This window comes from Lagenorhynchus albirostris, chromosome 12 (assembly GCF_949774975.1).
Source record: "Lagenorhynchus albirostris chromosome 12, mLagAlb1.1, whole genome shotgun sequence".
Lineage (NCBI taxonomy): Eukaryota > Metazoa > Chordata > Mammalia > Artiodactyla > Delphinidae > Lagenorhynchus > Lagenorhynchus albirostris.
Window position 1 is genome coordinate 67,758,139 of NC_083106.1, and position 252,102 is coordinate 68,010,240.

The 252,102-nt window shown below is 38.9% G+C and overlaps 5 protein-coding genes, 1 long non-coding RNA gene and 1 pseudogene across 20 annotated transcripts; 2 read left to right on the forward strand and 5 right to left on the reverse strand.

Annotated features, from left to right (window-relative positions):
• Positions 1 to 1,462: 1,462 nt before the first annotated feature.
• On the reverse strand, positions 1,463 to 62,435 carry ORC3 (origin recognition complex subunit 3). 9 transcript variants are annotated; one of them, XM_060167942.1, is made up of 22 exons: positions 62,352 to 62,412; positions 59,405 to 59,459; positions 56,189 to 56,264; positions 55,288 to 55,385; positions 53,641 to 53,785; positions 50,949 to 51,053; positions 49,822 to 49,973; positions 48,355 to 48,488; positions 46,187 to 46,346; positions 44,623 to 44,736; positions 40,720 to 40,853; positions 40,173 to 40,236; positions 29,732 to 29,848; positions 28,782 to 28,861; positions 14,496 to 14,629; positions 13,301 to 13,462; positions 11,676 to 11,755; positions 10,654 to 10,754; positions 6,567 to 6,708; positions 4,814 to 4,930; positions 2,406 to 2,485; positions 1,463 to 1,868 (listed from the first exon to the last, which is right to left on the reverse strand). In XM_060167942.1, exons 4-22 carry the CDS (start codon positions 55,303 to 55,305, stop codon positions 1,763 to 1,765), a joined length of 2,145 nt encoding a protein of 714 aa, XP_060023925.1. In that variant the 5' UTR covers positions 55,306 to 55,385; positions 56,189 to 56,264; positions 59,405 to 59,459; positions 62,352 to 62,412; the 3' UTR covers positions 1,463 to 1,762. The 9 variants fall into 9 exon arrangements, 8 of the variants coding, with proteins under 8 accessions (XP_060023925.1, XP_060023922.1, XP_060023921.1 ...); XR_009543847.1 differs by lacking the exon at positions 56,189 to 56,264 and adding an exon at positions 3,553 to 3,671 and having other exon boundaries at positions 1,832 to 1,868; positions 62,352 to 62,435; XM_060167939.1 differs by lacking the exon at positions 56,189 to 56,264 and having other exon boundaries at positions 53,641 to 53,728; positions 62,352 to 62,435.
• A 105-nt stretch (positions 62,436 to 62,540) lies between these two features.
• On the forward strand, positions 62,541 to 143,503 carry RARS2 (arginyl-tRNA synthetase 2, mitochondrial). 2 transcript variants are annotated; one of them, XM_060167444.1, is made up of 20 exons: positions 62,541 to 62,624; positions 84,776 to 84,849; positions 97,382 to 97,484; positions 98,875 to 98,958; positions 106,100 to 106,197; positions 114,077 to 114,132; positions 116,484 to 116,567; positions 119,329 to 119,405; positions 128,081 to 128,239; positions 129,276 to 129,382; positions 132,957 to 133,052; positions 136,747 to 136,807; positions 138,350 to 138,426; positions 138,927 to 139,051; positions 139,651 to 139,718; positions 139,803 to 139,912; positions 140,366 to 140,461; positions 141,394 to 141,468; positions 142,846 to 142,909; positions 143,385 to 143,503. In XM_060167444.1, exons 1-20 carry the CDS (start codon positions 62,589 to 62,591, stop codon positions 143,469 to 143,471), a joined length of 1,737 nt encoding a protein of 578 aa, XP_060023427.1. In that variant the 5' UTR covers positions 62,541 to 62,588; the 3' UTR covers positions 143,472 to 143,503. The 2 variants fall into 2 exon arrangements, with proteins under 2 accessions (XP_060023427.1, XP_060023428.1); XM_060167445.1 differs by lacking the exon at positions 142,846 to 142,909.
• Positions 129,468 to 131,053, forward strand: LOC132530893 (Y-box-binding protein 1-like; annotated as a pseudogene).
• A 3,397-nt stretch (positions 143,504 to 146,900) lies between the features above and the next one.
• On the reverse strand, positions 146,901 to 175,094 carry SLC35A1 (solute carrier family 35 member A1). Of its 6 annotated transcripts, none has more exons than XM_060167446.1 (8): positions 174,924 to 175,094; positions 170,663 to 170,840; positions 158,922 to 159,081; positions 158,581 to 158,733; positions 153,497 to 153,563; positions 151,047 to 151,223; positions 150,458 to 150,592; positions 146,907 to 147,580 (listed from the first exon to the last, which is right to left on the reverse strand). In XM_060167446.1, exons 1-8 carry the CDS (start codon positions 174,937 to 174,939, stop codon positions 147,429 to 147,431), a joined length of 1,038 nt encoding a protein of 345 aa, XP_060023429.1. In that variant the 5' UTR covers positions 174,940 to 175,094; the 3' UTR covers positions 146,907 to 147,428. The 6 variants fall into 6 exon arrangements, with proteins under 6 accessions (XP_060023433.1, XP_060023435.1, XP_060023429.1 ...); XM_060167448.1 differs by lacking the exon at positions 174,924 to 175,094 and adding an exon at positions 173,132 to 173,340 and having other exon boundaries at positions 146,908 to 147,580; XM_060167449.1 differs by lacking the exon at positions 146,907 to 147,580 and adding an exon at positions 147,608 to 148,041 and having other exon boundaries at positions 174,924 to 175,090.
• Positions 175,095 to 184,841: 9,747 nt separating this feature from the next.
• Positions 184,842 to 218,702, reverse strand: CFAP206 (cilia and flagella associated protein 206). Its single transcript, XM_060167748.1, has 13 exons — positions 218,645 to 218,702; positions 216,940 to 217,052; positions 214,748 to 214,831; positions 211,780 to 211,870; positions 209,084 to 209,272; positions 208,137 to 208,295; positions 206,857 to 207,065; positions 197,841 to 197,960; positions 196,492 to 196,690; positions 194,231 to 194,371; positions 191,145 to 191,338; positions 189,047 to 189,190; positions 184,842 to 185,299 (listed from the first exon to the last, which is right to left on the reverse strand). The coding sequence occupies exons 2-13, from the start codon at positions 217,045 to 217,047 to the stop codon at positions 185,069 to 185,071; spliced, it is 1,869 nt and encodes a 622-aa protein (XP_060023731.1). The 5' UTR covers positions 217,048 to 217,052; positions 218,645 to 218,702; the 3' UTR covers positions 184,842 to 185,068.
• Positions 203,736 to 206,445, reverse strand: LOC132530679 (WW domain-binding protein 11). The gene has a single exon (XM_060167998.1). The coding sequence runs from the start codon at positions 206,240 to 206,242 to the stop codon at positions 204,317 to 204,319; it is 1,926 nt and encodes a 641-aa protein (XP_060023981.1). The 5' UTR covers positions 206,243 to 206,445; the 3' UTR covers positions 203,736 to 204,316.
• A 1,080-nt stretch (positions 218,703 to 219,782) lies between the features above and the next one.
• Positions 219,783 to 228,640, reverse strand: LOC132530547 (uncharacterized). The gene is made up of 2 exons (XR_009543813.1): positions 228,134 to 228,640; positions 219,783 to 220,141 (listed from the first exon to the last, which is right to left on the reverse strand). It is a non-coding gene; the product is annotated as an uncharacterized LOC132530547 (long non-coding RNA).
• Between the last annotated feature and the right edge of the window lie 23,462 nt (positions 228,641 to 252,102).

Consider the following 252,102-nt stretch of genomic DNA (forward strand, 5'->3'; position numbering starts at 1 on the left):
GATGGTGTCTTCACGTTAATCAGACATGGAGTATTGCTGATTGCCTCACTTAGACAATAGGTGGAAAATCCTTAAAATCATTCACACGTTCTTTCCCTAGATTTTACCAACCATAGTCAAAAATGAAACACATGATTGAGGACACCTCTGATTGGAGGGGAATGGCTAGAGAATATTGAGAAAAAATAGTGACCTAGTTGCTGTTAAGATAAATCGTGGAAAACTTCACACAGTAGAAATCTATTCTCTGCTCTGATCATGAGCATTGGCAGAGGCTCTGCTCCATGCCCTCATTCAGGGACCCCTAGGTGACAGAGGCTCTGCCTCTAACACATGGATTCCAAGGTGTCAAAAGCCTCTTATTTGTCCAGTTTCTTCCTTATTGGTGGTGGTGTTTATGTTTACATATCATAAATTCCTTACTTTCCAAGTTGACAGCCCTTTGTGCATATGTACATGTTTTAAAATTCTACTGAGTAAGAAATCCTGGCATCTTTTAGATGAAGACAGTAAGACCTAATCTATCTGAACTAATGCTACTCTGGTAACTGTCTCAAAGCTTTGTAGGGCTAGACACTTTCTGCTCTGGCTTGTAATTATTTCTGGTACCTTGGGATTTACCTTTCTTTTTAACCCTGGCAACATTCTGATGATTTGTTTTGGAGTATATTTCATCTAGCACTTTTAGTTTTTGGAGCAGGAAGTGGGGAAGGGAGCATTTATCCATTAATGTCATCTTGGCCCACCCTGTTGCCAGAGGGCTAAGATGCCCTTTATACTCATAATACCTCCTTTACACTCCAGAATTAATGAAGTTTAAGTTATAAAGTTTATATTAAATTTAAAAACAATTAGTTATACATTAAATTTGTCCTCAAAGCAAACACACACAAAAAGACCTGCAAGTACACAGTTCTAAGGTTTGCAACTAAAACAGTCTTCACTGAATTTGGACTTTTTTTCTCCTGGTCATATTTGCATGGTAATTTTGGTATGTTAGTGAGTATACTTAAAGACACATCCCAGAATTCTCTTGGAAATAGAATATTAAATAATGAACTTGAGGTCTCCTTGTTTCATTGTCTTAATGAGTTCTTGTCATGGAAGAGATTCAGATGTCATTTCATCTGTGTCTTAAAAGGTTGATGTGATTTGTAAAGGCCTTAGAGGCTCTAAGACTCCATGATGGGTCTTCCTGATGTAGAATATTTACTGCCTTTAAGCATAAAGCCAAACAACTTGGGGCTTTTTAAGTTGTATGACTAAAGGAAATGGGGCAGCAGAGGAAGTTTTAGAACCTCTGTAGTTACTAGGAGAAACCTCTAGAATCTTTATCTTACTACATAATTTACTAAAGTGAGGAATGCCAGTGCAAGAAACTGGGGGAGCAGGAATAAGTACTATTAAATTAAATGCATATTAATAGAAACCCCTAGACAAAGGAATTTATTACATTTATACATTATGTATGTTCAAGAACAATTTATTCATAATTTCTTAATGAATGAAAATTGCAGTGATACTCTGAGAGAGGTTCTACTTGCAATGTTAGCATGTTATTTGTTGGATTCTAAAGTACTCCAAAGGTGCTTTGATACATTCCTGATAGGGATTAACAGTCTACTTTTCTGTTTAAACATCACACAGGGATTACACATTATGCTTCTTCCCAAGCAATCTTCCTCTACCGGTGTGTAAATATGATTGGTCTCCTTTTACTCTTAAGCTAAATGCTGTCTTTCTGGCTTCACTCATTTGCTTTCTAGCAGCCTCCCCATGTTAGCCTTGCCACATGGTCAGTCTTCTGTTTGGTAGGTTTTATAAATCCTAAAAGTTCTAGTTCAGAAACAGCTCTAATAAACCGAGCACTGGAGGCTATAGCTAAGGAAATTCACCATGTACTCTGACAAAAAGGGGTTAAAATCTCAATGTTAAAACATGATTTAGTAAACTGAATACATACTACTAAATTAGACTAAAACCCTTACTGGAAAACATTAGATGTAATTAGACTCTACTGTCAATAAGACACGAATGGAAAAGTGTGTAACACTTGAAAACATTAAATGTAATTAGACTCTACTGTCAATAAGACACGAATGGAAAAGTGTGTAACACTTGTCTGGTTCTCATTTTTCAGAGTACGAAAATTGCTTCCCTGCCAACTTCTTAAAGTATATTAATAACCTTAGAAAAATAGAGAATTCAATAATGACCATTTAATATGACCTTTATATAAGTTTTAGACCAAATAGTTTAGATTTGGGCCATTTTAAATTCAGAATAAGTATTTAGAAACGAGTTATCTTGGGATGGTATGGTTAAATCTCTAATGTAGATCTGGAGAAACTATAAACTATTCTGTATGCTTACTTGGACACTGTAGAACTGATTTTAAAGGATACTGGATAATTTCATTCCTTTCTTCTGAGGTTACAGAATTTGCATCCATTTTTTCAGCAGCTGTCACAACTGTTGCAAAGGCCTTTTGAGAGAGAGGAAGAAAGAAGATAAAAATCTCTGCCACTGCCAGACATCTCTTATGGCACTTGAAGGCTCTGTATTTAAGCCAGGTCAAGCACTGCTGCTGCTCGTAGTTGACACATTTTAAAAACTGATACCAAATTTCAGAGTCTCAAAACTACACTGATGATCACTATAAATAAGTACACAAAAACAGAAATATAGATCAATGGTACAGGATAGAAAGCCCAGAGGTAAACCCACACACGTATGGTCACCTAATTTAATAACATACAAGAGGCTGAAGACAGCCTCTTCAATAAGTGGTGCTAGGAAAACTGGACAGCTACATGTAAAAGAATAAATTAGAACACTCCCTAACACCATACACAAAAATAAACTCCAAAGGGATTAAAGACCTAAATGTAAAACCAGACACTATAAAACTCTTAGAGGAAAATATAGGAAAAACGCTCTTTGACATAAACCACAGCAAGGTCTTTTTTGACCCACCTCCTAGAGTAATGGAAATAAAAATAAACAAATGGGACCTAATTAAACTTAAAAGCTTTTGCACAGCAAAGGAAACCATAAACAAGACAAAAAGACAACCCTCAGAATGGGAGAAAATACTTGCAAATGAAACAACGGACAAAGGATTAATCTCCAAAATATACAAACAGCTCATGGAGCTCAATATCAAAAAAACACACAATACAGTTAAAAAATGGGTGGAAGACCTAAATAGACATTTCACCAAAGAAGACAGACAGATGGCCAAGAGACACATGAAAAGATGCTCAATATCACTAATTATTAGAGAAATGCAAATCAAAACTACAATGAGGTATCACCTCACACCAGTCAGAATGGCCATCATCAAAAAATCTACAAACAATAAATGCTGGGGAGGGTGTGGAGAAAAGGGAACCCTCTTGCACTGCTGGTGGGAATGTAAATTGATAACAGCCACTATGGAGAGCAGTATGGAGGTTCCTTAAAAAACTAAAAACAGAACTACCATACGACCCAGCAATCCCACTACTGGGCATATAACCTGAGAAAACCATAATTCAAAGAGTCACGTACCACAATGTTCATTGCAGCACTATTTACAATAGCCAGGACATGGAAGCAACCTAAGTGTCCATCATCGGATGAATGGATAAAGAAGATGTGGCACATATATACAACGGAATATTACTCAGCTATAAAAACAAATGAAATTGAGTTATTTGTAGTGAGGTGGATGGACCTAGAGTCTGTCATACAGAGTGAAGTAAGTCAGAAAGAGAAAAACAAATACCATATACTAATGCATATATATGGACTCTAAAAAAAAAAAAAGGTTCTGAAGAACCTAGGGGCAGAACAGGAATAAAGTCACAGATGTAGAGAATGGACTTGAGGACACAGGGAGGGGGAAGGGTAAGCTGGGACGAAGTGAGAGAATGGCATGGACATATATACACTACCAAATGTAAAATAGCTAGTGGGAAGCAGCCGCATAGCACAGGGAGATCAGCTTGGTGCTCTGTGACCACCTAGAGGGGTGGGATAGGGAGGGTGGGAGGGAGACTCAAGAGGGAGGGGATACGGGGACATATGTATGCATATGGCTGATTCACTTTGTTGTACAACAGAAACTAACACAGTTTTGTGAAGCAATTACACTACAATAAAGATCTATTAAATAAAGTATTGAGCTCTCTGCATAAGAAAAAAAAATTAGAAGATAATGGAATGGTTTCTGAATAATCTTATATTTCAGAGAATTAAGAAACGTGCAGAGAAAAACAGGTAGCAAAACTATTCAAAGTTGAAAAGCAAAGGATGCCCTGTATCCTCTACTCCAACCTCCATCTCCCAGGAAAATGCCTATTTTTCTTGGAAGCAGCCGATTATGCATATTTTTAAATGGTGACATGTATCAAATAGGGCCTTTAACAGAGTTAACTTTTGTGTAGTTATTCCAATCTTTTCTTTTATGCAATAAGGGAAATGCTAGTTAATAATGTACTTTTTTATTCTGTGGAATAACGGAACTGACCTAAACTGTTTAGCTTTTGCTAAACATACTAAAATGTACTTATTTTGACCTGGCATGGATGCAGAATTGGCTCGGTTGAGGGTGTGGGATCAGAGTGCAGGGGTTTTGTGTGGGACTGTTGAGCAGTGAGCTGCTTTTCTGGAGAAACTTGCCAGGTGATTTATAATGCTTTCCAACCAAAGACAGGGCATTGAAAAAATAAGAGATGAGTTTCAAAGTACCAAAAGCATAAAAACATTCCAGGAAAGTTGTCATGGATGGTTAGACACATAGACAGCTTGCTCTTTCCCCCTGACCTACCTCCGACCAGTCCACAAGGTTGATTAGCCTGCTGCACTCCAGGTGCAGTTTATATGCTATGCAGATGTCTGGGGCGACATTTGGAATACAACCTTCTTCACTTCTCAGTGCTTCATTCTAAAAATAACAGTAAACTAAGATAACTACCTTTCAGAAATGATGAGGAACAAAATCAGACATTAATTAACCTGCTAACCTGAATTTAGTAAGCCAATAAGTGTAGTCTTTGGTTTCCTTTATTTTGTGAGTTGCACCTACTCTCCAATAGTTAGCTGGTTGTTTAGGATGAGGTCTTGGTCAAAATCCCTCTAGCTCCTAATCACTAGATGAATACAGCCAGGATCAGAGAAGACAAGCATATTCTTCATTCTCATCATAAATTATTAATTTTTTTCATTTTAATCATACATTATTCACTATTGAGACTCTAATGCATTTCTGGTTTCCATAAAAGTTTATGGAATTTTGTGGATTTTCAATAAAATGCCACTTCCAACATTTGTAATTACATGAATTCTAGCAATTACTATACTGTATTAATAAATACCAACACACCACTACCAGGGATATAAGTTATCTCTCAAAGAAGACTGCTGTCAACACTGCAGATCCTAACCTCTACAAAACCATCAATGTTTTTTCAACCTATGTGAAAATGATGGTTCTTATTAAGAAACAAAATCTCTCTCAAACATACACATGGGAATTATATCCTTCCCAAAACTGCTGAAATTGCACCAGTTCTCTTCCGTGACTTACTACTAGCCGAAAAGACAGATTATGTGGAGTTTTAATTTGTGGTTTATATAATAAAAATAATTGATATTTTGTGCCTTAAATATGAAATTATTCAAGTACCCCACTACCACCGTCATTGAAAAATCACTGATTTACATCTTCCTACTCAGTACTCTCTTGTAAGGCTTATTAGCATGTTTGTGTGCCATTCTGGACAGGAAACCAATACCTCGGAACTCTCTTCATATGTTTTATGGAGTCACTTCTTAAGTATCCTCTGTTGCAAGATTTCAAGGTGTTTAACTGAGTTGATAACTTATTAACAAATTAACAATTTAATATTAACTTAGCAAATTATCAGGAAATTACTTTGTGTGTGTGTATATAACCGAAATATAGCTTACTGAGCTGTTTAAAATGATATTACCTGGTCACAGGAAAGTTAGTTTTAAAAATACTCAACTGTCTTGAACTCTCCGTTTAAAGAACAACTTGGAACTGGCAAATGTGTCTGGAGTTTAGCAGTTTTATCCCTGGCATATTGCTGGCTGTCCTCTATACTCAGCTCTGGAGATACTCTCAGAGCAGATCTTTCTTTGGTTTAAAATCCAAGATGAAATTCCTTTTTTTTTTTTTTGCATCAGAAACAATCATTTGGCTCTTTTAAGGAATTTCACTGGGCCATATGGTTTGACCTATTATCTGCTGTTATGTCTGTAAGAAACCTTTCCTTTATTTTCAAGAGTAGTAGCATTATACTCAAGTCTTAGTGCCTATGATCTGGTTTTATCACATGAAGGAGAAGACAATTACGCATGATCAAAAGTTGGCAGTGTTAGTTCATTTGCTTAGAAAAAGCCCTCTAAAAATCTAAAGAATTTTTTAAAATATCTGAAAGAGGTGCAACCCTGAGCTGCCAGTTCCCTGCTCATTAGAACTGCAAATTTACAATATTTTTGTGATACATAAAGCCTGGAGTCTGAACTAAATTGTCAGAGAAATGACTGCTTCTTACCTTGAGGTAATAATATGGGTTGTTGAGTGCGGTATGGAGGGCGATCCGCGGGGCAGCGTTCAGGTGCTGGCGAAGGGTGTGGGCAGCAGTGAAGTACAGCACCTCATGCAGAGGCTGTGTCTCTGGAAGCAGGAGGTATTCTCTGAAACCACCAAAGTGAGGTATCAGCTTTTAGATAAGCACAGGTCTATTTTCAATAAACCACTTTTGTCAGTCCTCTGTAGAGGGCTGAGCAACTTACCGAAAAAGCAAAATCAACAATAGCCAAAACCAACCAAATATCAAATCCAGTGCAGCTGCACTCAGAATGCCACCTCTCCGTGTAATATTGTTTAAAACTTTGACTCTCTGGTGTACGAGAAACTATATTTTAGTTCTGATTTAAACTTCTAGGAACAAATGTATATAAATTACATTTGTGCTCAAAATCTTTTCTTTTTTAATGTCTTTATTGGAGTATAATTGCTTTACAATGGTGTGTCAGTTTCTGCTGTATAACAAAGTGAATCAGTTATACATATACATATATCCCCATATCCCCTCCCTCTTGCGTCTCCCTCGCACCCTCCCTATCCCACCCCTCTAGGTGGTCACAAAGCACCGAGCTGATCTCCCTGTGCTATGCAGCTGCTTCCCACTTTGCTCAAAATCTTTAAGGTAGAATTTCTTAAAGTATAAATGAATACTTTCTTAAATTATTTAGGAAACAAGAGATATCCATATTCCTTCTCATAGCACACATTTAACTCCTGGCAGTGTTAAACACGGCCTCAGACCTGGAATTAAGAGTTTAGGAAATTCTTTTTTGATCACAGAGATGTCTCTCATAGAAGTAATACAGGTAAAGTTTTTTATGTGTTAGACTTCCTCCTTACTTTATAGGCAGAAAAGGCTAAATTTTAGCTTCAGAGTATTAAAAACAAGGAAATCATTTATCATTAAAATTTCAATTATTAAAAAAATACCACTGTAACTTGGGATTCTTCTGTCTTATTTATGAGCTAGACAATAAACCAATTTTAATGAAATCTGAACTTAAAAGATAAACCATTAAAAATTTCATCTGAATATGTAATGAGCCTATCAGCTGGTATGAGCTGTGACAGTACATGGTTCCTGGGTGGCCTAGAGGGTAGCAAACTGGAAGGGAGAAGCTGTGGCACCGATAACCCAAAGACAGAGTAATAAGTCACTAACTTGATTAAAGCAGTTAACTCACATGCCTTCATAAAGATTTCTGGGGCTTAGTTAGTCCCGGGCCTAAAGTATTTTGGTCACATGACAGATTTGTATCAGCTCCCTTTCCCACCGGTGCAGGCAGAACCAAGCAGCTCCCTCAGCCCAGCCACTGGGGAAATTACTCTTCTTTCTGGTGTCCTGGCTTTCTTCCCTCCTGGAGAGGATAGCAGGGCCTAGAAAAATCCCACCACACCTGCTCCTCCCGTGTGGTCTGGCTCTGAGGAAGAGAGGACGCAGAGAGGGTATGACCCATGTCCCTCCCTCCCCACCATCTCCGTCCTGCCCGTCTCAAGAGCTCCTGGCCCCCTGCTCATTTAGCTTCCAGATGCTGCTCCTTCTTCAGAGTCATTGGAATAAAACCCATGTGCAAAAAGCATTAGGATTCTGACTTGGCCCTAAGAACCAGCATTCTATACCTCAAGTACTGCTTACATCTGACTCGAGATTAAGCTATTTAGCTGTAGTCTCAGGAATGGTTTCTGTGATGCGAGCTGCCTCCCTGGATGGCTGGCTACCCATTTGTAATTTCTGACCATAAACTTTTCCTATCCCAACCTCAGGCTGTTTTCTCCCCAATCATTATACATAATGGTCATTAAAAGTTCACGTTGGAGTCCTTGCTCTGTAATAAGAACTGGAAATCTAACAAGGCAACCAGATAAGAGTCAATTTCAGAAAAAATTTTGTCTCATATTTGTCCTCCTCTCCCTTTTCAACATCTTTATTTAATTTTTAGAGATTCAGATAATTCTCAAGGCAAAAGGCCTTTTTAGATATCCTCAAAGAACCTCCAGAGTCTAAATACCTGCCTGTATTTTGTTTCCACTGGGCTATGTTAGTTGAAAAATACTGACAAAACATCATCATATATTGGAATTTTATCCAGCTCCAAATTTGGAGACTGGCACGGACATCAGCAGTGAGTCTGGCACTGGAGCTCAGCATGACGCTCATTTCAGACTCAGAGCAGAGTCCACAAGCAAAAGAGGCGGTGGTCTGGGGGGAGCTGGTAGGACCACTTAGTATCCACAAGGGCTACAAGGTTGAAGCTTGTACTTTGGTGAAAACAGTAACTTAGAAAGCAGCAACTTATTCTCATTTCTCAGTAGTTTCAGCAAGAGCTGCTCATGGTGTACGGGGAACTCTACTTCCTGGAGTCTGTTGCTTATAGTGATCTTTCAAGGGCCGCTTTTCTCCAGAACTCCAAGCTCTGTTCAAACATCTGTGGTGTGGTCTTTGGGGACTGTGTGGGGAAAGAGAGCGGGCCTTCTGAAAGATGTCAGCAGACCGGGACTAACTATGTGACTTTCCAAAAGTCACAGCCTCTCTCTGGGCTTTAGCTGCCACATGAGTCCTCAGGTCCCATTTAGCTCTAACATACTACAGTCCTCATCTCTTCCCTGCTGGGACACTCAAGCTTGGTAAAGATAGTAAATCCTAGTATGGAAATTGTTGTGATTTCACAATACAACACATTTCAATCATGCCCAGCTTTATTTCAATAACTGCTCAGGAAGGTGAAAAGTCGGGCATATTAGGTCAAAGATCATAAAAGGGGAATGGTTGGTTGGCTTCCAACCCTACAATTTGGGATTTGTGGGAATGCAGAAAGGAACATGACATTTGACCTATAAATTATGCCAAATTATACTGTAAAATCATTTTTAGCAACTACAATGGTCTCAACTTGGTAAAAGGGAAAAACCAGAAACTTGGGGCTAGAAACTACAAGAACAGGAAGGCCCAGTATGGCAAGGTTAATTCTATGAGTTTTCCAAGGTCATTTCTAGCCAGTAGGTCACTTTAGAATTGCACTGTGTCACTTTTATATGACCCATTTCTCTCACTTTAACCTTCCTTTTGTCATACTTGGTTGATCGTTTCGACCTCTGTCCTGACATTAGTAATTTCTCCCCAGTGCCCAGGAACAATGACTCTGCCCCAAAACTGTCCTGGAAAATGGAGCTCTTCACTTTCAAGAAGGACAGGCAATTTATCAGAAAACCACTCTTTGTCTTCAATAACTGAGCTGCTTTTTTTTTTTAGTACTTGATTCTAGTCAGTGCCTAGCCTGCTGCTGAGTTTGAATTGCCATTAAAAAACAGAATAAGCAATGACAAAGAACAGTTTTTTCCCTATTTAACTATTAAATCATTTTATTTTTCAGACCTCTCATTTTTTTCCTATATGGCATGTCCCACCTGCAGGTGAGATGTATGATTTTAAAGAGCTACACAGAGCTGGCTTTTGGGAAATCCAAATATCAGAATGATCTGGGTTTCCCAAAAAAGGAATCACCTTAAAATACAGGTAGGACTGGTGGACTTCTAAACTGACTCTGAGTACCCTGCTCACCATGCGTCTGTGCTGACATGATCCAGAGTTACACTGGTATCCCTCAGAATTAGAAACCCTTTACTCAGGATAAAATAGGGTATTACAGCTGGGCTCGGCTGTTTTCTGGGTTTGGCCCAGATCCAACATACTCTGAGCAAAGACAGAGCAAGGATTAAGTGTAAGGCAAACACTCTGCTACTAGGGGGAAAACACTCACTTTTCTGTTTCCTGTTCTGTTTCCATCCTCACCCCCGCCCAGGCCTAATGAACTACATCAAATTTAAACCTATGTTCTTGAACTGGCAGTAAAAGAATGAACTAAGCCATCTGCTGAGTGACCTTAATAAGGATGGGAAAGGAATAAAATTACAAGTCTGCGCTGGACGGAGGGCCTCGAGGAGCAAAAAGCCTAACCCAGAAGTGTCCCGGACTGGCTGCGGACAGTTATCACACCAGTGTTATTTGGGCAAATAGCCTGATTTTTAGCTCTGAAAAGCAACAACAGACTCACCGCGCCAGACTGTCGATGAAGCTCACAAGCTGTTCTCTGAGGACTTCAAACTTGGTCTGCCTCTTACTTGCTCTTCTTAACTCCTTCATTTCCAATAATGACTATGGATGAAAGAACACACCTTGTTCTGTTTCTGGTGATTCTGAGACAGAAAGCCCCTCAGAGGGCAGCTCTGTTGCTCAGGCAGAGGCAGCTGATGCCCTTTCCATACGACAGAGTGTACAGAAAAAGAACCAGATCAATAGGGGTTGTGTTTATCTTTTATTTTTCAAGACTGGGAAGAATCTCTCCTCCTAGGTATTTTGCTTCAAAAAATATAAAGTGACTTTTCAGAGAAAGAGGAGAAGGGCAGCTTACGTCGCTACTAAGTTATAGGGCAGAGCGCCCACGAGCCACAAGCCACTAATTCATTTGAGAAAAGGACTTCCAAGAAGAAGAGAAAACGCTTGCTCTTTGCCATGCTAACAGAATAGATTCCATATGCTTTGGTTTGCTTAGATTGATATTTTATTCTACGTTCCTCATAACTTGGTATCATGGTTTACAGAAGGTTCTTTACTTTGACAACCAAGATCCTAAAGTTAGAACTATCTGAAAAAGGCTACACTAGACACACTGTGGCTCAATTTCTGCTCTATACTCAATATGCATTTCTTTAAAAAATCAAGAAAAATATCTAAAACTAAAGAGTCTCTTCTGAACCTCTCAATTTGATCAAACTGAAAAACAAATACATCAGATAAATAATCAGATTCCTTTTTGCAACCAGGTTCCCATTTTCCCTTATTACTAGTTAATTCTCTTTCTCTCTGAGGCTATCGGAACAGTTTCCGCCAACTTCTACATGGAGAATGAGGATAGCAGTGGAATAAACAGGATGTTCAATTTATAAGTGAGTTACAAAGTCTGCTTTGTTCCTAGTTGTGGTTTAAAAATGAAAACAAAAACATCCAGGCAGAGCTAATCTAGAGCACACGGGAACATCAGGGGATGTGGCTGGAAGGATAAGAAAGTGCTCTGACCTTCTGAAGATGATAGAGGTCTGTCTTCTGAAGTCCCTTTGACTGTGACTCAGAAGTATCTTCTTCTTCTTCTTTGGCTTCTGCTTTTAATACAAAACCAACATACAGCAGCTTGGGTAAATCCATTTAAGAGAACAAACATTTCTACTACTCCAAGGGAAATAAAGTTTCATCCATTTTTTTTTTTAATGTGGCAGGGGATCAAGGTTCCATCACATAAATGATTTCTTCCAGAAGCTGAAGGTCAATAAATATTACATAAGTTATGCTGCAGAGAGGTCTTCAAAGAAACCAGCTACTGAATTTTAAAGATGTGACCAACAGTGAGAACAAAACAAAATACAAACAAATCCCCTCAAACCAATAGGAAAAAAAATCTCCAAATCTTTGTGCTGTTATAAATAGCTTTTAAAAAACAAACAAATTTAAATTATGGTCCTTTGATTATGCCATGATTGATGTAAACAATACAAACCTACACCCTGGAAAACTTGGCCTGGATCTTCCCATTCTCTATATTTGACATGCTATTTAAGTCTGAAGTCGGTAGTGCATAAGTTTTGAAATAATCTACTGAAATACAAACTGCATCATGGTTCTTTAGCAAAGGAAACAGAAAACGGTATCTGGTAAAAGGTGTAGTTGTGTTTCCAGAGAACATGAGGTTCTAACAGCCTCTCCCTGGTGCAGGGCACGTTTTAGGAACCTCACACTCACATGGCTTATTTGGCCAAACCTAAGACAGGAAGATGCAGCCGGAGAATCTGCCTTGTTCTCGAAGAATAAATTTCTTTTTAGCTATTGATAAATCTTGGTTCAAGAAAGCTATGCTTTAAGGTTAAAATATCTAAGAAATTCTCTGTCCCATTTCATTAACATGTAGCAGAGCCTTAAAAATAAATCTGATATGACACTCTGACCTACTTAACCCTCCAAATGTAATTTTAAACCTAAACTGTAATGTGTAATAACTGTCAAGGAACTAGAGATAGCATACAGTCAAACTGTACGCCTGTCCAATATGGGAGGGTGGGGTTAATTTCACTTTATTATTAATAACGTGCCACTTTTGAAAACAGAAAAGTACATTTATTCAAGACACTCGTTTTGCTTCAACTTACAAAATTCTTTATTCTTCAGTTAATCATCTTAATTACCAACCTTCCCATTTCTAAAAGCTGTGTTCCTTTATTTAATATTAGCACATCACAGGATTTGTTCACTAGCTTATGTTACATGAACTCTAATTAAAATTATTATAGTATCTGCAGTTTCATTTTACAAAAATCCCTGAGTCTGATTTTGTAAAAGACTGAAATTTACCTAATTTATCTTATATTCTTCTAAGTCTTTTACCCTGTTTATATCCTTAAGGGCAGCCCCTCACTGTCCCAGTGACCCTAACTAGGTGGCGACTGTGACTCCATGAGAAAAAAAACAATAAGCTGGTGATTAAGAAAGAGGTGGGCTCCAGGCTGGGTACTACCCTAGCTAGCTACGAGATCTCAAGCAAGCTCCTTCCTCTTCCTGGGCTTTAGTTTCTGTAGCAGCTGGACTCAATAATCTCTATGATACCAATTTCCAGCCCTTTAAAATGTTTATGATTTGAAAATGGTTCGGCTCACTTGTCCTGCAAAGGCACTGCAGAGCAATAATGCCTGCGCGTGATCTGGAGGGAGCCCCTGGTACCATGGGGTGGCACTTCCTCACGCTCATGCCCCTCCAGTCAAGTAGGCTGGCTCTTTCATCTTGCACTGGCTCAGCACTCATGGGGCCTAGCGCTGCAGCTATGGAGAGAGAGGGAGGGATTCAGCAAAAGACGTTTCCTAAATCTAAAGGATTTAAAGACAAAGGGACACTTGCCAAACACAGAAAGGATTGATAGGGACATTCCAAGTGCAATGTTTTCACCATGCCTTGGTTCGATCCGTATGCTTATACACCAAGTTGCCTCTTTTCCCCAGACCCCATTAAAAATTTCCCTCAATAGGGGAAAATAAGAAGTGCACAGTCATTTTGCTTGTTTTACTGAAGGAGTACTATACTTTGGTGCTAGAAACAGAGCAAGGGAAGAGCCCATGAAAAGTTAAACATCAGTATCAATCCACTGAGCCCCCTCAGAACAAAGAAGTCCTGGAGCATCGGAACGCTGAACAGGCTGCCTGTGCACAGGCAGGCATCCCAGCGTTCGGCAAACAGCGAATCCTGCGCAGGTCACGCAAGGTAAAGGAAACTGTGCCCTCCTCCAACACTGAGGAATGCCAGGCTGCCGCAGTTCATTGAGGACTGAAAGATTCAAGCTTTGTAAACCTGATTGAAGCAAACCTCATGCATATTTTGGTAATCAGCATGCCAACGAGCCTCGCTGCTGTGAAAGCAGTTCACAGCTATTAATTTTCAGGCTCACAAATAATTTATGCAGTGTTTTTGAAATCTATAAAGAACTTGATGAAATGCTTAAGAAAAACATCTAAAAGGAGTCCTTAATTATGATGCCCTGCTACTCTCTCCAATCTTTTTGATTTCTTTTTGCTGCCCTTTTTTGTTTTCTCCCCTAAGGTAAGTCCTCAAAACTGTCCATCTGGGGAAAGAAATTTCTTTCCTGCCCATCTGATAGTTTTCATTGTTTAAACCAAATCTGGAAGAGAACCATTTGGCTTAGTTGTCACGTTGTGCTATTCTGAGGCTTGGTATACTGACTGATCACAAACTACGTTACCTCTTCATCTCTCAACACATCAGAATGTGGGGTTTTCCATGTTATTTTATAGTTAAATGACTGTCATAGCCAGTAGAATTGGCCAGATATTATATTCTCACCATCGAGGCTCTGAAACTGGGCCAGGAACTCCTCTATTCTCTTTGCTGTGTTGCCAAGCTGCTTTTCAGAAGAGGACTTAAAAACCTTGAAACATTTCTGAAGCATGGCCATCAGTTCATCCTTTGCCAACATCCTAGAACAGAATCAGTGACAGGAGATGTAATATAACTGGAAAATTCATGTACTTAAAAAACACTGTCTACATTTTAAATGTTTCTGGTCGGAAGAAGATGGTATAAAATGCTTCATTGGTAGCTACCAACTTTTTGGGGGGAGACTTTCCTCAATGTATGTGATATTCAGAAGTATTCAGAAGAGTTCTCATGATAAAGCTCAACTTGGAAAGTTTACACTCTGGGTTCATAGCCTGGTTCTGGCACTTACTATGTTTGTAACACAGAACACTTTACTAAACATCTTTGATCTTTGGGCTTCCTTGCCTGTGAAATGGAAATAGGAACTCACCTATTTCACAAGGCAGATGGAAGCTTAAGAATTCAATAAGAAGATGCATTTGAATGAGCACAGTGCTTTTACCACACAGCAGGCATTTAAGGTTAGTTTCCCTTTCCTTCAGATCTAAACATAAATAAGAGACAAGAAACGTCTGCTGAGGATGTAACACTCATGCTAAATGAAACCTGTTTGAAATGACCAAAAAAGTATTATCAGTGATTTCTTTATTATTTTAGCTAGGCTTTATATCTTCTATGGGCTTTGTTAACACGAATCAGTAAATCCACTGAACTTTAAAACTAGTAGGCAATTCTGCTTGTTCTATATAGCATAGGTAGAATGATTCTGTAATTCCTTCAAGGCCACAGAGGAAATCTTTGTTAGACATGGAAAATGAACACAGATATTCTAAAATTAAGATCCTGTTTTCAGGATCTTATAGAATCTCTCCCCTAAGATCATATTCAGTAACAGATGAAAGTACAATGATTAAAAGTTCTTACATTAATCATGAAAGAAAACAATCGGCCAAACCCAGAATATGGGTCATTCTGTAAGAAAACTATCTTATGTTTGACATTTTTCATAGTAAAAAATTTGGGGAAAATACTATTATTACTAAGTTAGAGAAAAAAATGAAGCTAAGTAGACTATGATTACCTCAAAATTAAGCTGGTTACTTCAACTAAAATTTAAACCCAAACCAAAAAAAACACCAAAAAACAAAAAAAAAAGACCCAGAACAAAAGCAAACGAACAAAACAGTCACACAACCAATAAATACAGAAACTGGCAGGGGTGGACAAAAAAGTAAACTTTTCCCTAGTTTTAAGAATATAAAATCTTCTCTTCCTCTTTCTACAACAGTGAAATAATTATCCAACGTGTAATCTTTATCTGTGAATGAAGGGCAGCTAACAAACATGTCAAAGACAATGAAGCCAACACATTTAATGCTTGATTACATTTGAGATTATTTTAAATTTCTGGCTTTCTATTGCCCAGATGGAGTCAAACTATTAAGAGAAGAGAGTTAACTCGAAGTCAGATACGGCTGAACAATCTGTCATACGCGAACTTAAGCCCTACTCAGACTAGATCAGCATTTCCAGGCTCCAAGGAATCCCGGGCACTGGCTTGCTGTAAGGGCAGAGGCTGAGGAAACGCTAGAGGAGGTCTAACCTGCAAGAGCAAGCACCCTGAGGACTAGCTCCCCAGGCCACAGGCAGCCACACCTCACATCTCTTTGCAGCTTACAGAACTGAATATTGAGGAGGGCAAAGCCCAGCCTATTATTCATTTTCAGGATGCAATAAAAAATGGCATTATGTCACATAATTTTGAAATCTAACTTTACCAGTCATAATTTTTAACGTGGCATTTGATTGGAAGGGGTAGCTCTTTCATCTCAGGTATAAACTTCCAGGGATTCAGACAGTTATTACTCTTTTTATTCTTAGCCAAAGACTATGTTCTTATTGTTTCCAGAGTAACAAAAGACCTTATACGTTCCCAAGTACTCTCAGGTTTAATATAAAACAAGACTTGAAGTAAGGTTGATTAGAGCAAATAATGTGAACCCAATAAAGTCATTAATTGAAATTTTTCAATTAAATTATATATATTTACACAAAGAACTAACAAAGATGCCTGCTATCATCACTATTATTCAGCATCATTCTAGAATCTATTCTACAACAATAAAAATGAAGCAAGTGGTACAAACATCAGAAAGGAAGATGAAATTTATTATTTGCACAGGATACAACGGTAAGGTTAGAAAGTCTAAGAAAGCTACAGAAGTATTAAAGAGTGTAAAAAGGGTGGGTGCATATAAGGCAAATACATATGTGTGTGTATATGTACACACACGTCAATACCTTACAGTTACATGTAATCAATGTCTTAACATTAAACTATGGAAAAAAGAGCATGTTCAAAATGGCAACAAAAACTATAGAATAGGGCTTCCCTGGTGGCGCAGCGGTTGAGAGTCCGCCTGCCAATGCACTGCCGATGCAGGGGACACGGGTTCGTGCCCTGGTCCGGGAAGATCCCACATGCCTCGGAGCGGCTGGGCCTGTGAGCCATGGCCGCTGAGCCTGCGCGTCCGGAGCCTGTGCTCCGCAACGGGAGAGGCCACAACAGTGAGAGGCCCGCATACCGCAAAACAAACAAACAAACAAACAAAAACTATAGAATATTATGACAAACGTGTAAGACATAGCAAAAAAATGAAAGCCCTGAATAGACATTTTAAGTTCTAACTCTCAATACTGTAAAGATATAAATTCACTCCAAATTAATCCAAAATGTAATACTTTTTGAAACAAAATTCCAGTGGGCATTTTTTAAAAGCCAAAAAAAATCACTCTGAAATTAATCTGGAAAAATAATTGTTCCTAAAACAGGAACAAAGTGTGTATACTTGAGTGTATGTAGTGAGTGGGGCTATTAATATATCAAAAGGTATACGCTACAGTGATTAAAATCAGATGGTACTTTGTATAGGAATAGACAGGACGATAGAAGGAAATAAGAATCTAGAAAGAGATCAAGGTATATATGAGAATTCGGTACATGACACAAAGGTACCACTTCAAATCAGTGGGGAAGAGATGGGGAGTACTGGAAATAACTAGTTTGAAAAAAACAGATCATTACCTCAATATATTTCAGAAAGAATAAAAATGTTGGGGAGGGGAAAGAACCAGTCCATCAATCATGAACTACTAGAAGAAAAAAAGAAAACTATTTAAGTCTGGTAACATCCAGCATCAGCAAGAGTACAGGGAAATAAATACTGATACATTGTTGGTGCAAGTGTACAATAGTGTTTATATTTTAGACTCAGAAAGTCTATGTACTTATTTTGTGGAAATAAATATACTAACGTGCAAACACAAACTCACCCTCAGTGATTACTGTTTGTAACAATAGAGAATTAGAAACAATCTAAACATATATCAAACAAGGGACTAATTAAAGTGTTACACTTTCAAAACAAGGGATACTACATAGTGGGGATAAATAATGAAGTAATACAAGTGATGACAGCTAATATTTCTACGCACAGGTATGTATACCAGGCGTCATTTTATCTCCACAACACTGTATGATGAGATACTATCATTATTCCCATGTTAAGAGATGAGAAAACAGAGGCACAGAAGACTCAAGTAACTTGCCCAGAGTCTGGTTGGCAAAGCTGGGATTTGAACCCAGTCTGGCTGGGCATCCGTGCTCTTACCGATGATCTTATAGTGCATCTCAAGACACAATGTCCATGGTAGAATATTAGGAGCAAAACAAATAAACTACCATGACAAAAACCAATCAGACAAATCCAAAAAACAAAAAAAATGCAAATTGTGGAACACTGTATAGTATGATTTAATATATGTTTGTGCCTGCAAAAAAAATCTGAAAGTACAAACTGCCAACAGTGGATGACTGGCTTTCAAAGTTATATAACACAAGGGGTAATGTCAGAAAAGTACTGTTATGTTTTCATTTAGATTACTGTTAGAGTGACTCCAGCAAGCACTTTGGACAAACCACACCTAACTGAACAAAATTAACTAAAAATGACTAAAAAATAAAAATTAATTTTATCTCCCCAAAGTTTGTTACATATAGCAGCCCAAATAGAAAATTAAGGATTGAGGGACTTTCCTGGTGGCACAGTGGTTAAGAATCTGCCTGCCAATGCAGGGGACACGGGTTCGAGCCCTGGTCTGGGAAGATCCCACGTGCCATGGAGCAAAAAAGCCCATGTGCCACAACTACTGAGCCCACGCTCTAGAGACCATGAGCCGCAACTACTGAGCCCATGTGCCACAACTGGTGGAGCCTGCACACCTAGAGCCGTGCTCCCCAACAAGAGAAGCCACCACAATGAGAAGCCCGCACACCGCAAGGAAGAGTAGCCCCTGCTCACCGCAACTAGAGAAAGCCCATGCGCAGCAACAAAGACCGAATGCAGCCAAAAAAAAGAAGAAAATTAGGATTGAGTCTAGCCACCAGACCAGCATTTTTCAAACTGGGTTTTCAAAATGGGTTTCAACCATTATTAGTCAAGAAACCATTCATTCATTCAGTCAGTCAGTCATTCAATAAACATTTACTGAATACTTACTAATACCAGGCATGGTTCTGGGCATTTAAGATACACCTCAGTGAATCAAAAAACCCTGTCCTGGGCTTCCCTGGTGGCACAGTGGTTGAGAGTCCGCCTGCCGATGCAGGGGACACAGGTTCGTGCCCCGGTCCGGGAAGATCCCACATGCCGCGGAGCGGCTGCGCCCGTGAGCCATGGCCGCTGGGCCTGCACGTCCGGAGCCTGTGCTCCGCAACGGGAGAGGCCACAACAGTGAGAGGCCCGCGTACCGGGGGAAGAAAACAAACAAACAAAAAAAAACCCTGTCCTCATGAAACTGACATTCTAGCTGGGCTGGGGGGTGGTGCAGAGATAACAAACACTATCTCATATTACTATATATGTTAAAAATTGGTATTATGAAAAAATATTGAGCAGAGTTGGGGGGAGGGTTTGAGGGCAGGTAGGTTTCAATTTTAAAATAGTTATTAGGCCTCACTGAGATGACATTTGATCAAACATGTGAAGGAGGTAAGAGAGCCATACAAGAACGTAGGAGAAAAACTTTTCCTGAGAGAAAACAATGCATGCAAAGGCCCTACGGTGGGTATATGTCTGGCCTGTGCAAAAAAACAAGGAGGCTGAGGTTACACAAGTGGAAGTCGAGACCGAGTGATAGGCAATGAAATCAGAGAGAGGGAATGAAGGGCTAGATCATGTATGGTCATTGTATAGATGCTGGTTTTACCCTGAGTGAAAACGGGAGTTTTGAGCAAAGGAGTGACATTATCTGACATATTTTAATAGGATTATTTTGACTGCTATTTTGAGAAAAACCTGTAAGGGAGCATATGTGGAAGCAAGGAAGCCAGTTAGGAGGTGATGGCAATAATCCAGATGAGAGGTGACGGTGCCTTGGACAATGGTGGTACCAGTGAGGGAAGGTGGCAAGAAGAGGTTTGGTTCTTGGAATATTTTGAAGGCAGAACCCAAGTTTTTGGCTTTGAACAATTGGAAGGATAGGGAGACTGCAGGAAGATTCTAGGTTTCAGGGGAAGATCAGGCATTCAATTTTGAACATGTTAACTATGAGCTGTATATCAGATATCCAAGTGGAGGTGTCAACAGGTAGATGGACATAAGAGTCTGGCACTCAGGAGAAAAGTGTGAGCTCTTGATTAAGCCCTGGGGCACTATAATGTTAGGATGTCAGGGAGAAGAGAAATTACCAAAGACTGAGGGGGAGGAACATGCACTGAGGTAAGAGGAAAACCAAGAGAATCTAGGCCCTAGAAGTCATTAAGGAAACAGTGATGAACTGTGTTAGATGCTGATAATAGGTTAATGCAAATGAAGACAGAATTGATCATTTAAAACATTTAGCAACATGAGGGTTGCCGGTGACGTTGATCAAAGTATATTGCTAGAGTGGACAAACCAAATCAGCTAAAGAGAGAAGAGAGGAGAGAAACTGGAGATAGTGTGACAATGCTTTCAAATTTTGGTGGATTCCATCTAGCATTTACTTTAAAAGAAATAGAATAAAATTGAAAAGTAAATACAGTTGTCCCGCGGTATCTATGCGGGATCGGTTCCAGGACCCCTGAAGATACAAATATCCGAGGATGCTCAAGTCCCTTACATTAAATGGTATAATATTTGCACATAACCTATGCATATCCTCCCAGATACTTTAAATCATCTCTAGATTACTTATAATATCTAATACAGTGTAAATGCTATGCACATAATTGCAAATACAATATAAATACTATGTAAATAGTTGCCAGTGCGTAGCAAATTCACATGCTTTTTTTCCTGCTTTTTAGAACTTCTTGGAATTTTTTTTTTTTTTAATATTTTCAATCTGTGGTTGGTTGAATCCACGGATGTGGAACCTGCAGATACAGAGAACAAACTGTACCAAAGTCTAAAAGTTTGAAAGCCAGCACACTGGACTACTTTAAAGAGAAAGGAAAAACAAACGCGTCTAAGACACGTTTCATTAATGCTGAAAAAGCTATTATCTTTAACCAACTTGATTAAGTGATTATATCACTTTTGCGTAAATGGTTCAAAACAGACTGTGATACTTCATGTGTTGAAAGCTTTATAGGTTGTTATTTTTAAAAAAAGTTTCCTTAACTAAGACAGAAAGAGAATCATTTAGCAACCATTTAAAAGCAATCATCCTGCAGGGCAATGAGTGTTCTGCTTCATCATGCAGAAAGGCAACAACTTCTGGTTAAGTACTGATTATATAAACGTCTGATTGAGAACAGGCTAGAAGGAGAAACTGGCCAATCCATGGCTAATACAAAGATCTTCCGAATAATAAGTTCTCAAGTTCTAAACAGATACTACCAGTATAAAACAGCTTCAAAAAATATTCAAACACTCAAACCTGCTAATATATCAACAAAGACTAGAAGAAAGCAAAACAAAAAGGCTTACAAAAGAAACATTCACAGAGACTGTCTTCTTCCAAGACAACACAACAAAGTAATCACATATGATCCTAACAAGTGAAATAGAAACCAAAAATATGCATAATTCCTTTTAACCTTGATATTTCATATCAGACGCCACATCCTCCAAGAAACTGTTCGACCTCCCAAACAGAGGTTAACTGTCCAGTCTATTAGTTCCTTAGTGCCCTAGACCTCACCCAGCACAGCACTATTACTCTGTATTCTACCTGCCTGTCTACTTATCCACCTTAATCTCCCACTTGGCCAAAATTCAGTGTGGGTAAGGACCCCACACTGTGTCATCTTTGTCATCAGTCAATGACTCCACGTTATCAAGTATTAAAAAAACTTTTTTTTTTAATGGATGAACAAGGCAATGGCCATGCACTGAAAAAGAATTTCATGACCTAATGTGAAGAATAATTTCTCTATTTTCAAATTGGCTCATGTAGGGGAGCACCTGAAAGTCACGGGGCCCTTTGTGGAACACCATGCTCTTTTTAGTATGTCAAAATGAATCAAGTTAACTCTACCATATGGTTAGAGACAACTTTAGAAACATAAAATATATACCTATTTTATTGATGTACTACAAGTACAATCCTGAGTTCAGAAGAAATAAAGTTGTCAAACTCAGTTTGATCAGCAATTTCTGATTTTTTTAAATTAATATTTCTTAGCTACCTGTTCATTTTACTAGCAAAAAAGTGGCAGTACACACTAAATTTTTAATAAAGAAAAACAAAATACAAATGCAGATCTTGTTTCTGTTTATTGAGATAAAAACCATTGTTCACTATTAGCAGTGGAATACCTTAGTCTAGTTTTGGAACTAATTTGAGATCAACTGCCTAAAGCCATCCAGCTTCTTTTTCTTTGATGGCTTCATTTTTTTCCCTCAATTTTGTACCCCTTTTTTATTCCCCTTTATTTTCTAGAACAGCGTTTCTCAAAGTGTGGTCCCTAGACCACCTGTCCAAATGTGGTGAAATGCTTCTTAAATGCAGATTCCTGCTGACCACCACACCCAAGCGCCCAGCAGTCAGATCAGAATCTTTGTGGGGAGGGTAGAAATCTATACATTTAATACCTCGACTGATTCTTATGTACACTAAAGCCTGAAAACCATTACTCCAAAAACAGTGCCACTCAGCATCTTCTGCTTTAAAATGAGCTTCAACAATTCAGCTGTTTGATTTTACCACCAGCACACAGAAAATTGTGGAGGGCCTGATATGATGCAAATTCAGGATTAGCAATCCCTGTTCTAAAAGAAATCATATTTTAGTGGTGCAGTCTCACATAGCTTCCACATGGATAAATCTTGATCATCGAAAGTTAGATTATTGCTATTTAGGAAGCACCTCATATACTGTGGAGCTGTGTCATTTTTCATAACAAGATCTTTAAATATCATCAAAATTTGATCTGCAAAGTCAAGAAACAATGCATTATTTAGACTCTAAATCTCTAGCCTCTTTGAACTAAGCTAAAGTGATCAAATGTTAATATTATTACTTGAGTCATGTTTTTTTAACTCAATGAAAGCTGAGCTGACCTGCTAATATATTACTGTTTAACTCAAAAGCCTTATTCAGGAATTAGAATAATCTCTTTCAGCCTAAAGTAAATTCCCTCAGCTATCACTCAACTTCAATTTACAAATGTGTTTCTATGGCAAGCTCATAACGTTGCTCTTGGGATAAGCAGACTAGACACTGTGGCTCCTTTCATATACATGCCTGCACACTGTGCCAAGATGACTAGTGTCAAGATGGGAGGGGGTCTGAGGCCACAGAAGCTTGCTCTGCTGGCTCATTTTAAAATTTGGGGGGCTTCCCTGGTGGCACAGTGGGGGCCCGTGAGCCATGGCCGCTGAGCCTGCGTGTCCGGAGCCTGTGCTCCACAACGGGAGAGGCCACAACAGTGAGAGGCCCTCATACCGCAAAAACAAAACAAAACAAAACAGAACAAAAATAAATAAAAATAATAAAATAAAATTTTGGGTATGCTCTTATCATGGACTACTGGCCACAAACCCATATAAATTTCTTTTTATACTACCTCTCGAATAATTGGAATAGGGCTGAAAAACTGACTTAACTTTGTTTGAAGATTCGGACTTAAATTCCAGCTCTGCCAACTGCAGAAAAGTCACTCAACGGTTCTGGCTTTGGTTTCTTTATTGGGGAAAAACAATGGGATAACTCTAGATGAGGGATTTTCAGTTGACAGGGTGGGGGGCACAGTAAATTCTCCTAAGAAGAGGGGCACACTTTTCATTACCCCCAATCTAAGAATCATTGCTGTGGCGCTCCACTGGTACTGCTGGCAGAGGGCAGTGTGCTTCAGTCCAGCTGAGCTCTCATGGGCCTATAAGTTGAGGACTTTATGATTTCTGTCAACCCATAGAACCTTATTACTGAAGCATGGTTTTTCAAATTTTAAAAATTCTCTGTCTAGTGTTGGATTTTTAGATGGCTGTCTAGAAATTTTCTCCAATAGAAAACAGATCAATGTTTCCTCTTAATGTCTTTCATGTCTGACGAGGAAAAGCCACTCTCCCAGCTCAATGCTCAGCGTAATTTTTACCACGTTCTGTCCCCAAATGGTGTTTTAACTTAAATATACCCTTATATAATGACACGCAGTTGAGTGAAAATTAACCAACTCATATCCTATAAAAGAATGTGGTCTTCATGCTCCAAGAGTTGACTGAGAGAGCAAAGGTTATGGAAGACATGCAGGACCCTTGTACTCATGTCAGATTATGACATATTATAAATGCATGCTCTCATGCCATGGTGCAACTGAGCCCACGCGCCACAACTACTGAGCCCACGTGCCTCAACTAGAGAGCCTGCGTGAGGCAAATTACAAAGCCCACACGCTCTGGAACCCACACGCCACAACTACAGAGCCCAAGTACCCTGGAACCCATGCGCCACAACTAGAGAGAGAAAGCCCACACACCACAGCTAGTGAGAAGCCTGCGCGCCGCAACAGAAAGAGCCCGTGTGCCGCAACAAAGATCCCCATGTGCCACAATGAAGACCTGACACAGCCAAAAAAGTTAAAAAAAAGAAAAATGCATGCTCTCCACACATCAGTGTCTGCTGCCTACATTTTTAAATAACTGTGATATAAAATTCTATAGGTCTTTTTCCACTCATGAATACTTGACATTTTTCAACATTATTACAAGTTCCTTGTAAATATTTCTTAATTGAGATATAACTGATATATAACACATTAGTTACTGGTATACAATACAATATATGTATATTTTGTGAAATGATCACCACAATAAGTCTAGTTAACATCTGTCAACTCATGTAGTTACAATTTTTGTTTCTTTTGATGAGAACTTTTAAGATCTACTCTCTTAGCAACTCTCAAATACAGGATACAATATTATTGACTACAGTCACCCTGCTGTACATTACATTCCCAGGGTTTCTTTATTTTACAAATGGAAGTCTGCACCTTTTGACCACCACCAATATTGCCCACCCCCCCACCTCTGGCAACCACCAATCTGTCCTCTGTATCTATGAGTTCAGTGTTATGGCAGGATTTCCTTCTTTTTATTTCTGAATAATACACACATACACACACACACACACACATATCTTCCTTATCCATTCATCCATTGATGGACACTTAGGTTGCTTCCATGTCTTGGCTATTGTAAACAATGTTGTAATAAACACAGGGGTACAGATATCCTTTTGAGTTAGTGCTTTTGTTTCCTTCTGATAAATACCCAGAAATGGGATTGCTGGGTCATAAAGTAGCTCTATTTTTAATTTTTTGAGGAACCTCCACACTGTCTTCCATGGTGGCTGCACCAATTTACATTCTGAACAACTGGGTACAAGGGTTCCCTTTTCTCCACACCCTCATCAACACTTGTTTTTCTGTTTGTTTTAAAAAAAATTATTTATCTATTTATTTTTGGCTGCGTTGGGTCTTCGTTGTTGGGTCTTTGTTGCTGTGCACTGGCTTTCTCTAGATGTGGCGAGCGGGGGCTTCTCTTCGTTGTGGTGCACGGGCTTCTCACTGCAATAGCTTCTCATTTCGGAGCTTGGGCTCTAGGCGTGCGGGCTTCAGTAGTTGCGGCACGTGGCCTCAGTAGCTGTGGCTCGCACACCCTAGAGCGCAGGCTCAGTAGCTATGGCGCACGGGCTTAGTTGCTCCGTGGCATGTGGGATCTTCCCGGACCAGGGCTTGAACCCGTGTCCCTGCATTGGCAGGCAGATTCTTAACTACTGCGCCACCAGGGAAGTCCAACACTTGTTATTTCTTGTCTTTTTGATGATAGCCATTCTGACAGGCAATATCTTATTGTGGTTTTGATTTGCATTTCCTTGATGATTAATGATGTTTAGCACCTTTTCATGTACCTGTTGGCCATCTGTATGTCCTCTTTGGAGAAATGTCTATTCATATCTTCTGCTCATTTTTTCATCAGATTTTTTTTTCTATTGTGTTGTGTGAGTTCTCTATATAATTTAGATATTAACCCCTCATCAGATATATGATTTACAAATATTTTCTCCCATTCTGTAGGATGCCTTTTCATTTTGTTGATGGTTTCTTTAACTGTGCAGAAGCTTTTTAGTTTGATGTAGTCCCACTTGTTTACTTTTGCTTTTTTGCCTTTGCTTTTGGTGTCAAAGCCAAAAAAACACTGCCGAGACCAATGTCAAGGACCTTACCACTTATGTTTTCTTCTAGTTTTATGATTTCAACTCTATGTTCAAGTCTTTAATCCATTTTGAGTTGATTTTTATGTATGGTGGAATATAGTGGTCCAGTTTTCCCAACACCATTTATTGAAGACTGTCCTTTCCCCGTCGTATATTCTTGGCTCCTCTGTCATAAATTCATTGCCCATGTAAATATGGGTTTACTTCTGGGTTCTCTATTCTGCTCCATTCATCTATGTGTCTGTTTTCATGCCAATATCATACTGTTTTGATTACTATAGCTCTGTAATGTAGTCTGAAATCAGGAAGCATGATGCCTCCACCTGTGTTCTTCCTCAAAACTGTTTTGGTTCTTCAGGGTCTTTTGTGGTTCCACACAAATGTTAGGAATTAAGTACTTTTTAATGGTCAAAAAATATTTCAACAAGTAGATCTATGGTTATTTAAACATGTCAGTTTCCAGATAAAATGGATTTTTCAAGAGAAATATTGCCATTAAAGTACTTCTTAACAAAAATTTCAAATTGGAAATGTTACTAGACTATGTTTCTAACAGTACCTTAGTTTTTCTTTCCAAAGTAACATTCAGTGATCATTTTAACCTTATTTTCTCTTATGACTTCAATTATTTGACGACAGAAGACAAGAATGTCTGGTTTCCTAAATTCAGATATTTCCTACTTAGAATGCCTAAACTGATGAGTGTCCCTGACTTTTTCTCCACATCTCATCTGTACAAAGGGAAAAAGAAGAATTCCAGTTTGGAGGTTGCCAGATTCCTTTCTCTCTCGTAGTTCCCAGACTCTTGCCTGCCCTTGCTGTAGCAGCTATTGTATATTTGATCCTTAGTGTTTTTAATATTCCTATGTTTCTGACCTCAGCTTAGCAAAATGACTGAAACTTTGCTTTCTGTTCATTGCTTCTGCTTTACTCAGATCCCCACATCCCTATTTTAGAGCTTAGCAAAGAACAGTGGAAAGTATAACAGCTTTGAAGTCAGACCTGGATTAGAATCCTGGTTCCATCAACAACTATGAGATCTCAGGCAAATCACTTAAACCCTCTCTATGCTTCAGATTCCTCAGCTGTAAAGTGTGGCTAACAGTGTCTGCCACAAATGTGCACTGAGTATTAGACTCAGTACTACTCAGGAAAATGTACTGAAAGTGCCCAACACAGCGTGGCACACGGCAAGCCTTCATAAACCCTGGTTACTACTGTTCAACAGTGCATACCATTACTATTATTGCTCACATTTCCTTACCCTAATTTGGAACTGGCATTCTTGATCCCTGACTTGAACCCCAAGATTGCCAGTGCCAGGGAGATGCAGAAGGAGAAGAACAAGTCCCTCTCTGACAAAGAAATCTGCAAATTTGGAAATACCCAACTGGAAAAGGAAGGCAATTACTAATCACGAAGGTTAAAGAGGAAACCCAGCAAGAATCAACTGGGTGTTTGAGATAAGTATGTTGACTTGAATAGAAAACAAAAGACGTCTCAGAAACATTCCAGTTGAAGTATGTAAATACATAGAAATCTGTTACTGGCATTTAAAAAAATGAAATAAAACATAGCTTTTCAGTGGCAAAAATAACTCCATGAGGAGTTATTTTTCCAGATAGCATAAAATTAGTTTCCTATCTTAAACTGCACCTGCTAGATTACTAACATTTGTATTATTAAGTCTCCGGACTTAAAGTGCTTTTAATGTGAATTTTCCTCCTACTGTGCCCATCTGTTCTTTTCTTGTGGGCCCAGGGGAAGCCAAGACTTAATAAATATTCAGTTCTCAGACTTCTTTATGATATTTTCATATAAGCATTTTTATCCACTGAAGAAAATTATAAGACTGTGTTCAGAAACTTAACTCCACTTGATTTCCCTTTTCTCACTATCCACGTGGTCATTATTTTCATGAAAGACTAAGAAGTCACCATACATATAAAAAGTAAAGCCAAGGAAAACAAATAATTATAACTTTAAAAGGTAAATTTGTCAGGGATAGTAAGTGATCTTTGATATCTGATAACACCAAGGTATCTTATTTATTCATATAATATTAGACAAATAATTTATGACTTAGCCAATATTAAATTAATGTGGATAGAGCCAGCTCAGGTGGGAGAAGGCATCAGCCGTGGCCTCCCTCACAGGATGCATTTCACCCAGTGACGCTGCTCCTCTGCCCAACCAGGTCAGGGCCATGTGAGCGTGCTTTCCATGACCACCTTCCCTACCATGACAGCAAGCTGGCTGGATAGAAATGATCCATACCTAAGTTCTCCCTGTGTAGTGTCAATATTTCACTAAATAAACATTCATTGTACTTAAAAAATCAAAAGTTCAAAAACAAGGTAAAACCAGCAAAGAAATGGATGGTTGCTACATTAAAAACACTATAAGCTACAAACACAAATTCAAGACATGTACAAATATTAGCTACAACATGGCTACTTATGAAACTCCCTGGCAGGCAGAGTTCTGGAGGCAGGTGTTACTTATTGGCAGGCTTAGAGCAGACAAAAAAGGAAAAAAACAAACTACCTCAGCAGCTGCAAAGCCGATGCATACTCCTCTGAATCCCGTATGTTCTTTTCTAAACACGTGCAGTACAGCTCTCTGATCTGGAAGTGAACAGCACACTTGTGAGGAATCAAAAGTGATCTCCTAAGTTTGCACACTACGTTTGGAAAAATCATAAATGGTCAAGTCAAAAAAAATAATGTCATTAAAAACAGCCACTTTCTGTAGATGACAACAGACTTGGCATATATCACATGGATCAGGCATTTACATAAAACACCATTCACATGAAAGCAAAATGAGACCATATTGGGATTGGCTGACATTACTGGTCACTTTGTAATAAGAAAATTATTAAAATGATGATGTGATTACTAAAAAGGTTTAATGGCAGAAAATGTCTTATAAACAAGTCATTCTTACATATCTATATTTGTTCTCTAAACCTTCTGAGTTAAGGATGCAAAGATTTAGGAATACAGAATTCTTCCATTGCATTCACTTGACAGGTGGTTCACAGGTTTATGCTATGACACGAAGGCCAGCAGAGCATAATTTTGCAAGGAGCAAATTCTTAAACTGTCTCCCTTTAGCTCTGGGCGTAATGCAAGGTTAACCATTAAATGGTCTCAAACATTCCTTTTTCCATTTCACTAAAGTGGAGGATCAGCTCTCTCAGTATAAGTGACAAAGAAATGTTAAAGAAAACAAGTTTAAATGCCTTAGCACATGTACATTGGAGAGAAAGCAACACCACTTGGATTCATGTGGCTGTTTCCAGTTGTGGCCATCAGACAAAAAATACTGTTTCAATAACGAGTAAAGTATACAGCTGGAATGGATTTAGATTGCGTACTCACTGCAAGATTTGGATCCATTTCAAATTCTGATGCCTGAATGCTACCAAACTCAAAGCAAAAAACCACTAATATTCCTACTTTGTAGATTCCAAATGAGTAAGTTCTGGTTACCTGTCGACCCAGTGGGTACTTGGGAAGAGAAGAGGTGAACTGATGAAGACATCTCAAAACCAGGAAGTAATTTGTATGGTAAACATGTAGGTTTTCTAGTAATGACTGTGTTTCCTCCTAAAAAAAAAAAAAAAAAACATAGAATACATTACAAATATGTAAGCCAGCAATTAAAAGAATAAAATACTAAAATCTAATTCATGGGTATATATATATAAAATTTCCAGAAAACTGATGAGAGAAGATTCAGAATTGCAAATCAACCTTAATCCTGAGAATTTTTAATGCACACAAAATCTAGGATAAAGGCTGGATATTTTGTATTTAATGTCAAGTCTGGCGATATTTCACACACACCAAAATTAATATTGTAATTTAATTTCCTCCTATCTACAGCACTGCCACAATAACTTGGCCCCCAAAATACAAGTGTGCAAAAGAGCGCCCACGGGATGCCTGCCCATGCTAGTCACCTGGTGTGTACCACAGCAAGGTATGCCCATCACCCTCTACCTCACTGGCAGCAGAAGGGTGAGGAGATCACCAGAGCACCCACTACCAATGTAATTAACGGTTGCTGAGGTTCCGCTTAAGATGTATGTATGCTTTTCTTAAAGTCCTGGTAAAGTTGTGTTTGAAAGGGAAGAAGGAGAGACTGTAGAAGAAATACTGCAGGTGTAAACCCCTGCTTTTTGCTGGGAATCTCCAATACTGGTTTAGTCACTTTACCAACTAAGGGGAAAAAAAAGTGAAAAAGCAATGTGAAGCCAACAAGCTTTATAATTTAGAATCCAACAAGTATGATATGGGAGATAGTGTCTTAAGAAACCTATGGGATGACTGAGCTCACAAATCAGTTTCAAAAGGTTTTTCTTGGGGGCGGGGGGTGGCTGGAAGTGATTATGTTTTCCAGAACCTTCTGAAATGGTTTAGAAATGATTTTAAAACACTACGTCCTATCAAGCATTTTTCAGACCTCAAATACTTTTATCACTGCTTATTTCTGTAACATTTTCTTAAGAGGATTATGATCTGTGGCATGGTCTTCAAATTTTCTTCTCCAATGAGAAGTCATATAAAGGACTTTAACTACTGGGCTGTCTTTTTTTTCAGTAATATATTGCAGATACCCATTATTTTCAGTGGTCAACCATGCAGAAAATAATACCTCAGATATCAATAAATTCAAGCAAATCCAACATATATAAACCAACAAATCTGATATATTTTCCTAAACTCTAACTCAGAAATCAATTCCTTGGTCAGCAATCTATGGACCATTACCTGAAAGCATAGGGCAAATGAAAGAAAAGATTTTAGTATCAAAATGTTTTCCCACCAGTATCCGAGTTAGTTGGAATTTCAAAAATCTAGGTCTCCTATCATAACAAAGGGTATTTTAACCACCACTGGCAAGGTATACTTTAATTCTATTTTCACTGTAAGCTATGACAGAGACTGCATAAAGCCACTAACTGTTTGCCTTGATGTGTGATTAAACAGCTTTTAAACAGGGGCAATATTCTGGAGAAAAAGGAATCTATTCCTGAATAATAATCATACTTCTTGCTGCTTCATGCACTACCTATTACTTTTGCTTTGTGGAGTAACTGTAAATACAAATAACTAGGTGATACAGTAGAAATGAATGCCATCTTCACTGAATTTACTTGTATGTGGAGAGAAAAGAAATACCTGACACAGTATGGGCAATGTTACACGCTCAAGGAACTATATGCCCTAGAATAAGTGTGAGAGGAGGGATACGAACATGTTTTCTACCAGAATGTGGATCACATCCCTGTGCTGAGTGGAATGCTAGCATTTAAAAAACATTTTGTTTGGTTTTGTTCCTATAATATGGCAGACTATTTCATGTGAGGAAATGGAGTTCTGGTTCCAACATTGGAAATAAAACCGGCTACATGGGACTTAATTGAGAGAAGATCTGTGATATCTTTCTAAGAGATTTTCAAGAATAATTTTGACCATCCCAAATCTTTGCTTTACGTGCTGACTTTAGAACCTAATCTCCATATAAGAAAGATTCCACTGTTACTTATATCTGTGTGCTTATCAGCTGCAGCAGAAAACATCACAAATGACTAATTTAACTTTTTCACGTAACCTGTTCTCTAAGTTCTTTGTCTTGCTGAGATACCTACCTGCAAATGCCTTTATCTAGGCAGGGCAACAATCCTGATGCACTTTAGGAACACTTTTTCATAAACTTAAGTCTGGTTTTAATGTATGAGAAAATTTCCCACTTAATAAACACATTACAGCAGCATCACAGTATGCTCATGCAAAAGCAAAGCCTGTTGAAACAGTACTCCTGTTTTCCAAGCATTAAAGTTTTCCTCAGGCATCCTTTCTGTACCGTAGTCACAGCTGCCACTGTTTTATTTCATAGTTGTGTTTAGGGTGGTCCTTTTCAACAGAGATACACTGCCTAGAAATATTTATTATTTCCCAAAGAGATATGTTTTCTTCTGTTCTTGAAAAATGAAGACCTCTTGGTCTCTACTGATCTTTGAAACAGATACAGGACAGTGTGCTGTAAGAAAAACAGAACAGAAACAACCTCCTTGCTCTTCCTCAAACGTTCCAGACATGCTCCAACCTCAGGTCTTTTGCACTTACTGTTGCTCTGCTTGGGACTCTCTTCCTACAGATTCCTGCGTGGCAAGCTCTACAAGTACCCTTTATTAAAGTCACCTTCTTGGTGAGGCTCTTATTTAAAATTTCAATCCCACTCCCCATGCACACCGTCCACATTCCCTTCCTTTCACTGTTTTCACCTTAGCAATTATCACTAACATAGATATTTTACCTACTCATCTTGGTAACAGATAAGCTCCACGAAGGCAGGGGGTTTTGACTGTTTTGTTCAGTCCTGTACTAGATTAATACCTGGCATACAGTAGTCACTCAAAAAATACTTGTTGAATGAGGAAGTGCGTGAATGAATGGAGGTCAACACGCAGTCTCTCTCCTAAATAAAAGCAACCGCTTTTGTCTTGCTGGGTGTGGGCCAGACTTAACTAATTTTTCAAAAGAAGACAAAAGTCTGAATTTGTGATGTAAAATATCTCAATTTGTAAATGTTGCCTCAGATTAAAAACAAAAACCACTATGGACCTAAAAAATCACATTTATAGCAGGCTGTCAGTTGCCAGTCAACGTGTAATACACCCTTTTAAATCAGCCATCTCCAATCACTTCAATTCTGTCATTCATTCAAAAATCATTCATGTATTATTGTTTACTTACATGACAAGGCCTCTATCATTACTGATCTAGTTACTTTTTTTTGGAGAAGCCAATGACTATGTAAAACTTAAATATATATATATATATAGATAAAGAAAACTTGAGTAGAATTACATTTGCCATGATGCTTAGTTTCTGCATTTATTTCTCTTATTTCCACAGTATTTATCACTTTCGTGTCTAGAATGGTATGCATGGGGTGAAGAGTGATCTCAAGAAGATTACATGGAAGTATGTAAAAGTGACTAAATTTCTGCAATTTATTCCTTTCAGATCATGAAAAGCTAGTAAAACAAACATATTGAATTTCTGGATGAAAACGCATCAGCTGTCCAAGAACACAGCATTTTCTTATTTATCATCTTGATAGAACTAAGTGTTATTTTTCTCATTAGAGAGAAATTTTGGCTGACAGTGTTTCCCAGATCACATGGCAGCTACCTAGAGAACAGCAAACCACCGTTTTCTCCCAGCTCGTGAGTGGCCTGAGTGCCAGTCCTCTCATCTGTCTCAGGCTTTTGTCCTGCATACTCCTACCCCAGCATTTACATCAGAAGCACGTGATGAAGAGTTTGGATTTAAAGTGTCAATTCCTCACACACTACCAGGCTAACGCCTAGCTTGTTTGATCACGTTTGGTAGTTTGTTTGCAGTGGTTTTCTTTTTTCCTTCTCTTTTCCTTTTATTATTAATAAATCTATTATTAATAGATTTCCCCCTTCCTTCTGCCCTTTGGTTCTGCCAAAAGAAACAGAAAGAAGAGGCATGGGCAAACGTGAAAGGCCGGTCTGCAACAAACACATGATAAGCATGCTAAATGGTGACCAGAAGTCCTTGCCCTACCACTAACTTGCTCTGTGATTTCAGATATTTCACTTCCTTTCTCTTGGCTGCAGTTCCTCACTTGTAAAATCAGCATGCTCAATCAGATTATCTTTGTAATAGTAATATATTACAACTCTAAGACATTCTCTTACTTCCCACTCTCAATGGAGTTAAAATCTAGTTGGGCACATAGGCATAGTGGCATGAAACATTAAAAGTCAGAATAATAAAACTTCAACTGTCACCTGCAAGAGACTGAATCTAAGTTTTCTACATACCATGAAGTTTAACCCTTTAAGGGCTGAGAACATGCCACATAATTTTAAGTAAGATTTGAATAAAAATACATAAATTGATTTTCTTAGATGAAGTACTTGGAATTAGTCACTCATTAAATATACTGAGGATAATGTAATTTCTTGGCAAGACAGGACCAACATGAATAGCAGTTCATTACTAGTAATATAGCATGTGGTCGGTATAGAGAGCACAAGATTAAAATGGGCCTAATCTTAGATATGGTATTGGGACAATGCATAAAAACCACTAATTGGGAAAAGCTGTTAATATTCTCCCCCCCCCAACGCAAAACATTTGCTCATGGAAAGGAAGAGAATTTTTCACTATTAAAAATCTTTCCAGGGACTTCCCTGGTGGTCCAGTGGTTAAGACTCCATGCTCCCAATGCAGGGGGCCCAGGTTCACCCCTGGTCAGGGAACTAGATCCCACATGCCACAACTAAAAGATCCCACATGCCACAACTAAAAGATCCCGCATGCTGCAACTAAGACCTGGCACAGCCAAAAAAAAAAAATCTTTCCAGTATTTCAAGAACTAGGGTTTTTTTTATTATAGGATAATGATAACAGTTACGCAAATGTGATATGACGCCAAAATCTTCTTCAAAGCTCTCCTTAACACCTGACTTGAAACAAAATTTCAGGCACAAGCAAGAGTAAAAATTGTATCTCTGTAATTATGGTGAATTTGAAAGTCCTGTTTAAGGCACTTTTGACAGCTCAATTTCTCATGAAATATAGTTTCATAAATTAAAGATTTAAGTTAAAAAAAAGAAAGCTTGATTACTAAAGCAATACTATGGGGCAAAAACATGGTAAAAATATATCTAGTCACTATTCCTATTTCACTTAAAACCTACAGCTGTTTACCATAATATTTTACCAAATTTAATTTCAATTAAACTTATGCACTAAAATGAAATTTTAATGAGGAATCTAAATGATTTAAGCAGTCAGAAAAAAATATTATTAATCTGTTTAATGAACAAGTAAATACAATCTTAGCATTCTAGAGCCAAAAAGAATTTTAAAGATTATTTGGTTAAACTTCTATTGAAGGCTTTGAAAGCTACTGAGTTATCAGAAGTTTGAATTAATGGGAGTTTGAGCAAGCTTATTCTGCTTAAACTTAGAAGAACTTGATTGTTGATTATCAGAGTACACGTTCTGGCCATTGTACCCAGCTGCACTGTACAACTGTTCAAGGACAGACTACTCAGAAATGAGAAAATGCACAGAATCTTTACTCTTTCATCAGCTGTATGATGAAAGAGTAAAGATTCTAAGGTCCCACCTTTGTTTGAACTTCTTAGTGAATCTTCTACAAATGTACATGATTGGGTTAGCTAAATTTTTAAACTTACAAGTGCATTAAAAAAATTCATTCCTTAAGTTTACGAAATACAAAGCTGGTACACAATTTCAAAGCAGTATCTATGAAACTAAGGGTCCATAATTTTAAGGGAGTTGAAGTTTTTTTGTCTTTTTGGGGTTTTTTTTACATCTTGATTCCAGTCAGAGGATAATTGAGATGAATAATTTGTTTAGGTTGAAATTTAGTAGCTTAGTTCTACACTTAAGAAAACAGGGTAAGGGAAACAATAAATAATGTTTCCTTCTAGGGAGTGAGTCTAATTCAGTGGTTCTTAAAGAATGGTCTCCAGACCAGCAGCATCAGCATTATCTGCGACCTTGCTAAAATGCAAATTCCTGGGGCCCAGCACAAGACTACAAAATCAGAAACTCTGGGGATGGAGCCCAGATATCTCTGTTTTAACAAGTCCTCCAAGCGATTCTGATGTATGCTAAGGTCTGAGAATCACTCATTTAGTTTATCAGAGTAGAAAGCAAACTAGACTTTTAGGGCAGAGACAATCTTGATATAAAGAGTATAAATTTCTCTCAATAACACGATGAGGTCTATGTCTTAGAAATCTGAATGTAGAAAATGGGTACAAAATGATCAATTCTAACAGTCGGTAAGTCTATATAACTATATAATCTATATGACCGTATAACAGAGCATTATATATAGTATGTATGTTATAGAATATATAAAATAGTATATTTATATTGATCTTAATTTTTATTACAGTGAAAAATAAATAGTAACAATATGATTTACATTTATAAGTTTTATTGTTCTATTTGTTTTTAACTCACTCTCACTTGCTGAACAGGCTTTGATTATCACTAATCCTATGAGGAAATCATACTAAGAAATTATCATCCAATTTCAGAGATAAGGAAATTGAGGCTTAAATAGGGTAACTGATTTCCTTAAGTACACATCGAGGAGCAGCTAGAGTTCAAACGCAAGATTTCTGAGGTCAAGATCAGGATCTTCCCCTGTATCGTGCAGTACCATATTACTGATTATCATATGGAGTTTCTTTTAATTTTTTTTATTATACAAAAATATACATAAAATTATCATGTATTTTAAAACAAAACTATAAAAAGAGAAAAAGAAAAGCATTATAAGAATAGTCAAAGATACTTTTGCTCTAAACCAGAAAAATCAACAGACATATTGATTGATTTTTTTCAGAGATATCTTCTGTCTTTTGAATTTACCAGGTAGCCTGCAGATGGCTTTTTCAGGTTAAGGGTACAAATCTTTGTGCTCCTTCATATTTCTTACTATGTAAGTCTCAAGAAAATATGCCTCTAAATGATCAAATATGTGATCCCAAAATGAATACAGCAAGGATAATAACAAACAGGGCTGATAAGTGCAACAAATACAAGCACAGCGTAAATAAATGCTTAGAAAATACACAAAAAGTTACAGAAAAGCAAAGCTAAATGTCAGGCTATTTCTGTAACAGACCAGCCTAGACATTCTCTCCCTTTGTTATCTCAATGGTTAAAGGTACTCTTTAAAAATCTATTCCTTAGGACTTCCCTGGTGGCACAGTGGTTAAGAATCTGCCTGCCAACTCAGGGGACACGGTTCGAGCCCTGTTCCAAGAAGACCCCACATGCCATGGAGCAACTAAGCCCGTGCGCCGCAAGTACCGAGCCTGCACTCTAGAGCCCGCGCACCGCAACTACTGAAGCCCGCGTGCCTAGAGCCCGTGCTCTGTAACAAAAGAAGCCACCGCAATGAGAAGCCCGTGCACCCAAGGAAGAGTAGCCCCTGCTCACCGCAACTAGAGAAAGCCTGCACAGCAATGAAGACCCAACACAGCCAAAAATAAATAAATAAAATTAATTAATTAAAAAAAAATCTATTCCTGGCTTCTGAAAATACTCTTGACAGAAAGTTCTAGCAGGAAATGCCCTTGGCAACTAGCTGACTCAGCACAGAGCTAATCTACCTAATCTTGAAAAACTCAATAAACATGCACACATCCTCTCCCACTGGTTCTTAAGTTTCTTCTCTACTGAAATAGGGTTTGAAGACTTCCTATACTGCTCTGAAAAGATTACAGAGATTATTAAAATGATTATTAAACCCAATCTAGAAGTGATTATATATTATGGCTCAGTGTGGATTCTGCCTCAGAAATAACATTTAATAAAAGCCATTCTCCATTGTAATTATGTATGCCATAATTCGTTGCGTGCAGCAATGAAGACCCAATGCAGCCAAAAATAAATAAATTTATTAAAAAAAAGGAGGTAAATTAGTATTTACCTATATAGAACACATGCCCTCTAGGAACTAATATTCTTTTATTCAAAATTTGAAAATAGTTTGTATCAGTAAAACCCACAGAGCACTAGGGCTTAACTTCAATCTCATCTTAATTTTATTACAATTTTCTAATAACTTTTTCCTTAAAAAGTTATAAAGAGTATGAAAATAAGTGTGACATTATGCATTCTAATTGTAAGGGACTTGTTAAATAAATGAAGGTAAATTCATTCAATAAAATATGATGCCACTCTTATAACTACATGTAAAAGAATAAAACTAGAACATTCTATAACACCACATACAAAAATAAACTCAAAACGGATTAAAGACCTAAATGTAAGACTGAAACCCATAAAACTCCTAGAAGAACACGTAGGCAGAACACTCTGACAATTCGCAGCAATATTTGTTTGGATCTGTCTCCTAAGGCAAAGGAAACAAAAGCAAAAATAAACAAATGGGACCTAATTAAACTTAAAATCTTTTGCACAGCAAAGGAAACCATCAACAAAATAAAAAGACAACTTACTGAATGGGAGTAAATATTTGCAAATTATATTACTGATAAGGGATTAATATCCAGCATATATAAACAGCTCACATAACTCAACTTCAAAAAACGAACAACCTGATTAAAAACAACCTGATTAAAAAATAGACATTTTTCCAAAGAGGAAATGCAGGTAGCCAACAGGCACATGCAAAGACGCTCAACATTGCTAATCATCCAGAAAATGAAAATCAAAACCACAATGAGATATCACCTCACACCTATCAGAATGTCTATCATCAAAAAGAACACAAATGTTGGCAAGGATGTGGAGAAAAGCTAACCACCTCGTACACTGTTGGTGGGAATGTAAATTGGTTCAGCCACTGTGGAAAGCAGTATGGAGGGTTCTCAAAAAACTAAAAATAGTACTACCATACGACCCAGCAATTCCACTCCTGGATATATATCGGAAAAAACCAAAAACACTAATTTGAAAAGATACATGCACCCAATGTTCATAGCAGCATTATTTACAATTGCCAATATACTGGCACCTAAGTGTCCGTCAACAGATGACTGGATAAAGAAGATGTGGTGAATATATATACAGTGGGAATACCTACTCAGCCATAAGAAAGAATGACATTTTACCATTTGCAACAACATGGATCGACTTGGAGGGTATTATGCTGAGTGAAATATGTCTGACAAAGACAAATACTGTATGATATCACTTATGTAGAATCTAAAAAATATAACAAACTCGTGAATATAACAAAAAAGAAACAGACTCACAGATACGGTTACCAGTAGGGTAAGGGTAGCGGGTAAGGGCAGGACAGGGGTAAGGGATTAAGAGGTACAAACTACTATGTATAAAATAAATAAGCTACTAGGATATATTGTACAACACAGGGAATATGGCCAATATTTTATAATAACTATAAACGGAGTATAGCCTTTAAAAATTGTGAATCACTGTATGGTGTACACCTGAAACTTATATAATATTGTATATCAACTATAACACAACAAAAAAAGGTAATCTACAAAAATAATAATACAATGCCACTCTTTAGTACTGATATAAAATGATTTCCAAGATTAAGTGCAAAACAAAACAAGGTACAGAATAGTATATATAGTTATCTTCTGTAAGACAGAGGAGTAAATCCCCAAAATATATATAATTACTTGTATATGTGGAGAATATCTCTAGAATAATACGTAAGAAACTAGTAACACTGGCTGTATCCAGGGAGGGTAAGTGGGTAGTTGGAGAACAAAGGTGGAAGGGAGTCTTTTCACTGTATATTAACTTTGCCTTTTGAATTATGTACCATGTCCAAGTATTATTTATTTTAGAAGGAAAAAAAAACTTCCTCTTTTGATATTCCCTATGTTTTATGGCTAACTCATCATTTTCTAAGCTCATTACTTCTTTCCCGGCACTATATTATCAATATGTAATGACATTTTTTTCAAATCAAATCAATACCCACTTAGCAGTGGGTCTCTAAGCTGCAGGGCTTCTATGTGTTTTTATTTATGACAGCCTTTACAAGAACACTAAAATGAGACCGCCTACAGATTCCAAAACTGCTAAGTGGAAAGAAAGCTGAGATCTGCAAGTGTTTTCAAAATAGACCACAGGAGAAACCTCATGTGCCAGTTTTATTACTTGATTTAAAAAAAAAGTCTTCCTTTTAGAACTGAAGTTTTGTGTCACCTTTAACAGTCACATTCCTATACAATTATCAAGATCCAATACTTCATTGTGCAAAGCATATTAGGATGTACGAATTTTTTTAAATAAAATTAACTCAATAAATTTTATGTGCGTGTTCTTTTCCATGAAGAAGAAAAAGAGAATAACACTGAAACAAATATATCCATATTCCTACCTTCAAAAATCTCTCATTGGTCAACAGTGCAACTTGCTTTTCTGAAGCTTGCTTTTCCACGTACCTAAAATTTTTACCATCCCATACACAAAAAGAGAAAATTAGAATTCTAAATATTTGAATAGTATATGGAAAGAAAGAACTAGGTAGATTGGCAGCCACATTCTTTTATTTCTTCTCAAACGTAAGTTCAAGATGACAGTCATGGTTTACGGTCATTTTTAACTCCTTAAATCAGCTGCATTTCACAGTCTAGGGGTCTAATAATAAACAAAAGCCATAAACTCCAGAAATAGGAAATGTTATTTATAAAAAGTGACTCTGGAGAACCTGCAAATTATGTCCCCTTGTAAAAATATTTTTCTTTATGCCAAGTGTTCAAATCCAACAAAGAAATGTCTCAATTAAAAACAAAAGTGTTTTATTTTGCTCTAAACAAAGAAGTTATTTTTCCCTCTACCCACTTCAAACATAACTGGGTCTGAGATCCCTTATTTTGCCCCAAACTCTTTTATAAGATGTGTTAAATATGTACTTCTCTTTTTACCTCCTAAACGATGGAAGACGTCGGATGTTTTCACATTGATTATCTGATAAAAAATTTATTCTTCTCTTGGCTTCTGGGAGATTACAGCACAGAACACTGAGGGGCTGGGAATAGAAATGTTCTAATAGAGAAAGCTGAAAGAAATGTGAAAATTAAATATATTTGCTGTATTTTGACAGTAAATCTTTTGTCCTACATTTGCTCAATTTTAAGGTTTTTTTTAAACAGCAAAAATATTTATGGCACTATTATATTTAATAATGTCACAATAGCAATGCAAATAATGCACAAATGGCTATATACTTTGAATATTTTAAGACTCCAATTTTGTCGACAAGGTCAGAAAATTGTAATGTCTGAAGTAGAAACTAAAAGAAACTAATATAAATAACTTAGCTATCTGCAGGAGCAACTCATTTACAATAACAGTAAATGTGGTGGGGATGTGACTGTGGTGTGAACTAATAGCCTAACAGATGCTCAAATACTCATAAGAAAATACCAATCTAGAATCAGTGTAAAAACTGGTCTGCTAAATAAATAAAAATGCTACAATGGCAGAAATTTTGCCTACTGATAAAAAACAATATGAAAAATGAGGGACGTCCAAAGAAAATATATCTTTTTAAATTTAGTTTTATTTCATGGAGGAAAAGATGGTACAGTATCTGGTAGATACATGTATTCCAGTCTAGAATGCTGTGGTCTCTGCAGTACAAGGGTGATTAATTTTCCAGATCCTACCATAATTTGTAAGATATATTTTACAAGACTATCCACATGTTAAAAGCTCTGAATCTAAGCAAGCTTCTCATGACCAGTTTGGTTTTTCCAGATACCTTGTACCAAAGAGACAGTTCCCTAGATAGTGGACAAAACACACCCTGGTCCCTGGAAAATAGCATTCCGCATCACAAATTAATAAATTAACATGCTAGCTTATATATCAGTCTTAAGGTATTTGAGCTTGATCCTTCCTGGGTAAACTGATAATGAATTTCTGAGCCTGTAGAGCTGAAGACCACATATCCAAGGCAAGAGGAAATCCTCCAAAATAGTCCAAAATAGTCCATCCTCCAAAATAAGGCTATAAGGCAAAGGGCCAGCCTAACTTAGAAACAAGTACAAAATAGAAAGCAACTGTTCATGCCAGGTGCTGAAGTATTTTTGCACGTATCAACATGATCTTATTTCTTACTTATATATTTCCAATTATATTAATGTGATAATATTTATTCCAATGTTAACACTACTTTTAAACATGAGAAAAGTAAAGACCAAACACGATAACGGACTTGCTGGGGAGGAGGAAAGGGACTAAGTCACATGAGTTACAGCAGAGCTACAGACAGAACAAGAACCCAGTAACACTTAAGTATTCGGTCCAAGTGTGTTCCCAATATTTGGGTCAATTAACAAGCTGGTTAACATATCCACCTAATAAGGGAAGGACTCAACCATATACCAAATGTATATGCCCTACTGCACCTTCTACAGAGAAGTAAAAACTTACACATATTTCCCATTGATGATTAGGAAAACTAGACAAATGGGGTCTAAAGACTCTGCCACTTATTAGCTGTGTGACCTTGGCCAAGCTACTTAACCTAAGCCTTTGTTTCTCCAAGTGCAAAACTGAGAATAATACATATTAATGAAGCAATGTTAATACTCAGTAAAATGCCTAGCATAAAAAAATTATCAGGAACCTATAAAATCATCTAATCAGATCCCTTCATTTTACAGATGAGAAAACTGAGAAAACAGAAAGATTAAGTAACCTGGTTAATATGCTTTTCTTCACTCACTTTCTCAATGGTATTTGAGCCTACAGTTTATATTTTCTTTTCCCTTAACTTCAGTGATCTCTCCCCTCTACTGGTTTTCCTTGTTGTTTTTAGCCTCCTTTTCTGTTGCTCACTCACACAGTCAGCTTGCCTTAGGGCTCTACTCCTGGTCCTTTCCTCACTCTAGGTGACTTCATCCTCATTACACAGCTTCAACCATCACCTTTTAATGATAAATCCTAAATACTTCTAGTCCAGATCTTTCTCCTGGGTACCAAACCTTTATATCCCACATGCCCTAAACTTACCATACATAAAAAGAAACTCATCCTTTTCTGACAAACTGGCTGTTTACTTTAGCATGTACACTTAATAAAGGGTACCAACCTCCAAACTATTTGCCAAGCTAGAACCTGTGTGTCTGTAAGATGCTCCTCTCTTACTCACCCTATCATCCACCGAGTAACAAGATTCTATCTCATCTTCAAATCTGTTTCCTTCTCCCTAGTCCCACTATCACTACCTGTTTCGCCCCTGTTGTATCTTATCTAGGTAACTGCAGTAGCCCTCTAACAGAGGTCTCTCCCTCTACTGGGGCCTTTCCAATTTTGACCCAGCTAGCTCCTGTTCCTTAGGATACACTTCTGTTCTCCTATGGACCCCCAGGCATGTTTCTTTAACAGCACTGACTACTCAGAACAGTAACCGCCATTCTACTCTTCTGCCTGCTTCACTAAATAAGCAATTTGAAGACAGAGATTTCTTGGTCCTCCGTATCTCCAGGGCTCAGCTTAGTGCTTGACTTAGAGTAGACCCGTGATAAACACTCATGAGTAAATAAACAAATGAGTAAAATGAAATGAATGAGAGAAATAAATTAGAAAGTTACATCTCAATTTCATTTAATTTTCCATATTGCTAAGGTAAATAATATTTTCTTGCTTTAAAATACTCTTTTTAAAAAGTCTAAGTTGAAAAAAATGACACATATTAGCCATAACAGCTTACTCTTATGTAATAAAATACTATAGTGTTTAATGTAGAGGGAGAACACATATGAGAAATAATTTATAATCTTCAAGGCACTACACAAACATGAGGTATTACCATATTGCACTTTTGTACTAAAGGTTACTAATACATAGGTTTTCATGAACCTGACAACTGGCATGTGACTATACTTTGCTAAGTTATTTTAGGTAGTTGCCGAAAGAAGGAAATACTATCGACTTTGAAACAACTGGAGAATGGAGTCCTTTTTTAGATTAGGTGTTATGAAGCTAAGTTCATGAATTTTCTTCTTGAAATTTATGAAACTTTAGTGAAAATCCATTCACAATATATAGGAATAAATATAAATGAACACACACACATATGTGCAGGGCACAGCAAACTAGAGCCCACAGCCTATTTTTGTATGGTCCAGGAACTACGAATTATTTTTATACCTTTATAAAGGGTTATTTTAAAAAAATAACAAGGGCTTTCCTGGTGGCGCAGTGGTTGAGAGTCCGCCTGCCGATGCAGGGGACACGGGTTCGTGCCCCGGTCCGGGAGGATCCCACATGCCGCGGAGCAGCTGGGCCCGTGAGCCATGGCCGCTGAGCCTGCGCGTCCGGAGCCTGTGCTCCACAACGGGAGAGGCCACAGCAGTCAGAGGCCCGCATACCACACAAAAAAAATAAAAACTAATAAAAGTAACAAGACTTTCAACAGTGACCACATGTAGCATGCAAAGCCAAAAATATTTAATATCTAGCCCTTTAGAGAAAAAGTTTGCTGACCCCTTATATATAGCATTTCCTAGGTAGAAAGTCCATTAGCATTCATCAGATTCTCAAAAATAAAGGTCCCTTCCTCCTCACCCCCAAATGGTTAAGAATCACTGGAATGGAGAGGTCTTTTCCATTTTTGATATTCTAATTAACGTATTTTCTACATTTTGCTGCAAAGTAACAAAGGAACCATAGAATCTAGAATAATATAACTTGAACTTACTTATTCAGATTTTGCCATTTAAAATGCCCAATTATCACACTAAAAAGTCAGTCTGAAATAACATGCAAATTATTTAGAATCAGCTTGCGAATTTTCAAACCCATTAGTGTCTTCTTACCTGAAGTCCTTTTATAAAGTTTTGGATTGAGAAATCATGATACAAAAAGATGTTGGTCAGAACCTGCAACACTTTTTCACTTAGTTTAAACGGAAATTGAGTTGTAAGAAGTAGCTGAAAGAGAAAAGGGAGGCAGGACATATTCCTGGTTAGTCTTCCCTCTTCATAAATATCAAGTATAAATAATGAGGCAATGAATGATACCAAAACACAGTACCTATGAAAGCTGTACTAGTAGCTAGATTTTTTTAGGTCAGATATCAACCAAAATTTTAAATAAACTTATACAACAGTAACAACAACAAAAGAAGCTATTCATACTATATCTTCAGAATCACAGATATCCATCATCCTTCATTCAATTCTTAATTTTAAAAAATTCTATTAAAAAATATCATCTATACAAACTCTTTTCTCCCAACAGAAGCCACTGAAGAAACTGTAGGCTTTGGCAATTCTTGTTATTAAATTTCTTTTTCATCCATATTGATGCACATTAACGAAGAGTAACAACACATTATGTACTGTTGAATGAGAAACCCCAAATTAACAGGTGTCTATTTAAAAAATATTAAATAGCTGAATTTAAATTTCAATGGCCTACACTGAAGATTTTACTTCTGAAAACAAAAAGTCATACTAGGCTTTTCAAACAGAAACAGAGTGATAGAAGGCCAACTGAATTTGGAAACAACCTAGCAACTTTAAGTACTGTAGCTGGAAAAAATTTCCCTAAAGTCAGTGGCTACCACCTTTAAGGGAAAAAAATGCAGAAGTGGTTACTAAATAAGTGGAAGGTGGTCGTTAGTTTACCTTACAGAGCAGCACAAAGGACATCTTCAAGGAGGTGAGTTTAGCAACAGTTCATGGAAGGTCACTACTAAAGAACAGTATTTCCACTTAGGTAGAAACATAGAGGTAAGGTCTGGGAAGGCGTTGGTATTTACTTTTTGTCACGAGCAGTATGACAGGAAAGAGTCCATGAAAAACTTCAAATCATTTAATATAAAATGTAAGGGTGGGGCTTCCCTGGTGGTGCAGTGGTTGAGAGTCCGCCTACCGATGCAGGGGACACGGGTTCGTGCCCCGGTCCAGGAAGATCCCACATGCCGTGGAGCGGCTGGGCCCGTGAGCCATGGCCGCTGAGCCTGCGCATCCGGAGCCTGTTGCTCCGCAACGGGAGAGGCCACAACAGTGAGAGGCCCGCATACCGCAAAAAAAAAAAAAAAAAAAAAGTAAGGGTGAAAACATTGTTATTGTTACTAGGAAGTCATTAAATTCTGCAAAAATTTATTTTAAAAACCTGTAAGTTTCTATTGAGTAATGACTGGTTGATAGATAAATAGGTAGGTAGATATAGAAAGATATGATCATTCTTTTCATAAAGCTTATATTTTAAGTGAAGAGGTAATACTATACATGAGAAAATCATTAAATAAAAATAGTAAAATATGTGAAGTAATATATACAATATCATACTGAGAAATTTATCACTAACATTTATAAACTGTCCATGGCAGTTTTCGTTTCATCCTATTTCACTGGTAACATTTTTTCTTTTTACCTTATCAAGTACTGTAGTCAGGTGCTCCTTGCAAGACAAAGACTGGAATAGTTCTATACACAATAGAGATGATACTGCATGAGGAAGCATCCGATGGACGACAACAGGAGACGTGGCGATTCCAAAAATGAGTATTAGTGGAAATTCATGTAGATGCTGACTAGTTTTTCAAAGGAAGATGCAAAAGTGGAATGTCTTTAGCAAATATATTTCAATACACCATGGTTTAAAATAAGACCACCTTTATTTTCAGGCCTACTTTATAAGACATTGCTAAGGAAGATCATTCTAAATAATAAAAATTTTTAGGTCATTCATTTTCCTCTGTTACAGTAACACAGAAATAGTTATTTCCCAGACATTCTAGCTCTGAAATCAATCTATTAATAGATCCTCTCATTTTAGCAATAAGAACATAGTGGTCCAGAGAGATCAACTGCTTCCCTCTAAGGTTATACAAAAACAAGTGTTAGAAGAGGCGTTAGATGCTATTCATCCTCTATTCATCCTCTCGCCCAAAGTTTGAGCCCTACCTACAGTCTTCCTCACAGTGAGACATCTAGACTATGCTTTAAGAGTTCAGTAACATGAAGGTCACTAATTTTCAAGGTAACTTATTCTATTTATGGACGTTTCTAACAGACACTATGCCACCCCAGCATAACAGCTAAGCTTTAGAAAACTTTTCTTACAAATAGGCAAGATATTTTTAATGGACATCATTAAAAAAGTATTACATTCTTTCCCCACAGTCTTAACTCAAACTTATTGAACATGATTTATTCTTAGCATTACCAATATGAACATAAATGACTTCCACAGAGTAAAACATCAATACCCCTGAGGGCTATTATAGGTCAGAGCCCTCCGTATCGTAGCTGATAATTTTGCTTGTTCCCTCTTATTAGCTATTGCTTTTCAGTATTCTAGCTGTATGCAGTTCTACTTTCATGGTACTGAAGTATTTGAACTATCTTACTGTTTAAGTTCTTCTTTCTTACTTTTGATGGTAAAAGTAGTCACAAGTCTGAGTTCCAAAAAAGCACAGCTTTTCTGTCACTATTCTGTATTGTGCATTTTTTCAGCATGTTAATCAGTTCAGTGTTAGCATTAAGAAAAGTCTTAGGATCTGGAAATCTTAGTTTCAAATGGGGAAGAAAAAGACTATCAAAGTAGGAATTATTATTAGATTATCACACAATACAGCTTTAGGCAAATGTAGCCATAACTATTAAGCAAGTTAACATACAGAAGAAACCAAATTAATTTATATTGTAAAAAATGTACCATGGGAAAAGCATGTCACTGGGTTTTTTAATAGGGTTATTTAGGGCTTCCCTGGTGGCACACTGGTTGAGAATCCGCCTGCCAGTGCAGGGGACACGGGTTCGATCCCTGGTCTGGGAAGATCCTACATGCCGCGGAGCAGCTAAGCCCGTGAGCCACAACTACCGAGCCTGTGCTCTAGAGCCCATGAGCCACAACTACTGAGCCCGTGTGCTGCAACTACTGAAGCCTGTGCACCTACAGCCCATGCTCCGCAACAAGAGAAGCCCCCGCAATAAGAAGCCCGCGCACTGCAACAGAGACCCAACACAGCCAAAAATAAACAAATAAATAAATAAAATTTGTAAAAAATGGGTTTTTACTTCAACTCCAAGTCTCACAGGATTTCCTTGAAGACCCAATAAGATCATAAAAGTAGTTTCTCATTAGAAATACCATATAAAATAATGTTATTTAAAAAAACATTCTTGCTCAGTAGAGCCATATGTAACTCAGAGCTTCTAAGGGTGGACAGGTATCAGAAAATAAGACATGACAAAAATATCTCAACCTGGAGTAGTTCATCCATCTAGCGGGCAAGTGTGAAACAGACAACTTTGGTGAGAGAAACTACACTTTATACTGCCTTATCATTCTAATTAAAAACTGGTTAACTTTTGATTCTCATTTTTGGATCAAAAAGCAAATGAAAATCGTATAGGAGGTGTTCAAACATTCAATTTTATAAGGAATTTGAATCATCCTGGTTTCAATCCATTAGTATTAAAATGAGGGGTAAACTGCTACTCATTTTCTCTGCAAAAGGTTGCTTTTTGATTAAAGTTGTATGTTTTCTTAATAAGAAGAATTTTGCAAAAAAAGCCAGAAGATATGCCATCTACCTGCTGATAATTATAAAGTCTTGGAGTACTTTTGTGGTGAAGCTTTCCATATCCTTTAAGATAAGCACAACAGGAGGAGACTGCCATTGGCTAGGAGGAGTCCTCTTTTTTCTTGGCATTTTTACGTCAGTCTTCTTTTAAGCCATTGTGGAAAGAAGGAGTTAAAAGTAAACTTTACTACCCAAACAATGTTATAATGCCACAAGTTGATATATCTTCCATCATATTTCACAGTAACATTGTTTCTTTTATTTCTCCCACATAATAAAGAGAAATTCATTTCAACAGTTATTAGCAGACTCTTTCTGTGTCTGACATGAGAATAATAACCAAGAAGAAAAAAGTTCAGTAAAATCTATAACTCATATGAAATATTTATATTTTCTGCTATCTGAGAAAATGACAGGAAAAGCATGGGGAGACGAGAGTATTTTCTATAAAATTGATTTTCTGTTAGTACAATGTTATATTTTGCTTTGCTTTGGAGTGAGAACCAGTACTTTTCATTAAAAACTGTAATGAATAACACTACATGCTGCTCTACTATTATGAAATTTCAAGTTGAAAAGCATCTTAAATGTCATCTGGTCCAATCCCAATCTTTTAAAGATTTCTGACCTAAATTGCAGGCAGTATTTGATTTCTAGAAAAATCTAAAACTGTGGATCAAATTAAGATATTATGGTAAGCATTAGACCCAGTTTAGTCCCTATATAAAGCAAAATAAACTTCACTTATGATGACTTCAGCAAATACGTTCTGCAGAAAATGTCACCACAGTAACTTTTCCCATACTATCTGGCTACACAGCATCATAAACTAAGGCTGTGGTTTTATGGTGCAGTTATCCATGAATCATCTAGGTTATTTAGTTTCACCAGAGACTGTCATGGTAGAATGAGACTTCTATTTATGTATTTGCTTGTTAAACATACTTTACTTACAGAGCATTTATTCCTCAAGAATTCTAAACATGGAACAAAGGAGATTTACATATATATTATATATGTGTGTGTGCATGTGTGCGTGTGTGCGTGTGTGTGTGTGTGTATGACCATTCCTCATCAAACTAAGTCGACAGTGGGTACTGAAAGCATGGTTCTACTGCACCAAAGTAAATACTGAACCTAAGAGATAATATGTTAAAGATAAAGACATTAAAGATAGAGATAGAATCTCCAGCAGAACAAATTCCTGATGCTGTTTTGTCATTAGATGACATTCTCCCACAAATAAAATGGCCTCGTAAGACCCTAAACACCTCCCAGGAATTAGGCTACATACTGATAAAAGAAAATTTCTAAATTCTAGTAGCCTTAGGAAAAATAAGTAGCTTCTATTAAATTAACAGCAAGTGCCACATAAACATATCCTTATTAGAACAAAACAGTACTACGTTTACTATAATTCCAGACCTCTTCAATCATATGCCAATTTCCTGGCAAAAAACTGTCAGTTTACATTTACCTGTGTGACACTCATATACCAAGTGGAAAGAGAATCCATTGAATAATGTATCTTTTTCTGGGTGACCTGAACACTTTCTTTCTCTTTGGATTGCACGTCTACATTGCAGTCCATCAACTGTGAGGCCAGCTTTTGCAAAAAATGTTTCATATCTGCAGAACATAAAACACAAGAAAGCATATCCCATTAAAACACATCTAAAACACCTGAAACTTCTTGATCAGTATATTACACTATTTGGGTAGAATGTGTTTTTCTACACTTAACCTAATGTAACATTTAACATATTAACTATTGAGGTTCATTAGTATCCTCTCCCTAATATTTTAATTTCATTCATTCAGACTAACACTAGGCCAAAGTTTATGTTTATTGTCTGTAATAAAAGTGTTACCTAAACAAATGTGCAAACATGAAAACTATAAATTATATTAGGAATAATATGTATTTAAATTACACTGGACAGCAAAAGGTTTTTAAGACCCCTAAGACGACATCGACAGTGTTATTTACATAAGCTATTTTACTGATTACAACTCTTCCTTATAGTCATTTTTAAAGATGCCCTAAGGGCTTTTACTTAATTCCAAACAGTTTATGAATATGAACATAAATATAAGCACTTAAAGCCCTTGTATCAGCCCAAATCTAAGCACATTTTACTCTATTAGTGTCCACATCCTTTATGATTTAATGGCTCCAGATACCCAAGATTAGCTCTGGCAATGGACTGCTTTTTACCACGGTGGCCTTTCAAAGTGGGATAATAAGATGATTTGAGGCTGTATATATGAGCCTATGTATGTAGTCTCTTCTCTGTTGGGCTAAATAAGAGATCCTCAGCTTATTAAACTTATTAAAATTTTACTGGGTTCAGAAAACATCTTGTGAGTGCCTGGACTATTACTGGGGGTGAAGCTGATTGGTAGGGGTGGGGCCAGAATAAACTAAAGCGGCAGAATCCTACAACAGTCAAGATTACGCCAGAGGCACTAAACCTCATCCTGCCAAAACTGTAGTGCCATGCTCCTCCCGCAAATAAAAAAGGATAAAGAAAGCTAGAGAGATGGACGGACGGAAGAGATATGTAACATCTCATCAAGGTTGTTATAGCATTTATACTTCACCTGGGCAATCTTTAGCTTGCAATGAAACTACATATGGAGTAACATTATTCTGAAGGACTTCTGTTAGACTTCTGAATGTTAAATCATGATCTGTTACATTCACACCTATGGGATAATAAATCAATATTACACCATCATTTTTATCATTAATAATTTAACAACAAGAAAAGCCATTTAACATGTCATAAGTTAAAATATTTTAAAAACATGATTAATAATAGAAACTAAGAAAACATACTGCATAAATGAAGAGCTCTCCATTAAAAAGATACATATAGAGGCACACACTATACTTATCAGGAAAGGTATTTAGCACGACTTTTTAAAAAAAATCTACTGGGGATGTGTAGTTGACCCTTGAAAACATTTTAAAAGCAATTTCAAATTCATAAAGAGCTCTTTAAAATAATCATTCAAAAACAAGGGCCTTACTGTGACCCTGACTTAACAACTGAGAAGAATCCAATCATTAATAGCAATTCTATTAATGATCTTAGTAGTAAATACAAAAGGTAAGTGTATACTAGGGGAAGAGTCTAAAAACAAATGAAAACTTCAAGTCCTTTAAGTATTTACTGAATCCCTGGTTCTCATTTCCACAAATCAGTTTTAGTGCTCTGCATGCAGGTATCAGAGTTGAGTGGAAATTTCCCCACTACTTTGGAAAAAATTCTATTCACTGATACCTTCCCTAATGTCACAATCTGTGACTTCTAGAAAGTGCTTTGGTGCCAGCAGCAGACATCTTGAAACTGCTTGAGACTTGCTACGATAAAACTTCAACTGCTTGGAATATCGTATTTTAATGCATATATGTGGAACCTAGAAAAATGGTACAGATGAACTGGTTTGCAGGGCAGAAATAAGAGACACAGATGCAGAGAACAAACGTATGGCACAAAGGGGGGAAAGTGGCGGGGAGGGGGTGGTGGTGGGATGAACTGGGAGATTGGGATTGACATGTATACACTAATATGTATAAAATGGATAACTAATAAGAATCTGCTGTATAAAAAAATAAAATAAAATTCAAAAATTCAACAACAACAACAAAAACTTCAAGTGCTTGGAAGGAAAAGAAAAGGTTCAGAATCTTCCAGACCACCAGTAAGCAAATTTTTTTTCTAGGAGACAAAAATGCAGGCCGGCTATTTTAAAATGGACATATATACGTTTTTGAAAACAGAAAATGTATAACTGTGTAACTGTATAAGTATTCTTTGAGTACAGATATCAAAATGGTATTTAGCACGCATTATGGTCTAGGAATGTGATACTGCATCACTGAACAAATTTGGGAGTTTAATAAAAATATTGGCTTCTCTTGTCTTTCACTGACAGACTTTATTAGCTATTTAACACTATGTTCCTTAAAACAAGGATTTGCCTATTGAAAATAAGATAATCAACAATGTCTTCAACTGGAAAAAATGTTCTCCTCAGACCACTGACTTTGAAACTTATGATTTCCATTAGCTTCTTTTCTCCTTATGACAGCAGGCAGAGAAGGGATTTAAACAGTTATCTCACAACAATCTATCAGGCCCTCCCTCTTGACTGTGTTTCCCCCACTCTACTTCCAATTGCTGTAACCTGGCGGGAGAGAAACAAAGCACCCAACAGTACAAGCCAGCCATCACTGGGCCTCAGTTTCTCATCCATAAATGGAAGGGGTTTGAAATTAAGTGGCAGGCTGCGCTGAAAAGCTGGTCCACAGCATTATAAAAATCATTCCCTGGAGTCTTGTTACTCAGAGGGATTCTGGGATTGGCAATATGGGCATTACCTGGAAGCCTGTTAGAAATGCAGTTTCCAGCCCCACCCTAGACCTATTAACGAAAATCTCTATTTACTAAGATCCCCTGGAGGTTATCTGTAGGTATCATTAAGGTTTGAGAAGTATTGCCCTGAATATCAGGAATAAGATTTAGGTATTGAACAGTATTAGAGGCAGTATTAAACAACAGAATTAATTTCTTATCTCAGAGCTCACTAGTATAAAAACCTTGAATAAACAACAAATTGGAAATACAATGAAGAGTATGTTTGGAATCCAAATAAATCCAACTTTCCTTTCAGAAGGAATGAAGAAAATTTGCTAATATTCCAAAGAAATTTTTTCCATTATCATGCAATCCAGATGTTTGGTTAAAATGGGATATTAATGATGGATACTTAAGTATGTAAAAAGTTTACAATCTACAATCTGAAAGCAATTTATATATAGTTCATCCAAACCCCCTTCACACCATTAATATTAATACAACATTACAAAACAATCCAAGATTGAAAAAATAAGCACAGGGAAATAAAATTAAGGTCACAGAGTAATTTCATTGAAGATATGATAAAGTATAAAAATTGTATCTATCAACATACTGGTAGTTTCTTTATTACTGAATTCAAATCTCAGATTCAAATAACTAAGGAAGAAAGAGTAACACAAATATATTTCCCCTTCATTTTTCTGACAAAAAGGTGAAGAGGGTACTAACTAACCCTAAATCAATTTCTTTTAATTTACAGATGTATGGTCAGTATAAGGAACTTTTATTCCTTTTGGAAGTATGCAAACTTTAATTGGTTTAATTCTGTAAATGAAAAAGACAAAACAAGTTTATCAGAACAGGTGATTCCCACTATTCTCAACAACAAAACCACTATTACAAAAAACAAACACACACATATGTACCTAGAACAAGAGCAGCAGTTGGAATTTCTCTGAGTTTTATTTGACAGCCCCAGTCTCTTGAATTCTTCTGGAACCCAGAATGAGACTTCTGAAGAAATTCAATTAGACTGTCAAACAGGTTTTTATTTAATTCCTCTTGTAGTCGCTACAAAAAAACCCACAAAACTTTATGAATTATTTTTAGCAGTAATCTGATGCATCTTTCCAAGTTTGGGAAAGGAAACTGTCATGATTTCAATTCCAAAGATCACATGTAAAATAATTATAAGATAGATGAAATTAAAAATTGTTTTTCCATAAATCTCCAGTGAGCAGTGCTTTGAATTCCCTCCTTAAAGAATCTCATTTATTCATTCAACAAACATTTACTAACCACCTTACAAATGAAAGAGTCTCTTCCCTAAAAAAAGTGAAAAAAATGAGCTAGAGCACTTACAATTAAATTGAAATACATTGCATAGAGTGCTATGATAATATAGGAACAAAGAGTAGGATCATCCACCTTAAGCTGATCAGGTGATATATTTGAGCCAAAGAATTAGAGCAAGTGATGCAGGAGGTGATGGTGGACGAAAGAAAGTTAAGAAGGAATGGGGAGTGGAGGAGGCAATCAAGGAAGAAAGCACAAAACATCTGGGGAACCACAGATATAGCTAAGAATAAGAACATGAGAAGTGGCCAGGAACAAGGCTGGACAAATACTCAAGGGACTGTACCAAGGAAATATATATTTGATGTTAAACGGTTTAGATTTTGTACTGTGGGGAGAACCATTAAAGGGATTTGGAGCAGAGGCATGATTAAATCAACGTTAAGAAGGGTTCACCTGGCAGTACCATGAAGGCCAGATTGGAGGGGACTGGAGGGGCTGTACTGGTAGTGGGGCTGGAAAACCCCTGCAGCCTGGATCTGCCTGATGGGATTTGGCCAATGGTGGCATAGGGACTAATGACAGACCAGAAGGGTGTGACATCAGAGGGCAGGGACATCAGTTAAGAGGAGACTATGACAATCTATTATGACCATTTAGGTTTCCTAAACTAGAAATCACAAACCCAAATTACTTCAAGCGTTCTAAGGAATACATGAAGGGGCAAAGCCGCCAGGTGTAAAGCAGTAGAGAGTGGTGGGAAGCAGTAACAAACTGGAAAGTGCATAACCCTCCAAAGGCATTAAAAAACAGGAAACACAATCCTGTGTTGGTCGAACAAAACAAGTTCCTTCAAAATGTTGGCCCTACATCTACAAATCTGCTACAGCGGAGAAACTTTTCAGGGCTGAAATATAAAGAACATGGTAACTGAATATGAGGATGAGGGAATGAAGTGGCTTACAAATAGCTTGATTTCTTACTTGTGTAACTGAATGGATAATTAAAGGAGTGCCACCATGTGAAAGCTGTGAGGACATGTAAAGGGCCTGTGCGTTAGCAGCGATAATTATAAACATATGTTCCAATACCTGAAGCTATGCTTAATTGAAACATAAGGGTTTTTTATTTTTTTTAGGATATACAGATTACGCTTAACCAAGATTACATATATTTCATCAACACTCTTATAAACTGGTAGAAAGGAAAATGGGAAGGAACAAATATGAGATTTATGATATTAAGGAAATGTTAAGCTATTAAAAAAAAGTATTCACCTCAGTTTCAGATTTCATCTGCTGCCATATCAACTGGTAAGTTTCAAAGCGAAGCTTACTGTCCTCAGACTCATTTTTCCCTTTATTAAAATAGTCCTCTAAAAACACAGAAGGAAATAAGTCAGTTTCTTTTTTACATAATAATAGAAAATCTCTGTGCAAAGTAAGTGATGGGTTGAATTTTTTTTTACAAGTATCAAAAATATATATATTTGGGGATAGGTAACATTCAATATCCTTTATATTTAATTTTATTTATATATCTTATATTTTTACTATATTAATGGTATTTGTAAGTTTAAAAATCTTTTTAATTTTTTGACTGTATTTCTATCATTTACTTTTGAACTTCTTAATGGTTTTGGTTTGAGGTATATACATTTAATATTAATGTATTTTCATTATCTGCTCTTATGCTAAGGCTCTGTATACTTTGCTTCACATATTTGCTTTGAACTCTCCTTTATTAAATGATTCTTATTACTACTATTCTTATTCTTTGCTTAGCTGAAATAGTTTAGTGCAGCCTTTTATTTAGTCTGTATTTTATATCCTTCTTGAATGGCTTCCTCTAAATGATTAGCCATTTATCAACACACTATTTATTGCAATGGTTTTCAAACTTTAAACCATGATCCATATTAAGGAACACATTTTACATCATAATCCAATACACGTGAATCTAAGAAAAACAAAAACAGAAGTCCCATAAAACAATACTTCTCGTTATCATGTGACAGCAAATGCTTTCTCTTCTGTTTTTTAAAACTATCAAGATCCACTAAACTGATTTCATGACGCACACTTGGGTTATAACTTTCAGTTTGAAAGAGATGCACTTATTGGATAATCCGTCCTTTCTCCCACCCATGTCAGATGCCCTTATTGTCTGAATACTTACATATGCACTTTAAACTGTTTTTGAACTTCTTTTATTCTACTGAATCCAGTTCTACTCCCATGGCAGTCCTGAACTCCTGTAACTGTTAGAGCTTTGTAGTGCATCCTAACATCAAACAGATCCAGAGCTTCCTCCCAGAGCCACCAAACATTATTCTCTTTCAAAAAAATTTAAGGGCTTCCCTGATGGCCCAGTGGTTAAGAATCCACCTGCCAATGCAGGGGACACAGGTTCGAGCCCTGGTCCGGGAAGATCCCACATGCTGCGGAGCAACTAAGCCCATGCGCCACAGCTGAGCCTGCACGCCACAACCGCTGAGCCCGCATGCCACAACTACTGAAGCCCGCGCACCTAGAGCCCGTGCTCTACAACAAGAGAAGCCACCACAATGAGAAGCCCGCGCACCACAACAAAGAGTAGCCCCTGCTCGCTGCAACTAGAGAAAGCCCATGCGCAACAGCGAAGACCCAACACAGACCTAAATAAATAAATAAATAAAATAATTTTTAAAAATTTAAGACATTCTCCCAAATTAAATTTGTCATTTCTCAAAATTATTACCCTGGTGTTTGACTGGATAAAATAAAATCTGTAGATTGATTTGGGGAAAATGACATTTTTAAATACGTTTCAAAAAAGTCACATCCCAAAACACTACAGGTCTCTTTTTTTATAATCAAATAGTTTACATGCCTTATGGTTTTCTACTTTCCTTCATATTTCTTGTTGTTTACTGCTACGTATTTTATTGCAACAGCTAGAACTTTCATGGTATTAAATAATAATTGTGAAAGTACACATTTTTTTTAACAAAAAGTTAAAAATTAACAATTTTTTCCTGATTTCACTGAGATGCTGCTAGTATCCTCCCAACAAGTTTTAATGTTAACTGATAGTTTGGAACAGAAATTCTCTTCCATGTTAAGGAACTTTCCTTCTAATTGTCATTGACTCACAAATCTTAATAAATTATAACTGAAATTCAGTACAAAGAGTTCTAAGCAAAAACTTGCCTTGAATTATGAGAAACACTACTAGGTAGTGGTTAGACCTTAGGCTCTGGGATCAGACAGCTTGGTTTCAAATCCCAGCTCTGCCACTTGCTAGCACTATCACTGAGAAAGTTCTTTCTACATCTAAATATCCTGATATACTTTAATGGAGATAATAATAATACTTTCTTCATAGTTTAACACATATAAAGTGCTTAAAATATTCTGGCACATTAAAAACACTCAATAAATGTTAGTGCTTTTATTAGTTATAATGACATTGCTCATGATATCAGATGTCATTTCATGCTATGTATCCTTCATGGATAACAGGGGAACAAGTCTTGAATTTTTCTCTGAAAATGAACTATTTCTAGTTAAGTTTAGCAATCTCCAACATTAAAGAAATATGTTGATAAGTCAATCACTTAAAAACAAAATGATTTATAATGTAGCTCTTCTTCGTTCACTATTTCCAAGTCCATCACTGTCACTTTTTATTTGGGGAGGTGAGGAGGGCAAGGAATATGGAAAGCTTCAGGTTTTTTTGAGACTAAATCTGAGTGTAAAGTTCAACACCACTGTTTATTCTCCTGTTAATGAGAAACGGCATCCTTATTTTAAATCATAGTTTCTACCCTCTATTGCCCTCAATATGGACCATTATTTTATTATTTGCTCCCTGAGCACAGGTACTTTACCTAGCTGGTCCCAAATTGAAGGATTAACACCTTAAAGGTCTACATCATGAGATGATTTAGAAAAATCCAATTCTATATATTGGAGCTGTTTATCTCCTTAGTCAAACAATAGTATAGTCCAGTTTTTCTTTTTTAATTCAAAATTAAAAAATGAGTGTGAATGAATATGCTTAATTGCACATCATAATTTTTCCATCTGAATTAATCTTCACAGTGCTTAACAGTGAGTGTAAATACTCAACATGCCTGAGAGGAGCTTTTAAAAAATACCAACACCTGGGTCCCATTCCCAAAGATACTGATTCAGTTGGTCTGGGCTGCGGTTTGGGCATTGGTGTTTTTAAGAAACTCTCCAAGTTGAAATCGGAATAAGGTCGATGGATTATCCCACTGTCAGTATGCTAGTTGTGATACTGTACTATAGCCATGCAATACATTATCACTGGGGATAATTGGGTGACGGTTCAAGGGTACTCTCTACACTCTACACTCTTTCTTACAACTGCATGTGAATCTACAATTATACCAAAAAAAAAAAAATCAGTTTTTGTTTAAAAGTTCCCCAAGTGATTCTAATCTGCAGGCCCCATTGAGAAACAGTACAACAAACATTTTCTGACTGATAATAACATCTTGATTTGTTTGAAGTAGTCAAGTCTTCTTAACTTGATCACTAAACAGACATCTGGAGATAAGTAAAGAACGTAAAGACAATATTTTTTTTTAATAATTTAATTTTACTGCAGTATAACTTACAAATAATAAAATATGCCCATTTTAAAAGTTTGATATGTCCTAACAAAGGTATACACTCACATAACCATCCTCTGTCTACAGAACATTCCCATCACTCCAAAAGTCCCTCTTGGGACTTCCTTGGTGGTCCACTGGTAAAAAATCTGCCTTCCAATGCAGGGGACACGGGTTCAATCCCTGGTCGGGGAACTAAGATTCTCACGTGCCACGGAGCAACTAAGCCCGCACGCCACAACTACTGAGCCTGCACGCCTCAACGAGAGAGCCCGCATGCCACAAACTACAGAGCTCACGCACTCTGGAGCCCGCGCGCCACAACTAGAGAGAGAAAACCCACACGACACGACTAGAGAGAAGCCCGTGTGCCACAACGAAGAACTCGCACCACAACAAAAGATCCCACATGCCTCAACTAAGACCGAACGCAGCCAAAAAAACAAAAGGTCCCTCTGCCCTTCTGCAGTCAATACTCCCTACCTCATCCCAAGAAATCACTGAGATTTTTAAGACAATCTTTTTTAAAGAATGGTGACATACCTTTTGAAGGAAATTTCGAATTGCCTTTTGATGTACATTTGGATTCCCTTTTAGATTAGAGCCCTAGGGAGTGCCCCTTATCGCTTTGTCCTATGCCTTGGAACATTACTGCTATATCAACATGGTGAGTAAAGCAAGCTTAGACAGGAGAATCACTAATTCAATAAGAGTTAGGTTAGTTCAAGACTTGGGGGAGGAAAACTAACAAATCTGATATTAAGACATCTTACCTATTGGCACAGAGATCTTTCTCTTCTTGAAGTCTGGCTTAAACACAAAGCAACCCTGTAAAAAAGAAAGAGAGAAAAAAAGCATAAAGTCAAAGCAGCCAAGAAGCAGACAAATCTGATTAACCTAGTATTTTATGGATAAGCAGATTTTTTTTCTTTTTAAGGCGTTTATTTATTTATTTTTGGGGGGGAACGCAGGCCTCTCACTGTTGTGGCCTCCCGCGTTGCGGAGCACAGCCTCCGGATGCGCGGCCTCAGCGGCCATGGCTCACGGGCCTAGCCGCTCCGCGGCATGTGGGATCTTCCCAGATCGGGGCACGAACCCATGTTCCTGGGTTCCCTACATTGGCAGGCGGACTCTCAACCACTGCGCCACCAGGGAAGCCCCAAGGCGTTTCTTTAAAGTGCTAAGAAATCATCTTTCTTCAATCTGAATTACAGAAGGAAAATTCTTAAACAACAAGGGGACTAACCACTTCTTCCTCCTCCTTCCCATGGGAAGCTCATCTTTGATTTTGCTCTTTGGGACCTAATCTAAGAGACAAAGAAAATAAAAGCTGATGAAATTTAAACACAGAAAGGTTCCATTTTTCATTTTTATAAAACCTAGTGAAGGAAGAACATTAGTACTATACATTAAATGAAAATCAAGATGATTAAAAATACTGATGCCCTCTCACCTCAAAGGAAGTATTTATTATTGAATTAAATTCCAAGTATCTAGGACCTTGACAGGACACAGACAGTTTTGGCTATTGATTCACCTTACACACCTTTCTTCATCAGATAAATTCTTATTCATTTGTCCATTAAAGTTCAACTCAAACTCACCTGCTTTGGGAAACCTTCTCCAATTCTCTAGTCAGAATTATTCTTTCCCCTAATATCTCACAGTACTTGAATATCTTTATTTCGCTTTAAGTCACCCTTACTATGTATGATAGTTATTTATGGAGTTGTCTCCCCAAGTAGTTTTTTTATATATATATATTTTATCATCTTTTTTGTGTGTGTGTGGTACATGTTGCCCGACCAGGGATCGAACCTGTGCCCCCTGCAGTGGAAGCGTGGAGTCTTAACCACTGAACCGCCAGGGAAGTGCCCCCCCAAGTAGCTTGTGAGCACCTTCAGAGTACAGACTGCATTTAATTCATAATTGTTTCCCCAATGTTTAGGATAGTGTTAACACATACGTTAGGCAATCAGTATACATAATGGACGAATGCTTGCCAAATAATTTTTCTGGTAATTTCCTAGCTACATTTAGTCTCATGTTATTATCTGACTAGTGATACACAGGCCGTAAGCTGCTGGTCCCACATTTGTTCTACCAATTCTAAAGCCGTACATCATGGACAGCTTCTTAGAAAATGGAAATGGAAAAAGAATCTGCCTATGGAAAATGAAAGAATGAAAGAAATATAGCTAGAAAAAGTCATCTCAGGATAGACCCAAAGACTGCTGTACAAATATAAACTGGCCATTGGATTACAGGGTCCAAAATAAGAATTGTGCCTTACATTCTTATATCTGCAACTAACGGAACTATTTAAAACACAAATTTTTTTAGAAAAATCATTTGGTGCTATGACAAGCTTGTCACTGCCTCCTTTCTATAGCCACCTGTAATTCAGGAGCAGGAAAAGGAGCTATGAAGGAGTGAGACATGAAGAGTGCTGGGAATGGATCCCGATGTATGGCAGCAGGAGTAATATCGTTATCCATTTTTCACTACTGATCAAGTGATGGTGTTGGAGATGGAAGAAATTAGGAGGAGAACCAATAGCCAAAAAATATGACAAGGAAAGTTTAGATAGGGGAAAAAAAAGGAAGCTGACAGTTCAATGAACCAATGAAATAATCCTTAAAGATTCTTATTTATGTAAGGTCTCCATCATCATCTCAATACAAGCATTTCTCTTGTCATAAATGTTTTCCTGAAAAAAACAGAAACAAAAAAAACAAACCTCTCACAATTCTGCAAGATACACAAAAATAAGAAAGGCTTATGCAAAAAAAGGATTAGGGGACAGACCACTGAAAACCTATGGAACTTTATAACCAGGACAAAACAAAAACAGTACCATCCCTCATAAAAAATACTAGCAGTTATGCGGAGCGGCTGGGCCCGTGAGCCATGGCCACTGAGCCTGTGCTCCGCAACAGGAGAGGCCACAGCAGTGAGAGGCCCGCGTACCGCAAAAAAAAAAAAAAAAAAAAAAATTACTAGCGGTTAAGCTCTTCTGGCATTTGCACCTAACATCACAGTCGGTCAGTCTTCAGTACGCTTAAATCCTATGGCTCGTAGTTCCTCCAGGATATGTAGTCTTGGAAGTCACTGAGTCTCATCATTTTATTTTAATGTAATTTTAATCAAAATTAAAAATTAAATCTATGGTAGAGCCTTCTTCATTAATTTACTGTTTCAACACAGGGACAAATGTCTTTGCAACTTATCTGCATTCTCAGCTTTATCAGATAGCTAAACTTTCAGGGGTTTCCGGCCGTACTCCTAATATTACTAAAGGTCTTACTTTACTTGGTCTGTAACAGCACTGTCTAATAGAATTTTCGGTAATGATGGAAATATCTGTGTTTATTTTGTTTACCACTTGTATCTCGGTACCTAACAGAGCCTTTGGCTCACAATAAATATACGTGAAAAGGAAAAAGGAGGGGAGACTGGGACACATCCTCGGGGCATCCGACCTCCACAAACCAGAACTTAAAATTCCTCCGAGGCAGAAAGAACACTAAGGCAGATCGCCGTTTTCGCTCCCCAAGCAAAGCTGGCCTCCACTGGACGTGGAGCAAAGACGCCTCAGCTAGGACCGCCATCCCCTCCCCTCGAGCCGGTACAACGAGGCCTACGTAACCTCCGCTTCATCCCTTCTTCATAAGGGAATGAGGCATCTGTGGAGTCCCAGTGGGCGCCCGCCCCACATACCTTGGACACCGAAGAGGTGGCCATGGTCCTCGACACCTGCGAAATTCCAGACGCACCCGGGATTTCCCGCGCTCCCTCGCGGCAGCGGGGCAGAGGTTAGTGGTGGGCCACGCGGCTCCTTGATTGGCTGGCAGCACCTTCCGGGGCGGGCTTCCGGCGCTCGGAGGCGGGGCGTGAAGAGGAGGGCGGGGCGAAGCTCAACACCATCCAGCTGGGACCAGCTTCGTGGCGACAGAAATGGCGTGCGGCTTCCGCAGGTCTATCGCCTGTCAGGTACGGGCCCGGAAACTGGCATAAAGGGGGTCCCCGCGCCCCGAACTCCGCTACGGGCCAGTCCCCAGTCATCGGGAGGGCGGGTTCCGCGGATAACCTGTTTTTGTTTCTGCTGCCTCCTTCCCCCTTTTTGGAGCTGCTTGAGCCGCCGAGGCAAACCCAGTCGAGAGTCGAGCTTGCGGCCCAGATCAGTTTCTCAGAGTGAAAAGTAAACCTTGAGAGGCACATGTTGCTTCCCTCACGGCTTACCGCCTGACAGCTCAGTGTGCTTTACCTGGGTGGCAAGTCAGTGGGCCATGATTAGACCCTTTAGAAATTAGTGCTCCATACGCTTAGTGAAGTTGATGATGGATCTGAATTTTCATTTGAAAGGATCTAGTTTAAAAACTGGTCATTTCTCTTCCAGTCATTTTCACTGCCTGTCCTAGCATTATTTTTGGTAACTCCAAAGATAACATGAGACCCTGTTTTTCTTGATTCTGAGGCATATTGTTACCGGAAAACTGGGTTTGCCTCTTGGTGAGCATGGGGGCAAAAGACACAACCAAACCAAAGGTCTGGAGAGGGAAGGATTTACTTGCAGCAAGGAGAAGGGGAGGGGGACGGGCGAGGGGGGATATTTCCCGAAGCAGTATCTTCCCAGATGGCAAAATTGAGGAAGTATTAAGCTCAAGGTATGTGCATATTCATGAAGGGGCTTGAGCAGAGAGGTGAATTCAATATAGAATTGGGGCAAAGGTTGAGAGTACAGGCTTTAGTAGAAGTCACCAGGGTCAGAAAAGATCAACTTCTCATTCCCTAGGTTCTGACCAGTCTGGTTTCTTAGCTGGTAGTTACCATCCTTCACCTGGGTTGGGGCCTTAGTTCCAGTAGAACTCTAAGATACAGTATATTGTTATGTGTATCCCCTGAGGGGGAACTAGGATTCCGCTTTTTCGCTGCTCTGTTGTTTTACTGTTTTTCCTTTGTTTCTGTATGCCCTCAATTTTCTGATGAGTAACTGTTCGAATCTGCCCTTTGGAACTCGGGGAAGGTCTAGGGGGCTAAGCCTTTTTCCTACCAATGAGAAACAAGGAAACAAAGTCTTTTGTACCTGGGAGGGCCCCGCGGGGTCCTGCTCGGTTTCAATCCCCCGTTTTCTTTGATACTCCTCAGTCTTGAGGGAACAGGTGTTAGACAAGAAAGGGAATAACGTTTTGGATAGAGAGGTTAATCATAAACTTGGCAGAGGGACTCGGTTTTAGGGGGACTCGGTTTCAGTATTTGAACAACTCTGTAATGAGGATGGGAATAAAACACTGGAACATTAGATTTCATCAGAAATAATTTTTAAAACACGTCGGCCAACTATGCAGTTTTTCAACAAAACTTTCTGTTTCCCATTTCCTTTTAATGGACACATTAGTGGACATACTTTGTCTGGCATATAATATGTATTTCATTTAGTTCATTTTTACAGTATTTCTGGAAATCCCTCTGTCTTGACTTTATGCTTGGAGATGTACTGTTGCCGAAATATCGGCTTCCCTGTGCACCGACACCGAACAGAAATACGGAGACAGAGATTTTGGAGGAAGAGAGAGATGGCTTTATTTTTCTGCCAGGCAGAAGGGAAAACGCAGCAGGCTAGCGCCTCAAGAACTTTGTCCCCCTCTCCTTCGGGAATCGGAGAAGATTTTATATGTGGGGCTCGCAGCAGTCCGGGGTATAAGATAAGGATCAAAGTAGTCAAGATCCTGAATTCTTCTTCTTCCTGCATTATTTCAAAATAGTCACAGCTGGCGTCAGGCAGCCCCATAATTGGGTCCATTTGTCTCTGGGTTATAGGCCTGTGACCTCTTTTCTGAAATGCAAATGCTACAAGGGTGATCTGCTACAAGGGAGCCCAGGATGTAATTCACATAGTGTTGTTAAAGAGTAATAGGTTAGCTTTGTGAAGTACAAATCTAGTTAACAGACATAAGAGATTAGTAACAGTTAAAAAAAAAAAAAAAAAAAACTAGGAGTGATTAACTCTTTCAGGCCAGGTTATGTTTCTTCTCTAGCCTGTTCACTGTTCCCTTTATTTTCCTTGTTCTCAGGAGAGGGAAAACGTCATTTCTGTTTTTACTGCAGCAGTACTGCCCTGTCCAGTGCCAGCTTCCCAAGTATCAACAATGGACCATTTGATAAGAAAAAGCTGGGTTCATGGCTTACTGGGCTAACGCAACAGAGCTTTGGTAGTGTCTCTCGCTGGGAAGGCATTTGAAGTATGGTTTAAGGCTGGTCTTTCAGTGGCAGAGGGTGAGAGGACAGGAAAGTGGAGGAGATGGCTTGATGAGGATTGGATACTGATCTTAACAGTTTTAAGATTGATGGGGGACTTCCCTGGCGGTCCAGTGGTTAGGGCTCACCACTTCCACTGCAGGGGGCACGGGTCCGATCCCTGGTCAGGGAACTGAGAATCCCACATGCCGCACGGTGCCAAAAAAAAAAAAAAAAAAAGATTGATGGAAAGAGCAAGGACTCTTAGGACATGAACTGTTGATGCTTTCTTTATATTGCAGAATTGATAGATTTTTCAGGAAGTTCCTATTGTGAACAATCTAGCTATTTGTCTGGGCAGGAGTCTCCCAGAAGAGTAAAATTATGCTAATTAAGACAAAGGAATAATAAAGTCATGTTAATGTGGACAGTAAACTATGTCCAGCGTAGGTAGTTTTAGACCTCACTGTCCAAGCTTTGTGTGTGTGAGGTAGCTTCCATTCGAAGCCCTTAGGTCAAGATGGTGCCATGACCAGAAGCAATTTGTGTTTAGTTTTGCAAAGGCTATATTCTTCCTAGTAAAGAAAGCACGTCGGAGAAACAGGAATTCATATGTATTGAGTATATTTGTGCTAATTACTTCACGTTCACATTTAAGCCCTGGGACAAGCCTAAAACAGAAATATTAACCTTATGATACAGTTGAGCAAATTGAGATCTAGAGAGATTAAATAAGCTACCCACATCTCCTGGTCAATAAATTGAAGAGTTGGTTTATGAACAGAGATCTGTCTAACTTCAAAATCAGCTGCTTCTTATACACTATACTGTTTAGTTTGTGAAGGCAAGGAGCATGATCTGATCATTAAACAGAATGTAATAGAGTTGTCTGACAACATAAACCAAGTAAATGTATATTTCCCCAAACAAAAGGTCATCAAGAGATGATCTGGGACTTCTCTGGTGGTACAGTGGTTAAGAATCCGCCTGCCAATGCGGGGGACACGGGTTCGAGCCCTGGTCCAGGAAGATCCCACATGCCACAAAGCAACTAGACCTGTGCACCACAACTGCTGGGCTTGCACTCTAGAGCCCGTGAGCCACAACTGCTGAGCCCGCACGCCACAACTACTGAAGCCCACGCACCTAGAGCCCGTGCTCCACAACAAGAGAAGCCACTGCAATGAGAAGCCTGTGCACAGCAACAAAGAGTAGCCTCTGCTCACCGCAACTAGAGAAAGCCCGTGCACAGCAACGAAGACCCAATTCAGCCCCCAAAATTAATTAATTAAAAAAAGAGATGATCTGAAACAAGGATAAAAATAAATAAAATAAAAATATGTGCAATACATACCTCTGTGAATGAGGGTCCTTACCCAGTTTAGGAGTGAAGGAATGTATTACACGAAAGGGTACATTCATTCAGCAAATTTTGATTAATGAATCTATAGTTTTTTTTTGATCTCCTTCACCTGTTTCTCTCCTCCCTCCAGCACTTCCCCACCAGCAACCAATTGTTCTCTGTAGCTATAACTCTGTTCCTGTTTGGTTATGGTTGTTCATTTGTATTTCCCTTTCTCTGTGTGACTTATATTACATAGCATAATATCCTCTAGATCCATCCATGTCGTTGCGAATGGTAAGACTCCTTTTCTTTTTTTTTTTATAGCTGAATAATAGTCCATGGTATACCTACACCACATCTTCTTTATCCATACATCTATTGATGGGCACTGACATTGCTTCCATACCTTGACTATTGTAAGTAATGCTATAATGAACACAGGGGTGCGTATATCTTTTTGAATTAGTGTTTTTATTTTCTTTGGATATATACCTAGAAGTGGAATTCATAGATTGTATGGTAGTTCTATTTTTAACTTTTTGAGAAATCTTCAAACTATTTTACATAGTGGCTTCACCAATTTACATTCCCAACATTAGTGCACAAGCGTTCCCTTTTATCCATATCCTCACCAACACTTTTTATTTGTTGTCTTTTGATAATAGCCATTCTGACAGGTGTGAATTGATACCTCATTGTTTTGATCTGCATGTGCCTGATGATTAGTGATGTTGAGCATCTTTTCATGTGCCAGTTGGCCATCTGTATATCTTGGGAAAATGTTCAGGTCCTCTACCCACTTTTTAATTGGGTTGTTGGTTTTTTTGGGGGGTTTTGGGGTAGGTTGAGTTTTTTCTGATGTTGAGTTTTATTAGTTTTTTGTATATTTTAGATGTTAACCCCTTGTCAAATGTATATTTGCAAGTATCTTCTCCCATTCAGTAGGTGGGCTTTTTCATTTTGTTGGTAGTTTCCTTTGCTGTGCAAAAGTTTTTTAGTTTGACATAAGCTCATTTATTTATTTTTCTCCTTTCAAATTACTGCTTCTGCCAGGTCTCAGAGTGTTTGAGATTTTGTGTGTGCCCTTTAAAAGCGGAGTCTGTTTGTTATAGCCCTCTGACTCTCCTGAAAGTAAGCCTCACTACCCTTCAAAGCCAAATGTTCTGAGACTTGTCTTCCTTGTGTAGGAGCTCCAGGCTGGGGAGCCTGATATGGGGCCCCTGGCTCCTTTGGGAGAACCTCTGCTGTTGTAATTTTCCTCCCTTTTGTGGGTTGCCCATCTCGGGGTATGGGTCTTGACTATACTGTTCTCCACCCCTCCTACCCATCTAGTTGTGGTTCCTTCTTTATGTCTTTAATTGTAAGAAGACATTTTCTGCTAGTCTTTGGGTCTTTGTCATCAATAGTTACTCTGTAAATAGTTGTAATTTTGGTGTGCCCCTTGGAGGAGGTGAGTTCAGGGTCTTCCTACTCAGTCATCTTAGCCACTCCTACACTGGCTCACGGGCTCGTTTTTCCATCTTCAAAACCAGCAAAGCTGGGATTTTTTTATGTTGCCATTTCTCTGGTTCTTTTTATGTTGATATTTCTCTGGTTCTTTGAGTGTAAAGTTTTCTAAGCACTGTCAGTCCCCAGGTTGAAAGTGAATGGAATATGCCTTCTGCCCTGGCATGGCTCCAGGGTAACTTGAGAAACAGCTGTATAAACAGGTAATTTCCGTGCAGTCTGTAACCAGTGTGTTAGAAGCGTTTGTGAAGTGCTAAGGGAATATGGAGAAGACAGCTTCTTAGTGTCAGAGAAGGCTGTGTTGGGGCTGAGTCCTGAGGAGAGGATGTGTAGAGTTGTAGAGTGAGTAGAGTGAGAGCTTGGTGGGGATAGGGTATTTCAAGAGGAGCATGTGCATAGACGCTGACATGGTAGAGCATGGCATGTGCATGGAACCACAATATTTGGGTGTGACTGACTGTTTAGAGTATACCTCTGATGCTCACTTCAGCAAGTTCTACTGATTCTGTCTTCAGAGTAACACCTTGAATTCATTCACTCTTTTCCATCGCTGCTGTCCCTTCATTCCCACACCCCAAGCCAAGCTACCATTATCACCTACATCAGCTGCTTACACCAGCATTCTGATGGGTCTTTCTGTTTCCTTTCTTGCCCTCTCTCCAATCCATTCTCCTTATAGCAACAAAAGTGACTTCTAGAATGTAAATCAAATCATATCACTTATCTGTTTAAAACTACACAAACTCACTGCCAGAACCTTAACGTCTTTCTTTCCAACCTCAATTCATGCCACTCTATCCCTTCTTTCTGTAGGATGGTAGCCACACTAATTTTCTGGTTTTCCAACATAGCAAGTTCTTAACATTGCCATTACATTCCCATTGCATAGATTATTCCCTGTGCCTAAAGGAAATGATTTTATACCATGACTTCCTATGCCAGATGGAAGTTTCACAAAACAATACTTTATAATGTGTGTGCATTCTTTTCTATTCTGTGCTGCTTCATTTTTCCAAAAAATGCTGGTTGGGACTCACTGAATTTTTTCCCAACTGACAACCTATAGTTTGGAAACTATGTCCTCCAGTTATCCTCTATCTCAGTCCCTTGTTTGCTTCTGTCATAACACTTATAAGAGTTAACGATTATTTGGTCTTGTGTTACTTGTTTTGGTGTATATTTCCTCTATAAGCTTCACAAAGACAGAGAGCATATTTTATTCACTGTTATTCCCCAGATCAGCGAAGTGCCTGAAACATAGCTGTTGGGATATAATATAAAGCTTGCAGCTTCACCAAATGAGTTCATAATTTTAAAGCTGTGAGATGACATGGTAGAAAGAATTCAAATTCCAGCCCCTTCACGAATGTGACTGACTTACTCTTGGCAGCTTTTAATTAACCCATCAGCTATCAGATGATGGTATTGATTTCTTGTTTACAGGATTATTGCGAAGATTAATGATGATGATGATAATGAAGAAGATAATAGTAACTATTTGTGGAATACCTTACTGGTACCATGCAGCGTTTTGCTGAACTTTACAGGGCTATTGATCAGGTTTAATGAGGTAATATTAACAGAAAGTGCTAGTGTCGAGAACTGTGAGGGGTTTGTTATTTTACCCTACAAGTTAGTCAGCCATAGTTCATGGATGGTGGCAGAAAATATGAGAGCCCTGGGCGAAATAAAAGGCTTTTATTATTTTATTATTCCCAGCAAAAATAGTAGCCAGAGTATCAACATTTTCTTGTGTGGGTTCCCCAAGCTCCTCTTCTTCCCACAGGGCACGGTGAAGAGGGTCAGATGATACCTGCACAGGCAGTTGTGTGTTATATAGGAGAGGACCCTGAGACCTTTATAATGGCAGCAGGCATGTTCCCCTTTGTTCTGATGTGGGACACTATTTCTGTCTCACAAAGCTGTTTGTTATATAAACCTCCTTGGAAAGATAGTCCAGAACAAAGAGCAGTTTGGGCTTTGCTTGCAAGACACGCAGAAACTTAAGAGTCCCATAGAGATTTCTCTCCCAACCCTTAGCACAGTGCTGTGCAGATAAGATGTGCAGTACTTGATATTATCATCTCACTTAATCATCTCAATCATCTTGTGCTCTTGGTAGCATTATCTCCATTTTATAGAGGAGGACCCTGAGACTCAAGAAGATGAAAAGAATAATCTAAAGTCACAGAGCTACAAAACTGTGGAGTTCAGTGATTAACCAACCCAACTGTCTGACTCAAAATCGAAATTCTTTGGATTCTGTAGAATGACTTTTGTAAAATATTCAGCACTATTTCTGGCTCAGAAACATAATGACAGAGTGTAGATTTGTTTCCCTTTCTCACTTCCTTTTCCTTTAGGTTTTGATGTTAAGTTTAGAATAAATTCAGCTGGTTGATTTTAATTCCTTTTAATTTTGAAGTATTTTCAAACTTAGAGAAAAGTCATGAGAGTAGTACAAAGGAACTCCATATACCCTTATCCAGATTCACCAATTAACATTTTACCACATTTGCTTCATCTTTCTATACCTGTATAATCTGTTTTCCTGTATCATTTGAGGGTGGGTTTCATAAATCATGCTCCGTAACCTCCTAATGCCTAATTGTTTACTTCCTAAGAACAAGGCTTACCTTATATAACCACAGTACAGCTACTAGATTCATATCACACTGATACACTTTTTTTGTCTTTTTTTTAACATCATTATTGGACTATAATTGCTTTATAGTGTTTTGTTAGTTGCTGCTGTATAACAAAGTGAATCAGCTATATGCATACATATATCCGTATATCCCCATATCCCCTCCGTCTTGCGTCTCCCTCCCACCCTCCTTATCCCACCCCTCTAGGTGGTCACAGAGCACCAGCTGATCTCTCTGTGCTATGCAGTTGCTTCCCACTAGCTATCTGTTTTTACATTTGGTAGTGTATATATGTCAGTACTACTCTCTCACTTCTTCCTAGCTTACCCTTCCCCCTCCCTCTGTCCTCAAGTCCATTCTCTACGTCTGTGTCTTTATTCCTGTCCTCCCCCTAGGTTCATTAGAACCTTTTTTTTTTTTAGATTCTATATATATGTGTTAGCATACGGTATTTGTTTTTTTCTTTCTGACTTACTTAACTCTGTATGACAGACTCTAGGTCCATCCACCTCACTACAAATAACTCAATTTCATTTCTTTTTATGGCTGAGTAACATTCCATTGTATATATGTGCCACATCTTCTTTATTCATTCATCTGTCAATGGACACTTAGGTTGTTTCCATGTCCTGGCTATGGTAAATAAAGCTGCAATTAACATTGTGGTACATGACTCTTTTTGAATTATGGTTTTCTCAGTGTATATGCCCAGTAGTGGGATTGCTGGGTTGTATGGTAGTTCTATTTTTAGTTTTTTAAGGACGCTCCATACTGTTCTCCATAGTGGCTGTATCAATTTACATTCCCACCAACAGTGCAAGAGGGTTCCCTTTTCTCCACACCCTCTCCAGCATTTATTGTTTGTAGATTTTTTGAGGATGGCCATTCTGACTCGTGTGAGGTGATACCTCATTGTAGTTCTGATTTGCACTTCTCTAATGATTAGTGATGTTGAGCATCTTTTCATGTGTTTGTTGGCAATCTGTATACCTTCTTTGGAGAAATGTCTGTTTAGGTCTTCTGCCCATTTTTGTATTGGGTTGTTTGTTTTTTTGATATTGAGTTGCATGAGCTGCTTGTAAGTTTTGGAGATTAATCCTTTGTCAGTTGCTTCATTTGCAAATATTTTCTCCCATTTTGAGGGTTGTCTTTCTGTCTCGTTTATGGTTTCCTTTGCTGTGCAAAAGTTTTTAAGTTTCATTAGGTCCCATTTGTTTATTTTTGTTTTTATTTCCATTTCTGTAGGAGGTGGGTCAAAAAGGATCTTGCTGTGATTTATGTCATAGAGTGTTCTTCCTATGTTTTCCTCTAAGAATTTTATAGTGTCTGGCCTTACATTTAGGTCTTTAATCCATTTGGAGTTTATTTTTGTGTATGGCGTTAGGGAATGTTCTAATTTCATTCTTTCACATGTAGCTGTCCAGTTTTCCCAGCACCACTTATTGAAGAGGCTGTCTTTTCTCCACTGTATACTCTTGCCTCCTTTATCAAAGATAAGGTGACCATATGTGCGTGGGTTTATCTCTGGGCTTTCTATCCTGTTCCATTGATCTCTGTTTCTGTTTTTGTGCCAGTACCATACTGTCTTGATTACTGTAGCTTTGTAGTATAGTCTGAAGTCCAGGAGTCTGATTCCTCCAGCTCTGTTTTTCTTTCTCAAGATTGTTTTGGCCATTCGGGGTCTTTTGTGTTTCCATACAAACTGTGCAATTTTTTGTTCTAGTTCTGTGAAAAATGCCATTGGTGGTTTGATAGGGATTGCCCTGAAACTGTAGATTGCTTTGGGTAGTCACACTGATTCACTTTTATCTAATTTACAATCCATTCTAGTTTTGTTGATGTTTTTCAACAGCCTTTTTTTCCAGTATAAGCTCACAAACTGCATTTCGTTGTTATGTAATTGTTAGATTTTTAAGGGCCTTAAGCTCCCCTCCTTATTAATTTATATCTACGTAACTTGATAGAGGAGATACACTGCTAACTGTGAATAGAGGAGAGGCCTCCTTGACTGCTGAGGTGTTTTGTTGTCAGATCTCAGGTGTAACTTCAAGGAGCAGTTAAACTTGTCCAGTTGTTGTCATCCAGTCCTAAGCTGAAATATCTTCCCAACATAAGTATTTCAGTTTAGAACTGGTTACGTTGGGCAGATTACTCATCCACATTCAGATGAGCTACAGTAACTGACTGAATTATCTAGTTGTGTGCTTTGCTTCTAACCTATTCTCACAGGCCCACTAGCATTCAGTTCTGCTTCAGACCACAAGTTCTGTAAGAGCCATGCTAAATTTCTTTCATTATAAATAATTGTGAATGACTTGCCCATCAAATCATTTGGGAAGTTCTTTTCTGAACCCCGAAGTTTCCGTTGATACCTCGTTTGCTGACTCCTTGAGTCTTTGAGCTAATTCAGACCTGAAGAATATCTCTTCAGATGTGGGAGTACTCATGCATTGGCTCTTGGTGGCAAACATCCACAGCTGACCTGGTTATATTAGAGAGTCAGAACTGAGGAATAACCAGTGGTAATTGACAGTTTAAGTAATTTAAGATCTGGAAGAGTGATTGATAATCTTTCAAGAATTTTAAAACTCATTGCTTTGTAGACTGTTATAAAATACAGAACTAATTTTCATAAGATATCAGTTCTGCCACCTACATGTTTGGTTACTAAAGCATAAGGATCTCTTTTCATCTGCAAAATTAGGGTTTTTATGTGGTTATTGGAGATTTTGATATTGAACCTGGCAAGCTTAGCTCCTAAATGAATTTAGAGCCTATCTAGAGCCAGACTGATAGGATATTTTTTGGCTTTGTGTTCAGTACCTGAGTAGTAAGCATAAGACTTATGTGTGCCTGTGTGCCAGGGGAAGAAATGGTTGAGAACTGCCCACAAGCTGATTAATTAATGGCTCGCTCATGCTGGGTGCCCTAGAAGCCAAAGATTCTATTACATTAGAATCTTTGACTTCAGGTTGCCAAATCCAAGGCTTAGAATTGTACCTGGTACATTGTGAGCACTCAATACATATTAGTCATTATTATACATGAGAATCTCTGGTCTTAGGTTCCCAAACCAGATCTGGCATATGTATATTTTCACTTTTGATACTCCCTTTAAGAAGTGCTTCTGGGGCTTCCCTGGTGGCGCAGTGGTTGAGAGTCCGCCTGCCGATGCAGGGGACACGGGTTCGTGCCCCGGTCTGGGAAGATCCCACATGCCGCGGAGCCACTAGGCCCGTGAGCCATGGCCGCTGAGCCTGCGCGTCCGGAGCCTGTGCTCCGCAACGGGAGAGGCCACAACAGTGAGAGGTCTGCGTACCGCAAAAAAAAAAAAAAAAAAAAAAGAAGTGCTTCTGCTTTCAACCTCAGATTTCCTCTTCATTCAGTTGGAAGTTATTTAGTTTATTTTTCAACCTCAGATTTCCTCTTCATTCAGTTAGAAGTTATTTAGTTTATTTCTCAAGGACTGTGATTAATGTTTTGGGGGGTTTTTTTAATATAAATTTTATTTATTTTTGACTGCGTTGCTGCATGCGGGCTTTCTCTAGTTGCAGCGAGCGGGGGCTACTCTTCCTTGCGGTGCGTGGGCTTCTCATTGCGGTGGCTTCTTTTGTTGTGGAGCCACGGGCCCTAGGCACGTGGGCTTCGTTAGTTGTAGCACGCAGGTTCGGTAGTTGTGGCTTGTGGGCTCTAGAGCGCAGGCTCAGTAGTTGTGGTGCATGGGCTTAGTTGCTCCGCGGCATGTGGGATCGCCCCGGACCAGGGATTGAGCTGTGTCCCCTGCATTGGCAGGCAGATTCTTAACTACTGTACCACCAGGGAAGTCCCCTGTTTTGTGGATTTTATTCCTCTGTTTTTAGCTCTAAAGTTTTGAACCTTAGTCTTCTTTTCTTATTTTATTTTCAACTGAGTAAACTTTTAGCATATTCTGTAAAAATTTTTTCTTTCACTAATCTGAGGCCTCAAGTAGATAGTTATCAGTAGGCTCTTGTTTCACCTGTGGTAGCCCTAGATGAAGCCCAACGCCAGGAGAAACACCTTTAGCTAAAGGGGAAAAAAAGAAATCTGTAGCTAAGGAAACTCATAGGTCACATTTTCATCAGAGAAAACACTAAGTTCAATCTCAGAGACAAGTCCTATTATTTCCAGAATAGTTCTGAACCTGTGAGACGGTAGGTGAATTAAAAACCACGCTCTCTGACATTTGACAGTGGTTCCTTTTTCTTTGTTTCTTTGTGTGTGTGTGTGTGTGTGCGCCCACCCCATTTAAAAGATACTCCTCAAATTAATTAAGATCCCTCACTAGTTTGGGCACTGATCGTTAAAGTGGAAGGCAGCTAGTGTCTCCCTCTGCAGTGCTTTTCAAGCTTTGTCTACTTGAGACTGGAATCACCTGAGAAGCATTGAAAAAAATACCTAAGCCCAGGCCCCTTGAGCTGGGGTGGGGTGGGGGCCTTGAAGTTCTCAACCTTATCAGGGGATTTTGGTGTTCATCCGGGCTTGATAACCACTAGCCAGGGAGGACCAGGAAGCAGAAAGGTGTAGTTCAGTGGTCCCCATGCTCTACCTCACATTAGAATCAACCCCCAGAACTTTTTAACATCTGTTGCCCAGGTCATACCCTGTATTAATTAGACAGAATATTTATATGTGGAAGCCAGACCTCGGTGTTTTCTAAAGATCCCTGGGTCATTCCCATGTGCAAAATGTGAGAACCACTGGTATAGTGACTAAGAACAAAAGACACGTGGGTTTAAATCCAGTTTCTCTGATAGGTGTGTAAGTTCACTGTACTTCATCTGTAAAATGTGGAAAATTATTTAGCTACCTTATAGGCTTGTCATTAAGGTTCAATGAATTAATATAAATAGGGTACTTAGAATTGTGTTTGTATTGTATGCATGCAGTATTCATTAGTCATTATATTATCTGTTAGAGTTCTGAGGATGGGGTATTTTGAAGCCCCTCTCCACACCACCACCACCCCAGCGGCTTTCTGGTATTGGGGACCTAATTATTATCCATTACCCTAGGTGAAAGCTTTAGCACCTGTATGATCAGGCCATTCAAGATGGCTGTCTGTATATTCCCTGCTGACCAGTCCCTGCTTCACTCATATAACTACCCAATCCTCTTAATTATAGGGCTTAATCAGTAACCGCCTACTTGCTTGCCCCCTGCCTCAGCTGCTAGTTTTTCTGGTAACTGTTGAGCCAACCTGACGTCAATTCCCCCTATAAATGGTAGCCTCGTTCTCTCCCAAGTAGCGAAGATGGCTGCCGTGTCCTGTCTGCCGTCAGCCACACACAGCGGGGTGTTGCTACAGGACCTTTTGCTTCAGACGTGTAAGATCCTCTATCCGATAAATCAGTAGTGTCTCTGTAGCTGTCTCTGGGCTCTTTCTTCGGTCTCCAGGCTGGGCATCCAACAAGGCTTGCAGGCCTGCAGGGTGCAGCCCAATAGCCCCACATGAAGTTAAATAAACAGAAAGCTATATATCTGAACCATACTGCTTAATTTTCAGTAGGAATTCCTTAACAGTAGATACTTTTATAAAATTGTGCTTTGGTAAAGAAAAAAAGCTTTCTCATTTTTGCAAAAAAAACCCTGTTTATTGTAAAGAATTACAGTACATAGAATTTAAAAAATAAAGTTATCCCTAACATTGATTGACCTCTATTTTAGATACATTTCTTTGCAGAAATACAGGCAGAAAAAAGAAGGAAGATGGGAAGACAGAATAGATATGCTTTTTATAAAAATTGGACTGTATTGTAACAAGCTTTTATTTTTTTAGGTTTTACAATGGAAAATGTCCAACTGCTAAAAGTATACTATTATGATTCCCCACGTACTCATAACCTAAATGCAGTTTTAAGTAAAAAGTATTAAACACAGTTTAGCTTGAACATAATGAAAGAAAAAGAATCCAAAGTGCAATTCAAAGAATTATTGATCAATTTCCTAAACGAGTCCTCTACAGTTAAGAGATTATGAAGAACATCACAATTTGGAGCTTATTTTTTAAAATCTTGATGTTTCAGAGACTCCTAGATACAGAGAACAGACTGGTTTTTACCGGGGGGGGGGGGTTGGACAAAATAGGTAAAGGGAATTAAGAGGTACAAACTTACAGCTGTAAAATATGTTATGGGATGTAACATACACATAAGGAATATAGTCAATAACACTGTAACTTTGTATGGTGACAGATGGTAACTGCACTTATTTTGGTGATCATTTCATCCATCACTGTGTTGTACACCTGAAACTAATATAATATTGTATGTTAATTATAAATTTTAAAAAATCTTAATGTTTCAGATTTAGGCAGTATCAACCCTTGCCATGAGAGAACATTAGCACTCTTATAGTTGGTATAACTTTCCTCTACCTTTCCTAATTTGTTTCAGTAACTTTCTCAAAGTTTGTAACACGTAGTCTGTTTATTAATGGTATTTGTATGACTTGTCTCTTATTCACTTTATTTTGAATTGGATACATTGCTTACCACCAATCCTTTTCCTGATACATGGCTTAATTGTCTGGATTTCTTTATGAGTAAATTTTTCAAGAAGGGTTTTTTTTAACTTGTGTTTTTTTAAGAAATTATGATTTCTCAGATAAAATAATCCTAGACATATCAAAAGGAGGGTTAATAACTAGAAAATTAGCATGTTTAGAAATAATATGAAAATAATAAATTTAGAAATAATATTAAAAATCTTCCTTTTAGAAATAAAACAATAACACCAGATTGTTTACTTCTGATTTTTGATTTTCCAAAGTCTGATACTACAGATGCAAATGTCATATAACAATCTAATGTTATTTTAATTTTTTTCCAATTTTCATATGTTGGCAACTAATTCAAATTAAGGAAAGAACTGAGCAAGTGAAATAAGCAAATCAGTTTGCAGCTTCTCTAGTAGATGAATTTTGCCCTATACAATATCATTGCTAAATTATTTACTTTAACCAGATCATGATCTTTGTGATTAGGTAACATGGCTACAAAGTAAAGTACATTTATTTCATCTCTGGAGTTTTCTTGTTGGGTGCTTTATTTTTGAAATTTAGCGACTTGACCAGGATGTGTCTCAGTGTTGAATTTTCTGTATTAAGTTTTCCTGACATAGTCATTTATTTTGATCTATAGATTCCATTTGTTTCCCTTTTTTTGGGGGGGGGGGATATTTAATCATGGAGAAGAATACTGTTAGTATCCATGTACCCTTCACCCTGCTTGAGCAATAAACTATTACAAACACTATTAAAATCTCCTGGGTACCCATCCCTGGATGCAAACTCTTTCCTCACATATGAGGTTTTGTTTATCATGCCTGTGCATGTGACTTACTACCTAGGAATGTATCCCTAAATAGTATTCTTTTTCAAGTTACTAAATTTTATATAAGTGGGAATCAAACTGTAATTATCCTTCTGCAACTTGGGGTTTTTTTTGTTTGTTTCCTTCAAATTTTAAAAAAGATTTATCCATAATGGTGCACAGAGGTCCAGTTCTTTCATTTTACTGCTGAGTGGTGTGCCATTGCAGTCATATACAACAATTCAGATTTCGTTCTTAATTTCAGGGACGATTTCCCTTTTATTGGCTATTATGCCCAATCTCCTATTACCTTGGTCACACCTGGTTCTAGCTGCCACTTAAGTGAACAGTTTCACATGTGCTTCCATTCACTTACTGTTAACAGCACTTAACGCTGTCAAAAAGCCTGCTACCAACCCATACTTGGCTCAAGCGTGGTGGAGTGAACACCCTCAAGGACACCCCTCAGTCACTGGGGGATAGAAGCGCCTGTTCCCTATTTTTGGATAGACACTTTGATATACATTGTGTATCCCTCTTGAAAAGTATGATAGAAATTAAGGCCCTATTGCCTATAGCAGTGAACTTGATAGCACAATCTTGTATTTACTTTTTCTCCTCTCTCACTCTCCCCAGTATATCACTTCTGCCGTCAGCAGTCACTTCCCAGATAAACTACCTGCACACAGTCCTTTTCCCAGGCCCTGCTTTTGGGGGATCCAAGATATATATCTATGAATACTTTTATTTTTCTTGGGTTTTATTCATTCATCTTGATGGCTTCTGGGAAATAAGACTAAGGTAGGAGCCCTGCTAAAATAAGGGTGCTCCATTCTGCTTGAGAATCTTTTGTATCTTTTCTTGACTATCACTTTGTGAAGAGTGTGGCTTTGTGCTTTGTCTCTCTGTCCTTAATGCTGCTGGAGAACCAATGTACCTGTCTTCCTGTCTGCTTGCTTCTTTGCTGCTGCTCTTTTTGTATTTTAGGGGCACCAGTTATCCTAAGGTTGGATTATCTTGTACCCAATTTTATTTGATCTATTTATGGGGTTTTTTTGTGTGTATTTTTTTGTTGTTGTTGCTGTTTTTTTTGCGGTACACGGACCTCTCACTGTTGTGGCCTCTCCCATTGCGGAGCACAGGCTCCGGACGCGCAGGCTCAGCGGCCATGGCTCACGGGCCCAGCCGCTTCGCGGCATGTGGGATCCTCCCGTACTGGGGCACAAACCCGTGTCCCCTGCATTGGCAGGCGGACTCTCAACCACTGCGCCACCAGGGAAGCCCCTATGTTTTTCAATATCTGTATTATCTGATTATCTTGGCCCTTATGTGTTATACTTTTATACTTTTATTTTCAATTCTGAGTACACTCTTCCTTTGTGTTTCCTAATTAATAGTTCTAGAATAAATGTTTGATCATCAGTTTATTTAATCTTTAGACTCCTTTTTTATCTCACTCTGTTGTTTTTCCATCTTTCAGTTCTTGCTTATTCACAAATCTGGAAGCCCTTATGAAGAATGTATCGTTATATTTTTCTTCTAGAGTTCTTTGATGTCCTGTATGCCACATTCCTTTCATTCTGTCTTTTTCTTTCAGTCCCTGCCCCTCCCTCTCCGTATCTCTGTCTCTTTCAGTTTGTTTGTCTGTTTTTGATGCCTGTTCTTTTTCACTTACCAGTGCTTGACAGCTCTGCCCAGACTTTATATTTGCTTCCGCATTGTGTGGGGGACTTCTTCATTCTCCATTTCAGAATTGTTCTTGGCTCACCTCACTTTTGTGATTACAAAAATATAAACTCTGCAGCTTTCCACTTCTCTTTTGTCTCTCCAGGAGGTCATGGTGACCTGTACACGTTACTCCTGAATTCTGACTTGGCATATTTTTGCTGGCTAGTTCTGATATTTTTCCATCTTCCTATAAAAGTTCCTCCTCTGATTCTTCCTGCCCATGCAGCACAGTATCAGGATTTACTCCCTGTAATTGGGGGAATGTGTTGTGTTTCCATTGGGGAGGCCCTCAGATTCTGCCCTAGAAGCTTCACTTGTGCTGGAAATCACTTCTCTTTTCCTCATTCTTTCCCGCAGTTCTGTAGCATCTCTCAGTCATAGATGAAAAAAATAATGGAATTCATTCAGTGTTTTCTCTCCAGATTTGGGTATTAATGAGAATAGTTAATTCAGTTTAGGAGCCTTGCCAAACAGGGCTGCCCCATTTCTTCTCAGAGTCTGGTGAATCTTTGCTTGGTTACCACTTTTGAAGTGTATAACTTTGGGCTATGCCTATCATGTGTATTTTTTGCTGGAGAACCAACCAGCCTGTGACCTACCTTCCTTTCTTTCTCCTCTCCGTTCTTCCTTCCTTTTCATTTTAATTTGATAATGGGTAGGAAATGAGAGATTATGTAAAGAAGACTTCTTTCTACTACTTAATCCCAAAGTCTTTTTGGGTTTTGTTTTTAATTGTGGGAAAATACACATAACATAAAACTTAACATCTTTTTTTATGGTTTGTTGTCTTATTGAAGTATAGTTGATTTATGATCTGTTAATTTCTGCTATACAGCAAAGTGATTCATTTATACATATATATACTTTTTCTATATTTTCCATTATGGTTTGTCACAGGATACTGAATATAGTTCCCTGTGCTGTACAGTAGGACCTTGTTTATCCATTCCATATATAATAGCTTACATCTGCTAACCCCAGCCTCCCACTCCATCCCTCCCCAAACCTCTCCCCCTTGGCAACCACAACTCTGTTCTCTATGTGTGTGAGTCTGTTTCTGTTTTGTAGATAGGTTCATTTTTGTCATGTTTTTAGATTCCACGTATAAGTGATATCATATGGTATTTGTCTTTCTCTTTCTGACTTACTCACTTAGTATGATAATCTCTAGTTGCATCCATGTTGCTGCAAATTGCATTATTTCGTTCTTTTTAATGCCTGAATGGTATCCCCTTGAATATATGTAACATCTTTGTCTGTTGATCTGTCGATGGACATTTAGGTTGCTTCTATGTCTTGGCTACTGTGATTAGTGCTGCAGTGAACATTGGGATGCATGTATCTTTTCAAATTAGGGTTTTCATCTTTTCCGGATCTATGCCCAGGAGGGGGATTGCTGGATCATATGTTAGTTCTATTTTTAGTTTTCTGAGGAACCTCCACACTGTTCTTTTTTTTTTTCGGTACGCGGGCCTCTCACTGTTGTGGCCTCTCCCATTGCGGAGCACAGGCTCCGGACGCGCAGGCTCAGCGGCCATGGCTCACGGGCCCAGCCGCTCCACGGCATGTGGGATCTTCCCGGACCGGGGCACGAACCCGTGTCCCCTGCATCGGCAGGCGGACTCCCAACCACTGCGCCACCAGGGAAGCCCCACACTGTTCTTCATAGTGGCTGTACCAACTTACATTCCCACCAACAGTGTAGGAAGCTTCCCTTTTCTTCACATCCTCTCCAGGATTTATTTGTAGAGTTTTTAATGATAGCCATTCTGACCAGTGTGAGATGATACCTCATTTTATTTTTGATTTGCGTTTCTCTAATATAAAGTTTACCATCTTAACCATTTTAAAATGTACAGTTCAGTGGCGTTAAGTACATTCACATTGTTATGCAACCATCACCACCAACCATCTCCAGAATATTTTCATCTTGCCAAACTGAAACTGTCCTTATTAAACAGTTACTCCCCATTCCTCCTTTCTCCCCAGTCCCTTTCTTCTTGGTTTTTTAAATTTACGTCATATAAGAATGTTTCTGTGCCTTTGTAAAATTACTATTGAAGGTATTTTCTATTTTGGTCTTCACATCTTCATGTGTATATAACTTGGTCTTAGAATTTACTTTTAGGAAAACTTTGTTCCTACTGACTTGCTTTATCTCTTACGAGGTAAAAAGTGCTGTGTAGATTCCCTTTGCACCTTGGTTGCCAAGAAGCCTGATTATCTTTAGCTTGAGTTTGCTGGCACAATTTCATACCTCCATTTTATTTTTATGGTTTAAACCCCCTCAGAGCTCTTTTGGAGCAAATGAGGTATGGTAGAAGAAATAAACTTTAAGTAGTGTTTAGTTTGTATCAGAGAATTTTTTGTGTTGGTCCTAGGTAATATTTTTACATTCCAAAGTTCACAACTTATTTGTGAGATAAAGATTAAAAAATTGGCCTTTGTTGAAAAAATGTACAATGTGGGCTTCCCTGGTGGCGCAGTGGTTGAGAGTCCGCCTGCCGATGCAGGGAACGCGGGTTCGTGCCCCGGTCCGGGAAGATCCCACATGTCGCGGAGCGGCTGGGCCCGTGAGCCATGGCCGCTGAGCCTGCGCGTCCGGAGCCTGTGCTCCGCAACGGGAGAGGCCACAACAGTGAGAGGCCCGCGTACAGCAAAAAAAAAAAAAAAAAAAAAAAAAGCACAACGTAAGAGGTGTGAGTTGTCAGTTTCAGCTTTATTCAGGGACCTTACTGATGACTATATCCTGGGAGACAGCCACTCAGTAGCTCTGAGTAAACCCCGAAGAGGTAGGGGGAGAAGCCAGTTTAATCATAATTGTTGGTTGGGGAATATGTGCAGTCAGGCTTACATCTCAGTAAAAGATGACAGCTAGTCACAGGGAACGGATATCTCTGTTAATGATTTTGGTGCTTTTCTAGATATGGGAAGATGCAAGAATCTGGTTATTAAAATTCTTCCTGAGATATACATAGAACTATCTAAGGGGCCTGTTTTTCCACAGTACAGTGTGCCTCATCCTGTTTTTTGCCCTGAACTCCTCTCAGGGTTCATTATCGGTCAGAAACGGCAGTGGCTAATGACTTAATCCATGTATAACTGGATGGTGAACGACGTTCCTTTTTTTTTTTTTTTTTTTTTCCAGCAGAGTTTAGTTATATCTAAGATAGGCAGAAGGTCTTATAGGAGAAGGTTATGGGTAAGTTTGAAAGACATTATGTCCAAAATGCGGGATCTTATTTCCCTGACCAGGGATTGAACCCGGGCCCCCTGCAATGGAAATGCAGAGTCTTAACCACTGGACCGCCAGGGAAGTCTCCCAAAATAAAACCTTTTAAAGGAAGAAGGAAATAATATTTATTACATGCTTATTATGTGACACAATTTTGTTAGTCCTCACAAGAGCCCTAGTTTATTATTAATAGATTTATTATCCCCACTTTTCAGATGTGAAAACTTAAGCTTGTTGATGTAAAATGACTTTCCCAAGGGCTCATAGACAGTAAAAGTGGAACTGGAATTTGAATTTTTTTAAAAGAAATTATAATAGAATCTTTATTACTGATGTATCTGTTTTGGCAGGAACATTTTGTAATATAAACATGAACAGTTACAGCCTTTATTCTGTAAGTGCTTTGGAAGTATTTATCCACTTCTGGGAAAGTATCTTAAGGAAAAAAAGCCTTTTTTTTGTGAAGGATACAGTAATTCAGTTCCTAAAGGCTAGAATTTAAAAATAAAGACTGTACTCTGAGATTTAAAAAATCAACATATACTTGATCAGCAGAAATATACAGAGTATCTTAAAGGTAAATGACAGCTCCTGGTCTGCAAGTTTTGACCTTTTTTTTACGTTAATGAAATTCAGCAAACAATTTCTTTTGATAATAGGATAAATATTATTACTAATAATGGAGATAGTGACTTTAGTTTTATTCCTTCCCTTCTGAACACTTACCCCTCTGAGGAAGATTAAGATTGCTTCTTCTTACATTCTTTACTTTTCCTATTTACCCCATTACTCCCTTTCCCTTCTCTCTCACCAGCCATGACTTGTCCATTGCAGAGGCTGAGTAAGGATTGAGGAAGTGGGCAAGAAAGATGAAGACAGTTTTAAATTCATTATGGCTGTACTGCTATTTTCACTGTTTCGTTTTCATGCATTTTTTGTTGAAAGGGTATCGATATGACATAGGGGTTGAAGGTAGGTTCTGGTTATAGCTAGCTTGTGTTTACATCCCAGCTTTTCCACCTAAGCAAGTTACATAAATTCTCTGTACTTCAGTTTCATCATTCATGAAATGAAGGCTATAATAGTATGAAAGTCATAGGATTGTTTCAAAGAAAAATTAGGCATAATTTGAGTTCCTGATGAAGGCAGTAGTTCACAACTATGACTGTGCATTACAGTCATTCAGTGAGCTTTTCAAAAATATGAGTAGGCACTTCCCTGGAGGTGCAGTGGTTAAGAATCCGCCTGCCAATGCAGGGGACACAGGTTCGAGCCCTGGTCCGGGAAGATCCCACATGCTGAGGAGCAGCTAAGCCTGATTGTCACAACTACTGAGCCTGGGCTCTAGAGTCTGCGAGCCACAACTACTGAGCCCGCATGCCACAACTGCTAAAGCCCGTGTGCCTAGAGCCCATGCTCCACAACAAAGAGAAGTCACCTCAATGAGAAGCCCGCGCACCAAGGAGTAGCCCCTGGTCACTGCAACTAGAGAAAGCCTGCGCACAGCAACGAAGACCCAACGCAGCCATAAATAAATAAATAAACAAACAAGTGAATAAACTTTTGATAGAGGCTGGGGGTCAGATTTTCCCCCCATTTTGTATTTGTTTACTTGTTTATTTAAATAGTATGAGATTTTTGTTTCTTTTATTCACTGCTGTGTCCCCAACTCCTAAAACAGTGCCTAACACAAAAAGATTTTATGAATGAATTAAAGAGAAAATTATCTTTGGTCCCAGCAGTTCATCCTTTCTCTTTTTTTAAAAAAATAAACAAATAATAAATAAAAAGTTTTAAAAATTTATAAATATAAAATTCATCCTTTTTGGTAAACAGTTCTATTTGCCAATTTATGGTCAAACTTTCTCATCTTCAACCCCTGGCAACCACTGATCTAATCTTTATCCTTACAGTTTTGGGTTTTCCGGAATGTCAAATAAACTGAATCATACATTATATAGCCTTTTGAGTCTGGCTTTTATCACATTGCATAGTGCATTTGTAGCTCATTTGTGTTGTGTCTCAATATGTTTTTTCAATTGTTGAGTAGCATTCTCTTGAATCTGGAACAAATATATTAACAATCTTGTGCTGTTTGTTCTTTTTGATTTTTAGCTTTCAAGAGTGTTGGATCTTCCTCCAGAATACTTGATCAAGTCAATATCTGCAGTTCCAATTTCCAGAAAAGAGTTAAGTATAATATATTTGTAATGATCTAGAATGTTGCTGGCTTTGTCAATATACGAAAAAAGTTACTCTTCAATTTACAAAATAGTCTTTGAAATTAACCTTAATATATGATTTAACCTATTATTTCCATGGATTTAAATAATAAAATTAAAATCTGTATTTTACATACTGACATGGCAGATTATATTAGTATTCTCATGTTTTGATGTTTATTCTAATAACTATAATTATGGCAGTCTTTAAGAAAAATTTGGAATGAGGTTCGAATTTAATTCTGTAACAGCAAATAAAAGAACTAAGGTTGTAGTTAGACTGTAGTTAGAAAATCAGTTTTTAAAGGGATCTTAGAGATTTTACACCTATCTAATACTTGAATACTATTGTGCCATATTTACCTGCTAGATATTTTTTTGCAGGTTTTGGTTTTTTTGCTTGTTTCCATTCGAGGCCCCCCCAGTGATAGAGAATTACTGGTTAGGACTACATACAACCTATAGTTGCTTCTTGGATTCAGAGAGATATCTCTTTTGTTTGGTCATTCTTATTGATACCTGTTTACGAGTTGGCTAGAAAACTTCAAAACTTGGATAAAATACCCTCTCAGTTAATTAATAATGACAAGAAATTAGCTACATAGTAGGCATTTAAGCCCTAAGCTTAAATTATCATTGTTCCATTATGATATAATGATACCATTATGTCCTTGTATTTTGTCCCCTTAACTTTGTCAGGATTTTAAGATTGAGTAGAATGAATGTTCTTTTTCCCAGAATAGGACAAAGGGATAAGTGAAGAAGAGAAAGGCTACGTATGGCCTTGTAAAAGAGAGCATCTTTAAAATGGCCTGCTACAACTTCATCTATACTGAGTTCCAAGAACAGAGGCAACCACTGACCAAAAGATGGGCCATATAATTATATGTAAATTGATGTAATGTTGCAAACCAGTTACCTATTTCATAAAATCTGTAAAGGACATTTTGCATAATAATGGGAATGTCTCAGTTTTTATTTTATGTTTCAAAGACCTTTAATAAGCTGAACCGTATTGGCCCATCTTTTTGTCTTTTTTCTTAATTGAAGTAACATTGGCTTATAACATTATATAAATTTCATGTGCACAAAATTCTCTAAACAGTATAGCGTGCTCATTGCCAAAACTTCAGTTTCCATGTGTCATCATACAGTTGATCCCCTTCACCCATTTCACCCTCCCCCCCGCCCCACCACCCCTTCCCCTCTGGTAACCACCACTCTCTCTCTGTAGCTGCATGTTTGGTTTGTTTACTTACTTTGTTTTTATTTCTTATACTCCACATATGAGTGAAATCATACGGTATTTGTCTTTCTTTGTCTGACTTATTTCATTTAGTGTAATACCCTCGAGGTCCATCCACATTGTCCCAGATGGCAAGATCTCATCTTTTTCTATGGCTGAGTAGTATTCCATTGTTTATATATATACACCACATCTCCATTTTAAAAATTTTTTATTGGAGTACAGTTGATTTACCGTGTTGTGTTAGTTTCAGATGTACAGCAAAGTAGATCTGTTATACATAAACATATCCCCTCTTTTTTAGATTCTTTTCCCATATAGGCCATTACAGAGTATTGAGTAGAGTTCCCTGTGCTATACAGTAGGTCCTTATTAGTTACCTATTTTATATATAGTAGTGTGTATATGTCAATCCCAATCTTATCCCTCCCCCACTTTGCCCCCTGGTAACCATAAGTTTGTTCTCTACATCTGTAACTCCATTTCTGTTTTGTAGATAAGTTCATTTGTACCCTTTTTTTTTTAGATTCCACATATAAGCACTATCATACAATAGCTGTCTTTCTCTGACTTACTTTCACTTAGTATGATAATCTCTAGGTCCGTCCATGTTGCTGCAAATGACATTATTTCTTTTTTATGGCTAAGTAGTATTCCATTGTATATATGTACCACATCTTTATCTATTCATTTATGGACGCTTAGGTTGTTTCCATGTGTTGGCTATTGTAAATAATGCTGCAGTAAACATAGGGGTGCTTATATCTTTCCAAATTAGTGCTTTCATATTCTTTTGATAAATACCCAGAAGTAGGATAGCTTTATCATATGGTGGTTCTATTAACTTTTTGCGGAATCTCCATAGTGGCTGCACCAATTTACATTCCCACCAACAGTGTATGAGGGTTCCCTTTTCTCCACATCCTTGCCAACGCTTATTTCTCACCTTTTTGACAGTACCTATTCTGATGTGAGGGGATATCTCATTATTGGTTTGATTTTCGTTTTCCTAATAATTAGTGATGCTGAGCATCTTTCCATGCGCCTGTTGTCTTGGCCCCTCTTTTGAATAAGATTTTCTTTACCTGCTTGCAGTTCCTTTGGGTAGCTCTACTTTAACAATCTGAAATACCAGGACTTTGGTTTATAGAAAATAAATATTGGGGAGGACCTCAATTTTTCTAGGCTACCAGTCTAAAATTCTGCATATTAAATTTGTTTACAACAAAGGAAAACCCTAGCTTTGCCTTCATAAACCCAGTTATTCTTTAGGGTATTAAAACAAAGCCTAACTGTTCTTGTTTTTTGGGTTTTTTTTTTTGGCTGTGTTGGGTCTTCATTGCTGCATGCAGGCTTTCTCTACTTGCAGTGAGCGGGGGCTACTCTTCGTTGCAGTGTGCAGACTTCTCATTGCAGTGGCTTCTCTTGTTGCAGAGCACGGGCTTTAGGCATGTGAGCTTCAGTAGTTGTGGCTCACGGGCTCTAGAGCCCAGGCTCAGTCGTTGTGGTGCCAGGGCTTAGTTGCTTCACGGCACGTGGGATCTTCCCTGGCCAGAGATCAAACCCATGTCCCCTGCATTGGCAGGTGGATTCTTAACCAACTGCACCACCAGGGAAGTCAAAAGGCTAACTGTTCTATATTTCTAACTTGATTCTAAAACGCTATAACATGCCAGGAGAATTAAGAAATTTTATTTTTGTTAATTTGGTTTATTTAATGTGATATGAATCCATTGCTCATGTCTCCTAATTCAGTTATACAGTTTCCCCTTGAACAACATGGGTTTAAACTGCATGGGTCCAGTTATACGTGGATTTTTTCACCTAGCCTGAACTATGGTACTACATGATCCATGGTTGGTTGAACCGTGGATATAGAACCGTGGATTTGGAAGGCTGACTAAAATTACACTGGAATTTTCAACTGCTTGGATGGTCAGTGCCCCTAACTCCCCCCAGTTGTTTAAGGGTCAGCTGAATTTTTTTGTTTGTTTTTTGTCCACGACAGCAGAATCTTAGTTCCCTGACCAGGAATTGAACCCACACCCCCTGCAATGGACGTGCAGAGTCTTAGCCACTGGACTGCCAGGGAAGTCCCAGCTGTATTTTCAACTGTGGTGAAATTCCTGTTTAATACTGCTTGTAGTAGACAGAATTAGTAACTTTGTTACCAGCCAGTACTACTCAGATCTATGGATTTCAGACTGAAACCACAGCAACTTCTCAGAAGCAATAGGGAAGTAGCTATTGCTTTTTTTTTTTTTTTCTTTTTTCTTTTTTCTTTGCGGTACGCGAGCCTCTCACTGTTGTGGCCTCTCCTGTTGTGGAGCACAGGCTCCAGATGCACAGGCTCAGCGGCCATGGCTCACGGGCCTAGCCGCTCCGCGGCATGTGGGATCTTCCCGGACCGGGGCACGAACCCATGTCCCCTGCATCGGCAGGCGGACTCTCAACCACTGTGCCACCAGGGAAGCCCAGTAGCTATTGCTTTTTAAACTTATTTTTTAAATTATAAACGATATGAAAGTAGAGGGAATAGTTTAGTGAGCCCCTATGTGCCCATCACTCACGACCATTAGCATGTGGCCAGTTTTGTGTTGTCTACACCCCTACCCACTCTCCTTCTTCACAGTGGACTATTTTGACAGCTGCTTTTCATAGTCTAGAAGTTATGTCATTTTAAAGGGATTTTTTTAAATTAGTTTTTCTGTCATGAAAGCAAAACATAACTTTAAGGAAATTCAGGAAAATACAGAATAAGAAGAAAAAATCCCCAATACTCTTACTACATACAGTAAGACAACTGATGTTAGCAATTTGGTATCTCTTTTCTCTTTGAATATGTCTTTCAGCCTTAAAGTCATAGCTATAAAACAACTGTATGTATGATTTTGAACCCTTTCTCTTGGCATCATTTCTTTGAAACTACCACTTTTTAACAATGGCTTACTCTTAACGCTGCCCTGTTGAGGGACATTTAGATTGTTTCAGTTCTGACTTTTTACATAGTTCAGATTCAAGAATTGCCTCTCCAGGATGTGGAGAAAAGGGAACCCTCCTACACTGTTGGTAGGAATGTAAATTGGTAAAGCCACTATGGAAAACAGTATGGAGATTTATTAAAAAAAAAAAAAACACAAAAAACTCAATTCCACTCCTGGGCATATATCCGGAAAAGACAAAAACTCTAATTCAAAAAGATACATGCCCCCCAATGTTCATAGCAGCACTGTTTGCAATAGCCAAGACATGGAGGCAACCTAAGTGTCCATCAGCAGAGGAATGGATAAAGAAGATGGTGTGTGTGTGTGTGCACGCACATGCATGCATAATAGAATATTACTCGGCCATAAAAAAGAATGAAATATTGCCATTTGCAGCAACATGGATGGACCTAGAGATTACCATAGTAAGTGAAGTAAGTCAGAGAAAGGCAAATATCAAATGATATCATTTATATGTGGAATCTAAAAAAAATGATACAAATGAACTTATTTACAAAACAGACAGACTCACAGACACAGAAAACAAGCTTATGATTACCAAAGGGGAAGCAGGGGAGGGAGGGATAAATTAGGAGTTTGGGATCAACAGATACACGCTACCATATATAAAATAGATAACAACAAGGACTTACTGTATAGCACAGGGAACTATATTCAATATCTTGTAATAACCTATAGTGGAAAAGAATCTGAAAAAGAATATATATATACACACACGTGTGTGTGTGTGTAACTGAATCACTTTGCTGCACACCTGCAACTAACACAATATTGTAAATCAACTATACAGTACTTCAATTTTAAAAAAATTACTTCACTAAATAGACAAAGCAGAAGTTTTTTGTGGGTGTATAATTAAAATCTCCCAAAAGGGAAAACTGGGATCAAGTCTGGTTGATTACCCTTACCTCACTGAAGCATTTACTTCTCTATGGGTCCTTTCATACTAGCAAATAACCCAGCACAGAATTTGTTTTTTAAATATTCTTAGTTTAATAAATTGGTGTTAATCATTATTATTGGCCTAAAAGGATGATTTTCAAAATTTGTCCTTATACCAATGAACTACTTGAAAATATTTGATTTTATTGAGAATTTTTAAATTGAATTAGTTTATTATTTATGTCTCAAATAAAATTTTGGATACTTTGTACTATTAACTTTTTAAACCATCTATAGAAACTTGTGTGACCTGTTTGGGTTTTCCTGGATGTTTGAGAGCCATTCTGTAGGTTTATGGTCATATTAAACCTTTTATAAAGTATCCCACCAGGGAAGTATATTCAATATCCTGAGATAAACCATAGTGGAAAAGAATATCAGAAAGAATGTATGTATATATGTATGTATGTGTAACTAAATCACTTTGCTGTACAGCAGAAATTAACACAACATTGTAAATCAACTGTACTTCAATTTAAAAAAAAGAAAGCATCTTAGCTATGTGTCAAATCATTATTTAGTCTTTGGTACATTCAAATCTTTATTTTCAATTAATATTGCTGTTATAGCTCTTATTTTAACTTTATATGGTTTTTATTTTTTTAATCTTTCTGTTATTCCCATTTTGTTAGGCTAATGTCTTCAGTTTCCCACATTATTGGCACAAATACTTGACTAAATTATCAGAGTTCTTTGGTAAGAATATATTCAAACCTTATATGAGTTTCCACAATTAAAGTTAATCTTTAGAAAATTGAATTGTTACATAATCATTAGAGAATAGTCTTAGAAAAGAAACAGAATGGTTTGCCAACCAGTCCAGTAAGTGAAGAACTACAGACAGAATAATTCCCCATGGCTTGGTACTGTATTAACATTTTTATTTAACATCAGAACTAGCATTATTTTACCAGAACTTAAGTAGGTTCCATTATCATCACCATTTTACTGTGCTACAAAAGAAATTAAGCAACAAGCCCAAGAGCACACAGACTGATTAATAGTTGAATTTGGGTCTTCGGTTACACCTCAAATGTCGGTAGATGAGTTCGGGTTGATAAGTGTAATCCACGCTAGGCTGCTGGATAATGGATTAAGGCGCAGGAGAATCCTTCCCCCCCCCCCAGTTTTATTGAGATATAATTGACATACAGCACTGTATGAGTTTAAGGTGTGCAGCATGGGGATTTGGCATACATATTGTCATGGAATGATGACCACAGTAAGTTTAGTGAACATCCATCATCTCCTATAGACAACATTAAAGAAATAGAGAAAAAAATTTTTTTCCTTGTGATAAAAACTCTCAGGATTTACTCTCTTAACATACAAGTGTTAATTATCTTTGTCATGTTGTACATTATATCCCTAGTACTTATTTATCTTATAACTGGAAGTTTGTACCTTTTGACTACCTTCATCTAATTCCCCCTCCCCTTAACCCCCACCTGTGGTAGCCACAAATCTGATCTCTTTTTCTAGGAGTCTGTTAGTTTGTTTGCTTGTTTGTTTCTGAAGTATAATTGACCTACAACACTGTTCATATTCTACAACATAGTGATTTCTGTACATTTCAAAATGATCACGTTAAGTCTAGTTGTCATTGGTCATCATGCAAGGGCATTGCATAATTATTGACTGTATTCCCCACACTGTACATTTCATACCTGTGACTCATTTATTTTGTAACTGAAAGTTTGTACCTTTTAATCTTCCTCATTCTCTCTTCCCCCTACACCCTTCCCCTCTGGCAACCACCTGTTTGTTCTCTGTATGTATGATTCTGTTTGGTTATGTTTGTTCATCTGTTTTGTTTTTTAGAGTCTGCAATTAAGTGAAATCATATAGTATTTGTCTTACTCTGTCTGACTTATTTCATTTAGTAGAATACCATCTAGGTCCATCCATGTTGCTGCAAATGGCAAGACTGCATTCTTTTTATGGCTGAATAATATTCCAGTGTATGGTGTGTGTGTGTGTGTGTGTGCGCACACACACATACCACATCTTCTTTATTTGCTCATGTATTGATGGGCACTGAGGTTCCTTCCATAACTTGGCTATAGTAAATAATGCTGCAGTGAACATAGGGGTATACGTATCTTTTCAAATTAGTGTTTTCATTTTCTTTGGATAAATACCCAGACTTGGAATTCATAGGCTGTATGGTAGCTTAGTTTTAATTTTTTGAGGAATCTCCATACTATTTTACATAGTAGCAGCACCAATTTACATTCCCAACAACAGTGCATGAGGGTTCCGTTTTCTCCACATCCTTCCCAACACTTATTATTTGTTGTCTTTTTGATAATAGCAATTCTGACAGGTAGGAATGATACCTCATTGTGATTTTGATCTGCATTTGCCTGAGGGTTAGTGATGTTGAGCAACTTTTCATGTGCCTGTTGGCCATCTGTATGTCTTCTTTGGAAAAATGTCAACCCTGGAACCCTGCCCATTTTTTAATTGGGTTTTTTGTTTATTTGATATTGAGTTGTATGAGTTCTTTGTATATTTTGGATATTGACCCCTTGTTGGATATACTGTTTGCAAATATCTTCTCCCATTCAGTAGGTGATTTGCATTTTGGTGATAGTTTCCTTTGCTGTGCAATAGCTTTTTAGATTGATTAGGTCCCATTGGTTTATTTTTGCTTTGCTTCCCTTGCCTGAGGAGACATATGCAAAAAAAAATATTAAGACCAGTGTCAAAGAATGTACTGCCTGGGCTTCCCTGGTGGCGCAGTGGTTGAGAGTCCGCCTGCTGATGCAGGGGACACAGGTTTGTGCCCCGGTCCGGGAGGATCCCACATGCCGCGGAGCGGCTGGGCCCGTGAGCTATGGCCACTGAGCCTGCGTGTCCGGAGGCTGTGCTCCACAGCGGGAGAGGCCCCAACAGTGAGAGGCCCGCGTACTGCAAAAAAAAAAAAAAAAAAAAAGAATGTACTGCCTATGTTTTCCTCTACAAGCTTTATTGTTTCAGGTCTTACATTTAAGTCTTTAATCCATTTTGAATTTCTTTTTTGTGCATGGTGTGAGAGAGTAGTCCATTTTGATTCTCTTGCATGTAAATGTCCAGTTTCCCAGCACCATTTATTGAAGAGGCTGTCTTTTCTCGATTGTATATTCTTCCTCCTTTGTTGTAGATGAGTTGCCCATATAAATGTTGGTTTATTTCTGGGCTCTCTATTCTGTTCCATTGATCTATATGTCTGTTTTTTTGTTTGTTTTTTATTTATTTATTTTTGGCTGTGTTGGGTCTTTGTTGCTGCGTGCGGGCTTTCTCTGGTTGCGGTGAGCGGGGGCTACTCTTCGTTGCGGTGCGAGGGCTTCTCATTGCGGTGGCTTCTCTTGTTGCGGAGCATGGGCTCTAGGCACATGGGCTTCAGTAGTTGTGGCTCGTGGGCTCTAGAGCACAGGCTCAGTAGTTGTGGTGCACGGGCTTAGTTGCTCTGCAGCATGTGGATCTTCCCAGACCAGGGCTCAAACCTGTATCCCCTGCATTGGGAGGCGGATTCTTAACCACTGCGCCACCAGGGGAGTCCCTATATGTGTGTTTTTGTGCCAGTACTATACTGTTTTGATTACTGTAGATTTGTAGCATAGTTTGAAATCAGGGAGTGTTATACTTCAGCTTGTTGTTCTTAAGATTATTTTGGCTATTCTGGGTCTTTTGTGTTTCCATACAAGTTTTGGAATTATTCTTTTTCTATGGAAAATGCCATTGATATTTTGATAAGGATTGCATTGAATCTGTAGATTGCCTTGGGTAGTATGGTCATTTTAACAATATTCTTCCATCCCATTAACATTTCTTTTAAAGCTGGTTTCATGGTGCTGAACTCTTAGCTTTTGCTTGTCTGTAAAACTTTTGATCTCTCCTTCAAATCTGAATGAAAGCCTTGTTAGATACAGTATTCTTGGTTGTAGGGGTTTTTTTTTCCCCTTTGTTGCTGTAAATATATCATCCACTCCCTTCTTTTCAGCCCACAGAGTAGTAATTTCCACTGCTCTTCCAATTCACTGATCCATCCTCTGTATCATCTAGTCTACTATTAATTTCTTGTAGTGTATTTTTATTTCAGTTGTTGTATGCTTTAGCTCTGTTTGATTCTACTTTATATCTTCTATTTGTTTAAAACTTCTCCCTCTGTTCATCCATTTTCCCAAGCATCTTTGTGATCATTACCTTAAACTCTTTATTGGGTAGATTGCTTATCTCCACTTCACCCAGTTCTTCTTCTGGGGTTTTATCTTGTTCCTTCATTTGGAATGTATTTCTCTGAGACCTCATTTTGTCTAATTCTGGTTTTATTTCTATGTATTTGGTAGGTTGGTTACATTTCCTATTCTAGACAAGTGATCCTATGTAGAAAACTTCATATGGGTCCTAGCAGCATGCTCCCCTCTGGTCACTAGAGTCATGCTTTAGAGGTGTCCCCTATGTGGGCTTTTTGGGTCTCTCTATTGTGGCAGGCTGACTACTGTGGGCATGCAAGTAGGCCTGGCTCTTTTGTGGGTAGGACAGTGGATTGCCAGGCCCTGCCTTGTGTGAAGGCTGCCAGTCACTGGTAGGTGGGGCCAGATCCTGGTGCAGTGGAGCTCATGGCCAGGGGAGTCCAGGTCCTGGTGCCAGCCAATAGATGGCTGGGGCCTGGTCACCAGGCAACTGGCTGTAGAGCCCCAGTGGGTCCTAGGGCTAGTGCTGACCCATTGGTGGGCAGAGCCAGGTCCTGGCATCTGTAGCTGCAAGGCCCTAGTGGTCCCAGTGTTGGTGTCAGCCCACTAGGGCTGGGCCAAGGCCCAGTAGGTTCCAGGGCTAGTGCCTGCTCACTGGTAGGAGGGCCAAGTCCCAGGGCAGCTGGTGGGGCTGTGTCCCTGCCCAGCTGGCTGCTTGGCCTGATGCGTCCAATTATTGGTGCTGACAGGCTGGTCAGGAGGGCTGGGTCCTGGTGTGGCTGGCTGTGTTGCCAGGGGAGTCCAGGGCCTGGTGCAGGCCAGCAAGTGGGGCAGGGCTGGGTCAGAAGGCGACTGGCTACAGAGCTGCAGGGGGTCCTGGGGCTAATGCTGGCCCTCTGGTGGGGAGCTAAGTCCTGGGGTGGCTGGCTGCAGGGGCTCAGAGTCCCAGAGCTAGTGTTAGCTTGCTGACGGATAGGGCCGTTGGTGTTGGGTGGTCCCGGGGCTGGTGGTGGCCTCCTGGTGGGCAGGGTCGATTCTTGACAGGGCTGGTGATGGCCCACTGGTGAGTGTGGTCATATCCTGACATGGCTGGCTGAGGTGCCCAAGCTATCCTGGAGGTGATGTCAGCGTTCTGTTGGGTGGGGATGTGTCCCAGTGGGTCCAGAGTCTAATGCTGGCCCACTAGTGGGCAAAGCTGTGTCTCTTGCTGCAGGGCCTAGGGAGTCGCAGGGCTGGTGTCCACCCCACTGGGTAAAGAGGGTCCTATGACCACCTCTGGCAGCTTGGGGGTCCCTGGGCTAGTGTCAGCCCACTGGTAGGTGGGGCCAAGTCCCTGGCCTGGGGTATCCCAGAGGTGGTGAGGACTGGCTGGTGCATGAAGCTGGGTCCCAGCACTAATAAGCTAGAGGGAGGGTTTCAAAATGGCACGTACCAGCACCAGTGTCCTGACGGGGTGAGCTCCCTAAATTGGCTGCTGTCAGCATCTCTGTCCCCAGGGTGAGTTCCATTTGCCTCCTGCTCTTTGGGAGGCTCTCCAAGATCTGCAGGTGGGTCTGACGCATGCTCCTTTCGAGTTATGCTTTTGCCCTGGTCTTAGAGCTTGTGAAATTTTGTGTACACCCTTTAAGAGTGGAGTTTATATTTCCCACAGTCCTCTGGCTCTCCTGAAAGTAAGCCCCACCGGCTTTCAAAACCAAAATGCTGCAGGCTCATCTTCCCAGTGTAGACCCCCAGGCTGGGGAGCCCAGTATGGGGCTTTGCTCCTTGGAGAAAACCTCTGTAATTGTAATTATCCTCCTATTTGTGGGTTTTGACTCTCCCACATCTCTGCCCCTTACTGTTTCATTGTGGTTCCTTCCTTAGTGGTAGGAGATAGTTTCTCCTAGTCTTCAGGTGGATTTCATGGATAGTTGCTCTGTAAATCGCTGCAATTTTGGTGTGCATGTGGAAGGAAGGAAGCTCGGGGTCTTCGATTCTGCCGCCCTGGTCACTTCTCAAGGCTCAGGAAAATTCTTAATGGTCATTATTGACTAGATTCTTTAATGTGATCAGAAGCCACACAGAATTTTTTAGTCATGTGCCTGAATTTCAAGAGTGGTAAGAAGGAAGTGATTTGTGCTCCTCTATTTTGCATTACAGATGGGCTAGCCAGATAATGGTTCAACCCACTTATCCTGCCCATAAAGTCTCATTCTCTAGTTCATATTAAACATCAGAGGATGTTCAGTGTTGGTAATTATGTGGATGTTTGTATATTAATTAAAATTATTTTTACACCTAGAAGATTTCAAACTACAGAAAATTTATAGCGAATAATGTAATGAACACTCATGCTCACTTTCGAATATGTCAGGTCTTAATTTTTTTCCAAATTTTTGTTTTCAGAAATCAAACATTATAGATACCATTGAAGCCACCTGTATATACTTCTTTGATTCCACTCCCTACCATCCTTTCCTAGGGATAACTGCTCTTCTGAAGCAAACGATTGTTTTCACTAATTGGTTGCTTTGTGTTTCTTGGTTTCTTTGTTTTTGCATTGTTTCATCACCAGCCCAATGAAAAGAACAGCACTGTCTGTCTCCTTAAGGAACTACTCAGTGTTAAGAAGAATATTCTTCCTCTCATGTTGAAACTCAGATTACAACATTTTTTAAAAATTGTGCTTTGGTCATTTGAAGGTCAGTGAAGGGACTTGAATGAAGGAAGCTTGTGGAATAGTGGAAGAAGATTTGTACTGATAGAAGCAGTCAAGAGACTTGAGCTTTTTACTGAGTCTGCTTATTAGTTGCAGGAGGATTTTTAGGGGAGACGTTGAACTTGCCGGACATAATTTTTCACATCTATCAAATAAGGTGGTTGCTCTCCCTCTCCCACAGAGATATCATAAAGCTACAACTAGGTAAGGGAAGCAGAAGAGTTTTGTAAGGTGATGCAAGATAAAGTTCTAAATCAATACAAGGTGATGATATTTCTGATTGTTTTATATTTTGAAAGTGTAATTCCTTCTGATAAAATTGTGTCAATGTAGAGAACACAGAGTAATTAGTCTTTTTCATTTGTTTGTTTGTTACACTAGTAATGTTTTTAAGGTAACAGCCTTCTCCTGTTTCAATGTCTGTCTTTAGAGAAGTAGCTGACTTTCAGCTTTCTGTGGATTCTCTATTGGAAAATAACAATGACCATTCAAGACCAGATATTCAACTTCAAACCGTGAGACTGGCAGAGAAGGTACTTTAGCTATTATCTCTTTTTGACATTATAATAAATGTAGTATTTCAAAGAAAAAACTACTCTGCAAGCTATCTCTGCAGGCTATCTCAGCCATAATAATGAATTTAATAGCCTTTTTTTCCAAGGCACCTTGAAAAGTATAATTTAAATTTATTTTAGCTGCATACTATAAGGTTAGGATGGTTTTTGAAATCAGGTATAAAACATTCCTCTTGAGCTGACATTATTCAAGTTATTGATTAACTACTTACAGGAAGACTGAAGTGTTAAGTAAATTTACAGATTGAAGCTGGATGGACTTCTGAATTTAGGAGAACAAGCTTGATAAATTAGAGCAGTGGGTTGCAGTTTTAAAAATAAGTTTCTGGGAAGATGAACGTTAAAATATGAGAAGAAATGATTAGATGTAAATAGAATCATGATTGCAGAGAAGAAGTGGTTAGATGATTTAACAAACCTCTTCCATTTCTAATTTTCTCTGATGCGTTCCGTATCTAAAAGAGGAATTGAAAGGATTGTGGTGAATGACCACATCTAAATTGTTAGCGTAATACCTTCAGAAAAGCAGGTTTGGGGGAAGTTTTTTTTTTTAAATAAGGTTATTACGTGTGACACAGAAGAGGGCATGGGCACACTGAAGAGTCCAAACAATGAAAGTCACTTTCATAGAAAAAAATGTTTAAAGAATGAATATGATAAAGGAGCTTTGGTAGCTAAGTAAATGTTTATTTGACCACAAAAATTACCCCAGATTTTTATCAGGAAGTATACCAGGAATAAAATTATCCTAATTACAAGATTTATTTCCTCCTTCTCCTGTGAGTTCTCAAAAATAAAGGCTAGTGGCTCCTCAGTGACAGCAGGAATTTCTTCATGCTTCATGGGTGTCTCGGGTGCTTTGAACATCTAGTTGGTTAAAAATGTAAAGCGCATCCATTGAAGACCGAGCATTTAAATTATTTACATTTTATGTGTGTGTGTGAGTTGTTCTAGCGGATGCCCTGACAGAATGTCATGTTCTGTCACTCTCATGCAAGGCGGATGAAATAAAAAGAATTCATTGCATGTCAAGGTACCTAGGGTGGGGGTAAAGTGATGCTCCCTTTTTTCCACGTTAGAAAGAGAATTTGAAGTGAGAGAATGGGAAGGTGGAAGAGAGAGACTTCGAATACAGAGTAGCATTCTAGCCCGGAAAAGAAGAAAACGTGTAAATGCAAATAGAATGACAGAACTGGGGAGATGGGCTAAAGCCGAGGTCCAGACACAATGACTGTGAGAGAGGACCCACCTGCTGCCCTTGGGAGTCAATCTGATAGGATCAGAGCTACAAAGCTCATTAAGCCTATTTCATAACATGCCTGTTTTACTTGATTTGTTATCTTTTCAGCTAAAATGTGACACAGTGGTGAGTGAAATCAGCACTGGTCCAGGGACTGTAAATTTCAAAATAAACAGAGAACTATTAACAAAGGTAAGAATGGGTTATGTTGCAGCTGTTGCACCTTCACTCATTCCCTCTACTTCAGCTACAGTGGTTTCCCTCCAGTTCTTAAAACTTACCGTACCTCCTCTTGCCTTAGAATCTTTGCACATTCTGATCCCTCTGCCTGGAGTGCCACCCCAAGTTAAATCTGCTTATCCTACAGATCTTGAGGTTCCCTAGCAGTGCCTTTCTGACCCCTTCATTCATATACGCTCATAACACTGTATATGTCTCCTTTGCAAAACTTATTGTAGTTGCTATCTTACGTCTTTTTTCTATAACTTTATTTTTTCATTAATTTTTTATTTATTCTTCTTTTTTTTTTTTTTCCTGGCTGTGCCGCGCAGCAAGCAGGATCTTAATTCCCTGACCAAGGATCAAACCTGTGCCCCCTGCAGTGGAAGTGCAGAACTCTAACCACTAGACCGCCAGGGAATTCCCAATTTGATTAATGCCTATTGCTCTTTAAACTCTAATTTCCATTAGGACTTATAGCATCTGTTTTTCTCACATCCCCGTTTCCTAGCACAGTGCCAGGCATGCAGTAGGTGCGAGATAACTATTGTTAAATGAATTAATGGACTCCATATTGAATACAAGAAAAGTACTGCTGGTTTCACCCTCTGGTAGCCTGTAATCTGTTGGAAGCATAAGATTTATATAAGAGAAACCATAAGACAGTTCTTTTAATAAAACAATAAATTTTTTTTTAAAAAGTGATATAATAAGCATAAGAAACATCAGATATGGTAAAATCTGGATGACCTGAAGGAGTTGGGGAAAACTCATAGAGGAATTGGGTCTCCCTTGAGTGAGCCCATGGAGGACAAGTAGTCCTGGATATGAGACCATTTGTTCAGTTTTATCTCAGTTGAACTTTAAAATTTATCATAATGCATGGTTTGTATGTATTTGGTGTGTATTGGTCAGACTTAGTATATGCTATGGTCTTGAATTGAAAATAACTGTAAAACCAAAATTTCTAATAATATAGTTTCTTCCCAAGGTTACATAGTTTACAGACATTTACCCATCAGCCTTATAATTCTTCTGAAGGAGAGTTAGTGTTTCATGCTTGTCTCTAGATCTTTGAACTCTTTTATCTTTTTTTCACTGTTAGTTCAAGACAAACTTGTTAAACCAAAATCCGTCACAAGGACAAGAAAAATTTGTTATGAGCTTTTTAAAAAGCGTCTACAACTTGTTGGGCTCTTGATAGCATTTCGTGTCAACTTAGCAAACCAGTGAATCTAATGTACCATTTTTAAATAAGTGACTCTTTCCTCCTCCAGTTGCTGTCTCAGTGTTTATGGAAGGAGAAATGGAACTTGCCAACATGCCTTCCAAACTTTAGGCCATTTGATAGGCAATTTTACTATGGGAAAATGTGCTACGGTAGATGAAGTTTGCCTTTATAGCCAGCTTAGCTGAAAGAAATATAGTTTATATTTCGAGTCAAGGCATAGTTAATAATTTAAAATTTCAATGGCCATGAATTTTCATGCTTTATTACAATTAATTAACTAGGAGATTTTATCTGTTTAAGGATGCCCACTAGCTCACTTATTAAATATATTCCCAAATCCTTCTCAATTGACAACGGAGGGAAAGAGTTAGGGCTTTGAGGTCCAGCTACTGTTTCTCACATGGAAACCCTCCCTTCCTTGTAGCTTTGAGGATCTGGATATTAGTGTGACTTTCTTTAAAGGAATAAGCAGAATGCTTACAGTAGCCTGCTCAGTGTCACAGTAAAGAATACATCCTAGAGCAGTGAACACCCATAGTCTGAAAAAGGGAGTATTGAATGTACCTGTGTTACAATTTTTTAATAATAATTCTTATCTGCTCAAAGCCTAATTTCTTCTACACGTGGCTCCATTATTTTCAGGCCTTAAACAATGTTCATTTGCATGTCTGAAGTTTTCAGATCATATCAAGAAAATTCAGTCCTTCTTAGGACCTTTATAAAACTTTTTTTTCCATGTTAAAGTTATTGAGATTCACATGTAGCCAATGATCTATGTCCAAAACTTACTCCTCAAGCAGAGAATTATGAATTTGTATCATTGTTTCCACATGTACAAACTTAGCCTTGCATAAAATGTATCTGTTCTTGCATTGCAATTGAATTACTAGCACTGGCAGCACCAGAGATGATTAAATGTTAGCTTAGGTTTGGATTGCTAATAATGGCTTATAATGTCATCATATAAATCATCATCAAAGGTAGGAGGCTAAAATGTAAAATTAAATGTAGTAGGAACTGCCAAATCTCTGAGACTAGATAATACATTTTTCAAAGCTAGAAGAACTTATCATTGTGAAGAACTATCACTTTGGTACCAGACTTCTACCTGGCAGTAGTCTATAGATGACTTTCAGAAGAAACTAACTTTGAATAATAGTTAATTCAGTTTATGGGGAGAAAAAAGAGAAAATAGGAGTTTAACCAAATAGGAAAAAGGCAAACAAAATCCTGTTTTTTAGGTGTGCCTTAGAAATATACCGTGGATAATACAATTTCTTATTTTGCATGCACACATGCATTTTTATTTGCTGAATTCAACTGTGCATGCTCTAACAAAACTTAAGGGGAAAAAAAGAGATACTGATTTAAGTGGCTCTAACTCTGCTCATTATTTCACTAATTGAGTTTATGTCAATAGGCAGTGGATGCATTCAAGTCATGGGTAGTGTCAATCAGCTGAACACATGGAAAGGATTAATGATTAAGCACTTTTCAGCTATTGACTAAGGAACTGACCAGTCAAGTAGTGGTAACTTCCTTAGAAGTTCTTTTGAGAGCTGTCAAATGCTGACCAGGGACTTCCCTGGTGGCGCAGTGGTTAAGAATCCGCCTGCCAATGCAGGGGACACGGGTTCGAGCCCTGGTCCCGGAAGATCCCACATGCCACGGAGCAGCTAAGCCCATGCACCACAACTACTGAGCCTGTGCTCTAGAGCCTGTGAGCCACAACTACTGAAGCCCACATGGCCTAGAGCCTGTGCTCCGCAACAAGAGAAGCTACCGCAATGAGAAGCCCGTGCACTGCAACAAAGAGTAGCCCCCACTCGCCACAACTAGAGAAAGCCTGTGCACAGCACTGAAGACCCAACGCAGCCAAAGATAAATATATAAAATAAATTAAAAATATATATTGACCAATAAAGAATTAGATAAAATGACAGAATCATCCACAGAAAATATAATGGTGGTGGATAAACAGAAAGCACCCGCCTATTGGAATATTTGTTAATTTGCTAAAGCATTCCAAAAAGTTAAACCTTTGAAAGATTTAATTTCTGGTTATAGATTCTTTTTGAACCTACATTTACATTACTGAGTACCTCTTACCGTTAAACATACATATTGGTGAATAGATGGGCCTCTAACTTACTCTATTAAAATATCAGAGAACTTTACTAGCTCACTGACATTCTTCTTTGTGCCTACTAATTCAATAAACTTCCTGCTTATTATTTGCCAGGGACTGCATTACTGAAATCTGAAGACAAAGTGGCATGTATCTTGCCCTCAAGGAGCTTATGATCTAAAAAAGCAAAGCATAAAAAATATTACAGTGTAATGTGTGATGGCTAGACAGTGGGATGAATCATATAATGAGGGCATGTATAAGATGCAGTCCTGGTGTAAAGAAAGGTACATGTAAATTTTTTTTTCCCTACTCCCTCAAAGTAAATCTGTCTCAAGGAGACGGGAGATAACCTTGAATTGGGGTGAAGATAAAGAATATACTTGGGAGATACAAGGGCAGACATTCCAGGCCGAGGGGACAGTTTGGGACAGTACAGTCAAAAACATGGCATTGTCTGGAAATCAGGAGGTGACTGAGTATGATTTGCACATAGGATGGCATGGGGGAGGATATGAAATTACACAGTATGAAAGACCTTACATGCTCTGCATAAGAGTTTCAGCTTTTTCTTCTGTCATTATTTTCCATGGTGTGTTATGTGTACCACAGGTGGCACACATGATTTTTTGGTATTTCTTACACTTATGAAATTTATTTCATTTTAATAGTTATATGTCATCAAAAAAACTAACACTTATAGCTTGTGATTTTTATGGATATTACAGTGTGCCTTTCAACAAATCAATTTCCTCAAAATTAAAAGTAAAAATGATATGCATGTAAAGTAAAAACCCAGAAACTGGGAAAATCTCTTAAGTGGTAGGGAATCATTGAAGGCTTTAAACAGAACATAGACCTGATTAAATATGTATATTATATAAGAAGATAGTTAGGTGCTATTGTTTTGTTGTAGTTGTTTTTGTAGCGGTGTAGCTGACAGATGATGACAGTCTAAACCAGGGCAGAGGGGAAAATTATAATATTTGGGAGACAGCACTCACAGGATTTGGTGATTAACAGGTGGTTAGTTCTGGAGGTTGAGGGAAAAGGGTAGATCTTAGGAACTCCTCCTAGGTTTCTGACTTGGTTAGCTGGGGGGTTCAGAGTGAAATTCGTGGAAATGAAGAACGTTGAAGGAAGAGGAGTATATTCTGTTTGAAGTGCCTGAGAGAGATGTTTAATCCTGAGTTGACTGTATCAATCTGTAGCACAAGATTCTGGTAGGTAAGTAGTAAAGTCTTAGGACTTTACACCTAGGAGGAGTGTAAAGTAAGGAGCTAGAAGCAAGAAAGGAGCACAGGGTAGGGAGTGGGGGCAGGCAGTGGAAGAGGGGTCTTCAAAGGAAATAAAGGAAGGCAAAATTCAGTAGAATGATGTCACTACAACCAAGGAAGCTGGGTAGTTGCAAGGAGAAGGGAATAGTAATCAGCTAAAATGATGCTTGAAAGGTAGTTACCCCGGGGGAAAGCAGGAAGGGACCAGGATTAGGGCAGATGAACAAAAGGGACTCTAGACTTCAGCCTTATCTTAATTTGTTTAATTTTACGAAAAGAATGTATTCATAAAAGTAATGTATTAAACATGATTTAAGTGTTCAATTCGGTTTGGCATTTAGAATACTGATTTTGAGAGCACTTTCAGTGAAATGGTAGAGAAAAAAGCTAGCTAGTTAGCAGGTAGGTCGAATTGTCAGTGAATGGTTTGGAAGTGGAGCATGTAAGATCGTCTTTTATTAAAGTTGCTTTTTTTTTGTTTATGCCGGCGAAATCAATGAACCAAGGGTCATTTGTTAAAGAGAATTCTAACTTTCCGCTGTTAACCTTTTATGGAGTCTACCATCTGTTACATAAAAAGGGATAGAAAGTCAAAAGGATGGGTACGCCTTAACCTTTGAATAATCTGAGTATGAATTACCTCTCATTTACATTTACCTTCCCACTTGCAATCTTCTTGTGACCCATGTTCTTGGAGTAACAAACATTTAATGGGTCCCTCATGTAGGACAGGCACTATTGTACTTGATGTCTGTATATTAGTCCTTTCTCTGTATGTCCTAATGCACAGTGTCAGTAAAGAGAATATTTTCTTTGTCCTTGGGCAAATACACACTTAGTTCTTTCATCTATTAAATGGAAAGTGTTGCCCATTTTAAGATTGTGAGGCTTAAAAGATAACAAAGAAGCATCTAGACTTGAGCCTGGCACTCTATAGGTGCTTCTTAAAAGTGTTGCTTTGTTGTCTCCTACTACCTTCTCTGCCTTTTCCATTAAGTGACTGTCTTTTTTTTTTTAATTATTTATTTATGTCTTTGGTTGTGTTGGGTCTTCGTTGCTGTATGCAGGCTTTCTCTAGTTGCGTTGTTGCAGTGCGTGAGCTTCTCTTGTTGCGGAGCACGGGCTCCACGCGCACGGGCTCAGTAGTTGTGGCGCACGAGCTTAGTTGCTCCGCAGTATGTGGGATCTTCCTGGACCAGGGATCAAACCCATGTCCCCTGAACTGGCACAGGGATTCTTAACCACTGTGCCACCAGGGAAGTCCCAAAGTGACTGTCTTAACCAGCTCTTATGATAGTAGAATCCTTCATGTCATAAACTACATTTTTAGGACTTCAAATACTGTGTGTGAAGCAAATATCAGTATGAGTAAATCAAAACCTATCAGTAATTTCAAAATCCTACAGTAAAAAGTAAATACATAAATAAGTGCATCATCATTGTCAGCAAAAAATAAAGTATGAATTTTGTGAACCATACAGTAATTCTATGTTATTTAACCTGGAATATGTTTTGGCAGTTTCTGTGATATCTCCTTGCTTTTTACTTATGTAGCCAAGAGGAACTTAAATTATAAATTTTTATTTATTTTCTACCATTACTGTGATCATTAGTATCACAAAAGTAGCAGCACCATGCAGAGTTAACACATAAGCTGTGGAGTGAACAAAGTTTTTGCAGTATGACCTTGGGAAAGTTACTTAACCAGTCTGAGCTTCTGTTTCCTCATTTGTAAAAATATACTCATCTCTTAGGGTTGTTGTGAGAATTAATACATACAATACATATAAAATGTTTAGTACAGTGCCTGGCACATAATATGCATTTGATAAATATTAGATGCTGGGGCTTCCCTGGTGGCGCAGTGGTTGAGAATCTGCCTGCCAATGCAGGGGACACGGATTCGAGCCCTGGTCTGGGAGGATCCCACATGCCGCGGAGCAACTAGGCCCGTGAACCACAACTACTGAGCCTGCGCGTCTGGAGCTTGTGCTCCGCAACAAGAGAGGCTGTGATAGTGAGAGGCCCGCGCACCGCGATGAAGAGTGGCCCCCACTTGCCACAACTAGAGAAAGCCCTCGCACAGAAACGAAGACCCAACACAGCCCAAAAAAAAAAAAGAAAATATATTAGATGCTGCTTCTGGTTTTGTTGTTTCTATTTGCTGTGGGACTTTCGGCAATTACCTCTCTAAGCTTCAGTTTCTTCATCTGTAAAGTATCTACATCATTCGCTACTATAAGGATGAATAGACATGATGTATAAAAGGGCAAAGAGGCCCCGTAGATGTTAACTTGTGTTATGACTGCTCTGACTAGCATTAGTGATAGAAGAAGGTGGTACTGCTAACAATACTATAAAATTCTCAGTTCCATAAATTAGAATGTGAAAATTAGCAATAGTTAGTTCTCAGTAACAAAATAATTAAGAAAATTGCACATTTTTTCTTCATTAAGTCCCATACCTTTTACTTTTCAGACAGTACTACAAGAAGTGATTGAAGATGGCTCAAAATATGGATTAAAAAGTGAACTTTTTTCTGGCCTTCCCCAGAAGAAGATCGTGGTTGAGTTCAGGTGAGTGCCTACCCATCATACGTGTTGGTTAATCAACTGGCTGGGCAGGTGAGTGTTTTACTGTTTTCATCTGGGATCTCACAGAATTACACATGGAAAAATTAAAAATTAGTTAGATTATATTATTTCCTTAAAATCACAGTGAGTTGATCATTAAACCATGAATAAAAATTTTGGACTTTAATCAAAGTACCTACTGATTATTATGTTTCTTTTTTAATTATGTATTAACAGTTTTGTGGTTTTTTTTTTTTGGAAGACCTCGTTCTTCCTTTTAGTAGACTCCTAAAGCACAGATAAGGTTACTATCATATTAAGAATTTCAGAGTAATGTGATTATCAGAGAACAAGCTTTGTTGTGTTTATAATGTATGTATATATATTTTTAGCTTTATTGAGGTATAATTGACAAATAAAATTGTAAGATAAAGTGTACAACATGATGATTTGATATGTGTATACATTGTGAGAGGATTTCCCCCTTTGAGTTAGTAAATACATCTGTCACCTCACATGTTTACTTTTTGTGTATGTGTGTGAGAACATTTGTTCTACTTGCTTAGCAAATTTCAATTATACAATACAGTGTTATCAACCATAGTCACTTTGTTATACATTAGGTCCTCAGAACTTATTCGTCTTATAGCTGAACGTTTGCATCCTTTTACCAACCTCTCCTTATTTCCCCCAGCCTCCAGCCCCAGACAAGCACTTCTCCAGTCTCTGTTTCTGGGAGTTTGACTTTTTAGTCTTTAGATCGCACATATAAGTGATACCATGCAGTATTTGTCTTTCTCTGTCTGGCTCATTTTACTTAGCTTAATGCCCTACAGTTTCATCCATGTTGTTGCAAATGACAGAATTTCCTTCATTTTTAAGGCTGAATAATATTCCATTATGTATACATACCACATTTTCTTTATACTGATGGACACCTAGGTTGTTTCCATACCTTGGCTATTGTGAATAATGCTGCAGTGAACATGGGAGTACAGATTTCTCTTCAAGATAATTTGTTTCCTTTGGCTATATACCGAGAAGTGGGATTGCTGGATCATGGAAAAGAGTGTTTTTAAATTACTGGTTTTTATACTCAAATTATCCCAAATTAGGCTCCTTTATTCTCTTTGCATGTCCCCTTAAGCCTTGCTGTACTTTTCTTTTTGGCATAAGATGTTCCAACCTTACTCAGACCTGGAATTGTCCATGTCCCCCAAGAAGTCCTGGTTACTTTTTGTGAGGGAGGTATTTAGAAGCCCATTTCTGGACTGTAGGAGTGCTTATTACTACTGGAACTCAATTTTTACTGATGTTACCAATTCGAATCCAACATCACAAGGTCTATTACATGTAATGCGTATTATTTAAAATTACCAGAGAAATAGCCTGACGTTTGAATGTGCCTCTAAATAGTCTTCATGATAACTTTCTTATATGCCATCAACAAAACCATCTAATCTATGACTTGCTTTTAGGTAACCAAAAAAGAAGAGGGGTCACTTTCAGGGTACAGCTGACAGGATGACAGCTCTTGAACATTGTTAGAGATATTGTATTTGTCTTCCTAACAGCCAAGGAAGAGCTTCAATGAGCTGTTTTCCCACTTAGAAAGATAGAACTTGCTAGAGCCTTTGTCTTAAGTATATGTTTTTGTGGAAGATTTTTAAAAATTGACATGGCAGATATTATTTCAAGTTTTCTAACTCATTATTATAATTTATGATGATAACTTAGTTAAACTTAGTTATGATTAGTACCTGGGGTAATCAGAGGTGAATGGGTTTTATGGATTCCACATTTGTACTGTCTCTGCCGCTCAGTCATGTTCTTAGAAAAAGCAGACCCTCTAAGACTGGGTAAACTCATCTGTTTATGATAAGGACTGATTGTTGAGTAAGCTAACCATTTTATGGAGCAGATATATATTATGAATAAATCTTATGCTACCGGTGCGCTCCAATCAAGATATTTAAAGTTTAGTGTAAACATTGTTGCATCAAAAGAACAGAGAGGGACTTCTGCAGTCATCCTCACCCCAGAGAGGAACTACACTAAGGCCATCCCCCAAGGAAAGTTGCCGTCATTTCAGTCATCTCTTACATAACAAGCCACTCCAAAACGTGATACAGGGATTGGCAAACTTTAGCCCATGGGCAAAATCCAGCCTGCCATGTTTTTGTAAATAAAGGTTTATTGGAATACAGGCTTGCACATTCATTTACATATTGTCGCAGTGGCTACTTTCATACTCTAATGGCAGTTGAGTACAGTAGAGTTGAATAATTGAGATAGAGACCAGATGGCCTAAAATATTTACTATCTGGCTCTTCAAGAAAAAGTTTGCCACACTCCTGATTAGTGTCTTAAAACAACAACCACTTTAATGTTCATGACTCTGTAGACCAGGAAATCAGGGAGGACATAGCCTAATGATTCTTTTACTTGCCTGTGGTCACTTATGCAACTCTGGTCATCTAGACATTATACTAGGGCTAGAAATCCGGGTGGCTCATTTACTTGTCTGGCATCTCACCTGAGGGCTGGCCAGGCATCTCTCTCTCTGCATTTTCCAACAGAATAGCCAGACCTCTTTACAGAGGTGCTCAGGGCTCCAAGATAGTAAAATATCTGGTTTTGTAACAGGCACATCATCACTTCTGTCACTGTCAGCTGGTCAAAGCAGGTCACAAGATCATCCCTGATTCAGAGCAAGGGAGTAGATTACGTCTCTTAACGGAGAGTGGCAAAGAGTTTGTAGCCACCTTTAATTCTTTTCATTCATGTCTTTACAGTGATGCCCACCTTTAATTCTTTTCATTCATGTCTTTACAGTGATGCAGGACACATACCCTTCTCTGGGGAGATACTTCAGTACTTGTACACTCCTTGCTCTTACCTAACCAACAGCAAAGGAAAATCAGTAGCAAAGTAGAATAATACCTGTTACTACACATTCACCCTTGAAATAGTGCCATCACAAGTTTCTTGAAACATGAACACGTGAAAAGTTGCCACCAGTGCTCACTTTTAATGCCTTCTTCTCAACGTTCACTTCCCCTTCACCATCCCTTCTCCCCAGCCAAGCTCAAAATACCAAGACCTTAGTCTTTCTTGCTCACTGATTCTTTGGCTTTTCTCCAAAGTTTGTGTTTCCCATATAATGCTCTTTTTTGTTTATGCTTATGTCTAAAAATAACATGTTCTATTTGAGTTGTAGTCTATAGGCTTTTTGAAGGGCAGTTCATTTGCTTATGGATTTGCCCCTCTCAACGTTTTTCTAAAGCAGTTAAGGAAAGCTGGAACTTAAATGAGCATCTGAATGCTGATGAAAGCAGAGTCCATTTCCCAGCAGCCGTCTTTGCTCTCTGTTATTTTTCATCTGGCATTGCTGTGGGACCATAGCTGCTTTCTCCCTTAGAAGTTTTCCAGTTGCTGTGGCGCTTATCATTGTGGTTTCAAAGTAGAGACAAACAGGTAGAGGAGAGGGTAAAAACTGATAGAAAACATTGTTCTTGAATTTGTCCTGAAAATGAGAGAGGTGGGAGGAGAGAATTTCTTTAACTACATAGTTTCTCTAGTAGACCAGGCAACTTTCCCCTCAAAGCAAGAGATAGAATCACTGTGTTCAAGAAACTTGCCCCTTATATTGAGATGATGATGGTGATGATAGGTCAAGGAACCTGCTCATAGTCACAGAGCTAACGCCGAATCCTGTATCCTTAACCTTTCCTGCCTCCCTGATATATTGATATGTGGTTGGTTTCCCTATATTTTGTCTGATCCAGGAGCAGTGTGATAAAGTGCCAGCGTAGATGACTGTCCCCCCTGGGCTTGGGCTCCACGTGGTAGGTAGAGTAAGAATTGAAGCTAACTACTGTTGCCTCTCTCCTCTCTACAGAGTCAGCCTTTCCTATTTTGTTCAAATCAAATCTGCAGGAGCACAGTCAGCAGTGGTAGCCTTTCCTCTTCTTTCGTCAACACAATCTTCCCCACTCCCTGCTGTTCCCCAGTGTGAAGTGTTCTCAAAAAACAAATTGAGGACCTCTGGTAATATGGAAGTCCAGGAGATGAGGGTACCAATTTTCACTTAGTAACTGATTCAGTCATCTTGGATGGGACAGTTTATTTCTCTAGTCTCTTTTCTTGTATGGAAAATAAGAGTAATATTATCTCTTTTCTTACAAGATTGAGGAAATTACATGAAAGATTTTTTTTAAAATTTCCAGTGAAGTGTCCAAATTGTATTCATAGTAGTTACTTTGATTGCCAAAGGAATTGAATTTGTATTTTCCATATCATTGTATTCCCTTCCGAGCAGGAATGTAGAGAATGGCAAATTGATGATTTCAAGGGAGGTTTTGTGAAGCCCTAGATAGACTCAGTTCTTCTAATTCTAAAGAAAAAGTACAAAAGCTATGGCCAACAGGCACATGAAAAGATGCTCAGCATGGGGGACTTCCCTGATGGCACAGCAGTTAAGAATCCGCCTGCCAATACAGGGGACATGGGTTCGAGCCCTGGTCCCGGAAGATCCCACGTGCCACAGAGCAACTAAGCCCGTGCGCCACAACTACTGAGCCTGCGCTCTAGAGCCCGCGAGCCACAACTACTGAGCCTGAGAGCCACAACTACTGAAGCCCGCATGCCTAGAGCCCGTGCTCTGCAACAAGAGAAGCCACCGCAGTGAGAAGCCCGCACACAGCAATGAAGAGTAGCCCTCGCTCACCACAACTAGAGAAAGCCCGTGCACAGCAACAAAGACCCAATGCAGCCATAAATAAATAAATAAATTTATTTTTTAAAAAAAAGCTCAACATGGCTAATCATCAGAGAAATGCAAATCAAAACCACAGGGAGATATCGCCTCACACCTCAGAACGGGTATCATCAAAAAGACCACAAATAACAAATGTTGGCAAAAATGTGAGAAAAGGGAAACCTCGTGCACTGTTGGTGAGAATGTAAATTGATGCAGCCACTGTGGAAAACAGTATGGAGTTCCTCAAAAAGCTAAAAATGGAGCTACCATATGATCCAGCAATATCACTCCTGGGTATACATCTGAAGAAAATGAAAACACTAATTCGAAAAGATACATGCACCCCAATGTTCATAGCAGCATTATTGAACAAGGCAAGATATGGAAGTAGGCAAGATATGGAAGCAGCCTAAGTATTATCAACAGATGACTGGATAAAGAAGACACACGTGCGTGCGCACACACACAATGGAATACTACTCAGCCATAAAAAGAATGAAATTTTGCCATTTACAGCAACATGGATGGACTTGGAGGGCATTGTGTTAAGTGAGATAAGTCAGACAGAAAAAGACAAGTACTGTATGTTATTATTTATATGTGGAACCTAAAACATAGACTAATGAATATAACAAAAAAGAAACAGACTCACAGATATAGAGCACAAACGTGTGGTTACCGGTGGGGAGAGGGAAGTGGGGAGGGGCAAGGTAGAGGTAGGGGAGTAAGACGTACAAACTATGATGGATAAAATAAGCTACAAGGATATATTGTACAGCACGGGGACTATAGCCAACATTTTATAATAACTATAAATGGAGTATAATCTTTCAAAGTTGTGATTCACTGTTGTATGCCTAGAACTTCTATAATGTAAATCAACTATACTCAGTTTTTTAAAACAATGCAAAAGCTATGAGAAAGCTTTTTTATTATTATTAGACAGATAATATAAATACCTAGTTTTTAAAAATTCAAAGATTACAGACGGGTATTCAGTAAGAAGGATGTGTACTCCCTAACCTAGTTTCCCAGTTCTCTCCATACGGGCATTCACCAATACCAGTTTCTTGCTTACCCACCTAGAGATATTCTTTGCATTTGTAAACAGATCACACACATTATATGCTGTTCTTTTCCTTGCTTTTTTCTTTAAACAATGTAGCTTACATTCCTCTAATATCAGTACATCCAGGGCTGGCTTATTTTTATTGTTTCGTAGTATTCTGTTGTCTGGAGATTTTTTTAATCAGCTTTATTGAGGTATGATTACATACAGTACAATACAGTTCACCATATTTCAACATGTAATTTGATGAGTTTTGTCAAAGATGTCCAGGTCTCATCACCACCACTGCGATTAGGATATCTAACAGTTTCTCTGTCTTTTTTTTTTTTTAACCTTCATCTGTATTACTCTCTTTTATTCTGCTTACTTTGGATTTGGTTTGAGCCTCCCTTTCTAGTTTCTTATAGGAGCGCCTTAGGTCATTGATTTGAAACCTTTCTTCTTTTCTAATATAAACATTTCATGGTATAGATTGTTCTGCTTTAGCTACATCTCCCGAATTTGCTAGTAAGGCAGTTCTAAGAGTCACCCTGTTGGCTGACGTTCTCATAGGGATCACAGTCCTTCACTGTCCTGTTGTTTAGTTTCATAAAACCAGTGTTTTATATATCTTTCTTGTTTGCTGGTTGTTTTAACCCTATTGAAGAACATTTGCTTTCTTTCTAAATAATGATTAAATGAGTATCCTTATAGTTTCATGACTTCACAATTGTGCACAGGTATCTGTAGGATCAAGTTTTTAAATGGTAATACCCTTAAAAGGGGAAATATTGATAACAAGGCTTTGGAGACAGACCAAGATTAAGCTCTGTTTTTACCACTTTTCTTTTTTAATATAAATTTATTTATTTTTATTTCTGGTGCATTGGGTCTTCTTTGCTGCACGCGGGCTTTCTCTAGTTGCAGTGAGTGGGAGCTACTCTTGGTTGGGGTGCACAGGCTTCTCATTGCGGTGGCTTCTCTTGTTGCAGAGCACAGGCTCTAGGCACCTCGGCTTCAGTAGTTGTGACGTGCAGCCTCTAGAGCTCAGGTTCAGTAGCTGTGGCGCACGGGCTTAGTTGCTCCATGGCATGTGGGGTCTTCCTGGACCAGGGATCTAACCTGTGTCCCCTGAATTGGCAGGCGGTTTCTTAACCACTGTGCCACCAGGGAAGTCCCTTTACCAATTTTAACCAGCTGTGTTCTAGTTAATATATCTTTTTTTAATATTGAAAAACTTACGAAATTTTCAAACATACACAAAATAGAGGAAAGGTATGTTAAGTCCCATAGGCTCATCACCCAGGTTCAAGAGTCCTCAAGATATTGCCAAATTCACTTCATTATCTTTTTTCCTTTTTGTATCTCAAGTCCCTCATCACAAATATGAGAGTACCTTACATCACAACTCTTCTGAGCATTAAGTGAATTAATGCATGTAAAGTATGTCAAACTGTGCCTGTCAGATAGTGAGTGTGCTCTAGAAGCATTTGCTATTGTTAAATTATTGATTACAACCTCTCAACCACCAAGAGTAATAAATGTGTTGCTTGAGAATTTGGAGTGGTAAATCCTATTTCTGGTTATCCTGGGAAGCTTTATATATAAATAGTTCTATATTTTTGTTTTAATTTCTGATACAATAAATATTGATAGATATTACTCATATAAACAAAATTTCTTTGGGGTCCCCAGTAATTTTTAAGAAGTTAAAGAACTGAGAAGTAGTGCACTAAACTTAATTTCTAATAATGTACATTGTTTGTATCACAACATATCTCTGAATTTCCTCATCTTTTTATCAGTCCTCAAATGTACCTGCTTCCTAAGTGTGCCACTTCTGTGTATGTTATGTGACTACCTCATGAGTCAGAGGATCAGTTTCACTAAGGATGGTTCTTTCTGACATCTAATTTATCTTTGCTCTAAATGTCTAATCTTTAGCTATCTTTGCCCTAAATTACCAAAGGCTTTAGTCCACAATTGTATTAAACTATGGAGCTATGACCTAGTTCATTTTAGAACTCTTGTTCTTAGAACAGAAAAAGTAAACTTTTGCAATTATCTTGCAGTTCACCTAATGTTGCCAAAAAATTCCATGTTGGACATTTGCGTTCTACCATCATAGGTAAGTGTCATTCGTTTCACAGAAAATACTGAGCATGCCTTTCGGGGCTGTATTTGGTGATACAGTCTAATGGTTTAAGGCTTAAGTAACAAAAGGACAAAAAACAAAGAAGTTGAAATTTATATGAGCTTAATGCTAATTAAATATCACCAAAAAAATGGAAAAAATTGGTTTAGAAATAGCAAAAAATTTGTTTCAAAACCAAAAGATTAACTCAGAAACCAGGTTTAACTGGTATGTATGTTTTGATTTTAACTTGTTAAAAATATGTATGCATATGAAGAAGAACTGAAAGATGCTGAAATGAAAACAGTTATATGGGATTGATAGTCATCCTCCCAATTTTTTTGTTCATATTTGTTATATAAAAGAAACTCAGTCTCCGTCATGTGAGTACTAACTGGAGTTTTCAAGACTGAAAATTGAAACAAGACTATCCTAATAAAGAGAAATTACTATAGTGTTGTACTTCTTGGCTGTAATGCTTCAGTGTATAATAGGCTTATGGTTTCCATTTACTTAAAGCATGACATTGTGTAGCAGCCCAATCTTAAAGCTGCAGTTAGAATTGTATAATATGAGAATTGGAAGGGATTTTGGAGTTTATCTCATGTAATCTGTCTTCCAGTATAGAAATCTGTCTTTTGCATGCTTACAAGAAAGTCATTTATTCCGTACTGGAATACTTTAAAGACTTGGAGAAATCAGTATTTGTGGCATAGATTGTTACGGCACTAGTCAGCTCTCATTGTTAAAAAGTTCTCAAGCAGCATTTTAAGAGAGGAAATGACAGGACTTGATGAAAAAGAATATAAGAAATACAATGTATAAGAAAAGCTGTTGTCTTACATGAGTAAGTCAAAAGCATAGGGTTGAACATGATAGTTGTCTGACAGTTGTTAAGGGAAATATTTGAACCAGGAAGAGATAATTATTGAAACTTACCATGTTAAGTGTTTTCATGTATTATCTCAACTAGTTTCACAATAACCCGGTTTATTAAGTACTGCTGATTATAGATGAGGAAACTCAGATACCAAAAGTAACTTTCCCGAAATCACACAGCTAGTAAGTATTGCACCCAGGATTTGAAATTAGGCAGTCTAATTCCAAAAGCCTAGGTTCAGACATTTAGTTGGACTTATAAGATACTAAGGTGCTAAGAAAAATAGGAATATAGTCTGAGTACCAGCTGCAAAAGGTGAATCCTGTTGCTGAGACCATATACCTTGGGAAAATCTAGAAGTAGGGAAACTGGAGAAGTAGCTGTAGTACTTTGTCAGCTGTGCATATTGGCGAGGGGTTATTTGCAGAAAACTAGATCCACTCTAGTAAAAGCAGGAAGGAATTTACTATGGGATATCGAATAGTTTGCAAAGTTGTTGGGAGTGCTGAAGAAGCTTTGGATTAAGCTGACATAGATGACTCACAAAACTATACCATAGAACTTGATCATCAAGGGAGCTTCTGCCTTTTCTGCGATCACTGCCACTGCCACAGTCAGGAAACTGCCACTACTCCTGCCATGCCTTCTAGAATTCAAACTAGCAAAAGAGGCCACCCATACCCTATCTTTTACTTCCCTTGGAGGTTAGATGACAGGACACTAGGACCTCTAGTAGTGATGCCACTAAAAAACAAAGTCTCCGCTACTGTGCTTGTCAGAAAAAATAAAGGTAGCTCCCTTTCCACCTCATTTCTGCCTTCTAGATCACGTACAAAGTGTATCAAATTGCCCAGACCTAAATGACTTCTGGAACCCTAACTGCCAGAGATTCTGGGGAGTGTTATTTTTAGCTTTCCAGCCTCTGCAGTATGTGAGGGCACACAGAAGGAGAGTGGAATAGAGGTCAAATGTCAAACCAGCATCAGCAGTACAGGAAGGTGGAGGCCTTGGACTGCTATGTGCTGTTAGTTAGGGAGCAACATGAGAGGATGGACTTCATGATGGAAAGAAGGTGGAATGGGCTACTTAGAAAAAGAAAAATCGGTATGGCTAGGTTCTTTAGGACATAGCCAAATTATATATTTCTTTTTTAACTACTGAGATTCTGTTATTTTCTGTCCTTGGAATTGACTTGGAATCGCAATTACTTGAACATGTGTTCCTAACCCCCATTAATGTTGTTGAAAATTGTGAGGTTCTTTAGAATAACTACCTCCTCCAAAATAATTCCTTACTCCCTTTCCATAACGTAGATGAACACACAATAATGAATGTTTTAGTAAAAAGAAATTGTTAGTAAATTTTGCCAAAAGAATTTTCTGTGTTATGCTTTGATATTAGAGAAGCACATGGTTCTTATACCAAAATGGATAATGAGAAACTGTGTATTTTATTGATTTACTAGGAAATTTTATAGCAAATCTCAAAGAAGCTTTAGGACATCAAGTAACAAGAATAAATTATCTTGGGGATTGGGGCATGCAGTTTGGTAAGTAAATCTGAGGCTTTATTTTTCATATCATTAAGTTTAATTTCTTTTAATATCTCATTACTTAATCACCTGGACAGAATACAGGCAGAATTCCATTGGATGAAGTAGTGCCTCCTACCTGCTTTTTTCCTCTAATGGCTCTTTTGCATAAATCTTATATATTACTTATTAGAGTAATTCTCACCATACAAGTAAGTTTTCGGGAAGGAAGCTTCATACAATCAGAACGAGACCTGATAAATACAGACTTTTTTGGTTTTATTAAAGAAAAGTAGCTTACATTGGTTAGTTAAATGTAGAAGTATGTATTAGAGAAAAAGTAAGCCTAGGTATATACCCTTCTCAACCACAGCCCTGCCATTTTTAAAACTAGTGAAGTCCAGCCTCCCTGGTCCATCCTACATGAAATGTTGTACCCTGGGCCGGTGGTGTAAAGGAAGAACAAACTGGGATACTTTGGCTTCCCCTTAAATTGTACAAGTGGCAGAGGGGGGCGGTGAGGGTGAGGGTCAAAAAGAAAAGAGAGAAAGAGAAGAGTGAGACCCAAACAGTTCAGTGCCACAGATTATCTCTGATGTCATGAGTTTACTCAGAACCATTCGTAGCTCATATACTGCAGTAATCAGGGTGTGGAAGGACGGGATAAATGAAGTTGCTATGGTAGTGAAGGACTGGTAGCATGTGAAATGTGAACTTTTTATTAAAATCTCTGGCAGCTACCAGGTGCCTTTTAAGATTCAGCCCTAGTGTCACCTCTGAAAAGCATTCTGACAGCCAGACACACCCTTGCCCACTTTCTCACATCACCAAGTTCCTAGTACCCAGCTCTACTCAAATAGGCTTCTCTCTTACTGAATTCTTTTGTGTGCTTCTCTCCTCTGCTAGGTGAAATGTTCCATGAAAGCATGGGCTGTGTCTTACTTATTTTTGTATCCATAGTGCTTGGCACTTAAGAGGCACTCAGAATGATGAATGAATCTGTCTTGGGAAGTATTTCACAATACTACTCCAAAAGAAAGGCTGCGTAACATTTTAAAGCTTCTATAAAGTGCAGTGTGCACTGCCAGTTCTGAAGTTCACTGATACTATTATGTTCCATATCTAGTGAAATGAAATCAGTTTCCGGAAGACAGATTTATCGTGACCTTCTCTTATGAATATTATCCTTTCAGTTAGAATCCTTTTTAGACCCTAAAAAGGGTACAACTTGAACCTAACAGTGCCCTTACTATTCACTGTGGAGGAACAGAAAACATGCCCTGCATTTTATAAACCCACCTGCAGTTCACAGTGGTTTGGGCTCTAGGCTAAACAGTCAGATTTAATAGATGGCATCCTCTTTATATCAGTTTGGCCTATTCAGGCATTTCACAGCCTTTAGCAAATATGTGATTATGATATTCATTACATTTTAGCTGCAGGATTTTATTGTAGTGGTTTTTTCCTAAAGGACTACTATGGTTAATGATCTGTCAACATTTCCATTATAACCATCATTGTTGAAGAGTTTTAATTTTGGCTGTTCAGCTATCCCCTATTAAAAGTTGGCAGACAGTTCCTAAGTACAGAATTAGTTTCTGAAAATGTATTAGGTTGAATGTTAAATGGAATTGGCCTTTACTTTTCCTATTTCTGTTTTTTAGAACACTCTTTCCACACCCTACTCCCAAGACTCTGAATCATAATCACATTTGCTTTTGCTTGAAAGTGAATAGTGCTGGTATATGTTTTAGTCATCCTTCTAGCTCCTGTCTAAGCCCCAAAGATTGTCTACCCCGTGTTTAGTAACATCCCACTTTCTGCTGAGCCTACATAGAAAAATGTACATCAACAAGGCCCAGTAGTGGCAATTGCTCCTTTAGATCTGAAGCTAGGTAACTGATACAGTTGTAGAAACAGATTAGTTTTTAAAGTAATTGCACTACCTGTAAATTACTCTTGGCCCAGGCTGCATCTGTCCTTTCATCCAAAATTGTGGTCATCTTTTAGCAAAATATATTCAGAGTATAAATATTCACAGTCCATACTAAGAATTTTCATTGTAGCTTACAAACCTCAATTATTATTTTTTTTAAAAGGTTGAAATTAATACCTTCCCTGAACTCTGAACTTATCATCAAAGACTAAAAGAAAAAAAAATTGGCAAATAAAAGACAATCAAAGCAGATTGGCCAGATCAAAGCATTATGTCTCTTGGTCACCTTGAATGGGAGAAGTAATCAGGGCTGTTTCAAGTTTTATCTTCAGTTATTTAAGAACTAATATTGTAACACTAAGCTAATCCTACCTTGTTTTATTTTCACACCTACAAGTTTAAAAAGTAAGATTTGAAAACACTTCCCATCAGTTTCTTTTCACAGATTTTGAGTGTCTAGTGCCTGGCATCACGATGTCCTTCCACAGAGTAGCTGCTCAATAAATGCTTGTTTTATTAGTGTCTTGTAGGGAGGTGCTGGGCACCGTTAGCATAAAGATAATTTAGTCCAAGGCTCTGCCTTGGATGAGCTCATAGTCTTTTGGTTTCTGTGGAACTAATTTCAGTGAGCTCTTCAATATATTGAATTTATGATTTAATATGTTGAATTTGACTTGTGTCAGTTTATGAGGTAGCAGAACGTGATAGTGTGTGTTTTGCAATATTTTCAGGATGCATAATTATGAGAGGTTAATCTTTTTATAGAACTGTACCTGTTCCCTGCCATGACTGTTCTCTACTGTTCGATTGTATAATCTTTTCATTTATGGATTACTGTGCTAGGTCTTTTGGGAACTGGCTTCCAGCTGTTTGGCTATGAAGAAAAACTCCAGTCCAATCCTTTACAGCATCTCTTTGAAGTAAGTTGGCAAGAAACAATGTTCGAAAATGCTTCAGCTTCTTTTTTCAGAGTACAGTGCAGCTTCATAACATATTTTTAATCCCAGAGGTTTAAAAAAAAAAAACCAAAAAACTGTTCCTTAAAACAAGGACCCAAAACAATTGAAAATGTTGCTTATATTTTACTAGGGAGTTCCTTTCATTTTCAAATCCAGGTGTTTCTTTTATTAGTATTTTAGTTGACTTGGGACAGTATTTCTCCAGGTATAGAAACTTCTTAGCATAAACACACAGAATAACATATTCAGCATAGAACTCTTTCAGTTTTTATTAGTTATGTACTGTAGTTTTTCTTCATGGTAATAAGTATAATTCATTTAACCTTGAGAAGACATGAGTGTATACTTTTTTGCTCTTGTTCTGATGTGGGGGAAGGCACACGTGTTTCTCTGAATTTGTGTGCACTTTTTTCATTTTTCTTTAAGCTCCTTTTCCTGCCTTTTGCCCAATGTGAACTTCTTTCTGTTTTATCTCATTTAGTCCATTGGATACTCTACTTTTCTGTCCTCAGTCCTTCCTGGAGTTCATTAATAAAGCCCTTCCTGTCCAATTAATCTCAAGGGATGTGTTTCCTTTTCATTGTCCCAGTTGTTATCTCTGCTGCTTCTAGGCCTGACAAGAAGGAACACAGATACTGTGTCAGCCACGCTGGTGACATACGGGGGATCAGACTAAGAATGTGTATGAGGAAAAGCACTTGCCAAACAGTGTTTTACTTCTCTAGCCAGAGCCACAGAGAGCACTTCATTGTTTTCCTTTTTGTTAAATTGTTTTTCTCCTGCAGCTGGCTTTGTATCAATAGCTAAATTAACAAAACACGTTCTGATTCTTAAAGACCTTTAAAGGTGTGTGATTTCCTCCTGAGTCTTTGCCTTCACTCTCACTGTAAATGCCTACATTTTGATTTATACTATTAACCAAAAGATTTTTTTTTCTCTTTCCCATTAAGAGTTTTATTGATAGTCAAGAGTTTAAAAATTAATAATTCTTTACGGTCGTCTATAAAGCCTGCCACCTTAGTGCCTGGAATTTTTACTGTATTATTTTTTAAAACTTTGAATAATCGTGAGTATTTTTTACCACGAGGTTAGTGAACCTTTCGTCAGATCCAGGCCCCAGAGACAACCCATGGTGCAGGAAATACAAATACCCACTTGGAGACCTTCTGCCATTGAGAGAACATTTTTAAGAATTTAGAGTACAGTTTGACATATGAGAGTTACCACTCTCATCTTTCACCCACCCAACCTCAGAAGTTTTTAATTTAATCCTGTAAATAGTAAATCTTTGTTGCCCATAATGTTTTAAATATTTTAGTAAAATTTGTTCTTAAACTCCATAGAAACCTAAACATATGTTTCTTTCTATGCAGTTTAATACAGTGTCCTGCCTCTTGAGACTCATAAGTGGGAGATCACACATCTCTGTTAGAGGTTGTTAATTGATGGACACACAAAAGGAAGGAACAAGGGCAGGGGGTACTTTTATGAATTAACTAGAAACTCAAGGCACAGTGGTGTTGCTTTCATTCAGTGTTTTTTTGCCTAGTAGCTTCATAGTTGAGCAGTATTTATAGACAAAAGAGGGCAAGTCAAATACACCCACCTTGCTGTTTGTAATAGAAGATAGAAATCCATTTAGAGTACTTCTCTGCTCTCTTCCTCCTTCCGTTGCAGGATGGAGAAAATGCAGAGCCTAAAGTGGCAGCCTCTAGGTTATTTTTTTATTTTTTATTTTTTTGCGGTACACGGGCCTCTCACTGTTGTGGCCTCTCCCATTGCGGAGCAGAGGCTCCGGACGTGCAGGCTCAGCGGCCATGGCTCACGGGCCCAGCCGCTCCGTGGCACGTGGGATCCTCCCGGACCAGGGCACAAACCCGCGTCCCCTGCATCGGCAGGCGGACTCTCAACCACTGTGCCACCAGGGAAGCCCCAGCCTCTAGGTTATTTTATCTTTGTGCTAATTTTTGCAGACCCAGGTGCATTTTAAAATTACAGCTGTCACTGTAGATTACTTTCAACAACAACGTTTAGTATAAATGAGGAATTTTTTCCCTTTTTTTTTGGAGCATTAAGCAAATATTAATAAATGATTTTACCCTGTTCCTAAACAGAAAACCTGAACCTTGGTCGAACCCATTTTTTCCTTCTCAAGTTATACTTGGAGCTCTTTGAGAGGGAAGGACCTGTCTTCCTGATCTTTTATCTGCAACCTCACACACCGTGCCTTGCAGTAAATGCTTGAATGAATTTGCCCCTTCCATTTAAGTTGTGGCATAAAGAAACCTATTGTATAGCTCCAAGGAAGGGCTAACTATCATAGGACACCCTATTTATCATTGGTCAAAAATCTAACTTATTTTATTATGCAGTTTACTGATGAAGAACCCAAGGGCCAGACCCAAGGTTCCAACACAGGCAGTTTGGCTCCAGAGTGTTCTGTGCACTGCACTGCACCGCCCCCCACTGGCATTATGGAATGCCTTTCTGAGCCATTCATTTCCACTGGTTGTAATTACTTACAAAGCATTTTCCTTTCTTTCATCCTTGAAGTGGTGTACCAAGGGCACAATTAGTAGTTTAGTTTTGGCAGTTTCAACCTTCTGGTGTATTTGTTTTGAATTTGGCTTTGGCCATCCAGGAGCAGATTTCGTGGCCTACATCCCTCTAAATTGCACCATGATCAGTATCCCCCCAGTTCTGGTTTCTTGGCCGGGTTAGAAATGATATTATATGGTAGTTTTAGCATTTCTTTTCTGTGATGAAAATACACCTACAGTCGTTTCTCTGCTGCATTTTCACGTTTGTGCTATGCTTTATTACTGGTGTTATTACTCTCTGCACCTGTAGCCATTCTTTTCCCAGGACATCTGGCCATGCTGTGCACAGACCTAGGACTTTTGTTAGCCAACATTTGAAACCTTTCCTTTAGTTGTTCTAATTTGTTGTCACAAAACAGGAAGTGGTTTTTAATAGTTCCTCCCCCCTGAATCGGCCGATGAGTTAAATAATATATTTGCTGTTTAAAATTCACACTATTGATTCAAAGAAAACATTTGTAGTAAGTTTTGGAATACTTATCAAAAAGGCTTTCCACTTGTATCTAAAAGTAATTTCTTATGATAAGTTAGTAAGTGTTAAATCTAAATCATGGGCATATGGGAGTCATCGTTTACTCATATCTGTCTTAATAATTTTTAAAAGTAATTTCTCAGCGTTCCTCCTAGATTTAAACTACTTGAATGGACCTTGATAACACTGTGCCTTTAAGAATGTATAACCCAGCCACTTTTTCTGCTTTTGGTTTTTTGTTTTGGGGTTTCTTTTGCCCTAGAAGGTTTTAGAACTTGACTTATTGGTGTTGCATATTAATTTGGATTTTGCGAACTATAGAATTCCTCTGAAATATGAGCAGCCTCTCATAAGAGGTAAATATCATGCCAATAAAATATGCATTAGTCCTGTACCGTAGCACTGGCATTTTTAAAGTTTCAAAATGACCCCAATAGTATTTCATTATTTTTACCCTGCCCCTTTCTGAAAGGATTTGAGGTAATCACAGTGATGGGCGTTTAATAAAAAAGACATAGAAAGTCAGAGATGATGTATTACTAGGTAATATTAGATAACAGACTTCACCCTGAGTTTCCCTATATCAGTAGCAAAAAAAAAAAGTAATAAATAGGGCAGGACCAAAGCAACCAACCTGATGAGTGATAATGTTTACTTCCGTTTTTTAAAATGTGGAGGAAGTGTCTATTCGTCAAGAGACCATGTGTTTTCTGGCTTTCGAATATCAAAACAACTTCTCAAAGTAATTCAAGACTAAATTGATTCTAGACATATATAGGATTATTTATGCAGTTAAAAATTCTTATTTTTTAAAGAATTGAATTCAAAAGTTATTTGTTGGTTTAGGTCACTTTACTTTTTTCAGGAAAAATGACTTATGTTTGGTGTGGATTCTACTCATTATAACACTTACCTACAAGAAATAGCTTTTAAATTCTAAACCAAGATTGGAACGCAGCCATCACTTTTGAGAGCGGTGGGACTCAGCTTAAGTCAATGTTAGGGATTTCCCACCTCCCAGGTCACACAGAGGCTCTTATGTGCATCCCAGGGTGGCCATGGAGCCCTTTTCTTGGCTTCAGTCCACATTGGTCTTGACTCACAGGCCCGGTACCCAAGCCTCTGCTTGTTTGACAGACTTCACCTGGAGGTCTTGCTGTGGCCCAGTTCCACAGGCCCAGAGACCAGCCTCCCTGTGTGGGGACACTGTGAACCATTGCCCTCTGAGGGCCTGCTGCACCTGAGGGGCTGCTCAGCTTCTACTGTTCCCGGGAGTGTTTCCCTCAGCTCCTCCTCTGTCTAGGCAGCTCTCCTTTCCTCTCTCCCTGCAGCTTCTCCGCTTCACCATTGCTCTTGACCATCTTCCACAAAGCCACGTGCTTTTCTCCCTCATCCCTACTCCCCTGGGACAGCAGTAGGACAGCACTACAGTGTCCCATTGTCCTCTGAGTGTTCTTAGAGCAAGGATGGAAATACCAAGCAAGGCCAGAATACATGTTAAGAGCTCAGTCGTTATCTCACCCTACTGAAATGTATGAAAAACACTTTCTTCAGCATGAGGAAAGTATTAGGCACGAGTGCGTGGTAATCTACCAGTTAGTGATTATCACCCTTGGATAAAGGTGTAAGATATCATGGATGTTATTGTGTATGTACAGAGGATAAAAATAGGAGATTCCAAACATTAAAAGAAGATGAAGGGATGGTAAAATGCTGTTTATATGCTGCTAATGATGTACTAATGCGAAATTTGGTAATTAATGACTTCAAATGAGTTATTTTTTTACCTAGGAAGTTTTGACTTTATTAGCTCTTTGATGTATTGATGTATTAAATTATAATTATATTAATTTGAATTTCTTTAATATTTCATTTAACATCAGGAATTGGTCTCAACCAGAGAAATTTCCGATCAATACATGAAACATGAAACTAAAAATGAGCTTGTTTGAATTATAATCATGAATTTGATACATGTTATTTTCTTAAAAATGAGATCAAAATTAAATGCATTCTAAGATAGAGGACAAATAAATATTCAGATAAAAGGGTCTTTAGTGTCCAAGTTATGCTAACCATCCTTAGCAGTTACTCTCAGTTTTAAAGACAAAAATAACCAGGGACGGGGTTAGAGCCCTGCACCAAGGAATTCAGCTGTGCCTATGTGGCTAATGGTATTCTAGAATCAAATTTAATAAGACTAAGAGGGAGTGAGCATTTTCTGCTACTTTTTCACACTTATTTCTTTACATTTGGGCAGATCATCCTGAGAGCTGATTATAATTAATCAATTAAATTAGAAATAAAATGTCATATGTTTTTTGGCAATCACTACATCTAGAATTAGTGTAAAGGAAGGATTAATACTCATTTCAGGAAGTCTCAGACATTTAGTTTACTCACTAACAAATACAGCTGGCTTTTGCATTCTAGTAACTAAAAAGAAAAATTGTGTTTCCATCCTCAAAAACACTTTTCTTCATCCACACTCTTATTTATCATATCCAAATTTAAAATTTCCTTTTTATTCCCTTTGAGTCTGGATCTAACCCCAAAAGGGAGCTGTCTTCAGAATGCATACTTTCCAAGGGTAGAGGGTTCATGGTAACTGTAGATTAAAAATTGTCTATAATGTCAGAAATGCAGAGTATAAAATTTACTTTGTGAAGGAAAACGCATTTCTTTTCTAAAACGTTGATGAATGTTAACTATTAGTTTTATATAGTGCGTTTACAAGCAGATTCTTAAGTGCTAATTAAGGCTCTTCTATTGTTTGATAGTATCAGTTGGTTTTCAGTAATGTTTGGTTTATCACTAAAAATTGCTGCAATGCCAGGGTTCTTCAGGAATTAGGAAGGGCTTTTTGTTTTGTTTTAATTATTTCTATTTTAAATTTTAAGAAAGGGAAAAGATTCTGGTGATGTTTTTTCCTAAGAATATTCTTATCAATATTTTGAACGCTTATTAGATTTCTAAATGTTTGGCTGTTTGAGTTTAGGGTCCTAGATTAAAAAAAAAACTAATGGGCTTCCCTGATGGCGCAGTGGTTGAGAGTCCGCCTGCCGATTCAGGGGACACGGGTTCGTGCCCTGGTCCGGGAGGATCCCACATGCCGCGGAGCGGCTGGGCCCATGAGCCATGGCCGCTGAGCCTGCGCGTCTGGAGCCTGTGCTCCGCAACAGGAGAGGCCACAAAAGTGAGAGGCCCATGTACCGCAAAAAAAAATAATAATAAAAAAATAAAAAACGAATGCCTTTCCTCTTCTGAAAATAAGGATATTTTTTGTATATTTGATTAGAAATTGAATACACACATGTACACACACGTGTATGTGAGAGAGAGAGCTGGAGAGAGACGGGAAGAGAGATGGGGGAAGCGGGGAAAGATTAACTTTGAATCACATGCCATTTATAGACACATATATATCTTTACTCCTGTAGGCTGGACTATTACGCAGTTGTCAATGGATAGGTCATTCAAAGGTCAGGAAGTCTGACCTATGCCTACATTTCAACCTCGATTGGAGGTTGATATGTAGGCACCCCCTGTGTAGCATGTAGTAAAATTTCCAAGCTTCCAGAAGGAAAGCAGGTGTTTGGCATAAACCATATTGTTTGCATAAACAGTTTAGGCACCGTGAGCCACTCTTATCAGTTAGCTTGGTGGGAACATTCTCAAAATTCAAGTTCCCAGATGCCACCCAAGGGCTAACCTTGCAAACAACACATTTTAAGGATAACAGTTTCCAGGCCTGCTACGTTAACTCTTTTCTGCACAACTTTAAAGAAGAAAAAAAAAAAAGGTAGTTTTAACCTTTATTTAGGAGTACTGATTTATTTACTTCTGCCATTCCAATAATTAACATGAGCCATCTATACAAGGTGAGACATTTTTAGCTTGAGATAGATGTTTAATGCCCTGTCCCTTTTGTTGGTAGTATCTAGTGGGTAGAAGCCACATTATGGTTGTCCTAAAGTATTCTCCAGCAATAAAATCACTTTTTCTACCCAGATGCTGCTGCCATGGTATTTTGATGATATTACTATAAGAGTTTAGAGGCCTCATATTTTTTGGTAGTTTATTTGCCAATTTTTATTTCATGCTATTTTAATAGCTTTCTGGAAAAAAATATGAGGATAGTAAATTTATTGTTCGTGTTTCACCCTGGAAGTGAGTTACAACTTGTAAGTAAAATCTTTATAGTCCCTAATGCATAACTTCAATATTACTTGAGCTGTAGTGTTGATATTTTTATGTCGTTTATTAATCTTGCATTTTAGAGACTGGAAAATGATTCTATGAACACACAATCCTAGAACTGGAAGAGCCCTTAACAAGCCATCCAACTGCACTCCTCTCATTGGGTTGGGGCAGAACTAAGCGAGCCAGGACAGATGGTGCAAAAACACTCCGGAAGTGAGTGCTCCACACAGTTCTCAAGAGCCCAAGTTGGAGTATAATTAAGCTAACTATCCCAAAGCTCTTCCTGAATCACCTGGTTTTTTCTGGTCTTTGCAGATTTAAAGAACAGTTTAAAATTTTTTTCATTATAACAACGGCTGAATCACCCTGTGGCCTTTTCTTTTCCAGATTGAACCATTCTACTAGCTTCAATCTTTTCTCAGAGAAGTTGCAGCAATAATTTCACTTTTTTTTTTTTTTTAAAGAATAATGCTAGCTTAGTCTAAACCAGGCATTCTTTTTTTTGGCTGCAGTGTGCAGCATGTCAGATCTTAGTTCCCAGACCAGGGATCGAACCTGCACTCCCTACAGTGGAAGTGCAGAGTCTTAGCCACTGGACCACCAGGGAAGTCCCTATTTTTTTTGATTTATTTATTTACTTATTTTTGGCTGTGTTGGGTCGTCGTTGCTGTGCACAGGCTTTCTCTAGTTGCAGCGAGCGGGGGCTACTCTTCATGGGGTGAGTGGGCTTCTCATCGCGATGGTTTCTCTTGTTGGGAGCACGGGCTCTAGGCATGTGGGCTCAGTAGTTGTGGCTCATGGGCTCTAGAGGACAGGCTTAGTAGTTGTGGTGCATGGGCTTAGTTGCTCCATGGCATGTGGGAGACCAGGGCTTCCGAGACCAGGGCTTCCCAGACCAGGGCTCGGACCCGTGTCCGCTGCATTGGCAGGCAGATTCTTAACCACTGTGCCACCAGGGAAGTCCCTAACCAGGCATTCTTAACCTAAGGATCTGTGAACTTGGATGAGAAGAAAAAAATACATATTATTTTCAGTAACCTCAGTCAGAAATTTAGCACTTTCCTCTGTTACTATATCACAAATATTTTTTAAAATTTGAATAATTGTATTTCAATGTAATTATTTCCTTTATAATCCTATGTATTTTACTTTATGCATTTTGAGAAGGGGTTATTAGGGCTCACTAAGGTAAGGCTCCATGGCAAAAAAAAAGAAAAGAAAAAAAGGTTACACTCTGTGACCAGCGCACTTGTATAACCTTTAAATGAGAATTCTCCCGATTGTTTTGTTTTCTTCTTTTCCTTTTTGGAGATAACAGTGACTAGTAATGTACTTCATGTAATGTACTATTGTGCCTTTAGGTTTATGTACAAGTTAATAAAGAAGCAGCAGACGATAAAAGTGTAGCAAAATCAGCACATGAGTTCTTCCAGCGATTGGAACTGGGCGACACGCAAGCACTTGCACTCTGGCAGAAATTTCGGGACTTGAGCATAGAAGAGTACATTCGGATTTACAAGGTGCCCGCCCACTCTCCTGCTCTCCTGTCATGTGGAGCTGCTCTTGACGGGTACTCCTGGGTAGGAGGGTTGCTTCTGAAGTTCATGTTTTAAGAACAGATTTGTCATTTGTCAGTGAGTTGATAATTGGGACTCAGATATTGTTCTTTGGGCTGAAAGTTAGAGCTACAAAATAAAGCCTGTGAACTTCACAGGCTGAATGTGAAGTGACATCCTAATACTTCATTTCAGTTTGGCTTTCTGTTCTCTCTTCTATCATTCCTTCACTTTTTCTTAATCATTTTTTCTTCTTTTGCTTCCTTAGGCATATATGTGATGGCTATAAATTTGTTTGTCTAAGAACATGTTGGGGGTGGGAGAAATACAACAGTGAATAAAAGAGATATAAGTTCTTTTCTCATGGACTTTACACTCCAGCATGGATACAGCAGATTAAACAAATTCGAGGCAGTGCAAATTCAACAAGAATATATACAGTCTGTTAGGTGGTGATGATGTATAGAGAAAAGTGAAGCAGGGGAGGGGGGGATCAGGGGTGCTGTCTGAAGAGAGTTTCAGCAAAGATCCCACATGGCTGGAGTAAGGAAGCAAGATGAAGAAAAGTGAGAGAGGGGTTGGAGAGGTTGGAGAGTGGGGTGGGATGTAGGACATTTTCCAGGACTGTCCAGTCTAGCTTCCTGCTGCAGTGGAAATGTTCTGGATCTCTGCTGTCCAATATGGTAGCCTCTAGCCACATGTGGCCGGTGAGCACTTGAAGTGTGAGTAGCGTAACTGAGAAAGTAAATCTTCAATTTTCCTTAATTTGAATTTGAATAGCCATATGTGTCCAGCAACTCCTACGTTGGACAGCACAGTACCACTGTGAGGGCTTGACCGTGCGGGGAACCGTTAGGAAGGTTTGAGTCACGGAGTGACTTGATTTCATTCTTATTTTCCCCATCTGTCTGACAGACTGTAGAACATCCTATTTTGTCTTAGGGTAAGATAATAGGACACATGCGTAACTTTTTTTTCTTTTGTTTCCAAATCCTTTTAGCGTCTAGGAGTACACTTTGATGAATACTCAGGAGAATCATTTTATCGTGAAAAGTCTCAAGAAGTCTTAAAGTTGCTGGACAGTAAAGGACTCCTACAGAAAACAATGTATGACCAGGTTACTATTCTTCAGAAAGTTATTCATTCTGCTTTGAAGTTGGTATTGACGTTTTCTCTCAGTAAGGAGAGCAGAATGTTGTGTGCAGCCTTCCTGGCATTTTTTTACAGTGCTTTTTGCTCTTCCGAGTACTTTCCCACATGCTGTCTCTTGCTGCCATAGCAAAATCCTGGTAAGCTTGGGAGAAAGAGTATTATCTTGTTACATATGAGGAAACAAGCACAGAAAGTATAAGTGACCTGCCTAAGGTCACACCAGCTGATAATGGTATAACTGGAAAAGGGAAATAGAACGCTTTGTACTCAACCCTGCCTTTTTAAAAAGATTCCATCCTGTTCCAAAAGGATTTAAAGCAATTTATAAAAACAGGTATACTGAGTTCGATGGGTAGCGGGAGCGGAGAGCGGCCCCCAGAGAGCCCCGAGCAGCCTCACCGCCGCCGCCGGCCTGGTTGCCATCACAGCCCGGGAGGAGCCGCAGCCGTGAGCAGCGAGGCCAAGACCCAGAAGCCGCCCTCAGCGCTGCTGACACCGAGCCCAGCACGACGGGCTGCGGCGCAGGAGGCGGCGGCCCCAGCAGTCTCGCATCGGCGGCACCTGCCGCTGGGGACAAGAAGGTCATCGCAGCGAAGGTTCTGGGAACATAAAATGGTTCAGTGTAAGAAACGGATACGGCTTCAGCAACAGGAACGACACCAAGGAAGATGAAGGTGTACACCGGACTGCCGTAAAGAAGAACCCGGGAAGTGCCTTCGCGGCGTAGGAGACGGAGAGACTGCGGGGCTCCATGTCGCTGAAGGAGAAGAGGGTGCAGGCAGCAGACGCTGCAGGCCCTGGGGGGTCCAGCGCAAGGCGGTACACATGCACCAGCCCGTAACCATCACAGCCGCTCTTCGCGTCACAGGGGGCCTCCATGCAACCTCCAGCAGAATTACCGGGACAGCGAGAGAGGGGAAAAGACGGAGGGATTCGAGAGTGTCCCCGAAGGCCGGGCCCGACAGCAGCGGCCCTACCGCAGGCGCCGGCGCCCACCTTACTGCGTGTGGAGACCCTATGGGCGTCAACCACAGCGTTCCACCCTCCTGTGCGGGGAGAGGAGATGGAGGGTGCTAACAACCAGGGTGCAGGAGAACAAGATAGACCAGTGAGACAGAATATGTATCGGGGTTATAGACCACCGTTCCGCAGGGGCCCTCCTCGCCAAAGACAGCGCAGAGAGGACGGCAGTGAAGAAGATAAGGAAAATCAAGGAGATATGAGACCCAAGGTCGGCAGCCCCCTCAATGTCGGTACCGCCGCAACTTCAGTTACAGACGCAGACGCCCAGAAAACCCTAAACCCAAGATGGCGAAGAGACACAAGCAGCCGATCCACCAGCTGAGAATGCGTCCGCTCCCGAGGCTGAGCAGGGCGGGGCTGAGCAAATGCCGGCTTACCATCTCTACTGTCATCCGGTTTAGTCGTGCAACAAGAAGAAATGAATATGAAATTCCAGCAATAAGAAATGAACAAAAGATTGGAGATGAAGACCTTAAGTGCTTGCTTTTTGACTGTTGACCAGATAACTAGAACTATCTGTATTATCTATGCAGCATGGGGTTTTTATTATTTTTACCTAAAGATGTCCCTTTTTGGTAATGACAAACGTGTTTTAAAAAAAAAACAAAACTGGATTTTCTCAATACACCTTTAAAGGATTTTAAATTGTTTCATATCTGGTCGAGTTGAGATTTTTAAGAACCTCATTTTTAATTTATAATAGAAGTTTACAGCTTGATTTTTTCAAAAAGTCAACAAACTGCAAGCACCTGTTAATAAAGGTCTTAAATAATTTAAAAAAAAAAAAAAAGGTATACTACAACCCCAAGGTTTTGAAAGAGTAAAATGAGGAAATCAAGAAGCAGGGCAGAAAAAATAATAGGACGTCAGGGATGATATTAGTACATCATGTAACACACACTGGGATTCTGCTTCTTTGCTTAAGGTAGATTTCTAATTTAGCTTTGAGCTTCCTGTCAGCCAAACAGAAATGGCACCATTCATAGGCGCCCAGCCATGTGTAACACAGAAGCAAACCAGTTGCTTAGAAGTGCCATTTTTCCAGATGGCCAGCAAACAGATGAAAAGATTCTCAGCATCACTAATTATTAGAGAAATGCAAATCGAAAGTACAACGACATATCACCTGACACGGGTCAGAATGACCATCATCAAAAAATCTACAAACAATAAATGTTGGAGAGGGTGTGGAGAAAGGGGAACCCTCATAAACTGTTGGTGGGAATGTAAATTGATACAGCCAGTATGGAAAACAGTATGGAGGTTCCTTAAAAAACTAAAAATAGAGCTACCATATGATCCAGCAATCCCACTACTGGGCATATACCCAGACAAAACTATAATTCAAAAAAAACACATGCACCCCAATGTTCATAGCAGCACAATTTACAGTAGCCAGGACATGGAAGCAACCTAAATGTCCATAGACAGAGGAATGGATAAAGAAGACATGGTACATATATACAATGGAATATTACTCAGCCATAAAAAGGAATGAAATGGGGTCATTTGTAGAGATGTGGACAGACCTAGGGAGTGTCATACAGAGTGAAGTAAGTCAGAAAGAGAAAAGCAAATATCGTATAATAATGTATATATGTGGAATCTAGAAAAATGGTATAGATGATCTTATTTGCAAAGTATAAATAGAGACACAGACATAGAGAACAAATGTATGGATACCAAGGTGGGAAGAGGTGGGGAGGGAGGAATTGGGGGACTGAGATTGACACATATACATTATTGATGCTATGTATAAAGTAGACAACTGATGGGAACGTACTGTATAGCACAGGGAACTCCTACCTAATGCACTGTGGTAACCTAAATGGGAGGGAAGTCCAAAAGGGAGGGGATATCTGCATGTGTATGGCTGATTCACTCTGTTGTGCAGTGGAGGCTAACACAACATTGTAAAGCAGCCATATTCCAATAAAAATTAATTTTTTAAAAAGTGCCATTTTTCATAGTAACAAAGAGCTTGTCATCCTTATAAGAAAGACATGGAGAATGTGGCTCACGACATCCTCAGTGATGTCCTTAAGGACAATTTTTAGATCGCCATATACAGATTCTAATTTTTGATCGGGCAGGAAAGACAGTAACAAAATTCTGTGGTTTTATTACTCAAGGGTACTTTATTGCATGTTAAAAATTAGCCCAATATTGAGTGTTACAGTAACTTGGATTAGAAGAAGAACATGATGTTTCATGGTTAAACTGAAGTTGAAATCTCATTTTTCAACTAGTTACGTTAAAGACTTTAAGTACTTCATCCAGAGTACAGAATTTAAAATGATAAGTAAATATTAATTACAAAATACCTACTCTTAATAGATTCATTCAAGGTCAGATTCCTTCTTATTCTTCATTGTTGGTTATACCACTTATTGCTCCTTAAGTAATAAAAATAGCTCTGGTTTGCCAAAGATAATATTATAGATATTATACTATTAACGGTTTTAATTCATTATGTTGTTTCAGAGTTACCTTTTTGCATTTCTAGAAAAGGCACAGCTGTAGTGGATCTGTCAGGAAGTGGTGACCCCTCCTCGATTTGTACCGTAATGCGAAGCGATGGGACATCTCTCTATGCAACCAGGTTTGTGTCTTGTGTGAACCTCATCATTAGAATGCATGACTTCACATTCTTTGTTCTAGGATTAATGCTAAGACAATCATTTTATTCTCAAAACTGTTACCAAATCCTGATTTCTAAAACCTTTTGTTCTCATCACTCAAAATATTTTTATTGGATTTCTGTTTATGGCCATTTATAGTTTCTGGAAAGGTTTAATATCATTGGAAAAGAAACTGAAAAAGTAATTACAGTTAGTTAAACGTCATAGGATTTCCACAGGTGAATACATTGTTCTACAAACTATAAAATTGAAGTACCTCCTAGCCAACTATAAATATTTTATAATTGCATATTGACAGAAAATATATACTAAACGGTGCTCATGTTGGCTCAGTGGTATCCTCACTCGGTCAAGATCATCTTATGTGCATATAAGTACCAGTCCTCATTCAGACTGTGGTAAAATAGACCGAGCGAGAAGTAGGCCATGCCGCTTACATTTTTTCATTTGTCTCCATGACCAACCCCTGTGGAAAGGAGCAGCCTCTGTTAATCAGTAAGAACTGGGTTTATCAAGCACACTTATTTCTGGGACAAAGCTAATAGGAAGAAGACAGGACCATAAAAAAAGCCACACAGGCAAACACGGCCATACTCAAGCACTGCAAAAGGTTCTAGTGTCTCCCGGGCTAGAATTTTATGTTGGATCACAAACCACTTTTGTAGCATAGATAATGATATTTTGTTGATGTTGTTAACTACCATCATTTTTTTCCAAACAACTTTAAACAACCATCTGCCTCTCTTACTGTCCCTTAGAAAAATCATTCTTATTTTCTGTTACTTTTTGGCATTTCTTTTTATCAATTCCATACAATTGGAGTTAGGAAATGAGAAGACCCTGTATATATAAGAGGTACATTTCTTTTTCTAGATACAAAAAAATACACAGTAGAAAATTTTTTTTGTGCCAGCTAATTATTGCTGGACAGATTAAATAAACCTTTGAGTAGTGGTTATAAGAAATGTGTTTACTCATGTAAGCAACAGGGAATTAAATTCATTATCTTGTAATAAACTGTAGTGGAATATAATCTGCAAAAATACTGAATCACTGAAACTAACACAATATTGTAAGTCAACTATACTCAAATTTAAAAAAAGAAAGAAATGTGTTCAGAAGAGAGGCTCCATGTCGTAAAGACTCTATAACTATCCTTATCTGCTATCTTTTGGGGGGCTATCATTAGGTCCAGATTTTTCTGTTTATTTTCCTTAATACCTATACTTTCCCTTTTTTCTTTGGGAGAATCATCTTTGTGCCACTTGTTGAAATGTTTGATTTTTCACCTTGCTCTAACTGTACTTGTTTCTGTCCTTTCAATGGGTTCCTTATAAAATACAGCTATGTGTGTGGTTGTAAATTAAGGGAGTTGTTATAACAGACAAAGAAGAATGCAGGAGGATACTGACAAGAGCACAGGGTGAGGCTGGAGACCTGCATTTTTGTTCTGAGACCATGACCATCACTTAACCTCTCTGGGCCATGGTTCCCTACTTTGTGAAAAGAGAGACCTGAACTAAATGACCTGGCATTTCTTCTGGCTTTTTTTTTTTTTTTTATGTTTATTTTTGGCTGTGTTGGGTCTTCATTGCTGTGTGCGGGCTTTCTCTAGTTGCGGCGAGCCGGCACTACTCTTCGTTGTGGTGTGTGGGCTTCTCATTGCGGTGGCTTCTCTTGTTGCGGAGCACGGGCTCGAGGCACGCAGGGTTCAGTAGTTGTGGCACACGAGCTCAGTAGTTGTGGCTCACAGGCTCTAGAGCCAGGTTCAGTAGTTGTGGGGCACGGGCTTAGTTGCTCCGAGGCATGTGGGATCTTCCCAGGCCAGGGCTCAAATCCGTATCCCCTGCATTGGCAGGTGGATTCTTAACCACTGTACCACCAGGGAAGCCCTCTCCGGCTTTCAAATTCAGGTTTTACAAACTCAACCTAGGACTTTTTCTTATATTCATCTCTTTTTCTTTGGATTAAAAAGGTTTTCTTTGTTTTGTGCTTGGCTCAAATCAAAAAATATAATGGGGTGTATATTTGTGACTTCGTTTTGGGGATAATCTATATCAGTGTTTTACAACATTTTTTTTGATTATAACCCTTCTCAGGAGATTTTTTAGCCATATTTTTTTATACTTGCCCATCCTCATGAAATTTTAACACCACAGATGTATCTGTATGTATTGTATGCATATATGTGCTTTATACATAAATAGAGTAAGATTTTTTTGTCCCTCACGAGACAGTTTTTGCCTCCTTTCAGAACACATGCTCTGGGGACTTCTCTGGCGGTCCAGGGGTTAAGACTCCACACTTACAATGCAGGGGGCACTTGCTCTGTTATATCTGGATCCTGAAGTAGGTACCAATGACATTTTGATGATCCCCAACATTTCAAAAGATCTAGGAACTTTAAAAATCCTCAAAATCCTCCCAGGGTCATGTATTGTTAAGCAAAAATAGCTTTAATTTTTTTCTTGCAGTTTTATTGAGATATAATTGGCATACAGCACTGTGTAAGGTGTATAATGATTTGACTTACATACGTCACGAAATGATTATCACAATAAGTTTAGTGAACATCCATCCTTTCATATAGATAACAAAACTAAAGAAATAGAAAAAAATTTTTCTGGTGATGAGAACTCTTAGGGTTTACTCTCTTAACATTAACTTTCATATATAACATACAGCGGTGTTAATTCTATTTATCATTTTGTACTTTACATCCCTAGTACTTATTTATCTTATAACTGGGAGTTTGTACCTTTTGACCACCTTCATCCAATTCCCCCTCTCTCTGTCCCTTGCCTCTGAAATTCTACAAATCCTATCTCTTTTTCTATGAGTTTATTTGGTTTTGAATTATAATTGACCTACAACACTACGTTAGTTCCTGTTACACAACATAGTGATTTGCTATTTCTATATATTCAAAATGATCACCATGGTGAGTCTACTTATGATATGTCACCATACAAAGATATTATATAGTTATTAATATATTCCCCACAAGTTAATTAGCTCTAATTTTAAAATTCAATATTTAAATAATTTTCACCTAAAATTTTTCACTTAAAATTTTATAGTTTATGGTTTGTTTTTAAATATTTTGTACTGTGTGCAAACTGGGTATTTTGTCCTTAACCAGAGATAAGAGGTAAGTGGAATTTTTGTCAGAGGAATTTATGGTCTTTTTAAATGCTTTAGAAAGTATTGCTTTCGAATGATCCAAGACGTTGGAAGAGTAGCTAGAAGATACTGTATCACCTATGTTTTAAATATGTTCTTTAAGAAAGTATATTGCAGAAAAGTGACAGGAAAGTAATTCTTTCCAGTAGAGGCTTAATTAACAAATCATAAAACATTTACCTACAAACACCTTGCCTAGAGCTATTTAGTTATTATTACTACTTGTCCCAGAGCTTTTATTTATTTTTTATCTTTTCACAGCACTTTCATAATTCTTTTCCCAAAGCTGTTTTTGTTATTACTATCTTGTATCAAAGTATGGTACTGGGATTATATAAGCATGGGTACTATACCCGAGGCTTGGAATAACAGTAGTTCTTAATGAGAAAAGCCTCATTACTATTAAATAGGTAGAACAAATTATTACCCAGATCTGCTTAGTAACTCTTAATCTATGGCCATTTTTTTCAGAGATCTTGCAGCTGCTATAGATCGAATGGACAAGTATAATTTTGATAAAATGATTTATGTGGTAAGTAATCACAATAAAGAACAAAAGGTTATGATCCCTACTTCATGAAAACTGCAAAGATAGATATTGAATGCCTTGTTGAAAAACTAGGCAAAAATAATTTTCTCAAACTATAGAAAGGATTCAATGTTAAGTGTATGTATGATGGCAAACACTATGTTTAAAAAAAAAAACTTAAAAAGTTCACATTGCTTCATAGTAAAAAAAACCAAAAATTACCCAAATGAATGGTTATGTGTAACAAATATGTACATGTCACTGTAATACATTTCTTTAAAATAACTTTCTATTTTAAATATTTTAGGACGCACGGAAGTTTCAAAATGGTAGAGTTTCCGTGTAGCCTTCAGTCTTCTCCAAAGATAATATCTTACATAACCATGGTACTTTGTCTATACCAGGAAACTAACATTGGTAGAGACCTTAGTTAAATTTCACCAATTTTTACACATGCTTGTGTATGGGCATGGTGGAGGGGGGTATGAAATTTTATCACATGTAAATTCATGTAACCATCACCACATTCAGAATACAAAACTGTTCCATCACAAAACAACCTCTCTTATGGCAACCACTTAATAATCATGCGTTCCTCCAACCCTAACCACTGGCAACCAGTGCTCTGTTCTCCATCATACCATTTTGTCACTTTGAGAATGTTATATAAATGGAACCACATTAGGTAACTTTTTTTTTTTTTTTTTTTGGCAGTGTTGGGTTTTTGTTGCTGCGCGCGGGCTTTCTCTAGTTGCAGCGAGTGGGGGCTACTCTTCGTTGCAATGCACAGGCTTCTCATTGCAGTGGCTTCTCTCATTGCAGAGCATGGGCTCTAGGTGCACGGGCTTCAGTAGTTGTAGCACATGGGCTCAGTAGTTGTGGCTTGCGGGCTCTAGAGCACAGGCTCAGTAGTTGTGGTGCACGGGCTTAGTTGCTCCGCAGCATGTGGGATCTTCCCGGATCAGGGCTCGAACCCGTGTCCCCTGCATTGGCAGGAGGATTCTTAACCACTGCGCCACCAGGGAAGTCCCACATTAGGTAACATTTTGAGGTTGGCTGTTTTCACTTAGCATAATGAATGCCCTTGAGATCCACCCAAACTATTGCATGTGTCAGTAGTTTGTTCCTTTTATGCTGAGTAATATTCTAGTCTCCCCTTCCTTTCTTTCTGTGTGCAACCTCCCTTTCCCCGAAGGAAAAAAAAAAGTTGCTATTAAATATATTTTTAGAGCTTAGCTTTGGCCTTCTTGGAGCTAAAGGTCATAACAGCTGAGAGAGGAGGAATTTAGATAGAAAACTCACAAGGTTAAATTTCATGTTCCCTCCTGGCTCAGTGGAGTGCTGCAGCTCTTACTTCCTTCTCTTCTAGAGGACTCACCTTAGACCTTCTTCTGGTGGCATCTGCTTTGTGTGCTTATTTAAAACATATCCACTGATAGTGACTCTAGTCTGTCAAAACTCAAATATTTTAATTTGATTTATGCCCAACCTATTGTAGATTAACTTATCAGTGTTCTTTTATTTTAAATAAATTTTTTTCTCAAGACAGATAAAGGGCAAAAAAAGCATTTTCAGCAAGTGTTCCAAATGCTGCAGATCATGGGATATGACTGGGCAGAAAGGTACCGTACTGTCTGCATGGTTCTTAATTGCCTGCTCAAGATTAAAGTTTTGCTAGGTCAGCCATGTCCAAAAATGTAGCAAATTGTTAAAAATTTTCATTCAAAATTCACTTCTTTGTTTCAAGATGTTAGTGTGAAAAAACAGATTTGTTCTTTGTGCTAATTTTTGTCCTGGTTATATTAATTTCTAGCTTATAAACATTTAATAAATGGTTTTATTAGACATCTCTCAGTGGCTTAATTTTCAAAATTCTTAATTCCCATCTCCTTTTTTTCATAAAGGCAACTAGTAATTTAATCATATGCTAGTGATTATGAAATGAAGCTGTGTGTTTAACATCTTCTGTGGCATACGTCACAGCATATTTCAATTTATAAATTTTTTAAAACCTCTCTGTGAGAGTTAAAGTTAAGACTATTCTCTATAAGGGTATTGTTATATTCTTTGATCACCAGCTCCTTTTCAGTTTTCAGTGGACTAAGTGCCTTCTCCATTTTAGGTGCCAGCACGTGCCCTTTGGGGTAGTGCAGGGAATGAAGACTCGAAGAGGAGATGTTACTTTTCTGGAAGATGTTCTAAATGAGATTCGATTGAGGATGCTACAGAACATGGCTTCTGTTAAGAGTGAATTCACTTTTTTGTTGTTACAGACATAACTTACGTGCACTTTTATGTTTTGCTGGACTTCTGTGCAGTGTGATTTATTATGACCATCCCTCCATTGAACTTTCATAAACCTTGGCACAAATAGCTTTGCTAATTCGAGGTGCCAGAATTTCTAGACTTGCTGCTGGGCTGTTACTCAGTTTAGTAATGGGAATTGATACACCCTGAGCCTCTTTTCCTGGGCAGCTTCAGCATTGTCACTCCATGGTTGGAGTGCTTGTGCAAAGTTCCTGTGTTCCATAATCAGAAGCAAGTCCCAAGTCCTTATGGCTTTGTTTAACCTTCACCTTTGGAAAAATAAGTACCAGCTCTATCTAATGTCTTCCAAGGGATATTTGTAAGAAAAATAAATTCGTGTTTCTTCCCTTTTAACAAAGGCTTGAAAACATCATTATCAAAGTTAAATCAGCCCACATTAGGACAGTTAATTGCCTGCTGTACACCTGTTTATTCTTGATGCTGTCAGCATATGGTTTTGTTAGGTTTTATCTCCACTTTAGTCCCGGATTTTGTACAGTTTCATGCAAGGTTAAAGTAGCTGCCTTTGTCTATTTCAGCCACCAGAGAGCTGGAGAACCCCCAGGAGACAGCAGAGAGGGTGGGGCTCGCAGCCCTCATCATTCAGGTCTGTGAAGACTGCTTCCCGGGAGAGCCTTTTATTTGGTACTGGGACAAATCCCAGCGCTGAAGATTTCCTCTGTCATTTTAGGACTTCAGAGGTTTCCTGTTATCTGACTATCAGTTCAGCTGGGATCGTGTTTTCCAGAGTCGCGGGGACACAGGGGTCTTCCTGCAGTACACACACGCCCGCCTCCACAGGTGAGAAGAGTCTGCAGGGAAACACTGGGCCGCTCTGTCCTTCCCAGGGTGGGGTCTGGATGGAGCGATTCCGAGACCAAAGGCCCTGTTTTCTGGGCTTCTCCGACATCTCACATTCAAAACTAGTTGAAGTACAGTGGACCTCTTATTATGTTTGGGTCTTGTGGGGTTTTTTAAACATTTATATATTGCACACCTATGAAACGAAATGCTTTTATATATATTACGTTATTTAGTACTCAGAATAACCTTGCTAAAGAGTATACTCCGTTTTCAGATGAAGAAACAGATGTAGGGAAAACTGAGGCATCGGGTCAAATGATGGTAGCTTCTGAGTCTAGGACTATATTAAGGAAAGCAAGACTGTGCGTTATGAGGTGATGTTCATCATTTGCAACTGAGTCCTCGGATGACTTGTTTAATCCTTTGTTGTGTTTAAACTTGTGATAACAGTTTGGAAGAGACTTTTGGATGTGGTTATCTAAATGACTTCAACACTGCTTGCTTACAAGAGCCACAGTCTGTTTCCATTCTCCAGCATCTTCTCAGGTACAGTTTCCTAACATTATCAAGTCTGCTTCTGCTCCGTGAAATAACTGTTGTAGTTTGCTGACCACTGGAATCAACAGGCCAGTGACTCTAGACAGCGCTTTTCCAAAGGTGTGACCAAAAAGTGATTGCCTGCCCTTTGGGAGCAGACAGAGGGCATGCTCACGGCTAATCCTTGGGCTTAAAAAATATTATCACCATTGAATTAGCCCAGCTGTCTAACATCCTTTAGGTCATGGTGTGAGAACGTAAAGCCTGGTAAAAGCATAACCTTTTAGTGTAGAAACGATCATCTTCTCACCCTCTGTGATAAGTGAAGGAAAATCCCTGCCTTTGTGCACCATCCCTGAGACCATAAGCCCTTCATTTGCCTCTTGGTTTCAGTTCAGCTTCAAATACACCGGACAAGAGATCATACTTCTGAGCTCTCATGAGCATTATCGGTGAAGCCAGACTTGTCAGGAGAGACTGACGAATATCTGGAAGGGATATGGAGGGTTAACAACAAGGCCTATTTCTCTGATTGCCACACAGTGGTCAGTGGTTCTTTCTTGGGATGAGGGGTGAGTTTACTAACATTTGGCTAATTTGTGAGGAAAAATAAGCCAACCTGGTTTTCTTGGCAGTGAGTAGACTCGTTTGCTAGATTATGTTCCTAAGCATGGCTAGAGGCTTTGTATGTTTAAGAGCCATGATTTGAGTCCTTGCTTTGGGCTAGGCCTATGGGATCTCAAGGTGATTTAGAAAGTACCTGCCATCAAGGAACTTGTAAGAAAGAAAGATGTGCCTTTACCTTCAAATTTACACAAGGTCTTTTTTCATATATCTTCTACCATTAATGATATCAAGTCACCCTTATATCGTAGATCTTAGCTTGGTGTAATATGAGCCCAGCCTTCCCCTGCCAACCACTCCTGTCATCTTTCTTTTAGGTTCGATGAGGTGCTTTATAGGTCAGCCCAAGACCTTCAACCCAGGCATATTGTCAGTTACCTTCTAACTCTAAGGTATGTTATAAACTTGCTATTTGGGGGTATTAAAAGACATTTGATATGACAAAGGACCTTTCTTTCATCTAAAGGTCTCCTATAGACAAATCCATTGGCCTAAAAAATCTTATGCTTTAAGTTACAGGAATTCTTGCTTCATCTTTGCAAATTAGCAGTTAATGTTCATTCATTCATTCATTCATGCAGTGATTGAAGGTCTGGTCACTGGAGTCTAGTGAACGGGAACCAATAGGTACATCATGGGTGGTCATAGTACAGCATGTGTTAGGATAGATTGGACATGAGGGGCAATGTTAGGGCACTTAGCCCAGCCTTGAGGGTTCAGAGGGGGCTTCTCAGAGGAGAGGAGTAGATGTCAGTCAGGAGAAGCAAGGTGGCAGAGAAGGAGGGAAAAGCCCAGAGTTGAGCAAGAACATGATCCACTAAAAGCACTTCTGGGAGAACGACTGTGTTCTGTATGTACTAAGGCGTTCTGACTTATTTTCAGGGCAGTGGGGTCCATGAAAAGGTTTTAAGCAGAGGCACAGAAAAGTCAGTCTGATGGAGGGTAGAGAATGAATTGGAAAGCGAGTAGATGACACTTGGATAGAAATTTCACGGTGGCTGTTTTAGAAAGTTTGAATAGAGGTTGAGTTTTATAGCAACAGTTGTATCTTCTCATAAAGCTATTTAAGAAAGTAAGTATTTGCTTTTACTCAAGATTTACTGAAATCAAAGGTTTATTGGGACTTCTTCCTTGAATATGCTTTTTACCTTTCTTCCCCAGATTTATAGATTTTTTTTCCTGTAATTTCCACTTAGACATATAGAGATGAAGAAGCCAGAAAGTCTTATTAAATGTCACTTAATCATTGAAACTAATGTCATAAGCATCATTTCTCTGGCACTGTTCTTGCTGCCATAACCTAAACAGAAAAAAAATATTTTAAAGAAGAGTGGCCAGTGTATGCAGAGTGGATTGATAACTAGTCTTACCCCACCTCCTCCCAGTACAGAAGGAGACAGGCCAGACCGTGTTATACATTTCATCTTGAGGGAGGCCTAAATAAGGGAAAACTAATTATTAGAAAAGAATCCCCTATACTTGTAAAACTAACAATGAAATCAAAATCTTAAGAACAATGAAACTAATCATAATACCACCTGGTATTAGTAGAACCAGGACCAAAAATCTAAAACCGAGTTTAGTGTGTTTCACTTTGCCAGTTATTGAAAAGCAGTGAATTCAGCCTCAACTTCCCAACTTTGGAAATATCCTTTAGTGGCTCTCAGCTTTGATTTCTCTAAGTTGAGGGAGTAAGATTAGATATCAAGCTTGTATGTTACACAGGAAATTAGCTGGTCCTAATCATGATTATTCTCTTCCTGTTTCAGTCATCTTGCAGCGGTGGCACACAAAACACTACACATAAAAAACAGTCCTCCTGAAGTGGCCGGGGTATGTTATGTCGAGTTTTGCTGTGTAATCTCTAGCATCCTCAGACTTATTACTGAGTCAGTCTTGTCAGTGTTTCTAAAATAGCATCCTGTTGTTCACCTACAGAAGTGTACTTACACACTCAAGGTAAAAATTAGAATTGGGCTGTAACAATCATTGTTACTTTCCAACATACTGGACCATGAAACACCTTTTCCTACATCAAGTGACAGGGTGATTAGCTCCCCTTATCTGAAGCTGTACTTTATGGAGTTACTGTTACTCCCACTCCACAGCCCTTGGGTACCAGTCTTACTATAACAAATCCTAGGAATTTCTTTCTTTTGCCTACAGGAAACCCTAGGGCACTTGGAGATACTGTTGTACATTAAATTAGAAGAAAGTCAGAATTACTTCTAACAGGAATTTTATCTATTCATTCACAGTTAGCCTGTTACTGAATTGACCTTGAATCATTCTTGAATTTATTTTGTAGGCCAGACTTCATCTTTTCAGAGCTGTCCGCTCAGTCCTAGCCAACGGAATGACACTTCTTGGAATAACACCTGTATGTAGGATGTAATTTCTAATTAAAATTGCTTTTAAAATACTAAATGAATTCTAGTTATCTATTCTTACATGCCTTGCTATTTAGAATAGAACTGAAACTATCATTCTATGTCAGAATCTATATTTTATTGTCCATATTTTATTAAGTGATTTATCAACTTATTAAATCTTTATCTTTTAAAAAAATCATCTGAGTTTCCTCATGGTCAATAAGTACTAAATGGACTTTTGTTAAACTAAGTTAAATCTTTTTATTTATTTATTTTTTTTGCGGTACACGGGCCTCTCACTGTTGTGGCCTCTCCCATTGCGGAGCACAGGCTCCAGACGTGCAGGCTCAGCGGCCATGGCTCACGGGCCCAGCCACTCTGTGGCATATGGGATCTTCCCAGACCGGGGCATGAACCCATGTCCCCTGCATCCGCAGGCGGACTGTCAACCACTGTGCCACCAGGGAAGCCCGTTAAATCTTTTTAAAGTCATTGTGGTCTACCGGAGACAAAGGATTAGAGTTTAAACTCTGGCTTGAGGGTTTTTTGTTTTTCTTTTTTAATTGAAGTATAGTTGATTTACAATATTACATTAGTTTCAGGTGTACAACATAGTGATTCAATATTTTTATAAATTAAACTCCATTTAAAGTTATTATAAAACAATGGCTATATTTTCCTGTACTGTGCAATGTATCTTTCTTCCTTATTTTATACATAGTAGTTTGTATCTTTTAAGCCCTTACCCCTACCTTGCTCCTCCCCCCTTCCCTCTCCCCACTGGTAACCACTAGTTTGTTCTCTACAGCTGTCAGTCTTTCTGTTTTGTTATATTCATTTGTTTGTTTTATTTCTTAGATTCCACATATAAGGGATAACGGAGTATTTGTCTTTCTCTGACTTATTTCACTAAGCATAATCTCTAGTCCCATCCACGTTGTTGGGAATGGCAAAATTTCATTCTTTTTATGGCTAATATTCATGTATATACACCACATCTTCTGTTGATGGACAGGTTACTTCCATATTTTTGCTATTGTAAACAGTGCTGCTATGAACATTGGGATGCATGTATCTTTTTGAATTAGTGTTTTTGTTTTCTTCAGATATATACCCAGGAGTGGGATTGCTGGGTCATATGGTAGTTCTATTTTTAGCTTTTTGAGGAGCCTCCATACTGTTTTCCAAAGTGGCTGCACCCATTTACATTCCCACCAACTGTGGGAGTAAAAGTCCCCTACTGTGTCTGTGCGCAAACGTGCACACTCCTCGTGAGCAGTGTCCAGGCTTCCCACAGCCCTCCTGTCCCACCAGCCCTCTGACCAGCCAGGGGGCTGCCTTCCCTGTGCCAGACCCAGGGCTGGGGTGCCCAATATGTGGATCTCCACCCGTGTGATCTCCCTTTTTCTGAGTCCTCTCCCTGGGGCACAGGTCCCAACCTGCTCACTTCTCTTCCCTTCCTACCCGATTCTGTGTGGATCTTTCTTACAGCCTTGGCTATACAGGAGTCTTTCTGCCAGTTTCCAGTTAGTTTTCAGTGAGACTGTTCCACATGTAGACAGATAAACAGGACTTTTTTTTTTTACTTTTTAAAAATTTTTTATTGAAGTACAGTTGATTTACAATGTTGTGTTAATTTCTGCTGTACAGTGATTTGGTTGTACATATTCTTTTTCATATTCTTTTCCACTTATGGTTTATCACAGGATATTGAATATAGTTCCCTGTGTTATACAGTAGGACCTTGTTGTTTATCCATCCTATGTATAACAGTTTGTGTCTACTAATCCCAGACTCCCATTCCTTCCCTACCTTGGCAACCACAACTCTATTCTCTATGTATGAGTCTGTTTCTGTTTCGTAGATACGTTCATCTGTGTCATATTTTAGATTCCACATATAAGAGGTATCATAAGGTATTTGTCTTTTTCTGACTTACTTTGCTTAGAATGATAATCTCTAGGTCCATCCACGTTGCTGCAAATGGCATTATTTCATTCTTTTTTTTATGGCTGAGTAATAGTCCATTGTTTATTTATTCCACATCTTAATCCATTCATTGTCGATGGACATTTAGGCTGTTTCCATGTCTTGGCTATTGTGCATAGTGCTGCTGTGAACATAGGCGTGAACATATCTTTTTGAATTATAGTTTTGTCTGGTTATATGCCCAGTAGTGGGATTGCTGGATCATATGGTAATTCTATTTTTAGTTTTTTGAGGAACCTCCATACTGTTCTCCATAGTGGCTGCACCAATTACATTCCCACCAACAGTGTAAGAGGGTTCCCTTTTCTCCACACCCTCTCCAGCACTGGTTATTTGTAGACTTTTTGATGATGGCTGTTCTGGTGTGAGGTGGTACCTAATTGTAGTTTTGATTTGCATTTCTCCAATAATTAGCAATGATGAGCATTTTTTCACCACATGTAGATATATTTTTGATGTGTTCATTGGGGGAGGTGAGTTCCACTTCCTCCTCCTCTGCCATCCAATCTCCTCTGCCTTGACATCTTACAGTGCCATTCATCCAGAAACTCTTCTTGTAACTGAGATTATGTTTCCATGTTTTAAAATTGATGAGGAAGAAAAATCTCAATTTTCTTAGAATTATGACTGTTCTTTATAAATTTCGGGAGAACAAAATTGAGCTTTTTTGTCAATACAGCTGACAGCTACTCCCAGAGAACAGGTCTCATACTTTTCATGGCCGTATACAGGTAACTCTTACCAGACTATGTGAACTGGGGCATTGAACACATTTGAATAACAAGGAATTACTTTACAGATATCCAATTAGGATCTTTGTAAAAATTAGTCCATTAAACCACATTTGAAATGGAGTTTCTCAGTTTCATGTATCTGCATATTGGTAAGTATATTTTGTGTGACCTGCTTAGGAAACATGAGTAGGATGTGATCTGTTTGATGGTTACAGCTATCCTCATCTGAGAATTTCCATTCCGATCTGTTATAATTTATTCTAACTATTGCTACTAGAAATCTTCTGAATACCAATGACAATCTAATTTTATGCATAGAGAAGCAAATTAGCATGAATTAAAGCTTCTTTAGTTGAATGAGCATAGTTTTATATTGGCAAGTATGGTATACCTTCTTAATCCTAGAAAAGACTCCAATTTTAAGTGAATTATCTTCCAGATTGTTTATTTTCTACTTAAAGTATCATCAGTATTTCCTTAGCACAAATCAGCCATGGAATAAAAAGTTGGGACATTTTTTACACATCCAGTATCTCCCTCCCCTTCTTTGAACAAACATTCCCCTTCCCAGATCTATGGTAGGTTGCTTAGTATTTGGTTTTTGTTTTTGTTTTTTTTGGGGGGGGGGGTTGTTTGTTTTTAATATCTATTTATTTATTTTGGCTGCGCCGGGCCTTAGTTGCTGCGTGTGGGATCTTCAGTTGAAACATAGTTGCAGCATGCATGCAGGATCTAGTTCCCCAACCAGGGATCGAACCTGGGCCCCTTGCATTGTGAGCATGGAGTCTTACCCACTGGACCACCAGGTAAGTCCCTTCCTTATATTTGAATCTTGAGTAAAATGACACAAGGGACAGTGATGGTTAAAGCCAAGTCTTTCTGAAAGCAGCTCTCTGAAAAGGCTGTTCATTAATTCCTGCAACCTAGAGCCATACAGCCTTGACTGCAGTCCTTATAAATTCTTTTTTTTTTTTAAGGCTAGGTGGAAGAGGTTTATAGCCATTTTTTGCAACCAAAGAGCCTAGATAAAATTCCAACATACAGAAAGTAAAAAATTTAATGTTTTGGGCTTGTGTTTCTGTTTCTGCATTCTCTTTTTTTTTAATTTATTTATTTTATTTTTGGCTGTGTTGGGTCTTCATTGCTGTACGCGGGCTTTCTCCGGTTGCAGTGCACAGGCTTCTCATTGCGGTGGCTTCTCTTATTGTGGAGCACAGGCTCTAGGGACACAGGCTTCAGTAGTTGTGGCACGCAGGCTCAGCAGCTGTGGCGCATGGGCTTAGTTGCTCCACGGCATGTGGGATCTTCCCGGACCAGGGCTCGAACCCGTGTCCCCTGCATTGGCAGGCAGATTCTTAACCACTGAGCCACCAGGGAAGCCTGTTTTTGCATTATCTTAATGGTCATATCTACAATACAAATAGTGATCAAACAGGTTTCATATAAATACATTAAGTTTATTGCTGAATTTTCCCATAACATTATAGAAATTTTTTTTAAAAAACACTGAAATTTCACAAATTATTGAGCTCAACAGTTAAACATACTTCATAAAAAAAAGTACAAAAGTGACATTAGAAATATTTTTTGAAGAAAAGTATATCATCTAAGAGCAAAGAAATGTGAATCCAGACAATGAATGGCACAAATACAGCACTTTAGAGGAGTACTCAGTCACCACCCAGAAATCATTGTCTGAGTTACGAAATAGATTCAGTTTGAGAAGTTATATATTCAGTTTGTTTCTGAACTAGCCTGTCTTGTTTTTGCCTCTCTTTTGTAAGAAAAGAGCTAGGTCTTTACTGCTGCTGGGACCAAATACTGTACATGCACTGGAGAATAAGGACGGGTCACCCTTCTCCCCTGGTACCTGCACAAGAGAACAGTTAGTACAGAAATGGCTTTGGCACTTTAACCCTTAACATAATCCCAAACCTTGTTAATTAAATATTGTAGCCTTGCATGATTTTTTTTAATACCACATCATCTCCATACTTTATATGTACACTATATATACAATAATAAAAATCCTTCATTCTAAAACAAAACAGGTTGATTCCAAACAGGCCACATTAAATCTTTGTAGCAATACGCTCACATAGCTTTCTTCTTAATGCTTATACGACACAGTTTTTGATTGTTTTTTTTAAGCTACCTTCTGGGATTGACTTAAGGCTCTAGTTTAATGCAAATGGTTTAATCTTAGTAGGAATCTCTTTTGAGGCTAAAAATCACACACCACTGACTCTCTCTTTTGAAGTTGGTTCTCCTTGTTGGATGGATGTAGTGTCTTGTCTGGGTAATCCATAGAGATATATAGAAACACATACAAGAAGAGTACCCAGAGCAAAGGTGAGTGCTGAAAAAGAAAAAAAAAAAAGGAATCTGTATTTGTGTTCTTAAAACTATGTAAAAATGATTAGTTTAAAATTCTGAAGACTTTCAATTGTGGGTTTACACTATCAGATTACATGGAAAATAAATTTAAGTGTTCTATATGATGATGGTAAGGTTTAGAAAGGTCATCAATTCTAGCTCCACCCCCACCCCACTCACCAGAAAAAGTAGTGAAATCAAGGGAGTGACAATCACTTACTACATACTTTTCAAGAACGCAAGTATGACTGTCCTGGACCACTGACAAAGAACATACTAACAAACATCCCTATATGCTGATTGAAAGAAAACGCAGTGGAATAAGGATTTTCCATGATAACTAGAAACCTGTGAAAGTTAAGGTTAGTAGAGTAAAAGGCAGTTGAGCAAAATTCAAAGAGTTAGGTGACCAATGATTCAAACCATTGAAGATTCCTGAATAGGAGATGAGGTGGTGATTTAATGAGTAAAATTCCATTTTCTGCTAACATCTTTTTTTTTTATCTTAATCCTGAAAATCTGGACACAACTGAATTACAACTTGCCCTAACTTGACAAATAGGCATCATATAAATAAATCCATATGTCAAAACTAAACAATATTCTATGTGGAGTACAATGGCACAGTCTTAATAGCTTTAAAAATGTCAGGCAGAGAAACAACATCGAGCTATGACTTTTAGTTCATCCCTAACTAGAAAAGACTAGCTTTGCCTTCCAAAAAGGGGAAGAGGGTAAATTAAATCTAAATAGGAAACTAAGATTGCTAAGACATTCTAAGGACACTGACCAAAAAGCATTTATACTGTTTCCAAATATTCTTTATGAGCACAGGCATAGGATTTGTTGAGCATAAGGATGGATCAGAACTACAAGTGAAAGTTCACACAAATCAGTTAAGAAAAACATCAGAAGGAGGGCCTAGAAATATCTGTTACTGAAATGGTAAGTAGTTGGCTTTATACAGAATACCTACCTACTATGTGCCAGGCACTGTTCTAAGCACTTTGCCTAAAACAACCCTACAAGATAGGTGTTATTATCATTCCCATTTTACAGACAAAGAAACTGAGACATGGGTTAAGTAACTTCCCCAAGGTTTTACAACTAATAAATGGTACAAGCAAGATTTGAACCAAACTATCAAATTTTTTTCTAAGATTTCTACAAGGTTGGTATTCTTCTATTTGCATTTATAACAAGTCAATTGTAAATATAGGCCAGATCTGTTTCTTTTACTTAATGTTGATATTTGACAGATTTTTCTCATGTATTAGTTTATGGTATAACTGATCAGTAAAGAAAATTATCACACCATAAAAGCACCGGGAAATGTTAAGTCAATATCACTGCTTAAATAATTCAGAAGCCAACTAATGGTGGATACGGCTAGGGAAAATTATATTAGAAGGACCAGCATAAAGGCGGTCCTAGAATGCCAGCTATAGTAATGAATTTTGTATTAATTACATATTAAATGAAACAAATAGCTTTATTAAAGAGAAAATTTAGATTTGGATTGTAGTTTCAAAACCAGTTTATATCCAAGTCTAAAACAGGAAGGTACAAACTAAGGGGGAAATGAAAGAAGTATTCTGTTCTTACCTCAGAATAAAAAGTTTACTCTAATTCCACTGCGGAAATTAACGAGGGAGGCTTTGTCTGCAGAAACACTCTTTCTACTGAGTAGCCCGCTCACTTTCAGCCCTAGAACCATTTAAACCACCTAAGTACTGTGGACACACATTCCACACAACTATGAACTGCTGCGCCTGTAGGATAAATTGTAACAAAACTAGGAATTTCTGTAAACTCTACAAGCAACTGCCATATTTAGTGAAAGATGAAATGAACCAAGGTAGTGAGAAGCTCTTCCATGTTAAAAACTTACAGTACAAATTAAGACATACTTATCTGTAATCCAAACAGCATCACTGAAGCAATGGTAGAAAGGACAATGGCTGCTGCTGCAGAAAAGCCTTTCATGATGTTGTCTGTGTACTTGACCACAACAGAAGTGTAGAGGCCTCCAACACTAGCAAGAACTCGCATACAGAAAGAAAGAAATCTTAACACTCAAATAAATGAAACATTCTATGATGGTGAGGCGGTTTTCACCCCCAGAGATGCCATACTAATTTACCTAGGAAAATACTATTTTCCTTAGAAGCAGCCATCTGAGAGATTTTGTACTAGGAGTCATAGTTCCTACAAAACAACATTGTTTTTCAGATGCCCAAAGGGCTATGTAGTCTACTGCTAAACTGTACACATTTATTGCTAATACATTAGATACGTTTGATTGTGAAGGCAAAATTGCTTTGGCATAGCTTTGCCACAAAAGTAAGTCAATAAAACCAAAATTAGATTTTCAGACTGGTATTCACAGTATCAAAGGAACAATTTCAAAATGCTATAAAGGCTTAAAATGGACATCTAACTTGAGGGGAAAGGGTGGGGGGGAGATCTACCCAGAACCTTTAATTCCTGGATACTTACAGATGACAAGCCAGACATAATATGTGTAACCATAGAAAAATCCTTTTTCTTTAATTTCAGCTCCATCTGACAAGTAGACGCCAACTAATGTCACAACAATCCCTGATAGATACATTTGAATGTTTCTCACCCAAAGGGAAGTGTCAGAACTCTTTAAAACTTTTTCAAAATACACTCCTGAAAGAAAATTAAGCATGCAAATATGAAATAGATATTAGAAATTAATCTAAAATGTCTTTATATTATATTTTGGGGTTATTATTCTAAAGTAGTATATGATTTGTGGAACACACATTTTACATTAATTAAATGCAGATTTATTATGTTGGTTGTGACGCATGGCATACCGAACATTACCAATTTGTACTTTTACAGAGCACATTTACAATTAATAACCAAGAGGGAGCTTTCTAAAAACCCACATTTAACAGGAGACTCTTATATTACTATTAATAGTTTCCGCCTTTATTACAGCAGTGAGATAGATCACAAAAGCTCACTTAATGCCACTAAAAGACTTGCTTTGGTCAGCTGGAACACTATATACTATTAGAGTCAATTATCTTAAACATACCCCTATAATATCTGCCTAGTATGAATACTCCCAACTTTGCAAAATAACCTATATAATCACCACTTAGGATTTTTTCTGAGTTACACAACCAAAATAAAGTTTAAATAGAACTTGCTGAGTGAAGCCATTTTCCTTTAAAGCAGGGGTCTACAGACCAAGTTCACCCACAATGTTAGAAGGACTGTGAACTCCCTAACTAGATAATGTTTTGTGTCTATGTGCATTTTTCTGGGGGTGAGGATCCGACACTTTTTTAGGTGCTCCAAAAGCGCACATGTGTCCCCACCCCACCCACAAAACCACATAGCACAGCTGTAAGTTTTACACTGAAAATGAATGCATGTTTAGCAAGGACATTAAAGATTTTTGTTATAAACACTTAATTAGAGGCTTAGGAATTGCCACTAAAGTACTAATCAACTAAAAATTCAAATGAAAACCAAGATTGTTTTTGATGAACCTATGTTGGAAAGAGCCAGAGAATGGGAACAAACATATAATAGCTATTCCTATTTCTATTTCTATTTTTGATTTTCCTATCTGGGAAAACCATTTAACTATTGGGAAACCATTTAACTATTCAGTTCTCAGTTACTCCAAGCATAGAGGGATATTAAACCACGTACCATTTCCTCAACTGTGTATTGAGAATACACACCTTATGGTAAATAGACTGTTGTAGACTGTTGGACACAAACATTTTACTGTTCAAAACAGTGCTAAAAATCAAGTAGTATATTATTTGGGGGGTAACCCAATTTTTGTTTCTAATTTGTTGTTTCCTAAGAATAAAAGTTTAGCATGATGCTATCGTTAAGTATATTCTTAAATTTAGATTTTCCCCTCTTATCAAATGACTAGATACAGAGTTGAAAAATACTTCCTTAGTCAAAAATAGAGTACTAACTCTTTTTTTTTTTTTTGCGGTACACGGGCCTCTCACTGTTGTGGCCTCTCCCGTTGCGGAGCACAGGCTCCGGACGCGCAGGCTCAGCAGCCATGGCTCACGGGCCCAGCCGCTCCGCGGCATGTGGGATCTTCCCGGACCGGGGCACAAACCCGTGTCCCCTGCATCGGCAGGCGGACTCTCAACCACTGCGCCACCAGGGAAGCCCAGTACTAACTCTTGATATAGCAAAATAAAGATAAATAATAAAGATGTATGGCTATAACTAATATACTCTTTACTTTCAGTTTCTTCTCTGTTGGAACCATTTCTAAAACATTTCTTACATTGCACTTAACATCCATACTTTCTCTTCTTGATTCAGTGAAGGATAGCCTGTCCCTACACATATGAGTCCAGACTTCCACATTTATTTGATGTTAGTGATTTTGATTCTTCCCTCCCCTTTTGGCTGTTACTTCTGGGTATTAGGTTTTCTTAGTGATCACCCCCCTTTCCTCCCTACTCCATAGTTCCTAATCTGTTGAAGCAGAGGAAGAACTTGAGGTTACCAGGGAAATACAGATACTGAGCTAGTAACTAACAATCTAAAGCAGCAGAATCGAACCTGAGGATAGTGCCAGTGCCAGGAAAATAGAAAGAGGTACTTGAGCTTTCTGGTGGCTAACTTCCTCCATTTTTTAATTTATTTTGGGGATCTTGGCTGGACTGGGGATAGTCAAGGGTGACAGAAATACATTCTTAGATAACTGCAAAGATGAATAAGGACTGAGGTCTAAACTGTGTTAAACACTACCACATGCTTACTGGAAAAACAGCTGACATAAAACTATATAGCTATTAAGTAAGAAGATAAGCTTTAATAGGAATAAAGTTGAGTTTGATAAAGCAAGATAAAGTCAATCCCTATTTAAAGTCTGATGTTTTTTAAAAAATTTGACAACAGAATAAAATGCTTTTATGACTTACCTGCAAATCCTGAGCACAATACAGCAACAGCTATAGCACCAAACCCTAATAATGGATTCTGTTCCACCTGCAATAGTAATGTTTTAGAAGTTGTTTTTAGTGACTAGTAAACAGAATTCATCCAAGAGAACAAACAAATGAATACAAAAATCTGTTTATAGCTCTGCGGAAAGTATGTGCCATATCAGACATGGCTATTCTATAGAATAAGACAGGACCAAACAAAAGGCCATCCCAAAGATAAACCAAAGTACTTAAGTTAAAAACCTGTCCCTCAAATTATAGCCAGAGTAAACGCTTGATATAATGTGTGCCTACTTCCTAATAACAATGGGCACCCAAGCACAGAACTGTGCAGTCAGCCCGCCTCTTCATTTTAACTTCTGCCACCACAACTCAAGCTCTTATAGGATCAAGCATGGAAATGGTAGCAGTTTGACTTGTTTAATTTATTCCCTATCACCTACAGGATCGAGTAATGACATGTAAGATTTCCTACTTCACTGAATTTTTATCAAATATTAATAGCATGCCATCTGTGTACCAGATATACTGTTTTATATTCTAAATGAATAAAGATGAAGATGATACACAGCTTTGATTCTTAAATAGTTCATGGATGGGAGAGATTGACACATATATATAATCGTAATACTTTGCTAACAGATGCAGGTATATGGGCCCCCAACCTATTGTTTCAACTGTATTTCCTCTTCCCTAAACTAACCATCAGGAGCTTTCATCAGTCTTTCTTCAGAGATAAATGTTATCTCAGTGGCAACACTGAAACTAAAGGGTTGAGACAGGTGTCTGTAATATGACAAGCACATACCTTGTTCAAAATAAATAAGCCTGAGAGAAGGACAGTATTACTTGATGTTAAGTACCTGAGAGACAGAGCTTGCTCTAAAATGTCTGCATGAAGATAAAAGGAGAAATAGAAGATATTATGGACTAACAGTTCTCAAAGTATGGTCCCTGGACCAACTGCAGCATCATCACCTGGGAACTTGTTAGAAATGAAAATTGACAGGCCTCTCCCCAGACCTACTGAATCATAAACTATGGGGATGGGGCCCAGAAATCTGTTTAACCTTCCCGTTGAGTCTGATGTACACTAAAGTTTGAGAACCACTACTATAGACTACAACTGATAAACATGGATGCTTTCCTAATACAATCTACAAGGCCAGCATAGAGAGGAGAAAAAATAACGGTGTGAGATTTCATCTATCCCAACAACTGCTTGGAAGCTCAAGCTACTAAAGATAGTGTCTGACAAATTCCTGGTTGCTTTTCTGCCAGTTTAATCTCTACAGTTAGGAAAAATGGTGATAGACACTGCTTCTCTGGACTTAATTCTGACTGATAAGAAACTGCTGGGTGGGACTTCCCTGGTGGCGCAGTGGTTAAGAATCCGCCTGCCAATGCAGGGGACACGGGTTCGATCCCTGGTCCAGGAAGATCCCACATGCCGCGGAGCAACTAAGCCCGTGCACCACAGCTACTGAAGCCCACACGCCTAGGGCCCATGCTCCACAACAAGAGAAGCTACCGCAATGAGAAGCCTGCACATTGCAAGGAAGAGTAGACCCCGCTTGCCGCAACTTAGAGAAAGCCCACGCACAGCAAAGACCCAATGCAGCCAAAAGAAGAAAGAAACTGCTGGGTGATGAAGTGGAAGTGATGGAAACCTAGGAAAATGGCAACCATGTCGTTTTAGCATGAGCAATAGCCAAACAGCATAGTTCAGAGACTTGAGCTCCAGTCCTGAATAAATCAAATTCAAAAACCTAAAACAATTCCATAGCTAGTGGGAAGATGGGTTAATAGGGTAAGAGTTTCTTAAGAATGAAATTCTAATGAACAGTAAAGAAAGAAATCAGTGTTACTAATTAAGGGCATCTTCAATGACTTCTCATAGGAACACTAAAAAAAAAAAAAAAAACTACAGTACACAAAACCAAGAGGAACGGACCAGGAGTTTTAGTATCAAAAAACTGAAAACAGTGTAAATGGAGGCTTGCAAAATTTAAAGAAGGCCTTTAAAAGTATGTTTAGTTTAGGAAGAAAAGAGTATGCTTCTTCGGCTAGATGACATGCTGTTAGATAGCAAGAAAATAAGAGTTACCCAAACCTAGTTTCCATTTTCTCTGTGAATAATGACTTTGAATGAATGGGAACCGAAGTCCAAGACATTGGTTTGCTGTTGTGAGAACACCTACCTAAATAAATTCAGAAGTATCTTGACCAAGAATAGTAGCAAATCAAGGTACTGATCACTGTTATCTCTGAAGAATAATAGGGCCTAGAAGCTATGCCAGAAAATTTGCATTGGGCAAATACTGTCCTGATTTTCAAAAAGGCAGAGGGGAAGAAAATCTGCAGAAATTATAAACAGCGGCTTGAGACCTGTAAGGCGGCCCAGTACACTCACCAAGAGCACAGGCTCTGGAGCCATGCTGCCTGGATCCAAGCAAGGTTCAGCCATTGCTAGCCTTCTTTGCCTATCAGTTTCCTCATAAGAAAATGGAAATAAAAATACATGCCTCGTATGGTGGCTGTGAGCATAAGTGAATTAATGTATGTAAAGCGCTTAGAACACTGCTAGTATCCAGTGTGACACGTGACTGCAGCTGTTGTTATTACTGAATACCAGCGAAATGCTACAACAGGTGACTTGGAGAACTTTTGAAGAAACCATCAAGAGTGTAATGGTCATCACAAGAAAATGGTGTGGCTTCCATAAGAATACGACTTACCAAATTTTCTTACTGAAAGAATTCCTAGTGTAAGTGCTGAGGGGAATTCCATAGAGATAATGTTTAGCAAGAAATCTGACAGATTTGCATAATATTTTTGTGAACAAGACAGAGAAATGTAGTGAGGATAACAGTAGTTCTATTCACAGCTGAGTGAGTGCTCATATAGCAAAGTGCTAATTAACAGAATAAAACCAAGCTAGACCAACAACCAATATCAACTAGCCAGGCATATGAATAAGCCATCCTAGAAACAGATCCTCCAGGCCTGGGCAAGTCTTCAGTTGACTGCAGCCCTAGCTGATATCTTGACTGCAACCTTATGAGAGACCTCAAGCCAGAATGTCTAAAAGAGGCCAGCTCAGGCACCCTCTAATTCCTGACCCATAAAAACTGTGAGAGAGAATGTTTCTTAAGCAAGGAAAAAGAAAAAAAAAGTCAAGCTAAAGAGAGTCTAGAGGTATAGCCACAGCTCTGGTCCTGTCCTGTCTAAAATTTTCAGAGAAGACCCAGAAGACATAGGTGTGAAATCTGTAGAAAGCATAACATTCAAAGAAAAAGCTAATAATGTATAAGGACTGGAAAGTCCTCAAAGGCTCAAACAATAACCCAAAGCTAACAAGATGGGCTTAATAAATATAAACACATTTTGCATTAGAAGCCCACGGCACAAAACACATCTGAGACAAACTGTATTCATGTGAAACAGCTACATGTGGTTGTATAATCAGTTATATAATGGATAGCCTCCTCCAGCCAAAAAAAAAACCTAATATAACCTTATGCTGATTTAACAAGTCTCTGGTATTCAGAATAAAGGAGGCAATTAGCGAACTACACCTCACACCACTCAGTCATTATCTGGAGACAGCGTGAACTTTTAGGACACACTGAGGAAAAAGAACGGATAAATGCACCTAGAAAAGAAATACGAGGCAATACTGGGGCACGAGCCAGGGATCATAAAGTCTCCAGAAGCCATATTATAGAAAGAAACAACAAGGTTGTCTCAGTGGGAGAGAAGAAAAGACAGGGAGGGTGGAGATGCAACATTGTTCTCAAACATTCAAAGGCTCATCCTATGGAGTTAGCAGGGATTTGAGTTACTCTGACAAGAACAAGGAACAATGAGAGGCAGTTACAGGAAGCTACATTCTGTTTAAAATATGAAAGAACCTTCTAGAGTGCTCCAAAAATAAAATACTCTGCTTACTAAGCTTACTAAGCTTTTCACACATATTACCTAGGTGAGGTGACCCTTTTCTAAAGGTGTAGGGTGTTACTGGAAGTTCATATTTAACTTTTAAGTGTTTGCCTTACTTCCCAAACAAATTCTTTACAGTTCTACATCTGAGTTATACGTGCAGTGCATAGTTGATCAGTGTTTTGAAATGTCACCGAGAATATGAGCACGTTTAAACATCATGTAAAGACAATACATATTAATTTAAAACTCACTTTCTGGGGGAAAACACTCTTCCACCAGGCCAGAAAGTAACTACCTAAAAAGGAGCTTTCTACTTTCACAAGCTCTGCATACATCCTCAGCTGCCTTATACTCCTAAGAGCACCATGGTCTTTCATCTGCTAAGAGTTAAAGAAGATTGTGCAGTTGCAGAGGGAAGCTCCCGACCTTCAGGTCCTTTACTGTAGTTCCACTTCCTACTTCTCTTTGGGAAAATAACCAATTAAAGCATACAATATATTAAAAAAAAAAAAATCAGGTATGTACCTTAACATTTAACTCTTCAACTAAAAGTTAGAAGTAAAGGCACTTTTTGCCCTATTGTAGTTACCAGTTATTGGGAAAAACACTATTCTGTAAGACCCACTGCTGACAGTGGATGTATGTGCAAAATGATAAAAAATTTTGTGAGTTGCGGGAGAACATGAAAATTAGACGGGGAAAACTCTGCCCAGTATTTCTGAGAAAATGTCTAAAAGAGGCCTAGAAGTTTTGAACACAGACACTGTGGAAGTTGGCACAACTGAGTTATAGGTTAGCTGTTAACTGTGCAACTCTGGCTACGTGACTTCACCTCTTTGGACTTCAATTCTGTTATCCATAAAACGAAGGAGTTGCATTATATGGAGTTTTGAGATACCATCCATCTCTAACATAGTTTATGCATATTCTTCCTTCTCAAAAAGGAAGCCCGGAGGTATTACTCTCCTTGACAATAACATCACCCTAAGGGGAAAAAGGCGTATCTATATGGCAGAGGCTATGAATCATGCTCCATTCTTTTCTGTGTGACTGTGTGGAGTGCTCAGGACTCTGGAAAGTTCCCGTTTAGCTACAGTGAGCACTTAGCTTCTTACCACGACGCCTGTGGCCTGGGCTGGTCTCCACTGTACGAGGACGACTCCTCCACACAGCATAAAAACTGAAATCCACTGTAACCTGCTGAGCGTCCTGTTTAACATTAGAACGGTACATAGAGCAGTACAAGGAATCTTCAACTGGTACGTCACCTACCAACAAACAATGAACTCATCAGCTCGGTTTACATTAGACTCTGACACAAATGTATTATTTCTGATATGAACACAGCTGTAGAGAAAAATATTCAGTAGTTTGATAAAGGGTTAGTAAAACATCTTTTCACCGTGAAAACATTTTTTAAGATTTTGCGCCTGCCATTATCATCTACTTCACCTACCTGGTATACTGCTGCATCCAGATTGCTGAGAGCCAGGAAAGCCATGTTGTTCTGCACAGCATACACTAAGGAAGGCACGCTCAACTTCATCAGTTCCTTGGGGCTCCCCAAGACATTTTCTCTTAAAGATGCCTTGAATCTACCCAGATTACCAGTTTCTCTTTGAAAACAAAAAGGGGAAATGAGAAGGGATGAGGAAGAAAATGAAAGATCATCCTTTCTATTAGATACTGTCACACATAGGATAGCTACATTGTGTTACGTTCATTGATACTTATTTCTAGAATTTTTAACTGATTTTAGATTTATTAAAAGAAGCAAACCAGCAATGCATCCCCATAAAAGAAAAACAACTACAATCTTCATTTGGGAAAATATGACAATTAGGTTTACCACCCTCATCCTCTGGTCAAAGTTTCAGGGGCTTTTGAGTATATTAAACAATGAGAGTACCAGGAAACCAGAACTGCCGATATTACCTATAAAAAATTAATGTAATCCCTGCCACTTTAACTGCCATTGCATCAAGTTCACCCAGATTATTTTTTAGATTAATCAGGTTGCATATGTATTTTTTAATTTTTAAAATTACAATAGATTTTAATTGCAAACAAAAGAAAAAAGCGTTAGTAGTTATAGAAGTTACTTGGGATAGGAATTGAGTGATGCAGGTCAATATTATTTGTAAATTAATTCCGTGTTAGTGCAATATGGCAGACAATAAATCTTTAAATAAGCATATTCTCATAAAATTCAAGTATGTATCTGTATAATTTTGCAGGAAATCTGAATAATTTACTAATATCAGTAAGGTAAACTGTACCTGGAACATACATAAAGCTTACTACTTGAGTGCATATTGATTGATGCATGCTCTTAAGTATTCTTATTGTTCCTCAGGAGGAACTAGCTAATCTGGCTCATATTTCCCCCTGTTGTAAATCAGCTCACTTATTTCCTGAAAATACAAATCAAAGAACACTTTTATAAGCATTAACACCAAAAAAAAGTGCTACATCAAAAGGCTCCTAACTGCCCCTCACAAGATCCTTAAAAGGACCATAATACTTCGTTGGGAAGATGGAGCTATTTCAACTCACAATGAGCCTCTATATTTTGGGTTAACATTAGAATCAACAGTCACTAATTGGATATTTTCATATTTAAATAGTGCAAAAATAATTACCCAAGTTCTGAGGAGGAGCAAAGAGTCCATAATGTCTAATTAACTACCCATGCCTTATCCACTGTAGAACACTCCAGCCCCCAAGAAAATAATTAAGACAGGAAATTTGGCCTAGGCCACAGAAACAAAAGATGCCCTTCTTAGTTACAGACCATACTTTGCTGCCAAAGCTACATGCTGAAAAGTAATGCACACAGCCTGGAGGGCGACTCTACACTCCATGCAGAAGAGGGAGAGAATGCCAGAAGATTACTGGGAAAGTCTGCATTGTAGAGTTTTCCAGATAGCTGAAGGTTGGCCCTTTAACCATTTACCATTCTTTTTTTTAACACAAATCTAAGATGTTCTATATAATTCTCCACCTCTTAAAAGAGTATAAAGAATAATTTCTCAAAGTTTTCCCTCAATTATAAAATTGAAGAGAAAAAAGATTAAAATGAAAAAGAAGAATCACAGAGGTCCAACTCAAAGAACCATTTTAACAAGGTGATATAATTGAACATTTTCTTTATTGTCATAATTCTCACTAGGAAACATGATGGCAGAGACATAAATCTTACAGGCTGTGTGAAGTACAGGACACTGCTTTTACTATATCATTACTTAATGCCCTTCCAAAATGCTGACTTCTATACTAATGTATCTTCAGAGTGGCTCCCTAAAGAACTACTGAGAGGTACCTGTTTGTACCTATCTTTCACAGTCCACCTCCTTCCATGTCCATTTATCTCCCACATACGATTCCTCAAGCTCTAGTTTAGTAGCCACTTATCCCTTCCCTAATCCCTAGCTATGGGCAATGCCATCTTACCTCCACTCCTTAGAGATACTCTAAACCCTCAATGGTATCAAATGAATTTCTGCCTATCCAGAGAACAGAGTTGATCTCTTTATCACTGGCTCTCTTTGCTCTGCTAGAATACAGACTGCTTAAGGATCTAACAGCTTCTTCTATTAACCATGGCTGTACCAATAATCAAGGCTGCTGAGGTCCCTTTTCTCCCTGTCACTTTTATCTCTTCTCCCACTTTTCAGCTTTCACATCAAATGAAGGGCCTGCGAGACATCACCAGCCAATCTGAGTACTCCTTTCCTTCAACATGAAAAACGAGTAGAGTATGGTGTGTCCAGATTAACCTTCAGGTCTTTGGCTCTTCTGGCTATATCCTTTTTATTGGATACTTAGGAACTATTACTTCTCCACTGCCAGGAAGACTTTACTATCTTTTTCTGCTTCCTTCTCTAATGTAGATATTAGAGAAGCCAAGGTATACCAGAATGCTAACTACTGGAAAGCTCAAGCTTCACCATGGTACCTTAGAATTATATCAATATTATATAATTATAACAAGATATTTTGAAATAAGTTGCAAAAAATAGCAGAGAATGCTAAAAGAAATTGTAAAAGAAAACAAAAGCTCAAAATAATTAATGATATTAGAAAGTAAAATAAAGAGATTTATGAGGTATAAGAAAGAATATAGGGGAATGTTACCACACAGAAAGTTTTAAAGGAGGAGATAAATTATTTCGGTATTAGATTAAATCTTACTTAATTTAATATATTTAATAAGAATACAGCTCTAAAACTTACAGTCTTACTCACTAAAGTTAAAAAAAGTAATAGCAGGGGGCTTCCCTGGTGGCGCAGTGGTTGAGAGTCCGCCTGCCGATACAGGGCACACGGGTTCGTGCCCCGTTCTGGGAAGATCCCGCGTGCCGCGGAGCGGCTGGGCCCGTGAGCCGTGGATGCTGAGCCTGCGCGTCCGGAGCCTGTGCTCTGCAGCGGGAGAGGCCACAGCAGTGAGAGGCCCGCGTACCGCAAAAAAAAAAAAAAAAAAAGTAATAGCAATATATCTTCCAGAAAACATTAGTAATCATCTATCCTTTTGTTTTACTGTTAAGTAGACAAAGATAAATGATCAATTCTAAATATACTACAGCCTTGAATAGTGTTCTCTGAATACTAAAAAAACATAAAAACCAAAGACCACTTTTTCTTCCATTTTCCTGCTCTGATATTTTCTGGAAATCAAATCCCAAGCACTTTAATGAGTACCTTTTGTTAAAAACAAATTTATTGAATTTAATTATATAAATGACATTGTGAGATAAGAGAAAACGTGTGTATAATCAAAAAGCATACACTAATTTTTTTAGATATAGTCTGTCCCATTAAATTTACTCTTTGATTTTTATCACTGGAATAGAATCCATGTGCAACCTGTTGTTACCTCAAGGAATGCTGACACTCCATGTTGATTGCAGAGAGATTCCGCTGCTGCAGCCCCCCCAACTTTCCTATCAACCAGCTGAAACCAATTCTTTCTGATCTATGTTTGGTCAAAAGTAGGCCTCATTCTTCCAGCTCCTGATCTGAGGAGAACTACTAGGAGGCCTGAAATCCTTGGCTAGGTTACCAAGGCACTGTGCAAAATGGAATAATACAGCAGAAGTTACTCATGAGTTTAAGAAATCTAAATTTCCCTTACAAATTTCTTATCATCTGCAAAGTTAATTAAAATTAACTCGCATAAAAGATTTTGGGAAGCTAGGTTTAAAAACCAATAATGAGGTCATTTGAGGACAAAAATACCCATCATATGAGGTACATGACTTTTACCTCCTCCCCATGACCCTAAACCCCTTATAGCATTGAGTACAAAGAGGCAGTCAAAATGTAAACTCAGCAAGAAAAACAGAATAGGGCTGGATAATCTATGACATAGGTATCTGAGAGCTCCATTCATTATTCTAGATAATACTATGAAACAGTAAAATAATTTTCTCCAGTCTTATCTGGATAAGTAGTACAAAGATTTAAGATGCATTTGGTTTATTACGAAACACACCCAAAGTGTATGTACATTTACACCTCCTTCTAGGTTTCTTTAGTCTTTACAGGCTGTGGTGGATAGCAAACAATAAAAAGTTGACTTTGTTCTAAGACAACATGCAGTGTTTTCATTTCCTTTTCACATCACAAATGACAGACTTAAATCAAAAGTATCAATTTTAATAGCTATGACAGGGTTTAGTAAAGCATACAGCTAACTAGCAATTTTCCTGTGAATTGTTATAGTAATTATTTTATGAAAAACTAAAATATTTTTAAATGTATTGTTTGATGTTTCAACTGGAATTATAACTTAGAAATTGGTAACTTAGTCAAATACTTAAAAAATAACTTACCCACATATAAAGCTTTTGCAACATCCAACTGCTACGCTGCTCCCCTCCCCCAAAATAGGATTTATTAATTTCCTTTTCGATATAAAAGTGGTCTGATGTAATTATACATGTACACAGCAGTGTATATAAAAAGATAATTATTACATCTTTGTTTTGTAGTAGCAGAAGACTGGACACACCCAAATGCCCATCAATAGAAACTGCTGTATGTGATACATCCATATAGTGGAATACCACACAGCTCTTAAAAAGAATGAGACAGATTTCTATGTACAGACATGGAACCATCTCTAAGATAAAACATTTAAGTGAAAAAAAAGTTAAAAAGCAAAGCAGTGTAAACTGTATGCACACACAATGCATGTAATCAAACTCCCCAATCAGACTGTATAAACCTTAAACCTTATTTATCAAAATAAAGTAGCCATTCATTAATTCTTCCCCACACTCCCCTTTTTTTCCTTGCAGTTCTAAATTAACTTTTGATTGAAACAAGTATAATTTCATATTCCAAAGATTACTAGAAATTTTAAGTAAAATCAACAAGGATGGTGGAAAACTCCAAATTAATTACAAACAGAAACCAAAAAAAGAAAAAACAACCCTGTCAGTTTTTTTAATGAATACCAAAATTACACGGAAGGAGAAAAATAGAACTAACCCAAGTATTCTAAAACACAGTCTTTTTACTATATGCTCTAAAACTAAAGGCAAAAAAAAAACTACCTACAAATACTGAACTTTAGTTAGTAGGTTTGCTTTTTCACAGCTGTATCTTAGAAGTTCTAAGTCTACTTATTATGCATTCTAGGACTGAGCAAATAAGTAAATATCTTGAGGATAATGGAAGTCAAACTCACCACCATTGGAAAAGGGAAAAGTTGCAATGAACTCTGTGGTACTGGATCAGAATTGCAGGTATCAAATAATATATTACTCATAGTTGTATACACAAACACATATATACAGAAACAGAGAAACAGACAGGTATGTATGTATACACATACATGTTACCTATCTCTGGCTACTGAAAGGGCCCAGAAGTTATGATACCCCCAGTAGCAATGTGCACATCTCATGTCTAGATTCTGGTTTTTAAATACCATTTTGGGAAAAAAGGAACAAGGCTTCTTAGAGAAATGTATGATTTTGGGATTGGGGCAGGGCAAGTATAAGATAAGCTATGAACATCTTGCTATGCTAAAAAGAAACTGCTCAAAGATTGATGAAAATATGTAAGTGAAAAAGAAAAGAAAAGAAACAGGAGGAACCTTGAAGATGATCGCACTGTCCAAATCTGGGACAATTTGAGCATCGAAATAAATGATAATAATGGATTCCGGCAAATATAATAAAATAATCCATGAATCTACACTGAGAGGGAGAAGGACAGGTAGGGGGGAGAGAGAGGAAGAGGGAGAGAAGGGAAAGTTTCTTAGAGTAGAATGCCAACCAATAAATGTATAGGGAATAATGGAACTGGGAAATTACCATTTGGCAACATCAAAGGACAATAAAAATGATGAGAAAGAGGATATATACCTAGTTTCAAAGATTCTCTCCACATGATACTTAACAGTTACAAAGAGAAAATTGGTAACTTTATCTGGAGAGACCTGGCAGGCACTACCTTAATCAAGGAATCAAAGTTAAATCACCAGTAATGGGGCAAATGGATATTATGTGCTTCGTGATACACTGCACTGAGAAAGACACATCATTTCCATGATATTCCTGACCAAAACCCTAAATTTAATCATAAGAAAGCAATCAATAAACATAAACTGTGGGACATTCTACAAATTAAATGGACTATGCTCTTCAACAATGTCAAAGACAAGAAAAAAAGATGGAGGAACTGTCTCAGATTAAAGGCAGCTAGAGATATAATACCACTGTAAAGTGTGATTATTTTACTGTTAAAGGACATCAGTGGGCAACAAAATTATCTAAGGTCTATGAATTAGATAACAGTATTGTATCAATACTAATGTGTCAATTTTGATATTCTGTTATTATGTAAGAGAATGTCCTTGTTTTTAGAAAATAGGCACTGAAGAATTTAAGGACAAAGGGGCATCTTGTGTAAAACTTGCTCTCAAAACATAAAAACAATATACACCCACACAAATACACTGCAATCAAGAATATGGTAAAATTTAGGGCTTCCCTGGTGGCGCAGTGGTTGAGAGTCCGCCTGCCGCTGCAGGGGACGCGGGTTTGTGTCCCGGTCCGGGAAGATCCCACATGCTGCGGAGCGGCTGGGCCCGTGAGCCATGGCCGCTGAGCCTGCGCGTCCAGAGCCTGTGCTCTGCAACGGGAGAGGCCACAACAGTGAGAGGCCCGCGTACCGCAAAAAAAAAAAAAAAAGAATATGGTAAAATTTAACATTTGGAAATAAAAACTTAAGAGAAAAAACAAAAAATAAATTATTGCAATTACTGAAATGTCTAACAATGCTACTAAATGCTTATCTTTGCCCTAGCTAATCACAAAACAGCTCAATTATTTTGTTCTAAAATACTTATAATTTGAAAATTAGAAATCAGGGAACTTGCCTTCGAATCCTCACTGCCAATCACTTTCTAGGTACCTTTGGCATATGAAAACTTCCCTCAACCTAAGATTTCTCATCGTAGAAGATGAAATAATAGCTAAGGCTAAAGCAGTGGTACGAGAATGAAATGAAAATTAGCTGTGTTTACCTGCATGTTTCCCTCACCTGTTTTTTTTTTTTTTTTTTTTTTCCCCTCACCTGTTTTTAAGGGGAGACGGGGAAGAATGGTTCCTTAACACCTTCACTCTCTGGCAGCCTGCCATTCTCAACAGCAACAATCCTGAATGTCTGAAGGCAGCAAATTTAGTTGCTGCAATCTTAAAAGAGGATGTTTGGCACTTTACATAACATATTTTGACAGTGATTAACAGCTGGTATTCCAGAGTATAGTTACTTGCTTTCTAAAGAAAAGAAGTTAGATATCTGCTCATTAGGTTTTCAAAAATTCATTTTTCACAACTGTCCCCCAAAGAAGCATTATTCTTTGATTTTTCTAAGGCAATTTCAACTTATAACATTATATATTATAGCAATAGTGCTAAAGTGCTGGCTAGTGTCCCTTAGTGCAAGAAAGCTGTGATGTGCCTTATGGAGAAAATACATGTTAGATAAGCTTTGTGCGAGCATGATTAATAGTGCTGTTGGCCCTGAGTTCAATGCTAATGAGTCAACAATACATACTAAATAAGGTGTCTTTAAACAGAAACATGGTTATATAGTGATCAGTTGATGAAAATGTTGTGACCAGAGGCTCACAGGAACCTATCCCTGTATTTCCTCTAGGAGCAAAAGTTCAGTATTCAGTAATCCAGTGTCTGTGGTAACTACTGAGATAGTAAGAATCAACAGTCACCAAACCCATCACCAAGTCCTATAGATTCTACTTCTAGAACATAACTCAATTCCATTACCTTCATCACCTGCTCTGTCATCATGGCCACAATCCCTGGGCTCTAATAAGCTCCCTTACTTCCAACTCTTATACCCTTCCAATCCATTCTCCTCAAAGGAATCAACAAAGTAACTCAAAGTAACGTGGGTCACCATGTTAGTCCCTGATTTAAACCATTCAGTGATTTTCAATGCACTTGAGATAAAATCCAAAATCCTTTACAGGCCCATAGAATTACTCTTGATACCCTGCCGACCTCTCCTGCTTCATCTTAGCACCACTCCCCTCTCACAGCCCTCCAGATACACTGATTTGTTGTTCTTCAAACACACTGTTCTCTTTACCTTCTCTCTGCTCTTCTCTTGCCCAACTTCCATTCAATCTTCAGGTCTGGGTTTAAATGTAACTTCCTCAGAGAGGAAGCCCTCAACATTTTCACTGGGTATGTTTCCCACACAGCTATGCTTTAGTTTCATTAACGATTGTCTCATGACATATTGCTGAAGAAGCTGAAGACGCAACCACGATATCCTTCCATTTCATTCCGTAGCTATCAACCTGTGACCTCATGGGTAAAATTCTCCTTTCTCTATCACTCTTTTATCATTCCAAGAGATTAACATTTTTCACAGATGCCCTCTTAAAAGTAACCCCTTTGCTCCAAGAAATAAAATATTTTCTTGTTATGAATAGCAGGTATTCCATTCTACCAATGTGTTTTGAATAAGAACATGATAATTTGCCAACATGTTTCTCCATAAAAATTACATTTGCTTTAAAATCCAGTAATTTCAAATGCATTTCACTTCTTTCATGCTTTATGATTTTCCAGTGCTTTTTCCACTTGGAAACTCGCTGTGTTTTAAATGATTCTTCTTCACAGCCAAATTCTTGTTAGCCATGTAGTGTCAAATGCCAACCACCAAAACTCTGTGTCATGGTACTTTACTTTGTCCTGATTGTCCCTGGTCTTGTGTACTCTGCAGGTAAATGTTCATAAAAGAGCCTCTACACTATGCAGGTGACATACACAATAAGTGATTACTGGTGATAATCATGATGATGAAGTACAGTATTTAGTTTTCCACACTGTTGCTATTTCAACACCATTATTGGGACTTGTCTGGTGAACTCTTGGAAACTTTTCTGCTTTCATTAATATTTTGATATAATTTCCAAAAACGTTTCCACAAAACAAACTACAACTGACCATATCCATAACACTGAATAACTTAAGAATAGCAAGCAATGCAAAGCTGAAAAAGTATCAAAATAAAACAAAAAGTCATGCAGACAGGTTAGCAGGACACTAGCCCAAATGCTGAGTTAAACCAAAGGCCTCATTGCTTTTCTGCACATTGGTTTTTAAAAAGTCTTAACAGTTACGAAACAACAAAACCATGATCTGATCTTACAGTTTAAAATAGCTGATTTCATGCTTGACAGCCCTATTTCATTCCTGGGTTATAATTTTTTCTCCCTAAGGAAGCTGAGGAATAAGGAGAAGAAATGTGTTCCCCTATTCCCCTTTTTCCAATACCGCCATTTTTGTTTTAAAAGAAGTTAAGCCCTAAGATTTTATTAATTTATTAACGCTTAAATTGTTATATGGATGTTGTTCTAGAGCTTCAAGCAGATTTTTTCCTTTGGAACACTGCCTTTTAAAGTTTTAAAGGTACAATAAAGCCCCTCCTTTACCTGACATTATGCAGAATAGTGGAAGCCAAATTTCCTTAAAAATGGATCTTGTTAAGTAAAAAGCTGTGAAAGGTCTGAGGTTTTACCCTACTTGCAACCTAACAAGTTAGGCTGCCACAGTATCTCTGCCTACAAGATAAATTTTAAACACAAATTTTCTATTAAAGCTTTCCACCATCAAGTCTCATGTTATTTTCTGTTCTTTCCCCCTTCCCCAAGCCAGTTTTAGAGTATTTTTTTCTGATGGTTATTTGTAATAATGTGTGTGTTTACTAGTTCATTTTCTGTCTCTTCCACTGAAACTAAGTTCCAAGCAAGCAGAAACCATATCTACTTCATTCATACCTGTATATCCAGCACCTATGATAAACTGTCACACAGAAATCACTTAATAAATATTTGTTAAATGAAATTTTAAAGTGTTTAAATGTAATTTAAACCTACATACATGCTATTCCTCACTACTTCCCACTCTCACCAGCCCACATCTTGAAACCTAGATGAATTCACCCACCCACATGACCCAGATGGGTCCCCATCTCATAAATCGTTCCCCAAGTAATTTCCTACCAGATTTTATTTAATTCTCACAACCCTATTTTCTCCAATTAAGAAATGAAGAAACTATACAACATAACCCAAAGCTCACCTCCTCTTGTTTCATTTTCTCTTGTCTCTTGTTGCTGTTTTTCTCTCATCCACAGACTATGGCTGTTTTCCTGTCTTGAATGGACGCTGACCCCTAGTTTTATAGACTCAGTGTCTAGAATTTCCCTTTTCAGCCCCATAAACTCACTGCATATATTTCTTTATTGGTGGTGAGAAAGTCATCTGATTTTTATCAGACTTAAAGTATTCCAGTCTATGAATAATATAATGTGGGAAATGAAAACAGACAAGCATAAAACTACTGGGCTTATGGGCAGGACTGAAGACTTATAACATAAACTTTAAGAAAAGAAGAAATGAAGAAACTAAAGCTCAGAGAAGTTAAGGAATACGTGGAAAGTCATAATCCCAATGAGTCTAGGACTAAAATTAGGTCTGTCTCACTCCAAAGCCCCTATTCTTAACCCTCTCTTATACTGCATCCTTGGCTAAAACGATTTTCATAGGATGTTACTGATACAAAACCCAGTGCTGCCACATAGTAAAAGTATAGCAAGGGAGGAACCTCAGATGCTGTATAGATAAAATAGGGGTAATTATAGTACTTAACCTAAAAAATATATAAAGATTAAATGAGATAACTAATGAAAAGCACTTAGCACAGTGCCTAACACTTAATACAGGAAACACTCAAGAAATGTTAACTAGGGCTTCCCTGGTGGCGCAGTGGTTGAGAATCTGCCTGCTAATGCAGGGGACATGGGTTCGAGCCCTGGTCTGGGAAGATCCCACATGCCGCGGAGCAACTAGGCCCATGAGCCACAACTACTGAGCCTGCACGTCTGGAGCCTGTGCTCTGCAACAAGAGAGGCCGCGATAGTGAGAGGCCCGCACACTGTGATGAAGAGTGGCCCCCGCTTGCCACAACTAGAGAAAGCCCTTGCACAGAAATGAAGACCCAACCCAGCCACCAATCAATCAATCAATAATAAATAAATGATAAATAATAAATAAATAATGAATAAATAATAAATAAATTAAAAATAAATAAATACAAATAAATAAATAAATGTAAATAAATAAGCCAAGCATTTGAAGCCCTTTAAAAAAAAAAGAAATGATAACTATTATTATCATAATATTCCTCTACAACAGAAGTCAGCAAATGTTTCCTGTAAGAACCAAACCGTAAATAGTCTAGGCTCTGTGAGCCACCATACTGTCTCTGTTGCAACAAAAATAAGCAGCAAACTGGATTTGGCCAATGGGCCACAGTTTGCTAACCCCTGCTTTAGGGTGGAATTCTTCAACTTCGGCACTACTCATATGTGGGGCTGGGTAATTCTTTGTTATGGAGTGCTGTCCTGGAGGACAGGACATTGTAGGACATTTATCAGCACCCTTGGCCTCCACCTACTTGATGCCAGTAGCGTCCCCCAAGTTGGGTCAACCAAAATAATATCTCCTAGGGAGCAAAACTGTCCTGAGTTGAGGAAGACTGCTCTAAAGCAATCAAACATACAAAGATGTAGCTTGAATCTTCTGATAAAGAACATAACTGAGTAAAAAATTAATAACTTAACACACTAAAAAGTATTTATACTCACTTAGCTAAAATTCCCACACTTAGCAATAACTTTATAACTTCTGTGATACACACGGCTGTGGTTGAAAAGTAGAGTTCTTTGTCTGATGTCCTTGTGTATCTTAAAGCTATGGTGTAAGTTGCAGCCACCAGGGTCATCACTGCCAAGCAGTATAACTTGAATAATAAATTGACATTTTCTGGAAAATACGTGCAACAAAGATATTATTTAGTAGACAATATTATGTATATAAAAGTTAAGCAGTGTTATACCTCAAAATGCCTTCAATTTCAAGCACAAAATACCTTTAAAAATTTATTTCAATACAATATTTTCCAACTACATGAACAGAAACAAACACACACACACAAAACACAGCTGACTTTAAGTATCAACTGGTTAGGCATAGATTTTGTTCCTGGGGAGGGCTTAAGTGCAAGGTTATATGGCATAACTAACTCTAGTTTAGGATGTTATAAATCACATACTTTATATATCTTTATAATTTATACTTGTGAAAGCAAAACACAAAAGCAAGATGAAAACGATTACTGCAATGTATGTTCTAAATAGAGAGACAGCAGAAAGAAAACAAAAGGAATAACAGAGTGATAAAATAATATAGAACTTCATCATAATAAAAAACAAATTACATCCAGCCTCTCATTTCATAGCATTCTAAGAAAGATAATTCATAACACCATAAAAAAGAGTATTAAGAATGAAGTTCTGTAAAACTTGAAATCCAGGAAATATACACAACTTATGAACACTCAATTTAAGAACTTCTTGCAAGTATATCTGAGCAGCAGTCATCACTCAGGTGCCAGGGCCGGTCCAACACCTTCAATAAAACCACAAGCACCGGTGTACCAGGGCTCCTTCCATACTCCCAGCCCTGCTCTGAGACTACCATCACCTAATGCTCAAACTATGTCTACTTTCTTTACCCACTTCACACCTCTCTCATCCCCAGCTACCTGTAACCTTTCAAATCTCAGGCACATGTTAAACAGGGATCAGCAAATTTTTTCTGTAAAGGGCCAAGAGTAAATATTTTAGGTTTTTTAGGCCACAAGGCAAAATCAAGGATATCATGTAGGTACTTAGGTGACAAGAGAGAAAATATACTTTCACATTTAATTTATATTTAATTGGAAAAATTCAAAATATAATAATTATTGAGTACAATGCTTTACAGTATTGAGAAGAAGGGAATTCTATGGGGTGCGTGGGTAATATTTTGCTTCATTGGTCTTCAAAGTTAGGGATCCATCAGATTAATTACAAACATTCACCTGTAAAAACCATTCTTAGCTGATAGGCCATACAAAAACAAGTGATAGGCTGGGTTTGACCAATGGGCCATACTTTGACAACCTGGGTTAACAACCAGAGGGACAGGGGGTAACTCTGGGCTGCTACTGTAACTACATTACCCCTACGTACACTTTTGTTCACCACTTTGGGAGCCTAACCACAATTCAAAGGTGACTTGCACAGGAAAATAAAATAGGAGTTTCAAATAAGTTATATGGTAAGGTAGAAACTCACTAGGAAACAGATTATTCAATATAAATATTTTTCCCTGGGTGAATTAAAGAATTATTTGTAAATTTCAGGCAGATTTTTTAAATTACATTAGGTCTTAACTGAAAAGTAATATGGTAAAATAGAAGAAATAGAGCTTCTCTGCCTAAACTTTCTTTCCAATAGATCCAAGGACCCAAAAAGCAATGTTAATGTAAAAGGGACTGAAGGAGATTACTATAATACTTTGCTTGCTCTAAAACTTTCCTACACAGGAGGAAATGTAAAACTTAAAAAATAAACAGCAGTACAGGAGAAAGCATTTCCCATCTTCTTGATCGGGGGTCAGCAACCTACATTTCCTCTCATTTTTATATGACCTGCAAGCTGAGAATAGTTTTACATTTTTAAACGGTTGGAAAAAAGTTTTTCGTTAATCTTTTGGGATGTGTGAAAATTATATGACATTCAGATTCAGTGTCCATAAAAAACGTTTTACTGGAACACAACTACGCTCATTTGTTTCTGAACTATCTATGGCTACTTTTTTTTTGCCGGGCAACAGCGGGATGAGTAGTTATGACTGAGACCATCAGCCGTTAACAGAAAAAGTTTACCAGCCCATATCCTAGATTATCAATACTTTCATAAATAAGAGATGTTAGGATCGCCAAACTAAAAACTACTTTATTTTACCTCTTATATAGGTTCCTGATTCCAAAACAACATAGTGAATGTTTAACACTTTGAAAGTACACCTCTTAGAATCGTGATTAATGGGAATATAGATGATATTCTTGAAAATAACTACTGATGGAAATAGAAGCGTAAACAAATAAGTTTAGATATTTGTATAACATATAGGGCTTTGGTACAGAATACCACTTTTAAAACATATAATAAACTTTTTAAAAATACTTAATGCTTTTTTAAGCATTATTTTCTCTAATTTCAGCTTACCATTAGATCAAAATATCTTCTTCACTCCAGTCATTAATTCTCCAATATGAAAGTTCAATTATTAGCAATTTCAGTTTTTTTTCAGGGTAATATCAAAAGTCCGTACAGGGACTTCCCAGGTGGGCCAGTGGTTAAGACTTCGCGCTTCCACTGCAGGGGGCGTGGGTTCCACCCCGCATGCCCAGAGGCTCCACCACGAGAAAAAAAAAAGTCCACAACTCAACTGCATTGTTGAGTGGGCACACTGGCACATCAGCACTGTTTTCTCCTTCTCACAAAGTTCCCATTCGCTCCCACGCAGTATCTGTTTTTGTGTGGAAAATGCCCCCCAAATGAAATTTACAGTGTGGCGTTAAATCTTTTGCTCAGTTATACTTTACTGTATTTTAGAGGAGACATTATTTGTAACACCTGAGAACCTGGAAATTCATTAAGTCCCAGATAAATAAATCCTTTGTGAATATCAGGAAGCTCAGGAAACTGCAATTTTGTATTACACATTTCTAGTGGGCATATATAAGATTTATAACATGACCCAGGCACAGCAAATATGTATTGGCAGTAAACCTAAATCTGTAAATTGTGGCAACTATTTCAGATAATGATTCGACTTATGTAATTCTGAACTTGCCTTCACCATTAATCTCGCTATTCCCATTTTATGTCAGTTATCAAAACAATTCTACTTTTTTCCCTTTACTTCCTGTGTTGCTACAAAAAGACTTAAGGTTGGGCTTATTTGAAAAGCAAATAAGAGAAGCATATGCAACTACAGACAGTACCCCCTGGGCAGGGCCTGAATAATAAACGTGGCCTCTTCAACCAGGAAAATAATTTGGTACCCATGCAAAAGCTATTCTTTAAATATTTGCTCAACTTTATTCAGAGGTAAAGCCAAGAGCTCTACGAAAGAAGGGTGGAGAAAGAGTGTTGCCCAACCTCTCCTAGCTACTGCTCTACCATTCAGAAATTCAGCTCTCGTCCTTACTTACTTACCGGACTCAGCAAAGCAGAAGTGCTGCGGAGTTAATCAGACTCACCCTCACGAAATGGCAATTAGTCATCAAACAGTATTACTCTAATGTGCTATCCCTGGGGAAGGGGGCGGGGGAGTGGATCTCGCCCCACCCCTCCGGCAAAATATCAAAGTATTCCTTCTAACAACATACAACATTCTCCTTGGAAGTAACTCTGTTAACGACTGCTTTCTCCACCTCGTTAGGGCTGCAACGCTATTTTAATGCCCCAATGATGTTTTTAGTGGCTGTTACGTGGGCCAGCCGCTGCTTAGGCTCTGCACCCAGAGCATGCCCTTATGCCTCTGTGCATCCTAGGGCAGGAGGCGCAGCGGAGACAGCAGCCGCGGTGACCCCGGCCAGAAGAGAAACCGGTCCTGCCTCCCGCTGGGTGATGCGTCTCCAGCCCCGCACCTGCGCCCCGGCCCCTCGCCGGGTCTGTCTGAATTCGGTTCCCACCCACTGCCAACTCGTCGAGGCAGGCGCAGTTTCGGGCCGCCCAACTGTCCATCGCGGAGTACGCCGCGAGAAAGGCAGCCGCAGTGGGAGGCTGGCTGCCCCGCACTGCCACGAGCGGCGGCGGCGCGCGCTCAAGCCCGAGAGCGGCTCAACACAAACTCCTGCTGCCCGACGCCCCGGCCTGGCCCCTGGGACCCAGAGCCCCGCGGGCGCGGAGAATGACCGGCCGCCGACAGATGCAGACCAGCGCTGACGCCCGCTCGCCACCGCCCCCCGCGGGGTCCCAAGTCCCCAGTCCCAGCAGCCCCCGGCCTCACCTCTCTGAGGAGCCATGGTTCCCCGACAGCACCGCGCGGAACTGACGCGCGCCCCCTTCGCGCGCGCTGCGCAGGACACCGGGGACCGCCTCCTGGGGTCATAGAGACGAAAGCCGCTCGGCCTAGAGCGCCTCGCCGGCCGACCAGCCACGGATTCCCGCCCAGCCAAGCACAAAGATTAGGCTAATGAATCGGAAGGCTGCGGAAAACGGGAGGATCCGGACGGAGGAGAGGCCTGTTCCGCCCAGTCTATGTTGACGAGTGCGTAAAACTCGGTTCCAAGGCGCTCTCTTGTAAACTAAACTCCCGGCCGGCTAAGGAAGCAGGAGTCAAGGGAGCGGAGCGTTGCCTTCTGGGAGCTGTAGTCCTCACCAGGTGACTGGGCGGCAAATAGGAATTGGGCTTAGACTTAGGGATTCGTGCCTGGCAAAGCTGTTGTAGCACCTCCAAGAACTCGTAAAGTAACAGAAACTTCTTTCGACAGCGTTGGCAACTTCTGTAACTTCCTTTAACTTCCTCCTTCATGAAACTCCTTTGTTACCTCTTATTTAAACTTACAGTAATTCCCCTATATACCAACCTTCAAGTGGCGAACTTTCAAAGATGCGAACGTGCATTCCATCAACGCCAGGGGTGAGTGAAATTGCAGCTTGCCCTCCCTCTCCTATTGCTGACGATCCTTCAGCTCTACCATCTCCCACCTCCTCTCCCTCCTCCAGTCAGTAACTCTTCTTGCCTGTTCACTTGATGCCAGCGCGTATATGCCAGCTGTTGTACTGTACTACTGTACTTTTCAAGATACTGTACTATAAGGTTTCAAATGTTTTATTTTTTGCTTGTTTTTTATGTATTATTTGTGTGAAAGTATTATAAACCTATTACAGTACTCTATAGCCGATTTTGTTAGTTGGGTACCTGGGCTAACTTTGTTGGACTTACGAACAAATTGGACTTACAAACATGTTCTCGGAACAGACCTCGTTCGTATGTAGGAGACTTACTGTATAGTTTATATTACATATTGTTCAGAAGTCTTGTGCCTGTGTCCTCATCGTCAGCATTATCATTATGTTTACCTAGCCAGACATGCTGACTGCACGATCTTCGCACAACGAAAGGGCTCCGAAAACATTAGACATATCAACAGGCATTTACTTCAACTGCTATGATCTCCACGTTCACTGAAGCATATTAATTAGCATAAGCGATGTTAGAAATAATTCTCTGGAAAATGAATGGTCTTCAAGATATGTGGATTAAAAATACTATGTAAGTACCTCAGTTCTTACAGGAACATGGGTACAAGATTCTGAGATGCCCAGCAGCCTACACCTTCTATGGCATGATCTTTCTCCAAAATGATTTTTTAAAGGTTTGGGTGGTCAATGTTATATACCATTGTCTTATCATTATATACATAGATATAGATATATAGTCTATTAACATTATTGGAATATTTTTCATTCCTTATTAGCATCACATTAATATCAGAAGGGGCTCACAGAAGGAGATCACAGTTTATATAGTCAGACATTTGATTAATCTCACTTTGGAACAGTGTTGGATCTTCCCTCTGCCTGGTGTATGTGTGCTCACTGGTGCTGATCACCTCTTCCTGTAATTGGTACAGTTCTCACTTATGGAATTATTCAGTTCCATGCTGTGTATTTCTTATACGTACACTTAAACAAAAATTCATATGTGTACTTGAAATTAATTGTGAAAATTAAAAATATTCTATCAGACATTTCTTCTTTTGTTTTATAACTACTGCTCTGTACAGTTTATTTATCTCTTCCCATTTTGGAGTATCATGATAGTCTCAACTTACTTCAATTAACTATAATTATTCGCCTCTGGACACTCAAATTGTCCCAGTATGGTCCCTGTAAGCCTACTCCTTTAAATCTGCACAAGCTTTTTGAAGCATTTTTGATTTCCACGTTCGAGGTTCCAGGCCAATCTTCATTCTTCCCTGTCCTAGGCCATGGAATCAACTACACTTCAAGAAACTATGGTTCCTTCTGGGGGAGAATAGTATTAAACACACACACACACACACACACACACACACACATCATAATTAGGGTGGTGGGTAAAATGCTTTGGGGCCAGTTTTGTGGCATTTCTGGTTCACATACATATCCTGCTGCTGAACCCCAGCTTTCCTGTAAATTTTCATTGCCTGTGAAGACTTTCTACTCCATTGCCATAAGCCTTGACTAGATTTTGATGCCCTTGTCCTAACGTGATCAGCCCAAAACCACCAGGGACAAACCTATAGTCAGACAGAGTCAGGATTATTGGCTCATTCCAGCGAGAGAGACTGCACACCAGAATAACGTGGGAAGTCTCAGGAAACAAAGGAAAAACAGAGTTATAGAATGTGGGCGAAGAATGGAGTTAGGTGAAATTTAAAAAGAAGTGATATTTTGCAACAAAAAGAATAAAATACCTAGGAATAAACCTACCTAAGGAGACAAAAGACCTGTATGCAGAAAACTATAAGACACTGATGAAAGAAATTAAAGGTGATACAAACAGATGGAGAGATACACCATGTTCTTGGATTGGAAGAATCAACATTGTGAAAATGACTCTACTACCCAAAGCAATCTACAGATCCAGTGCAATCCCTAGCAAACTACCACCGGCATTTTTCACAGAACTAGAACAAAAAAATTGCACAATTTGTATGGAAACACAAAAGACTCCGAATAGCCAAAGCAATCTTGAGAAAGAAAAACAGAGCTGAAGGAATCAGGCCCGTGGACTTCAGACTATACTACAAAGCTACAGTAATCAAGACAGTATGGTACTGGCACAAAAACAGAAACAGAGATCAATGGAACAGGATAGAAAGCCCAGAGATAAACCCACGCACATATGGTCACCTTACTTTTGATAAAGGAGGCAAGAATATACAATGGAGAAAAGACAGCCTCTTCAATAAGTGGTGCTGAGAAAACTGTACAGCTACATGTAAAAGAATGAAATTAGAACACTCCCTAACACCATACACAAAAATAAACTCAAAATGGATTAAAGACCTAAATGTAAGGCCAGACACTATAAAACTCTTAGAGGAAAACATAGGCAGAACACTCTATGACATAAATCACAGCAAGATCCTTTTTTGACCCACCTCCTAGAGAAATGGAAATAAAAGCAAAAATGAACAAATGGGACCTAATGAAACTTTAAAACTTTTGCACAGCAAAGGAAACCATAAACAAGACAAAAAGACAACCCTCAGAATGGGAGAAAATATTTGCAAATGAAGCAACTGACAAAAGATTAATCTCCAAAATTTACAAGCAGCTCATGCAGCTCAATATCAAAAAAACAACCCAATCCAAAAATGGGCAGAAGACCTAAATAGACATTTCTCAAAAGAAGATGTACAGGGCTTCCCTGGTGGCACAGTGGTTGAGAGTCCGCCTGCCGATGCAGGGGACACGGGTTCGTGCCCCGGTCCGGGAGGATCCCACATGCCGCAGAGCGCCTGGGCCCGTGAGCCATGGCCGCTGAGCCTACGCGTCCAGAGCCTGTGCTCCACAGCGGGAGAGGCCACAACAGTGAGAGGCCCGCATACTGCAAAAAAAAAAAGAAGATAAACAGATTGCCAACAAACACATGAAAGGATGCCCAACATCACTAATCATTAGAGAAATGCAAATCAAAACTACATTGAGGTATCACCTCACACCAGCCAGAATGGCCATCATCAAAAAATCTACAAATGCTGGAGAGGGTGTGGAGAAAAGGGAACCCTCTTGCACTGTTGGTGGGAATGTAAATTGATCCAGCCACTATGAAGAACAGTATGGAGGTTCCTTAAAAACCTAAAAATAGAACTACCATACGACCCAGCAATCCCACTATTGGGCATATACCCTGAGAAAACCATAATTCAAAACGAGTCATGTACCACAATGTTCATCGCAGCTCTATTTACAATAGCCAGGACATGGAAGCAACCTAAGTGTCTATTGACAGATGAATGGATAAAGAAGATGTGGCACATATATACAATGGAGTATTACTCAGCCATAAAAAGAAATAAAACTGAGTTATTTGTAGTGAGGTGGATGGACCTAGAGTCTGTCATACAGAGTGAAGTAAGTCAGAAAGAGCAAAACAAATACCGTGTGCTAATACATATATATGGAATCTTAAAAAAAAAAATGGTTCTGAAGAACCTAGGGGCAGGACAGGAATAAAGACGCAGACGTCGAGAATGGACTTGAGGACACGGGGAGGGGAAGGGTAAGCTGGGACGAAGAGAGGGAGTGGCATGGACATATATACACTACCAAAGGTAAAATAGATAGCTAGTGGGAAGCAGCCACATAGCACAGGGAGATCAGCTCTGTGCTTTGTGACCACCTAGAAGGGTGGGGTAGGGAAGGAGGGAGGGAGACATAAGAGGGAGGAGATATGGGGATATGTGTATACGTATAGCTGATTCACTTTGTTATAAAGCAGAAACTAACACACCATTGTAAAGCAAGTATACTCCAATAAAGATGTTAATAATAAATAAATAAAAAGCAGCAATATTTTGATAGCTTCAAAGCAGGGCTGTGTGTGAAAAACTCAACATGAGATCTGGACTGCAGAACAGTCTCAGGATCCTGTTTCTTGGAAACTCTGAAGTTACTATAGATGTGGACTGCTGTATTCAGGAGCCCCTTAAATGAAGGCTTTGCACCTAGGTTGGAAACTGAGGCTGCTTCTTTGTGTCAAAGTGACTTAAATCCTTCAAGCAAGGAAGGAGTGTTTCATTCTTACTGATACAATTTCAACGGCAAGGTTCCTAGTAGCATACGATTTTAGAGAACAAAATTTTTCAGTGAAATAGAAAGCAGACACTCAGAAAAGGGGGTTGTTATTATACTTTACAACTGTAGCGTATCCTTGAGAGGTATGTTATTTCCTGTTAACTCTGCAGCTGGGATTTCTGTGCTCGTTATCCCAGCCCAATGAATGGCCAAGCAGATATTTATAATATTCTTAGTTGAAGCTAATTTTTACTTTCTCATTTCTAATTATCCTAAGTCTTCGAGGGCGAATGTCAGTTGAATGTGTTTCTTTTACGTATGCCTAGTTTTCTAGACAAGCCTTGGTTAGGGCAAGGAGCAGCCATCTCCAACATGTGAGCCATAAGCTCATTTGCCTGATGATGGAATAACCTTACAGCAGCCGTTACTGTTTCCATTTGAGACCCCAGTGATATTCACTATCCATCTGAGACCATTTGAGACCCCAGTGATTGTCACTATCAAACTGCAGCATTTGTCTCGATAGCCTGCTCACTTCTATCTCTGCTCTGGTATCAGGGCTACCCTAGTCTCAGTGAACTGTGCGAAAGGAAGCCCACTATGTCTCCATTAGTAACAAAGCATATAAAAGTGTGAACTTCATTCATTAAACAAGAAGACTGTGCAGGAAGCAAATACCAAAAGGCTTAAGGAGGCTGTAGTTCAACTATGGTAGCTGTACAATAGATTACTAAAAGTGGTAAGGTCTAAAGTACAGTAAACCATTAACCATAAAGAACTGTGTAGAGAAATCTCCAACTGTAGACAGAGTGAGATTAAGCATATTATTCTCATTCTGCTATTAAGAAAACATCCAAAGCCAATTTGCTAGGTTATTATTTTAAAACAACTTTTTCCTATGGTATAAAATTACTAAAGAGAAGCCAGAAGAATTGTTGCATTTTAGAATTGAGAAAATTTGTTTAAAAATACAAAGAGACAAGGGCTTCCCCGGTGGCACAGTGGTTGAGAGTCCGCCTGCCGATGCGGGGGACACGGGTTCGTGCCCCGGTTTGGGAGGATCCCACATCCCACATGCCGCGGAGCGACTGGGCCCGTGAGCCATGGCCGCTGGGCCTGCGCGTCCGGAGCCTGTGCTCCGCAACGGGAGAGGCCACAGCAGTGAGAGGCCCGCAAACCGCCAAAAAAAAAAAAAAAAAAAAATACAAAGAGACAATGTACAATTCAGTGTCTGAACTAAAAGAGTTAAATATGAGTAAAAATCATCAGTATCTAAACATTTCTCATTTGAGCTTAACTCTCCCTTGCCTCTGCTTCCATTTTTAGTTACCATAATCCCGTTTCTCTTTTCCTGCCAGTCCCTGGTAAGTACTTTGTACTTAGTTGTACAATTTTCTGCTTCGCTGGCTGCAATCTTATTTCTACTCAAGCCAACTCTATTAAAACAGCTTAGCCGCTGCCAACTCCATTCCTCATTCTCTTGGGTTTGTTCATCAGACATTTACTACAAGTCCTAATGTGCCAGCATTATTCTAGGCACTAAGAGCTAGAAAACAGCTATCGGGGAAAACGAGGACGGGAATGTAGCAGAAATGAAACACTGGGGCTTCTCTCCTGGCTAACAATGACAAGGCACTTACCAGACAAATGCTTTACACGTGTTAACTAACTCATTTAATCCTCTCAACAAGCCAATGAGTTGGGAAATGTTATTACACCAGTTTTTATGATGAAGAAACTGCAGCAGAGAGATATTAAATAACACAGCTAATAAGTAGTAGACCTAGACTTTACTTCCATAATCACAGAGATTCCTTTACGTCTTTTTCTACTCTTCTGACTGTTCCTCTGTCTTATCTCTTCCTCCTCATTCCATCCCCATTCGTTGGGGATGATCCCCCAAATTATCTTTCTCCAGATCAAATTCCAGTCACCTCTGCTTTACTATCTTTGTCATTTCTTAAACTCAAAATTTCCAGTACTGAACACATTATCTTTTTTGACCAACCAGTTCCTCTTCTCAATTATCCTCTGTTTCCTAGCAACCCTAGGGTAGAGACTTTGATTTTCCCTTCCCTTCCCTGGAATGTTAGATTCCCTTCATTAAATCTCACATTTGTGCCTTCATGTCTTCCATTACTGCAATGCCCTAACTCTTGTAACAGCTTCCTCACCATCTCCCCAATTCCAGTATCTCCCTTCCACAATGGATCTTCTGTTCAAGAATCTGCCACAGTTTTCTAATATCCTGCTACAGGAACACAACACATTCCTCTGCCTGGCTTTCAGAGTCCTCCAAAATCTATACAACCCTGCTTATCCAACTTTATTTCCCACCACCTTCCCCACAGATGTTCTTACTTTGCCTCTCAGTTTTTCTCCCTCTTTTCCAAAAACTACTTTGCGACTGAACTACCACCTTGACTATTAGAATAATCACTCAACCAGTACTCTGCTTCCAGTTTGTCCTTTCTTTCATTCCTTTTCTTTTAAAATTCATTCATCCAACAAGGTACTATAACAATACCAGGGATATAAGAATGACTAAAACACAGTTCAACTCTCAAGAAATGCAGTCTAATGGAGAGAATACAGATGGACACATATAGACCTTTTTACTTCAAGTGTTATAGTAAGAATATGAATAAAATCCAATGAAAACCCAAAGGAAGATCAATTAATTCTCTCAAAGGTGATGGGGAAAACCTTCATTGAAAATGTAAAATCTGATCAACAGATTTCATGGGGACAAACAGATTTCCTGAGGGTGTCTGTGGAGTACATTCCAGGGGACAGAGTGACAAGCAAGCACAGAGAGGGATGGTATCAAAGACCATAACACACTCGAAGAGTTTGGGCTCCATTTGCCTGTATGTGTGTGTGCAGAGAGCATGAGGGGGCAGAAAATGAAACTGGAAGATACCTGGATATATATGAAAAGTCTTATAGAATATGGCAAGGAGTTTTTATCCCCCAGATAATGGAAAAGTGTCTTTTTAAACAAGGGAAGTGAAGGTTGTAGGGGAGGAAGCCAGGTGACCTGATCAAATTTGTGTGTTAGAAAAGTTACGCCGATGAATCAGGCAATAGGACTAAGTCCTAAACTACGGCAATAGCAGTGAGAATAGGGAGACACGGTTCCCAAAGGCAGATGAAGCCAAGTCAGCAGGGCTTGGTGACTAGTTAAATGCAGGGGCTGTGTGAGAAAGACAATCCAGAAGTTTTTAATTTATGCTGCTGAGCAGGTAGTGATGCCTTTGACCACAGAAGGAAATACAGAGAGAGAAACAAGTTCGGTAGAGGAAATGAGTTCGGCCTGTGACCTGCTGAAATGGGGGTAACCGACTGACACTGGGTCCAACATATGGTTGGAAATCTTTAGAGAGTGATGGGGCTTGGGTAGACAGTGGAGGTCTTGGGAGAAGATGAGTTTACCGTTTGATCTAGCTCCCCGTATTCTCATTCTGTTGTACTTACCAGATGACTTTCTGATATTTAGCTTTTCATATAGTATGTGGTATTCTTATGCACTTGGCAATTCTACTTTCAGCCCTAACCTGGTAACCCCAAATTGTGGCTTATCAGCCATCCTTTTCTGTGTTTAGGAATCTTGCAGAGTCAAAGGAGGGTTGATTAGAACAGGTAAAATCAAATTCCTGAATTTGCAAAGTTTAGTACTAGCTGTAACCACCCTCTTCAGGTACAGAGCCCTCCCAACCCCACGTCCACTCCCCACCCCCACCCCCAGGCCTTGCCTCAACAGTCAGCCAGCCCATCTTTAACTTCATTTTTAAACTACAGGTATGATAAACAACAAGGTCCTACTGCAGAGCACAGGGAACAATATTCAATATCCTGTGATAAACCATAATGGAAAAGAATATAAAAAAGGATGTAGATATATGGATAACTGAATCACTTTGCTGTACAGCAGAAATTAACACATTGTAAATCAACTACATTTCAATAAAAAAATTAAACTACAGGTATGAAAATCATGACAACTTAGAAGTAGATCTGTTTGAAGTTTACCTTTATAGTATCTGAGAAAAATGGATTTTGAAGCATATTATAAGTAACATTTAACCTACATAGAAAATAAATTATACAAACACCTTAGTAAGAGTCACCTAAGCCAAAAATATGTGCTAAATATAAATGACACCCCCTGCCCCCAGGCTTAACAGGCCCTCTGCTTGAGAGACTTCATTATCCATGCTTAGGTGTTGGGAGTGTGTAAGGCAGCAACAAAACAACAGCTCTAAAATTTGGCTATCAGTAATTGACAGGGGCCCTAAACACAACCTATGGAGTTAGGCAAATAGGTCAAAGGAGTGAAGTAGGAGACCCGTAAAGCAGCAAGAATTAAAACCAGAAGTACCTGCCCTACGAAAGGGCAAAGCTACTAGTTACAGGAATGCTGGCCGAGTGCTGCTAGATATTCCGATCTTTTCAAGGGGCCAGAATCTAGATTCCATGTAAAATTTCCAGATTTTAAAAAACATCATGTGGGACTTCCCTGGTGGTCCAGTGGGTAAGACTCCGCACTCCCAATGCAGGGGGCCCAGGTTGGACCCCTGGTCAGGGAACTAGATCCTGCATGCATGCCGCAACTAAGAGTTCACATGCCCCCCACATGCCACAACTAAGAAGTCCACATGCTGCAACTAAAGATCCCGCATGCCACAATGAAGATCCTGCATGCCTCAACTAAGACCCAGTGCAGCCAAAATAAATTTTTAAAAATACATAATAAAAATAAATAAATACTTTTTAAAATAAAATTTAAAAAAATAAAAACATCATGTGGATCTTTGTTCCAACTGTTCCAAATTAGTGAGGTCTTATTACATATCAATTTAATCCATGGTGCATTTAATAGCTAATGAAGCGGAAAATATTGATTATGGTTTAAATTTTTAATGTTCAACATTAAATATGATTTTAGAAATAAACTTCTATCCCAGGTACAATAATCTTATATCAATATATAAAAAGTTATCTAAATAAATTTCTATCCCATGCATAACAATCTTATATATATTAATATCTAATCATCTTATGTTAATATCTAATAATTTCAGTCTTAATGCTGCCAAACTTTTTCTTACAAGTCAAAGAGGAATGGACAGAGTTTTACTTTGCAATTTTAATAGAATGAAAAATGTATTACAGAAAACGATTTTTCATTTGTTGTAGCAGTTTGACAGTGCACATGGGTGAGAACCCAAAAACATTCATGCCACCAATGAACGTGCCAGCCCCACAAAATTAGCTAATTTTCATGGATGCAAAAATACTTTTAAATATTTGCCATTGTTCACAGTTTAGTGGTATCTACGTTAAAAGTGTGGTCTCTAACTAGGTTTCATCAATGGCTCTAGTTAAGTTCACCTTGATTTCACAGGTGGTCTTGGTATGGCCCCCGCGGAAACCAGCTACATAAATCTGGGGCCGGGGCACTTGGCTGCTGGCTTCCCTCATTGACTGTGTGCTAGCATCCTTTGAAGGGTACACCTGGGAACAATTTTCTCTTCTCATGTGACTAAGATCAGTCTGTACCGAGTGAGTAACTTTCCGACGCAAATTGGCCTAAGTAGAAAGAGAATACACAGGAATGAACATTTCTCTAAAGAACAAATAAAATACTGTCAGGTACCAGTTAGTATCGGCCTTTTTTTTTTCATCTCAATCCACAAAGAAATTAGTCCTGCAACATAGCATGTTTCTGCAAAACATTAAAACACTGGAAAATTTAGAACATAACAGAAAATAAATACCCTTGGCTGAGAAGTAGGAAAATAGATTAAATAATGAAAATGGACCCAAAGAGAGAACACTCAGATTCAAACCTACAGTGAGCTCAATTCTTTGTTAATATAATAATATAATAATTCATTCATTATTATACTTTGAGAGTCATATAACTTGGATTTTCCCACCATTCTTGGCTTATTTTTTTAAAAGACAACAATTTAAGATTTCCATTGTCTTACCTAAATGGGCTTCACCCAAAACTTCTAATATAAAAAGCTCTGATGTTTCCAGATAATACTTCACATTTTTCTACATTATGCTTACTCCTTTTATGGATTACAACTAAACATGAGATTAAACAGTTTGCTCAGGCTGGGAAGCAAGGAGGAGTTTATAAAAAAAGAGAATAAGAGTTTTATTGAAGTTGTGGTAAAGTCCAAGGAAAAAACTCAGAAGGGATTACAGCATGTGAGTTAAGAAGGAGAGACCTGGAATTAGAGGAAACATTTCAGCGTTTGAGACACTGCAGGTGACTGAGAACCAAAACTACTTCTCCCACACACAGCTTATCGTCTACATTAACAGGACTTTGCTATTCCTTTGTCTTCACTAGCATAATTTTATTATTCCGAGAGACTCTTGCCAAAGCAAATAACTTGATTGTTCATTACAGAACATGATGCATGTTCTGAAAGCTGCATGACTCTTCAGTGGTAAGCATTAACACACAGAAGAAGCCCTAAGACTCTGCGTCCCTTGCCTGAAGATTCACCTTGCTATTCCCATCAATCCTGGACTGCTTTTTCATAATCTTTACAACCCAATTCAGGCCCCCAACACATCCCCTGACTGAGCCCAGGCATCAAAAGACCTGCCTTCAACCAAACTTCAAAGTCTCAATAAATCCTGACCTTGCTGTTCCCCCTCTGAGACATTGCAAAGCTCTGCTGAAGGGGTGGTTTCCGTTACAGCTCTAAGCCATATACTCAGCTTTGTCTTATCAACAGGTCATGTTGGTAATACATGGGGAGCTGGCATTCAACATGCTGCAATTCTAGGGGATAATTCCAGATAAGGTGGGGTGGGAAGAAGAATGAAGTCGAGGAGTGAGAAGACAGGGGGGTCCAGTCAGTATGAGGTTCAGCCCCATTGAACACCGCATTCTCTTAACATTTCCAGGCCAGACCTAATCTGCCACCTATACCTCCCATATCCTGTCCAACCATCACTCCTCTCTTCTCCTTTGTCTATGTGTATCTCAAGACCAACTTAAAATGTCACCTAAGTCAATGGAGTAGAATTTTTATTTCACTTCTGTTATACCACTTACCAAGAGATACTAAAATATTTTTAGTGTATCAATGTCACTTGCTAGACTATTAGTTCCTGAAGAACAAGGTGGTGGGATATATATACGTTACCCAGTATACATCTGATGAGCTCAAGTGAGTCTAGTATTGATAGATAACAGAAAAGCATGCAGGGAATGGGAGCTTCATGAACTACAGAAGAGTAAATGGTAAGAATGCTAATGGAACAATGATCCGGAACAGGGGTCCCCAACCCCTGGGCCGAGGACCAGTACCGGTCCGCAGCCTGTTAGGACCCGGGCCGCACAGCAGGAGGTGAGCGGCAGGCGAGGGAACGAAGCTTCATCTGCCGCCCCCCATCGCTCCCATCGCTCCCCGTCTCCCCCCGTCGCCCCCATCTCCACATCGCCCCCCATCGCCCCCATCGCTCCCCATCGCCCCCCATCGTCCCCTATCCCTCCCCATCGCCCCCAACGCCCCCAGCGCTCCCCATCGCTCCCCATCGCTCCCATCGCCCCCATCGCTCCCATCACCGCCTGAGCCATCCCGCACCTCCCCCGTGGAAAAACTGTCTTCCACGAAACTGGTCCCTGGTGCCAAAAAGGTTGGGGACCGCTGATCTGGAAAATATTCCAGGAAGCTGAACCTTCCTCATCTTGAGAAATCAGGGGACTGAAAAGCTGCCACCAGAGAGGGTGGCAAGGGAAATGATGTGGTTAGTGAAAAGAGAGACTGAATATACAAACGGACCTAGGTTGGACCTTATATGATAACAGAACTTGAACCCAAACCTCTGCAGCAACCAGTCTTGGAAGCCAAACCACAACCTCGGTAGCTGTAGCAATCAGCTCAGAAGAGCAGAACAGACCTATTTTTTTTTTTTTTTTCCGGCTGCCTCCCCTTCCATCTCTGGACCAACTAGAGAAAGCCAAATATGCTCACTAAACCAATCACAAAAGATACCCCCCACCATCGCCCGCTGCTAGTTAGCCCGCCTCCAGTTTCCCCTGTCAACATCCTCCAATCAGAGGAATACCTGAAGCCTTCCCCTTTTTCACTATAAAACTTTCTCACTCCTCTCCCCAACTTTGACTCTCTGCCAAACACAAGTGATGGTGACTGGCTCCCCTGATATAGCAAGCTTCGAATAAATAGCCTCTGTTCTCATTTGAGTAGTCTTCCTTTATTTCCACACCTGATTTCCGTTAAAGAGCTGAATAAAATACACTGAGAAAAGGCTACAGTTATAAAAAGAGCTTGTTCCTTCACACTATAAATATTTGTTGTTTAAAATGACCAGATACTATCAAAAGGAAGAGTGGGGGGAATTCCACTGAGTCAGATAGGGATGAGAGTTTCAAAGAAGGCTTCAAGGGTAGGTACCTACTGTGATTAAGATGACTGCGAATCAGGACAAGTGAGACGTCTGGAGAGAACAAGTGACAATAAGAGGGGACTGTATCTGTGCTATAACAGCAGTAACATTCTGCTCCTCAAAAAAAAGTCCAAGAAAGAGAAGGGTATGCTTTAAATGATTAGAGGAAGCTGCAGGGCTTTAAATACTAGCACCTTATAGGTTAGCACAATTAATTAAAACTATTATATACATCAGTAGAGAGACAGAGTGGAGATTGAGAAAAGGAGATAGAAAGATAGCAGCTATCATTGTTCTAGTTACTGGCTGATATAATTTGAGAGCAATTTCATGCTTCTGTATTTCTATATATGCTTAAAACTAGAAGATAGGGACTTCCCTGGTGGTGCAGTGGTTAAGAATCCACCTGCCAATGCAGGGGACACGGGTTCGATCCCTGGTCCGGGAAGATTCCCACAAGCCTCGGAGCAACTAAGCCCGTGCGCCACACTACTGAGCCCACGTGCCACAACTACTGAGTCTGTGTGCCACAACTACTGAAGCCCGCATGCCTAGAGACCGTGCTCTGCAACAGAAGCCACCACAATGAGAAGCCCTCGCACTGTAACAAAGAGTGGGCCCCGCTCGCTGCAACTAGAGAAAGCCCACGCGCAGCAACAAGACCAAACGCAGCCAAAAATAAACAAATAAACTAATTTTTTTTAAAAAAACCTAGAAGATAATCTTACAATGTAAAGCTGGAAAATTATAAATTATACTAATTATTTTTATTTTAGCAAAAAAAAACTGTGTACAACTCACTATTTTATATAAATAATTTAGCTTACCAAATCTATGAGTAACAACATATTAAACTTCCCCAACCTATAAATAATTTTAGAAAATATTGTTACAAACCAATTTTATAGCTTTTCTTCTTAATTCCCATTCATTCCACTCATATGATCTCACAATTGTTGGTGGCAATAAATGTGTATCCGTCTGTGTGCTACTTTCACACTTTGCAATTGGTTTTATATAATGTTTGTCAACCTCTTTCATCTAAAGAAGTGGAGTTTTGTAATTAATATTTGTAAAAAATAAACATTATTTACAGATAACTGAAATATTTAGCTAAAACTGACAAAATATTAGGAAAACAACATGAAACATACTTGTAAATACCAGCAAAATAAAAAAAAGTTCATAATTGGCGAGCCAAATGTAATTACTTTCCCAGGCATTATGAATTTGTACCTGATTTTTTTAACTTAATGTAAGAGGTGTATTTTGGAAGGAGAAAACCTAACATCACTCATCCCAAGTCAAATGTCCCTCTCCAATTTTCACAGTGGGGAGCATAAGTGAATACCTTATTGGAAATGGACAGAAGTTTAGAATAGCTATTAAATATTAGGTATACATCACATTTGTTTAAAGTATCAGAACATCTTTAGAAGATAGCTTAAACTCAAGCTCTGCATACACAGCAGATTATTATCTATTTTAATGGAATATATTCATCTTTCTGCCAAAGCACCCAGAAGCTCACTATTAAAATATTAAGTATTCGGTGATTCCAGGCGAAACAAGTTATGATTATGCTGGAAATGAAGTTGCTGGCGCGGATGGCAGAGGTTTAAGAAACTCAAGTCCTAGTAAAGAGGAGGGGGAAGAGATGAACTTCTTTCCCCAAATCAAGAAACAGATGATTACTGAACGCCTACCATTGAGCGTAAGATATAATTTTTGCCTTCAAAATGATCTTATGATATACTTAGGTAGGTAAAAAGATGCTGAAAAGATAATTTACAATATTATGCAAGTAAATGGCAGGAAAAAATAATGAATACAGCATTGAAATACGAAGAAAGAATACTCACTTCCATAGGTATTAAAGGTCAGTGAAGGATTAAATACACAGGATTAAGTACACAGAAAGGGAAAAACAAGACCAGATATGTAGAGGAAAACTGTTCTTTAACAGACAAGTATCTACATACAGGACACCTTCCTGGTTATCTGCTTCTAGCCTTTCATTGTCTTTGTGCTATCTTAAAAGGGCAGCTGGAGCATCACATCAACAGACTGGCAGTGTGGTATGAGAACAAGAGTGCCAACAGCTGCCCCCTTCTGACCTAGTTGTCCTTGGCTGGATGTCAGTCTTCTTGCCCAAGTGTTCAGACCATCCTCTGTTCCTCACTGTCACCAGCCCCATCGTCCTCTTATCAGTCACTGCTGGGATCCCTGCCAACCTGGTCAGTCGTATCCACACCCACCTGCTTCACTGTCAAAATGTTGATAAATATAACAAACACAAACCATTTATAAACCATGTATTGCGGGGTTTTAGTTTAGTGAGTTTAAAAGAGGTAAATTAAACAAGAGAGGATGACAGAAAGAGCAATTAAAATGTGAACAGTACAAATAAGAGACAAAGAGGAAGAAAACAAGGATACACAGTGGTAGAATGTGAGCCCCGTGCAGGCAGGGATTGCTACCTGCTTTGTTCCCTGTGCCCAGAATCATGCCTGGTGACAGCAAGCGGCTCAGTAAGTGTCTGCTGAATGAATTAAGGAATCAGCGCACACACACACACAGAAACACACCTTCAGATCCATTTTGTGGCCTTTCAGACTACTGCAATTTAAACCTGTTAAATTGTTTTACAGTTCTGAGCCTAAGTTACCACCTATGTTATCTGTGCTAAGCTCCTTCCATTTTAGATAAGGAAATACTGTAGTTCCAATTATTTATCTAAATGTAGTCTTGCTCTCTCAGATTTTTCCAGTCTAATTCATCAATTTAACTCCTTGTCCTGTTTTCATTTATTCTTTGTGGATTTCCTTAGTTTCCATCTTCAGATGTGAACCCCTTTCAGATAACCTGTAAAGGCCCTCATTCTGACCCTGTCTCTTGCCTGGACTTGGGGGACCATTCTACAGCAAAACGTAACTTTTTTTTATTAACTACACTTTTAAATGTCATGAATTCTTAAAATGCCAACCCTGCTTACCTGAGAATTTGGAATAAGGGTTTCAAACTGTTGATGAAGTTCCAGTAGCTGAATCAATTCTGCATTTTTTTTGGCTTTTTCTCTAATTTTATCAATGTAATTTTCAGGATTTTCTGCAAATGAATATGCAGCATCTCTGGTATTGAAAGTGTAATACTTTTCTTTATGTTTCAAAATTCCAATTGCTGGATTTCCTGAAAATTAAGAAAAGGAATTGAATTCGATATGAAATACTGAGACTTCCCTGGTGGCGCAGTGGATAAGACTCTGTGCTCCCAATGCAGGGGGCCTGGGTTTGGTCCCTGGTTGGGGAACTAGATCCCGCATGCATGCCACAACTAAGAGTTTGCATGCCAAAACTAAGGAGCCCTGGAGCCGCAACTAAGGAGCCCACCTGCCGCAACTAAGACCTGGTGCAACCAAATAAATAAATAAATATATTGTTAAAAAAAGATATGAAATACTGATTCTATGTTTATAATACATTCGTAGAACCATTCCCTATACACTCTATTTTTAACATATCACTTATGTTTTTATTAGCTAAAATGTTACAACTAGCAATTTTAAGTTATATTTTGTTAAATTATATTTTACATAAAATTCAAATGAAATTTATTTTATACATTTTTAATTATTTTATTTTATTTTATTTTTTGGCCACACCATGCAGCATGCAGGATCTTAGTTCCCCGACCAGGGATCAAACCTGTGCCCCCTGCACTGGGAGCATGGAATCTTAACCACTGGACCACCAGGAAATCCCATATTTTTCAATTTTAAATTATGATTTTGTCTAAAAATATTTCACTATCCAGATATAAGTTGTTTAAAAATCTTTTATGAGAAGCCACTTAATCATCTAGCAGGTTTTTCAAATCTCCTTAAACTAAACTAACTTCTAGAAGCACAGTTTTTAAAATAATTCTGTAAGAACTACAAAAATGAAACATCTGTTCCAAAATGTACATTTGCATGTTAGAAAGTATCTCCCACTATGAAAAGATACTACATAAAATATGGGTTATAAGTATCCACAGTTTGTGGGAATTATATAGGAAACGGTAACACTGTCTTATTTATTTATTCTTTCACTTATTCAACGAATATTTACTGACCCTGTTCTTGGCACTGAGGATACAGAGAAAAGAAATGAATCAATATACCATAGCCCAGAGAGTGATCAGTGCTACAGAAAACAAGTAAGCAAAGCAGGTTAAACACATAGTAAAAGGAAGAAGGGCGAGATTGACATTTTAAGTTGGGTGATCAGAGAAGGCTGAATAAGATGAGGGAGCAAGATATGTAGCTGTGGGGGAATAGAGCTGTCCAAGTAGAGGGAATAGCAAGTGCAAAAGATTCGAGGTGAAAATGAGCTCGGAATGTTCGAGAACAGCAAGAAGGCCAGTGGGGCTAGAGCAGTGCACAAGGGAACGAGAGGTGAGCAGTAAAGTCAGTGATGTCATCTGAAAAGGACCCTGCCTGGTAAGCCCCAGCATTACCCGGGGACTCAAGCCCTGTGGCCTGCAGTTCCAAGGAAGGAGGGACTCTCACGGGATTCCTCCGAGGCAGTGCAGGTGGCTGGTGCCCAGGAAATATTGTAGCACGTAGAAATAAAGTCTCCAGACTAACTGATTCTGAGAGGATTCTAAACGCAAAGCCCCTCAAGCCCTTCTACTTTTTTTCTCTTTCTCCCCCTTTCTTAGAATCATAGTTGGTAAGAGCTGGAAGGGACCAAACAGACCTCCTAGTTGGTCCTTCTTTTCCTGACGTGGAAGCTGAGGTCCACAAAAGACAAGAGATTTGCTGAAAGTTACTCTGTTTACTAATGGAACAACGGGGACTAGAACCCAGGCTCTCCCAGGACTTCCCTGGTGGTCCAGCAGTTCAGACTCCACACTCCCAGTGCAGGGCGCCCGGGTTCATCCCTGGCCAGGGAACTAGATCCTACATGTGTGCTGCAACTAAGAGTTCGCATGCGCAACTAAGAAGCCCACATGCCACAACGAAAAAAAAAAAGATTCCTCATGCCGCAACTAAGACCCAGCACAGCCAAAAATAAACAATAAATAAATATTAAAAAAGAAAAATAAACCAGGTTCTCCCAATCTTGGCCCATAGCTTTTCCAACCACATCATGCTACCTCTGTGTCACCCCACATCCATGTTTCTGTGTTTGTGTCTCTCATGACTCCCTTCCCTTCTTATTTGTGGAGGCAGAGAGAGAGAGATTTGGGGTGGGGGGGAGCGAAGGGAAGGAAAAAAAAGAGAAGGGGAGAAAGAAATCATCTCCATTCTATTGCTTTTTACTTCTTCACAGCTCTTGATTGTTTTCTCCTGTCAGTGACCCTCACAGGACCTCAGAATACTATTCTCTCAGTTCTCCCAAGGTAAACCTTTTATTACTCGCATAATGAAAAAATCTCTACCATAAAAAAAAAATGAGTCAATGTGTATGTTCTCTAGCCTGTATACACACAATCCCAATAATTCTTTGTAATAATTCTATTACCAATTCACATGGTACTTTTTGGATAATAATTTATTTCATCTCAATTTCTGATTTACTCTTTAGAGAAGTTCTAGTAATATATACATCATAAAAAATTGTACTTGATAAAATACTGGCCATGTCCTTATACAGAAATCCTGATCTATGTTAACGGAATATAACCATAAAGTGACAAAGAATATTGTTTAATAAACATATCAGTCAAACTGTTGCGCTTTCAAGTAATCACTTTGGAAGATGATCTATTTTAGGAATGCCACATAACACTTCTGAAATCCTTCATCGACATATGAGTCATCCCCCTTTTATGATGCTGTAGCATCCATATTTCATTATATACACATTCCATCACTTATCGCTTGTATTGTAATTTCTTGTTTATGTCAGTCTATCGGGTTATGCTGCGAGCACTTCAAAGATAAATATTGCATTTAGGTCATCTTTGTAGCTCCTTTCCTAGTTCGCCATCAGAGTCCATAAAATTTTACAAAGTGAGTGAGTGAGTGACAATGAGGACACATCATTTAAAGAAAAAATTGGAGAAGGGAGGACAGTATTATTTCCAATGATATACCTGGAAGAAGAAGACCATCTGTTGTAGCAAATGTGTAAGCACAAAATCCTCGATACTGAATCAACAATTTATCAAAATTGGCTGTTGTTTCTGGGAAAAGCCATTCTAGTTTTCTGAAATCCGCCAGATTTACTCTCTCTTCTAAAATGAAAAGGAGCACAAGAAAAACCACATTCAGTGGGAAGAGTAAACCACCCAGGAAACGAGCAGAAGAGACCGGCTACTATGTGACTAAAACAGAGATGAATTAACTTCGTTCAAGACAGTGTAGCTCTTAATAATAGGCAAGGTGGCAAAATACTTTGAATATGATGCTTATATACTAGGACTGTCAGTTCTTTAAACAACTGAGAATGTTCTGAGCAGAAAGAGTCAAGGAAACATCTCTTAGTAATTTTGGTAACAGAGGATATACTTTTCTATTCTTCACACTTCTAAAAAGTCTTCCTAGTTTTGCCGATTTTTTTTACGCAAATAAAAACGCGAATTAATAAAACATTGATCCCCGAGGTTCTTACTTTTGCAGGGCTACCTACACTTCTGTTTCTGGCTCTGTATCCAAACAGCAGACACTGCAAGTGACCCCGTGGCTACAGCTGGAAGTAAATGCATACTTTGGAGAAAACAGACCTTCTTCACTCTTTTTTCCTGATATGCCTGAACACCTCAAACGGTGATGAGATGTGGTGAGGACAGCTAGTGGGAAGCAGCCGCCTAGCACAGGGAGATCAGCTCGGTGCTTTGTGACCGCCTGGAGGGGTGGGATAGGGAGGGTGGGAGGGAGGGAGACGCAAGAGGGAGGGGATATGGGAACATATGTATAACTGATTCACTTTGGTATAAAGCAGAAACAAACACACCATTGTAAAGCAATTGTACTCCAATAAAGATGTAAAAAACAAAAAAAGCTCTTCCAAAAAAAAAAAAAAAAAAGAACATTGGGTCTCCCAATTCCCTGGAGCAGTAACTTGATAAACTGTGTTCTAGTGAATAAAAACGTTTGACTTATAGTAGGAAATGGCACGTCTTGCCAATATAAGTTGAGTTTAATATCTACTGCTGAAGTGACTTTAATTTTTCAGTTTCATTTAGTATTTGCACAGATATGCTGTTTTAACAAAATGAAAAAAGTAGGAAAAACTAACTGGAAGGATGTTTTTGAGTCTCTCTGATTTCATTTTCAGATTTTATGTATTCTAATAATTTAAGAATGCAAATTACCACTACGTTTTTTTTTTTCACATCTTTATTGGGGTATAATTGCTTTACTAAGTTGTGTTTGTTTCTGCTGTACAACAAATTGAATCAGCTATATGTATACATATATCCCCACATCCTCTCCCTCTTGCATCTCCCTCCCACCCTCCCTATCCCACCCCTCCAGGTGGTCACAAAGCACCGAGCTGATCTCCCTGTGCTATGCAGCTGCTTCCCACTAGCTATCTATTTTACATTTGGTAGTGTATATATGTCCATGCCACTCTCTCACTTCGTCCCAGCTTCCCCCTCCCCCTCCCCCCATCCCCATGTCCTCAAGTCCGTTCTCTACATCTGCGTCTTTATTCCTGCCCTGCCACTAGGTTATTTTTTGCCTTTACACAACCAGAATGTGAAAAGGAAATTTGAAGAGTCAATGATCTAATTTCACTTTCAGGATAAACTTTCTTTTTAGGCAACAATTCAAATCCCAGACTCTATTTTGATATTTCTCATGAATTTTGAGTTGTCTTTAATAAGACAGCAGGGACTAAACAAGTAAAAGGAAGTTTATTGATAAAAACAGCCTTTCTATAAGAATCAATGCATCTCTTAAAGGCCCTAAAATAAGCTCAATTTTATAGGGATAACATTTATTGATTTATAAATTTCAACCTGAATCTGGGGTACATACATGGCAAATAGCATTCCAAAGACATGGAGCTTTGTTTGCAACAAATATAGCAAGGATTAATATCCTTTTCTACTACAAACCGATAATAAAACCACTAAGACTACAATAGAAACCTATAAGCACAGGAAATCATTGTTAACCAAAACACTAACAATAACACTAGGAATGGTTATTGCTGGATAGCAAACTCTTCAGTTTATATATTTTCTGTTTTCCATATTCTCTATAATGAACATTAGCAGTCTTACAATCAAGAAAGATATTCAAAACTTTATCAGAAAGATACACCTGAAAATTTTAAAACAAAAGAGTGAGTTTATTCTAGAGGTAATTTTAAGAGGAAGAGGAAATAATGCATGATTTCTGTTACCCATGTGCTCTTTCATTCTACACGCATCAGTTTTCACAGTCACTCCATCAAGAAGAGCTTGCATCACTTTCTCAGGAAAGAACAGTTCATGAGTCCCCAGAAATGGCTCAAGATGAGTAGATAAATTACTGAGGATGCTAATCAAAACAGCTTCATCCTGAAAGCTAGTCCACAGATTGGAAAGGGCAATGAAGATGGGCTGAGGAAGAGACAAAAATTTTCAAAATGTCACTGTTTAATAAAATTACAAATCACTCTACTCTTAAAAATAAGTACAAATTTTTGTTTGTAAAGAGATTAATTCTCCCGTAAGACAAGTAAAAGTCTCATGAAATTAGATGACAGGATCTCAGTAGAAATTGGACTCATAAATTATGAGAAAATAAACTTGTATATCAAAGCATTTTATTTTGGTATGATTGCCAGTAATAGTTTACTCAAAAAAGCCAAATACACATGATCACCTAAAAAACATTCATGGACGCTTCACCTCAAAAGGTCTAGGGGAAAACAGCTTCTTTTTTTAAAAAAAGCTAAATATGACTCATTATAATTAGATTTATCTGGCTCAGTTACAATTCAAAAGAACTTGGAAAGTCTAGGGATACATCTTGGGCCATTTCTTTTTTTTTTTTGGGGGGGCCATTTCTTGTGAGCTTATAAGTTAAAGATTTTGTGTCAGTGACATAAAGTATTTTTTATTCATATTAAAGGTCACTGACTTACACAACAAATAAAAAATTAATCAGGCCCTGGCCCTACTTATAAGTGAAACAACTTAGCCTTTTGTTTCCAGGCTTTTAAAGTCAAATGTTGGGAATGATTACAGAAAATGATCAGAGACTCAAAATGCTCTATAAAATACTGCACGTACATCTTGTACTTCTTTGGGGCTCCCAGATTTGCCCATAGGGTGGTACAGATAATCAGAAAGTCAGAATAAGTGCAGGCCTGGTAAACAAAGTGATTTTATCTGTCTTTTCAGAAAGGTCACAAGTTACATCACCTCTGTGCTGAAGGCAATTTCTTAACCAGCTACTGTAAAAACGTTTTCAACACTGCACTATGGATTATTTTTGCTGCCACAGATAATACTGTTATTATGGTTATTATAATATATATCTGCACTCCGCTGAGTAGCAATGGCCTACCAAGGGAATCCAACTTATAACATCCTGGTTATATGATTATTACTACAAAATAACCAAAAACAACAGGATCACCTCATATAAAGCTAATATTATATTTTTAGTAATTAAATAAAATTAAAATTACTTCTGATCCAACTTTATAGGACTTAAAAGTACATTCACTTTTAAACAAGGTCAAAGTGGATGACAAATGCTTACAAAGACTTGTGATGTTGGGACAGCCGTCTTTGATTTTACAGTAAATTGTAATTGTTCCAGTTGGGCTCCTAACTGCTTTATCATCGTTTCCACTTCTTGAGCACAAGTAATTATATCCGACTGTGAAGACAACATAATTGGCATTCATTATTTTTATAATTTTACTACAAACATTATGTATGTTTTAAGCCCTACCTGCTCCCCACATCTCCTGAAAGTAAGCTCAGTAAGAGCAAGGATTCTGCTCTCCATGGTATCCCCAACACGAAGAACAGAACTGGCACGTGGATGGCACTCCAGAAACATTTGTTGAATGGATGAATCTTTTGAAATACAATGGCTATAATTTTTCTCAAATGTATACAGGTATTCTTCGATATTCAGTACAATTGCATTCCCGAGCAGTGGATCCTCTAACACAGTTTTCTAGAACTGTTATTTTCCTATTCCTCAAAGATAAAATTCATGAGGTATTCCTTTGAAAACTACTTTGATACCCAGATTTTTAAAAATTGCTTTCAAGAATGCAGAAAATGTTAAAAATCACAGCATTGAAAGGAAAACAATATATTTCTCATACAACCATAGCAATCTGAAAATAAGGTGCTAAATGCTGAATCTGAAATAATTACTAACATTTATTCTTATTATGTGCTAAGCACCATATTAAATACTTGTTAAGTACAAAAAGAGGTAAGTACAAATAAGAAAACCAAGGTACAGAAAGGTAAGTAAATTGCCCAAGAATACACAGCTAATGAGGGGCAGAATCATGGTTCTACACCAGATCGTCTGAGCCCAGGGCTCTTATTCTAAGATGTGACCAGAAATGGCAGTGGTATGGGGTTATTAGCACAGTGTTAAAGAGTAACAATTACACGAAGAGAAAAAAACTGCATTTGAATTCTCAGATATCTGTAACCTAACTATATGTTTTACTAGACTATTTTTAAATGACAAAAAATTATTACTTCATAAGAAATATCAAATATCATCATTGTATTTCAACTAATGAATTTTTTTATTCACAATGTAATGTGCATCCTGTTTCAATTTTACCCATACTACTCTAAGCATCTCCCCTCCTCTTGCCTCATTCTCCCATTATTTCTTTAAAATATAATTTATAATAATAACTTACATATTGTTTATCCTATCTAATAAGTCTCTTCTCTGCCCCTCAGAGTTTTTCCCCTTGATCGCTAGTTTTCTTTAGGAATCAAATATGAAAATGCAGTCCTTAAAGTCTTTAGATTTGTACACAATCAACAAGAAACGGAAATAATTCTGCATATGTTCTCCAAAGTAAAAGTTACATTCAATACATAACACTTCTTTCAAAACTATAAGTAAAGATACTCCAGACCTACTCCCCTAAGCTATGCTTGCAGGCTCCATTCACAGATTAGGCACACAGAACTTCTTGATTTTTCCTGATAGTGTCCTAGAACAATCCCTGTTTACATTTTACCAAAAAGAACTTTCCAACTAAAAATTCTACATGGACATTTTTCCAAAGAAGACATCCAGAAGGCCAACACGTACACAAAAAATTGCTCAACATCTCTAATCATCAGGAAAATGAAAATCAAAACCACAATGAGATATCACTTCGCATCTGACAGAATGGCTACTATCAAAATGACGAGAAATAACAGGCGTTGGCAAAGATGTGGGGATAAAAAGGGAACACACGTGCACTGTTGGTGGGAATGTAACTTCGGTGCTGCCACTATGGAAAAAGTAGGGAGGTTCCTCAAAAAAATAAAAATAGAACCACCACATCACCCAACAATTCCATTTCTGGGAATGTGTCTGAAGCAAACAAAAACACTAACTCAAGAAGATTTATGTGCCCCCATGTTCACTGCAGCATTATTTACAAGGAGTCCTGCCATTTGCAGCAACAACAGTGAAACTTGAGGGAATTTTACTAAGTGAAGTAAGTCAGACAAAGACAAATATCATATGATCTCACTTATATGTGGAACCTTTTTAAAAATTTTTATTTATTCTTTTTTTAAAGATTTATTTTTTATTTATTTATTTATTTTTGGCTGCATCAGGTCTTAGTTGCGGCACGTGGGGTCTTCGCTGAGGCACGCGGGATCTTTTGTTGTGGCGTGCAGTCTTCTCTCTTCTCTCTAATTGTGGCGTGCGGGTTTTCTCTTCTCTAGTTGTGGCACATGGGCTGGGCGGGTGGGCTCTGTAGTTGTGGTGTGCGGGCTCCAGGGCGTGGGGGCTCTGTCGTTTGTGGCACATGGGCTCTCTAGTCAAGGCGCACAGTAGTTGTGGCATGGGGGCCTCAGTTGCTCCGTGGCATGTGGGATCTTAGTTCCCTGAGCAGGGATCGAACCCGTGTCCCCTGCATTGCAAGGCGGATTCTTTACCACTGGACCACCAGGGAAGTCCCTGGAATCTTTTTTTTTAATTGAAGTACAGTTGATTTACAATGTTGTGTTAGTTTCTGATGTATAGCAAAGTGATTCAGTCATACATATAAAAGTTTTTCAGGTTCTTTTCCATTATAGGTTATTACAAGGTATTGAATATAATTCCCCGTGCTATACACAACAGGACCTTACTGCTATATGTGGAAACTTAAAAAAAACAAAACTGAGCTCATAGGGCTCCCCTGGTGGCGCAGTGGTTGAGAATCTGCCTGCCAATGCAGGGACACGAGTTTGAGCCCTGGTCTGGGAGGATCCCACATGCCGCGGAGCAACTAGGCCCGTGAGCCACAACTACTGAGCCTGCACGTCTGGAGTTTGTGCTCCACAACAAGAGAGGCCGCGACAGTGAGAGGCCAGCGCACCGCGATGAAGAGTGGCCCCTGCTTGCCGCAACTAGAGAAAGCCCTCGCACAGAAACGAAGACCCAACACAGCCAAAAATAAAATAAATAAACAAAAATTTAAAAAATAATAACTGAGCTCATAGATACAGAGAACAGATTGGTAGTTGCCACAGGTAGGGGAGGGGGATGGGAGTGGGCAAAATGGGTGAAGGTGGTCAAAAGGTACAAACTTCCACTTATAAGACACATAAGCCGTGGGGATGGAATGTACAGCATGGTGACTATCACTCGTTAACAATACTGTATTGTACAACTGAAAGTTGGTAAGAGAGTAGATCTTAACAGTTCTCATCACAAGGAAAAAAAATGTAACGATATGTGGCGAAGAATTTAACTAGATTTATTGTGGCCATCATTTTGTAATATATACATATATGGAATCATTATGCTATACATCTGAAACTAATATAATCTTGCATGTCAGTTGCATCTCAATAAAAAAGCTAGTTTCACTTAGCACTATCCTTGATGATGCAGTAAAATGTATTAATTTGACTGAATTTTGACCTTTAAGTGCACAGCTTTTTAATAATCAGTGTGATCAAACAGAAAGTATATATAAAACACTTCTATTGCATATTAAAACACATGGTTCTCTTATATGACTGGATTGCAAGCTGAAATAGCCTTTTTTCCCCTCCAGTAGAACAGCATTTTTACTTGAAAGAACTGGCAGACAAACTATGGTTTTTGAGCCTTAGCTATTGGAAGATATTTTCTTGAGAGTGAATGAAATGAGTCTGTCACTTCAGGAAAACGATAGTTTTTGTTACCAATGATAAAATTCACATCTTGAAAAGCCTGTATCTGCCACCACGAACTTGACAGCATCCTAACACAAAGATATTTCTAATGAGATTGTTGGAGAAAAAAAATAAGAATAAAGTCACTTCAACTTTCTTATCATAATGCAGTCCAAAAAATGCTTGGAGAAAGTATGTGAACCTAGCATTCTTCTTCCTCTCCCTTACTTTTTAATTTATAAGTTTTTCATACTTTCTTCCACGGATATTTTTCAACAAGTCTAAAACAAGCACAAATTCCACCTAACTGATATCTTACTTACATTATCAGAAAAATCAAGAAGTCCTGTATAATCTATGCTACAAAAGGGCCCTGCAGACAGAGCTTGGGGGGAGGAAGTGTACAAAAGTCTTGACTTACATATTTTAAGAAATGTTGTGTGTCATGCGACATTTACTTGCACGATAACAATAAATGGTTTTCTCTCTATGGTGACTGCCCTGCTCTTCAAAAGCCCACAGAGGATGGAATTCTGTTCTCTCAGCTAAGACAGTCAACAAGACTGCAATCACCCCTTCCTTTTCTCTTCCAGAGTGTTTGATTTGTTCACTGCAGCAGATAAAGTCCTGATCAAAAAACAATAACTCACTATCTTACCCAAACTATAACTGGATTTTTCAAATGTCTACGTAAACTGAATGTAGCATTGGCAAAAGAAAAATTTTGCATCAAAATCAATACTTCCAAAAAGCATATTAATATCTGTTCAAATAATGTGACTTTAAAAAAGAGTATTCATAGATTTCATACCCAGCAAAAGGTTTCAGCTAGACATAAACTGACGTATTTTATAACCTAGTGATAATACCAATTAAACTGTATCCATTCTGTAACAATTAACCTTAACTGTAACTAAGGTAGATTGATGGGGGAGGTTGGATAGCTAAAAACTATCATATCCTTGTCAGCCATAAAAAAGAATGAAATTTTGCCATCTGCAACAGCATGGATGGACTTAGAAGGTATCATGCTTAGTGAAATAAGTCAGACAGAGAAAGACAAGTACTGTATGTTGCCACTTATACGCAGAATCTACAAAATAAAACAAAGTAGTGAATATTAAAAAAAGAAGCAGACTCACAGATATAGAGAAAAAATGAGTGGTTACCATTGGAAAGAGGGGAGGGGGGAAGGGCATGATAAGCGTAGGGGATTAAGAGGTACAAACTACTATGTATAAAATAAATAAACTACAAGGATATATTATACAGCACAGGGAACGTAGACAATATTCTATAATAACTATAAATGAAGTATAATCTATAAAATTTTGAATGACTACGTCGTACACCTGAAACTAATACAACATTGTAAATCAAGTATATCTCAACAAAAACAACAACAACAAAAAGAAACACTGATTAACCAGCAAAAAAGTCAGAAGGTTAAGAAAACTCATCCTGACCCTGACTGAAAGGAGTATGAGACAGTCATCAAGAGTGTTAAGACCAGAATGTGAACTTTCTAATAACACGAGCAACAGAGGGCTTGGAAATGAGATACTGTCCAGAAAAATAAGAGGTCTTCAGCTTGTGCCCCTACTGAGATGAAATCAGAGCTGTTCTGCTAATGCCCCAATGATGATGATGGTAATAAACACTGTCATCATCATCATCATCATCATCTGTTTACTGAGCTCTCACTGTCTGCAAGCACTGTTCTACCTTATTTACCTAGTGGAGACTATCAATGACCCCTTTTTACAAACGTGGGAACTAAGGCACAGAGAGGTCAAGCAACTTGGTCAAGGACACAGATTTCGTAAGTGGCAAAGTCGGGATTAGAACCCACGCAGTCTGGCTGCAGGACCCACACTTATCACTTCATATTTTCCAGCTCTCTGGGGATAGTGCTTGGCTTGTTCATTAGATCTAAAAACACCAGAAATAAAAATCTTTTCTATCAATTTTTACAATTAGAACAAATAATTACATAAAAGTTCTTTGAGTGCCAACAACCTGCCAAACTATATGTTAGACACTTGCTCTGAATGAAGGCAAACAATGCAGCATTGCTTATATATATACACACATACCTGCTTAACTACGGCAACCATGCAACAATCATATTACCGAGGAACAAAGAGAATCAACTACCCAAAATCCATTCCTGCCAACACATCTTCATTAATATCAACATCCAACTTTCCCATTTCTATTTTAGTTCTTGATCCTACAGATGCGATATATACTGAACAGTTATTAAGGTTGCCTTCTTTTTTTTTTTTTTTTTTTTTTTTTGGTGTAGAACATTTATTTATTTATTCCATGAAACACTTAAAGTTCAGGTCAGTGGGAAATAATTTTAATCAAAGAATTGTACATTTTCTTCCCACATATCTTGCTTTGTATTAGGAAATGACATTGTGACCCATTTCACTACAATATTACAAAATATTTACAAGAAAACATTAAAAATAACTCAAACATGAAAGGCAAGATGGGGTGAAATAAACTGGTTTTTTAGAAATCTCTACTCCAGTGCCCACAGCACACGAGAATCAAAACAAATAAGTAACAAAGATCCCCTTGATGACAAGTTTCCAAGGAACTGGAGTAGGGGAAGAAGTGGGATGAAAATGGTGGTATGAAAGGGGATGGATGTTAGCAGCACTGCTTCAATAACCAATCTATTTTGAATGAAATACCCTTTTATATGCAGTAAATTCTGAACAAGGCTAAACTTTAGGATATTCCTTGAACTGAAATTAAAAATACCCTGACAGTGAAAGTGGCTCTTTCACCTAAGCTGAATAAGGGCCTCTCTCTCCATGAACCACTGATGTGAACAGAAGCCTGTTCTAGCATCAAAAGCTGTCACAGCAGCCCTTCCATCTCTTTCATGAATGCTTCATAAACATCATCCTTAGTTTGTACTGAGACGGGAACAGATGGACCGGATTTGGGGGCTGCTTTGGCAAGAGGCACAGCAGAATCATCCTCTGACTTTCTCTGGGGAGTAGCAGTAGCCCCTTTATTCTCCCGACGTACCCTCAGTGCGGTGGGCACAAATCGAGTAATCTCTGCCTTGGGATTAGTGATCTGTGGCTTGGCACTGATGGTTGCTGTGGCTTTCTTCTCAATGGTGGCTGCGCTTGTATCATCCGCCTTGGGTCGCTGAATCAAGTTGGGTGGAGCACTTAAAACCCCCGGGTTCGGCAAAGGAGCTGGTGGGAAAAGCCCAGGTGGGGCAGGTCCAAGTGGAGGCACCAAAGGTGGGCGCATCATGCCAGGACGAGGTGGAGGGATACCTGGAGGTGCAGGGGGAGGTAGCCTGGGTGGGGGTCCCCGAGGAGGAGGGCCAGGAGGCAGACCTGGAGGTGGACCAGGGGGAGGGCCAGGGGGTCGACCTGGTGGTGGTCCTGGAGGTAAAAGTCGGGGTAAAGGCCCTCGGAGCCCTGGCATTCCGGGTGGTCTCAGGAATGGAGGAGCTCCTGGAGGTGGTCCAGGAGGAAGGCCTGTAGGAGGTCCAGGTGGCCGTAAAGGTGGAGCAGGTGGTGGTCCAAGAGGAGGTGGTCCTGGCATGGGAGGTGCTTGTATCTGAGAAGGAGGAACAGACTGTGGAGGAGCCTGCTGCTGTGAAGCAGCAGAAGATGTGCCATCAGACAGAGATTCCTCCTTATGCTGTTTCTGTGACTGCTTTTCTGCTTCAGAATCATCAGAATCTTCATCATCGTCTTCTGAAAATTCCTCTACTTCTCGTCCCTCCTCAGGGATTTCCTGACCTGCCATTCGAAGCATCATGGCTTGAAGAGGAGTCAGCTCCTTCATGTTCTTCTTCTTCTTCCTCCTTGATTTCCCAGGCATATCTGCAAATCGCACACTCAGACCTGACTTCTTTTCTTCATTGTTTTCTCTCTCATTATCATCACGGTGCACAAATTCATCCCCTTCACTTTCTCCATCTGATCTGTCAGTGTCGCTGTCATCAGTACTGTCGTCATGCTTATCCTGATCCATGTCTTCAGGATAGCCGTCATCTTCACTGGTGCTGGAAACATCATCATCATGACCCCGTTGAGCAAGTTCGGGACTATATAACATGTCTTCATCTCGCCTACGAGGGGGAAGATCTAGGGCAAAGCCCACTTTACGGCCATACATTTGCAAGACTTGAGGAGGAGGTGGACCAGGGGGAGGACCAGGAGGCTTCCTGCCAGGGGGCAAACGTGGAACACCATGTCCAAGAAGAGGAAGTATAGAAACTGCCCGAGTTGGAGGTCCATAGGCTGAAGTCTTCTTAAGGATGGAGGGCGGCTGGGCACCAGGAAGTGGAATGTCCTGGATCAGGATGTTGGAAGGAGCATGCGGCATATCTGGCAAAGGAATGCTCTCCACCTCCACATGCTGCGCATTCTTGACAGCATCAAAATATTGGCTAAGTTGAGCCCTCTTCTGTTCATATTCTACTTCTAGCTTTCTCAATTCTTTGTAAATATCTGGATTCTCTTTCTCATAGAGTCGTAAAATACGTTCAAAGGTTTCACGTAGCTTTTTACGCTTGTCTTTCAGCACTTTCTCATTTAACTGTGGCTGTTGCACTGGGTTAAACTCCATTTCATCCAATTTTTCCATGTCCCGGATAATTTGTTTGGGATCCTTCATCTTTAAAACTGCAGCTCGTACCATCATGCGCTGTTTTTTGTTCTTCTTTAATTCTCTCTTCCGAGCTTCTTTTCTGGCTTGGTCTGTGGGGTTCATAAATTTTCCACTCTTGGTGGATGATGTAGATCTCCGTCCCATGTTGACAATTTGTGTGGTTTACTTGCTTGTTTAAAAAACAAAACAAAAACAAAACCTAAAAACACTTCTGCTGGGCTCCTGGGGCTATGAGAAGCGGGGAGGGGACGATTCTCGGCCTCTTTGACTTCGTAGGGCCCTTCACCTCTGCCTCTCAATCAGCCCACCAGCCCCCGCCATCTTGAAACCTCGCGCCCCTCCGCCATCCTTACGTCACTTCCTCAAGGTTGCCTTCTTTATCAACGACCTGGTTCTATCTTTTGTTTTCACCCCATAATATATAAAGAGGTGGCAATAAACAACAAGGTCCTACTGTATAGCACAGGGAACTATATTCAATATCTTATGATACACCATAATAGAAAAGAATACAAAAGAAGAATGTGTGTGTTATGTGTGTGTGTATATATATATATATATATATATATATCTCAATCACTTTGCTGTACAGCAGAAATTAACACAATATTGTAAATCAACTCTATTTTAAAAAAAAATCTTTGTCTAACCAGTGGGTTTTTTAAAAATTAAACTAAATATTTAATTCAAAGCAAAGAATATATATACAAAGAGGCTGAATTCTGTGGGAAAGACCAGCTCTTATGAGATTAACTCACCAAAATGATCTGAAGGAAGAACTCATATTGTCGCACGTTATATAGTGCTTCTTTTAACATATAGGGCTGAAGTTCTTGACTCAAGAGTGGGTTCTCTGCTACTTTCTCGAGGATGGCTGTGTAGCGGTATGCCTGGTCCTGGACCACCTCAAGTTGGGAATCAACATGCTGAGTGGTGGCTGGGATTGCTTCCTGTAGAATAGCTGGCACTGGTTTGAGAGGTATAATAAGAGAGACATGAGGCAATCTAAAAAGATTCAGAAGAAAAAGCCTAGAAAGTGGTCATATTTAAACATTAGGTTGAGTTAGTTTTTTTCCTCAACCAAATTAACAATAAGGAGGCATATTCAAAAAACAAGAAGACATTGCCAGAATAATAACCCAAAGTTAAAGCAGATCAGCTTTTGCTACTAAAATATAGAAGATGCTAAAGAACAGACAGGCGTTGGTGTTATGTGCTGTGTTAACTATGTGCCTCTAGAAAAGCCCCTGTATCTCTCCTTCTGTGTATCTTCTTTACTACTGGTAAAAAAGAAAATAAAAGTGTACCACTTAAGAAACTCACTGGGATACTGAAAAATAACAGAATTGTCTAGCAAGACAGGAAACTTTATGAAGAATGGGAATTGACTTTTTAGAACAGTTTTTAAATTGCAAAAAAAATTACCTTATTATACTAGATCAGTGATCTGGTAAAAAGACACTAACACCTTCTCAGTGGGCCTACGTGTGTACCAAATGCATAAGGAAGTTACTTCTACTGGTAGGTCTTTGAGTAAGTATTTCAATGAGTACTTTCAAACTTACAGATAATGAATGCATTAAGCATATAACAGCATAGTAGAGGCTCCTGAGTTTACAGACTTGCAGATATCTCCTCTTGGACCATTTCATTCCATTAACCACATCAACAATGGTTTGCTTTTCAGGGTGATTTTTATTTTTTAAATCACTGAATTTTATTCCCTTTTGGTTATTTGACTTGAAGTAAAGAACACAAAGCCCCACTGACCTGGGGAGGCTGGCCTCCAGAAGGCCCTCTCAATCCTTTTACTGATTCATGCTCCCATACTAGCTTCAGGGTACATAAAATTTAAGGTCTTGCCCCAATAAAATGAAAAATTACTATACATTATGAACAGTAGCTGTACCTAAGGGATGGTCAAAACTGCAAACCTTAAATCTAAGAATGCCAGTGGTGTACTGTGAATTATTCTCCTCTGTTCCCATTAAATTTTAAACTTACCTAACCTATAGAATTAACTTAATGATATACCTACAGTCATCAATGCCTTCTCCTCCCTTTCCACAGTCTCGGTTAAATAAACGAATTCCAGTAACAATCATGGTGAGCTCTTTCAGCTGGCGTTCTCTGTCCTTCTTAGAAAGAGTTAGAAATGTCCCAAGCTCAGCCTGAGGAAAAACACTCTGTAGGGCAGCTAAAACAGACCACAAAAGACAACAAAATGGTAAGTAAAGATATCAGAACGTAAAAAACAAGTTCCTTTCAGCAGAAAGTTAAGGGGCTTGTCTTTATAGAGTTACTTAGATGATTCTTTAAATGTCTGATACCTGCTTCCAGAATACATGGCAAAATTTAGCATTTATCAAGAAAGCTGAGCTACTGAAAATGATGCCATTGCCTCACGTCTGTTTTCATAATTAAGCATCCATCAGTAATTTTTTGGCAATGGGCATTAAAACAAGCTTTCTAATTAGGGCTCTGAGTAGAAAAAAAATGATGCTTTAAAATAATTATGGAAGAAAGCCGCGGGAAGATTAGAGATATTGCCTATTCCTTATCTTAAAGTACAAAAGTGGGCAAGTATTTCCTGAGGATAAAACAGTGCCATTTCCCATCATCCATCCTAGGTGACAGACTCAACGCCTTTCATCAGTAGGAAATCTCCTCTCCCAGCAGTCCCCGTTCCCCAATCAGCCTGGTTAATCATACTGCCAATGTTTCTGTAGTGAAACATTGTAATAGGCCCCTAGGTACCTACAGCTCTAAGAAGATTAACAATATTCACTTCCCAAAAGTGCTACTTGAGTTTTAGTGTTGATACACTGTGTAAAAAAAATCTGGGGTAAATTTTAACCTCTTCTTTGTGCTAATTTTTTTTCAGATAAAAGAAGAAATCTTCAATACTTATAATTCAACATATTTTATAAGATACTATGTTCATGTATGTTCATGGATGGAATGGAAATGGTGTATATTTTTTACCTGTTGCCTCTCTGACAATCTTGATGTCTGTTGGGGACCCCAGCCCAGAGCGCAGTAACACGTAGCTGACGATCTTGCGGTACAGGCTTTCCAGTTCTTCTCGAACACATGCTCGACTATCTGTAATTTCTCTGCTAACAGAGCTTAATCTAGACTCTATGACCCGGTGATGTTCCTCGAGAAATTCCTCTAAAATTGGCAAAGGACAATGTTCCATATATTGATACTTAGAATTCTTCTCACATAAGAAAATAGGACCAGGGGCTTCCCTGGTGGCGCAGTGGTTAAGAATCCACCTGCTAATGCAGGGGACACAGGTTTGAACCCTGGTCCAGGAAGATCCCACATATGGCAGAGCAACTAAGCCCGTGCGCCACAACTACTGAGCCTGCACTCTAGAGCCCACGAGTCACAACTACTGAGCCCACATGCCACAGCTACTGAAGCCCATGCTCCACAACAAGAGAAGCCACGGCAATGAGAAGCCCACGCACCACAAGGAAGAGCAGCCCCCGCCCGCCGCAACTAGAGAAAGCCTGCATGCAGCAACGAAGACCCAACACAGCCAAAATAATAATAATAAATAAAATTTTTTAAAAAAGAAAATAGGACCAGAGGAAAAAATGGCTTGGTATGGCAATTCTACTGCATGAAAACAAGTATTTTCGTAAGATGTAGTAAGCAAAAATGAACAGTGGCCAGCAAGTAACCTCAAGACAAAAATCTAGTGGGAAAGATTTACTACCGCGATTTAAACGGCATGCTTTATCAAAACACGTAAGCCTTTAAACAGACAATCCAAACGTAATAGCAGATAGGGCTAAAACCTCCTACTTAAGCAGAAAGTACACAAGACAATTAATAATATATATTATAAACACATACAGTATAAATATTGTACTATCTATACTCTCTAGGTAAGTAGGTGTAGTATACCGTATGTAAACACATCTAAAATAAATATCCGTATAGGTAGTATAAATATTCCTCTTCAATTATGTGTATTTCTATTTTAGTTCTAGATAAATTTCCTTTGAATATCATTACTGTAATATGATGTTGCATCAAGAATGGTATCCCTCTCCCTTCTTCCTGTAATACAGTGAGGTTTAGGCTTAATTGTGGAAGGAGCCGCAGTTCACCAGCACTATAATTCTTGCAACTAAGTCAATAAGACACCCTATAACAAGGGCAATAATTAACATATCAACCATGCCCAGTTCATAGCTATAATCTTACCACAAAAACAACTCAAACTTTGAAAGTAAGAAAAATCTAAATTACATCATCAATTCCACTATTATTTATTGTTCTAAAATATTATTACTGATCAAAAAAGCAAGATATATGATTTTACACATATAGCATAACTGAAAGGTTAATTCAGAGAGGGAAAAAAAGACAACAAAAATCACCAAATGGTTAATAATGATTGAATTACAGTGGGGCAGAGGCAATGTAGTCTACAGAGAAATTTCATTTCCTTTTTTCTCTTCTTTCCAGTTTATTTTTATTTTTTATTTTTTTATTTTTTGCAGTACGCAGGCCTCTCACTGTTGTGGCCTCTCCCATTGCGGAGCACAGGCTCCAGACGCACAAGCTCAGTGGCCATGGCTCACGGGCCCAGCCGCTCCACAGTATGTGGGATCTTCCCAGACCAGGGCACGAACCCGTGTCCCCTGCATCGGCAGGCAGACTCTCAACCACTGTGCCACCAGGGATGCCCTCCAGTTTATTTTTGATGTATGTAAGAAACTATTTACATAAGGAAATATGTTCTAAGCTTAAATTTCTCATCAGTCACTTCATTTTTGGGTAAGTTACATAATTTAGGTAAGCATTATACGATAATAATATAAACCAGGAAAAATAAAATCAGCAAATTAAAAAATTTTAACTTCAGTGAGCTGGTTGCTTTAATTTAAGTTATTATGTATTAGTGGTATAATAGTCAAAACACAATAGACTTGGAAACTTTTGACACTCACAAAGGCCATTGGTGTTCTTCTCATTTAGCATCTCCAACATTATTACATTCTTCAAAGTTGGAAAAAATTTCAAAAGATAAACGAAAAAGTTAAATTGTTCTTGGTCAACCAAATGAAGCCCTTGAGAAATGGAATATTGCCTGCCATCTCAGTAAACAAAGGATGTCACAGTCATCAGCACTTGCAGCCCCCCAGTGTGAGCTGGTGAGCCCTGAGGGAACTCTGGAAGGAAAGAATACCTGCCATCTAGCAGCCATCAGACTGCAGCCACTCCCCACGGTGAGCCCTGAGGAAATTCAGGATGTGAAAACACAGGATACTGGCTCCAGACAGCTGAGGTCCATATCAGTGAGCCCAGACTCTTGCATCTTCTCATACAAAGAAAAGCCCTAATTTCCTTAATTTGGGATATCAGTTCCCTTTAATTAACAATACTCTTTTGACATTAGACTATCTGCCCTTTGTTGCAAAACTTCTATATAACCTGACTCCCCCCCACCCCCCACCCCCGCTTCCCTCCTCAGAGCAGTTCTCTCAGGGTTACTTGAGATGCTGTCTCCCCGGCTTGAAGTCCTAAAATTTCCCGCTGAATAAAACATAACAATCAACTTTTAGGTTGTGAACATTTTTTAAGTCAACACCCTTATTACCTGAAATACAATATGAATCTTCTTTAAAAGGGTATCAAAATCAGTAGATATATGTTACCTCGACTTGTATAATTCATATCAAAATAGACTTGCATCTTAATGGTGTCCAGGGAAGGATTTTTACTGTCCAATAGCCGAGTCACACAAAGCTAAAAAAGAAAATCACATACATGCTTCCAGTTATATTTTCTGAAAAAATCAGAAGTGTTTTCCAAAGTTATTCTCAAAATCAAAGAGCAACATCAAAGCCATTATTTCTGATATTTATCTACCAATGACCATTTTTATTATGTTTTTTCTCATTGAGGACTTTACGCTTTATAGTTTACTTAACCAACAACATTTATTAAGTAATAAGCTACTCCCCGAGTTAACCAATATTACCATACCCAAGTGACTAATAGTCTAGTTGGAGGCAAGGAACTTGACCTTTTGCTTAGTCTCTGCAGCCTGAATGTGGGTGAATGTGCCATGATGCTTATGCTCCTGTCTACAGCTCTTCCTGAGTCCCTTTATTACTGTTTTGGTTTTGTTTTTGTTTATTGTTTGTTTGTTTTATTTATTTTTGGCTGTGTTTGGTCTTCGTTGCTGCACGTGGGCTTTCTCTAGTTGTGGCGAGCGGGGGCTACTCTTACTTTTCTGGTGATAAGGCTTCTCGTTGCAGTGGCTTCTCTTGTTGTGGAGCACAGGCTCTAGGCGTGTGGGCTTCAGTAGTTGTGGCACATGAGCTTCAGTAGTTGTGGCACATGGGCTCAGTAGTTGTGGCTCACGGGCTTTAGAGCGCAGGCTCAGTAGTTGTGACGCACGGGCTTAGTTACTCCGCGGCATGTGGGATCTTCCCGGACCAGGGCTCGAACCCGTGACCTCTGCATTGGCAGGAGAGTTCTTAACCACTGCGCCACCAGGGAAGTCCCCTCATTACTGTTTATCTGAGCCTAACACTCTTTTTTGCTGATGATGGAGGTCATGTGCATTTTATAAAACGCTGCTGCGGCTACGCCCCCTGCTCACAGACTTTCTCTGGCTCTACCTTCTGTTTCAAAGTTTCTTCCTCTGGTCCATCTTCTCCTGTTTTTCCCCAAACATAGATGGCTCATCCCTTCTCTGCTTTGCCTCTTTAGAATAGAGGATCAACCTGAATTTTTCTTTTCTTCTCTCTTCTGCACCCCCCAAGCCCAGTCTTCCCCCATCTCACCTGTTAGACTTATATTATGTCTGCACCCAGCGGGCACATCAACACCAACCCTCAACCCAACTCCCAGGCCACCAACCCTCCTTTCCTGGGAGGAGGAAGAGGGGAAAGCAGGAGTGAGGACGGAACATTATCTTTAGGGGACCCATGCACCTGGACCCCTCCAGGTGGAGAAGTGGCGTTCCAAGCACAGACTTTACAAATGCACAGACTAGCTCATCAACATGATTTTTAATTGAGAAAAAAGAAAACAATCTTTATCACTTGAATTATTATATAAATTGACAGTTAATGTACCTGTCATATTAAAAGTATATTGAGCACAGGGAACTATATTCAATATCCTGGCATAAACCATAATGGAAAAGAATATAAAAAAGAATGTATATAAGTGTATAACTGAGTCACTTTGCTGTACAGCAGAAATTAACACAACATTGTAAATCAACTATACTTCAATAAAAAAATAAATATATTGAGCTTGATTCTTTCCAACTTGGTTGAGTTGGAGGGAGAAAAAAAAACCAAAACTCTTCTTGAGCCATGAAAAGGAGAAAAACATTTTCTGCCCCTCCTTGATTCTCCTCCACGGCTGTCCAATCAAATTTCTGAATAACCATCAGTCATTTCCCCTATCGCTAAAAACAGGCCTTATACCACATTCTCAGATTCAGCACAGAAAGACCCAGCTCTCAGCTGCCTTAGAGAATCATGGAGTCTCTTCTGCACAGTTATTGTAACGACATATTCCCCAGCTCCAAGCTTCCAAAGCTCTTCCTGACCCTCCAGCATCTGCAGACAGATCTGCACTCCACTATGTGAACTGCTGGCTGTGCGAGAAGATGGAGATGATGAAAATTTTCTCTGCCATTTGTCTGAGCTCAGAAAATATCATGTACAAGTCTGGGAAAGCTTGTTTCAAGTCTTTTGTATGAAGGAGGGAATTAAAATCATTAAGCCCAGGAAGAAAAAGATAAATGTTGAAATTTTAGGAAATACATTGAGGAATATCTAGAAAATAAATATTTAAGCATCTAAACCCAGTGAGTCAAACTTAAAACATATGAAAAAATTAACAATGTCTAAAGTTCCTGCCCTCTTTAGTTCTTAAAATTGCTTTTCAGGCACACCTACTTGATTCTAACGATGAATTCTTTGCTCTGGGTTCAATTTTTCCCTTAGAATTGAAAAACACAAATTACATTGAATCAATAATTATATGAATCTTAATTTAGTACTATAATTTTACAGTATATGACAAGTCAGTTAATAATGTTCTCAATGTAACATTAGATTAATAACAAGATGTCTCTGAAATACTGTGGCAGACACTGCTACCTGCCAGTATCCATACCCCTCCTTCCTTACTAACAAAGCCCCAGTTTGGATTAAGGCAAAGACTTGGTCAGCTAAAAAAGCAAAGAAAAAACAAATCAATATCCCAGGCTCACTTGCAGTATCATTCTAGTCAATAAATGCAAACAGATGGGAGGGATTCTGGGAAAGCCTGTTATTTTCCGAAAAAAAAGTGACAGACCCAACTGCACACACATTTTGACCTTTGTCCTCTTACCTTATGCCTGCCTAGAGGTGGGAGAGCTATCTTGTGACCCTGGGGTGAAAACACATGCATGATGGTGACCCAGGAAGTCAGGAAAAATAGCCTATGTACCTCTAGACTTCGTTTTATGAGAAAAAATAAAACTCTCATTTGTCTGCACCACTATTTGGTGGGGTTTTCTTTCACGGAGCTGAAGGCAATATTGACCAACACAAATACTACATTTAGAATTGCAAATAATAATTCAAAATTTGAGAACTGCTGGATAATCACCTTTACAAGTTTCTGCACGTCGCCTTTCACGAGAGTTCTATCCGTGTTAAAGCCATTACTTGGGTCCAGGACAACAGCTTTCACCTGAGAGTAGGAAAGAGTCCATTCAATTTATTTCATGTTACTACAAAATTAGTTTAACAATTTTCCATTTTTTAGATAACTTCCTCTTGACTACCCAGTAGTTGATTATTCAGCTGATTTTCTTATAACCATTAGAGGCTGAAGAAAGGGAGCAATAAGCATCAAATCTGAACATGGTGTTAGAAAAAAGACATGGAGAAACAGGTTGAAAGCAATGGCTAGATTTTACATTGGGAAACAATATATTTATCGTATTTTTTATTGTGTATTGTTAAAACAAAAGCAAGAGTAGAGAGACTGAGGCAGGAGACAGATGGGCTCCAGGCTAGGCATTTACCTCTAGCCTCCTGCTTACATTTCATAGGGCAGCAAAAAGTGGGCTTCAGGCCAGGCACTTACAGCTAGTCTCCTCTTTGCATTTCCTGAGACAGAAGTTAGACGGGCTCCAGGTTAGACATTTAAAATCAGTCTCCTATTTACTCTCCGAAATGGAAGCTACCACAGGGACAGGGTAAATAGCCAAGTTTTGTCTCTTGGGGATGCCTTAAGATAACAGTCATGGTGAGAACAAAGAGGGGCACAAACTTGTTTGAGTAAAGGATCAAGGGATCTCTGCTTCCCTCCCACCCCACCCTTGGGGCAAGGGAGTCATTAGGTGTGCGCAGAAAGTCTCCTTGGGGGGGTCAAAAGTCAGGGGACAGGACTTCCCTGGTGGTGCAGTGGTTGAGAGTTCGCCTGCCGATGCAGGGGATGAGGGTTCGTGCCCCGGTCTGGGAAGATCCCACATGCCGTGGAGCAGCTGGGCCCGTGAGCCATGGCCGCTGAGCCTGCGCGTCCGGAGCCTGTGCTCCGCAATGGGAGAGGCCACTAGCAGTGAGAGGCCCGCGTACCGCAAAAAAAAAAAAAAAAAAAAGTCAGGGGACAATGCCAGGCCACAATGAGTCTTGCTTCTCCCAGATGCCTTTGCATCGAGATCCATCTTGGCTGAGAGGTGCATGCGCACCTAGGGAGAGGGTCCTGAAACAAATTAGCCAGGGGGTAAAAAGACAATTGCCAGAAGGAAGGCAAAGACCTGGAAGAACTGACCTACATAAATGATTTAACTGCCCATTTACCGCACTCCTCCTCATTAAGGAGGACGCCCACACCCTTTCTCTCCAGATGTGCATCTCTGCCTACCTTCTTTTTTTCTTTTTTAATAAATGTATTTAGTTATTTGTTTATTTTTGGCTGCATTGGGTCTTTGTTGCTGTGCACAGGCTTTTCTCTAGTTGCAGCGAGCGGAGGCTACTCTTCATTGTGGTCACGGCTTCTCATTGTGGTGGCTTCTCTTGTTGTAGGGCACAGGCTCTAAGCACACGGGCTCCACTAGTTGCGGAACATGGGCTCAGTAGTTGTGGCACACGGGCTTAGCTGCTCCGCAGCAATGTGGGATCTTCTGGGACCAGGGCTCAAACCCGTGTCCCCTGCATTGGCAGGCAGATTCTTAACCACTGCGCCACCAGGGAAGTCCCTGCCTAGCTTCTGTCTTAACTAAACAAACTGTTTCTCTGTGTGCTCCCCCACTTGTTGTTGTGCTATGTCTCTAATAATAAACTTTCTACCTGTTTTTACAGTTTTTGCCTCCGTGAGAAATGTGTTTTCCACTGGGGGCAAGAGCCAGGGAAAAATAGCTTCTAGCCTCTAGCCCTTGCTGGTCTGGTGGCTAGGATTCCTGGTTTTCATCCAGGCTACCCAGGTTCAACTTCTGGGCAGGGAATTAAGATCTGGCTTCACGCCATCGCTCACTGCTGCCTCTCCGAGATGAAGGCAATCAGTACTTTTTACAACAGTGAACAAAAATACATCTTAAAAAAACTCCCACATAGGAAAACATTATTGATGTTTCTAAAACTTATCAAGATCTTCTAAATCAGTCTCCTAAATCGAGAACTAACATGCTTTATAGACTTAAAAAAATATATTTTTGGCTAACTTGTCCAACGGTCTCAGTATGTTTTCAACGGAATAACAGTTAGGAAAACACCACAGAATTTTAAGAGGAAAATGGGCACCGCTTAAACACATTTTTTAATAAAGCAGTAATTCACAAAAATATTCATTCTTACCATAAAAGCAACCAGAGTTTCAGAAACAATCTCTCCATGGGCTGCACATTCTTGTCCTATTTCTCGAATGATATTCTTTATAACACTTTCAGCCTGAGTGGGAGGCATTCTGGCTAAATAAAAAGATTTTTTTAATTGCATTTATATACTATTTTTTCCTCTTTAGATTTCACCACTAACATATTTGTAAAGTCATATTATTTATTAACTTATTAGTATTTACGAGTATCTAGGCCCCTCCTGTTTTCATCACTTTGTTTCATATTTATAAAAATGACAGTGAGAGCAACTGGAATGCTTCAAATGATTGAAACATTCCCTCTTTATTTAAATGATGGTGGTTACCAAAAGTACATTTATAGCATGATATTTTTAAATTTAAAAAAAGGTTAAGGGTTTCCTTGGTGGCGCAGTGGTTGAGAGTCCGCCTGACGATGCAGGGGACACGGGTTCGTGCCCCGATCCGGGAGGATCCCACATGCCGCGCAGCGGCTAGGCCCGTGAGCCATGGCCGCTGAGCCTGTGTGTCCGGAGCCTGTGCTCCGCCACGGGAGAGGCCACAGCAGTGAGAGGCCCACATACCACAAAAAAAAAAAAAAAAAGGCTAAACACTATTGGGGGCAGGGTGGAGTAGAATTAATGAGAAACCCCACTCCCATTTGTGTAGGCGGCCGAGTACAGCTTGAAAGAGGAAATGCTTATTCCACCACATTCACTAAATGACCTTTCATAATTATAATGACTCTTGGAAAACAATTCTTGCTTGGATCGTCTAAATTCTCTTCCTAGCACATCCAAGTTGGCATTTAGACTCTTGATTAAAAACATAAAAGCAAAAAATATTACAGGAGTTATGCATCACGGAAAAAAATGAACTCCTGGTTATTAATTCCATTTACTATAAACCAGGAAAAGGTGGCGGGTTTTAATGGCTATCAGGTTTTCTGATTCGTACCAGTAACTGAGCACAGGGGAAATAAGCATGTAGAGAATAAAAAAGGCAATCCCAGGTAGATAAAGCTAACTTTCAGCGTTATTAGGGTTCAGGTAGGGTCAACAACACGTCATCTTGTCCAACAGAACCGGAGTGCCCGGTTTCCATCGTGACCCGACCATTTTCTAGCTGAGACCTCAGGCATCTGCTTCACCTCTCTTTGAAGCGGTTTCTCATCTGAAAAATATAGATTCGACTACTACCCTCTCCCCGGAGTTGTCGCGAGGACTGAATTCTATACATTTAGTGGTTAAAATAGTGCGTGGCAGAAGGTAAGCGCTTAAAACAGCAGCTCCTAACGAGCCCGTGCTCAAACGTTAGCCTTGCGTGTGCGCGTGCGCGAGCGCCCTCGGGCGCCGGGCCCGGGCCGCTCACGACTCCCCTCAGTACCCGCCCGTGCTTGACTCTGGGAAGCCTAAACCCCCAAGTTCAGGCCGTCGGGGCGGTGCAAGCGGCCCCGAGCAGCGGTGAGCGGGCTCAGGCGCCATCGCATTACGGGTTAGAAGCCTGACCTGCGGACCTGGGTGCCTCCGGCCGGAAGTCACCGCTGTTTCCGTTCAGCGGCGGCGCCCAGAAAGGAGTCCTTACAGTTCAGGCTCAACCAGGCTAGACGGGATGCTCCAGCGGCCCAGGCTCTGCCCACGGCCCCACGCTCGCCTCCTCGCGGGGTACACCTCGGGCTCAAGGGCGCGGAGCCTCGAATGGGCTGACCTTGGCCGGAATGGAGAGCTGGAGCCGCGCCTACCCGATTCTTCCCCAGGGTCTTTGCGGGGGCCTTCTGGGCAGCTGGGCTCTCTAGGAAGCAGCGTTATAACCATGGAAACCGAACGCTAGGGCCCGAAGGGGGCGGGACCAGGATGTGGGTAGGGCCAAGGTGGGGAGGCGTGGCTGAATCCAAGCTTGAGAGTCTTTCCCGGGAGGATGGACGAGAATAACTTTATAAAACAAAGACAAACAAATACAGAGATACCCAGGGACTTCCCTGTGGTTCAATGGTTAAGAATCCGCCTTCCAACGCAGGGGACACGGGTTCGATCCCTGGTCGGGAAAGATCCCACATGCCACGGAGCAACTAAGCCTGTGTGCCACAACTACTGAGCCTGCCATCTAGAGCCCATGTGCCACAACTACTGAGCCCGTGAGGCACAACTACTGAAGCCCGTGTGCGCCTAGAGCCCATGCTCCGCAACAAGAGAAGCCACCGCAATGAGAAGTCCACGCACAGCAATGAAGAGTAGCCCCCGCTCACCACAACTAGGGAAAGCCCGTGCGCAGCAATGAAGACCTAACACAGCCAAAAAAAGCTACAGAGAGACCCAAATCCCAGGCAGAAGAAGGCAGGTTCACTACACCTCAGTGGGTTAAGGGTGTCAAACACAAGATCTCTTAAACAAGAGTATTAATTAACTTGGTAGCATGGAAACCTATTCAGCCTTTAAAAAAAGGGGATACAGTGGGGGAGGCGAGCAGATGCCAGTTCCTAGAGATGGGAAAACGGAAGGGTTGTATTCTTGAGAAATGCAGTGCATATAAAAGTATTGTTGCTGGAAATAATCAATAAACAATCCATAACAGGAACAGAAAAGAGTTTTAACTGCGGCCTACAGCCCTGGACACAGCCTTTCAAATAACTCTGAGGAATTGCTCCTGAAAAGCATGGTTTTCAACAGTTTTATATTTTGTCAGAACAAAGAATATCAAACAAGTCAGGGATGCATTCCTTCAAGGTTTCAAAAAAACAGATTAGCATGTACACAGCCAGTCAGTATGGCCTTGGCACCAGGAAGGAAGTCTTATCATTGAAGGAGTACCAGCATTGGCTGCCAAGGAAAGAGCTCTAATTTTAACACAGGGTCAATGCACTTTTCTTTAATGATTAAAGCAGAGGTACAGTGTATGTTTGATAGGCCACAAACCGGCTGTTTTAGTTAGCATAAAATTCAAGTTAAATTACGTATAAGCCAGGATGACTTTCCCCATACCTCAATATGTGAACATTTCTTCCATTAGTATCTAGTTTTTAAAAAAACAAAAGAAGGATCACAGTTTAATTTCACGTCCTCTTGTTCAAAGGAAGTCAGTAATAGGATAGCCCAAGATGCCAGAAGAGAAAACTGCACGTTCTAGAAGCACATACAACACATCCAAGTCTGGAGATGGAATAATGAGGTTTTGTCCTTTAATGGTAATGTTCGTTAGGTCCACCTACTGACATGAAAGTACGAAACAGCATTAAAATGATATTAGAAGCAGAGCATCAAACAACAAAGTTTTATTTTTAAAAAGGCTACTGCCAGTAATTTTTCTCAAATTGCAAGCAAATATACCAAATAAACTTTACTTAAGGACATTCACAAATTATTAGGAAATGAATCAACACAAAAAATACCCAAGTCATACTATAAAAGGATTATTTATCTTCCCCTTCTAGAAAATTTTTGTAGAATGTGGATGAAGCTTGTGCAAAAATAGATTTTTAGAGTAGCAAGATACATAATAGCAAAACACTGGAAATACAAACACCTGAGATTTAAGGAATGTTGATAAAGTAAAACATTAGGCAGGCATTTAAAATGTGAGTAAAAACCTGGTGTTTGTCTTATATTTTTAAAAAGCCAAATGCAAAATATATATACAGTATGACCTCAGCTATATTCATATACATAATATATAAAAAGTGTGTAAGTCAATTTACCAATATCCTTAGCAGTGTGTGGATCTAAGTTATTTATTTTATTTATTACTTTATTACTTATCTGAGTATGGGTTAGTTATTTTTATTCCTTTATACTTTTCTGAATTTCTAGATTTTCTATAATGTGTATATAGTCTTATGATCTATAAAACAAAATAGAGAAAAAAATGAGAGGACTAGCTATTCATAGAAACTGAGCCCAATTTGGAAACTGTAAATACGTAAAGTAACACAACAAAAAAGAAAGTGATATAGCAAAATTTTAACAGCGGTTATATCTAGGCAATGAGAGCATGGCTGTTTTCTTCTTTATACTTTAAGATATCTACCAAAATGTGTTTCATGAGCATATATTATGTTAGAATATTAAATATTTTGGGGGACTCCCCTGGTGGTCAGTGGTTAAGACTCCATGCTTCCACTGCAGGGGGCACGGGTTCAATCCCTGGTTGGGGAACTAAGACCCTGCAGGCTGCGTGGCATGGCCAAAAAAAACAAACAAGAAAAAAGAACATTAAATATTTTTTAAGCTGGTAAGAATAATTCCATCATGTTAGGTATAATTTTAAACTAATGGGCAAATCCTGGCACAAATACTTCCTGAGTGTGTCTGATACTGCTAGTTGCCTACCTAATATACAAGTTCTTCTCCCTTACCAACACTGATTGTGTTGTAAATGACAATGTTCTATTCTGAAAGAAAAAAAAAAAGATATCTCAACAGCCCCCGCTTTCAGCTAGGGGTGACCTGTGACATGGCCCTGGCCAATGAGATGTAAGTGGAATCACTGGATGGAGAGGCAGAGAAAGGCCTTTCATATTTATGTCTATCTCCTTCCCTTTTCTTTGTACTTGAAATGAGAATGTACTGGCCGAAGTTCCAGCAGCCTTATTGTGAACATGAAGATGAGAACCACAGCTTAAGGGTGAGGAAACAAAAATCTAAAAAAGAGCCTGAGTTCCTGGTGATATCTCAGAGCAGCCGTATCAGTCTTCTTGACTGCCTACCTCCAGACTTCCCATAACATCAGAGAAAATAAACCTCTATCTCATTATTTAGGTTTTCTGCTACATTCAGCCAAATTCAATCCCTAACTGCTACCTACAATAGGTGTGACTTTGGAAGTATTATTTAGCCTTTTGTGCTACATTGAATAATTGGCCCTAATTCTTCACTCCTCCTTGCATGCACACCCTTGTTATGGACTTATGTGGAGTATCCTTCCTTGCCCTTTGAGTTTAGCTATATGACTTGCTTTGGCCAATGGGATGTATGGAAGTGACAGTGTATCAAGTTCAGAGTCAAGGCCTTAAGAGACCCCACATTTCTTCTTTCCCTCTTGAGCTTGTGTCATTGTCATGAGAAGAACATACCCTGGCTAGCTCTTGGGTCCCAGGAGAAGAATGAGAGGCACATGGAGCAGAATTGCCTGAACCAGTCTTTCAATGAGATGCAGAGCTGTCCAGATGGGCCCAACCTAGATCAGCCCAACTCCAGCCAACCTACAGATGTGTGATAACAAATAAGCATTGTTTTAAACCACTGAGTTTTGGGGTAGCTTATTATACAATATTACTGTGATAATAGTTCATCTATAAACCTCTCAATGGTCCAAATTTCTCATTTATGAAACAAAGATAATAATAGCATCTACCTCATAGATTTGTTAGAATAAAATGAGGGAATCCTTATGAAGCACTTAGCATAGTGTCTGGCATAGCTTAAGGGATCAATACATTTAGATATGATTATTACCTTTAACACTATTGTTGACAAAATCAATATGAAAATGTATTTCACACTCCCATGACTTATTGGAATTCCAGTCTTTGTAGAACAAGTTTTTTCTAGTTTTAACATGGCAGCAATTTAAAAGGAAACATGGAGGAACTAGAGAGCCTCCAAAAAATGATAAGAATCTTGTCAGAAAGAAATGGAAGGAGTTGGATATATTTACCTTAAGAAAAACATGGCCTAAGAACTAGTCTCAGTTTTGTTAGAAGAGAAAGAGGACTTTATGTTGTTTCAGAACACCAGAGTACAAATCTACAGACAGTAGTGGATCTAACTTAACATAAAACAAACAGAGTTGACCAGTTGTGATGGAAGTCATAGGAGAGAAAGTGAGCTCCATTTTACTGAATGCTTTTAACTCAAAGATAAATAGGATTATCTTCACGAAATGGCATAGACTTAATTCCTATGATTAAGTGACTTTAAGATGTCAGGGATCAGGGACTATCACACTTTTAAACAGGGGAATATATATGTGAGAGTGTGTATGTATTTCCCTAAAGTCTTAAGAGCAAATGAGTTGAGCATTTTACCATGTTTACTAATTTTTGTTGAACGGTGGACGGTGTAAATGTTATCCTTGTTGACTGCCTGAATTTTGTTGTCTCCCTTCAAGGAGTGTTGAGCTTTGGGTTTTTTTAGGCAGCTAAGTTATTTCTGGATCATTTTGATTCCTTTGAAAACTGTGTTTCAGCTGTACTAGGAAGAGACTAGAGTAGCCTTCACTCCAGGGGCAATTTTGCCCCACTACTAAGTAATGACTGCTCAGAGGTTTTCACTGAGGACTTCCCATTCTGACTGGTCAGAGCTCAAATGTCTGCCCATCCTCTGTGATTTCTGGGAATCATTTAGCTTGCAACTCCCTGGTTATTCTTTGATGGGCTGTGTGGATTTTCAGTCGATGTATGCACAGCCAAGCATTTAGCAAAGACTCAGATTTATGGAGCTGTGCTTTTTTTTTTTTTTTTTAAAAAAAAAAAAAAAACTCTGTCCTTCAAATTCAGCTCCCTCAGCCTCTGGGAATGCTGGTCTCTGTCTCCTCAACTCAGCTAATCTCTAGTCTCTGTTTGGGTTTATTTTCCAAGTATTCTGGAAATTGCCTCCACAAAGAAAGTTAGGGAGGCATTCAACCTCATATGCTCCCTTTTTCTCAGGCATCATAGTCCTGTGCTGTCTGTCTTCCAATGTCTGAAAACAGTTGCTTTATATATTTTGTCCAGTTTTCTGGTTGTTTGTGGCAGGAAGTTCAGTTCAGTCCTCGTTATTCCATCATGGTCAGAAGTGGAACTGTGGATAATCTTGGAGAGATGATAATAGGAAACAGTCACCTAGGAGAGTAGAAAATTATGCTTAATAGAAATTTTCAGTTCATTGCTGAGAAGAATGGATATTCATCTGAAGGTTACGATCATGAATATAAAGTGAAAGCAATCTGCCAAGTTGAGTGACTTTCTTCAGACATTGCTGAGTAGCTCGGGGGCCGCCTGGGAAAAATAGATAGTTTTCCTAGTCCAGAATTGGAGTGTTGCCAGAATAGCTGTTACAGTGATAGATCAGGACTTTTAAACCAGCTTTTTTTTTTTTCTTGTACTTTTATTTCCCATAAACCAGCTTTGATCAACAAAAGCAATTTAGCAGTTCTTTAGATATTGCAAAGACCTTACTAAGAAAGTTTCCATTTACTAACAGAGATATATAATGAACATTTGCAAGAGTTTACCAAGTTATTTCACAGATAATAACAAATGAGTGGTTCCTTACAACAGCATCACAAGAGCGTGAACTATCGTTCATTGCATTCTACAAATTCAAGATTCAGAGAGCAAAAAAGACCAGCCTAAGATTACACAACTACTAAGTCACAGGGCCATCTTAGTTCTACTGCTCAAATCAGTATTTCAAATTTGAAGGGAACTCTTTTAAGATTCTAAGAAAAGTTCTAGACTCCTTCCCCCAGAAAAATGCATAAGGCCCCTAATTTTACATGTAATTTCAGAGAATTCAGATTCTCTGAAACTCATGCAAGTGTCCATAGATTAAGATTCTCGAATGCACCTGGACAGTGGTTATGTGGATGTTCACTTTATAATTATGTATTCAATAGCGCATATGTTATATTAACGTTTTCTGTATATGCTTTATTTCATAATAAAAAGAAAAGGCACAATAACGTAGAACTTCTCTACTTTGAGTTATGCTTTTTGGCTATAGATCATTAAAATAGAGCTGCATCCTGGCTTCCAAAAAATCCTCAAAAAAAATCCAGATCTTGTGCTTTTCACTGTACCTCATTCTTCTCCATTATTATCCATATGCTATGCAATGGTTGGCTACTTTAAAAAAAAAAACAACACAGCCATTGTGTTAGTCTACGTAATATATGTGGTATACCGATTTTGAAATGGAGGAAGTCATAGTCTTAGAATTAGCTGACAATTTCCTTTCCAGTTTAACTTTCCTTCTCCACAAAAATGCTTGCTAACGGAAAGGGAAGCTGAATTTTCAGGGTAATGATGGAAAAGAAACTGTGGCACAAGCAAGACAATGCAAGTCGCTCCTTACTGCAGTTCCCCTTAGAAAAAGCATGAACTATTTTCAGTCTACTTCCCACATCCTTTCAGTGAAGAAGATCACAAGATCATTTTTTTTTTTTTTTTTTTTTTTGCGGTACACGGGCCTCTCACTGTTGTGGCCCCTCCTCTCCCGTTGCAGAGCACAGGCTCCGGACGCGCAGGCCCAGCGACCATGGCTCACAGGCCCAGCCGCTCCGCGGCATGTGGGATCCTCCCGGACCGGGGCACAAACCCGCGTCCCCTGCATCGGCAGGCGGACTCCCAACCACTGCGCCATCAGGGAAGCCCACACAAGATCATTTTTTAAAAAATATTTATTTATTTATTCGGTTGCATTGGGTCTTAATTGCAGCAGGCAGGCTCCTTAGTTGCAGCTTGCCGGCTCCTTAGTTGCGGATCACTAGCTCCTTAGTTGTGGCATGCAAACTCTTAGTTGAGGCATGCATGTGGGCTCTAATTACCAGACCAGGGATCGAACCCGAGCCCCCTGCATTGGGAGCGCAGAGTCTTATCCACTGCGGTGCCAGGGAAGTCCCACAAGATCATTTCTTAATCAACTTCCTTAGAGAGATTCCTCTTTAGAGGTTAGTTATATGGGCACAGATATGAAGAGGCAGAAAAAAAGCAAATTTTGAGTTTCCTGACACAAAAATAGCAAGCTTCTTAAGTTCATTAGGCTGACCCTTAAAAATCTACTTTTCTTTATGATTGTCAATTACCTTTAAAAATAAGATGAGGGCTTCCCTGGCGGCGCAGTGGTTGAGAGTCCGCCTGCTGATGCAGGGGACACGGGTTCGTGCCCCGGTCTGGGAAGATCCCACATGCCGTGGAGCGGCTGGGCCCGTGAGCCATGGCCACTGAGCCTGCGCGTCCGGAGCCTGTGCTCCGCAACGGGAGAGGCCACAACAGTGAGAGGCCCACGTACCGCAAAAAAAAAAAAAAAAAAAGATGAATGATGAGGAAAAGCATTAATTATTTTTGTTTCCCACCTTTTTCTCCATCACATGAATCAGCCAGTGGGGAAATAACAAACCTTAAGATCAGATTTTCACAACCCAGATGGGGTTGGGGGGAACCTGAAACACTTACTGCAGATCCCCAAGCATGGGGTCCTGCTCTTTCATGTGCTACAAAAGAATTGAAATTACAAGAACACAAAATGAAAAAATTAAATGAGTGAATTCTATTATAATCAAAATCGAGCTCTAAAAAAAAGTGAAGGCAATAGGTTCTTTCTTAAAGGTATTTTCTCCCCAAACCAGGTAAATGTCGTATACAGAAGAAAAAAAAAAATTCGTACACATAGTCCTAATAAGGAAAGCAGGATCTAAAGCATAAACATCTTTGCATTACAGCCTCTGTGGCAGTGATTCTCAACGCCGGAGAGTGAGGGATAGCATATCAGAAATACCATGGGAGCCCCCATGGTAAACTCTGGTATCTTATCTACTTACCTACTCTGTATATGCAGATAATGTTACTAGGTAGCTTTCACCCACCGACTCCCACACCCATCTCCCCAATCCTTACATTAAGAACCAAGTCTTCATTATTGCCTCTTGAATTACTTCAATTCTCTCCATTCCCACTTCTCCTGAATTTATTAAAGCAACTACTTTTTGTGGGGTCTGGGCCTGGATTACTACAGCAACCAACTAAATGAGCTCCCTGCCTCCAGTCTCGTCTCCCTCCGAATCCTTGCCTACACTAAAATGGTACTTCAAAAATGAATATCTGATCAAGTCATTCCCCTGCCTAAAACCTTATGAAGGCTTCTCAGTGGCCTTGGGGTAAAGTCCAAACTCCTTGGCACGGCATACAAGGTGATCATGATCTGATCTCAGCTCAGCCATCCAACCTCAGCTCTCACAACTACCTCCACTCCCCCAAGACCACACTCTTTCTACTCTCTGGCCATGTTTCATTACTTGCTGGCCTCCAGATCTTTGCACAGAGGTTACTTCCTCTATCTGAATGTCCCTTTTCCCTCTTCACCTGGTTAATTCCTCCATGTTTTCAGAAGCCATGTCTCCTATGAAACTTTCTCTGACCTGTCAATATTGGGTTTAGAGTCCTAAACCTTCACCTCCATCTGATTCCAAAACATTTTCACCATCCCAAGAGGAACGTCCATAGCCCATCCCCCCAGTACATGCACCTGACAGAGCTCTCAGTACTCTTGGGGAATCTATTTTCTTATCTGTCTCCCTGACTAGACCACAAGCTCCTTGAAGGCAGGGAACATATTTTGTGGAATCCCCAGCATCCCTAAGAACAGAGCCTGGGATGTAATAGTCACACCAGACGATCTGGGTTAGGGAGGTGAGTTTAGGAGTGGGCGAGTGAAAAAAAGAGAAATTTTAGATGACTTTAATGTCTTTATTGAAAAGTTAGCATGATTTTGGAAGGAATTACAATTTTGGAGGGAAAAGAGGAGGCATTTAAATGAGAGGTCTTCAGATCTTCCTTTGACATAACTTTTGATTCTCATGCTTTAGGATGTCTTACCTACCTCTAAGTACCCCTTTAAACATCCCCAGGAAGAGAGGATGCTTAGTCTTCTCTCCTTCCATCCATGCCTCAAACTAGAGTCGGCAGTTTCCAATGGTGCCTGGGAGTCAGAAGGTGGGCGCTGACTAACAGATCCCTAGACTTACAGGAAGAGCAGGTGTTGGAGGTGGGCATGAGGCCTGGGGATTAGGGCTCCAGACTGAACTTCATCTTTGTGCTTCTGTCTCCCTCTGAAGGGCACTATAGCATGGCTCCCAAGGACAAACTTTAATTTGGTACAGTCTAAACCCTTATTAAAGAAATAATATTTTCAGGCTCACAGACATAGAAAACAAACTTATGGTTACCAAAGGGGAAAGGGGGGGAGGGATAAATTAGGAATTTGGAATTAACAGATACACACTACTATATATAAAACAGATAAACAATAAAGACCTACTGTACAGCACAGGGAACTATATTCAATATCTTGTAATAACCTATAATGGAAAAGAATCTGAAAAAGAATATATATACATCTGATTCACTTTGCTGTACACCTGAAACTAACACGAGATTGTAAATCAACTATACTACAATTTTTAAAAAAGAAATAATTTTATTTTCTCAATTATCAAGGAACTCACCTTGCTCCGTAGTCCATAAGTCCTCATTTTTTTGAGGAGGAATTTTTTGGACCCTCTTCCAGCTTTGCTGACATTGTAAAAGAGCTGCATTCCACTTTTAGCAGCTATTTTCTTGGGGCCAGATAATGGCCCCAAATTCCATCAGATTATTTTAAGACAGTTGTCCCTCCAATGGGGAGGGCTGGACTGCCAATCCCTCCTGGCACGCTGCAAGTATATTCCGTAACATCTTACGGAAAAACCCGAACAAACTTTTTGGCCAACCCAATAGACAGCTAGTAATAGGTCACCTGAATTTCTCACCTGCACTCCAAGCTCATTATCTCTAACACTGATCTTCTCTCCAAGCCCATCCCACTCTTGGCATTCTTTGTTGGGATGAGTTGTCACTGATTTAATAACAGACCCAATGATTAAAGCAGCCGGGAACCTGCTTCGGGTAATCTTCCTTCTCTCCCTCCGTCACCCTTCACACGCAGTCTTGTCACTAGGCCAGCCCCTTCTACCTTCTTAGCCTGTCTGATGTCCATTCCCTTCCCTAATTACTTCCCTAGTTACTGTGTTTGGAGGTCTCTTAAACGTTTCATCTGCTTCTAGTCTGCCCCCCTCCCAAATGCAAGGCTGATCAAGTAATTCCCTATGTACGGCTCTTTGAAGATTTCCCACTACCTAGAAGACAAAATTCAGTCCCCCTAGAATGGGATGTAAGTTCCTCCTTGATCTGGCTTCATCTCTAGACCTGCACTGTCCAATCTGGTAGCCACCAACCACATGCATCTGTTTAAATTTAATGTGGTTAAAAATTACATGAAATTTAAAATTTAATTCTTCAGTTGCGCTAGCAACATGTGGTTAGTGGCTACCATATTTGACAGTGAAGATATAGAACTGTTCCATCATTGCAGAAAGTTCTGTTGGGCACTCATGCCTGCTGTACCTCAACTCGAACTTCCAAATGACTCTCACCCTTGAGCATTCTGTGCTTTGGCTAAAGCAACTTCCTTTAATTAGAATACTTGCCCTACCCAACTGTGACTTTCAAGACACAGTTCAAATGTCACCCTATTCAGTGAAGTCATTCCTAACCAAATCTCTCACCTACACATGGTTGGTCACTTCCCTCTTTGGGCCTCCACTGCATTTTATGCAGACCTCTACTCCTTGTCACTTATTGGTGTTCATGTCTGTTTCCCGTGACTACAGTGTGAGCTTGCGGGGTGAGGCAAGGGCCTACCAATCTTATTCATCTTTGTGTTCCAGGCTCCTAGACCAATGCCTGACATATAATACACACTCAGTAACAATTATTGTGAATGAATACATATTACAAATAAATATTCTTAAGGTCAAGAGTCTATCAGTCTTCATAAACAGCTAACACCCCAATTTAAATCCTTCACTGACAGGTAAAAACCTTGAAGAAGAAATGTATTGTCATTCAGGTCATCAAAATACATCAAAAGGATATCCTCTCCTAAATCACAGTCTCATGCTAGAGCTGCGTTCCATTTAAAATTAAGCCATGAGCAGTATGACAGTTTCAGTGGGTAACTGAAGTGGTTTGACAGGTGCACCAAGATGAGCCCGACTGCACAAGGAAGCAACTCTGACTTCAACAATTATTAGATACACACCCACAATACTAAAAGCATGAAAATTTGGCTGGCATTTAAATATTTATTAAGTGCCTAGTATAAAAATAGTTTATCGGGACACAAAAGAACACAACCCAACAGAAAAATGGGCAGAAGACCTAAAGAGACATTTCTCCAAAGAAGACATACAGATGGCCATTAGGCACATAAAAAGATGCTCAGCATCGCTGATTATTAGAGAAATGCAAATCAAAAATACAATGAAGGGACTTGCCTGGTGGTGCAGTGGTTAAGAATCTGCCTGCCAATGCAGGGGACACAGGTTCAAGCCCTGGTCCGGGAAGATCCCACATGCCGCGGAGCAACTAAGCCCACGTGCCACAACTACTGAGCCTGTGCTCTAGAGCCTGCAAGCCACAACTACTGAGCCCGTGTGCCACAACTACTGAGGCCCGTGTGCCTAGAGCCCGTGCTCCACAACAAGAGAAGCTACCGCAATGAGAAAGCCACACAACACAATGAAGAGTAGGCTCCGCTCGCCGCAACAAGAGAAAGCCCACACGCAGCAATGAAGACCCAATGCAGCCAAAAATAAATAAATAAATAAATAAATTTATATTAAAAAAAAGAAGTCTACGAATAACAAATGCTGGAGAGGGTGTGGAGAAAAGGGAAACCTCCTACACTGTTGGTGGGAATGTAAATTGGTACAGCCACTATGCAGAACAGTATGGAGGCTCCTCAAAAAACTAAAAATAGAATTGCCATATGATCCTGCAATCCCACTCCTGGGCATATATTCAGACAAAACTATAATTCGAAAAGAACCCATGTTCATAGCAGCACTATTTACAATAGCCAAGACATGGAAACAATCTAAATGTCTACTGACAGATAAATGGATAAAGAAGATGTGGTATACACACACACACACACACACACACACACACACACACACACATATACACACACACAATGGAATATTACCCAGCCGTAAAAAAGAATGAAATAATGCCATTTGCAGTAACATGGATGGACCTAGAGATTATCATACTAAGCAAAGTAAGAAAAAGACAAATACCATATAATATCTCCTATATGTGGAATCTAAAATATGACACAAATGAACATATCTACAAAACAGAAACAGACCCACAGACATAGGAAACAGACTTGTGGTTGCCAAGGGGTAGGGTAGGGAAGGAGTGGGAGTTTGGGATTAGTAGATGCAAACTATTATATACAGGATGGATAAACAACAAGGTCCTACTGTATAACACAGGGAACTATATTCAATATCCTGTGATAAACCATAATGGAAAAGAATATGAAAAAGAATATATATATGTATAACCAAATCACTTCACTGTACAGCAGAAATTAACACAACATTGTAAATCAACTATACTTCAATAAAGTTATTTTTAAAAATAGTTTATTGGGACACTTCCCATTATAAAAGTAACATTATCTTTATGGAAACCTGGGGGGGATAAAACTCCATCACCTATAGTTTCATTAACAAAGACTGACATTGTTAACATATTTGTGTAATTATTTATTCTGTATTTATCCATGTATGTATGTTTTACATTCTTATCATACCTTATATTATTCTTTTTTTTAAACATCTTTATTGGAGTATGATTGCTTTAAAATTAGTGTTAGTTTCTGCTGTATAACAAAGTGAATCAGCTGTACATATACATATATCCCCTTATCTCCTCCCTCTTGCATCTCCCTCCCACCCTCCCTAACCCATCCCTCTAGGTGGTCACAAAGCACTGAGCTGATCTCCCTGTGCTATGCGGCTGCTTCCCACTAGCTATCTATTTTACATTTGGTAGTGTATATATGCCCATGCCACCCTCTCACTTCGTCCCAGCTTACTCTTCCCCCTCCCCGTGTCCTCACGTCCATTCTCTACATCTGCGTCTTTATTCTTGTCCTGCCCCTAGGTTCTTCAGAAACATTTTTAAAATCAAATCTTCTTAAATAAATGGGCCAATGTTTAGGTTGTCTATTCTATGCCATTGGTCTATTGGGTGATCCCTAAACCAATACCACACTGTTTTAATTGAAATATTTGTATGATAAGGCTATGCGTCTGATAGGCATCATCCCCCTGCCTGATTCTTCCTCAGGAGTATCTTAGGTTATATAATCAGTTAACGATAGCCCCTGTTTATTGGCCCCTATGTTTTTTACTTCTTCACAATATGCTTGGACTATTAGCTCAAAGCCTGCCAGTGCCAAACTCAAATTCTTTACACATCTAATTGCATTAAACAGAGACCAAACAAGCATATTCTTTAGCCATTTAGAGCCTGCCTCTCACAAAACTGCAACTAATATCTGCTAGCCATAAGACAAACATTGTAGCTGTAAAAGACCCCAAACCATTGCTGCCTGTCTTAGCTCAGGCAGCTATAACAAAATACAGGCTGGGTGGCTTAAACAAAAGGTGTTTATTTCTCATATTTCTAGAGGCTGAGAAGTCCAAGATCAAGGTGCCAGCCTGGTCAGGTTCTGGCGAGAGCCCTCTTTCTGGTTTGCAGACATTCCTGGTGTCCACATATCAAGAGTGGAGAGGCAGCAAGCCCTTTGATGTCTCTTCTTATAAGGGCACTAATGCCATCATAGGAGCTCCACCCTCATGACCTTATCTGAACCTAATACCTCCCAAGGGCTCCACTTCCCAGTACTATTATCATATTAGGTGTTAGGGCTTCAACATAAGAATTTGTGGAGGACAAAACATTCAGTCCATAACACTGCCCTTTAGAACTCTCTGATCAGAGACGTCTCTCATTGCTGAAGGACATCATCTAGATCTGTAAGTCCCTCTCCGATTCCCCTCGGCCCATGACCTCCTTTGCCCTCATCCTCCTTCTATTCTTGGACTTTGTTCTTCCTTATGAATTTTAGGATCATCTTTTCATGTCCCAGAAAAAACTTATTGGGATAGTTATTGGAATTGTTTTGAATCTATAGATCTATTTGGGCAGCATGTTTAAATTTTTTTATCCTTTAAATTTTCTATTACTGAACATAAAATGTCTCATACATTTTGGCCTCAACTCTCTTTCAATAAAGTTTTAAATTTTTATTCATACAAGACTTGAACATCTTTTGTTATATTTTGATTGTTTGTGGCCAGTATGTAAAATTACATTGGTTTTTGTGCGTTGATTTTTGCTAAACTCTCTTATTAATTCTACTAATAATTTATTTGTGGATTCTCAGCTTTTCTAAGTATGCAATGATATCATATGCCAAGAATGACTGTTTTATTTCTTCCTTTCTTATACATTTACTTATTTTTTTAAAATTTACTTTTTTTATTTTTGGCTGTGTTGGGTCTTCGTTGCTGTGCGCGGTCTTTCTCTAGTTGTGACGAGCAGGGGTTACTCTTCCTTGTGGCGCGTGGGCTTCTCATTTCGGGTCTTCTTTTGTTGTGGAGCATGGTCTCTAGGCACGCAGGCTCAGGAGCTGTGGCTCACGGGCTCTAGAGTGCAGGCTCAGTAGTTGTGGCGCACAGGCTTAGTTGTTCCGCGGCACGTGGGATCTTCCCAGACCAGGGCTCGAACCCGCATCCCCCTGCATTGGCAGGCTGATTCTTAACCACTGTGCCACCAGGGATGCCCCCTACATTTACTTATGTTTTAATTAATATACTTTATTTAGAGCAGTTTTAGGTTGATAGCAAAATTGAAAGGAAGATACACAGATTTCCCAATTAGACTTTCTTTTTTAGAGAGGCATTAGGTTTACAGAAAAGTGGAGCAGAAAGTTTAGAGAGTTCTCATATACCCCTCACTCCAACCCCCAGCTTCCCCTACGTCTTGCATTAGTGTGGTGTATTTGTTACAACAGATGAGCCCATACTGATACAATATTATTAACTAAAGTCCATGTTTGCATTAGGGTTCACTGTGTTGTGTATTCTACAGCTTTTGACAAATGGATAATAACATGTATCCACCATTACACTACCACGCAGAATAGTTTCACCGCCCTAAACCTCCCATGTACTCCACCTACTATGCCTCCCTCTCCCCTCCTCCAGCTCCTTCCTCTTATTCCCTCCCCCGGCCCCTGACAACCATTGATCTTTTTTTTCTGTCTCTCTAGGTTTACCTTTTCCAGAGTGTCATATAGTTGGAATCATATAGCATGTAGGCTTTTCTGACTGGCTTCTTTCACTTAACGATATGCATATAAGTTTCCTCCATCTCTTTTCCTGGCTTGATAGCTTGATTTCTTTTTAGCATTGAATAATGATGAAAGAAATGTTCACATATTGGTTTATACATAATTTAACTTGAATTTTATGCTAACGAAAACAGCCTGTTTGAGGCCTATCAAACAGACATTGTACATCTGCTTTAAAGAAAAGGGCACCTTGACTTGAAGTAAAGAATGTCCCTGTTAAAAATAAAGTTAAATGTCTCCCTTCCTTGGATGCCAATGATGGTATTCCTTTGATGATAAGACTTCTTTCCCAGGTGCCAAGGCCATACTGACTAGTTGTGTACATGCTGATCTGTTTTGCTGAAAACTTGAAGGAATCCATCTCTGACTTGTTTGATGTTCTTTATTCTGACAAGATATAAAACTATGGTGAAAACCATGCTTCTCCAGAGCAGTTCCTCAGGGATATCTGAGAGGCTGTCTTCCGGGCTATAGTCCTCAAATAAAACTCTTTTCTATTCCTATTACAGATTGTTTATTGATTATTTCCATGAACAACAATAATATTCCATTATCTCGATGTATCACAGTTTGCTTACCCATTCATCCATTGGAGGACATCTCGTTTGCTTCTGAGTTTTTGCAATTATGCATAAACCTGCTATAAACATTTGTGTGCAGATTTTGTGTAGATAAAAGTTTTCAACTCTTGCCCTTTTCTCATTGAAACGAATTTCACAGTGATAATTTTGGACAGGAGGACCGAGGAGCACTGCACAGTACTGGAACCAGAGGTGGCATGGTGACAAGTTCTTCAGGGGCATCCTCCTTCCCCAACAAATACATCTAAGTAGAAAGAGCAGCGAGCTATGCGAATGCAGCTTCTAGAGAAGTCCTCAGCTCCTTCCAGTATGTTGCTGCTCCCGCCAGTCCGATATAGAACATTCTGGGTACGGCCAGTGTAATAAGTCAGATAGTCCATAGGGTGTGCTGGGAAGGGAGAGTTAAGACTGGTGTACAACAGAGAAAGACAAATATCATATGACATCACTTATGTGTGGAATCTAAAAAAATGATACAAATGAACTTATTTACAAAACAGAAATAGACCCACAGACATAGAAAACAAACTTATGGTTACCAAAGGGGAAGGGAGGGAGGGACAAATTAGGAGCTTGGGATTAGCAGATACACACTACTATATATAAAATAGGTTAAACAACAAGGACCTACTGTAGAGCACAGGGAACTACTCTCAGTATCTTGTAATAACCTATAATGGAAAAGAATCTGAAAAAGAACTGAATCACTTTGCCGTACACTTGAAATTAACACAACATTGTAAATTAACTATACTTCAATTAAAAAAAAACTTTTTTAAACACTAAAAAAATAAAAAAGACTGGTCTACAGAGGCAAAAGTGGAATTGACAGACTAAGTAACCTCTCTGGTTTCCTCATTTTAGAAAACCGTAAGAGGAGGTGTATGAACGAGAGGAGCCTTAAGTAAACCCTCAGCCCTGTAATTCTGTTATTTTAAATCTACAGTGGCCTAGATTTGCTCCATCTGTGGACTTTCTCCAGCAGCACCCTGGAATAGAAAACTGTAGCAAAGCTCAAGCCGAGGTGGAGAAATGATAGGGGACGGTGTGTTGAGCTGACCAGGGTATAACTGAACTTATACCTGTGGGTGTCAGGAGGCCAACTTGGCAGAAAGACTGTTACTTCTGATATCGAGTGAGAGGAAACTGAGGTCTGTGGAGCCGAAATATCAAGAAGTGATGGGGGAGGGGAGGGATAAATTGGGAGATTGGGACTGACATATACACACTACTTTATATAAAATAGGTAACTAACAAGGACCTACTGTATAGCACAAGGAACTCTACTCAATACTGGGTAATGACCTATAGGGGAAAAGAATCTAAAAAAGAGTGGATATGTGTATATGTATAACTGACTCAGTCTGCTGTACAGCAGAAACGAACACAACATTGTAAATCAACTATACTCCAATAAAAATTAATTAAAAAAAAAAGTGATGAAAGGTGAGTGGTGGGTCATCGGTGCTGTTACAGAAATTGTAGTCTAATGTTGGAAGGGTGGGAAGTCCAAATTTGTGATGCTCCCAGCATGTGTAAGTGAGGTGCTATTAAAGTCCTTCAATGATGGAATTGAGGGAATGTATACTGCCAAGTATCTGACTTTCATTCCCAGAAAGAACAATAATCAGATTGTGATCCTCAGAGGTAAGCATAGCTCCCAAGAAGGAAGAAATTCCCTCCTGCGGCATGAATGTCATCTTTCATACAAAAATCAATGCAAAAAAATCGATGCAAAGAACTGCTTCCAAATTCAGCCTCAATGATATACAATATGTGACAACTACTCAAATGACTTAAATGATCCCTATGTAGACCACAGGGCCACTTTTCTTACCTATATGCTAGGGAGCCACCTGCTGTCAAAATAGGATCCTACGGCTACAATTTCTTCCATTTTTTTCCAACTACATAACTGCATATGCTTAGCTCCAATAATCTAGACTAAGAATTTTATAGAATTTAAGAAGCCGACATAACTTTAAGTGAGAAGTAACCCACAGTACGCTCCTTGTCTCTTTTGCAAGTCAGATATAAGCATTTATATCCATTTGTTACACATTGCAATTCTCAAAGAAGTTTCTGTTACACAGGAATTAGTGAAGCGGTCTGTAATAACAAATGTCCCTGCCAATTTCCTTCTTAGTGTTTTTGGGAATACTACTCCTTCCCTGAAATTGTCTTTGCCTGTCCCAATGCTACCCAACCTGCAACCTCAGCTCAACTCTTACCTCCTCCATGAAGGTCCATGAAGCTGCGTGGACTTCTGCTCTATCCCCGAGGCACCCCTCTTCTTGGTACTTCATCACACATGCACTGCTTCATGGTGATATATACTAGGAAACTAACATTTACCATATGCCAGCACTTTGTTGCAAGCACTTTACCTTTATGAACTTATTTAGTTCTCATAGTAACCCTATCACTATCATAATCTGCATTTTGTAAAAGAGGAAACTGAGGCCTAGAGAGCTTAAAAAAAGACTTTGTCCAATATCATCAAGGTTATTAAGCAGTGAAGCCAAAATTAAACCCATGCATCTGCCTTTCCAACTTGTTTGTAAGCACCCAGAGGACAAGAACTATGTTGCAAAATTCTTTTGAGTTCTTATAGTGCTTAGCCTGGTGCTAGAATCTTAGGAGCTCATGTTTATAGTTTTACTACAGTTTACTAATCGTCCAGGAAATCAGAATACACAAGGAAGAGGATTGTTTGGTCCCATTAATCAGCCTGATATAAAACAAGTCTGGCAAGAGACTATAGTAATAATAGAGAACTTATACTGAGGCTGTACTATGAGCCTGGCACTGCGCTAAGTATTTTTATATATTAACACATTGAATCCTTTTAGTAAGTCATTTCAGAGAGGTACTATTACACATATTTTATGGGTGAGGAAACTGAAGCACAGAGAGATGAAGTAACTTACTTGAGGTCACACAGACTCCAGGCTAAGCCTAACCTATATGCTATCGTCTCACACTTACTGTAAAAGGATGTTTATCTGCAAAGGGATTTAGAAATGGTGGAGAACACACAGTGATGAAGATGGCCTTCCTTCGAGAACACGGACTCCTAATCCTGTAATCTCCCAATAGGATTGCACAGGCCCTTGGGGATCCCTCCGGTTACTGCTGCCAGCACTGAGCTGGCCTCAGGGGGGCACTGCTCCCCTTTTAACACCTCAGCTTTTATACGCTTGCTTTTAAAACTGCGGCAATCTTGAAGCAAGGCTGGAACATTTAAACCAGAATCTACCAAAGTCCAGGGTAATAACACAAATAAAGAAATCATTAACAAAAAGTCCCATAATCTGCTTCAAGGTGTGGCCTGCTCTCCAAGCTTTGAACAAAGCGGAGACTTGACTTTCCTTCCTGCTGTCCATCCTTGTGTCTACCACTCAAAAGCACTCAGCTGGCACCTTTCCTCTTCAAAGTCAGGCCCTTAGAGGGCTGGGTCCAGGAGGAGGTGGGACTTTCCCGTGGGGTGAGACATAATTCAGAATTCCTGTTTCCTTTATGAGGGCCTGCCTTTTCCACAGATGATGGACATTGGAGATGAAGGGGAGGTGCCTCCCCTTCAGCCACTCCTCCAGGAATGAGACCTGTTCTTAAGCCTCAGCAGACAGCATCCCAAATTGAATGTCTGTATAAGATATTTACTGATACGGTAGTAGATGGTCACACACTAACTCCTTTGGTCAGGATATCAAGAGATTAAAGGAATCCTCACACCGGGATGCCTGAGAGATTAGAGAAGCCAGCAAAATGAATGGAGTCTGGAAGGAACACAGCCGGACGAGCCAGTGTGCATGTGCAAATGCGCCCCCGAGCACGGACTAGGGGGCAGGGATGCACATTTTGTTTCCAGATACTGTAATTTGGGGTGCTAATAACCACCAGGAAGACTGCATGTGGAGACAAAACCGAGGACAGTACACTCGTGACCACTCCTGCTAATGCTGCCTCCAAACCTGCCAGGAGCCTGGCTACCTCGAGGAGAACCAGACCCATAACTGTAGATGCTCAAAAAGCTATTCGTTAATTTCACCAACTGCCTATGTAATGCTTTTATTTTTTTATTTATTTATAAATTTATTTATTTTTGGCTACATTGGATCTTCGTTGCTGTGCGCGGGCTTTCTCTAGTTGCGGTGAGCAGGGGCTACTCTTCGTTGTGGTACGCGGGCTTCTCATTGCGGTGGCTTCTCTTGTTGTGGAGCACGGGCTCTAGGCGCGCAGGCTCAGTAGTTGTGGCTCACAGACTCTAGGGCACAGGCTCAGTAGTTGTGGCGCATGGGCTTAGTTGCTCCGCGGCATGTGGGATCGTCCTGGACCAGGGCTCGAACCTGTGTCCCCTGCATTGGCAGGTGGATTCTTAACCACTGTACCACCAGAGAAGCCCTTATTTTTTTAAAAACCAACTATTTCTGAATCTGGCAACAATGCTTTACCTAGAAGATTTTTCTCTGGAGCTTACCTCCGGAATAAATTTGGTTATTTGCCTCTACAATCCACCCCATCTAGGTCAGAATAGATAGACAGATAGATAGATAAATAGATAGATGTTCACCGTGGTCCAGAAATTCCTTCTACTATGGTGCACACCGGAAGTACAAGGCTCTGCAGGGTCAGTGGTTACTGACGAGAATAGATGGAAGAGTTTCTTTTGCTTGAAAAGCATTTCCTTCCTGATCATGTAGAAATAATGCTATCCGTCATGTCTATTTTTTAGGTGCAACTGTTTTCTAAGAAAATCTTCTGTAGACACATATCTATGAGATCTTCACGTAAAGTAAAGGTCCGCAAATGACAGCTCGCAGGCCACCTCCATCCCCCTACCTGTTTATGTACTGCTTGCAAGCTAAGAAGGATTTTTATACTTTCTTAAACCGTTGAAAAAACAAAGAACAGTAACATTTTGTGACGTGAAGTTCCGTGAAATTCAAGTGTCAGTGTCCGTAATAAAGTTTGATTGGGACACAGCCATGCTCATCCTAAGCACTGTCTAAGGCTGCTTTTGCTCCACAACAACGGAGTCGAGTAGTTGCAACAGAGATGGTAGGACCTGCAAAGCCTAAATATTTCATATTTGATCCTTAGCAGAAAAAGTTTAGCAGTTCCTGACGTAGTGTAACAGGCACTCTTACTTTGATGCATAAACTACATCTTCATTCTTTTTCAGATCATCTCAGTGGCCTTATTTTACAGATGAAGAAATGAGAGGCCCAAAAAGGTTATTAACAGAATGATGCAGAGGCTGAACTAAGACATTTGGCCAGATTGTTTAAGCCCTCTAAATCTTAGTTGCATCACTTATCAAAAAACAGCATTGACCTCATACAGCGGCGGTGGAGGTAGAAGGGAATAATGCATATATGGGGTTTAGCACAGCGTCTGCCATAAGTGCTTACTAAACACTAAACAGCTATTTTTATTAGCTAATAATATCATTATTACTATTAAAACTCAGATCTTCTCATTCAGCCTAGTACCTTTTTCACTACCATAAACTATACTCCCCTCAAAAAAAAAAAAAAGAAAAAAAGCAATAGGTTATATAATCATTGGTTTTAAAATGTTTCTGGTGTTTTATCGAGACTTGAGATAGTTTCACTCACTCCCCAGACATCTGATCCACTCATATCCTCAAGTTTCTACCAAGGTGACATCATAGCGGCCACAGATGGTCTTTGGGGAGATGAATAGCACTTACTCAGGAAGATCTACAATCATTTTACCTCTTCTGATCTGTAAAAGGAGGAGAATGCTTGTTCTATATAACTGAAAGCTCAAAGGAGATAAGAAATATGAAGGCGCTTTGAAAAGTGAAATGTCTTTGCAGTAAAATTATACATCTATGAAGTCTTCTGCAAAAGTAGACAATTCCTAAGATCATTATCCATTCATTGGCCATCAGGAGGCTTGTCATCTTGTGATCTATGACCTAAATATAATGCTTAGGTTCTCTTTATTCCTTGATTCGGAGAGCAGCAAGCAGTACCCAGCTCAGAACTTTGGAGAGGGTGTCAGTGATGGAAGAAGAGAGAAAGTGGTCAGCAGAGGGAAGTGAACAGATCAGGGATCTCCTGAAGCTTCCTGCCGTCTATGTACCTAAGCCTTACTCACCTACTCACCATGTGTCTCTCTCCTAAGGACCCTCTTTACCTCCATCAATCTGCCTTCCTTCTTCCTCATCTTTCTTTCTCCTCTTGTCTTCCCTGTTTCTTCTATCTCTTTTCCCCCACTCCATCCTGCCTCTCCTTCTTTCTCACTTTGTCTGGAGAATGTTATTTATCATTAGTTCTTATAGGATAAAACGCTTCTATTCCATGTTCTTAATGTTATATTATTCTCCCACTCATGTAAATTGTTGTTCTTATTACTTGAGAAGAAAAAATTAAATAAATAGGACTTCACTGTTTGCAAATGTGTCATTCTGTTAATCCCTGGGTCTTCTCAAAACCCCGTTAGAAAACAGTGTTCTGAGTTACAAAAGTGAAAAATGATAGCAAAAGCTTTCACTCTTTTTTTTTCTAAATAGGAAAGTGTCTCTTGACAACAAAAGAGTTTCCTGCATTGTGAACTTGGAGGATCACCTGGTTGCTTTAGCTCTTTATCTTTACTGGGGACATCTTTCTCTGATCCATTTTGAAGATGTTCATAATCATGCTATTGCCTAGCAAATAAATTCCAGTTCTCTAGCATGGTGTTCGAGAGCCTCCGTGGTTAACCCTGACCTCTCTCCAGTCTTATTTCTCACAACCCACACTTTATGGACCATATTAGATGACATTGTCCTGTCTCTGCCTTTCCTCCTAAACTTCTCTCTGTTTGGATTAGCCAGCTTCTCACCAAATCTGCCAACTGAGATTGGACTGGTCCTTCAAGGCCCAGATCAAAACTAGCCATTACATTTCTCTGAACTCCTGCACCCCTTTGTTAATGCCTCCATTGGGGTACTCCCCAGATTTGGAACTGCATTTTTCTTATCATTGTTTATGAACCCATCCTCTCCCACTACTGCCCGATATATCTCTGTAGTCCCTATGAACTTACACAACAGGTTTTCCATGAGTGCTTAATGAATGACCAAACCTATCACCTCCAGCCTAGAGTTCCTATCTAAGATCTGAAAAAATTTTGATTAAAATTTTTTTTCCTTTATATTTCCATTCCATTTAGGAGTCAAATCCTTATTTAATACCAGATTGTATCTTAGCATTTCTGACATGATGTCTGATATGCCACTGCCAGGTGCTTCTCTACCTAAAATCCTAGCTCTGGGAAAAATAAAAATATCTGCTATAGGCCCTTATTCAAGTGCCTGTAATCACAGAAGGGCTGGGCAAACATGACTGTGAATCTGAGGCTGACCTTTAGGACGGCTTTAGGCTTGGTAAAACTATTACATGACCTCAAAGCTGGCTTTACTTTTAGATTCCAGTAAGCCAGAAAACACTCTGAATTATTTATTTCTCTGTAATGGGTCTTAAAATGTGATGTTAACATCCTGGAAAAAATTACATTTGAATCTGTTTATAATTGAAAGAGAATATGGTTGATCATATTTCTTGGAAGTGCCCCTCTCTACAAAGAAAGTAAGAATAGGTTATACAATCATTTATTTTTAAATGTTATCGGTGCTTTATTAAGACTCAAGACATCTGATCCACTAATGTCCTCAGGTTTCTGCGAAGGTGACATCATAATGACCACAGATGGTCCTTTGGGAGACGGATATCATTTACTCAGGAAAAAAAGGCAGTATATTTTTGGTTCAGATTTCTTAGCAACATAAGAAATTAACTTTGTTAAAATCAAAAGTCATTCTCTCAAAAATCTACTGCTTCTTTTTTCTCTTTTCAAGTTCAGCAATTTCCTTTCAAACCCAGCCTTTTTCATGTTTCCTTTTGAAGACTGTTACAACCTATCCTTATGACCTTTTATAAACAATTCTTTTTTTCTCTTACAGGCTCTTTATATTTAAATAGAAATAAATGTATATGGTGGCAGAAATACTACATTCAGTTCATAGAAAATAGGGAGCAGTGAAGCAAGGTAGGTGGCCTTGGTCCTAGGATTACGGAGGATGTGATGTGTCCGTGGTGGAGGACAAGGACATTGTCACCTTTCCTGTCTTCTCAATCACCTTCTCCCTCTGCAGAAAACCTGAGTGTCCCTGACAGCTCCCCTAGTGGTACTAAGTAGGAATGCAAGCATTCTTAAATCAGGGTCCTTAATGCCATCCTTTGAGATGAAATGGGGGTTAAGTAGTATTCAATAATATTCCTCAAGCTGAGTTCCTGGTCTCTCAGAAGGAATGACTCATAGGTTAAATCTTTAGAAATAGGCTTATGAGTAAAAGCTGGCTGATTTGTTATTCACTAAAAACCATGCCCAAAGTCTTCTCCTATTCAACACCCGTACCCCTCCCTGACCCTCCTCAGTGCTTGCCCCACTCCTAGCACAAGAAAATAGCTAAATGCACATTTAAGGTTTATCATAGTCTGAGGGGCATTTTTGGTGAAAACCATATATTTGAAGTAATTTAGATACTCATCTTAGACAGTTTGCCAAAGATTTAAAACACTAAACTATTCCTCCTAGGTGCTCCATTCCGTCACTTACTGTTTTTATTAATGAAGTAGACTGAGGTTTGCAAGGCTGGGCTGGTCAGTTTCTCAGAGGCACTCTGCCTGTAATTGCTGTAGTTTTACACCAGGTAGTGGGGCCAGATACAGAACACAGGTTCCTGGGTTTCTTATTCTTAATGTAGAGATTCTGGAACCTTCTCAGTTCCTAATGAACTTAGTGTCTCAATAATTCTTCATGGCATTCCCTAGGCCAAAAGAAGTGCCTAACTATCTGGACCTAGGCTAAATCAAGTACCTAATAGGTCTAAACAACTAATAGTAGTAGTTTGTGTGGTATCTGACAAACGTCACTGTGTTTTCCTTGAAATTTAAAAATATCCTGCTTCACCCGCCATGAGTTTGCTACAGCGCCTGGGGCAACTTGGCATACAGTTTGGGAATACAGTCTTAATGCTTTAGGGCATTTAGCAATTAACCCAATTCCAGTTCCTATATGGTTTCCTTATGAAAAATAACCAAATAAAAATTGCCATGATTTCACTTCTCTCTAGATAATAAGACAGTGACATGTATCAACATGGATAGATCTCAAAAACATTATGTTAGGTGAAAATAGACAAGTTGCAGAATAATGTATACAAAATAGTAGTATCTATTTAAAGTTTATATGTTATTTATGAATACAAATGTGTAGTAAAATCAGGACTGGAAGGATGCACAGTCATTTAGGAGACTGGTTATTTCTAAGGAGGAAAGGGAATGGGATTGAAAGAAGAACAAAGAAGACTCAGATTTTATTTGTAATATTTTATATGTGCTATTAAATATATAAGGCAAACATGACTGTGGCATGAATGTGGCATATAAAGCAAACTATGGATTGAATGTGCTCCCCAAAATTCACATGTTGGAATCGTAATCCACAAGGTGATGGTGTTAGGAGGTGGGGCCTTTGACAGTTAATTAGGTCAAAAGGATGGAGCCCTCATGAATAAAATTAGTGCCTTTATAACAGAGAGACATAAGAGTTTGCTTCCTCTCTCTGCTCTCTGCCATGTGAGGATACAATGAGAAGATAGCCATCTACAAGCCAGGAAGTAGGCTTTCATCAGACACCAGATCTGCTGGTACCTTGATCTTGGACTTCCCAGCCTCCAGAACTATGAGAAATAAATGTTTGTTGTTTAAGCCACCCAGACTATGAAAATTTGTTATAGCACCTTGAGCTGATTAAAACAATGACCAAATGTTGATATTTGTTAATTCTGGATAGTGGACCATATAGGTGTTTCTTATATGATTCTCTGTACTTTTCTGTATCAAAACAAAACAAACCAAACACACACACAAATCAGAAAGTACTGAGCAAGAATTAAAAGAGGTAGATCAAGTATTATTTTTCTAGAAAATCTATGATCAACTCTTATCTTTAGCTATTTAATTTAGTTTTGGATCATAAAATAATTCTGAATCTTTTCTGAGGGTCAAAATAACCATGTGATACTTATTGACTCTATTGTATTAAAAAAAACCCAGCAGCTGTGCTTTATAAATCAGCTGTTTGCTACTCCTAATAAGTTGTAGCTTTTGCTACTAATTAGTTCCAACAGACAGGCAGATTTCCATTCAAATTTAACACATTATTGGGTTTAAAAAGAGACCATATCTTGTTAATTTTTTTAAAATTTCAGTATCTTAGGACTTCCCTGATAGTGCAGTGGTTAAGAATACGCCTGCCAATGCAGCAGACAGAGGTTTGAGCCCTGGTCTGGGAAGATCCCACACGCTGCAGAGCAACTAAGCCCGTGCGCCACAACTACTGAACCCAAGTGCCACAACTACTGAAGCCCGAGCGCCTAGAGCCCATGCTCCGCAACAAGAGAAGCCACCACAATGAGAAGCCTGTGCACCGCAAGGAAGAGTAGCCCCTGCTAGCTGCAACTAGAGAAAGCCTGCGTGCAGCAACGAAGACCCAACACAGCCAAAAATAAATAAATAAAATTTTAAAATTTCAGTATCATATATAATAGAGGTTCAATAAATGTCTTTGGAATCAGTAAAACTAACCTATCCTTTTCTCAGCATTAAAAAAAATTTTTTTTAACAACGAGGAAAAAAACATTTAGGCAACATTATGTAGGAGTTTTATAATATGGCTTGTAATTTTTATTATTTTTAAACATTATATTAATTGTTACTATAACATATTCATATGGTTCAAAATTAAAAGGTTTAAATTGATGTACAATGAAAGCTAAGGCTCCATTCAACACTTGATCCCCAGCCACTCAATTCTCTCCTAAACAGGCAACCAGAATGACCAGATTTTTGTATATGTCTAGAAAAGAGGTATTTTATACATACACAAGCAAACACATAATAACATATCCGTACTCATGGCTCTATGTACCATCTAGAGCTGACATTGATTAAACAGTCATTTGGATGTCTAACAGATGTTTCAAATTCAACATGTTCAAACTGAATTCCTGCTCTTTTCCCCCCAGAAAGCTTCCCCTGCCGCTTTCCCATCCAGTCCATCATGACCCCAGCCTTCGGGCTGCTCAGTCGTCCCTAATCCCTCTCTTTTACAGCCACATCCAGTCTGTCAGGAAAGCCTACTCACTGCTTTGAAAATGTTTCCAGAATCTGGCCTCTTGCCACCACCTCCTCTGCTGTCTCCCAGGTGGCAGCTAACGGCCCCTCTCGGCGGGATCACTGCCCTCCAGGGCTCCCGATGCTCTTGCTGCCTCCATCCGGCTCTCCCACGGCCTAGTCTCTACAGAGCACAAGAGGAATCCGTTTACACTGTAAGCCATAAAATGCCACACTGTACCTCCAAACCCTGCATGGTTCCCTGTTCATGCAGAATAAAAGGCAACCTCCTTACAAGGCCCTGCGTGGACCAGCCTCCCGTCATCTTCTGAACCTTTTCCTCCTCTTCTTTCCAGCTCACTCTGCCCAGTCTCTCTGCTGCTCCCAGCGCACAGCAGACACAGTCCTGACTTAGGGCCTTTTCCTCACTCTTCTCATAGATCCTCTCCACAGACCCCCTCACCTCCTTCAAGTCTCTTCAAATTTTGCCTTCTAAGGCCCAACTTGACCACGCTGTTTGTAACAATGCACGTTATCTTCTTCCCCTCCCCCAGCCCCCACCCCGATCTCCCACGCTCTGCTCTATTTTTACCCATAGAACTTACCAGTTTCGGATATACTATATTATGTTCACATTTGTCGTTTACTGATGGTCCCCTTTAACAGATTGTAAGCTCCACTACGGTTGAGATCTTTGTCTGTTTTGCTATGGACACATCCCAAGTGTGGAGTGTGATGCCTGACACATAGCAGATGCTCAAAGATATTTGTTGAACAGGTGAGTGTATACATAGATGTATACTATGCATATCATTAGAACCTTGACTTTTCACTTAATGACATATACATTCATTCGACAAATATATCTTGGAAGTCTAGGAAGATTTTATCAGCACATACACTTTTTTCTCCTTTTTTATGGAAGCTTATTATTTCATTGGAATTGCAGCACTGGAAAGATGTACCATAATTTACATAACCAGTTCTATTGTTTCTAGTCTTTTGTTTTTACAGATAATACTGTAATGACAATCTGGTCCATATATTATTTTACATGTATAAGAGTATCTGTAGGATAAATTCCGGGAAGTGGAATTGCTGGGTCAAAGGGTATATGCTTTTTAATTATAATAGGTATTGCCAAATTGAATTCCATAGAACTTGTACTAATTTATGTTCCCTCCAGCCATGTACGAGAGGGTTTGTTTTCTCACACTTTTACCAGCAAAGTTTTATTATTTCTTATCTTTGCTAGTCTGATAGGTAGAAAAGGAATTTTTAATGAAGTTTTAATTTGCATTCCTCTTATTTTGAGTGATTGGAACATTTCTTCATAGGTTTAAATGATGTTTGATTCTTTTTCTAGTTTCTAGTTATATTTTTCTATTGGATTGTTGACCCATTCCTTATTGATTCCTAGAAGTTATCTATATAGTAGAGAAATTAGCCCTTTGCCTAAATAGGAAATGGAAATATTTTTCTCTTGTTTGTGGTTTGTCTTTTGACATTGCTTATGATTTTTGGCCTAGCAGATTTTTGAAAAGTTTTTAACGAAGTTGAATTTATCATTTTTATTAATACTTCTTTCTTCTGGGCTTTATGACAAACATAAAAGGCTATCCTCAATCTGATTTATTTAAACATTCTCAAATGACTTCTAATATTTTTGCAGTTTTGCTTTTACTTTTAAACCTTTGGTCCACCTAGAATATATTTTGACGAACTGTAAGATAGGATTCAATCATCTCTGCCCTCAATGACTATCTAGTTACCTCCAAACCATTATTTAAATAAGGCATCGTTTCTTTACTATTTCAAGATGCCATTTTTGTCTTATGTTAAATTAATAAGTGACATTAAAGAGATTTGAAATTGAATGTTCCATATTTGGAACAGCACCCCTAAGTCTTCCCTATACCTTTACATTTTATTCTTAAATTGTATTCTGTGCCATTGATTCTTGTGTCTGTTCATGCCCCAGGACTACTTTTTCAGTTTCTAATGGCATAGAGTGAAAAGGCTAGTGCCCCATCATTGCATTTATTGTCAGAATATCCCTAAAAATTCTTGCTGCTTATTTTTACACCTGAAATTTATTTTTTTTAATATCTTTATTGGAGTATAATTGCTTTACAATGTTGTGTTAGTTTCTGCTGTACAACAAAGTGAATCAGCTATATGTATACATATATCCCTCCACCTGAAATTTAGAATCAGCTTGTCTACTACCTCTCAAAAAATGCCAAGACCAAGGTCAAAAACAACAGTAACAACAGCAACCCTGAAGTTCTGATTAAATTCACACTCTCCAATTCCAATCCTAGCTATTACCGTTACTGTACTGAAATCATTGAAAAAGTCTTTTCCTGTTTTGTCTCTGAGCTAATTCTTGCTGGACTTCTGGTTGCAGGAGCATGCATAGTTTCATCTTTATGGCTGCCCTGGGCTGTTGTCCTAGGCTCTGAGCCCCACGACCCTTATATCCCTTTATTTGTTTTTTTCATGCTATAGCATAATTTAAAGCAGTTTGTTCAAAATCATAATTATAAGGGACTTACCTTAATACGCCTTTTATTAACTTCTTTTACATAGAAGTTTTATAATCCTGAAACTATCTTGCAGTCATTCCAATTCAAGTCTGTATGTTGTGATTCTGACCTTTAAACTTGTAAGCATACCTTCCACTTGAGTTCTTAAAGATTCAGACACACGGCTGGTTTCTATGCACCCACTCAGGTGAAGTACATATTCTATCTTGCAGCTTTCTGTTCCTTAGCAAAGTGCTTAACATCTGTAGTCAATAAACATATTCCACAGGGTGCAAGAGAAAAAAGGAACTGAATAAAACAACTTTAAAATAAATGTCAGCAGGCCTCTCATAAGATTAAATTTTTAAAGCTAAAATAAAGTTCTACTCACCACTGACTAAATAGACTTTAAAATCTACAAGCAGTAGACTACAATTCACATCCACGTGTATATATATATATATATATCCATGAAATACTGAAGAAATAAAAATTAATAAAATTGGTACATTCTAAAAATTAGAATCAGTGGCTATAGGATCTGCATGAAAAATGCAGAGCCATATATGACTTGTGATCTCATTTCTGTAGGGATGAAAAATAAAAATAACTAACAGTTACCAAATACTACTTGTTTGTCAAGAAGTCTTTTCAGGCAATCAGTCTCATGTTGATGACTGAAAGAGGCAAAGAAAAGGCCTGGAGAGGAGACCCAAGGAGCGACTTGGTCACACCCTTCTAGAGGGTCATTCTCCCTGAGCAGCTTGCCTAAATTCCTCAGCAATAGAAAGGTGGGGTTTATTCCCTCAATGCGCCCATTACTTGGGGGATGCTCCCTGGCCAAAGTCCACTGAGTGTATCTGTGAGACCAGAGAGTATGAAGCCAGACCATGACTCTGGACTCCCTGGAATGGGTGACAGCAGTTGTAGCATTGTCTTTTGTGTCTTCCTGAGGCCTCTGACAAAGAGGCTGGAATTTCCTTGTATTCCAGAAAACTCAGAGATGGTATTTTGTCAAGTAGGAAGCTGTTGGCCTGAACTGACAGGGGAAACAACCATCTACTAACAACCTCTAGAAGAACAAAACCATATGAGAACTAGGAAAATGTATCTTCGAAATTGTAGAATCCACTTTGCTGAAAACACAATTGAAATGAAGCTGCTCCTTCACAAATGTGGACAGGACTGAGCACAAAGCAAGAATACCAGCAGGCTACTGATGGCAGATATTACTGCCTTGGCAGTACAACATGACATGAGTTAGAAAATGATCTGTGAGCCCATTACTGCTTCTTCTCCAGCCCTCGACAGTGTTATAATGCATGTACTCACTATCCTTCTACTCACTTAGCTGACTTCTCTAAGAGTAAGGACCACCACCTATTTCATGTACCAAGAACCTGAGCATCTAACACGGCACCTGGTATACAGTAGGTTGCTTCCTACTGCATGTTGAATAAACAAAATCAATAATTCATATCCCATACATCTCTATGATTTCTAGAGATGTAGATTCTTTAGAACAGATTGTAGAGCTTCTAGAGATATGTAGATTTCTAGCTGAAATGCATAACTCTATGGATACATTCTATTATGTAATTAACTCATAATCCTTCAAATGGACCAATAATAGAAATAGCTTTCCTTGGGAATACTGAGTGGGGGGAGAGGGGATGGGAAATACTTATGCACAGAGTGATATGTCAAGGATACTACCTGGTCCTGGAGTTTGTTATGGGTCCTCAGCAGAGAGAGTCCAATGGATCTTAAAGTCCAGTGGTAGGAAATAGACAGCCAAAGCAGATGGAAAGAGTGCTGTGAGAAATAGGAAATATCACATATGGTTAAAAGTAAGGAAAGGCAGATCGCTAAACTTGAATCCTTGCTAATTTTAAGACCTAACATGCAGTTGCTATGTAGAAAAGGATAATTTGAACTTCATTCAATTCAATATTAAAGTGTTTCTATTTAGAACTAACTAGAGTAAAACCATTTGTTTTCAATCCTGCTAGTTGGACTCAGATGGTAATGCGTTGAATGCGTCTGCACTTTTCAAATGGAGTGAGGATGCGGAATACCCAACCTCGATGTGCTTGAATTTTTTTTTTTTTTAATGTTAAACCCCACTTTACTAGAGTTAGTTTCTGGACACATTAACTCATTTTTTTTAGAGAAGAGGGACAATGAATCTCAGCTTGCTTACAAGCTAGGAGATCACTTTGAATTCTGCATTTCTTAACTGCAAACAGATATAGCACTTGTAACAGGTTATAAATAAACTGGTTTTCAAGCACAGAGCCAGCCCCAACAGTAATAGTACAGTATTTAAAAAGACCTAAGGCAATGAATTCCATTTCCAGTGGAAAAAAGGAATCATATGGTCTTGGACAAACAATTCTGATGGTTTACTTAACAGTCACTTAGTAGTTCTTCCTTGTTCGTAGAACTTTATGATTTTTTTGAGGAGTGAAGCATTCAGCTTTAGTGGATAAATCCTTGTTAGGCTAAGACAGTCATTATCATATCCCTCTTTGCCATGAATTGTCTTATGAATGGTCATATCAATCTGTTTTGGCCAATGAGTAATTAGGGGAAGGCTGTTATTGTGCTTATGAGAATGATATTTTTCTCTGAAAAAAGATAAATATGGATTAGGAAAATGACCATTTGGGCTCTTTTTCTGCTTCCTCCTTGTTTTGTGAGAATATGATACTTGGTTGCTGTGAGGCAGGAGCTGAATGAACGCAGGTGAAGCACTCACGCATGGCCTGGCTTCCAATAACTGGACAGCAAAAGGCAACGGTTTCTTCTTTCTTCTTCTGAGTGATCTCAGCCAAGCAGAAAGGAGAGCTTATTAGAGGCAGCAGAATGTCAAAACCCTCTGTTCTGTAAACAAACCTGTTTTGTCAAATAGTGTCTACATGATGTCAGTGAAAAAAAGGCCCCCAAAGCTAGAATATGCAGGCTATAAATAGGTCAAATGGAATCAAGGTTAGAGACAGTACCAGAGTGCCTTCTTTGTCACATAAAGGTCCAGTGATTACCAAATAGCCCGACCCCTGTGCTTTGTGACTGCTCTGGGGGTGAGGTAGCTTCTCCATCTCTCCTAGGGATGCTAGGCACCTGTTTCCCAGCCCACAGGTCTCCTGTCTCTAAAAACAAGGTTCTTTTCTTGGTGGAATGACTTCTATAAAATTTAACTACAGTAATTTCTTAGGGTCCTCAAATTAAGTTCCCAGATGGCCTCCAGGAATTAACATAGCTGCCTAAATATCAGAAACCATGGGAGCTGCATAGACTCCTACTGTACAGGAAGCCTCTAAGACAACTAAGAAAAATGCACTTTAAGCTCTTTGTTTTTGGCCGCGCCTCGCAGCTTACGGGATCTTAGTTCCCTGACCAGGGATCGAACCCAGGCCCCAGCAGTGAAAGCGCCGAGTTCTAACCACTGGACCGCCAGGGAATTCCCTAAGCTCTTTTAAAAGTAACTTTCCAAAATGGTTACAATTTTAATAACTTGCATGGGGCTTAGTATCTAAGATCTAGAGTGGCTTTTCTAGGTATTGTACTCAGTAATTGGTACCAGGAGAGTTACTAAGTGTTCTCAAGACAAGTTATACTAAAAACTGGTTCACTCAGGGAATCTTTCTTTTTGAAAATAGCCTGACTTAGTCTCAATCAGATTTTGTTAGAAAATGTAAGTGTCCCACTGAGATTTCAAAGACATACCTCACTTTCAATTTTTCACTTGACATTGCAATTCTCACCTTTGAGCTTCTGTCTCCAGAACCCGCCAGGGACTCTGCCCTTCTTGACACCTGCGTGGTGAGAGGGAGCTCTGGGTTACGCCCCTCCATA

What these genes read in the sequence shown, in the direction of transcription:
- ORC3 (XM_060167938.1), bottom strand. Translation starts at nt 62,375, where the DNA reads ATGGCCACCTCTTCGGTGTCCAAG. An exon ending in CCAGTTTCAGAGCCTCGATG is followed by an intron (nt 13,463 to 14,495) that starts GTGAGAATATAA and finishes CTCTCTCCATAG; the next exon opens with CTGCAGCGCTAGGCCCCATG. An exon ending in ACCTCTATCATCTTCAGAAG is followed by an intron (nt 10,755 to 11,675) that starts GTCAGAGCACTT and finishes TTTCATCCATAG; the next exon opens with TCATTATTGGAAATGAAGGA.
- RARS2 (XM_060167444.1), top strand. Translation starts at nt 62,589, where the DNA reads ATGGCGTGCGGCTTCCGCAGGTCTATCGCCTGTCAG. An exon ending in TTTGCGTTCTACCATCATAG is followed by an intron (nt 114,133 to 116,483) that starts GTAAGTGTCATT and finishes TTGATTTACTAG; the next exon opens with GAAATTTTATAGCAAATCTC. An exon ending in TTGATAAAATGATTTATGTG is followed by an intron (nt 136,808 to 138,349) that starts GTAAGTAATCAC and finishes TTTTTTCTCAAG; the next exon opens with ACAGATAAAGGGCAAAAAAA.
- SLC35A1 (XM_060167446.1), bottom strand. An exon ending in AGTGTGGGAATTTTAGCTAA is followed by an intron (nt 159,082 to 170,662) that starts GTGAGTATAAAT and finishes TTGTTTTCAAAG; the next exon opens with AGAAACTGGTAATCTGGGTA. An exon ending in CCCAGGCCACAGGCGTCGTG is followed by an intron (nt 153,564 to 158,580) that starts GTAAGAAGCTAA and finishes TTACTATTGCAG; the next exon opens with GTGGAACAGAATCCATTATT.
- LOC132530679 (XM_060167998.1), bottom strand. Translation starts at nt 206,242, where the DNA reads ATGGGACGGAGATCTACATCATCCACCAAGAGTGGAAAATTTATGAAC.
- CFAP206 (XM_060167748.1), bottom strand. Translation starts at nt 217,047, where the DNA reads ATGCCTCCCACTCAGGCTGAAAGTGTTATAAAGAATATCATTCGAGAA. An exon ending in GATTGTCAGAGAGGCAACAG is followed by an intron (nt 208,296 to 209,083) that starts GTAAAAAATATA and finishes GGTCTGTTTTAG; the next exon opens with CTGCCCTACAGAGTGTTTTT. An exon ending in AGATGGTCTTCTTCTTCCAG is followed by an intron (nt 191,339 to 194,230) that starts GTATATCATTGG and finishes CTTAATTTTCAG; the next exon opens with GAAATCCAGCAATTGGAATT.